At 36.2% G+C, this 288,358-nt stretch overlaps 4 protein-coding genes and 1 pseudogene across 10 annotated transcripts; 4 read left to right on the top strand and 1 right to left on the bottom strand.

The window, feature by feature from the left end:
* The first annotated feature begins 4,759 nt into the window (after positions 1-4,759).
* On the top strand, positions 4,760-6,574 carry LOC149782562 (uncharacterized; annotated as a pseudogene).
* A 45,355-nt stretch (positions 6,575-51,929) lies between these two features.
* On the top strand, positions 51,930-198,714 carry LOC149782560 (WD repeat-containing protein 7-like). 6 transcript variants are annotated; one of them, XM_089934003.1, is made up of 29 exons: positions 51,930-52,242; positions 59,211-59,392; positions 62,412-62,518; positions 67,631-67,709; positions 70,212-70,380; positions 93,378-93,413; positions 94,808-94,878; positions 101,880-101,996; positions 122,280-122,425; positions 129,529-129,543; positions 136,758-136,844; positions 138,650-138,740; positions 140,714-140,882; positions 143,282-143,364; positions 151,856-152,015; positions 152,472-152,689; positions 161,186-161,381; positions 162,065-162,379; positions 167,683-167,808; positions 172,981-173,734; positions 176,040-176,280; positions 180,569-180,755; positions 183,312-183,512; positions 183,958-184,144; positions 188,189-188,459; positions 189,720-189,802; positions 190,784-190,886; positions 192,760-192,864; positions 194,711-198,714. In XM_089934003.1, the coding sequence occupies exons 2-29, from the start codon at positions 59,234-59,236 to the stop codon at positions 194,894-194,896; spliced, it is 4,662 nt and encodes a 1,553-aa protein (XP_089790129.1). In that variant the 5' UTR covers positions 51,930-52,242; positions 59,211-59,233; the 3' UTR covers positions 194,897-198,714. The 6 variants fall into 6 exon arrangements, with proteins under 6 accessions (XP_089790129.1, XP_089790130.1, XP_089790128.1 ...); XM_089934004.1 differs by lacking the exon at positions 93,378-93,413 and adding an exon at positions 92,254-92,292 and having other exon boundaries at positions 183,315-183,512; XM_089934002.1 differs by lacking the exon at positions 93,378-93,413 and adding an exon at positions 92,254-92,292.
* On the top strand, positions 72,806-74,396 carry LOC149782561 (uncharacterized). Its single transcript, XM_089934894.1, has 2 exons — positions 72,806-73,089; positions 73,728-74,396. The coding sequence occupies exons 1-2, from the start codon at positions 73,020-73,022 to the stop codon at positions 73,970-73,972; spliced, it is 315 nt and encodes a 104-aa protein (XP_089791020.1). The 5' UTR covers positions 72,806-73,019; the 3' UTR covers positions 73,973-74,396.
* A 17,818-nt stretch (positions 198,715-216,532) lies between the features above and the next one.
* LOC149782559 (iroquois-class homeodomain protein irx-5-like) lies at positions 216,533-245,872 on the bottom strand. Of its 2 annotated transcripts, none has more exons than XM_089934892.1 (5): positions 245,800-245,872; positions 224,837-224,984; positions 224,384-224,493; positions 223,199-223,479; positions 216,533-216,697 (listed from the first exon to the last, which is right to left on the bottom strand). In XM_089934892.1, the coding sequence occupies exons 2-5, from the start codon at positions 224,972-224,974 to the stop codon at positions 216,639-216,641; spliced, it is 588 nt and encodes a 195-aa protein (XP_089791018.1). In that variant the 5' UTR covers positions 224,975-224,984; positions 245,800-245,872; the 3' UTR covers positions 216,533-216,638. The 2 variants fall into 2 exon arrangements, with proteins under 2 accessions (XP_089791018.1, XP_089791019.1); XM_089934893.1 differs by lacking the exon at positions 245,800-245,872 and adding an exon at positions 225,883-226,113.
* A 1,590-nt stretch (positions 245,873-247,462) lies between these two features.
* Positions 247,463-279,866, top strand: LOC149782558 (uncharacterized). The gene is made up of 5 exons (XM_089934001.1): positions 247,463-247,581; positions 247,715-247,936; positions 265,211-265,259; positions 268,104-268,273; positions 279,709-279,866. Exons 2-5 carry the CDS (start codon positions 247,715-247,717, stop codon positions 279,754-279,756), a joined length of 489 nt encoding a protein of 162 aa, XP_089790127.1. The 5' UTR covers positions 247,463-247,581; the 3' UTR covers positions 279,757-279,866.
* The last annotated feature ends 8,492 nt before the right edge of the window (positions 279,867-288,358 follow it).

Here is a 288,358-nt window from a genome sequence, read left to right as displayed (position 1 = left end):
ACCATTGACTAATTTATAGTCATGGCAGACCAGCGTATATAAAAGGGTGTGTGTCTTGTCCTTTCACTATTCATTTCACTCTCAAGCCGAGCACAACGATGGAAGAGACTAACCAAATCGAACGTTTCGTTAGAGCTTTGCGAGGGGTCATTAGAAAATTCTCTTCAGACCAGCCTACGGACTACTCTCCTTCCTTTCGAGATAAAAGTCAAGATACTTGCTATATCTGTCAGAAGAAAGGGCATTGGTCTTCAGAGTGTCCAGACCGTCAAAAAAGAAAAAAACAGGGGCTAAAAAGGACAAAAGTCAAGATACCTGTTATTATTGTAAAGAAAAAGGACATTGGTCTCCAGATTGCCCAAAAAAGAAACAAGAGGAATCAGAAAAAAAGAGGAATTGTTCAGAAGAAGAGAGGGATTCTTCAGAGGAAGAAAGGGATTCTTCAGAGGAAGAGAGGGATTCTTCAGAGGAAGAAAGGGAAGAAAGAAGACAATTCTATTTACAAGAGGCAAAGAAACAGGAGAAGAAAAGAAGAAGGGAAGAAAGTGACGAGAAAGAAGAGGAAAAGACGGTGAAGAAATTTAAAAAACAGAGAGACTAAACAAGGAGACAGAAGAAGTCAATGAACTTTTAATAAAAGTGTTATGTTGTGAATTGTGAATTGGATTGTAAAAAATGGAGAAAAGAATAAATTAATGATATAAGGTAAGTGTCTTTGAGTTTTGATTTTAAAATAAGAAGCTACACTCACGCACTCATACAAAGACACGTACTATAGGGGTAAAATGGGTGGGGTTTTTTTGAGTTATTGGCAAATTGAAATTGTATTTCTTTTCGAGAAATGTGGGTGGCCCTGAAAAGGGCCTTTTTTCTTTATGGTGTAGGGGTGAGTTTAAGCAATCAATTTTAACTGCCTTAAGCCTTTGCCACGGCCAAGGCCTACTTCTGGACTGCGTAATGTTGATGATGATGATAATGATTGGGTTGAAATCACTAAGGGTGGTACGGTAGGCTTAGTCACAGGGTTGACATGTTTGGCTCGGGAAGGTCGTATTCTCTTCGGTCGTAATAAAGAAGTCTGATACATTTGTTTCAGACTTCTTAACTCCGCTAAAATGTCCAACAGTACCGTGACCGTTTCATTTTCACCCTCTTGTTTCTTTGCTGCTACTTCTTCTTGCTGTTGTTGCTGTTGTTTTTTTCTTACCTCTTCTTCTTGCTGCTGTTGCTGTAGGAGAAAAGCCTGTTCCGCTTCCTTTTGTCGTTGTATAAATTTCTCCAATTCTTCTTTCTGTCTCTGTCTAAAATTCTCCACTTGCGGTAATGAAGAAGGTAACGAAGGTTCCGGAACAAATTCTTGCGAGGAGAGAAAATCCACAAAATCCCAATTCACCTCTTCTGAAAGTAAGTCCGGGTTCCCTTGGGCAGTCTCCCCTGTTGGTGCACCCCAATGGATCGTTTTCTGAGTTTCCGTCATGTTGAATCACTGTCGCATAGATTGACTGCACACAAGCGCTAACGAATCTATATAGACCAACTGACGTCACAGACTGCTCTCTTCGGATTGGATGCGGGGTAACTGAATTTTGTAACGCGTGTTTGGATTGGTGAATGAACTCAATCCGTTTCAATCCTACCTCTGCCTATAAATAAGCGCAGTTCAGTGCATTGATTCACCTGTTCTCGTCGCTTCAAGATGTGGACCGATGTGCAATCTTCTACGCTTGTGTCTTCCATGATGTTCAGGACGGACATGCTCATGTATGTCCGATCCAAGTGGACCGTTGTCCACAGGACAAACACCAGCCTGTGGATACGTAGGATTTACGTGGAGAGGCAAGGATGCCTCAAAAGAGTCCTGATTTACGGGCCAACAGTGAGACGCAGCCTAAGGACAAGAAGAAGACCAATGCGGTGTCCTTTATGTTAATGAATACATTAACATAAACCCAAAGGCCCTTTTCAGGGCCAGCCATATTTCTCGAAAAGAGATAGCCTTTCCATTGCCTACCCCTTTTTTTAAAAAAAAAAAATCCCATGTTCCATTCCCCTTGTCCCTAAACAAGCCCAAACTCTATTCCCCATGTTAAATTCCCCTTGTACGTAAAGTGACCCACAATTTATTCCCATGTTAATTCCCCTTGTACGTAGATTTGCCCATGATTTTTATCCATGTTAAATTTCCATTGTACGTAGATTTGCCCAAGGGTGTCTGTAATGCTAATTCCCATTGTAGGTAGGGTGCCCCCCTTCACTACTTATATCATCTCGTGTTTCGTAACTTTCAGACAAACTAGTCTGTTATAGCGCCTGACAATGGTGACAGTACTAGACAGCATCAACAACAGCAAATAGATTTTCCGCAATGGTTAGTATTAATATTCCAACATATATGGGGCTTAAGTAAACACTTGCAATGGAAAACGACGCGTGTGTGGTGGTATATATGAATTTCAGTGCGAATGTTAATCACGATGAATTATAATCTCAGTTAGGAAATTAAACTTTTCAAAATGCGATAAAATAATATGGTAACCACCATGTGGCGACATCTTTGTTGCTAACAGCATTGTTCTAAGGAACACATTTCTATCTTTTAAATAAATTATTTATTTCAATGATAAATATTAAATAGGTTTTCTGGGCGACAAGTTTTGGGGTGACTTCTCCAACCATTTGGGGCGACTTCTCCAGTCACTCTGAGGCGACTTCTCCAGATATGTTGGGGCGAGTTCTCCCAGGGCCACTTTTCCATGTGGCGAGTTCTCCCATCTACACCTCATCACTATAGTAGTATTAGATATATGGAGAAATCGAACCATGGAGAACTCGCCCCGTGGAAAAGTCGCCCTGGGAGAACTCGCCCCAACGTGTCTGGAGAAGTCGCCCCAGAGTGGTTGGAGATGTCACCCCAATTGATTGAAGAAGTCACCTCAAAACTTGTCACCCAGATAACCTTTTTATAACAAAATTAAATCATCTTTTACGTGATTCATATTTATATTGTTTTATCTACGCGATCACAGAAGAGATATTAACTGGTAATCATAAAAGGCTATATCACAGTAATATTTATAAGGACGAAATTAAGTCTTTATATAATCTAATGAATGACGACAGTATATTGATTAAAAAGGATAAGTCAAACACTATTATTATTATTATGAATCAAGATGATTATGTTAAAGAAGTTGAACGTCAATTAAATGATGAAAAATACTACATAAATATTATCGAAGACCCGTCAATAGAAATTAAATAAAAAAATTCAACATGCATTAATGAGATCACTAAAAATAACTCCGTATATGAGGAATTTGATAATTTCCCTCTTAACATACGTACACCTCAATTCTACGTATTACCCAAAACTCATAAAAATCCTGACCATAATTTACCTCCAAAGTTTCCAGGTTGTAATTCATATACTGAAAACCTATCCAAATTTATTGATAATGTTTTACAACCTTTAATGAAGTCACTTCCTTCACACATTAAAGATACAAATACTTTCATGAAAAAGTTTAAGTATATTCCACAGCTATCTGATAATTTCAATCCTGGTATCATTAGATGTAACATCACTATATACCAACATTCCGCATGCAGATGGTATTGAAGCGTGTAACTATTTTCTTGATAACAATCCTAATAATAGCACACTATATAGTGAATATATTTGTAAAATAATAAAACTTATCTTTGAAAGTAATTATTTTTAATTTATTAACACGAATTACATACGAATAATGGGTGCGTCAATGGGTATCAATATAGCTCCTTCATACTCTTTCCTTTCATGGGTAAATTAGAAATGAATTTTCTTCAAAACGAAAAGTTTAATCCATCTCTTTGGTTCAGATTTTTAGATGACATTTTTATGATCTGGAAGCATTCAACTGAAGAACTGAAAAAAATTATTGACCGCCTATATCATTTTCACCCAACGATTAAATTTACTTAAACTGCATCTAGTACACATGTTTCATTTTTAGATGTAAATGTAATAAAAATATCGATAACACTATCTCTACAAATAGTCATATCAAGGAAACTAATATCCACCAATATGTGGTATATTCTTCATGTCATCCCATGTCATGTAAAAACTGTATAACATAGAGCCAGTCCATGGGGCGAGTTCTCCGCTATTCTAATGATGATATTATGAGTTGCGTTGATCATTTGAAGATGTAGTGATGATAAATACAAATGTTTGTTTTTGCCTTGAGTCAACTATATTCAGTTTGATAATGTGTATTGGCATGATCTGTATGTTTACCGTCATGAGTTTCAGGCATTAATGATAATAATTGTTTTGAGGTCTTGGCGTATTTCTGCACCATATTATTCGTTAGCTACCAAATTTCCGTTGAAAAGTAAAAGAATCAATGATTCCTGTTTTGAGTATCGATCTCTATCTAGATATCTGTACATTTTGTTATTGTATTTTGTTCATACGTTTCCGTATATGTGTAGGTAGATAAGTCACTTCCGTACAAGCAAGTGTGTTGTGGTGCTTCTACTGCAATCATAGTCTTTGCTGTTGATAAAAATACATAAATGCCTTCTAATTCGTAAAAAATTGTTTGACAAATTTTCCCCCATATACGGCGATAAATATGATGATCATGCATAGTAAAATATGAAGTATTTGATTTTATCAACAATGATTCACAACTTTTTGCAAACTTTCCAGCATTACTAACTAATCAAATGAACAACTATGCGCAAGCACGGTATTAGGGAGTAAGAAAAATAACTATTACGCATGCGCTGTATGTCGTGCTCTAAAAAAGTGATGGGTTGAGGAAAGTATTTTCCGAGCTTTTATTTATTTATTCACTTTAATTATCACGTAGAACACACTAATGGCTCATAAAGATGAAGAGAACACTTTTCAAGGGACAAAAACAACCGAAATTACGTCAAAATAGGTCAGAAGGTTGCGATATCCCTTCAATCGCTAGTCCTGATTTTAGTTCGGGTGTTGATGAACAGCAAACTATGACAATGATTGGGGAGAGTGAGTCATTACATGCTTTACCTCAGTCGAATTATGCAGAGGATAATACAACGACCTGTGATATGACTCAGAAAAAGAAGGAGAAACTTGGCATCTTTAGAACCTTGAGGAGAAGGTTTAAAACGAATTTTCTCAAGAAGACGGATGAGTCTGACTCGAATCATATTGAAGAATATTGCCAAAACTCTACCACAGCTGTCACAGTAAAGGGAGAGACTAAAAGACATAAACAGTCAGCAAGGTGCAAAGTTAATCTGTGTACAAAACCATCCAATTCAAACTCTTCTCATAGTTCTGAGAGCCTTGATCTTAACATACCAATTCAACGATGTCAAAAGGTAGATGAATTTCAGTCTAACAAAGATGGAAAGGATTTGGATTTGCTAAGGGAAAAGGCAAGTTGTAAAAGCAAAGATATCTCAAAGTTCCAGGGAGATTCATGTTGTGAGTGTGGAGTTGAAACAAATGTTATTGATCACTCCAGTAGGAGGTGTCAAAAGATCTGCAATTTAAACCAAAGTTGTGTGCAAATACATAGTGAAAACCACATTTTGGGAAAGTATGACAGAAGTACTGACAAACCTAATTCACACCTGCAAACTCCTAATGATACTGGACAGAAATTTGGTATTCAGGCAGATTCAAATGGGTTGTCTTTAATGGAACCACAAAAAGTTTGGAGTCTAACACAAGAACTGTTTCGTTTATCCAAATTTGGATGGTATTGGGGTCCTATTACACGTCGCGAGGCAGAGAGAAAACTGGCTGGCCAACCAGATGGTGCTTTTCTTGTTCGGGACAGTTCTGATGAGCGATACCTATTGAGCCTAAGCTTCAGATCATATGGCCGAACTTTGCATACTAGAATTGAACATTGTAATGGCAAATTTATCTTTGATGCCCAGCCAGACACAGAGGGATATCCTTCAATTGTTGATCTTATTGAGAACTCCATGAATGATCCACAGACTGGAATTTGTAGCTATTCTCGTAGAGGATCCCCGAGTCCACCAATTTATCCAGTGAGACTTACTAAGCCAGTGTCACGTTTCACTCAAGTTCGGTCATTACAGTATCTGTGTAGGTTTGTTATCCGACAATACACCCGTTATGATCACATTCAAGAACTTCCTTTACCTACTAGCATAAAGGGGTGGATTGGAGAAAATCAATATTCATCTTAGTACAGATTTAATGTTATTCACAACTGCATTAATTATATTTTGCAGTATGTAAAACTAATTCGCTTAGTGTGATTTTTATTTTGCTGTGAAATTTTGTAAACTTATTTACATAGAATTTCATGTTTGCAGATTATCATTAGCATTTCCTTTAATTGTTTATTTACCATCATACCTCCTTCCTCATGACATTTGGATTTTAATTTCTAACCATATTGTCTCTAATATAAGTGGCTTGAACAAAAGCTTTTGTTTCATCTGTATCATTTTATGCTGCCATTAATGCATTTGGGGTATTCTGCACCATTGTCAGTCTTTGAATTTTTAAGAGATGAAATACATTTTGTAAAATTTTTGAACACAAAAATCTTTGTTATTTTCTTTAACCCCCTGTTATTTAAGAACATATTTCCAAATTTAATTTCTTTTAATTATTTTATTTAGTTTTATTAATATTATTTAGTAAGCTGTGTTTCCCATGGAACTTGAAACAGAAGGGTCATTGACTCGGAATAAAGTGTCAAATCTTAAACCCAGTAGTCATGGGAACAGCATGGGCACAGAAAACATTTTTATAACACTTTACATTTATTGTCAAACAGAAATCATTTAAGTCTTGTTTAATGCACAACAACACAGTTGGGGGCCTCGAGTGGCCGAGTGGTCTAAAGCGCTCTCCGTTACGGATCACTGCCATCTCACCTCTGTCTGAGTGGGTTCGAGTTCAGGATTCGGCCAATGTGGGTATGTGAGAAAGCTTGCCAGTAGCTTCCCGTGGGTTGGTGGTTCTTCCCGGGGTTTTCCTGGGTTCTTCCTCCACCATTAATACTGGCTGCCATGCATAGCCTATCGTGTGCTGAAAAATGGTGTTAAACCCCACAACAACAACAACAACAACACAGTTGCAATATACAGAGAATAAGCTAATAAAGTGTTAATACTTGTTTTGCTTACTATAGATTAATCTTTAGATCACTATTGATAAGGCAATGCACAAGGATCACTCATTTTCTTCTCAGAATTTTTGTGTGCAATTTTAGGGGGCGTTTTCTTTCCATTACCATGTTCACTTTGACAGTCCGAATTAGCATCATGCTGACATTTTCTTTAGAAAAAAGGCAGACTGTTCCTCTGAGCCCAGGTATATATATGTAATACTTTTTGAATTTGAATATCTAATTTGATAAGGCACAACACTGCACAATCAACAATGAAATAATGTACATAGAGCAATAGTAACATAAAAATGGTGAATAGGAAATAGTTTTTTACCAGAAGCATGAGCAATAAACAGAATCAAGATAACACTGCTAAATCGTAAGGATAGAATAACATCATCAAAACAAACATACAGGGTACATAGTGTTACAGTGATACTAGAAATGATCAAATAGGACACAATTCATTTATATCAGAAGCACAACTAGTTAAAGGAATCATCTTTAAAAACAAGTATAATAGTATCCAAATCAATGTGTCGTACTTACCACAATCAATTCTCTTTGATTATCTTTCACCATTTTTAATTTCTAGTCATCACATTGATTTCTATTCTAATTCTGTAAGGAGTTGTTACATTCAGTTATTTCGATTAGTGTCACTCAAACAATCCAGTTTTCTTCTAGAAGTCAAAGATCTTATAATTTTATGGTCCATTACTCTGTTTTGGGAAAAATGTGGTCGGTCCAGTTATATAATTACAACAGTTTAATTGTGCATCATGACATTTGTTATTTAAATCTCTGGCTAAACTCCACCTTATCCCCTAATGTCTGCATTATACTGTCAACTATGCTTTGCCTTCTCATTAGTTGGGGTGAAAAGATTAATCACTAGGTTGATGTATCAATATTTTTATTGATACTCATCTATACATGATGTGAAGAATCAATGCAAAATGGTGTTTACCCATTACAGATTACTTTAATCTTCAGCACTCATGAATAATTATTAGTCGTTGACCTTTTTATTTTTTAAATTGTGAATGCATGTGAGACTGCTGTAGCATCCATACACTTTTATGTCAGTAAAATTTTTATTTACAATGCCCACTTGTACAAATTAGCAAACACAAGTTGACTAACATGATTTGAAATCTGCCAGCCCCCATGCCAATTCCATGCACATTATTATATCCTGTCAATATGCTCGGCCACTGATAACATTTATTGGTGTAAGGAAGACGTGGCAGATTCGCTGTCCGTGTCTCACAGTTTTGCTGTTGCTTCACATCTTGTCAGTTTATATTGAATATGAGGGCTACACTTCTGGTGTGTCATGTAGTAAAATATGTTACTTCAGTCATAAATGGGGACTTAATTGGAGGCCTAGTCTGTAATGTCTTCGATATATGTAATCAGGAACTAATCAGGAACTCATTGTGCTGAGGGGATAACAGAAAATTAACAGAATCAGCAAAGGAGTATATTTGAACAGCACAAATTATAGTTAATATTGTTTGTAAAAGTGGTTTCGATGTTTTTGTTAATTTCCTTTTTCACTCACAGAAATGAACTCCACGGCATTTGTTTTGCATCTATGGAAGGTACAGTATGAAGGATTTTGTTGCTTGTCATCTTTGTTCCCATACTCTGAGGTTTTATTGTTTCACCCGTACTCATTAGCACATAAACTTCATTCATACTGAAGGTCTTGTGGACAGGGTCTGACAATTTTCCATCTGACTTGCTTGTTCAGGACCAGTAGGACATTACACTGCAGAGGTCTCAATAAGCCAAGTGGTGTTATTGATACAACTAAATACTGTAAATCCATATAGTGGATATTTGGTTTTAGCTAGGGTTACTGTATTTGAGCTTTAAAAGAGATGACATTCGGAAAGTGGGTGTGTCTGTATCAGTATATACCAACTCAAATTGTAGTAATGTGTTAATTCTATCATGATCATATATTAACAGTGAATATACAACGTACGTATATAATATACTATGACTTGTATGTCATCCTTTTTTTCCCAGTCCTTCTTGAGTCCTAAACGTATCCAAATTTGTTTGATAAATAACAAGCAGAGTAAAATCCTGGACATTATTAGATATTTAAAAAAAAACGTCCTTAATAATTTTAAGGACTGAAAAGGAGACCTGTCAGGAATAAAATTAGACATATGGCAACCATAGTTTTAGCTGGGCCAACAAAATTAAAATATTAGAATGACAAAGCTAAAGCCTTGACTGGTACAGATTTTGGTAATGTGTTAAAATAGGCTTGTGCAACTTCCTTCAGGGTGTGCGTGAGATAAAGTCACCCTATGACGTAAATAAGACTACAAAACCAAGTTGCAGGCCAGATCTGACCCACTTGTTTTAAGATGCACATGTTTGTGTTACAAGTCCAGTGCCACTATTGAACAATGAACTTTTGCATGCATGCTTTTGTGACTCTTAAGATGTTTTAAGAAATAATAAGCCCATTTTATATAATATATAGTTATAAGTACAAAATGTAATGCCCTGACAGACTAGTACTTATAATATATAACAAATCTGCTGCCATAAAAAGATTGGTCATGGACATTGAGAAGTAACTCTTGGGCTGTATAAACCATGAAAAACTTCCATACATGATTAACAACTAAACAATGGCAAGTTTGGTCAATTTTTAAAGAATATAAAAGTTGTTGTAAGATTAATTAGTGTGCATGTATTATAATAAGAATTTTCAATATTATTGAACCGTAAAGCTGAATGCATTAAGCATTAAAATTTATCACATTTAAGCCAGAAAAGTCTGTGAAGGGTCACTTCGACCTTTCTTCCCCCCCCATGTCAGTGTTAGACCAGCATCTACGACTCACTGAGATTTGACGGGGTCATTGCAATTCTGTCCTGGGAAAGTAAAACGTTTGAGCTACCAACCGTTACCGCTTGATAGGAACCCATTCAAATGGTTAACTTCAAAGGGAAGTTGATTGCAACGTATATCAGAGATTCTAGACCATCCAGAATCTGATGAAAGAAATGATTTTCTTGGGATTAATTTAGGAACCTTTGTGTACGATTGGTCAAGAGTAAATTAAGGCGTACACTTTAGAAATAGTGTGAATTTAAGGTGATGACCATGGTTGAAATTCTTTTGTCCAAAAATTCCTGAGAGAGAAGTTTGTCCCCGAGGAAGCCTAAAAAGAATAATGCTTTCCTCGTTAAACAAGAAAGGGGACAAGGTGGCTGAAATGTAAGAAGAAGACAGGTTTTAGTGCTAGGATGCACAATTTCTGAAAGAGAACAGCACTAAGGTATGCATTTTTAATATTTAATGTAATTTTTGTCATTGTTTTATGCAAATATGTTTGATATGACTAGGATCCATATTAAATTAATATTATGTATCGTTTATTCAATTTCATGGAAATCTGTTGATGCTAGAGTTGTTATACAATTTATCTCTTTAATTTTACAGTTACTGATTCATTGATAGAACTGACAGTTTGCATGTCATCCAAAATTTTATTATGCATAGGATTTATATGAAATAATTTCCTTTGTTAGGACGATACAAATTATCGTGAGTTAACAGTAATTGCATAGTTATATCTGATTTTGTAATGTTGAAGTAATCTTGTAAGTTAGGGATTGCTGTGAGCTAGAGTTTTGTGAATTTTATGCATTAGTAATCAAGCATCTGGTAGCCTAGGTAAAGATACGGTAATGTTAGATACACCACTCACATGTTAATTTACGGTAAATGATACTAACAGTTGCCTCACTAGGCACTCAGCATTAAGAGGTTACCGTAGTGTTAGGACAGGTTGGCCTGGTGACAGGATAATGTGGCTGGGTGGGAAATCATGTTAGAAGTCTGCAGCATGATGCTTCAGTGCTAGACATTACTATAAACTGCCACACTGCAGACATTGTAGCAATATGACTGAAAAATTGTTAAAGCTACGTAAAAAATCCAAATCACACACACACAAAATAAGATACTATATAATATGAAATCTCAGTAATAGCATCTCATCATTGTTGAATAATGCTCCTTATTGACAACATGTCCTCTCCTCACCCACATTCCCTTCCAAGTGATCTTTGTGACTGGTTTTCTCCATACTGCTTCTTTACATAAAAATCTGCTGTAAAATTGTAGGGGGTAAAATTGTGTTATAATACAAGGGGTATCTGAGGGCTGAAAGAAAGTTATCTCCAATGAGAGAGTAAGTGAATGTCAGAAATGTGTGTAAATTAAACATTCTTGGGACTTTGTCATGCCCCTTCCCTACAAATATTTCATATATTGGTCAATTTAACTGGATCTGGGTATGAAAATTCTGATTGAAAGGTAATCGTCAAAAACTGGTCTTTCAAGTCTGGTTTTCCTGTACTGACGGTAGTATTGGGTCTCAGCAATGCCATCATTATTCATACAATCAGTGGGAAACTTATGTGTCACTCTTAAAAGTACTCTCTCATTACTCCAACACATGATATAAACATATGTAAGGCTTCATATCTGGAACTGAGATGTATCAGTTCCATTTGCAGTTAAGAAACATCCTTTGTACATTCTAGACTGGATTATTGTAATTCTTTTTATTTGGTTTATTTCAATATCTACATCATAAGCTTCAAAAAGTTTTAAAAACAGTTGCTTGGATCATCCTTAGAGTACCAGAAAGCAAGAACTCTGTTCCTCTGCTCTGTACCCTCCAGTGGCTACCTGTTCACTCCAAAATCAATCACAAAATCTATTCTCTCTACTATATTTCACTGACTGCCTGCAGTTCAAAATGCCTAGTTGACCTCACCCATGTGTACACTCTTTCTAGATACTTAGGCTCATCTTTTGACAATTGTATTTTTATTATTATCACTACTAAATGATGTCCTATAGATAAAGCTACCTGGAATGATTTTGAAATTAGACACAAAGACACTCTGATCTCATTTAATAGTTCTCTATAAACTCACTTATTTCAGTTGCAAGCACCGATTTAAGACTTCACAAAGTTTCCTAACCTTAATTATTTTCAGCATAGATTTGTTTGTAACTTCACAGTGTTTGTTTTTGTAATCTTTTATATATACATGTCCTTATGTGTTGACTAATATTGTAAAGTCAGAGCTTCTAAAGATTAAGCACTGTACTAAGTCATAATTATTATTATTATTACTACTACTACTACTTTGTGCAGCTATTGGGACTAAAATCATAAGAAAAACCTTGAGAAAAAAAAACTTAGTCATCTATACCTTTCGGTTGTTTTTGTTTTGTTTTAGAAAATCTTACCAATCATCATGGAATCTTTCAAGCAGATTTTCATTGTCAACTGAATAAATTATCTGATTATTGTTAATTTTTTCATACTTGCACATGTATGTATTCATTAAAGAAATCCTTAGTTGGGGACTGAAGTTTGGTTTGGTGCTTTATGGCAAAGCAACACGAAAAGGTTGTTTAGTGCCGAGGCAATTGGAGTAAAGTGCCTTGCCCATGGACACAGCACAGTAGCTGACTCAGGCTGTTCTGATGGTTGGATTCAAACCAGTACTCTTTTGGTCATGAGTCCAGTCTGCTAGCCCAGTGAGCACTAAACTGATAGTGTCTTGGCTTCATGATTTGATTTCCTAGCAACAACAGTATCAAGAGTAGTTTGTTAGGGTTTAGATAGTCATACTTTACAGTGCTGTTTGCAGGTGAGACTTGATCAGCTGGGAATGACAATTACCTGATCCAACTAGCATGTACAATTAGAAAACATTGTTTGGGAAGCGACTCTCTAGTAGCCCAATTTTTACATAATTGGAGAACAAAAATTTGAATTTTTAGATCATTTTCCAAAAACATTCTTGCTGTAGTATACCAAAATTGCAATTGTTCCGCAAACTTTGTCTTCACTAGAGCTTTATGTTTATATCTCAAAGTTGTCTGCACATTGAAAACACTTTAATCTGGTTCTGTATGACAACCAACATTTGCCATTTTAAATTTGTCGTACTGAGACAAAATTAACACACACAGCTTAACATATACTGACTGAAATCATGTTTTCTGGTCTTTCTATTGATGCTTGTTTTATTTTGACAAGAGTACATATTTAAAATCTGATGTTTTTTTCTTTCTTTAATTCTTTCTTTCTTTAGTTTTATAAGAAATTTGGTAAGACTTGGCCTTGGACTATGCATTGAAAATTTGTGGATGGTTTTCAGATTTTCTATACATAATTGAATTGTACATTAAACTTGGAACTTTTTTATTTAGTCCTTACAGGCACCAGCTGGCTGTTTTTACCCAAACTGCTTGCAGTTTCAGATTGTTACAATTTGCAAGTCATTTGCGATTGGATGTTTGGTTTGCATGCATTATCTACAGATTCATGCATAGCCTTTTAATGAAACAATGTGAGACTTTCTTAAATTTTTTGTCTAGAATCGTTTTTTGAAGCAGATCATGGTCCGGAAGAATTCAAGTTTTTTATATGCCCCACCATGGTACAGTGTAGTAGTCTGGGTATATAGTTTTCAGTCTGCCCATCCATCAAATTTTGGTTAAGTTCAAGTTTAGGGCAGTCTTTGGTCTTTGTGGGATATCTGTGTTCCATGAACACATTACTAATTTTAACCAAATCTGCAGCTGATTTTAAGATGAATCCCATTTTAATTTTCCAAAAGTCCAAAGTCCAATGTCTACCTGGTATTCAACAGTAGACCTAATTTAATATATATAGCAGAGTTACAGACCACACATTGGATACCAGTACCCTAGAAGCAAGGACTTTACTACTGAGCTGGGGAAAGGAGATAGTGAGACCAGATGGAACTTGACTTTTTTCTCTTTGTGAAATGTATACTCATGAAACTCAATGCAAGGGTGATTATATGCATCTAATACACTTTTTAGTGGAGGAATGAGATTTTAATACCAAGAATAACTGAAGGAGACATCTGGGAAGTTATTTATTTGCTATTTATTTTCTAAATGCAGATGAAATATACAAAGAAAGGATCAAACGTTCCATGCATGGAAAAAAATATTTGTTTTGGTTAGTGCATTTCAAAGAATAGTTTCCTTAAAAAAAGTAATTTTAACAAAACAATAAAAATGCATGTGAATTGAAACCCCAAAAGATGCATGTGAAATTGAAAGCCAATAGGAGTTGAAAGGTGGCACTAATTTGCTGCATGATTCCAAGACAGTCAAGTACCTCCTCTCTGGCCCAAACTCTTTCAAGATCTTACCTGGCTCCTGGAAAGGAAATATTAGAAAGTTCATACATCATGTTAGAATGTGATTCTTTTGTCAGTCAATGTAAAAAATTTAGAACTCCAGCACCCATTGTGGCAGATGTCAATTGGCTTTGATTGTTCTAAATCATGATTGACAATGTCACTATCTCAAGTCATATGAAATAATATATCTACTCCTGAATATTGTTTATTTATTTAGGTTTAACACTTGCAACTGCCCATCATGCCATGAAAACATTGTGATGATGCATCGTTTTTGGTTGACCAATCAGAGCACAGTATTCTTTTCAGTTTATTCCATCATACTGGTTTGCCGGCATGACATAATCAATGGGATGGTGAACCTAAAAAAACAGGCTGGCATTATTTAATGGTGGAAATATGCATGACACTACATACTGTTGTCTCAGAATAAGTAAATGTAGGTTACAATAAGCCAGTCAGGATGCATACCACTACATACCGTTTTCTTGGAATAAGTAAATGTAGGTCACAATAAGCCAGTCAGGATGCATAACACTACATACATACTGTTTTCTTGGAATAAGTAGGTCACAATAAGGATGCATAACACCAGAATCCACCCACATTACATCCAAACAGAAGGTATCCTAACAATTTGGGCCAGCCATTTGTAATATCTTATGATTCCTTGCTGATTTGGAATCTAGACCCTGGGGATCACTGTATTGGCCAGATTAGATTGAGAATGAATCTATGTAATAGCATTAGCAGATGACCTTCATCCTATCTTCTGATTATTATGCTCTCACTCCTCAGCTTGAACCTGGTCACCTTGATTTGGTTCTGTCCATTCATCCTGAGAAGCTTCTTAATAAGCTTGCACAGAAAACACTCAACAAAGCCAAGTGAAATTTTGTATGCGTTTTTATGTATAAATGTAGATGACCTGATTATGTTGCCTTGTCACTGCAGCAGATGTTCAAAGTATATCTTTTTTTAAAAAGCATTATTGTTAGGATTAAGGGCATACATGTTTTGCAACACCAATCTAGCTCTGATTCTAATATGAAACTTTTTGAAGTTTATCTTTTGTACTTAAAATTCAGCATGTAACTTGAAGTTCCACATATGTGTGTTTGCTCCATTTGAACTATTACTTATCAGTACATTGAATAAGCATAAAAATTAGAGCATAGCAACCAAGTGAATGTGCATGATACAGTATTATCTCAAATATGCATACACTACAAATTTGGTATTTGATAATAATAATAATACACATGTAATAAGAATAATAACAATAATGATTTTATATAGGATGATACAATAGTTTTGTGGAAATAATCTTACTAATTAAAGAACTTGTGTATTTTCCCCGCCTTAAGTGAAAGTTTAGATTCTAGTAAAATACAAGAGCTTTTTTGTACATGATAAATAAAACAAACGCCATACTGATTACATTTGTAATGTACTGAAATGAGAGAGTTCTGACATTAAGAACATTCGTGGAGCACAGGGAGTGAAAAAAATCCTATGTTCTGCCCATTTCTTGAAGTAGAGATATATAAAAAATCAGGAGATATAAAAAAAAATTAGTATTATTTTGTCTGGTCAAGGCTCTAAACCAATTTTATTTGAACAAATGGTGGATTTTATAATGTTTGCAATTAAGTAGATACATATTTCATAGCTATTATGGCGACACACCATGTTCACCAAAGATATCCTTCATCTTTTTTGGAATATTTTCGTGGATTTGTATGCATTCTTATGATAAGTCGTACACACCTAGTCAGTATATTTTCAAAGAAAATGCACATCATCAAATCAGTTGGCTGGAGATAAAATTTTCAAACTAGGTTGAGATTGAAAAAAAAAAGATATTTGAATGGAGTTCAAGAGCCTTAAAGAAGAATGGCAGGATGGTTATTGACCTAATGCCATTTTTCAGTACAGGATATGCTACACATGGCTGCCAGTATAACTGGTGGAATAAAAATCAGTAAAACCCCCAGGTAGAAATGCTGACCCATGGAAAGCTATTTGCAAGCTTTCTCACATACCCACATAGGCTGAGCCCACAACTCAAATCCATGTGAACAGAGGTAAGATGGCAATAATCAGTAATCAATTTAGATCTTTTAGCCACCCAGAACCCTACCGAACACTCTGTTCCTGACTTAGTAGAAGACTGATAGACAGAAAGCTTTAGATACTGTCAATTAATGTTTAAAAAAAAGAAAGATTTCACATTTTAAAAATAGACCTCTCCAGTGACCTAGTGGTTAGAGCATTGGCCTTGGATGTGGGAGGTCACAGGTTCAAACCCCAGCTGAATCATACCAAAGACTTATAAATTGATACTAACAGCTACCTCGCTTGGCACTCAGCATTAAGAGGTTATGACTGATTGGTTTCAGGATAATGTGACTGGGTGGGACATCATGCTATATGTCTGCGACATGATGCCCCAGTGCTAGACATCACTGTCAACTTCCACACCGTAGAAATAATGATACCACTGAAAAAATTGTCAAAGCTACATTAAAAATTCAAATTACACACATTCATTTACAAATTTTCATTGTTATTTGTCCAATATATTATCCTTTTTTATACTAACTAAAGAACTTCAGATGAACATCAGTCCCTATACTTTGTCAGATTTCCAAAGTTCTCTCATAGATCACAATTTTAAGTTCTTGGTTTGCATCCAAACCTGCCATAAAGTGGAGTGTATATGTTATAATGTTTATCCATCCCTACACCTGTCTGTCTCTCTGTCTGTTCCCTATTTTGTTTGCGTACAATTACTCAAATTCTCCACTATCTAACTTTGTGAAAATTTCTAAGTAATTAAGCTTGCATTTAGAGGAAGGATGAAACATATCAATTCTGGAACAAAAAGGTAAAATATTAATAGCATGGGTGCTGTAAATGGAAAACCATTATGCAGAATAACTTGACTTACATTCCAGATAACTCTGCAAGACTTTGTAAATAGCTTGAATTTCAGATATAAAAGACATCTGTTAATTTTGGAGTCACAATCTCAATTGTTCGGGTCACAGTAAGTCTAAGAAGAAAAATTATTTCTGCACAATATCTTGAGTACTTTAGCTCATACTTTGACACACTCAGTGGATTGTTTGCATTCGAGACAAGGAAGACATCTTCATTTTCGGATGAAAAGGTCAAAGGTTAAGGTCAGGCTGAAAGAAGGAAAAATGATTTCCACTAAACTATTTTAGTTCTATACTACATGTCCTGACTGAACTTTATAGATGGCATGCATTTGAGATGATGAAGACCCCTATTTTGGGGTTTAATGGTTAAAAATGAAGGCTAGTTGGACTTCAAAAATGAAAATGATTTTCACATTGTAAAAGTCACAAAGATTAAATGAATAAATATGGTTCTAGGAAAAACAATATTGACTTTTATCTCTTTATCTTGACTAAATTGTGTGAATGGCTTGTACTTGAGATGAAGAAGATGCCTATTGATAGATCATAATTTAAAATTCATAGGATTTCAATATTATTAGGACATGTCACTTGGCAACAATGACATAGTACATAAATTTAATGGTACATTTTTTTCTACCTGGATATCAAGATAATGAAAACAGGTTTGACGTCAAAGGAGTATAATACTACTGTTGACTAAATTACAGGTGTATGATGTACCACTAACAGTACTGTTATTATCAGTTTCAAACATATAAGAGTATAGGAGGAGTTGAATGGAACAGCAGAGATTTAACAAATCCATGAGATGACACAGCAGACTGACAAGACTACTCTGAAGTACCAACCATTATTAGAAATTTTCCTGTGGTAAGTTAATTAGCTCCCTCTATAGATAGTTCCTGAATGATGTCATCAGCTGCCATGTTTGTGGTCAGCAGGCAGATGTACTGTTAACTTTAGATGGTGTTTGGAAGTAGAAATAAATTCACTGAATCTCAAGATACTTTTCCGAAAATTACTTGCATAAACAGAACTCAAATCAAGCTGTTTGTTAGTATCTATATTTGTAAGTTATAAAGTGACTTTCCTTTAGTGTGCCTTGTTAAAAATAGTACATTTTGGTGATTGCTTTTAGGAGAAACATCCAGGTTGCCCATCGTCCAGGTAAAATCGGCAGAATATTGTCTGCTAGTGACCTGTTTGGAAAGCATCTGTTGTCGCAGACAGTGAAAAGCAGCCAATATATTATTATTATTATTATTATTATTATTATCTGTAATTTGAAGAGGTATGACAGGTTCCAAGACAGATAGATAGCTTGACTTTATTTCAGTGCAGTGACATTTTGGATATGAAGATGTAAATGTAATACACCCAAAGAATATTTGTCAATTTTTCAAACCAGTCTGAGGTGCTTGCATGAGTGAACATCTTATGACCAGTCCAAGAGACACAGAGAAAAGACTGAGCACATCTGAATGATGAGCAAGGTAGAAAGAATAGTAGTATATGTTCTGCTCAATTGAGACTGGTCGAGATAAATGTTTGGGGAGGGTGGTTATAAGTTGCATATGTGAATGAACTTAAACTTTTCACTCCATTCTAACAATACAAGATGATTGAAGGAATGCAGTAATGGATGTTAATTACCTGTCACATGATGCCTACACAGGTGACTCCTACTCCATCCCTTCCACCCAACACCAGCACCCAAGAGGCTTGCTAATTTTCATTTGATATATATATATATATATATAATATTATATTATAAAATAAACAACACCAACACATAGAATGTGTGACTGGTTTCACTTTATTGCTTCATCAGACTGAATTCAAACTCATTTTTAATATTCATTTTTCAATTAATTTTCAATACACTATGATTAATTAATTATCAAATACTTAATTATAAGTATTATGCACACCATACATTTTTATTATATAATTAAGTTGTAATGAAATATTGAACATTCATCAATAATGTATCAAGATATATATTATATTTTATTTTGATTTTTTTATATTTAATTTTTTGTTAAAATGTGCATGATACATACTAAAAATATTAATAGAACTGTTTATCTCTATGTATTTATAAATTATGTATATATATAGAAAGAGAGAGAGAGAGAGAGCAGAGAGTCATCTAAAAGTAATGAGATAGCTAGGTAGAGAATGGATAGACAGATGAAAAATACCAAATTCATAATGAAGTGAGGAGATGAATGGATGAATGGATGGGTATAGATAGTTGCTGCCATTGTGTGATGCTTGCATGATGACCTTTTTATGAACAAAGTTCTTTCATTTATTCAGCATTACATGTCCTAGAAGTAAGGTATATTATATTACGCATTGCTCTGGATTTTCTTTTCATAGGTTTAAGATCCAGAAAATAAATTCAAATAATATCTTTGCTGGAAATGAACAATTTTGTAAATAGATCAATAATTCTCCCAGTACATTTTAGTACATTTATATAATTCAACAGCACAGAGGCGGAACAGAGAAAATGGCAGCCAGACATTAATGAAATAATGCCAAAAATATATCCAAGGCTCCATTTCCGTAACCAATCGTAAGAAAAACTTATTGTCCCCGTTGTGCAATTTTGTGGCTTCGTTGTTGTTTTCTCATGAATCAAACAAGGTTTTTAGTCAACGTGTGACCAAATCATAGCTAGTGTTCAGACAAAAGATTTTGAATATGAAGTTATTTACTGATTAAATATACTGAATTTTTTTTGTGGGACTGAGCCTCTTTGATGTAGCCAAGTTGGTTATACATGCAACTACTTTCTGTACAGAATCTCGATGAACATCAAAATATTTTCCAGTAGAGTATATCAAATTAAACTCTAAAAGGCCTGTATCAAGATTGATTGATCTAACAGGCCTTTTTTGTGTTTTCCAGCTTTTCCATGTTTTCTGTTCTCACTTGGGGTGATTGCTTGAATGTGTAAAGGTTGCTATTTTTTCTATTTGAGTTGATATGATCAACAACAAAATCATCATCAATCAAGCCATTAAAGGACTCATAAATAAATCTGTATGCAAAATAATTTTTAGTTTTTTACTTCCAGAAATTCCAATACCTATCATAATGTAACCTGTACTTATGACGTATCCAGTTTCTTGTTTTAGATGACAAATTCATATAACGCCAACTCTGCATGCTTCATAATTAGTAAATATATGGTGCTTCACAAACTCATCATCACTAACATTCTTTGCTTGTTCCATTATACATTAGTTTTGTCTCTAATATGACTTTTCTTAATGTATCTCTCAATATAATCTAGAGTCTTTTTTATTTTCATATAATTATCAGCATTTGTAATCTTGAAATATCGATTTAGCACCCTGCAATATCGTCCTTCACAAGCTACACATCAATGTGTTTTCCCCTTGACACCACCCCACAATTTAGACATGGTAGAGGTCCTGTACATCCACGTCGAATACTCTGTAAATGAATAGTGCAATAATCACTGCGACAGTTTTTTCCGCAAGGTGTAGATGACCTCATCATCAGCCACTTGCAAATGTTATATGTTTGGTTGATCATTATAATGTTAGTAAAAGACTAATTAGATACAAGTATAATTAAAGAAAAGGTAATTATATAATATGGGTCGATGGGATGAGGCTAGATTACTACAGCAACAATGTCAAGATCTCACTGGGAACAAAATCACATTACAACAACTGAAAACAGATTTCAATCTCATCACAAAATACTCAGATCACTAGAAGCACACAGGGTGAGTTTATAAGGTTATCAATGATTGATCCGTCAACATCAAGATTTGATTTTGACTGACTTTGGTCATGGTGGTCTCTGGAACACAAAATATAATTCATCTGACATGATCCCAGTTGATAATGTAGCTGCTTATCCAACGGTTTTTGTTGCAATAAATGGGATTCTACCAAATATTGATCTTATGGATTTGCCAAGATTAAATTGTTAGAGTTTTCAGCGAGCATTCATCCTGATATACCAATTTGGTTTGGTAGACATTTTAATAAACCAGATTCAAATGTCAATCTCAATAATTGTAGCATAAAAAGTCAGTGTGTTTGGGCTCCAATAGTGGTTTTATGATACATGCTCGATGCTAATATTCTCACCTCTAACCTCTGCGATAATTTCATACAAACAACAAAAACAAGGTTGGTTACCACAAGATGACAAAGATACTTGTAGAAAAGACATTAGCAAATTCACATCAGAGATATCACGTCGTTGTAGAAGATTAATCATGGATCCAGCAGAATTAGATTTTGTTATTAAGGACACATTGGCAAAAGTTGTACTGGTGTCACAAAGAAATGCAACAACACACGATGGAACAATTATTGGCATAATCATTAACTACTGCGATGGTGATTCTCATCAGTTTACTCATTTGAGATCATCTATGCTGGCATACTCATTAATAAATCTATCGATTATCAACAGATTTCTCAATGACGCTGTTAGAGTCGCTATGGATTCTTTCTATATTAGTCACCGTAAAATGGATCTCCTTCAGCCATTTATTGACGAGGACATAAGCGGTGTCAAATGGGGTTCGTGGAGAATAAAACATGAACAAATACATAAATATTCTGAATCAGCTGACATTAAAGCACCTGATATTTATTATCGCAATTTATCACAGATTTCATCACCTCTGTCAGTGTATCATCCAATCATGAGACACAGCATGGTCTATCTGAATTGTCCTGGTAAAACAATGTGTGTGATATAATTATTCAGAAATTCGGATATGATTATGTTGATACCAACTCAGCAGCTTGCCGGAGAGATACAACATCGTTGTCAGTACATGCACATTCATATTTTTTTTTTTTTTTTTTTTATGGCATGGTGATGCATAGACACCCAAATGAGTGGGACATAAATATATCCAGAGAATAATTATTTGGGAAGAAATATGCATGGCATCCCAAGAAACATTACATACATTTCTTGATTACCTACTATGAAAAACATGGCAATTATTATATGCGGTGATCCAGGGCAACCTCCACCATTTACTGGAGAATCCCCACATGATTGGCTGCACAATTACGTTCACTACTATGAATAAATGTTGTGCGATCACTGATCACATGATGAAACATTATTACAGTTGAAATTGCTAATCAGATAAAATTCAATGTGAAATCATGCGTGTCATAATTTGAGAAACTGATGTCTGATTTTTGGAACTCATGGAGCCCTAATGATCTAATAACTGTATCCAGGAAAATTGTATGAGATATTGTGCAGCATAAATTATTTGATCTTCACAACCCAAAATTTCCAACTATGCAAGTCCTGTAAACATGTATACTCATTAACATTCCTGGAACTGGCATGGAAAAAAAACTCATTCTTAATGATATTGTCAAGTTTCCAGTAGAGGTTGTACAACAAGTGTTGTTGTTAAATCCATCGTGCTGGACTCTAGGATATGCAACAAAAAAATTCATTCGTCTCAGGGATTAACAATATCAGATACCAATATCTGGATTATCAATAATTGCATCAAATGGTCAAATTTAGTTTATCTGTCCATGTCCAGAGTTACAAAAATATATCAGTTATGCAATGTTGGCTACGCGCTGAAACTGCCAACAGAGTCTTCGATGCCACAAAGACAGCATCCCAAGGAATTATCAATGCAGTGAAGATAATATTAAAAATGGATATGCGATAGATGACAAAGAAAAACCCCCAAAAACCAAAACAGTGCCAGTTTGATATGGATGTGAAATTTGTCACGCTGAAACAACAACCAAATAATCACTACGTATGCTGTAACACAATAATGTTGTGGCAATATTTTGTTAATGACGTAAGACAATTTAGCATGGACAGAATTGTTAGTAGTCTCAGCCACACATGCAAAAATGTCTCTCTGACAGGTCTTGAATGTAACATATGTAGAGGAGCTTTGTTCCTCAGAGTTAGTGACTCTTGTTAGCGTTTTTGTTTGGCGCGTATCCAATGTGGTGGTAAATGGTAATTTTTAGGAATTATATGTAATGGTTCCCAGACAAATTCACATTAAGGAGTTGTTTAATCTAGTCTGTAGATTGGTGGCTGCACAGTTGATCTTACCACGCTGGAAATCGTATGTGTTGTTACATGGGATAAGTTGCTCTTGCTGCACCACCCTCAAGTTTACCGGGTTCATATAAATACCTCACTGTTACTTTACTACCCAACACTGGTTGTTGTTGATCCACTGGTGATTTTCGTCGTGGTATATGTCTTTTTGCAATTGCATTGACAGGTTTTATGTTAATTCCACTCTTGACATCATTGTTTAACACGGCCACCACATAAGGCAATCTCACAACCCATTCATGAGATCTGTCCTGAATGTGCAGCATTCCGCTCAGTAATTCTTGGACATATTGATGTCCAATGATTCGCTGTGCAAGTGTTTGATTAAATCATTCAATGATTGCCTGATTGTGATGTAATGCCATGTATCAATGGCTGATTTTAGCACTATGTTGTTGCATCATCGTCGTTACTGCAGTGAGAAAGTCTTTGCCAGGATCAACCTGTAGCAGTTGTAGCCATTGTAATGGTCTTCGCGAATAAATTCTTGGACTATAACAAATCAACTCCATTATGTAATTATTGGCATTTAATTGCCAGCTCAAGGAGCTATGCTCCCAACACCATTTTACCTTTCATCGCTGATCTTATCAACCAATTCACGAGTAAGTCTCATATGTTTTTATTCTTTATTGAATTCACTGTGTGAATCAACTTAACATCCGCAATATGTCATTGTTGCAGATCTGAATTTTTATAAGAGACATCATCAACATGGCATGCTTGATCAATCGCATTTACTGGAAATTTGGTTGATTTTTTTTCGTCAAGGGTAATATCAAGGTAAGTTCCAGGACCACAATAATTATATCCTGGAAGATGATTCTCACCAAAATACTTAGCCCATGGAGTTCCTGGTGTTTTCCCGAGTGCCTTAGAAATAACGCCACCTGCTATTGCAACAGGAATCCTCACAAACTTGTGTACCGTATTTTACACATTTGCATGTAAGTGCTGGCATGTTCTTTCTCAACATGGTTGCTCTCAGAAATGTTGTACAAGTGGTGGTGGTGGTTGTTGGGTTAAGCGCCATTTTCCAGCACACGATATGCTATACATGGCGGTCAATATTATTAGTTGAGGAAGAACCCGTGAAAACACCCGGAAAGAACCACCATTGTGCAAGTGACTGTTTTGCTTCGAACGCAATATAAACTAATTATTATAAATAATATCATATTTGTACAATATGAATGTGATTGACTTTTCAGCAACAGGCGAGCAAGCACTGGTCAAGCAGCATCCAGTGTTACAAATTCCATTTGAGCTATTATAGTCTGTCCATCTGGGTCGGGTAAAACCCAGTTGTTGCTCAACCTGATAATGAAGAGACTCATATGGGGCAAACTTTATTTCGTAGCTCCATCCGTGGATGGCCAACGATGCTATATTGTTCTTAGGAATGTAATGAATCTGCAGCGGCTGAAGACAATGTTACCGAATTTATCACAGACATCGATGAAGCGTCGTCCGTCGAGGATCTTAACAGGGATATCAACAATGCAGTGGTTTACGATAATATTATGATTGACAAACAAGCAGATCCAGCCAGAATATTTTAAAAGGGTAGACATAAAGCCACAGATGTCATTTACATTACTCAGTAAATACTCAGATTCCCAAAGTAATTAGAGATAATTGCAAAAAAAAAATTGGGGGAGGGGAGGAAGAGGTTATTTTTCGAAATATTCATCAGACAGTGTGTTTCGGCGACACATGCTCTGAAAAACTCGCATGTATTCATCACAATAAGTTTACACTATCCAGCAAAACGTTAAGCAGAGAGACTGGACCCACCAACTATTTCGTTTCAACAGAACCCCTGTCAAAAACATTTCTGATAGAAGTTCTTATTTCACAAAATAAACCCTTCTATCCAGAAACTATGATGACTAAATCCTCTTTTCTGGCTAACGGGGTTATTTCGACAGCGATAACTCGCTATAAAAAAAGGTTTCTTCACGGGGGGGGGCACGACGAAACTATTGGTGGCCCAGTCTCTCTGCTGCTATGTTGTAAAATATTTTAGGATTTCTGTTGTGAATTAAAAATTTAAGTAAACAATAATGGCCAACATCGGAGAAGCATATTCTGCTAGACTAGCTCGAGAGCGACTAGAAGCAATAAAAAAATTTCTTCCTGTGCGAGATAGTGTCAGAGAAAAATTACAGCAACGACAGCAAGTAAAGGAAGGTTTCGCAACGACCACAGGGGAATTATTTAAACCTATCACTGCAGTCACTGGAAAGGTTTTAACTGCTATCAAAGGATGAACTGAAGAAGAGGCTGCAATTGAGGGCGGAAAACCAGAGCGGGGTTTGCTTCAAGCAATACTTGGTGAACCAGCCACAACTGGTCCAGGTGCAGTAGGTCCAGGTGCAGTAGGTCCACTTGCAACTGCCAAGGAAACATTTCTTAAAAAATTTACCGAAGATGGTATCGACGAAATAAAAAGTATTCCACTGAGTACCGTAGATGAGCTTAGAGATTTTTGTTTGGATTGTTGATAATTATCGTCGCAGACACCAATTTCTAAAACCAGAAGCTGTCAAGGGTATGTCTCAATCTGAGTGGGCTGATTATGTGTATAAAGTAAATCGAGATTATTCCCGAATATCTAAAGGTGATGATACTTATAATTATATAAAAACAGGTATAATTGGGTATAATAAATTGCTGAGAGATCAAGCAGAAAAAATAAAGAAAGAAAAAGAACTCGAGAAAATGCAAGCGAAGGAAATGCAAATGAAAGTTACAGCAGAGAAAGGTCAATCACCGCCATCTGAACCATCTAAACGAAAAGGAAGACCTAAAAAAGAGAAACCAGTGCCGTCTCCCTCTGATCTTGCGGAGGGGGATGTTTTTGAAGAATTGAAGTTGGAACCTAAAACCGGGTCTGGTTTTATTGCTTGTCCTAATAATATCGTCGATGATGTATCTCGGTTAGAAGTGCTCATCGGAGGAAAACGTGCCGGAAATAACTCACCAGAAATAATTAATGAAGCGGCTGATATCTGTCAACGACTATTTCAGCGTGGTATCATGGATATCGGCATCTACCGTGAACTTGTTAATGAACTCGCAGATGGTTATTACAGCGACTAATAATTTTAGTTAGAGAAAACAACAATTAAATAAAATGATCATACATGATACTCGACCCAGTCCAGTCAGAGTAGTGAATTCACGATTACCGGTCTACAGAGCAGCCTACAGAGATGGTCTCGGTGATGTTGTTACGGGTTTGTTTTCAAGGATAGCCCCTAAGGCGTTACCGATTGCGAAACAACTGTCGATGAAAGCGATTGATGTTGTCAAGGATAAAGCCCCTGGAGCAATTGTTAATCTTGCGGGTAAAGCATTCACGTCAATCAAGGACAGACTGTTACAGTTAGCACGTAGACCAAAAGCGGTTAAACCACCGCCAGTAAAATTGCCGAGCACTGAACTTATGCCTGCGGATATCAGTAAAGCAATAAATCAATCCGCGAATCAAAAACTTGCGGAGCTAGTAAACCAAGTACCCCAACAAATAAATATGAGCCTGATATCAGGAAGTGGTCTTCGTTTTAGACGACAATAATTTTATATAATGTTCAAACGTGTATCTGACCCAGCGTTCGACATGGATGCACCAACGCTTAAAGATGAATCTGTGCGTGATTATCAGTATTATTCTTATGAAGCAATAGCACCCAATCAGTCGGGTCAAATTGAATTACAAGTTCAGGATACAAGCAGATATTTTCTGCCGTCGGAAGCATTTCTTGAAGTCGAAGGTAGTATTTTAAAACTCGATGATACAGCGTACGGAGCAAATGACCAAGTTGGTTTTGTTAACAACGGCATCATGGCGCTGTTCAAAAGTGCTTCATATAGCATTGACGGGAGAGAAATTGAAACAATTCAGGATAACATCAACGTTGCCACAACAATTATCGGATTAGCAAGATACTCAGATGATTACACCAAATCAGCTGGTCTGACTATGATGTTCGCTAAGGATAATTCTGATTATCCGGATCATAGACCCAGTATTTCAAGACGACCACAAAATAATGCCAGAAACGCTAATGTTGATGTTGAAAATATAGCATTTCCCAACTCTAATTACAATCTGGGATTTGCAGCACGCAAATCGATGTTATCAGATGACGGAAGATTTTCGTGTGCGATTCCGCTGTCTCACATCTTTGGATTCTGCAGAGGTGTCCGAAAGGTTATTTTTGGAGCCAATCATACGGTTGTACTTGTCAGAAAAGGTGATAGCAATGATGCTATCTGGCACGGTCCGGGTGCTGATGTTGGCGCAACTAGAGCACTTCATGGTAAAGTAGTATTATCCAAGCTTGCGTTGTGGATGCCAGTGATGTCCCCATCGATCACTGAAGAGCAATAGCTACTCTCTTTCATGGACTCAGGTGGTAAATCATTAATATCGTGGTTGACAACAACATCAGATTCCATTCTGGGTTCCGGGGCCGGGCAATTTACGTGGCATATATCATCACAGCAGGGAGTATCAGTGCCACGACATATTTTCGTTGCATTCCAAGAATATAAGAGATTAAACGATCAAACAAGAAATCCTATGGCATTTGACAAACTTCAGGTCAGAGAGGTTTCGCTGCGGGTAAACGGACATCAAGAACCGTCCGAAGATATACGTATAGATTTTAACGACAATAAAGTTGCACGTGCATATCACCGTCTGCTGACATTTATGGGACGTGATCAAAATATTGATACCGGTCTGCAGATATCTCAGTTTGATTTCATATCGCGGTATCCGATTTATTACTTTTCTCTGGAACATATGGATTTAACCAAACAATCTGTCGTTGATATACACTTCAAGGCTGACGTGGGCCATTTCCCACCTGCAGCAGTTGATGCGGGCGGACCTCCAGTCGTACTTGCAGGTCCCGCTGGTTTCAGAGCAATTGCTGTTATACTCTCTGATAAATCAATGTTGCTCGAAGGTGTTGGCGGATGAATGAGAGTCATCGATGCCCCAGTAGAAAACCTGTAGGTGCTTCAAACCCTTTTAGGTTTCCACTTGTAGCATTGTTAAAACAATGCAATTAGATCAATATCGTATTAAATAAAATGTCATATAGTTATGTTAATGTGACACTGACTCCTGGTCAGGTGAAGAAATTACAATCGAAAAACGCGAGCACATGTGGGACATCAATAACGTTAAAGCACGATCAGCTAGCGGGCGGTCCCAACAAGCTGTCGCTGACTAAAACTCAGCTAAAACATTTCAACAGCGCGAAGCAGGGCACGACTGGAGTTCGAATTGATCTCTCTCCGGCCGCGGTCAAAGATATGGTCAAAAAGACCGGCGGAATACTTCCGTTTCTTCCAATAATTGCCGCTGCGTTAGCACCAGCAGCAGCTGCCGCGGCAAAGGCAGCCGCGTTAGGAGCAGTTGGAACCGCTGCTGGAATGGCACTAAAGAAAGTAACCGGAAAGGGAATTTTACACAAGGAAAGTCTAAAAAAAAGACAAACAAGAACACAAAAACCAACAAGACGCCCCCGAAAGACAACTATGCCTCAGCCCAATCGTTTAAAACTTCCAGTGGAACAATACAGAGCGGGTCTAAGACTACCGGGAACTCCAGCGTCATGGTACCCAAAAAGGTTTTGAAAACACTTCCAGCAAGCAATTTTGATTTACTTAATGCTGCTAAACAATTACGCATAAAATCCTTCAAAGGTGTATTTATGCGAGATGAATTATCAGCACGACCGAATAATCCAGAAACAGGAATTATTAATCTTGACAACAAAGAAGGCCCTGGGACTCATTGGGTTGCTTACGCGATCGATCCGCGTGGAATTATCTATTTCGATTCGTACGGGCTAGCACCGCCAGTTGAATTTCTCAGGTACGTCCAAGGATTTCCAATTCCAGTTTGGCAGTCAACGTTACCAACACAAACACTAACCGATCCTCCGATATGTGGTCAAGAGGTTTTGAATGTTCTTGACGCGATAACAAAACATCCAGCGATTCCTCCTCATAAAGTCGTGCATGAATACACATTGAAAAATCATCAATGATTTTTTCAATCAATGATTTCCAAATTTAAGCAACCCCATAACAGATAATGGTTGATATTTATGGAAGATCAAGCAGAACCAAGGAAGAAAAAAAAGATATCGATTTATCAGCGTATGCGACCAAAGATGAAATTGATGATCTTTTAAATCTGACCGGGATAGACCCAGATGAGGTTGTTATTTTTTAGGACAGGCACGGCAAGCTAAGAACCAGTAACATTAAGTGGAATGACATAATTCGCAGGGTTATTGGAGCTGTCACGGACAACATCGTTGTATTCACTGACAGCGGCAGAATCAGAGATTCATCGATATCAATTGCAATGCTGCGAGATGATGCACGAAAAGTCGCAACGGAGCGTGTAGCGAAGACCGGTGATACAATGACAGGTGAACTCAGCATGAACGGCAACAAAATAACCGTTCTAAAAAATCCGGAAGGTCCCGAAGATGCCGCAAACAAACAATACGTAGACACCGTTGACGGTAAACTAGCCACGTTGCGGGCAGAGTATGATGTTCACGTGGGCGCGTTTACAAGATTTCGAAGAAACTTTAAAAAAACTGGTGAGACCGTGGATAAGTTCTTTGGGACTCCTCCAGTCGTCGATGTGAAACTCGTTGATATCAAGACCGACATTGACACAATCAAACAAACACAGCAGGATATCATATCGGGAATTCCTGAGATCGTTAACAAAACCAGTCTGATTAAAGTCCCCACTGGAGTTACCCCCGGGCATATCACCAACATCATATATACGGTATCATCTGGATTCGCAACATGGTCCCGACAAAATAATACTATCAAATACACAGCAACAGCCACTGGCGTGTACAGGTTGTCCGTGTTTTCAGCCGCTAAATTTGAAATCTTCACAACATATCCTTGGAGACATTCCACCGATAAGTATTCCGGGGTTGTAACTGTAATACTAAACAGCAGAACCGAAGAAATATTTATACTTGAAGCCGCAGACAAGAAATTCACCGCAACATCTTACTGGTGGTGTTTGGAATTCGTCGCAGAAACGCCTCAATTGGTTACCACGTAATTGAAAATCGCCAGCGATTTCAAATAATGAAATCATCATCAACGACAACACCGATGACAGACCATTGACAGATGCGCAACAAAAATAAAAAGATACAAACGCCGTGTGACCGCGCTGGACATAACAGTGTATTCGGTATCTGCGGTAGTTGCATCCACGGGTGTGCTATTGTCTGCGCTGACACCAGTGACAACTGCAATCGCTATCACAATCACAATTTCTGCCTCAACGACAATTGCAGGAGTCGCCAACATCATCGCAAAAAAAATATCCTCGTGCGCGACAACAAAATTACACGAGTACATGTTAATGGCTAACGCGGCCAACAGTGCCTACTCGAAATTGTCCTCATTGATATCATCCAGCGTAGACGACAACAACATATCAGATTCTGAATTCACGCTGATGTCCGGTATATATAACGACTATGAGCGCGCGGTGAATCTTAATTTGAAAACGAAAAACAACAATAACGATGGAGATAATTCAGCGCCAAGCGTTGCTCGACATAGCAGCAAATACAACTCCGGTAAGGACCACAATGATATCAATATCTTCGACGCAACCAGAGTTCAGCATTAATTTTCCAACTGCAATTCCAGTAAGTGAAATCGCGTTGGCACAATTACGAGTATATCACAGTTGGCCCAATATCAGGTCGACATCATTTCACGGACAGTTGCCAAATAATTCATTTGTATTTTCGTATAAAAACCGCGACAACGGCACACCAGATTGGAATACTATCATACTTCCTACTGGGAGTTATCAGATCGAAGAAATCAACAAGGAAATACAGCGTCAAATAAAACGTGTCACCGGAAAAGAATCAAAGATCAGCATAACAGCACACGAGCCAACGCTGTCAACGGTCATCAAAATCTCAATGCCGGGTTACCACGTAGACATTTATAACAGTTCAATCAGAACAGTATTAGGATGGCCTCGAAATCCACCACTGACACCACCGATACCACCTGCACCCGAAAAGTCTGATTACATGACTGACGCGCAGTCATATCACACAATTACACCGCAATACCGAGAACGTCTTGATGAGATCCGCAACGATAATCTACAGGGTAAGATTTTTCCTGTCACACGGGGTGTCGATATCATATTTAATTTTACTCGTGACGACGACGCAACGTCGGTGTGTGTTGGAGTTGTTATGAATCTGAACGACATCGTTGAACACCTGAAGGGTATCAGTGACGCGCATGGAACGCACCGAGGGTATCTACGGCAGCACTTCCAAGAACATATATCCACGGTGAGCACGGCGATGACAGGTTCACGCGGAGAAATTATTAAACAAATTGAGATATTAAATCAACTTGCCGCAGATATGGAGTATATTAACAAGCACGTGGTTCAGGCGGTAATCACCAGCACACCCCCCGATAAACAAAAATTTTTGGATAAGTACTCGCTGACCGAAGCTGAACTACCGAATTTTAAATTACCAGGATATGTTTTCCCGGTCATCTTGCGAAAATTCGTCACTGATATCGTCAATGAATACTTCGATGACATACTTGCACAATACAAGCAAATACTACCAGAACCTGTTATCTTAGCACACAATAATTCCACCAGCGGTGATGGCCGGCATATTTCTCCGGGCATCGTAGCAATCACTGATGTCGTCGCGGTCAATCTTGTATGTGATGTCATCGATGGCAGTTACAACATAGACCCAACAACATCGAATCAAGCCCAGCAAGGGTTTATACTGTATTCATTTACTCCTAGAGAGCCACCTGGATTTTTGATTGTGCAAGAGCCAATCAATCCAGTATTTCTGTGGTGTCATAATCCGACGCTGACAAGGATAAATTTTAAAGTCACTGACCAACAACATAGACTGTTGGACCTGCGTGGGGAGGCTGTTAGTATTAATCTGCTGGTGAAATCGTGAAACGATTTCCATCCTAAAGGATTTTCAATGGAAATTCAAGGAATTTCAGAAACGATTTCCATCCTAAAAAATCTTTGATTTTTTCAAGGACTTTCAATTAATAATATCATATCATAATAATGTCCAAAAAATCTTCGAATTACCAGAAGTATGATGATGATGATGATGATGATGATGAAAATCTCTCTGACAGTGAAGCACAAAGTGTTTCCGACGCTAGCGTAGAAACACAATATGTTTGTGAATCACAAAGTGATTCCGACAGTGATTTTGTTGTCAGTGATGAAGATGTCTCTGACAGTGATTGTGAATCACAAAGTGATTCCGATGATAGCCCCGTTGGCGTTTCCAACGACATCACCATCAGCGACAGCACTGTCATAATAAATTATATTAAATGAACGCGAAAATAATAGTATGTATCAACACGTGAAATGTTCCATCGTTGACAAGCGCGCGCTTGAAGAATTCATCTGAAAAATATTTACCGGAAATCATTCCCCGGGCGTTGTTAAAATAATCATCGATAAGTACGGCAATGATGACTTTTTACTGACAGATTTTCAGCTGAAGCAACTCCGCGAAAACAATATCACGATGATTACTTGTGACGCAGACCAAATCCTCAATGTTGCTCACTCGTGCATTTCACGGGATCATCTCGATAAGATACTGCAGTGAAAATCCTCTGAAAATATTTTACTTTATACACATTTTTTTTTACCACTGACCAAAGTCACGGATTTGATGGGGTAATTGCCGGTGAAATTTAACAAAACAGACCAAAGTCACGGATTTTGTGGGGTAATTGCCGGTGAAATTTAACAAAACAGACCAAAGTCACGGATTTGATGGGGTATTTTGCTATGAAAACCAATGAAATCGGACAGTTGCAGAATTTTACTATAATATTAATTTTCTCACTGACAATTTTCGCTGGTATTTTGCTATGAAAACCAACGAAATCGGACAGTTGCATAATTTACACAGTAAAAAAAAAATATTACTTTTTTTTTACTTTCGATTTCACTTCCAAGTAGTTGACTTCGTCAAGGAAATCAAGGTGAGGTATTTACTTCCCGTTGACTTCATGAATGACTTCGTCATCCGTGACAAAGCTATCATTGCTTTCATCCTTGATTTCATCATCCTTGATTTCATCAACGGACATACAATGCTTTAATTTCCGGACCCGATTGTTAATTATCTTCTTTGTTTCATACTCGGCTGCCAGTGCCAGCCTGATCTTTTCGATTGCACGAGACAGTGGAACAAATTCATTTATTTGTGTCTCCGCTACGCTGGCCAGCGATTTATACAAATTATTTTGGATCATCTTTATGAATCGATATTGAGCAGGAAGAATATAACGCCCTGCGCACTTAGCTTCGTATAATGATTCAAAATCAGACAGAATAGTTTCAACATTTAGTAATATTTTAAATCCTTGTTTTTCTAATTTTTGAATAGCATCAATCACATTATTGATATTTTCTTGATTCATATTTATATATATTTTTAAATATTTAAAATAAAAAAAACATCACATCTCCATTGAGTCTCTAGGGTGTCTTATGACATCCTACCAAACTCAGGAGCGAGCGGAAACACTACCCCCGATTGAGCTCCTAAACTGCCAAATAACAGTCTAGAAAGCCCAGAGGGTGTGTTTGCGAAACGACGAGACATTTCCCCATTTGTGAACCTCCTAGCTTACCATTTGATATGCTAGCAAGGCTCATATAGGGACAACACATAACATGTAGTATTTACATCTGTAAAGCTTCTAAATTGCCACCTCATTTTAGCAAGCCTACACAGTAGTATAACTTATCTTAAGACGGCACAAACATACAGTAGAGGCATATTTACAGCAGTTACAATTGTATATATAACTTATCCTAGGACTTAATTCTAACTTATCTTAAGACGGCACAAACATATATAACTTATCCTAAGGACGGTATGCGGGGTTATAATTCTACATCCAACAAGTTGCACACCCACCCCTGACATCAACCCTGTTTTGGGGTAAAAGTTACCCCGAAACGGGGCGATACGGAGAAGGTTGTGCAACTTCGTTGGGTTTCGAAACCCCAATATGATATCAGGACGATATTGTATATAAACTGACTGATACCCGAAAGTTCAGAAATATCTCAGCGTGATTTGTTTAAAACGTATTTTCTTAAATATGATCGTGTGGAAACCACAGATGAACCATAAACCCGAACAAGTGTAATAAAATAGCGATATTGTCTGTGAAAAAAAAAAGATAAATACAAGTTTATTCTTGACGCTGTCAAGGATAAAATCATTCTTGCGCTGTCACCTGATAGCGTCAAGGGAAGTTATTTACTTCCTTGTGCAGAAAATCGTCTGCTCGTACCTGTAATACTGCGCTCGATAAATTTACCTATTGCACAAAGGGAGGGGACTAATTGCATGAGAGATGCCTAACGGAGTTATCTCCGTTAGGAAAATCCTCGTGATAACGAAATATAATTTTCTGATTATTATACTTTTTTCCCAACGCGGATTTATATACATTTTCTGCGACTTTTCGTACTGAAGCCACACAAATACCAAAATGCTTACTAGCTGCATTCATCGAATGAAATATCATCTGTTCATTCGTACCTAAATTTATTGAAACAACTGCCCTGGACTCTCTCTTCCCCCCAGTATTACCAGCCTTGCAATTTTCGCTCTGCATCACAGCTCTCAAATTGGATAAATTATTATTAAGTTTATTGCCATCAATGTGATCAATTACAAGCCCTTTTTTGATCTCTCCGTGGAAACACTCGTACAAGAACCTATGAATATGATACTTAGTTTTTTTCCAAACAGTAAACATTAAATAACCAGTATTACTAACAGTACCAACTGGTTTTTTCAATCTACAGTGTCTAACTGTTCCCTCGCGAGATGCTTCGTAATTCTTGATTGTGGGATGTGGGACAAATTCTTGGCTCATTTATATAATAATGTATTTGTCTAATTTATAATTTGTCTGAAAACCTAGTTATATAATCACTCTCGGATTTTAGCGCGTCTCCGTTATTTTTTTTATTGTAATATCGCTTGAGTTCACGGTATCGTTTCCCCCCACACCCCGCACATAATTGTGTTTTACCCCTGACACCAATACCACATCGCAGGCAACGAATAGGTCCTGTGCTTCCTCGTTTCATGCTCTGTATATGTTCACCGCAGAAATCTTTCCTGCAGGGCTTACCACAGACTGTTACGGATCCAACTTTTAACCATCTGCATTTGTTCATTGTATATATATAATATTTTCTTATTTAAATATTTGTCTTAAATATAATATGGAAGAGTTTTCGAGGCTAACCGCAGTTGGCGGCGGGAGATTCGATCTTGACAGGCTAAACCCGGATCCACGACGACGGCATCTAACTGATCTGTTTAATATTATCAACGAGGGTAAAAAAGAATTCAGCGACGACGGCGCATCTCATGTATGGTCGACATTTAAAATTATCCGCGACGCCGACGAGGTCAATGTCGCTGACGAACTCTTCTTCGGTGATGAGGTCATCATCGATGCTACAATGACTGATGCCCGAGCAAAAACAATTATTGATTATATTGATTTTCATCAACGTGAAAAGAAATATTTTTTCAGAATAAAATTTATCGTGAAAGTGCAAGCACTTTCCAAAGTAGATTCCGATACGTGGATTATCCGTGACAAACTCGATCCTGTTCTTGCTAACGGAAAGACCGCTCTGTTAAGTAGCAATTGTAAACCAGGAATGTTGACCGGGATTGATAAACCATATTACGCTCGAGCGTATCCTGTAACAGCAGTCATTTATGGAATATACCCGGTAAAAAAACCAAAAATTGATAAACTCGCTCCGATGCGATTTGGAAACGCAAGCGTTTCTGGAAACGCAAGCGTTTCTACGTTGAATTGTGTAGCCGAGCGAGTAATGGAACATTTTAAAAACGCAAAACGAGGAAACGGTTTAACCGATCTGCGACGTGAAAAAATAACATCATGGGGTGAATCGGTTAAGAATACCGGGGCAACAATAAATGATGTTGCTGCGCTATCAAGTAAATTAAAATGCTCAATAACAGTAAAAACACTAACCGGGGAAATATTATACAGTTCGAAGCATTATAAAAAGTGAGGAACACCGATTGAAATTATTGATCATAATTCGCACGCGTGGACTGATGCGGTTACAATATTTCCACGAGACCGTGTTGTCAAGTTTTATTCTGGAAACATATACGAGGTTATTTACGCGCTGAGTAAAACCGACCCTGTGTCGGTGTGGTTATTTAGGAGCTCCGAAGATTCCGAGTATGATCAATTTGTGAGACCCAACGGAGAATTATACAGAACAGAATCGTTGCACCAACAAATGAAAAAACTCGCAAAAATGTATATGAGAGATGCTAGCGATGAGCAGTTATTGGTTAATTATTTTACAGTTCCAAGTGTTGCCGCTCACGCCGCCAGAGAAAGAAATTCGTGGAGACCAACCCGAAGTCAGTTTCTTTCAGATATACAGTTAAGTTGTGTCGAGTATGGTCATGGCGGGTTGTGGAATACCCGATATGACTACCGGGATATGATTTCCGTAGATATGATTGCCTGCTACCCAGGAAGCTTTCTCGGAAACGGCGAGTGCCGCGAATACTTTACGCGGTTTGGACATCCCACGAACTCGATGACACGAGTCGCCGTAAACGGCAGTTTACCCGACGCTGACCTGACAGGATTTGCTCGTGTGACCTCGTTTGAATTCGCCACGGGACTTCATCCGATTTGTTATGTTTGGTTTGGCAGACACTTCGTTGAAAAGCGCTGGGTACCAATAGTGTTATTGCGATACATGCTTGACAGCGGCATACTGGTATCGTTGACTGTCAGCGAAGCAATCATATGTTATCGACCACAGACCTCAGTTTGGTTGCCAACACCGGAGCGTGTAACTCTCGAAGAAGTTATCGGCGAGTATGCACGAGAGTGTCAAAATACCACGATGGATGTCATTGTCAGTGAGGCTCCTGAAATTCTCAAGATTGAACTCAAAAACAGTGAAAGCACAGCGAAAGATCTTGGACGAAGAATAATCGGTAAATTTACTCAGGGTGCAGCATTTGATCATAAAATGCATCACTCGCGGTTGATTATCGATGAAGCTGAATTGGATTTTATAATCGCCGACGCGGTTGCCAGAGACATATTTTGTAACAGGGAGGATGTGTTCTTGTCCGACGGGAAAAAGTTGGGCACAATTGTAAGTTATATCGACGGAGAATCGCCTCAATACACACATTTGAGATCTTCAATGCTGGCTTATGTTTCTATAAATTTGTTATCGATGGTAAATCGATTTCCTGGTAACGCAGTCAGAGTTTCCACGGATTCATTTTACATCGACAAGAAATATTCAGAATCACTGACCGGTATAATGAAATTCTGCGGCGGAGATGAATGGGGTTCGTGGAGAATAAAAGCGGAGATGTTACACGAGTATTGTGAATCCGCTGATGTTGCAACAGAGGATGATTATTATAAATCAACGATGCCAGAAATATCTTCTGCACCGTCTGTGGATGATCCAATCACCAGACACAAAACTGTTTATTTGAACGGGCCGGGAGGGTCTGGTAAAACAACTCGAGCGATTGAATTATTTCGAAATTCAGATATGATTGTGCTAACACCTACACACAGACTTGCCAGGGAGATGAAACAACGAGGAGTCAATTCTTGTACTTATCACAGCTTTTTCAAATACAGCGGCGGTACGTGGACGCCAGATCGAATGGGAACAAAATATATCAATGATATAATAATTTGGGATGAGATATGTACGGTACCGCTGGAAACGTTAAAAACATTTCTTGATTGGCTGTTAACGAAAAATACTGCAGTGATTATGTGCGGCGATCACGGTCAACCACCTCCGTTTGTCGGCGCATCTCCGCATGATTGGCTGAGGAATTTTGTTGATTATCACGAAGAAGTGTCTGATGATTGCCGAGCACTTGATGCAACGCTGAAAGAATTTAAAACACTAATCAGGCTACAACCGAATAAAATTCAATGTGAAATTATACGCGAGATGATTCCTGAAACTTCGATGAGCGACTTTTTACGAGTGTGGAAACCAGACGATTTGATAGTGGCAAGTAGAAAGATAGTCAGAGACACACTTCAACAAGAGCTATTTCGGTTACAAAAAAAAAAGTTTCCAATGCTGCCAACGCCGTTATGTTATAGACCAACTGATACACGGTTACAAAATATTGATGTTAATATTCCAGGAAAGACAGAGAAACAGAATTTAGTATTGAATGATATTGTGCTAGTTGACATCGATGCTGTCGAGGATGCACTAGCGATGAATAAATCCCCGTGGACGCTAGGATACGCAATGACCATTCATTGTTCTCAAGGACTGACTATTTCAGATACAACTGTCTGGATCATTGATGATCGAATCGAATGGTCAAACTTAGTTTACTTAGCAGTGTCCAGAGTCAGAAGAATATCTCAACTGCGAAGAATTGTCTTGGAAAATCCTTCGGATTTTCATTCAAACGCTGATAGCGATGAAAACAACAGCATCACCGATGGTGATGTAATAAGAAAAAAACTCACCGGTTACAAACAGAGTGACAAAAAAAATAATCGCGATTTTGATCTTGATGTTGACTTCGTTGTTGCGCTGAAACAACAACAGAATAATCACTGCGCGAGCTGTAACTGCATAATGCTATGGCAGTATTCGAATAAAAATTCAAGACAGTTTACCGTAGACAGAAAAGATAACAATCGCGGTCATACACGTGATAATGTCATGTTGACCTGTCTTGAGTGTAATCGACGTCGGGGTGCCAGCGCTAGTTAAGTCACTTCAGTGATTTTGGCGGCAATTGTGTATCCTCGGGAATTACCTGAAGTTGCTCACGGGTGAATCCGCGTTGAGGAGCAGTTGAATCCAACTTGTAGATTGCTGGTCTGCCAGTGGATCTTGTCACGGTGGATATCTTGTGTGTGGTAACACTCCAAATGGGATCAGTCGCTCTTCGTTTACCACCTTCAAGTTTGCCTGGTTCGTATAAATATCTAACTGTGACATTACCCAACACTGGCTGTGTTGAAATATTATTTCGTTGTATTTGTATATATTTTTGAAAAACACCTTGTGTTTTCGTGATCGCGATGGAAGGTTTCATGTTGGTTGTTCGAGTTATTTCATTATTTAGCGCAGCTATCACGCTTGGTAATCTTGCAACCCATTCGCGCGATCTCGTATCTTGAATGAATTCTTTCGCGTATTGATATCCAAATAACCGCTCAGCAAGTGTTCTATTGAATCGCTCAACAATTGCCTGATCACGGTGAATTTCAGTGTGTCCTCGTCGTATGGTGACGTTATGTTGTTTCATCAGCGATGATACTGCACCTTGAAATTCTTTGCCAGGATCAACTTGTAGCAGATGTGGCCATCGCAGAGGTCCTCGCCGATAAATTCTTTCAAACGCAGAAGCAACCTCAGATGACGTTTTAGTCGTTAACGGTTCCGCATCTTTGTATCTACTGGCAACATCAACTATGGTTAACGCGTACTTGTATGTGCGTCTTCGGATAGTATCATGTGGCAGAAATAATATATCAGCTTGATGAACCTCATTTGGCACACTAACATCGAAATGCGCGAAGTGAATTTGTTTGGGGCGCGGTAGATAAATTTGCCATATTGTCTGTCGGGATAACCAATTTTTGGCAACCGCGCGTGTTACTGATGCCGAGCTGGCAAGTTTATCAATTGCTGCGCTACCTCTCCAGTATCCGCTTGGGGAATAATAAATCGACTCCATTATATACCAGTACCTAACGCTAATTGACCTTTCATTGCGGATTTTATCAACCAGGATGCTAACCTTTCGCTGAAAGATTTATCAGTGATGGCATTTAACGCGTGAATTAATTTCACGTCCGCGAGATGGCGCTGTTGCAAATCCTTGCTTCGGTAAGCTACATCATGAGCATGACACGCCTTATCAATAGCGTTTATCGGATACTCACCGGGTTTTGGTTGATCCTGAGCATCAAGTCTGATATCAAGTCGGGTTCCTGGACCACAGTAATTATATCCTGGAAGATGTTTTTCTCCTGGGTATTTAGCCCACGGTGTTCCTGGTAATTTTGTTAACTTGGCTGCGATGTCACCTCCGCTTTTTTTTAAATAAATCTAAATTTTTTTGTGCCACATCGTTCACACCTGCCTGCAAGCGCTTGTCGATTATTTTTTGTTGTAATTGTTGTTGTATCCGTAGTTGGGGTACGTGCTCGGCATTTCACACAATATAAATCCATATTTATTCGTTGATATATCTAACGCCGAAGACATTTCAAATGGAGATCACTGACTTTTCCGCGACAAAGCGACGAGAGCCAATCAAACATAACTCAGTGCTACCAAATTCTATCCGAATGATTATCATAGGCCCATCTGGGTCGGGTAAGATACAGTTGTTACTTAATTTGATAATAAAGTGGATGAAGTGGGATAAATTATATTTGATAGCCCCGTCTGTGGACGATCAGCGGTGTTATCAAGTGCTAAAAGATTTTAACGAGAGTGCAAAGGCAATCAGTGAGAGTGACGAAAACGTAGTTGAATTCATAACTGATGTCAATGATGCACCTGGCATTGATGACATCGATGGATCAATTAACAATCTAGTTGTGTACGACGATGTGATATTGGATAAACAAACAAACCCTGCGAGAATATTTTCCCGTGGGCGGCATAAAAACACTGATGTCATTTATGTGACTCAGCGGTATACACAAATTCCGAAAGTGATCAGAGATAATTGTAACATCCTTGCAGTGTTCAACGGAGTTGACGTACACACGTTACGAAATATTCATCAGACTTGGTGCAGCGGTGACATGGACATAAATAAATTTAAAAATTTCTTTAGTCATGCTCAACGAAAATCACACGGGTTTGTGACGATAAATTTACATGATCCTCGGACACGATATCGAGTTGGGTTAGATACATTTTTTAACTAAAAATCCTAAAATGATTAGCAGCAGAGAGACTGGGCCACCAATAGTTTCGTCGTGCCCCCCCCCCCCCCGTGAAGAAACTTTTTTTTATAGCGAGTTATCGCTGTCGAAATAACCCCGTTAGCCAGAAAAGAGGATTTAGTCATCATAATTTCTGGATAGAAGGGTTTATTTTGTGAAATAAGAACTTCTATCAGAAATGTTTTTGATAGGGGTTCTGTTGAAACGAAATAGTTGGTGGGCCCAGTCTCTCTGCTGCTCGTTATCGAATTGATCTCGATACAATCTTTTATTAAAGAAATATATTGGTTGTATAATGAACCAGGAAAATATTAACGCGAGATTACCTATACGACTGCAGCACGATGATGTCGCGGTTCAATTCGATGTTGAAAAAAATCAACGAAGATTTTGAGATGATATAGCAGCGACGTGAAGAGGGCAGATATACGCTCGCGGTTGAGGACAGATTTATCAAATTACTCTTGCAATAAATGGAATTGTCATTGGCAGATTTACACGAACAACATGATATAGCTAAGTTTGTTCCATTGGCTATTGCCATTGAGAAAATACGATCGGATCTGTCTCGACAATATGAAACTTGAGCGGATGTAAGTGCACATGCTAGACAACTAAAAAGAAAAAAGAAACTTGTGTTAGATTGCATGTAATCCGTCGCTAAGATTCCAGCAAAATACGAAGCATTCCGCACAGAATAACGATGCCATCTGACCAAGAAAAATTGAGATAGTAAAAAACGTTATGGTCTGTCGTACACATACAAACTAACAGTCAATTCTTCACCACGTGTGTCCAATAAATTATCGTCGAAAATGTATTCGACACAGCGATGGATTATGACATCATAAATGAACAGGATTAACGGACACTGACACAATTAAATAACCCGGCGGGACATCTGGAGAAAAGCTGTAAAGAACATATCCCTGCTGGGCCTGACCTTGTAATGTTTGCCCAGACACACACCAGATTTACAATAATCGTCAATGTGGTGTTGACAATGCCCGGTGACACACGACGACCACCTGTCGGATCGTTGTTAGTTGTTATGTAGGAGAATATCTGGTGTGCCTCTTATTTTCTCCCATGCCGCAATAACCTTCGGAAAATACTCGTCAATTATGCCATCGAGATCCTGGTTCATTTTATCGACATCCAACCCAAGCAGTTTGAACGTATATGTTTGTTCTGCTGTAATCTTAAAATAATCGAGAAAAAAACTCTTTGTATTCGCCCATGGGTAATACAAATTGATGAATCCGGCTAATTGCTGTTTCTAACACAGAATTTTGAAAGTATTCTGCATCAAATTTCACTAGTCTCATACTTGATACTACATTAACGATTTTCTGTTTGGATATTTAATTATATACCGCTCAAAAAGCCATCTCAGATCGCTCCGTGCATTTATGCGTTCCTACGTTATTTTTCCAATGAACGATTTGCTAGAAACCCATAATTTGTGCAATTTCTCTAATTCTGATTCCGTCACTTTTGCATCATCATAAAGCCAATCCGGTTATATTTGACCCATTCTAACATGGTCGCTTCATCTTCCCTTATGTTACACTCTGACAGAACTCCCCAAATATTTTTGTCCGTGTCCAAAAAGTTACCACTGTATTACCGTATTGATTGATGTCTTTATACCCAAACACCGCCAGTGATAGTGCTGTAAAGCCATGGAATTTTTTACTAGTGTATGTTTGCCAATAAATGATCAGATCGTTGTGGTCGTGGTAGTTCAACATAAGGCTTATGATAAGCTGGTACTTCCAGCGGCCAACCCAGCACTGTTATGATTGATGACATACATTTCGATTATTGTTTTAACGTTATGCGAATTTCAGCGAGCTTAATGTCGACGACCATTTTATTTTCAAAGACAGTATCTGTGGTAATATACGGTATTAACATTCTGCTGCTACAAATGGTCTGACAGTCACAAGTCACCTAAGGTCAGTTCCGGGCTTTTGCTCATTTGTAACCCTATATACCTTATGATAACATTAGCGTGAGAAACTAGTGTGCGTGTGTTTTCACTGTTTTAGTTATTTGTAATCTAGCCATTAAAGTAGTTAGACCAAGCCATGTTTTGTGTTATTTAGCAAAACATAACATGGTGTCAGAACTGAACATTTTGGAATAAGTTGGATTTATACCATTAGGATGTATATATCCATACAAATATTTAAATTTGGATGCACAAGTTTATGTGTTAATTGTGACATCTTGGAAAAATCAGCCACCTGAAATGGACTTTGATTCCCACCATCTAGCAGAAACTTGGAGGAGGTGGAAGCAGACTATGCAGTTTTACTTTGATGTTGCGCTTGCAGATAAAGAAGACAACGAAAAATTCAGTGCTTTCCTATATATTATTGGTCAGGATGTTAGAGCTATTTACAACACATTGCTCCACTTATCAAGAGATTGGAGGATTATTGCAGTCCGAAGGAGAACATTACAGTAGAGAGGCACATATTTGATACAAGAATTCAACAAAAGAATGAAACCATTAACCAATACGTAACTGAACCTAAATTGATTGCAAAGAACTGCACATTTGAAAATCTACAGGATGAAATGATTGGTGATCGAATTGTCTGTGGGACTAATTCTGAAAAAGTAAAAGAAAGACTTTTACGAGAATATCAACTGACATTACAAAAAAAAACCACTGGCTATCTGCAGAGCAAACAAAAAAATCCATAAAAGCAGATTCAACGTATGCAAAAAGAAGCAGAAGCATCAGAAGTTTATGGTGTGAAAATGAAGAAAAAAGAAAAGAAAATGGCCAAAGAAAGTGGAAATGTTATATTGAAATCAGACTCCAGATTATTCAACTGTAGTAAATGTGGCAAATTGCATGTAAGATGTACGTGTCCAGCTTATGGAAAAACTTGCTACAGGTGTAGAGAACAACATCATTTTCTGAAATGCTGAAAGACGAAACGGGTGCATGGTATGCAAGAATACAAGCTACTCTGGTGACAAACTAATTGTCATAGGCAAATGCAAATTAATTGCATGAACCTAGAACTTGATTTTTATATCGCAAAAACAAACCATCATCCTATTCTTGGGTCCAAAGCTTCTCAAGATTTGCAATTCATACAAGTTGTTTGCAATGTTCACAGGAATAAGGACAATCATATCGTGAAAATTTTTCCCAGTGTGTTCAAAGCTCTAGTATGCCTGAAACAAAAATATCATATTGTAATTGAAAAAATTTTGAAGCCTGTCATTAACCACAAAGGACGGTTCATACAGCTTTACGAGAACAACTTAAATCAACTTTGGACGAGATGGAACGGGAAAATGTAATACGGAAAGTAGATGAACCAACGGAATGGGTAATTTCATTAGTAGTTGTTGAAAACCCCAAGTTGTGAAAACTACGAATTTGTCTCGATCGGAGAATTTGAATCGAGCTATCAAGCGAAAGCATTATCAACTTCCTACAGTTGAAGATATAACCACAAGGATGGCTGGAGCTAAGGTTTTCTCCAAACTAGATGCCAATCATGGTTCCTGGCAAATACCCCTGGATGAGGAAAGCCAGGTATTCACAACATTTACCACCCCATTTGGTAGATATGCTACTTTAGAATGCCTTATGGTATTAAATCCGCTCGAGAAGTGTTTCAGAAACGCATGGCACAGTGTTTTGAGGACCTGCCTGGAGTGGAGACTGATATAGATGCCATAATTGTCTGGGGGAACTTCAAAGGAAGATCATGATGGAAAACTGAAAAATGTTTTAAAGAGATGTCAGGAATTAAATCTGACACTGAATTTGGAAAAATGCAAATTTGGATTAACAGAAGTGTGCTACGTGAGACACATGTTGACATCATCAGGTATTAAACCCGACCCAGAAAAAGTAATAGCAGTCACAGAAATCTCCGCTCCGACGGACGAGAAAGGAATTGAAAGATTACTTAGTACAGTAAACTACGTAGAGAAATTTATCCCAAATATGTCTACAGTGACAGAATCAATCAGAGCACTTTTAAAAAGTGACACTGAATTCGTTTGGGAAACTGCAGAAAAAACATGCATTTTAAGAGATCAAACTGATTCTAAGCAAACAACCTGTGTTAAAATACTTCGATGTTAAGAAGCCTTTCGATATTAGTTTTGTTACATCAAAATCAGGACTTGGGGCAGTGTTGATGCAGTCATAGCATTTGCATCAAGGTCTTTGACAGATGCAGAAAGAAGGTATGCACATATAATAAAAAACCTGCTTGCTGTGTCATTTGGTCTTGAAATATTTAATCAATATACTCATGGTCGCTAAGTACAAGCTGAATCGGATCATAAACCTCTGGAATCAATTCTCAAGAAACCTCTATCTGCCGCTCCGCCTAGACTTCAAAGAATGCTTTTGGGGGCGCTCACCAGTTATTATGTACTTTTGAGAGAGTGACATATGTAAGGTGAAGTTGTTTGCATTTAAAACATGCACAGTGGAGAGAATGTTGGCATACCTCTGTGTTACTTTAATGTAATGTGGCTTAGAATTTACCTCTGAAGTTCAGAAAGTGAAAACGACCAAGTGGAGCAAGCACTGTTTTTGGAAATGTGCACATCTGGAGTAAGGCTAAGCTGTATACTCTATAACTCATTTACACCCATCAACCATGCACCAAAATAAAGGGAATTAAAGGTTCTTTGAACTATACCTAAGATATATAAGGTCTTTTTTTATAGCCACTATAACTTAGCAAAATACGAAACTGTAGAGCGCCACCTTTAAGGCTGCAGAAGTGCAGCGTTGACTTAACGTATTGTCCAGGAAAAGAGTTAATTGTAGCAGGTACGTTGTCGAGAGCATACAGACAAACATATCTGAGATGAACATGGATAGTGAAATTTAGTGCTATGCGCACATGATCATGTCAAATATACAGATTGCAGATACACATTTAGTAGCAATAAAGAATGGAACTAAAGGAGATAATAAAATGACGAAATTACGAGAAATGATTAAAAAGGGATGGGCAAATGATAAACATCTCGTATCTTTAGAAATCAGAAATTTCTGGAACTGCAGAGATGAACTTTCAGAAATGTACAGATTAGTTCTAAAAAGAGAGAAGATTGTAATACCAGATGTTCTTCAGAAGAAATGCTTAAAGAGTTTGCACAAAAGTCATATGGGCATTAAGAAGACAAAGCAAAGAGCAAGATACATTATGTATTGGCCTGGCATGAACGTACAGACTGCAGATACAGTATCGAATTGTTCTACTTGCTAGGAATACAGAAAGTCAAGTAAAAAAGAACCATTGTTATATACACAACCTACCGCACCATGGAAAATGGTTGGAACAGATTTACTTATGTGGAATAATTACAACTATGTCTTGATAGTAGACTATTGCTCCAGATATTTTGAAGTTGCCAAGTTAGAAAATACACGAGCAAGCACAGTAATCGCATACACAAAGTCCATTTTTGTAAGACATGGAATACCATGAGTGATAATGGACCAAAGTTCTCCTAAAAATATATTGTTAGTTTGCAAAAACCTAAGGATTCAAACACATTATATCAAGTCCCAAGTATCCACATTATGATGGTTTAGCAGAAAGAACCATTCAAACTGTCAAAGGAATTCTCAGTAAGGCAAAGAGAGATGGACAAGATCCATATTTATCGATATTGGAGTATTGAAATACACCAATTGATTATATAGGATCTACGCACAAATACTGACGAGTGGAATACTTCGATCGATTTCACCTACTACCAACATAAAGCTGCAAAATATAAAAGAAAGAAACCTAAAGTGAAAACTGGGTGAAAAGAAAAATCAGTACAGCTAAAGAGCTTCCAAATCTGACTTCTGGAGACAAAGTAAGAATCAAAAGACAAGATCGTTGGGAACCAGCTGCATTGGTCAGAAAAAGTAGTACTCCAAGGTCGTATGATGGTGCTATATACAGGAGAAACCGAATACATCTGTTACAAACAAAAAAGACATTACCAGCGATATATGATATATACAAAAATACTAACAAGGAGGTCACTGAACTGAATGAAAAGAACATGTGAATTTAAAAGAAAAACACAAAACTCATTTTTAGGGGTAGTTCTGGTAATATGCGATATGAACATTCTGTTGCTACAAATGGTCTGACTGGTACAGGTCACCTAAAGTCAACTTCAGGCTCTCACTCAGTTGTAAGCCTATATGCTTTACGATAACATTAGCATGAGAAACTAGTGTGCGTGTGTTTTCATTGTTTTAGTCAGTTGTAATCTAGCCATTAAAGTAGTTAGACCAAACCATGTTTTGTGTAATTTAGCAAAACATAAGATTATCTATGGTTCTGTTAATGTTTCTACAAAAAGTTTGTAAACGCAGTTACATGAAGATTATATTCAGATCCGAAAATGGTCAATCCATCACTGATCGTCATTAATGAGGTCATCATCGGGATGTTGCTGTTGTCCACGTTTTTCTTCGTTGCCTCGTCTTCGTTTGATGTTGCTTCTCTCAAATTAGCGATGCTATTTCCGTTCATGTTGAGATCGGCAGTCATTGCATCAGCAGGTTTATCAACGCATTTACTGATCTCAGTTCTGATCGTGGCATTGTTGTTGTCCGCGTATTTTTTTGGTTGCCATGTTATCGTCTGACATTGGTTATCTTACATTGGTAATTGTATTTCTTCCATTTTGAGATCGCCATTCATTATATCTCCAGTTCTTCCAATACGTCCAGCAATCTCTCCAACGATTATTAGAATTGATTCCACCGAATTTTTAATTTTACCGGTTTTAGTAAACACTAAGTTATATTCGGTCACCCCCGGAACTCGCAGAATACTAACTGTCAAATGGATATAACTCGTCTTTAGCCGCCATTGATTTTGAAAAGCTGCAACTTCATTTTTTACAACACCGCTAAGACGCAAAAGATCGGCAAATTCATATCATGCTGCATATTTGGAATAAATCAATGTCACCCTGAGCCTTGCCGATCGTCCGTAAATATCTACTATTATAAACTATTAATCTATTTAAAACGACGGGTGGTATACTAATGCACATCTTTAAGGCGGTGCTGATGACCTTGACACGGAGTTAAGTACAGAAAATACTTCTGGACGGCATATAGGTGGATCCGTTATTGTCTCTGTTGGTAATGTTGAATACCAGATTGGAGTGTTTTGCACTTTGCTGATATAGTGTAAAAATTCACTAGGTGGTGTCAGTCTGTACGAATAAAAATAAACAAAGCTACGTGGATCAACACATGTGCAACCCATTGAGTACCATTGCGTGTTCTTCCAATGAGATTAATGATACCGGTTTCAACATGGTTTGGTTTTTCCGGTAATTGATCACCCATGAAAACATCTCTGAATTTTTGTATGTTTAATCGCAGAGCAGCATCAAGTAAATCGAAATTGGACGTGGGAAGCTTTAACGGAGCGTCCCCGGCATTCTCAGATCATGACCATACCGCGTTCCTGGTAATCTTAGACCACGTCATTTTTTATATGTTTATGCCGTGTCGGGATAGTAAAAAGTCCTGCTGATTTTTTAGTGCCATGCCGGCAGCTGTTCTAATAGCACCAAATGCAGCTTGAAATTAGCACTGGTAACGCCGCTAGAAATGTAAATACACCACCGGTTTTTGCTGTGTCGCTGATCGCATTCTCAGAAAGATGAAGTCAAACGGCAGCTTGTGATTTCTTGGCGTCATTGTAGAATTTGAGCTGACGATCAATCAATGATAATTTATTTGAACCCTGCAACGCCGCTGTTTGAAGAGTTATTTTTGACCCAGACGTTTTCTTAGATGCGGATTACATTTTTGTACAAATCTGACCAAGTGTCAGAGTAACATTCACATGATGATATGACATTATAATATCACGAATGATCTAATTACAGATCGCTTGCGATCATATTTCATGTTTTCTACGAGCGCATCAACGACTCTAATTCGTCCACCAACACCTTCAAGCAACATGGTTTTATCTAACAATATAACAGCGATTGCTCTGTAGCCACCAGTTGGAGCAGGAGCCACAATAGCCCACACGTGTACGTCAGCGACTGACTGTCTGAATAAATCCTGTTGTTCCAACGAGAAATAATAAATCGGATACAACGTCGAGAAATCCCGCTGATATATCTGCAGGCTGGAGTCTATATTCTGATCACGGCCCATAAGTCTCATTTGTAGTACATGTTGCTTAGCTGAGTTATATGCTTGGCAACCGTAATCCAGTTTTTATCTAATTAGGGTTTTATATATCGTGAGGAGGATTTCCTGGTTGGATCCCCAGTCAGTCCCTGTGATGTTCCTGAGTAAACTGAGATCTTTGTTACAATTCTACAATTCTGGGTGATTTGTTCAGTGTGCTGTTACCATGTGAAGTGGTTGTCAAAGAACATTCCTAGGAATTTTACTACTGTTACGTATTTGATTAATTGATTTTGTATATAGAAGTTTGGATAGACTAGGTTGTTGGTCCTCGAGTCCCTTACTCGATGAAGGCAGAAATTTAAAAAATCGTTGAAGGGTATCCTATAAAGGGACCACATAAATGGATATATACTGGCACAAACAAAAATACCTTATGAAGTGTCCCCATGAATTGGAATAACTGGCAATACATTGGCAATGAACTTAACTGACACAAACAAAAAGTTCATCCTCTACTGTCTATTTTTGCTGCTAAAAACTATTTTTTAAAAAACATTTTGGCCAACATGTCGTCATCCGGTGACTAAAAAAGTAAACCTCACGAGAAAACAACACCGAAGCCACGAAATTGCATAAAACGGGGACAACAACAAATACCCGCCATGTCTGGCAATTCTGCGCGTCGGGTAATTCTGCGCAACGATACGTTATTTCTGTAAATATTGGATCACGTGCTATTTTGGGTCAAAAATCCATTTTGTATCCAGAAAGTACAATCGTACATTAATTAAGAAAAGTGATATTCATAGTATACAAAAATATCCTACATTTAGACTCGAAATGCACATAAAAATGCGATTTCTAAATGGCAACGTTAAGACCCACTCCATGACCTTCTTGAACCTGTAACCCAGAAAATTCGATTTACTATACATCTTTTAGAATCATACAAATAAATACATTATATAAAAGATGGAAATGTGTACCCTAAAACAAAACTGTATTTTAATCCAAGTTTCCAATTTTGCAAAAAGTTGTCTCACACGTACAAAATCGTCTGCTACCCAACGTGTCTACTTGCCGCTAGAACACAAATTCTCAACAAATTCCCCGGCGTATAGTCTGTTTCTAAATTCTGTAGTAATTTTTCCCATCAGCAAGACGTAAATTTTCCCCCATCAGCAAGACGTTGTAAACACATCACATCCTATTCATTGCTGTTTCTCTTCCACGTAATAGCTTATTTTTCATAACATGTTGAACTTTGCTAACTTTTTTTAAAGATCGGTTTAGTTTGCTTAATATCTCTTGCCATTAATTGGTATTTTTGCGTTGAATTTGAGAAAACTAGCTATAAACCTGACCTAACTACTCGACTAAACTGCTGACAGAAACAGTCCAAAATAACATATTTAATTTCTATAGCCCGATGGATAAACATTACGTGTTTTCAAAGCTATGCGCAGAATATGCCGACATGTCGCGAGTCAGGAAAACATGGGGGTGGTATCCCCTGTGTCCAAAATTATTATTATTTTGAATAGAATATTCTGGTGACAATTGCATCTTTTCAAATGGTAAGCATTGCTGTATTTTATTTTTGTCAATCGCTCGAATTCGGTATGCGTTTTGCTTCAGTATTGGAAACGAAAACCTTAGGTGCGCAGAAATGCTTGACAGCAGTGTATTTCTTACGATTGGTTACTGAAATGGAGCCTTTGCTATTTTTGGCGTCATTTCCACCCATGTCTGACCGCCATTTCGTCGGTTCCGCCTCTGAGCTGCTAATTCACTTACTTTGTAAATGTATGCATCAATGTGCTTTTACGTCAGTCATCAAGGTCTCTGGTTATTGCATACAGAAGTAATGCCGAAATTGTCAACCAGTATTTAAGCCAGTTTTCTTGATCCAAGAAGCAAGACACAAATTTATATTGGTGTACATGCCATGCATGTCTGGTATGTGGATATAGTTTTACGAAGAGAGTTTCTAAAATCTATGAAGCTTCATCGCAAAATGTTCCTTTTACGCGCCGAAATAAAGTTCCGGATTTAATTTAGTGTAGTTGCTCTGTCCGGATTGTATTATAGTTTTCTTGAATGTATTAATAGTATGGGCATTATCAACTTCCGGGAATTACAACATTTATTATGTCTGTAAATAATTGACTCAAATATACCCGTAGTTAATGAATGCGTATAACATACGGGAACAGGATTAATTCCATAGTTGCAGAGGATATGAATGCTGCATTGAGACAGAAGTAGAAGAGACTGGATTTTTTTCTTCAGTTCTCGAAGTAAACCAGTGACTAGTCATTTCAAAGGTGGTGTCTGCTGTCATTATCGCGACGTCGATCATATGCTCGTGTCACCTTCAAACATCACTGTACACCGTTCGCTGGCATATTAGCGATTAACGGCTAGTTATATCAGTAGGGTAAGCAGTAACAAATTCATTATTATATTTTCGGCATATAAATATTTAACAAATAAAGTTCATTACAGATGCTCTTAATTTTCCTACATTTGTGATATAACTTGAGGTCTAGGTTTTGACGCACTTAAACATTTCCTTTCACCTTCTCAGAAATATACTCCTTACACAGTTATTTCTATCTTTCATTTAATACAATATTTATTCTAGCAAAGTAAATGACATGAAGATATGTCAACATAATTGGCATGCATGTAAGCAAACTACACCCTTCTCGAAAAGCTAGTGTATTACGTCACTTGTTTTGACTCACTTCACTTCAGTCTGCTTTTGCTTATGACTTCGTTATATACATATACTCTTGTAAAAAAAAATAATATTGCATAGAACCGTCAGTAGCATATACATAATGCATGTGTATAAAAAAATATATGCAGAAAGATAATTTAGCATTGCAAAAATAATTTATAAACTTATATTTATGATATTTTTGGTTTTGGGAGTTATTTTGTCTCAAAAGTTTATTGCTTCAAAATCATGATGGTGATATAATAAAATTGTTGTATTGTAACCAGAATCATTTGATTTAGGTTATGACCAATGTTTAGAAACTTAATTAGCAGTGTGAATATGGAGAACCACAATTGTTGAATTTACTTATTTTGGAAATTCAAAAATGGTTAGCATCCTTAAAACTTGTTCCTTTAGAAGTGCAAATAATAATTTTATTTTCAGTTTATAGTCATTCTAACCAGTATCTACAAATTAAGAAATTAAATGAGTTAAATATCAATATCCTCTTCAAGGATGATTTCACTTTACTGTTAATGTAAAATTGTTTATTTGTCATCAAATAGAAAATCCAAACTATTTTATAGATAAGGACACATGTAGAGAATGCTGATCTAATTATGAGATATATTGTAAAAGTATGTTTTTCACATAATTTTGCTTAAGTTATAAGCACAGAAAATCACAAATGAACATCAGTAATGACAGCTCAGCATGAAACTGATAATGACATACACTATTTCGAAGGGTATTACTAATGCAGTAATCAGCTTTTAATCATGTTGTTACATGCTGAGTAAATGACTGGATGCCTATTATTAGTGGAAATTGATCTGCCCTGTCAGAATAATTAATAAAGGAATTTTATAAGGATGAATTGATTGGAAGAAACAAAATTAGTAACATTTTTTTTCATAGTTTGTATTTATGTTTCAATTCACAATGGATAATGTTATAATCTTCAACAAATTGTTTTATTTATATAAATCCGTATTGGTCACAGTAAACAGCTAATGTAATCATGACATCCTTGGAATTGGAAGTTTATGACTATTTCAAAACAGGGCAGCTTCAAAATGGGTTGGTTGGTGACAGAACAGTAAAATCCATTCCATTAGTTAAAAGTTCATGTGCACCAGCACTACTATACTTACTTTCAGCACTAACCTGGATATGATATAAAATTCAGCATAAATTCTGCTGGCTGCATATTCTGAATACATTTGCATTGGAATGAAATGTTATTTTTACAGAAATAGCTAAAACACACCTGCTTGCTTTTTCATCCTGCACAAAACCCAAGAGGTTGAACTCAGTATTTTATTTCCTGTGTAGACATCATTACATTTTCTGGAATACAATTAATATTCTCTATTGATCAGCAAATCTTGAAGAAAAATTAGTTTTAAAAAAATGACTGTTAGCCATTCTATACATTCTGCAAGGAGACATAACGGTTCATCTTTTGCTGAGAGAATGGTGAATACATGTTACAATAAGCAGAATTTTAAGTTTGTAAAGGGTTCTGTTGACTTTAAAAATGAAATCAGATTCTTGCTTCGTATGTCTTTTACATCTTTCTGTTTTTTTTCTGTTGTCTATAAATGAACACACCACTGAAAATTATGTGTTGCTTTCTGCGATTACATATTGCCTCAGAAGATATGTTGACTGGGGTATAAAAACTCTTGTCAAGTTGTATCTTATGTGTATAGGAGTTATTTCCCTTGCTATCCATAATATCAATGAGGAGTTTACTGAATAATGATGATGAATCAGCTATGGCCAAAAATTCAAATGTGCATTCCTTCATTAATGAGCTTTCTTTGATGCATCAGTTATTTAATAATTTTATGACTTTTTCACTAAGTATTTCTGATATTGATTTTATTATGTTTTTCAATTAAAATGATCATTATTTCTATTAAATACACATACTTTCCATAACACATTAACCCCTGGCAACGAGTTTCCTGCCGAGCTCTGTAGTGTCAAGGTCATGTATGATACACTAAAGTGGGTGGTATTATAGAAAGGTAGACAGATGAAGCTCTACAATGATACCAAAGAATCTGGAAGTTCTAGTTTGCACTACAAAATACGGAGGGAAAAGCCTCAAGTTTTTTAATCAATTTTTTATATATCTAAAACTGTCCCATGGTCGGGATCCAATGTTGTGTCCAGATTTTGGACTTTTTGGTCTCAAATCTAAGGCATACTGGTATGAACTGCAAACAGACAGATAAACCTTTGCAAAAAGTAGGATAAGATGGGCATTTGGAATAAAGAGTGGTCTCTATACGAAAATAATGGGTCCGTTCAGCAAAAAAATAAAAAAGAACTCCAATTTTTATCCTTCTGCTCATACGTGAGCCAAATAGCCTATGAAAAACGATGTTTCTAACACAACTAGGCATTAGGTTATTGGAAAATCACCTATAAGTTGATGTATTAGGATGTATTCAGAAATAGCTTTCAAAATGTGTTTCCTTCTCGAATTTCAGGCAAAAATGACAAAAATCTCCATAGGTTAATGTGTTAATTTATCCAGTTTTAAGATTAAAATTCTTTATTTAATCTAGATTTATGACATCTATTTTTAACAATTGTGATCCAAAGAAGAGAAAGAAAGTTGCCAGAGGAATATTAAAATGCATGCACATTATTTATGATTTTTAATATTATAATAAGTTTTAGGCAATTAACATGTATATTTATGATATACATAATATTTTTAAAATTTGATCTCAAAACTTTGGAAAAGTCTCTAACTAGATTTCCATTTTTATCAAAGAATGTGAGGTATTCTGATTAATCAATTGATTTTATTTTGGTTTGCTTTAATTGTCTTTATCTTTTTGATCATGATAGTAAAATTAAAGAACAAAAGAACGAATTTGTGTCATGGTATATGGGAAATGAATCAACATAGAATTCACCAAGTTTTACGAATTTGAGATGAAACATTTAGGTATAAAATTTTACATAGTCAGAACTCAGTCTCCTTTTTACTTTGTAATTCTATTTATTCCTTTTTTATTAGGAAATTATATTTAATTAACCTTAGATGTTAGGATTTTGATGCTTTGAATTTTTTTAAAATCTTATACTCATTTGAACTGAGTCTGAATTTATGAATGATTTTCAATCTTGATCTAATAGGAGGATATGGTTTTCAGTCTTTCAATGCTTAGGGCATAGTGTATATTTACCAAATATAGAATTTATTACTTATAATTTTGCTTTACAGTTATTACATAGTTCTAAAACTGGTTTAATGTGAAACTTGAAAAAAGCATTGGAGAGAATGTTCATGTACCTCAATGCTACATTCATCTGCTATGACTGAAATTTCTTGATATGTTGTATTGGAGAAAAAAATGAACTTCCTAAAGTAGACATTAGATCAGAATAGCTGCTCCCATGTGCTCGAGTAATGAAGAGCATTTGCTTTTAACAGATATTAAAATAGACAATGCTAACTTCAGAAAGTACAATAAATGAATTTTAAAATATAAAAAAAACTTAAATTTATCAGCTAGTTTTATCCAAATGACCCTCTGAAGTCCAGAAAGTGACAGTGACCATGTGCAGTCTCCAAGGCCAAACTGTATACTCTTGAACCTAAATTACACCCAACAATCATACACTACAATTATTTTGACTATACATATAAGTGTTCTTGTTAAAATAACCATGGTAAGCAGTAAAGAAAACCAGGGAAATTCCTTATCTAAAAAACAAACTACAGGTAATGCAAAATGTTATGTAACTGTTGAGTGGAATTGATAGAAGTAACAAATTTTATGGTCTTATAAATTTTAGTCAAGTATACACTGGTTTTGAGTGCCAGGTTTTAAATGCAAAGGGAAGGAACTCAGATTTAGGTAAATAATTAGACATGGTTTCCCCACCCACTTGGATGGCAGTTATGTTTTAGAACTTCTGCAGATAATTAATATAAAGTGGCACATAAAAAATAGATCACTACCACCACCCATTATTTTTCTACTCTCTGCTTTTTTTGTTGACAAGGAGGGAGATTTACCCTTCACTAAAGTAGCGGAGAGAAAATGAGTGCATCTACATAGTTAATAAACAAGGTTAAAATACTAGAACATATTCAGTCATCCATACACAAGGGGAAGAACTATGATTGATGAGATAAAAAAAATAAACAATAAATGAAGTGAAATAGAAAGTTAAAGGTTACATGATTAGGTAAAGACTTAAAGTGCTGTAGTAATCAATCATCCAGTGTTGTAATACATCTTCCCAAAGTGGTTCACTGAATAAGAACAGCAATAGAGACACGTACAATTATTTCAGCAGGATTTCAGTGTATTAGCACTTGTAATATTTGAGAATTCCAGTTTTAATTAGCAGGTTTTATTATAAGAGAACTGAATTGACCACTTATTTGGAAACAAATGTGTATGACGAGTTACCTAGATAAAAAAGAGGAAACTTGAACAGTTTATCCCAATTATTGGCAGAGTGGCAGCAGTCAAGTATTATGAGAGTATCACTAGCTACATGGATTAAAAATTCCATTGCCCAGTAGCACACAACATACTTAGAATTAAAGCAGTTAACTATATGACCCATAGTCAAAGCCCAGCTGGACAACCAGGTTTTGATAACCACAGTTTAAGTAGGTATGTTTTTGATAATCCAGAGTCAAAAGAGGGCATTGTACATGAACTGACAAATAAAATTTTTATATTTTGACAGTCACTTTCACATCATTTTCAAGAACTGAATGATAAAGTGGAATGTTTGGATAATTTCATAATTAAATTGGAATTAACATTATGGTGGATTTTTAGATCGTTAGTCAGATGTTTTACCTTAGATATTTCAGCATTGTGCAACAATTCTTTTTGAAAATTTGTCTACCTGTATCTTTTATGAATTGCACTTAATAGCAGAGACCTAACTAATAAATATGGAAAAATATATTTTTCCTATTTAAACCATGTTGAATGTAATGCTTAGAACACTTTCAAAACTGAAATGAAAGCATCTGTTCACTCAGATGTAAAATATCAGTGTTTGTTTGGGAGATGATCTAGCAGTCTACTGTTTAAATGGTCACTAAGAGCTATTGTGAAGGTTTCCTTAGGCTCACAGGGAATCGTTTGTACATGTATAACTTTCACACATCTGCTTACGTAGATTGAGGGATTCATGCAGTCTCTCCTTAAGAAAACACTTATATGAGGACCAAACTAGATTGGGGGATTCATACAGTCTCTCCTTAAGAAAACACTTATATGAGGACCAAACTAGATTGGGGGATTCGTGCAGTCTCTCCTTAAGAAAACACTTATATGAGGACCAAACTAGATTGAGGGATTCATGCAGTCTCTCCTTAAGAAAACACTTATATGAGGACCAAACTAGATTGGGGGATTCATACAGTCTCTCCTTAAGAAAACACTTATATGAGGACCAAACTAGATTGAGGGATTCATGCAGTCTGTCCTTAAGAAAACACTTATATGAGGACCAAACTAGATTGGGGGATTCATGCAGTCTCTCCTTAAGAAAACACTTATATGAGGACCAAACTAGATTGAGGGATTCATGCAGTCTCTCCTTAAGAAAACACTTATATGAGGACCAAACTAGATTGGGGGATTCATGCAGTCTCTCCTTAAGAAAACACTTATATGAGGACCAAATTAGATTGAGGGATTCATGCAGTCTCTCCTTAAGAAAACACTTATATGAGGACCAAACTAGATTGGGGGATTCATGCAGTCTGTCCTTAAGAAAACACTTATATGAGGACCAAACTAGATTGGGGGATTCATGCAGTCTCTCCTTAAGAAAACACTTATATGAGGACCAAACTAGATTGGGGGATTCATGCAGTCTCTCCTTAAGAAAACACTTATATGAGGACCAAACTAGATTGGGGGATTCATGCAGTCTGCCCTTAAGAAAACACTTATATGAGGACCAAACTAGATTGAGGGATTCATGCAGTCTCTCCTTAAGAAAACACTTATATGAGGAGTCAGGACCAAACCTTAAACTCAATGAGCAATATAGCTTGGTTAGAAGAGAAAAATAGTTCAGTTATGAGAGCAATCAACAAGAACTATCAGAAAGTAATCTAGATTGTAGGACATTTTTGACAGTAATTGATCATATTATGATTACTGAGTACAGAATTATTTCTTGTTGCTTAAAAATATGTGATCAGTTAAAGATGAATGTAATTACTGATGATAATTACCACTAGGCCTGTTCATGATGGTTACAAAATGGTATAGATGTACTATTTCAGTCTTGGGGAAGGTAGCTTTTGATCATAGCAATGCCTTTCTCAAGAAGATGACCACTGTAATTATTGTTAGAGTCTTAACTGTGAATACTGTATTTTCTTAATTTTTTTTACACCTTTTTCATTTATTTTAATGTACAGATAGTTACAAGTAAAAAAATATAATTTAATAACTTAACCTTAAAGTTGCTGTTTGTAATAGAGAATATATTTCTCTGTACCACAAAGGAAGATAAATAAATGTATCAAAATTAAATGAGTTTGAAAAATTATGATAGAATGGAGTAGTATTGTTACACACTCAGTTTGCTTGCTAAAAGTGGCAAAATTCCATGCTTTTTAAATGTTATAATTTGGTGCAATATGTTTGTTGTTTTGGTTTCAGTGTGATAAATTGCAAGCACTAGAATGACAGGAAGCAGTCTTGTGGTTCCCATTGTCATGTGGGGACAGAAAGCTCCAACCCACTGTATATCAGCAATATGGATGACACATGAAGGAAAGAACATCATCACAGGATGTAATGATGGACAGATTGGTATCTGGGATGTCACTGATAACTTTGAGGTACAGATAAACCTGCTATCTTGATAGATATTAGACTTATGTGAACAATTGTACATAGCTTCAAGCTTTTCACTGCCCTTTTTGCTACAATGTACCCCTTTTTTATGACTATCTCTTCTGTTGAAAGAAGATGGCCTTATAAAAAGGGTGGTCTTAATTGAGGAGGATGAAATGGTTAAAAGATACCATGTTTGTGACACAGAATAACCTTGTAATAAAAGGTGGCCTCTGTTAAGAGATCACTCATGAGGGTGATCACTTTGGTTAAATACTGCAATATCAAACCTAGGTATAGAGACCAGCAGTTCTTATGAGCAGGTGATCATTCTATACAGTATTTGGTCCTTATCATTATATAGGTAAATTGTGTGTTGATATAAGTATCAATGGGATCTCTAGAAATGTTCTGTATACACAGGTTGTCCTTTTTAGCAGGCAGTCTTCATATGCAGCATTTGATCGTTATCATTTTATAGGTAAATTATGTGTTGATATAAGTATCATTGGGATATGTTTGTCTTAGCCTGTGGTCCTCCTTACAAGCAGGTGATCCTTAGATAGTGTTTTTTTAAATATTATTATCTATAGGTAAAAATGTGACTATGTGTCTTTGGAATCTGTAGAACTTGATCTTTAAAACCAGGTTTTATCTAAAACAGGTTAGACTTTTATTAAACTTTTTGAATGCAGTGATACCAGTTATTGGACAGAATAATACAGTCCCTATGGTTTTTCCATATACTGTACATTTGTTTGTTTTTGTGATTGCTTGGTTGTTTTTTGTTTCAAATTGTACATTTTTTGGAAGAGCATATTTCTGTTTTCAGGTCAATTTTGAATATCAGATTTATCAGTTGCCATTTTATTTTATTGAATTAGGACTGTATATGTAGACATTTCTGTTGATTGGTATCAGAGTTTGTAATTTTTGCCAGGTAAAACAGAGACTCAGGAGAAAAGAGAAATGCAATTTACCATTCCAGTGGCTTAGTGGTTAGAGCATCTGACTCGGATACAGGAGGTTGTGGTTCGATCCCCAGCCAAGTCATACCAAAGACTTACAAAAATGGTACTAACTGCTGCCTCAAGTGGCACTCAGCATTAAGAGGTTAGTGTTAGGACTCGTTGGCCTGGTGTCAGGATAATGTGACTGGGTGGGACATCATGCTACATGTCTGCAGCATGATGCCCCAGTGCTAGGCATCACTATAAACTGCCACACTGCATACATCGTAGTAGTATGACTGAAAAATTGTTCAAGCTACGTTGAAAATCCAAATCACACATACAGAAATGCAATTTAAAGATGTTTTGTGGATCTCCAAATTTGTTTGTTAATGTTTCAGATAATTGTCAAACGAGGACAAATGTTCTGAGTATCAAGTAAACTCTCTTTTTAACTAGCTGATTTACCAAAATTGGGCATTGTTCTGATCAATGATTGAAACTCTGTTCAAAATGCTGTAATCCAGAGTGACCTAAAGCAAGCGTAATCTGTAAGCCTTTCTTGGGAGCTGTAGGCTATGTATAATAGTAACAGATTATGAGAAAATAAAGATGGAATAATTAGTAACGTATGTTGTTGACTTGTTGTTGAACAATGGCATGCACTGGAAAAACGTGTATCACTCATTCAGATTGGACAACAACAGCCCCATTTTTTATAGCTTTTAATTTTTCAGGCTATCATTGAGAAAAAGCACACGTACACACAGAAAAGGTCTTATCATAAACTGATGAATTTTTAGATAAAATAAATATTTTATTTAATTTACATGGTTAGACTTTTGTTGCATCCACACTGTATTAGAGATCTCGCAAGGATTTTAAAACTAGGAGTCCAGGACTCCCATTTTGTTAAAAATGGGAGTGTCACCAGCAAAAGTTGTAGTTTTCTCCCAGAAAAATTTGCAGATTAGAAGAACTGTTGGTTGCCATGGAGTTTAATTTCCTCATTCTTTATAACACTGACATATAGCTCTTGTTTCCCCATCAGAGTGAGACTAACTTTTGTCAATCCAAGGAAAGGTCTTATTCCAAACACTAAGCTAGGCATCACACAATTTCTTACACTTGGCTACTGTCCCATCCAAACTATCAGTTCTAGCAATTTCAGCACTGTTCTGAATCTCATTACAGTTTTTGTCAATTTGCCATTTAAGCCCAAAATACTTATTCAGATTTGTGAATGGCATTTTATATAAGTCTCAACATGTCTTGATTCCAAGGTTACTTGCACTGCTTATTCAGCTTTACTCAGAAATGAACAAAATAGTGAAAGCTAAATTGATGTACTCTTATAAATGACCACATGTATCTCTCAGGGTATCTCTGCCTCATGATTCAATCATTGTCAATAATAGCACATTTTCCAACCGAGCAGCCAGTTGAAATCTTTGAACTTGCTGCACAGCTATTGCATCATGTTCTTTTGATGTATTTTTAGAATGGCAACATGTATAGCAGGAGATCTTCAACCACTAAATTCTGTCATTATAAATATCAGCATTTTCCCGTTAAGCAGGTGGCTGAGCAGGACTGGCAAGTCTTTGAATTTTGCTTCCCATCTGTTAGATGCATACAGAGGACTCCCATCTAAGTGCTTTTCTGCATCCCAGAAAAAACATTGGTGTCCAAATACATATGATTAAGGGTTTCTGAGATCTTACTGGTTTATAGTTTCGAAACACAGGATTAGTCATCTGCCAGAAGGACCAAGATTTGGTCAGAGGCATGGACCCTTGACAAATATATCAGTGCCAGACCTAATGGCCACTGGTAATTTTGATCACAGATCTAGACAAAACATAGTTATAATGCAAGTAAAATAATAAATGGTAAATTTTCACCAAGTAGGATAATTTTATTATTATTTGAACATTGTTGGTTTTATGTTTTGCGAAGAAATTTCTTTATTATATTGTTCAAGGTCTCCCAAACCATTGCCAATTCTTTTTCTCAACTTTTCTTTGGCTTAGAAAAAATAGTTATACTGGTGTATATATATATATATTGTCAGATATATCCAAGAAGCATGCTGTTTGGACACACTGCAGCAATAAGCTGTTTGGCCCCAGGTAGCTCACGGCCAGATCAACCGTATATTGTCAGTGCATCTGAGAATGGGTAAGTTGTCAAGATTTTTGAAAAATTTATAATGTATTGTCAGATATATTTTAGAACTTTAAACACTCATTCTGCCATAATAGTTTCACAAGTCTGAACCTTCATAAAGAAATATCATGTGAACAGGTGATCCAGACATATTTATTTCCACCCTTTTATGTTGATTAATATAGAGTCCAGAGTAACTAATTATCTGTTTAAAGATTAAAGAGGAAATCAACATGTGGATTCCAAGACATTCAGCTTATTGAAGTCTGGATTAATAAGGCATCACTGTATGTATATGAAACAACACGTGTTGTGTAAATTTAATTTAAAAGAATGAGTTGGATGCAGTATAGAGATATGATGGCCTTGACGTCTTCGTCTGCAGTGTGAAATGTTTATTCCCCCAACTCAGAACAAGACTCATATGTAGTTTTGTATTTATTGCACACCTTCTACCTAATATTTTCTATATATTTTTAACAATACAGTGTAAAGATTGAATTAAAAATAAATTGGGATTTATTAAACATTTTTTATATATGTAAGAACATCTGCATAATGGACATCAGTGAAAACACCTAAATAGTTTCAGTCTCTGTGTCTTAAATACAAATTGAACATCTGTATAGGACTCCAGATTAGAAATACCAACATTCTATCACAAAAAGTTCTTGGTTGTTCCCACTTGTCTGTTGCATTTGATTTTGTATGCTTGTTAGGGAACATGTCAAAGGTGCAGCAGATGTTGCTTTTAATGACACTTTAAACATGTTGGCATTGTAATGCCAAGGATATGGGAGCTAAGTGCCTTTACCAGGGACATGCAGGGGCAGCCTACCTGGGCAGGTATTTAACCTGTGACCCTTGTATTCTGAGTTAGATGCTCTACTTAGTAAGCTACCACAGCAAATGAATCTAGGTAAAGATTAAGACAAGTTCATATGTTTAGATGTAATCATTGCATCAAACAGAATGCAAATATGCTTTAAATAAAGGATCCTACAGAATTTATTTAATGTCAGGTTTGTAAAACAATTATTTGCTTGCATGTGTTGGCATACTGTTGTATTAAACTCATTTCATAATTAATTGCATGTTAAGTGAACATGAATTTGAGACTATATTTGTTTCAGAACTTCAGGACTTAATGTATAGTAAGTTTTGGCTTCATTTTGTGGCACAGTGAAAACGTCACTGGCCTCTTACAAAAAATCCTGCTGCACCATGGTGGTGCATACAACTGCAAGTAATGCACTTCCTTTGCTTAAGAGTATTAGCACCTAAACTTTTTCTGAACAGTAAAGTTACCAATATTAAAAACTTCTACATTAGAGAGACACATTATGAAATACTTTGTAGTTGAAGCATGGCAATATGAGTCTGTTAATAAATTTTTTAAAATTTATTGCAACTCTCATACCTGCCACCTCTTACAATTTGACTGTAGGTCTTATGAAAATCCCTCTTAATATACGGATGTACAGAACAAAAGCATACTTTGTGGAATTATGGTTGTTGTGGTAAAATCCAGTTACTGTCTTGTCTGTGTTAGATTTAGATCTATTTCATGTTAGATTCAGTGGAGTTAGGGAACCAACAAACGTTACTGGAATAATTCAGATACTTTAGAGGGGCCCCGAGTGGCCGAGTGGTCTAAAGCGCTCTCCGTTACGGATCACTGCCATCTCACCTCTGTCTACGTGGGTTCGAGTCTCGGATTCGGCTGATGTGGGTATGTGAGAAAGCTTGCCAGTAGCTTCTCGTGGGTCGGTGGTTCTTTCCGGGTTTTCCCGGGTTCTTCCTCCACCATTAATACTGGCCGCCATGTATAGCCTATCGTGTGCTGAAAAATGGCGTTAAACCCTACAACAACAACAACAACAACAGATACTTTAAACTGCACACATATTTTCATTCAAAATGTCTAAATCAACAAGCTGTTGCTTATAGAATTTTCTTAAAATGGCATCCAGTAAACTATATATGTTCAAGATGAAAGGGATAATAAGCATGTCATAAAGTTTTATACTACTGAAAAATAAAATAGGATCCTGAGATTCTTGGGGGAATAAAAAGCAAGAAAGACAATGGTTATGTTTATTGGATAAAATATGTTTATTTGAATATATCTTATGGCGTGCGAGATGATTAATGTGGACATGAGAAATATATAAAAAAGCCAAGGATTATAAAGTGAGAGATTCAAGGAGACGTAGAGTTCCTTATGGTTTGGATCTTTTGTTTGTGAGACTTTACTGTAGGAAATGAAGGTCTTTACAAACATGTTTACCATCACTGCATCAGTCTTAAATCACACTTTTGAACTTTTTAATGCATGATTTCCAACTTGACAATAGCAGTGCATGGTATTTTATTACACCTAAGTGAAAGCTGGTCAAACTTATGGAAAGAAATTAACTGACATACTGAGAAGGTCTTGTTAGGGTTGGCAAGTGTTTATTCATCCTAAACTACATGGAAGATTACCATAAAACATTATACACACATTCATCCGAAGGTCTAGTTGCTTCTGAATGAAAATGGTGCTGCTTATACATCCAGTATGGCCACCACATTGGCTATCTTCAAAATCTTGTTATTAATACTACTTTGGAAAGGAAAGTCATATCAACACAGTTTTCACTGGAAGATTTCTGTTCCTGAACGAAAATTGTGTCACTCATACATCCAGTAGAGCCCTCCTAAAAAATCTTGTTATTGTTCTGCCTCCAAAATAGATTTTATGGTGTCTAATTAGTCACGAAAAAAACTTCGGGCTTTTCTGGCATCTGATATGGCCATCATTGCAGCCATCTTGAATTTATATTTATTGCTGCTCCTTCTGAATGAAAAGTCATCAAACTGGTTTTCACCAGAAGAATTCTTAGAAATCTATTAGGTCCTAAATGAAAATGGTATTACTTGGACATCATTATGTCCATCTCAGTTCCCTCTTTGAAAATCTTGTTATCACAATCCTCATGAATTGATTTTCATATCAGTGTAGAAGTTTCACTGAAAGGCTTTTTACTGTCTAGTTGTTCCTAAATGAACATGGTGTTGATCTGACATCTGATATGGCCAACACAGCAGCCATCTTGAAGATGTTATTGCAATTAATTCTGTGTTTTTTAATGTAGCTTTAAAAAAAAAATCAGTGATATTGCGATGAAGACTGCAGCTCTTTATAGTGACATCTAGCACTGGGGCATCATACCACAGACATGTAGCATCATGTCCCACCAATTTACATTATCTTGACACCAGGCCAACTAGTCCTAACACTAACCTCTTTATTCTGAGTGCCAAATGAGGCAGCTGGTAATACCATGTGGCTATTTATTCTGAATGGAAAGTCATATCAACATGGGTTTTCACTGGAAGACTTATAATGTTTAGATGGTCCTTTAAAAGTTAAAGGGACCCGATATGACATCCATGATGGATGCCACAGAAAACAGCTTGAAAATCTTGCTATTACCATTTCTCCAAAATGAAAAGTCATTTCGACATTTGTTTTTTTTCAAAAGATTTCCTATGAGATCTTGTTGGTTCTAAATAAAAAATTACTGATGATTTGACATACAGTATGGCCATAGTGGCAGCCATCCTGAAATTATTTTGTTATCACAACTTAATCAGCATGGAAAGTCCTTTCGGCATTGGATTTTCACCAAAAGACTTATTAGGATATCTAGTTAGTTCTAAATGAAAATGGGTGCAATCTAACCTTAAACATAACTACCATGGCAGCTTCCTTGAAAATCTGGTTGTTGTCACACTTCCAGAATGGAAAGTCATGCCAAGATGGGGCTTTCACTAATGCGTTTTTCATGGCATCAAGTTGGTCCTGATTGAAAATGATGCTGATTTGACTTCCAGAATGAAAACCATGGTTGCCATCTTGAAAATCTTGATATAACCTTGCCTCCAGAATTGATGGTCATATTGACATAGGGTTTGCACCAAATGACTTCTTATACTATCTAGGTTTCAAACCGTAAATGATGCCTGCCTTATATCAAATATGGCAGCAATGATGGCCATCTTGAAAAGTCTTATTATCACTCCGAAAAGTCTTCTAATAATGCCTTCTTTGAAAATGAAAATGGTGTCAATTTTACATCCCATATGTCCACACATTGGTTGGTTTAAAGTCTTATTGTTTACAAATATCAGAAATGGTTTCAACACTCAGCTCTTAAAAAAGGAAATGTTTCTTTCTGGAATTCCTAGATATTCTTTTCTGACAGTAGAGCATTAGATCCTTCAGGTGACTATTGTTACCAAGATAAGAGATATGCCAGGGTAGTATTTTCTTTTTAATTTTTTCTTTTCTGATACTTTACTAATAAATAAATAACATAATAATTTAAAGGTTTAATTTTATTCTCATTACAAGTATATTTTTACTTGCCCCAAATCTATTTAAGAAATACAAATATTAAATCAATTCTTGGTCTTTCTCACTGAGTGTAAACATATTTACACATGGGTCACAGTTGCTAGCTGCCATCTTTGTTTTGATAGCATGAGCCTCAAGAGATGATTTCACATTTGCTCTTTACCTGTCTATTCAGACTGTGACAAGCATATTGTTCATATGGATAATGAAAAATATATCAGTTTATAATACAGGTTTCAGCTCCTTCAGGTTTCATGTATGTTTACAGAGAGGTTGATTATTTAGTTAAAAGTATTAAATCTCTATTGTGTGTAAAATATAATAATTCACCTTGATGTGAAAAAGTAGTTTTTATCATAAAAATGGAAATCCTCTAAAGTTGGTTTATGGCTTTAAAGGGTAATTAGAATAATTACGGTACACATCCTTACTTTGTCTTTAGGTTCATTATCTTTGTCTTGAAATTTAGCAAAATGTGTATGGTTCTTATAGTTTCAAATATGAATCTACAAACGGATTGACATAGAGCTTTAGAAATCCAAATTGTGGCAGCCTATAGGTTGAACTCAGGAATTCCTATTACTTCAGTATTCATGCTATATCCACAAAAATTGCTATTTTGGAAAGGAATGACTTTTCAACCATTATTTGGACAATCCGTCAGTGTGAGGTAGTTTAACCACTTAGATATTTTGTATCTGTTCTTTCCTGTATTCCAGTGAAATGTGCCTGTGGGATATATCAGATGGTCGATGTATCGAGACAACTAAGATGGCCATTACACACACCAGCATGCAGGTATACCACAAAGTTTGATTAGCTAACTCAGTTGTATTTTTATAACACAGTCAGATATAGCCAGAGCAAGACAAGTATTACATTAATTGCTCCATTATTTTTAACTTGCCTGCACAAGTCAGTACAGAGTACAAAAAACATAGATCAGTGTAACCTAGTATGAGTGTAGAAGATTAATAATTATAATATTCAAAATATTTGTTTCAGACTCATGATTTTGCATATTTTCATGTTAAAATTATTAAATATCAGCATGTTTAATAATTTTACAAATACAATGGTTTTCCACAAAATAGAATTTTATATATATTTTTGACTTCAAAAACATTCTTTAATTTACTGAATATAGGTAGGCGCTGGCAGCAAAGTTGCCAGGTTAAATCCCCAGGCCTGGCAACTAATAATGCCACCAGAATATTATTAAAACTATAAAAATATTAAAATATATCTTATTTCCTTTGCCACTATTGTTGTATAACATAAAATGCAACCATGAAAATAGGCAACAGTTTAAATAGTAGAAATCCTCCATTAATAAGTTCATGGGATAGTGGGTTACAAAATTCAAATTTTCACTTGTTTTGAAGGCTCATTGGTTAACTTTTGGCAAGGACTCTGTAGATAGCACTGTAATTTCTGGTGTTTCTGATCATCAAATTAGCATTAAAATTGACTGTAGAGCATAGCACTTATATTTCTAACTTTCCATCTTCCTTTTTAAAGGGAAATGAACACAATAGTTGATTTTTACTTTTGATTATTGCACTGTATTGAAACAAGGTGTGAGGAGAATGGTGTAAATTCAATGCAAAGTGAAGTTAACTTTGCATTCTGGGCATGTTCAGGCAAACTGACAGACTTGAGGTTGACTGTTTAACTTGAATCTCCTCTTAACATGGACCCTATACTTTTAAACCATAGCTGCCAAGTGTCCTGTTCTAATCAGGCTGAAAAGGAAGATTCAGAATTTTCTCCAGATAGTAAAATCGCAAAGGATTACTTGTGTGCTAGAATGAAAACAGTTCATAAAGATGATACATTGGAACTGATAATGATTTTTTAATAAAATAAGGTGTGGAAAAGGATTCAATAAATAGCCTGTGTCTGAGTTTGTGTTGCACTCTTGCACCTTCTAAATGGGCACCTGCATGGAAAAGGATTCCCCATTCAAAAGATGCAAGGGTGCAGCACATGCTTCATTGACATTAAATAATTAAATAAGGCACCATCCTACTTTACTGATGGTTGTAAATAGTTTCATATGCATTAAAGTTTTAAAAATCAGTAATTGTTCCTGAAAATCAGTATTTTTGTCATAAGCAGTCAGTATATGTGTACTTGGGGGTTGGCAGCTATATTTAAACTCATAAAAGCAATTAACATTTTAAGGAACATTAAATGTTTCCAGCAATATAGAAGTAATGTTTTTTAAGAAGACTACACACTGTTTTCATTGTAAGCTACACACAGCCTAGTTTTGCAGTCATATACATGTCAGCATTATTAACTTAATGTTTAGTCATTCAGAGTCTACTCTGTTTAGCATTTATAAAATACTTTAGTGGCAATGGTTTGTGCCAGACTAGACTGTGACCTGCCAGCTTAATTAATTAATTAAAAGATGAGCTGCTAGATACATTTTTCTTATTATGTTAACTGTGATAAAAGGGGGCTATCGTTTTGCTGTTGTCCATTTACGTGGCCTTTGGCCTTCATGTCTGTCCATCCTGAGTCTGTTCTAGCACGGTAGCATAAAAACTATTAGCATTAGAAATATGACATTTTACAAACTTTTTCATGGTCATACGTAGATTTTTTGACTTTTATAGCAACCTTTCACATTTTGAAACTTAGTACAATGAAGTAAAACCATGTTAGGTAGACAAATCATATTGGATATGAATGTTTATATTGATGCCCTGATTAGAATTTCAGGGCATTATGGTACAATTTTCAGATTTTGCCTTGTCTGAAATTTTGGATTTGGACTGCAGTGGAGGCATATATGTTTACTAAAAATGCAATCTAGTTTAAAACTGCATTTCATTGGTTATGGTAATTTAGAATTGTTATGTCTGTAAGTAATCAGTCCCTCTGTGAATGCACCTGTCCATCCATTTGTCATTTGGTTCCCCTGGTAACTTTACATTGCTCTATATTATCAAGAATAGTCATCATATTTGGTAGTTGGCAGTGAAGTTTTCAGTGCCTGGATGCAGCTTTGGGTGAGGTGGGGCTTAAACATCTCATTTTTGTAATATGAAATAATGCTTGTAATAATGTAAACTGTCTGCACTTGTGGAAGAACGGTGATAATATGAACATAATAACAGGTTATTGTATTTAGATGTGGATGCAGGTTAGTGTGCATGTTTGACTTGAGACAACAATCAGATTATCATATATCAAAGTTCAGATGTTTATGAAGACTTTCATCTCAGGGTATTATATTTTATGTAAAGTAAAAGCTAAATCACATAAGACTTTCAATTTTATTTCCAGGCCTATCATTTTAGAACAGCAAAAGATATTCGCTTGGTATGCAGTGGGTACTATCCTGAAATCACTATTATTGACCCACACACGTTTGAGATTATCCAAACCCTGAGTTCTCGAGTTGCTCCAGACTGGATAAGTGCATGTTGTGTAATCAGACCAGTCAAAAGAGAAGGTACCATAAGTTAATTTATTTATCATTTTCTGTCTTTCTTTCTATTTTATATTCATTAAATTTGTATTAACTTTTTTCATTTGCTGGGCTTGTAAACTTGTAAATTTTATTTTGCTTTAAAAAAGAAGGATCAAAGTAATTTGGCCAAATTTTGTAAAACTATTTTATGGCATGAATGTCTTTAATTTTTAGCTTATATACCTGTAGATCTTATGCAATAGCTTTTCAACTGTGATTCATATGTTTGTTGGGGCCCCGAGTGGCCGAGTGGTCTAAAGCGCTCTCCATTACAGATCATTGCCATCTCACCTCTGTCTGCGTGGGTTCAAGTCTTGGATTCGGCTAATGTGGGTATGTGAGAAAGCTTGCCAGTAGCCTCTCATGGGTCGGTGGTTCTTTCTGGGGTTTTCCCAGGTTCTTCCTCCACCATTAATACTGGCCGCCATGTATAGCCTATCGTGTGCTGAAAAATGGCGTTAAACCCTACAACAACAACAATAACATCTGTTTATTATTGCTGCTTCACCAAAAGCATTAGAAAGATTGATAAGAAACTTTACATATTCATTCCAAGGACTAGTTGCTCCAAAATGAAAAAGGATGACCCACAGCCACCTTGCCGTTGTCACTAAAAGATTTCTTATAAATACTCTGTGGCTGAAAATGGTGCACCTTAACTTTTAACATTGCCACCACAGCATCCATTTTTAAAATTTTGCTGTCTCAACATCTTTTGAATGGATTGTTGTATTGACATGGGTTTTCACGAAAAGATTTCAGATGTCTGCTTGGTCCTTAATGAAAATGCTACCAGTCAGACATCCGAAATGGTCACCATGGTGGCCATCATGAAAATATTGTTATTAATACTCATCCTGAATGCATGGTTGTATTGACATAGGATTTTCACAGAAAGACTTATTCAAAACAGATTTCCATAACTACATGGGGTTTTCGCCAGAAGACTTCTTTTCATGTATGGTTCTTACTGCATTAAAATGATGTTGATCTGACAATGATGATTGTGGTGGCCATCTTGTAATAGCTACTTCTTCCAAATGGATGGCCATAGCGACACAGGGTTTTCACCAAAGGCTACTTTCTTTATCAAATTGGTCCTAAATGAAAATTGTGGAGCTGACACTGAATGTGGTCACAAGTGGCCATTTTGAAGATATTCTTATAACTACTTCTCCTAAGTGATTATTTGTAGTGACATAAGGTTTCCACCAAATTGCTTCATATTATATCTGTTTGTTCCTAAATATAAATGGTGTTGATCAGATGTAATGGCCACAGTGGCCATCTTCATCATCTTGTTACAACTAGTCCTTTTTGAAGGGATGGTTTGCATCAAAACACTTCTCATTATATGTAGTTGGTTCTAAATGAAAATGATGCCATTGTGATCCATCTAAATGAAAATGATGCCATTGTGATCCATCTAACAGTTACTTCCCCAGAATGGATAGCATTACTTGCATGATTTTGAAGAAACTATTTCTTTATTGCACTATATTGTTCTTCCAGTATAATGCTGATAAAACTTCAAAAATGATGCCTTGATGGCCATCCTGAAAATCATTCTATGGCTTCTTTTTATAAAACAGATGGTCAGATTGACATGGATTTTATACTAAAAATATTTTGTCATTATTTAGCTAATTGTAATGATAATGGTTGACTTCTGACCTCTAGCTTGTCACCATAAACATCTCACAAATCTTATCTTCATGCGTAAATGGTGGTATTGAGATGGGGTTTTCATTAAGACACATTTCATTGTATTTGATCGGATTTTGGATGCAAATGGGGCACATATGACCTTCATCATATCCACACTTTATAAAAGAGTTTTGAAAACTAGACCTAATTGACCTATGAGTCAATTCAAGATCATTACTTAATTGTACTGAGATGGATTCCAATGAAAAAGTTGATAGACAACAGTCGAACATTGATTTTAAGTCATTTGCCTTGATTTATGTTTTTAGCTGTACTAGTTTAGGTACTGGCAGCCTCCCTTAAGATGTGTAGCACTTTCAACACAGCTCCGTAAAAATGATCATTTTCTACCAGCCATATCATCATCGTAAATGCATCACCAACAGTACAATTTATGCTGAAATAAAGTTCATTTGTTGCTCTTTTTAACTGTTTATTGGGTTTGTTGATGAAAATAAGTGAATTAACAGTAATTTTCATCTAAAAAAGCCACAGTTTCACTGTTGGGCATGATTCAGTCGGCTGAATGCCTCACAGTGAAAGTTAAGATATATCGAATTCTCTAGCGAAATTCCATTCAAACTTCAAAGCCACCGGATCAACACATAAAAATAGCACATTTTAGTGCAGAGAACAGCCTTTATTTTCATATAAGTTTGAAAAATTATCTTTAAATTAAATTTTCTTGGTAAGCTTTCAGAAAATATGTTCATTTTTCTGGCAAAATATCTTGGCCATTTAATTTTTTTTTATATATGATACCTATATGCACTGGAAAGCCCACTTTTTGCTGAATTTAATGATATACATGGATGGTTTCGAGGTCTCATTAAAGGCAGTCAATCGCAAGCATGTAAACCGCAGGTCATATTCAGATGTCTTGAGTCACACACTGTCAGGTGATTCCGAATTAAATGGCTGACTTCATATCTGCAAGTGATCCAGATTTTGGTATCCTGTGTGAGAAATTGCAGCAGCACATTGGTAAGTATTGTTTTTCTTGCTTTTCCAAACATTTATAATATTTGTATGCATTTCTTTTTTATATTTTAATGGATTAAATAAGATACTCTTCAATAAAATGTGTGTATATTCTGCGACAGGAAGTTCACAATTACCACGTGTTAGCATATCTTGCAATCCGAGATTGTGAGAGTGAAATAATTTTAATAAAAAATAACTACCTATATTTCTTGGTCAATGTTTCATTGTTAATTTTTGTTGGTCTCTCTGGGAAATCAACACTTTTATATAGTTATTATACATGAATAGTAATTAATCTTTTGTCTGTTTCTTGGCTATATAAATAATAATAAACACATTTCCATTCTCCCAATCAATGTTATGATTTGGTATTATGTATAAATATATCAAAACATTTTTTTTGGATGAAACACAACAAAACAAAACAAAATGTGATCGCACAGTTAAAACGTCTAAAATTATAGACCTGAAGATTTCAATCTAGAATGTACAAAAATAACTTAATATTTTGATAAATATTTTAAAAATGTAATATATCTTAAGTTTCAAACTGTGGAATAAAAATTTCAGTTTCCCAATTCTTACACTGATACAGGTCTTTTATAAATTATTAACTGTGCTGTTTTGCACTTTTACAGAGAATGAAGACATCCACCGTATGTCTAGGTGGCTAATTAAAAAGGGCAAAGGGAGAAAAATAGCCCTTGAGCATCAAGAGCAAGATGTCATCACCTACAAGTTTTTGATCCAGTCCATCAGCTTAAAAGTAAATTTCCTGTCACTTCTGATCAAATTCAAGAACTTTTTGAAAAGATTTGCTCAGCCTCATGTCAAGATGATTATAGGCATACAAATTTGCAGAAGGAGATACATCATGCACTGAGAGCTGCTGCAGAAGCAGAGTTAGAAATTAGCTAACATTCTTCCATAAGTTTTCCTGCTGTGTTTGTCTTATGACGTTAGAACAGAAATTTTGATATTAAGCAATGCTGACTGGGGATTTTCCAAACAGAGATGATAATTTTGGTATTGAATTTGTTATAAAATGCTTTTTACATTTCAATAAAATATTGTTATTGGTTGTGCTCTTCTGCACAGTACAGATTAGACTTTGCTGTGTTGTTGCATGTTGACATCCTTTGAGTTCTGCCCAGGGGGTGGGGAGATGTTTAAAATATATTGTCCTCAGAATATAGAATCATTAGAGAGTACAGCAATCTGAACACAATACACTTTAAATTTTAAAAATTGATAAATAAATGGCCAAGATATAGATTTTTAAAAATATTTTGCTAGTATTTGTGGCTGTATTTGCTGTTGACCATTTTAGTGAAGATCTTTAATTTTGGGGGTCTGGTACATTGTTATTTCACAGAATTCAGTTCCCAAAAAATTAAGTAAAGTCTCCATAAAGAAAATAAGAGATCTGAAAAGTTGCAGACTTAAACTGCAGTTAGTTTCAATAATGACTACTTAATTTGGCCGTTGATGCAATTTTGACAAATTTGTGGAAATCATATTATTTTTATGAAGAATATTTTTATCCATATCTTGAACCAGATGGGGTAGACATATCATCTAAGATGAAATTTTGGCTGCCAGTACATAACTAGTTATAAGCATGATAAAACAAGTATGAAGTGATTTTTGTATTTTAACCCAGTTTGTGGATACCTTGAGCTTCTCAAGGATATCAGAGAAGGTTTCAGTGTTGTGTAGTTAAACAGAGAAAGTTGTCATATCTTGGATTCCTGGACTTTCTTTTTGGCCAGTACAGTGTCAGTCCATTTAAGTGATTCTTGTTTTATGACCATTCAACAGAATTTGAAGACATTTTGACAAAGGATTCTGCCAACCCAGATTCTTTGGCCAGCTGCTTGGTCATTTGGTAGATATCAAGTAGACGAACAATCACGGGTCGATTTCAGCTCTTTTAAACTGTATTTACTGTTTTTTGTTGGGCTCTTGTTAGTGGGAAGTGAGCGGCAAATTTCTAATGCATTGAACCAAGCCATTCCCTGAATGAATTGACCTAGCTTCATAATGAATTATCTCATGTATGAATAAAATACATTAGGTTTGGTTATGTAGGTTTAACACCACAGCACATGATAGGCTGTACATGTTGTCCAAAATATTTTTTTTATGGAGGAAGACCCTTGGAAGCAATTGGCAAGCTTTCTCACATACCCATGTCCAAGCCAAGACTCAAACCCAACACGGACAGAGATGAGATGTAAGTGATCTTTTGAGGCAAGCATCTTAGAACACTTGGTTATCCAAGGACCCAAAATGCATTAGGGTTAGGAAATACAAGCAGATAAAAGATGCTAACCAAAAACAGAACACAAAATTGCTATGACTGTAACCTTGACCCCAAGGTCATGGGGAGAGTAAGCATGCCATGGAATGTATTGTCTTAGCTTCATAATGATTAATACCAAATATGATGAAAATTTACCATATAATGTAGGAAAGATATTAGCATATGAAAAACCTTTAAACAATTTCTGATATAAATTTTCTTTGTGACCTTGACCTCATTGTAAATGGTTCAGTGAGCATGTCATAGTCTTAGCTTCATAATGATCAATGCCAAGTATGTTGAGAAGCTACCAAAGGATTTAGGAAAAATAGAGAAACTTTAACTAAACCCTTAACAAACTGTTGATATTGCTGCCCATGTTGCAAAGGTGACAGCTATGCTTTGTCTCACTTCCCACTAATGAGACAGTTGAATGACTGTGATTAATAGTAGAAGTGTAACGGTCAGTGACTGCTGGCAACAAAATGGAGAAACACTGACTTAAGCACAATAGAGATATACATATTGGACTAGTAGACTCAATAACACATAATCATAATCATGTTAATTAATCTCTTTCAGCAAATTGTGTGTAATAAAATGAAAATACCAGTATTAATTACATAGTATAATTATTTGTTAGAAAATGTTTCCAGGTGAGGCACAAGTGAAACACAGTTCCATTTAAATAATTCAACACTCGGCTGAAATTTATCAGCACAAAGACTCTGTTGAATGTAACAGTGAAATCCCTCTATAAAGTGCTTCATCTTAAAACTTACAAAACAAATTCAGATATAATATGGTAGTGGCATAGCTCTTGACATTGTACAATAATTTAACCAGTTTCTTCAAGTACTGCACAAGCCTCAGTGCCAAAATAAATGTGACTTTAATTAAATAATTGGCAAGATGTATTCTTGAAGGAAAAGAAATACTTGATCACTGCTTCTTGCCTATGATTGAAAGATGTGTGCTCCTTAAAAAGGTGATAATTATATATCAAATTATTATTGAATCAGCAACAGTAAAGCTGGTTTGCTCAGGCATCTAGCATGCCCAACCAAGCACCAATCGATACAGTGGTCTAAACATTCTTCCCACCCAAATTGATAAATTTGTTTACTGACATATTTAAGGGAAAACGGTAGACCACTAATGCTTGCTCATACATACCTGTGTGCCAGACAATGTGATAGTTGAAATAAGTTTATCATCCAAATTGTCAGAAGCAGTTTTGGTCATTGCCACATACATGTACTCAGTCGCTTCATCTTCCCTGTTAACTCCATGTATGTAAATAATAGTCCTCATTACCTTTTTCATGTAAGTTTTGTAGTTGTCGTATGACTACATCCATGGACAAGATGCCTGCTATTGCTTAACCAGCTTGAAGCAGCTGTTCCTTTTTTCTTGTGTGTGCCGTTTTATATTTTTGCTTGTTGCCTGTCTTTGTCTACGTTATTGTGTTCATTATGTATTTCTGTTCAGTTCGTATGTTTCTTCATCTCCTTGTTTTGGAAACAAGAACAATTAGACTTTTTCTCAGCTGTCTTGCTCCACTGGTACAACTTTTGAAGAAACCACCATCACATAATACTCACCAGTCAACCTGTTTATGCTATGATGGACCCTCATTAATTGCTTTAAATGACCACTCCTTGGCTCTCCACACTACATTGTGTTCTAGACTAAACGAACTGGGACTACATATCATCATTACCTAAATGATGGCGTAGAAGAGGAAGAAGAATTTCTCCCTTATGCCCTTTCCGGCTCAACAATTTAAAAATTCAGCTGTGATTTTAGATAACCTATTTCAAATCCCTATTAATTCATCAACCTATGTGTCAACTATCCAAGAGATACCTCTGTGTATTGCATTATTCAATGCCCAGTCAGTAGGACCACCGGAAAAGCGCACAGAAATAGTTAATTTTATCAATGATCAGAATACTGACGTCTTTTTCCTGATAGAAACATGGCTAAAAACATCAGGCGATGAGCCCAAGTGTGTGGATCTAACACCCACTGGTTACTCCATCAAGTCGTTCCCCCGTAACTCTCGTGGAGGTGGAATTGCTGTCATCACAAAGAACTCCATGATCCAACGTCTTAACCACACCACAACATTCAGTTTTGACCACACATTGTTTGAACTAGTCCAAACCACACTCACACTGGAGCAAAGGTCAGTCCATTTTTTCTGCCTATACCGCCCTTCTCCTAGTAGAAAAAACAAGCTGACTGAATCTCTCTTTTTGGAGCAGTTTCTGAATCTCCTTAAGTATGGAAATTCGATAGGTGGCAACATGATTATTCTTGGAGATTTGACTTTGACTGTCCCGGAAACCTAAACACATAAAAATTCCTAGATTCCAATAATGTTTTCAACTTAAAACAGTAAGTTAACCAACCCACCCATAAACATGGTCACATTTTAGACTGGATTCTTCATAGACCTGATGATGACATTCTACGGTCCTCCCTGGTATCCCATGAACTTGCATCATATCACCTCTGCATTATATGCCATCTTGACATATCAGTCCCTAACGCTCCACCTTTATCTGCTACTAAGAGAAATCTCCGTATGATAAATAGAACCAAACGAATGCATGGCATCCAAACAAACCCAACAACTTGCTTACCTTTTACAGCAGAACAACTCGATAACTACCTTTGTTCATTGCTCGACAAGCATGACCCAGCTACCAAGTGCAGAGTATCAATTCAGAAGTGTTCTCCATGGTATAGCAGTGTTAGGGACCAGCTTCGCACTGCTAAAAGAGTTCGCCATAAAGCTGAGAGGCTTTGGCTTTCACCAGACTCACTATTCATGAGTAAATCTATGAATCCGCTAAGAAGAATGTCACAAATATAGTCCATGCAGCGAAATGAGCCCACTACACTACTAAGATCATGGAAAGTTCACACCACTTCCAACTACCTTCTCTCTAGTCGACCTTCCAGACATGTTTACAAATTTCTTCCGTGACAAAGTACAAACCATCAGAGATAAGCTTGACACCACAATTTCAACTGACTCGTCGACACCATACAGTTGGGATACAGAATTTGAGTGGCAACCATTAGCAGCATTTGAACCTGTCTCTATGGATTTCGTATGTACAATCCTGATGAAGAGTGCACCAAAATCATGTGAACTTGATCCAGTTCCAACATCACTGCTGCTTGAGTGCTTAGATCCAGTATTGCCTTCACTAACTGATGTTATTAATACCTCTCTCTCATCCAGGGAATTCTTATCATTTTTCAAAACTGCCATTGTAAAGCCTCTGCTGAAGAAACCAGCATTAGACCGTAACGATTTAAAGAACTACCACCCAGTTTCTAATCTCCCATTCATATAAAAAATCTTAGAAAAGGTTGTTCTATCCCAGCTTGTATCTCATCTAAATTCAAACAGTCTTTTTAGCAATATACAATCTGCATATCACCCTTGACACAGTATTGAAACTACTCTTCTAAAAGTAGTTAATGACATTCTCTCTGCTTTGGATAGTGGAAAGATAACTATCCTCACCCTCCTTGATTTGTCTGCAGCATTTGACACAATAGACCATGATATATTACTTCACCATCTCCAGCATGTATTTGGCATTCATGATACAACCTTACTGTGGTTCAAGTCCTACTTGGTCAACAGGACACAAATTGTATTTGCAAATGGAATACACTCCAGCCCAGTTGATCTATGTTGTGTTCCACAGTGTCATAGATCATCATCCAGTGTCTCGCCAATACAAATCTAGCCACCCAACTGAAGTTGATGCTACCATCCAAGGTGTATAGAGGTGCATTTCTGATGTGAAATCATGGAGGACATGTAACAAGCTGCAGATGAACGATGATAAAACTGAGGCCATTCTGATCACAACACAAAGACTTTCTAATTCACATCCTTTACCTCAAACAATAAATATCAGCAACACCAACATTAAATTCACACAATCAGTATGAAACCTAGGTGTTACTCTGGACAGTACTCTCACATTGCACCAACATGTCATGAACATATGCAAGGCTGCATATCTTGAGCTGAGACGCATCAGCTGTGTTCGCAAATATCTTTCAGTTGATGCCACTAAAACACTTGTGTGTTCATTAGTACTTTCAAGACTGGACTATTGTAACTCAATTCTGTCTACTTCATCTCAATATCTACTCCAGAAACTTCAAAAATTAAAAACACTGCTCCTCGGATCATACTTAGAGTACCAAGATCAGAGATCCCCTCCCCGTTGCTCTGTACCCTACACTGGCTATCCATTCAATCCAGGATCAAACACAACATTTGTTCTCTGTGCTATATTTCACTGATGGACTCAAGTCCAACATACCTATCTGACCTCACCCATGTGTACACACCAGCAAGATGCTTATGCTCTTCATCTGACAATCGTATACTCATTATTCCCACTATGAAAATAAAGTCATATTGACAGCATTCTTTTGCATACCAGGGCCCAGCAACATGGAATGAATTGCCCACTGAACTTAGACACAAAGACACAGTGATCCCATTCAAGAGTGCTCTCAAAACTCACTTATTTTGACTGCAAGAACAAACTTAAAGACCTAATAATGTTTCCTACCTTAAATATTCTCAGCATGTTTTTTATGTTTTCTAATTTCATGGTGTTTGTTTTTGTAATCATATCATTATGTTTTTTTATCTTATATGTGCTGTCTAGTGTTGTAAAGCTCTTAGAGCTTCTAAAGATTAGGCGCTATACAAAGTCCTCATTATTATTATCAATGCTTACAATCTGACTCATTCATTTTTATTTTCATAAGATATATTCAGAAATGGATGTTGTTGTTCATAAAAGATGAATCCAATTGGACATGCCCAGTATGTACAAATCTTTCCAAAAAGACATTGTTGTATAAGTTTGTGTGAGTCTTTGCAAGAAATTAAGCATATGGATTATAATGGAATCTAGTAATGAAATTTAAGAAATTATGCTTCTTTGTGCACATTTTTGATGAAATTATTACTATGGACTCAATGAGATTGGTGAGTACACATCTCTTCCCCCATCCCAATAACTATAAAATATATAATTACTATTGAAAGTATTTCTCATATAATATCCATCAGTATAGGTTGGTAACTGCATGACTGAAGCCCATAGTTTTGTGCCCTCTCCCCAATCTTGTATAGTTAATGCAGTATTTTCTTTAGTTAACTGATGTGTCTGGATGTAGCATGATATGGTACATAGCATGGTGGCACTTTGTGAAACATGCCATTGTGTTATAGTGGGGTTTCACTGTATAACAAGATTAATTTGCAGATATTTCTGAAGGTATTCTTGGAAAAAAATGTAATACACATGAATTGAGAGCAACGGCTGCTTTTTAATAATTATTAAGTAACAGTTGGCATAATTGGAATATCCATCTGAATAAAAAGAAATGTTTGCATGGAAATTTACAGTATACTCTAATGAATTGCAAAATCATATTCTCTAATTGCACAAACTAACCATATCTAAAAATGTAATATAGTATATTATGTACACTAGCACTAACAGTGTTCAAACACAATGTCAAGATTTATCTTCCTGCAAAATTCCAAGGAATCCTCATCCTCATCAGCATTAAAGAAAACTGATTACACCATTTTCCCAGTGATGTCTTATATAATCATGTTGTTCTAAGATATATCTGTGTTATGGAGACAGCTTGCTCCACCTTCTTGCATGTTTTACCAGTCCATTCACTCTGCTCAGCAGCATTGTTGCTCAGCCACAACTGGCCCATTTTGATCTTAGTATGCTGAGGATGTGGTCCTTCTGGTTGCTTAGTGCTCTAATCTTTGATTCTGGAATATCAGATTGCTGACCAGCAGCTAATTTGCCATGTTTCTTTGCATATTCCAAAGTCACAAGCTTCTGCTTTGTATTATACAGTTCTTCCTCATTATAGTGCTGTCTGTGGGACCCATACCACCATATATTGAGAACATCTGATAATCAAGTGCATGAAGTGTAGAAATTTCCTGCCACGTAATGAAATGGGATGTATGAGGATATTTGCATTATTACAAAAAATGTGTTGTAATGAAGGGCTTTACATTGAGGGAGTGCTGTATGATATTTGCTGTGTTGACATCTTTGTGGTGATATATGGTGGCAGTGAGTGGACTTGCAGGGAAGGAATATTTATAAATTATAAGTGAACTGTAATTTTTCATGGTGGTAATTTTCAGAAACAGTCACAATACTATCACCAATGACTAATCTTAGTATTTAACCAAATCAGGCATCCTAGTTTTCATCAGTGGTATTTTCAGAACCTTGACTGCCACAAACCATTGACTCTGATTGAAGCATTGCTCACATTGTTGATTTGGGCATGTTTCTAATACGGCTGGATTATATAAGAATGGATGAAATGAAATCAAAGCTAAGATTATTGATTATAGTACTGGGGATATACATATTCAATTTTGAAACTTTTTGTTTAATTAATGCTATAATAATTATTATAAAACATATGAAATTTTTTCACATAATAAGGAAATCAATGTGTGTGTGTGATTTGGATTTTTAACATAGCTTTAACAATTTTTCAGTCATATTGCTATGATGTCTGTAGTGTGACAGTTTACAGTGATGTCTAGCACTGGGGCATCATGTCGCAGACATGTATCATGATGTCCCACTCAGTCACATTATCCTCACACCAGTCCTTACACTAACCTCTTAATGTTGAGCGCCAAGTGAGGCAGCTGTTAGTACCATTTTTGTAAGTCTTTGGTATGACTTGGCTGGGGATTGAACCCATGACCTCCCGCAATCGAGGCAGACGCTTTAACCACTTGGCGACCAGAGCGGTCAGGAAATCAGTAATCATCATGTATGGTTGCACTCGCATTACAATTGATACCCACATAACCTTTGAACATTTGCTGAAAAGTGGATGAGCTTTTAGCTGTTGAATATTATGGTGTGCATCATACACAGTGAGACCAGTTTTTGCAACATTCTGTACTCCTAAACTAAGCACATTATCTGGCTGCACAGAATAATGGCATTTTACAATATACCATTTTATTTTAATTTTTCTAAGTGCAGTTATGATTTCATGACTTTTCTTAACATTGTTACCATTATGGAAAGAACAAAAATTCTTTATGAAATACTAGCAAATTTATGGTCATTTGATGCATTCCATGTTATTGTTGTTGAATGGAAAATGAACAAATATATCCATCCCATTGTCAATCTTTTTTACATCCCTCTGTTTCCAATAACTTCAGATGTACATATGCCTGTCACTCTCTATAAATGCTGTTGTAAGGAATCAAGAAGCCGATCAAAGTTGTTTAAGCCATGTAATTCAGTGAAGCTGTTAACTCCGTATAGATGTGTTTCTGGTAACCCTACACAAACACTTTACCCAGATATCATCATAATTGATCCACAATCATACTATGGATGAAGATTAATTATGATGAAGTGGTGATTTTTTGAACTGAAATAAATCATTTCTAACCATTTTGACAGAGGTGCATAAAACTTATCAGAACTTAAAGAGAACAAATTATACATGCTTGAAGTTTTTCTGTAAGCCATTTATGGTATCAGCATACAAATCAAGGATCAAGAAGCATCTGGTTGTCTACTGGCAAACTTAATTGTAACTACAACCTTTATGTCTCATCATTTTCCTTCACAGTTATTGAAGAAAACTTGCAAGCTGTATGTACAGCATTATATTAGCAGCAAGGAGAGTAATTGGACCTTGTATATGTGGTGACCCCTTCTACCCTCCATGTCAGTCAGCACCCTTTCAGACCCCAAAAGCATACACAGCTATAATTTTTAAAATGTCCTTTGACTCTCAGTGGCAACACAAAAACTAGGTATGTTTAAAGAATATGGTTATCTTTTGATTAGCCTCTCAAGACATATTGGATGGCACACCCCCTTTGCATTTCTAGAACATCTGCCTAGGCTAAAATCAACATTAGTCAGAGAATTGTCTGACACAGTGGTACTGTTGAAATGATGCATTCACAACCACCATGCATACTACAGGATGATTATGAAGCTTCGACAGGTGTTTTTCCCTCCTATCATTTTATTGGAATGGCTCAGCAAAAGCTCCAACAGCAAATCAAACAGACCATAGTAATTCGAGAGATGAACTGCATGCCAGGATTACCCTGGTACTTGGATGCCTGCTCATTGACAATTACCTGGGTAATGAAATGAGCTATAGGGTACCAATTTAGTTCTTGTAAAAAACAAAAAGAAACCATGTTTCCAAGTTTAGATCAAAGATTATATCTGTTGACATAAGGACAGAGAGGAGACACATAATAGCGAGTACAGTTCAAGGCTCGTGTGATTATTGGCTGCTGTGCATTTATCCATCATAGGCCTCAATCTACTGATCTTATATTTTTGATGTGCGCAACCATTTGGTCATGCACATCGAATAGTTTCTTTATTTTCTATTTATAATAACTGTACAAGACATTTTCCAAGAAAACAGACAAGTTGCTTGAATTTGAAACCATGTGTCAAAGATTCATTATATTGTGATATACACTTTGGTGGCAGGCCAGTCGATATTGAAAAAAACAATGGCACCAAACATTAAGTGAAATGTGCTTTATTGATGTGACTTGTAGATGTTATATTACTGAAAACCTTAGAGGAGAGGGATTTTGTTGAACAGATGAAAATATTGCATTAGGAAAAGGACAAATCAATAGTGTTTTACAAATTTTGAAAGAATAATTTGACACTGATGTAATACAGCAATCAGAATTGGTGGACTTGACTTTACAATCATTCAGTGAAAGTTTGACATTTAGGCTAGTTAAAGTGAATGTTGTATATTAATAATTTATCATTTTGTTATGTATCTGTATTTTTGCACTAATACACACACTAATACACAGATTCAGCCGATTTGTGACAAAAAATTTAACTAACCACAAATCCAGGTAAGTAGCAAAATAAATGTATGTTGTTCATATGGTTTTCTGTAATTATGGCGTTTATAGATTGCTCTTTTTGTGCTCAGATTATGCTTTTTTTACCACTTATATTAGTAATAATTACGCTTATACTTCTCGTGGGTGTTGGCATGTTTGAACCTGCAACAAAGCAGTTCAGGTTCACATTTAATATAATTTCCCTTTGATCAGGTGCTCAAGTAACCAATCATTATGGTCAGGGGTGCCCAGTAGATGTTTCCTAATGCTTTGACAGCTTTACAGCCTGGCAGCTATTAATATTAGGCCCATTTTCTTTCTTGTACCAAAGAAACATGCAGACAGAATTCCCATTATTTAGTGCAGATGAAATGTCAGGAGCTGCACATGCAAATTTTGTGATTCCATTACCAAAAGCAGGGTTGGGATGCAGTCAGAAATCCCTCTGTATAGGTCCTGGGACCTCAGAGTGGCCCAAAATCTTGACTTACACTGAATATTATGCATTAAAAGTATTTTATCTTGTGTTGCAAGAATTGTCCTTATGTATCCCTTTTTGAGAACTGTTTACTTTGGTAATACTCATTAAGATGGTGCATGCACACACCATGCACATGTATTGCAGCTTGTGGTTGAAATAGGAGTACTTATGCACCTAGTGGTGACAAAAGCCATCACCTCCTACAAGAATCAGACTACAGTCTGGCTGTCAGAGGACAAGGATATTGGTTGTATTATCACTGGCACATTTAAGGCCAGTAGTACAGATGACTGAAAGCACATAGCATGCTGGTTTGTTACTGACCAAGGCAGGCTGGACTTCCTTGCATGCACCTACCATGAGATCAACTTGTTCATTGGTTAGACAATGTGCCCCTTTGGGATGCCATTATATACAATGAGGGCTCACAGCCACAGTACAGGCACCTGCAGGCTTCAATTGCAAAATTTTTCTTTCTCTCAGAGCATGCTAATGTAGGTGGGGACATATATTCTATTTACATTAAACCTATATAAAGCATGAGCCCATTTGCTATGAATATGCTATTCTTGAGCCAGAGTCTGTGACAGCAAGCAGAACAAAACTGTAGATGCCTCTGTGGACAGTGACATGTTATGAATGAGAAGTCCCGGTCCCCAGGGACAATGTAACCTTCATGCATAAGCCTGAGTACTTGATGTTATTTCTTGTAGCAGTTCAGGTGTGAGATTCTTTGACTTTCATGGATGATAATCTGTTGGCAACGCACTGCTTTTCCTATTTCAACAGCAGTGGAAACTCTGGCAAGACAATTCATGCACTTCAGGTGTAATTGATGAAGTGGCAAAAAATGAATTAGAAGCCTGTAATAGTTCACAAGCCCACCAGGAGATAATAACCAATTCTGCTGAGAATTTGCCATAACTGTGTGTTGTCTTTTGAACCAGTTGAAAAACAAGGCACAGCTTGTACTCAGTCAGCAAGAAAATGTTACCAGCTGAAATATGTTAATACGAACAGTGCTACCACCATATTATTAGCATGTTTTTTGCATATATTGTGAAATTAAATTACATGTGCTTTGCATAAAACATGGCATGTTTTTCAGAAATAAAATGGTTGGGATGATAAATTTGTTTTTACAAATTTGAAATGACAGATGGTTACATTGAAATGATCAGTTGTTGTTTGGGTCCAAATATTGATTTATATATGACTCAGTTGTAGTCTAAAACTAATTCTTATTACTAAAAGTAAATATTCTCAGCATTTACAGGTGAAAAAGCATTCTTTTCATTTATAGGTGATTCAACATTTTGATGACCTGTCCACTAGTTCAGAACATTATGTGTGTTTTTGTAGTTGTGCATAGCATTTGCACTTCCATAACAAAGTTGTTTCTTTTCATTTATAGGTGATTCAACATTTTGATGACCTGTCCACTAGTTCAGAACATTATGTGTGTTTTTGTAGTTGTGCATAGCATTTGCACTTCCATAACAAAGTTGTTTTGTGCCTTTCAGTGACCAAAATACTTATATTGATATTAAAAATATTTAAAACTTGTCCTATAGAGCAAAAGGCTAATCACTATGAGATCCCCCTCCACAAATCTGGCTTTCCATTCATGAAGCAGACATTTTTTGTAACAAATGTTTTCACCTCTTCTGTTAAAGCAGCCTATTTAACTGCAGTCATTCCTCAGCTTTACACCACTTTAAAATGAGTGAGTGACAGGGTTTAATTGTAAAACTCCTCATTTAAGCTCACATCCTAGTGAGGGCAGTGTTTTTTTCTTCAAACTGGTTCATCTCTGGAAACCCATACCAGCAAGGGCTGGTGTGCCATCCCTTATATCTCCAGAAAGGCTATGCAAGACACATGCATATTCTTTACATATTCCTTGTTTTGTTGTTGCCACTGGGAGTGCAAAAAGTATAGTTGGAGATCTGAAATGGCAGTTAGCTGACCTGGAGGAGGGTGGTGGCAAGATCCATATGTGGTCTGATCATCCTTTCTGATGCTATAGTTTATACTGCATTTTAGATAACCACCTAAATTAAGAGACCCAAGTGTAGTTTTTATCACAACTGTATCATCAGTGATATTGTGATACCCTTCATCCATTATTCTATTTTTGTCTTCATAACTGTCCAAAACATATGGATGAAAGTTCACAAAACATTCTAAAATAGTTGCCCATGGGGTTACTGTTTGCAATAGGGGTATAGGTTTTTGTTATCCTATCAGAAGGGTGGTGGTGAGGAGGCAAAGGTGAAATAGACATCAGTTGCAATTAAGGTAATATTTTTGAATATCTTTTTATGCCAAACTTATGACATTCAATTGTAGTGGTATAACTCTATATAAATGAAATGAATTTGAGATTATGACTTTTAGGTCATAGTCAAGATGAATGGGAATTCTGTCATAAAAAGCATAGGGATTTTCCACATTGAGTCATGGACTTGGCACAAGTATTTAGTATGCAAATAATTTTGGTTTATTAGCTTGCTTTACACCCTCTCACCATCACCCAGCATCTGGTATGCAGCAGCAAACTTAATTCTTAAAGATTTGTCAAATTTGAAGAAGGAGATACTAGACTATTCTGTATCCAACCATTACTCCATCCTTTGCATTTTTTTTTCAAAAGCAGTTAAGGTCTAAGAACTACAGTTTTAATTTACATCTGCAGTACTTCATAGTTTACATATGGATTTCCAAACAGTGGTTATTGTAGCAGAACTTTACCTGTATTTCACTTATGCAATCATTCATGCATTCATCAGGCATTTACAACTTCTTCCAGGGTTCAGGCCAAATAAGCAATTTTAAAACCAGTCCCTGTGATATTAATAAGTGTATTAAACCAGCTTGCATGCTTTATTTGGCCTGCAGGACATAGGTTGCACATGCCTGCATTACATCTTGGTCTTTCAACCAGTGGTTATGGTTGGAACTATGCCAGTCTAGTACTTTACTTCTGTTAAGTCTTCACGCTTCAGTTTTTGGTTTTTCATGCAATGTGTATGGTAGAGACTACATTGGTTCCTCATTATCAAATCCCATAGTATACCATTGCCTCTCATATAATGATGTAATGGTTATGGGTTCTTTTAATTAGGTAATTTTTGTTTCAGTATTGTTTTCACATAATTAAACAAGTATATTTTATATTTAAGGACTATTATGATATGGGCTTATTGGAACATACCTCAGTATAATGTTAACTCACTGTTATGGCTTATATGAATGGCTTTATTTAAAGAGGGAGTGCTGTATTCCAATTCTGTACACCTGCAATGCTTCATGCATGTTCACATCTTGGTTCTTAGAAAATAATGTTGAAAACCAGTTACATAGCTTTATGTTTGCAGTTCTTCACATTGTTTTCATAATTCACATATTGGGATTTTTTTAATTAAGGTAAAGGACTACTTCATTACTTTGCATCTGCAATCTTTCTTACTCAGCATCTTTAATTTTTAAACAATTGTTATGGTAGAAGATGCTCAAGGACTCAATTTCACCAACATTTATCTTAAATTAAGCCTGGATTTAAGATGTTTGATTAGTCAGGCTTATATTTAAGCCAATCAGATCACTTGATTCTTGACATTAAGTCTGGAATTTTAACTTCAGTTCGTGAAATTCAGGCTAGTACTTCTACCAAGATTGTTGTTGTTGAGAGGTATGTATGATAGGATAAATTTGGTAATTTTGTCATAAATGGAAAAGATATATAAATCAAGTGTTTGTGGTTGTATGGCAGGCAATAACATTTGTTTTATTGTGTTACTGTCTTTCAGTGTATTGGACATTTTTATGAACCATCAAAATTTAATTTTACATACATGCTTGCATGTTAGTTGAGTCCTGCTGTAATTTGTAGAAACCCAGATCTGCTGTCACATAATACACCAGTCAGCAGATCTGAATCTGTGCAGTTTGTTAGGGATTAGTCAGTGGAACAAACAGTCTTGACCATGATCTGCCAATGCATAATGTGATGACAGATCATAGTCCTTATTGTTTGCAGTTGGACTCAACTTGTAAGCGTGTAGAGATAGTAAATCCACCATTTACTAACATTCATACTTTTAATTTTGTTAGTGTCAATATTTTCAATATTGACTATGGATAAGAAACAACTCTCCCTCAGTATAATAGGGTAGTCAGGGTCCATAACTGCCAGCCACATCTTGTACCAAACTGTGTTATATTGAGAACCATGATATGTTTGAAACCGTGACCTATTGAAGAATGCATATGGTAATATAACAAACTGGTATGGCAGTCTCTATCAAAACTTTATTAAAAAATGATGTTTTGAAAAGAAAATGATCATTAAGACTGAATTACACCTTGTTGAATTTAAATCCACATTATTATACATTGATATGATTTTTGTGATGAAGTTTGTAGTAGTACTGTTCTATATCCTAAAATCGTATTATAATGAGAGGTGTTAAACTGAGGGAGAGCTGACTATTAGAGGTTACTCAACTTGAATAAAGTCTTGGTAAAATTTTCACTGATAATGTAGCAGCGGAGTAAGCAATATTTATTTTTGAACTTTAAAATGGATTAAATTCTGTCCATTACAGTTCTAACAGTGCAATAATGATGCACACTGGAAAAATGGATATATAAATGTTGCAGCAGTATACCATAGTGTTGCATCCATATTGTAATACATGCAATGTAATATGAGATCTAATTGTAATATTTAATATAATTATATAAATTGTTGATACTTGAAATTGGGTGAAGTTTATAGAATTATAGCTAAATTCATTATTTCATATTGTATATATCTATACACCTGTCTTAAAGCCAATTGTCTTATGTTATGGCTTTGTCTATCTGTCTGTTATTATTTGCTTGTTTGAATCATAACTTTGTAACATTAGGAGAGATTTTTATGAAACTTGTCCTGTTCTGTATCATGAATAGACTGTATGTTGTGTACCATAAACATGTAATCTGCCTCCTTAAGGTCAAGGCTCTTGGAAAGAAAGTGTGGCTCTATGACTTGTATCCTTGTTCCAGAGTATCACTTTGAACCTCTGATGATGTTTCAGTTAAACTTAAGCCAGTTGTCTATCATACATAGATGATGTTTACATACAATAGCCACACCACCTGCTTCAAGGTCAAGGTCACAACTATAACCATTTGTATACCATGAATAGATAATCACACATTGATGCCAGGGGTTGAAAATTCTCCAAAATACCCAGTCAGGCAAGTACTGAACATTTTTATTTGCCTAGAATAAACTCTACTCAACCAATTGATATAGAAAAACAATTTGTAAACGTTGATGATATTAATGACCCAACTTTGATAATGTCAAAGGATATATTCGAAAACTTATTCTCAGAACGTTTTAATACCAGTTACAAGTAATTTCAAATAGAGACAGGTCTGCACTCCTTTTGAGGATTATTGGAGAGTGAGAACAAAGTGCTGATTTGAGATTTATCAAAATGAAGAAAAAAAAGATGTTTTCAAAGAACAATGTCAGCAATATTTTGGACAGAAAATCCTTTTTCAGTAAAGAGAAACACTGGTCAGCACTTGCTGAGTTGTGTGAGCATTAAAATTCATTGAGTGTTTGGAAAATTTACTTGAAATTTTCACTCATCATTAAGAGTTGATCTAATGAGTTTTCAATCCTTGATAGCTGTGCCCCCTGTCTCAAAGTCACAATAATGGCATGGGATAATACAAATCAGTGACCTTTATCCATATATGGGTACAGCTCTTGAATCAGTGAAGATATTTTGTTAAAACTGTAGCTTTATATTGACTTGACAGTCTCATGTATTCATAGCCATACCCGTTGTCTGAAGGTGAAGGTCACACCAGGGACTAATGTAAGTCAGTGGCCAGTTTTATTAGCTCTACTGGTCTTAGACAAGAAGATCTTGTTGGATAATCTGTTGTCCTTCGTTCATCTGTCCATAGGCACAAGATTGTGTTAGATACTTCTAGACTACTTGGATGATTGTTGGATGGTCATACCAACATGGGGGTTTCACTGAAAGACTTTTTGTGATGTCTGGATGGCACTAAATGAATATGGTGCTAATCTGATGTCCAATATAGCCACCACAGTGGTAATCTTAAAAATTGAATTATTACTTATGAATAGATGGTCATATCGACATGGGATTCTCACTGTGGTCATCTTGAAAATCTTGTTATCACTTCTCCTGAATGGATGGTCATATCACCATAGGGTTTTCCCTAAAAACCTATGATGTCCTGTTTCCCTAACTGATGTTTGTGTCCATATTACATCAAACATGGCTGCCACAGAAACCATCTTGGGTTTCTAATCATGTCTACATTATCCTAAATGAAGTTGTTATCAAGCTGGCATCAAATATGTGTGCTACAATGGCTCACTTGAAAATCTTATCGCTGAAGAATGTCAGTGATGGTTTCAACACTCAGTAGTTTAAAAGAAGTCTTGAGTTCCTGATAATTCTTTAGAGCATCAGTCTTCTCAAGAGACTATTGTTATACACTGTCACATTTTAATTCTACAGAGACTGTTGTTATACAGACTGTCACATTTTAACGCTACAGAGACTATTGTTATACAGACTGTCACATTTTTACGCTACAGAGACTATTGTTATACAGACTGTCACATTTTAATGTTAGAGGCTATTGTTATACAGACTGTCACATTTTAATGTTAGAGACTATTGTTATACAGACTGTCACATTTTAATGCTACAGAGACAATTGTTATACAGACTGTCACATTTTAACACTACAGAGGCTGTTGTTATACAGGCTGTCACATTTTAACACTACAGAGGCTGTTATTGTACAGACTGTCACATTTTAATGCTACAGTTACTTTGATGAAACTTTATCCAGGTAGACACCTTATGATACAGTAGTCAAGACCATGGCTCAATGGTCAGGGTCATTTTAATAGAAACGATCTAGTGATGGGCGTATCATACCGCTGTGGTACTATTGTTTTTAAGTTTATTGTTTCAGGCATTTTTTTACAGTGACATTATACTGCATTTAATCCATTGTTGTATAATCAGCGCTTATAATTATAATAATGAATTATAATAAAAAAGTCGAGGCTATTATATTTTCTTACAGAAATTTACACAAAGTAATATTGTGATAACGTATTTGTGGAATGTGTATTGTGACAAATATTTTATCACTACATCAGTAACAATACACAGCTCTACTATCCCTAGGCAGACTATTTTTGATATTCAAGCCAAGTTAAAGATAATTCTAGTCTGTTGACAAAACATCTGGTGTTAGTAGATCTGTGAGTTGAATACATATAAGGTATATCTGGGTCTGTTTAAATAATGAAAGATTTTTGTTTTCAAATAACAGGTTCAAGTGACAGCAACACTTCCGTCAGAACTGATTTTGGTAATGCCGTAGAATGTCTCAATGTGTATGAAATTGGAAAGATTTAAAATAAGTATGCAGTACATTTTTAGGGTCTTGCCTTGAGATGTAGGAACCCAATAAGTAATCATCATTTCTATTTCTGTCTCTCCATTCACACTTCTTAACCACCAAAGTTGTGCCATCCTAACACAAAATTGCATCTAGTTGTTAGGTGTATTGATGATTATATGTTGATGTGCCTATTAAAAGTTGTGTTTTTTTCAGCTTAAATTTTGATGAGTTATTTGCCCTTTTCCTCTTCAGTTCTGAATCTCTATTATAGCAGATCCTTCTAACATCCATAGTTCAGGACCCATTCTGAATATTCTGATGTAATTTGGTGTACATTGCCTCTTAGACGTGGATGTGCCTTTTTGGGGTTTTATCACATAGATCTAGATGTGCCTTTTATGGGCTTTATCACATAGACCTTGATGTGCCTTTTTGAGCTTTGTCTCAAAGACCTTGATGTGTCTTTTATTGTTTTTAGTTCAACAACAGTTCAACTTAAACTCATGAAATTTAGTAAGAACATCATCGCTTAGACCCACATGTGTTAAGGGCTTAGTCTCATCTACAATATTTTTGACAGAGTTATAGCCCATGTTGATCAATTTCATATCATTACATGGGATTTTGCTTGTAATTGGTTTAGCTTAAGAACCATTCAGAGTATTCTGATTTAATTTGATGTGAAAATTGTTTTATAGACCTAGATGTTTTTTTTTTATGGTTTTGTCATTTCTATTATATTTTGGATGGAGTTATTGCCCTTCTCAGTCAACTTCTATCTTTATCTGTACATGGGTTGATGCTTGTATTGACAAGACTTTAAAGGAGTTCAATTTCAAGCACTACACTGTTTTTTAGAGGAGTTGTGCCCCTGAAACTTCTTATTTTGATTTCCCAAGACAAATTTAATTCTTTAAGGCCCTAATGAGTCAATTTTAGTGAGCTGCACCCTTTGTGATACACCCATTGCTAACAGATCAAGATATTATCATTTTTCTCCATATTGAATCAGTTTTATAATTAATTGGTTTTTACCATTATTTCACATGCAGGTCAAAGAATAACTCAACTTTATCACCATAAAGCAGGTATATTTAGTCACTAATTTGCATGAAAAATTAGTTCATTCCAGTAACTAAACACTATATGTAAATATTAGCTTTTAAAATATTGGACCACATAACACTGGCTTGGGGGAGAGGGATGACAATGGCCATTGGTTAGATTTGAATACAGTAGTGATATTATATATGTAGTCTTTTTGCTTTAATTTTAAGCTATCACTCTTATTAACACAGCTGTAGGCTAAATCCTGTGATGTCATATTCCTGACAAAGCATTGTTTTATATAAACTCTTTGTTTAATGTCTCAGGATATTTTTTGCTGACTGAGATCAGGAGCATAACTAAAGTAGTATTTCACTATAAAGCACCTCACAATAGTGCAGTTCCTCATATAATATGGATATTTTCATCCACCTCAGTCTCTGTTGACCTCACTCACAAAAAGGCACACTTCCATGTCTTCTATAAGCACCATTATAGCAAGGTAGCACTGTGGTTTTATTAACTATAACTGTCTTTTGTGAATTTTGTCAGGAAAGTTTTTGGAGTTCATAGTTATATTTCAAGTTAAAGTTGAGTATATTATCCACTTTTGGAAGAAAGATAAAGATAGAGATCATGTAGTTCTGCCCATCTGCAATTACATCTGCCAGTTTGTTGGTAATGTTGTGTATATCCTCCAGTATGGTTGGAAATACAAAACTGAAATGTTGAAATATGAATGTCAATATTATGTAGATGTGTATGGCATTGCTAACTTTTGTTATTACCCATTGGGGTTGGGCAGTTGGAGTGGGCAATGCTTTTTTAAAAAAAATATGTAAAGAGTTTTTTCTTCAGTTTTTGTTCTTGTTGATACAGATTTTAAAGTTACAGTGTATCATCATTGGGGTTAGGTCTCTAATGGGGTTTTGGATTATACCATCAGATTTTACCCCAGGGGTGGGTGGATGTTGCCTCAGAATTAAATCTGTGAACCTGTTAAGTTTACCATATATAAATTGTATGTTCTGTAACCTTGTATACACTGTATACTTAATGGGCATGAAGAAATGAATACAAATGTGTATACAGCACAGGCCCTTGATCAATCCCTCAGACTTGGGAACGTGTCCTTGGCGTATAACTTATAACAAACAATCAGGATCCCCACTTTCTGTTTATTTAGACACAAGCTGAACATGAAAGACAAATACACATTTCTAGTGCTGCAACACTGGCAAATAAGTTGGGCCATATCACTAGTAGTGGCATAACTTGGAAGCATGGGAATATGAAATGGCTTGCCATGGATCTAATTCTAGGACACATTTATTCATTAGCTTCCCTCATTGATGAATGACAACATTTATTTTCATGAAAACAATTTTTCTTTTCCCTAAATAAAGTCTTTTAATAAAGAGCTTTTATTTTTCAGATGATGTGGTATTGGCCATTTCGAATTCAGGGGCTGTAAAAGTATGGAGCTTATCAGGATCTGAACCTAGGGTAACCCATATTAAAAAGTATTTATCTTCTATGGCATTGTATCTATGTTGAGTTGTCTAGTGTGACCACAAACCTCTCTCATAGATTGTGCATTAGAATTGAGATATTATACATAATATACATGTCTGATTCTTTTGTTTGTTCTCTTTTTAAAAAAAATATTCTCTGCATATAGGTAGCCATGGGTCAGAGACATGTCTATTCATTGCATGCATATTCTATAAGACACAGAAATATTTGAACAGAGATTGCATAATATCTTAGATGGTAAATTTGGAAATAATATAGACCATCTAAAGGTAGTGACTGTATGATACAGTTGAATAATTATGAGGAATTGAAGATCTGCAGTATAAATAATTATCACCAAATGATTCTATTTGAATACCATTTGTTATTTTGTTTGCTGATTTGACATTTTTTTAGAATCAATCACCTAATTACTTTTTTCAGGAGGTAAGTGTTGTGTTTGTACAAACAAGTGTTTTTAGTTTAGTGTTTGAAATTAAAATCTTGTTCTTGGTACTTTCTCTTTTCTGTCTGTTAGACAGTTTTGTTTTAATTGAAGAAATGTTCAGGTAAGATGCTGATATTTTATGATAATTTTGCTAGGATCATAAAACTTTTCACTGTTTATAATTTTGCTACTGCTGCAGTTACTACTACTACTCACTGCTTCTCCTTTTCCTCTGCCTCTTCCTTCTGCAGTTGTAGAAAACAGACATACACCTCTCCCTTGATGACTTTTGCACAATGGGGTTCAAAAACAATGACCGCACTATAAGTGAGGGCACAAATTACTGAGGAACCTCTTGACAAATAAAAAATAATGTTATCCCAGCTTGACATTGAGAAAAAGTGTTTGGGCAGGGTTAACTGGGCTTTAAATGGCTGAATGCCTCTATTATAATCTTTTTGTTCACTTTTCTGTATAAATTGCCTTTTAGTTTCAAATAACTATTACCCTGGTGGCCTAAGTGGATTGATACAGGAGGTCGCAATTTTGAACCCTGGCCAAGAAATATCAAAAACTTATAAAAATGGTACTAGCAGCTGCCTTGCTTGCACTCAGCATTAAGAGGTTAGTGTTAGGACTGGTCAACCTGGTGTCAGGATAATGTCACTGGGTGGGGCATGCTACATGTCTAGAGCATGATTCCCCACTGCTAGACAACACTATAAACTGCCACACTGCAGTCATCATAGCAATATCACTAAAAAATTGTTAAAGCTATGTAAAAAATCCAAATCACACACAGACACTCCAGGTGCCCAACCTTTGAAAGATTATTAACATTATTCCAATTGGTTTCAACAACATTTGATGTTTATGAGAAAACATTGTATATTATATCACTGCTTTATTTGTCGGTGATTCACAACCAAACAAGATTCCTCTTTTCAAAATCTAGGGACATTTATTTTGTGAAACAAACATCAACATCAAAACTCATTTTTAAAAAATACTGTTCTGTCAGTAAAATATTGATGCCATGATTTCATTGCAAGTAATGGTGAAATTTCTTCTCATTCTTGAGAAAATGTTGGAGTGACAAGTCAGGAATTTTAAATTAACTGCAAACTCTGAAACTCACTTCTACACACTGATCTGTAGCTGTGAAGCAGAGCTTTTTATTTCACTTAGTATTCATCTCACTTGGTTGCCTTGATATCCTTGACCTCATTTGTAAATGAGTAGGAAAATTTAAGGGAGCTTAACTATATAAACAATAGTATTTTTAAAACAGTGTTCGATTGATCAGTTGAAATGAGTTGACCAGATACATGACAGGGCCATTAACTCCCATGTATGTAGGGTTTTCATGTCTTTTAACTTTTCTTTTATTCCACCCTTATATTTAATATGATATAAAAGATGTAATTAACAAGAAAATGCAAAGCAGGTCTGCTTTTAATTCATTGTCTTATTACAGCAAATACCTTTGAACGTCCACTGTCAAAGCGATACACTTAAACTGAACAAAAAGATAGAACTGAAACACAAATTTCACTCAACAAAATTAATTTACTAAACTTATTTATTAAAGTGTTCCTTCCAGCAGATGTGACATTTTCATTGATTGAAATTTTGTTGATTATTGTTATTTACAGTGTCCTAAAAATGTTGTTTGGAAAGAAAATGTAGTAAAATATATGACTTATTAATAAAAACAATATATCAAGGTTTCAGTTACCAATTTTGCTTGCGAAATTCTTCACATTCAACAAATAGGGGTCAATTTTGAGGTATTTTCTAGTTTTAAAAATGGGATTTATTCTATACCATGCATTATAAGCAGGTTCACATATTATAGAGGGAGTAATCTACTTCTGTTAGGTCATTTAGTTATTGCCATGGTAATAAATGTAGCAAGAAGGAAGATTGTAGAGGTTTTTGGTTGTTGTTGTTGTTGTTCTGGGGTTTAACGCCATTTTCAGCACAAGATAGGCCATATATGGCGGCCAGTATAACTGGTGGAGGAAGAACCCTGGAAAACCCAGGAAAGAACCACCGACCCACGAGAAGCTACTGGCAGGCTCTCCCACGTACCCACGCTAGCCGAGCCTTGGACTCGAACATACGCAGACAGAGGTGAGATGGCAGTGATCCGGAACGGTGAGCGCTTTAGACCACTCGGCCACTTGGGGCCCCAGAGGTTTTTGGTTTAATGAGGTTAACTATTTTCTTCTGAGAATGAGATGTGTTCAGGTGTCCTCTCACCTAATAAGTACATTTTTTCTGGTACATATATTACAAAGCGTCATTAGCCAGCCAGTTTGTAATTAGATATTAGTTATAATTATGATCTCAATGCATATATGTTTTGCTGAGTGAGATGTTAATTTACTTTGAATGGTCTTAGGCTGTTTATCTGCGCTCATGTTCTGGTTGAAGTTTGGTTTTATAGGATTAACTTTAGAGTGAAAAATATGTTTGATCAAAAATTTACTTCATTTTTAAGATGTAAAAGGGTTTCAGTTTACCAGACAGAAATGGTTTGAAATGAAAGAAGGGAAGTTTGGGCATGATAAACATGATTTGGTTTCAAGTAGATAATGTTTTACTAAGTTTCTAGCTTGAAAGATTTGACTGTATATGCAGAAATTAATAGAGAAAGAAACATGATCAAAATTGCTTTCATCCTGTTTAATTAGAGACAGTATCTTGGCATGCACCTAACCCATTGATTGTCAGCAACAATTTGATGTTAAAAAAATACATTCTTCTTTCCATGTTACATGCTTAAAATCATTGGGTGAACTTGAACAGATCATGATGCCAACTGACTTAGGAAAATATTAAGCCCACTATTGGTGCAAATCACAGATTGAGGTGGTAATGTACTAATTACATATCCAACACACATATTGTACCTGACTCTTGCATACTTTCCAGAGGGTGAACCTCATCTAGAGTGCATACTATGCCGGTGTTGACTGACAATGGAATACATCCTTGTTGACTTCCACCCTATGAGACAAACATGTTTACGTCAGACTATGATGATATGCCACCTGAGAAAATCTTTTTTTTTAATAGAAAATACAGTTTACATAACAAAGTTTGACTTCATTTTTTAAAGGATTTCACATGTGTTACCTTTATTCTTCATTTTATATACATTTTACAGAATTTTCAACACTTTTACAGTTTATATTTTATTTTGCTGTACATTTATTTGGAAAGTTTCATCTTTCTACAGTTTTTATATTTCAATTTTACTGTTTCTGAACATTTACCTTTATTTTTCACTGTATAACCACTGTTGTGTTGAGGTGCCATAAAGCATTGCTACTAGAGTTGTGTGGTATTGGCATACCATGCTATTTCTTTTCCAGTGGTGTATACCATGGTACTTTGTTTACAGCACCAGTACTTCACTAGTTTCCATCAAGTATACAGCAATGCCAGAATGATCTTGTTAAGAATTTAATGACACTAAAAAGGAATTCAAAAATATTTTTACTTGCAAACCAGTTATATATTTGTCAAAAATTAATTTTGAATATTATAAATATAATTATTTATGATCCTTTAATCAAATGTTTGACACATGTCATGTGGCGGCAAAATGGGATGTTGTGAAAGATATTCAGGCAAATCCAACTTTTGGGAAAATTTTGATTTGAAACATATTTCTTTAAAAGACTGCAAATCTTGCAAAGATTTTCAAGAGAACAGTTGTTTTATGTTCGAATTTTACATAATTTCTCATGTACACTAAATATTTTCTCATTTGTTGAGCAAGTGTATTTTATGTTTATTGGCCTTCTAGTTAAGTATCTTGCCAGGGTGTTGGTATCCCAAAGTTTCCCTGCCTCAGTATGTTATTACTGTACCATATTTCATGGGTGTTTTTTGTACCCTTTTATTTTTTTGTACACAGCCCAGTTATTAAAATAATTTTTTAATGTACCATAATTTTTTGTACATATTACTTTGTATTTTTCGAAAAATCTGTTAAATTAGTGAACGTAAAATTTCTACTAAGAAGATTTAAATTTGCAAAAAGGATCAAAAATACCCGTATTGCCAGTTTGTTTATACAATAAAATAATAAAAAGTATTGCTGGTGAGAAATACAATGACTGATGAGTACATATGCTCTCTTTATGTCATAATATCTACTGTTCATGAATTAAATGGACAAAAGCCTTTACAGAACATACCTTTAGATATTATCGTTAATTAGTTCTCCTTATTAAGTCTGTCACTGTAAGAAAACACCATGTGCATTTTAAAATGAGTTCGGAAGCCCTTTGATGTTTTCTTATCCAACAAAAATTATATCTCAGTAAATGTTAAAGTGAAGACCACAGACCCTTGGTCAAATAGTATTCTTGTTTCATTATGGTCATACAAACATAAAATATAATAACCTTGAAATTGATTCACACACACACACACACACACACACACAATATCTTTTAAGTGCTTGTGCTGTTTTGACTTGGATATATAATTAACATTTTATTGCAAATTATATTCCTTACAGCATCTGCTGTATGGACATTGGCTTTAATAGCACATTGACAGATTTTCATTATTTCCCTAAAGAGAGCCTAATTTCCCTACTGGTAGCCTCACTGATTTAACCTCTTCTGTTGTTTCTTGCCCACTATTTGGTTTCAGCTGGAATAACCAAAGCACTATGCATGTTTAATTACCATGTAAATAACACTGCATAGCCATGTGGTTGTTATGACAATGTATATCATAATCAAAACAGGAATGAGTTGTTGATTTAGCAGTGTTAATTGATAATGGAGTATAGTAGGGTCATAATACACGAGAATTATCACAATCATCAGTTAGCTGAAAATACAGTCTTTATTCTCTTTGCAAAAGCTACAAATAAAAACGCCCTGAATAAATACAGTCTTGTACACTGACAAAAGTTTGTTTCATATATACATACTTTCATATCATAATCTTTTGTTTGTTCCTCAATTTGCCAGATGGTTTGCTTATGAAAAGTTAAATGTGGTTATTAGTGAACCAGTTTGCTTAAGGTCTAACTTTCTCAAATACTCCCCACATACAGGACACCTACTCATAAAGGACAATTTCATGAACCTTTTCTGAACTTACATATGTGATGATAATAAAGCTGTTCACAAAAGAAATAAGTTTGCATGTTCCTCTCATTTCCATTGCACATTGCAGTCCTAGGTTTATTCCTGCTATGAGCAGATGCTAGGGTCATTGACTGCAGAATCTGGTTTTCTTAACAATTTTTTTACAACAACAGTATCTGTGTCCTTTGCAGATTTACTAAATTGTATCTTAGCAGACACCTTTATATAATGGACAACTTATTAGACAGGACACTTGTTATGGTTCTTTCCTTGTGCATTTATGATCAGTTAAACCTGTAGATAACAGCACCATCCATTAAAGAATTATCTGTGATCATGTAAAGTGTACATTATATACAGGATCCACTTGTTCATTTTATAACTTGCTACATTTTTACAAAATTCTATAATTTATATAGAGTTGAATTATATGATAAGGATTTATGGACATATAAGGATAATTCTTCAATGCAGATCAACATTAACAGTTTTAAAAAAAAATATTTTTATTATTTTAATTATGCTTTTAAACATATGCATGGCTATATAATGCAGAGACAATATGAGCTAATTGTCTTTTCCAAGTACTCTCAGAGGCCTGAGCAAATATTGAACCATAATCCTCAGATTATAAGTCTAACACTCTACAACTGAGCTAATGCTGCTTCCTAAGTAGAGCAGGTAAAAATGAATGATTGTCACATTAAAACTTTTATGATCATACAATATCGTCATCAATATTCTGACACTTTTAAGAAATAAATTATTGATTTATCAAAAAATTTAATTCTTTCAGGCATTGTGTTACACTGATTGTGGTGACAATGCAAGGATTATCATGGATTCTAACATGTTTGCAAAAATGTGCTTTATTATTGGTTGAAGATCAAAGATTTTGTGGCATTAAAACTCAAACCCAAGATAAAACTGTTATAATTAATAGATTCAGATTTTGATGCTATGATTCTTTCTGTGATCTATTACTACAGGAAATTATATTTCAAAATTATAATCAACAAAATCCCTACCGGTAATGTAATAGTTTTAGAATGGTGATATGATCCTTTCTCATGAAATGGTAATGGTGATTTTACTGTTGATACTACGGCCACCACAACTGTCCTCTAATCCTCAGAGCTGTATTGTTGTTTAATTGTTAAATTTTGTGCAAAATGCTTTATACATTTAGACACTTAGAATATACTGGAGCCTGTCTTTGTACCAAAATAAATTGAAATCTGAAGTCAGGTGGTCCATTATTACAGGTGGTCCATTAATACAGGTTTTTTTTGGAATGTAAAGTATCAAAGAAAGAATCAAATTTTTGTGTCTCTTAAGACAGATGTCCTCTTAAAGAATGTGGTATTTAGCATAAGTTTGACTCTATCTTTTAAAATCTACAGTTATTTTGTGTGTTACAGAATCGACCTATTCATGAAGATGAGTCAAAGCAGATCCGCTGTCTTAATGCACAGACCTTGACGTGTTGCCCATACAACCAACGTACTGTTCTTATAGTGTGTTCAAAGTACTGGCAGGTGAGTCAGTATGTGGAATGTTGAATCTTGAATACTTCATTAGGCCTACTCCACTTATAAGGATGTACCAGGAGCAAAAGACAAGCAAAGCTGATATTTTTAGGTTAATGTTCATTTGCAGAGCCTGTATAAACTGCCACACTGCAGACATCATAGTGATATGACTGAAAAAAAATTGTTAAAGCTACATTAAAAATCCCAAATCTCACACACACACACACACATACACACACACACACACACACTTTTGCAGTGATGTTCCTTTTTATAGTGGGCATCATGGGGAAAAATCATGTGTTGATTGTGGGTCTAAATGAAACTTGTGCTATGGCTCTGGTATGTCTTCTTTAATGGAAGAGTCTTTACAGTATTAAGTACAGTATAGATTTGGTGATCTGATGCATCATCTTTAGATTAGACATGACACTATGGCATTGACTCAACATTTTGTATTCTGCTTTCTTATTTTTTTGTCATGTCTTATGAAATATAATTTCATGTCTGAGACTTCCAAGTGAAATTACAGTGTAACTACAGTCATGCAACTGAACAGATTTGCAGCTCTTTGAACTGTCATGTGAACATTTCTGGAAACCATAAAATTGAAGAGTTTATACAGGACTTGAAATATTTACAAACTCTACATGCCCATTCAGGCATTAATAAACAGTTGTACTCACCCAGAATAAAGTCCTTACTCAGCCAGCTAAAATGTAGACATTTTCAAAGACCTAAATTTGATAGTGTGAAAGGCTACTTTCTAGAACTTCTAACTCCAGTTGTAATACATGTTGTGACCTGTCTGCTTTCCTTCAGGTTTGAATTTTTGGGTATTAAAGAATGGAAGTGAAGTGGTTGTTTGGACTTGATAAAAACGAAAGGAAAACAAACTTATGGTAGAAAGTATAACAGAGTCAGCAATATTTTTGCCTGAACATCCTTTTCATTAAAGAGAAATACTAGAAAATTCACTTGACTGTTGGAAATTTTCACTTAACATTTCACCATATAAAGCTGGGTCATTGAATCTTGATTAAATTTATCTTATATGAATCCTCACTTCACATGAAATTTATGAAACAAGTGGTTTTTGTTCTACAGAATATTATGACTGCTATAAGGGGTTTCACGGTTAGTATCTCCCCTTGAAAACACCAGTGGGCATATCGGTGCGACTCACTTCCAGATAGTTCAGTCAAGTAAGATGGCAGATGTAGATCAAGAAAATGTGAAGACCACTCACATTATGCAAGCAGGATCGATATCTCACTATCTTAAAAAGAAATTCTATCAATATTTGATAAATTGTTTTGACATCTTTTTTTCCTCACTAACTTGCACTGCTCCCAGCTTTCATATAAATATTATCTGTCCATTTCAGAACTTCATTATCTTTCCATTACTACCTTATGCTCTAGTTTGTATTATTTGATTGTGCAAAAGTGTATCGCTGCATAAAAAGTTCTTGCAATTTATCTCACTTGAAGAATAATGAAAATATGTTTATTTTTTTACAGCTTCAATCATAGCAGTTAATGGAGGTTGAATGACGAGAAAAAATTTCTAACTTCTTAATGTTCTTTTATTATTGATTTAGACTGTTGCTTTTCTAATAATGTTCATTATATTTTTCATGAAATAACTTGAGTTTTTTCAAAATGTACAAATGTCAACCACACTTGAACAAACATATAGAGTATATTATTTGGAGAAATATCGATGTTAGACACACTATGCAATGTATAGGACATTTGTGGCTCTCACCTATCTGCCTGTCTGTCTGGATGTATGTCTGTCTCATTTCATGGGTATGTATATCCTTGAATGAATGTGTGTTTGCATAAGTATATTACATAAACATACTTCTGGTTAAAAATGAGTTTAAAATTATGTTAAGATAGAAAGAGTGACTGATAGATAATGACAACAAAAATGAATATTTGTGAGTATCCATTTATTATTGACTTGAAGAGCATGTTCTTACAAGCAGTCTCTTTTTTAAATCATACTGTTTGCAATTTCACATCTGGTCACGTGGATCAATATTGATTTAAAAGGCGAACCAAAGTAATAGGATGGAATCTGTGAAATAATTGGATCTTTAAAACTTGCATATTTGATGCAGGGAAAGTTAAACAGAAATAAACTAATTTTAAGAAGGCTGTTCTAGATGAATTTGCTGGTGGCAATCAGAAATGTTGCCTAAAGACCCCTGCAAATTTGAGAGTTATTACGTGTCAGCATAAGCAAATAAAAATCATTCTGAAATTTATTATTGCATGTACCATCTGATATTTGATGTCTCAAAGGTCAAAAAGAAAATGAAACCAAAAAAACCGTCATTGAGCATGTTATTTAATCTGAATATTGTACGATATTTGCACCCAAATATGAATAAATATTCCGTCTGCATTAATTACACTCCTTTACCGTTATGATAGCTAATGTAATTATTGCTTTGTTAAGTTCCTCTGAATACATTAAAATACTGTGTTCCATTTTTAAAAAAAAAATTCTGGTTTAAAATATTCAGCATTACAAATCAGCTGACATATCAAATTCGTGTTATAATTTTCTTGTCGAACTTGTGTTATAACTTTCTTAACTTGTGTTATAAACGAACTATTAGCCTTGTGAAAGTAACTGAGAAAGAAGGATATATCAACATATGAAGAATGCAAATTGTTGAGATTGTTTTCGTTAAAGTTATATAACCAAAAATGCGCAATAAATGTTTAAAATCATAGAGCAAAGTGATTATTTGATATCATTTGGGTATGGAAAGTAAATATTATTTAATTATCTGATATAATGTAAGTATGGACACTGAATGAATCTAATTATCTGATTTAATGCCTATAATTATTATCCTAGTATGAACAAAATATGTTTGGCAGATATAATTGATTCATTGGTTTAACCGTAATGATCTGTAGTATAGCTAAGGTTCCTTCCTTTGTTGACTTTATGTTTCGCTAACCAAGTGTAGAACGGTGAACTCTCCGGAACTGGAAATTTTGTGTGGGCATGCGCATTGGAGCTAAGGGAGGTAATTTTAGGTGCTATAATCAGTAATTCCGTTGCAACCATGAAACCCCCTATATTTTTATGCATGTCTGAATGCCGGTTATCTCCTAAATTGCATATTGAAAAAAATGGGAGATTGTAATGCATCAAATTCTTCAGTTTTAACATTTTGTTTTTGCCCAGCATACTGTACTTGTTTAATTTTTTCTGTAACTGACTTGGCCATAAGGCTAAGTGAGTTTATGGTATTGCCCTTTGTCTTTGATGCATCAAATTTCTGTCAACAAGGGCTTTTTACCACTCTAAAGACCATATTTGTGAACTAATCTTGATCAAACATGGGATATTGGCTTATATCATCAAGATCTTCAACAAATTTGATAATGAGAGATATCCATTTATATGTAAACATAATGACATTAAATACAACAGTAATACAGCAAAACAACAACAGTTACTGCAATGCTGAGGGTATGGCATAAGTTCTTTCTGAGTTTTTTTACAGGCAACCTCGACATCACACAAAGAAACACCAGGTCTATTACTGGCAGAGCTGCTTGTTAATAGGATGATATTTATTGTAAAGTTAATTGGTAAGATTAATAATGCACTGTATAATCAATGAAGTCTCGGAAGGTCAAAGGGTCAAAGCTAGAACAACTGTCTGAAGCATTATTAGAATTCGGGAAATAAATATTAATTTTAACCTGTTTCATATAGATAGTACCACTAATTCAGATTGAGCATAACAAATGACTTTGCATTACATTGACAGAACATTACCTTCGTGCAGTCTATATGCTCATTCCAAATAGCGTATTTCTAAATCTGGCTGAAATAAAAAATACATTGCAAGCTATGTCTTACTGCAGAGACAGTTGCATACTCTTGTAGCTAAAATCACTTAGAGAAGCAAATGTGATGAAAGCAGGGTGATGTTACCTTATATTTTCATAGTGAAGTATTTTTGCTGGGTTTAGTGTGATAACAACATCTACAAAAAATATGGATTGGTGATGTTATAGACTTGAGGTACACCTTATTCCCAACTCTCAACCCCAGCTACATACAAATCTGATTCTCATTCAGTGCAATGCAGAGTTGCATCTTTAACATAATCAGCCATTTCTTAGCATTAGTATATTTTGATTAATTGATATCAGGCATCAATAACATCATTTTACATGTACTGGTTTCTTAAAGAAAAAGAATTGTCTACAAGATGGGCCTTGGGACTTGACCCGGAGTGTGTTAAATTTGTTTTGTAGATAATGGCAGAAATAGTGTAACTGTCATCAGGATATTATCACTGTGCATCAGTAATATTAAAAGGTGTCAGTAATCAGAACTGTTTTAGGCTCTTGATGACATCATTAGCAACACAGTTATGGACACATGTAATAATCTTGTAGCAGCAACACCATTTACTTAAGTGTTTTAACATAGGCACTGTCACTTGTCATCAGAGCTTTCGACAAAGGCAGCCATTGATGAACGGTGTATGAAATGAGTTACATGACATGTACTTATATATATATATATATATATATGAATGACCCATTGATGAATCTAGCCTACATAATTGCACATTATAAACATTTTATAGTTAGATGGTCAAGATTGCACTCATTTTCAAATGTAGATTGTTACAGTTTACTTTGTTAATTAATATATGTGAGCATACATATCCTATCACGAGATAAAATACCCATAGAATGTGTATTTTGGTATCCTTAATATGCATTCATAGGTCACTCTTATTAATGACAGTATAAGTTTTAGCACACCATTATAAAGTCAGGGAGAGCTATTGTAATACTCAGCGCCAACATTTGCATCAGCATCAGCACGAATAAAACCATTTAAACTTGTACAGCCTAACTGCATCTCTGCCATTCTTTATAGGTTCTAGTTAATAATTTGGAGTGGGTTACATAGCACCTGCTCCTTGGAAAGGGTACCAAAGAGGCTGACTTTGTACATACTAATACATGGCATTCCTAATTAAGTTTTGCATTTAGCTCAGTGCTTTTGCACACTGTATACATACTATCATGCCTGGAATCATGAAACTTGGTGAGGAGATGCATTTTGATGACATCTACACCCTCATCACTGTGACCCACATTTCATACTTAATTGGGTTTGGTCAAATTTTTGTGTTTTGTATATTATTCAAGTTCTGGACATGCTAGAATCATTGAACTAGATGATTTCATGCATATATGTTAGTTCCACACTCTTACAGTAAAAGGTCACTGTGACCTACTTTCACAGTTCACTGGCTTTGCCGAAGTTTGTGCATGAAGATCATGACCAAATAATGTTTTGAATCTTGGTGAGGGGACTGATCTTGGTGAGTACTTTACCCTCAGCATAGAAGGAGGTCACTGTAACCCATAAATCATGCTTCACTGACAAGGGTTCAGTCTCAAGCATTGTTCATGTCAAAATCATAAACAAAATGATTGCATACACATCTCTTACTACCCTCCCCTTGCAATGCAGAAAAGTCATGGTGACCTACATGGAACATTTTATTGGCTTATGCTGTGTTTTTGCTTATAACTTGTGATTATATAGGTTTATTACCTTCCATGTGCATACTGTTATGCAAGAGATTATGAAACTTGGTAATGGTATGCATCATTGATGAGTAAGCTGTCCTTACCTCAAAAGTAGGTTGTTTGCCCATATTTCATACTTCAGTGCCATTGGTTAAATGTGTCATGCTTGAATAATTAAACTGTGATTATTAATTAAATTCTGGTATTATTTATATCTCATATCACATTGGTAAAAATGGTCACTTTGACATACATTCACATTTGCTGGCAATGGTTAAGACGTCACATTTAGCTCATGACCACATGTTTGGTGCAAGCAGTATACATGTACCTAGATTTTTGCAGGTTGGTGAGAGTATGTTGATGAGCTCTGCTCTCTCACTCACTCTCTCATATCATTATTATGTCATTACTGCCCATATTTTATGCTTCAGTGGGTTGGCTTCAGTTTAGTTTTTGATGTTCATTGATACCATGCCCTTCAAACAAAAAAGCTCATCATGACCTATATTTCAGCATGCACTGCCATTTGTAAAGTGTTTTCATATTGCCAATGATCACACAAATTTCTGGCATGGTATATACATACTATCCTGCCTAGAATCATGAAATTTATTAAGAAGATGCATCTTGATAATTTTGATAAGTACTACATGCTTATTGAAATAAGAGGTCTCTGTGAACCATACACCATTCTTCAGAGACTTTGCAAAGAGTTAGGTCTCTGTGACCCATATACCATTCTTCAGGGACTTTGATAAATTTGGCATTTAAAGTTAATTTACTGGGTGCTCTTTATATTCCAGCCATAGAACTTGATAATTGGATGCGTCTCAATTGGATGTATCATCATTAGTACTGTACTCTTAACAATAACTAAGGTTGTTGTGACCTGTATTCAATGTTTTACTAACATTGGTTGATTAAATGTGTTGAGCTTATAATCACATAGATTTGTCTATGCTATATACATCATAGCCTTCTCAGACCCTGCTAGGAATACAAATATTTATTCAGTGGTAAAGTTTTTTTCTCCATATAATTGATTATACTTTATATATTGTGGTGGGTTGACTGTATTGTACATGTCATTGAGTATAGGAACTGGATGAGTGGACTGCATGTTTCAGGCTTTTCATGTGAAGCCTCAGCTCTAGTGACTAATCAGGTAATTATTGATGCATGATCTATGCTTGTAATACATGTAGTCACTCTGCTGTTACTTCAAGCCAGTGACTTTCACCCACTAAATTCTGCCTTCTAGGAGTGAACAATGATTACAGCTTCTGAAGCAGATTTTTAAAGAATAATACAAAACAATATGAATCTCTGATTTTAATAAACTCACTACAGTACCTCTACATTCATATCAAAGAAAAGAATATTCTCTTGTATTGTTTTGTCTTCTATGCTGTGCTGTGCTTTTCTGTGTGTGTATGGTTTAATGGTATGTAAGTACAATACTGATATATAGTCAGGGCTTGTGTTTTGTAAAATTCAGGAGAGTTGCTAGTGTTGAGAATTATTCATTCCCTTCACTCACGAAATCATTGTTTATGGTACATGATGTCATATTTCAAAATGGTGGAACCTGTAAACAAATCAGTATTTGTGAAAGGCAACTGCTATGAAATCTGGGACTAAAATTGAGAAGTTCACTCAGAGAACATCTGGAAGTCTTTATTTTAAACAAAAAGATTGGACATAGTGATGGATTACTCTCTTGGAAGCAATTTAAGAAGCGTGATGGCATGCACAAGCGATCGTGCTCCTCAAAACACATGCCCTGCTATCATGGTGTAAAGTTAAAATTGTGTAAGTTTTAAAAGTTTAACAGCTAAATGTAAAGATATTTTAAAAAATTGCTTAAGAAGCTTTAGTTGGAAAAGGGGTCAACATTTAATTGTCAGAATCACTTTAGTCTAAATTGTATCTTCTGCATGATAATTCATGTTTACAATGGCTACTGGAGACTAATACAAGCTAGATAGAGGTGAGCTAAGATTGCACGTCCTGGAAGTTCCTTAATATGCTTAGTGCACATTTGCATGCTAGGGTGTGTTTACCTTGTAGATGAATTTATCGCTTCAATTTGAAATTTTAAAGGTGTATAGATTCACTGTGCCAGATTATAAGAGGGAAGCTAGTGGCCAAATGGTAAGAATGCTGCATGTTGACTGTTAGAAGTATCACCATAGCAACATACTTATGTTAGAGCAGTTGCCTTAGCAATCAAGCTTTATTAATAACCATAGTTTGGTATTACTCATAATTTGTTACCTAGCAAATTAGCTTTGTTTTATGTGTTTTAAATTTATTTAATTGAAAAGTGCTAAGCATAAGAGTATCATTAAAACAAACAAGCTAACTTGAATGGTTCTTTAAATTGTGGAACTGTTATAGTGTTGTGATGCATACTGACATTTTTTGATACCCCAACATCATAATGTTAAGTTTTAATAAAGAGACCACATAATTTTACATTTTATTTTGTGTTTTGTTATGCAGAGGCCACAGGATTTAAAAATACTGCTTTTGTTTTGCACACCTAACCATTGGACCAAATGAGCTTTTGACATGACCTGTCATGCATATTGTGTCTTGTTCATAATCCATTATTTGTCATCCATGCATCAACAGTTGCTTGTTACTACTCTGGAATCCAAGTTTCTGATCTGATTTGAATTAGACATGCAGTTTGGGTTTATGTCATCATAATCTTGGATGAGTTTACTCAGACTTAAAATATGGGCTTGTAATATCAGGATACTAGGTCGGTTTGATATTGTGTGATCTCCATGTATAATAAAGATGTAATCTTGCATTTGATTGGATGAGCTTTGGTTTTTTCCATTGTGTAAGCCATATTTGTGATCCAATTATAATCACAGTTGTGATATTTGCATATCTCATTAAGGTCGTGGACTGTTTTAGTTATGAGCATTATTACCACTATGGAAGTCATATTTGTGATTTGAGTTTGATCAGATTTTGAATATGTGCTTATATCATCAAGATTTTGGACCGTTTCATTAATGCATGAAATTTATAAGATGATCTTGCATGTGATTGGCTGAACATATTATCACTCTGAAGGTGCTAATTCTGATTCGATTTAGATACATAATTAGAATATGGGCTTGTATCATCAAGTTCTTTTGCAATATCAAAGCGACTGCATATTAATCATGCCTTTATCTTTAAAAATAAGTTTTATTATAATATAGTACAATAAGTAGAATCAACATGATAGACAGTTTGTGAGATAGTATAAATAGGATGTGATTTTACAATACTTCACAATCCTGCTTGTTTAAAACTTAAGTTATGTCAGCAGTACTAAACTCACTTGGGTCTCTTGTTTATGCAGAAGTCCTGCTGGTAGGTATAACATTTTCTTACAATAAATAAAGTATTTTTTTTCAAGGGTCATAATTTGAATCATGATTAAAAAGGCTCATTATATAAGGATGATTGGAAACACCTATTAATTCTTTTTGTTTTACTGATATATGCTACAGCGAGATTATGACATAATGATACAGCATCAAAGTTGGAAAATCACCAGAAAATGGGACAGAATAAGAGCAAGTGCATGGAGAGAAGTCTTGTTAGAATTTCTGCTTAATAGATGGATTAAGATTCAGTTTTTTTACCAAAAAAGAATCAGTTTTATACCCATAAGTAAATACAGCAGTTTCATTTTGCATTTATTGGCAGAAAAATAATTGTGCACCAAGGTTAAAGCAGCTTAAAATAAACAGATGTATCCACTTAATATCGTATTTGTTAAAATGAAATCCCACTTTGTATAGACTAAATGATTTCCCCAGCAATCTTCTGTTATCTTTTTTTTGTATTTAATGTGAATTGCTTAGTATGAAAAGCAAATTAAGATGAAGAAAATTTCCAGTCTGCAGGTTACTAAATTAAGTTACAGAGGATTTTGGTCTTTATCTTGGTATATTATCAACAATAAATTAATTGATGCAACCACAGGCAGCAGATAATGTGTATTAAAATTTCACTTTTTTATTTAATCTGTTTTAGAGCTTAAAAGACAGTAATAATTCTAATTACCAATATTTAAAAGTGTTAAAGTAATAAATCAGACTCAGCCAAATCATTATTTTTTTATATCTTAGTAATTTTGCAAAAGATAAACTTAAAGAAGTTTATCAAAATTTGTTTGATCTTTGACAGAAATAGTGTTCAAGTGTATTGTTTTCTGGTTGATGTCAAGCAAAAATAACATAACAACATGTTTATCACAAAACCCAACTAAAGTATATGTCATTGTGTCATGTAGGCACATTTAAACATATATTAATTGTTCTAAAATTTAATATTATATAGTTTAAGCAACAAATTTTCAATCCTGATTGTTGAATGATCTGCACTTCAAATAAAAAACTCCCGATGAAAATTATTGATTGCTGTGACTCCTACAATGGTGGCCAGGTACTGAACTGGACAGGCTGTGAAAAGAGGACACTGGGTTTCTCATATGAATTAATAGGGTTGTGCACATTTTTTTTCCACACATGTTGCAGTCATTGTGACATCAGGGCACACAATATTGTCTGGCTTGTAGTGGATCATGCCTTTAGGTTGACATCATTCAAAATTTCCATGTACTTGAAGAATGATTTTGTCTTGTGTATTTATCAGAGCATGTAAAAAGTGATCTTCCAAAGGAAAATGGATATATGAGGATTCAGACAAAGTGAATACTTTCCATCAGATTTTAAAAATTGACACCCATCACTGGAATAGTTACACCCATCACTGGAATAGTTACACCCAGCACTGGAATAGTTACACCCAGCACTGGAATAGTTGGTAATGAATGTCTGCATGACCTATAAGACTTGTGCTAGATAGAGTCTGAAATGATTTTCCTGGTTCTATGAATTGCATTTTATCTGGGTCACAATTTGTTTAAATTGTTTACCAAAAGGTGTCTGGAAGGGAAAAAATAACTATTGTCTAAATGTGATGTCCACCATCAGTTCCATTGTAGAAAATTTTAACATCACAGATATAAAACGTTGTTCAGTAACACTTGCATTTAGCTTAACCTTTTAACTATCCATAATTATTATTGGCCCTTTTCAATTTGTATTGAGAAAATCATTTTCCATTTCTGATTGATAGGTTAAGATTGAATGTACTGAGGTGAAAATTAGTTTTCAGTTCCATTTTATTTATGTCTAGATTCTTGTTTTATGTCGGACATATTATGTTGTGGGCGGGGTGTTTTATGTACAGCATAACAAGAAAGCATTTAGTGCTGAGGTAATTAGAGTAAAGCACTGTGTCACTGACTGACCAAGGCTGATTGGATGATAGTATTTGAAATCCTTGTTCCTTGTTTATACTGTAAATTTTGAACAACTGAAGTGTTTCTTTTGTAAAACTTGACCCAGATCTATGTCATGACTAGGTGGCCAGGTTACAACTTTTAAACACTGAAAACAATCAGATATTACCCTGATGAATTGTAGACATAATGACTAGACAGTATGTTACATACCACAATCGTGCTCTCCCACAAGGTCAAGGTAGTAGCAGAGAAAAATTTAACTCTGCAACCTGTTTCCTTGTTTTGGCAGTAGTTTTTGAACCAATCGTGGCACTTTGCCCAGATATGTAACTGATCAGGCAGTGTATCACACACCAATTCATGCTCCCAGTCTCAAGGTCATGGTCATGGCAAAGGAAAATGTAACTTGGTTGCCATTTTTTTGTCAGTGCTATAAAATTTGAGCCAATGAAGATGTTTTCATAAAACTTTATTCAGATATGTGTTACACCATGACTATGTTTTGTACCACAGTCATGCCCTCTACCACACAGTACATGGCCACAGCAAGGGAAATGTAACTCTGCCTTGTTTCTTTGTGACCTTTCTTCCGTGTTTGGTGTTTCACTTCTGACTTGTATGAGATTTATTGATGGCATTTTAAAAAAAAAAATTTACATTGACAGTTGAATGTATTTTTTGGCTATAACATTCAGAGGAAATAGTAGCTTAGTGGTTTTCCCAAGGACTGGCCTGAGCAGGTATCATAACCCATGGATTACAAGTTCAAAGAAATACCATCTAAGCTACCATTGCCCCATGCTCTAATAAAGCTCTACACAGAGATAGAAGTTTCTTATAACTAGACAGTGTATCACATACATGAGAAGTCAAATCATTGCAGGGAGATATTTAAAAAAGGGTGCATAAAGTTCCATTTTCAGTTCTTTTGTTTATGGATGTTTCATTGGTTTTATGGCATGTAGTTGCTCAGATGTATCAGTTTATATTTGATTTCATTGTAATTTTTCCATAGTAGAAGCAGGTTGCATGTATTATTTTCATTGTTATCCCCATGCTTTAGTGTTGGAAATATTGTACTTTCTTCCTGTCCACATCTCTCTGTCCATTTGTCTGTATCTCATGTGCCCTAGCCTTAACTGCAGTGTGGGAATTGATGAAACTGCAAAATTGGTGCTTAACTATAAGCCCCACCCCCTTTAGTATACTGCTGCCTTGGGGGGTATAGTCACAAATCCCATGAATTTTTGAATTTTGAATTAGCTTGCTGCTTGAATTGTCACACTTTAGTTCCTGGCTAATGAGAATAAATTATGTTGTGTTTTTTTATCACCTCATTAAATATCATACTCTCAGTATAAGACTCCCTCAATTATAATGCAAGACATATTGGTTTGGGGGTCAGAGGTTAGAGATCAAGGTCAATGTAATTGAAAGAAGAAAACAGGTTTCTGTACCAGTATTTCCATTATTGACCATATACCCATTACCAAAGTTTGTAAAGTACTTGGGTAAGAAGGAAGCCTGTTGATGTTGGGTCAGATGTTCAAAGCTCAAGGTCATAGTGACTAAAAGTAGAAAGATTCTTTTTGCGTGATAACTTTTGTTCTAGAACACATATCTTTATGACAGTTTGTTGTGGACTTTCACTTTAGGTATGGAGAAGGCCTTCTGATTTTGGTGTCAAAAGGTCAAAGGTTACTGTTGTGGTTCAAAGAAAAGTTGGTTTAGCAGAATCATTTTTGTTCTAGAGAAAGTGGATAACTTGTGCTTTGCGTAATAAAGGAACCTTTACATTCTAGAGTGTGAAGGTCAGAAAAATCAGTCTAATTAGTCTAATTAGAAAATAATGATTTATGCAAAGTAAGTTTATTTCAAAACCACATGCCATAACTAAAGGTCCAAGCCTTTTACAACCATTGGTCAGTAATCTTCAGTCAACTGTGCCCTCCAAGTACCTACACAGAGGACTACTAAATGTTGAGCAGGTGTATAATGTGTATGGTTCTCTGTTATTTATTAATTTACTTATTCATATATACAACTTATATGTACACAACTTTATCCCCTTTTTTCCTTAATTTTATATCATCACTTGTAGACTAGATATACTAAATATCTGATGGATGATTGTATGATTGATTGTAAATGTGTTGATTTTTCTTTCAGTTATCTCTAACCTCATGTTCAAGAATTTTTCTGAACAAGAAACTCAACCTGAATCTCAAATTTTGAAATTTGTTGCACTCTGGTATTTTTGTCAAGTCCACTTTTTGTAGAGGCTCAATATAATGGTCCACCTTTGTGGAAGCTCAGCATAATGGTCTCTTGGTGTTCTTTTGTTTGTCCATCCCTACATCCTTCAACACTCGTTATTGTAACCTCATTGTTACCCATTATCTTCAGCTTTAGAATAGGAGGATTTCATGTTTGGGCTATGGTCAGCTCCTTGCAAAGTGAAACGTCAGTTGTAACATACTTTGTTGTAACTGAAGTCGGATATACCATGATCTAGATATGGGGTTCCCACAATGATAAAATAATTTCACCAATTTCTTGAAGTACAGCGATGCTGGACTATAATACAATGGTCTGGGTCAACAGAGAGCCATCACGCTATGTAATATATTGAGAAATTGCATTACAAGTCATTTCACTGAAGGAAATGATGCATGCTTAACCCATAATAACTCCTAGTCTTCCAGGGGTAATGGGGTTTTGGACACTCAAAAGGTGTCAGTGTGCACGAACCCCAAAAGTGACACTGTCCAATTGAAAATAAGTTATCTTCTTATGTAAGCCTATAGAAAATGACAGGAAATTCAAATTTGATTAAAAGATAATACAATCGTTTTTTTAAAAAGCATTTTATATACTTTCAAGCCGAAACAATTTGGTAGACTTTAGCATTGTGAAATATCATACATTTTCACAACCATGAAGATATTAAGGAAAACCCCATGTTACTGTATTGAAAATCCATTGGATAGTGGATTAGTCTTAACTAGATGCAGTCATAGCCACTGTCAGTAATAGAGTGGATTTTGAAGGTGATCAGTTGTCATTACAATTCATCCTTGCACTTGTTAGTCTGTGCATGGTACAGTTGTTCAGACATTTCCAAAGATACGGTTGAATTTTTCTCATAATAGAAAATTATCTTTCTGCTTCTTACTGTGGAAGTGTCAGACATACAGTGGCCACACTAGTAAGAATGTTTAAAGATGTTAGCTACATTTGCGATTGAGTTCTACATTCACGCACTGTCCCAATGACTAGTGTTGTTACTGTGTGTGTGATTTGGATTTTTAACATAGTTTTAACAATTTTTCAGTCATATCGCTACAAAGTCTTCAATGTGGCAGTTTATAGTGATGTCTAGCACTTGGACATCATGCCAGAGACATGTAGCATGATGTCCCACCCCAGTCACATTATCCTGACACCAGGACAACCAGTCCTAACACTAACCTCTTAATCCTGAGTGCCTAGTGAGGCAGCTGTTAGTACCATTTTTTGCAAGTCTTTGCTATGACTTGGCAGAGGTTTGAACTCACATCCGATGTGGACACTCAAACCACTAGGCCACCAGAACTGTCCTGTTGTTGCTGTGTCAGTGGATATCATACACTTCAGAATGACTAATGTCAGTATGGTGTTGTGCAGTATGTGTAAAAAAATGAAATGTTCCCCCTTGCTCTGTGTTTTACAAAGTCAAGCTCCATCTACAAGGAGTTCTGAAATTTAGTTTTCTTGGACTTTGCTTGCTTTGCTGATGAATCATCCTTTTCTGTTCCAATTACAACTGCATTTTGACAGTTTATCTTTAACATGCATCTATTTCAATACCTGCCTTCAAACAAATTGGGTTGTTCCACTTCTTGAGCCTTATCTAAGCAAATTAGCCCAATGGGGTTTCCCACATAAGATTGTTGACTTAACATAACCTTAACTATCATCAGTCATTTAAGTAATCTGTGCAGGTGTGGTTGTTTACCTCTGACCAATTTACATGTCAATTATTTCCTGTGACAATGAACTGCTGATAGTTTTTCATGAGCAGTAAGCACAACTGTTTGATATTTTAGGTTACAGTCATATATCATGTCAAGAAAGCTCTTTCCCTTTGTTGAAGTTTTTAAAAATTTTTATACTAAGATTACTAAAAATTGTTTTTTAAAAGCACAACTGTGTTCAGGGATTTGGGAGTCCATGACGTGTGCTTGCAGGTGTGTTCCCTGAGCAAGACGGATTTGTATACTAGCTGTATACTCTATAACCCATATTACACCCATCAATCATACACCAAAATAAAGGGAATTAAAGGTTCTTTGAACTATACCTAAGATATACAAGGTCTTTTTTTAAATAGACAGTATAACCATTATAACCAGCAAGGAAGGCCAGGGGAATTCTTTTTCTTTAAAAACTGTAGAGCGCCACCTTAAAAGAAATATAAAAATGTATGCAATTACTTTTCTTATTTTATTATCATTATGTACGATGATCTGAATATAATGGTTCATTATTATTGATGTTAATTATTGATGAAAATAAGTTAATTATGTTCATTTTGCTCTTGCTTACATAATTTGCCATGAGGTATGTTTGTGTGAGTAGTGACCTTAATTATGGGGAAATTAGAAGACTTAGAATATAGGAATAGAGTCAACTTAAATTTAAAACTGTTGCATTAAGTAAAAGAAATATAGTGAAAATGTTTCTTTTCATTTATTTACAATGAAATTAAAAAATAAATGACAACAAAGCAAATTTGCTTCTTCCACATTAAGCAATAGGCAAATATTTTACACTTTGACCATTGACCTTTTTGAACCTCATCTGTTTCATCCCTTTTCAAACTGTAAAATTTATTGTTGACATCTCAGGAATAATTCTGGCTAGTTTCATTTTCCTGTCTTTCAGCATAACATTGGTTGCTCTGTTGACAAAATGTAATGAGCATTTTTAAAATAGTTCATTTTTTATCATGGGGGTCTGGACTTGTCAGAAACACTGACACTAATAAATCCTGTTCTGTGGGAGGAAATAGGAGAATTATTTAAAAGGACTGTTTTGATGCTTGTCACTTAAATGTTTCAGCCATACAATCAAAATTAAATCATACAGTTGTTGTTGTTGTTGTTGTTGTGGGGTTTAACGCCATTTTTCAGCACGATAGGCTATACATGGCGGCCAGTATTAATGGTGGAGGAAGAACCCGGAAAACCCCGGAAAGAACCACCGACCCACGAGAAGCTACTGGCAAGCTTTCTCACATGCCCATATTGGCTGAATCTTAGACTCGAACCGCCGCAGACAGAGGTGAGATGGCAGTGATCCGTAACGAAGAGCGCTTTAGACCACTCGGCCACTCGGGGCCCCCAAATCATACAGTAATAATACCTATGTTCTCCTAAAGGTGGCGCTCACCAGTTATTATATACTTTTGAGAGAGTGATGTATGTAAAGTGAAGTTTTTTTGCATTTAAAACATGCACAGTAGAGAGAATGGTGGCATACCAATATGCTACTTTAATGCATTGTGGCTGACATTTCTTTGGATATTGTACTTTGGAAATTGTACATGATCCAAGCACACTACAAACTAAAATGACTGCTCACTTGTGCAAAAAATCAGCCTGAATTAATCTAAAGTACACTATCCATAGCAGCTATTAAAATAGGGAAAATGAATTTTGTCCAACTAGACAATACCAGCTTCTGAAAGTGCAATGAATGACATACCAGATAATTAAAATGTAAAAAAGGTTATCAGCTCTTTTTTATACAATTTATCTCTAAGTTCAGGAAGTGAAAATTACCAAGTGGAGCTAGCACTTTTTTGAAAGGTGCGTATCTGGAGTAAAGCCAAGCTATATATGCTATAACCCATGTTATACCCATCCATCATACACCAAAATAAAGGGAATTAAAGGTTCTTTGAACTATACCTAAGATATACAATGTCTTTCTTAAATAGCCAGTATAACCAGTGAGGAAAGCAGGGGAAATTCTTGTTTAAAAAAAATTTCTAACCCTATTGGTTGGGGCATTGTTTTCATTAGGATACACTTCTGTTTTGATTTTTCAGTCACTCTTCCTGTGTTATAATAGGACTATTGCAGTGTATTGGTTTTATTCTGTTGATACTTGTACTAGCAGATATCATTCTTTTCTCACCTGTTGTGGAATAAATTATGATTGTAAGATACCAATTAAATGAAAATGCTGCACATATTATATTTTAGCTTGAATATAACTTGACTGAAAATTTTAAATTTTTATGAAACTTAGAATTTTAATTATGTAATTGAAATTTACTTGAAGTTTTTGTCACCTTATTGAAAATATCAGGCGTGGCAAACAGCACACTTAATAGCCTTCATTTGTTATCATATCTATTTAAATGCTCCCTAGTGCACCTTACTAAAAAGCTTGTGGTATGACTCAGCATCCACTGTCCATCTATCAACAGTTTCTTGTTACCACTGTGGAGTCCATATTTCTGACTTGATTTCAGTTAGATTGGAAAATTGTCATCAAAATCTTTAATGAGTTTGATAACAAGTGTGATCAATACAGACTAATAAGGTGATCTTACCTCTGATTGGCTGACATTGTTTCCATTCTGGGATTGATATGTCTGATTTGATTTTGTTAAAACTTGAATATTTGCTTGAATCATCAAGCTCTCAGATGATTTTGATAATGAATGAGATGCATTTTAATGAGGTGATCTTGTATTTGGTTGACAAAGCTTGTTACCACTCTATTTCATATTTCAGAGCTGATTTTGGTCAATCTTGAAATACCAGTACATGTTTATATTACCAAGATCTCTGATGAATTTAGGTAATGAGCGAGATCCAAAACTTTTTAATGAGGTGATCTTACATCTTTTTTATCCAGTTTTGATCAAACTTTGAATGTGATGATTTATCATCAAGATCTTATGCAAGTTGAATGCATAATAATGTGGATGTGCGGGTTCAATCCCCAGCTGAGTCATACCAAAGACTTGCAAAAATAATACTAACAGCTACCACGCTTGGTACTAAGCATTAGGAGGTTAGTGTTAGGACTGGTGCTAGATATTCCTATAAACTGCCACACTGCAGACATCGTGGCAATACAACTGAAAAATTGTTAAAGCTATATTAAAAATCCAAATCACACACACATACACACACACACACACACAATAATGAAGTAATCTTGGTTCTGGCTGAGCATGTTACATGTTACCACTTTGAAGACCTTATTTAGGATCTGACATATATCAGATTAGGAATATATGCTTATATATATTGTCAAATTTTTTATATGTGTTTGCAAATTACTGTGTATTTTCTGATGTTGTTTTTGATCCATTCAGAACACACTACTTGTAAAATGATATTTAAGTTTGTACGTTTATTAGTAGTGAATTATTTCATAAAAATGTACCACATTTGAATTTGTTACATATTTGGAACCGGGTTTAATATGTTTGGTGAATTTGGGTTTGGCAGTTGCTAGTATTGTCATGTTTTTTAAGTGCCTGAAACATCTTGTCATTTATATGTTATTATCATATGTCATTTCATGTATTTTAATACCGTTACTCACATATTATATGAATTTATATATTTGTAGCATTTAATTTTTAAAAAAATCTTTTAAATGCTTTTGTCTGGAAATGCCACTAAATTGAATTAGCAAGAGTTAAGAAACCCATGGCCTTAAATAATAACAATTTTGAATTATAATTTGAATTCATGTGAAAGCAATATGATTCTCTCTACCACAAATTAAAGATTCATCTTTAATCTTTTAAAAATCTTGGATGACTTTTATTATGAACAAGAGGTAATACATATTAATTTCTTTAATCTATGAATATGAACTTTTATCAGATTATAGTGAAATAGGTAAAATCAACAAGATATAAAGTTTCTGAAATAGTTTGCATGTTCATGAGTTATGTTTTAATAGTGCTTCATAAACATGCTTAATGAAATTGTCAATCAAGTTATGTACATCAGGTGAGTGATATGAGGTACACTTGGGCCTCTTGTTATTCTTTTTGATCTTTATAGCTAATAGTTATTAATTTATTTTAAGTTCCATTAAGGCTCCTTAGTACACGTACATCACTGGATTGATAGCTTGTTTGCTGTATTTGCTATTGGGCAGATCATATGTTTCAAAATTACCCATCTGTCCATCCCTTATCCATCAGTGAGTTCATCAGTTCATCCATTTTTGGTTCCTATACAGTAACTAAAGTCCTAGTCCATGTACCTTGACAAAACTTTGTGGATAACTTACGCTGAAAAAGAATGAAGCCTGTTGATTTTCGGGTGAAAAGGTCCACATTCAAGGTGATTATGCTGATATGGAAAGAAAGTAAGCTACAAAAGTTGGGTGAGGAGACAGCTAAAAGGACAAGATTGCCATGACTCAAATTGAAAGAACTGGTTTCATGGCTAGTGTTGTACAGAGTCAGCCGTACCAACTTTTAAACACAAGGATTTATGTCAGCAATTCGGAATTGTTCTTAAAACTTGATTATTGCAAGCATAAGTAGAATTTCATTGGTCACTTAGGTATTAGACTTTGCATTGGCATTCATTTCCAAATCTTGGTCGCTTACAATTTTGGAGCAGGTTGTTGTAATTACTGTGGTTATCAAAATGACAAGCTATAATATTCTCCATTGGGTCTTATTTAGCTACAGGAAAGAAGACAGCTTTAAAGCATGCTTATAATGTGGCATGGTTAAAAGAGACTACCTGGTTAGTCATTAATTCAAAAACATGAAATGACTATGGTGTGAATGTTTCTACATTTACATGAAAGGGTCCATCTCAGTGAGTCCACTATATAGACTTAATTGTTAGGTGAATATATTCATTGGTTTGAAGAAGGTATTCAGATGCTGTTACAAAATGTCACAAACTCAATTTTTGGATGACAGGGTTAAACTCTGAATTAATTTCAGTAAGTATTTTCCATTCTTTTTACATAAAAAGGTATATTAAATAAATGAAGATAAGATTTACAGGTAGACTTTTATTGATTTCCTAGTCCTTTAAAAACCAGATTGATATTGCACAGATACACAGACATGAGGAGGTCAAGCAAGTTTTAGAATTTTACATTATATCATTTACATAGTTTACACCAAAATGTTCTGCTTCTGTGCATGCATCAAAACCATCAGACTAAATGTGGTGATGTGGGCAAAATATTCCACTGCGTAAGCTACTTTTTGCTAATATTGGCTAATATTGGCGAATATTGTACAGCAGATATGCCATGTATGCCCTGAGCAACAACAAAAAAATATCAAAAGGCAATCTAACATTCACATTTCAGATCTACGATGCTGGAGACTTCACATTGTTGTGTTCAGAGTCCAACCGATGTGGGGAGCGCTGGTCTGGTGGAGATTTTGTCAGTGTGGATCGTGTAATAGTGTGGAGTAATGAGGGAAAGGGATACCTGTACAAGCTACCAACTAAGTGAGTTTTATTGTCTAGCTTGCTTTTGCTGATTGCAAGACATAGGTGTCGCTGTTCAGATGATTATGCACATGTCATCAACAATATTAAAATTGCATGTGAAATTAAGTTTATGATTGTGCTATAGTCTCCATCATAGTTTGATTTATCAACGAGATATAGTGTTCATTGTGAAGCTTTTTTATTTTATTTATTTCTGTGATGATTCCAATACTGGGAAATGTAAAGGCAGATTTGTGGTATGTTTGCAGATAAGATTTTTTTTTTTTAACTCTACACAAAAAATTGTGGATTGTAATAAATCAATTTTTTAAAGATAAACATTCTTAGAGTCATTGAAGTTGTTTCTGGGTGTGGTAATTCCATATATGATGCATTTGTTTAATCTATTGAGTCAGAATTAATATAACCAAGGATTCGGTATCAAGAGTAAGAGCCCCCAAAGATATTTTACTACTTTTTTTTTACTTTTTGAATGTAATGCTAAAGCAGTATTTTTTTTATGCAAGTCTTTTGAAAGGCAGAGCAGTAAAGAGGTAAGATTTGTCTGCTTTTTTTGTTGCAGAACTTATTTTTCATGTGTAGCTATTTTAGTTATCTTAATCCTTGTGCAAAAATGCATGTTTTTTTTTTTTACTTTCTGTTTCTTTAAGTATGACTTGAACAATTTGTTAGATGAAATATATGTCACCAGTTATCAAACCAGTTGAAAATGAATATACAGCAGAACCTGTTTTCACAGACACTCCTGTATAAAGGACATATGTTCATAATGGAGTCATTTATCCCTTTTTATATACTGGCACGGCACATAGTAGGGTATTCCAGAGAACCGTGTTTGCTACGTTTGTGCAACAATCAGTAAATGTAGAGATGAATTAAATTTTGGGTTATCTTTGTATTCATATGCAGATGATCTGATTAGATCTTCTGACCATTATCACAGTGTATTTTATTTGTTTTACATTTTTGAAAATGTTTAGAATTTTTTAAGCACATGAATTAGACAAATACAAAATGGAAGGACATTTGGATTTATATGCAGATGATGTTTTAACTTTTTGGACTATAACTTTTAGATTTTCTGTAGGGCATTAGGGCATAACTATTTTAGAGACACAATAGTAGTCCTAATAAGGCTTTCATTTGTAACCTTATATTAAGGACAAAGGTGTTTTAGTCTCCTCAGTGTCCCATATAGACAGGTTTCGCTGTGATTTCACAGTATTTAGTTACATTTTGTATGGATACATAAAGGACTATTAGGTAATACCTTCCCATTGTTTTCTCCAGGACTCGCTCATGATTGTGCAAATTCCCAATAAACTGAATGACCCCCACCAACAAATGATTGAGTTCCTGACAATTGTGGACATTCAGTAATGAAACTGTACCGTCCATTAATATTACCAGAGCTCAATCTGATCATAAAAGCGTGTTACTTTAAGTTCACCCTCATCTATCCCTTACTAAGTGACTTTTTGCAATTGATCAATGAGATGATTCCATTGATTACCAAGTTATTAGAATTGTTTTCCCAACTGCACTTTCTGAGTTTGTGGAATGGTGGTCATGCAGCGTACTATATTTATTGATAATCTCTCTACTGTTACAATCAGATCTACTGCATACGGCATGGTGTCATTGTCATAACACATGATGATAGACTCATTGCCAATAATGAAGTATAACTGTAAGCTGTATCTTTATTCATTAAAAGTTTTTATTGGCACTTCATTGAAAAATGCCATAAGTGAATGATTCATGGCACATCATTTAAGCATACTGTAAGGGATCTATTCATGGCAAATCATTTATGTATGCTGTAAGAGGCCTGTTCATGGCTCATCATTTATGTATGCTTTAAGAGACCTGTTCATGTCACATCATTTAATGATGCTGTAAGGGATCTATTCATGGCACATCATTTATGTATGCTTTAAGAGGCCTGTTCATGGCACATCATTTATGTATGCTTTAAGAGGCCTGTTCATGGCACATCATAGAAAAATGCTGTTAGAGGTCTGTTCATGGCACATCATTGAAAAACGCTGTAAGTTTTTTTTTTCATGGCACATTGTTGAGAGATGCTGTAAGGGGTCTGTTAATGGCACATCATTAAAAAATGCTGTAAGGGGCCTGTTCGTAGGTACTTTTCTCACATTAAAACTGCCCCCTGTAAATAACCTATTATGAAAATGCCAAGGGGAATTGCCGTCTGTGTGAAAATCTAGGAGATATCACTGCTTTTCTGAAAATGATAAGGTAATTTTTTTTGTCAAATGTAGTATCACAGTTATCAGGGTCATACTGTTGATTTTATATGGCCTGTGGTAGCAGATGGGGAGACATATCACTTTTTTTATACATCTGCAGTTAAGCATATGTATTTTATTATGACATTGTCCATCCATCCATCTGTTGTCATTTTCATTTCAGCACAATAACTTGAGTTTTCCTACATTTGCCATTACCAGACTTTCTAGATGGCTTATATTTATGATATGGAAGAACACTATTGATTTCGGTCAAAATGTCTAAGGGTCATTGTGATAAAAGAAGAAAAAGGAAATAATAAGTCTTTTTTCCACTGTGTACAGTTACCATTTGGGGTAAAGAAGAACCCTATTGATTTGTATACAGCGGTCAGAGGTCCATATTTTGGCTAATTAAAAGAAATGTTTTTTATGCAATAACATTAATTATCAACCATCTAAAGTTACAGTACTCAGGGATTTGAAGAACCTTATCAGTTTTGAAGCCAAACTGTCAGTGGTCAACATTACTGTGACCTAAAGAAGAAAAATTGTTTCCGCACAATAACATTAGTTTTACATCACAGACTTGGAGCAAACTTTTTAGACTGATTGCACTTGTATTAAGAAAATAGCCTGTCAATTTTGAGGACAAATTATCACAGGTGGCTGAAAAATAAAAATGGTTTTCTGCATGAAATGAGTTATTTACATATAGGACTATTAAACACAGGGTATGAGCATAATGTGGTGTTCATTGTACTCTTGTTTTGTTAAATGGGATGGATTTATTTTCTGGAAGCCTTTAGTTGCTCTCTGCTCAGTTAAAAGAAGAGCTTGTGTTTCTGGTAATGGGCACATTACTATATTAGAGTTGTTGACCTTTTGCAGCTGTGTAAATGGACAAAACTGGAATTAATCTTAAAAGGAAATGGTTATATTCAGCGTGGCTACCTCCCATGAAATTATTTCACAGCTCCTATATACAATCATTTCAGTGCAAAATGCTCATAAAAGGTAATTGCTTCAATATTTTCAATGAATTGTTCATGTATATGTATTTTTCTTGTCATTCTTTGTTAAGAAGTAAAGACCTATTAAGACTTAAACATTTAATTACAGTTTACAGGTTGTTAGAGGGAGGGTGGTATTTGCTTATGGTTAAACAGGAACATGATCATCAGTATTTCACAATTTATATTCATCCGTTCTAGTGTGTTTGATTTTCTTTATTTTCTGAATCCCAAGCCATCAACATTCCTAATACTTTGAGTGGTGACAGTATTGGTATTGTAAGTTAAAGATGTATGACAGTTTTGAGTTTGAGGTTTTAAAGTTGTGCATAGGGTGGGTACATCTTTTATCGAAGTTCATGGGCAAGACACAGTTTTCTGCAGAAGCCTTGTTTAAGCAGTCACCCAAGTTAAAAAAAATTGAAATCGATTTAGGTAAGTCAAACCATATTATTAAAATCTTCACAATTAATAATCTATAACTGAAAACAGATAGAGAAAATTAATTGAATTAATAGTTTTAAAGGATAATAATACACAACAATACCATATAGCAGGAACTTTTGCAGTGGACATGTTTGATGTTTAAATTTTCTCTTAACTAGATCATGACAGTAATTCAATTCAGTATTGAATTTCTAAAATATAGCTTGCAAAATTAAATTCTCCTTCTCTTTCTACAAAACTGAAATTTTGTCCACAAAAAATACCTGCTGTACGTTATGCTACTCACATTTAAAATTTCTTCCTCAGTAAAAATTATACTCAGCATTTAACATTATATTGGGTCATAATCAGCATAAATCACAAAGTGAAGGCTGTGTATGTAAAATGGTCTTCATATTAATATGGCATTATGATCCACAGTGAAACCTCATTAATTCAGTCTTTTAAAAAAAAGAAATTCTTGGAGTCTGAATGATCAGATTTCTACATGGGTCTTTTAAACTGATGATTTCAATTTCGATTCCTATATCCATTCATATCAAATTGTAGGAGAAAATGTCTGGATTCATGGGGTTTCAGTATTTTTCCATTGTTTACGTAACTTCCTTTTCTTATTCAGCTCCCTACTTTTGGATTTCAAACTAAAAACAGTTTTGTCTAATCAATTTGACATCTCTATATTTGACTATTTCATTAATATGATGGCATGAATCACATTGTATAAACTCGACCATATCTCATTTCTGAAAGTTGTGATTAGTGAAGTAGTGCTGTTGTATTGCTTAGAATAGCAGAAGTGGACTACTAGATAAAGATATCAGTCACACAGCAGGCAGAACATAATTCTAAATCAATTAAAATCTGGAGTCACAACCAATAAGATACTAATCTTTACCTCTCTTTTCCATATTGTCTCTAAAATTCGGATCAAAATGGCCAGGTGTATTTGGTATTAATCAACAGTACTTCATTGAAACCAGTAATAAGCTGCACAGTAAAAACGATAAACTAATTAAGATTTGTGATTTATTGATATGAAGAATTAATTTTGAGATTATTCTATAGAGTTTTCCTATCCATGCAGAACTACCTCCTTGGAATAGGTGTCTGCCATTTTTAAACAATCCATATCTTGTTGTTGCAAATAGAATGAAACTGCTATATGTCTTCCACCATATTTGTTTGTATAAGGAATTATTTAAAAAATTTATTTCAGTAAAATTGACTTCTCTTCTGTACTTTTATGAAAGGGGAATAGCTTTCTTATCTAGAACACATATTGCTGTCAAAAATTAGTGTCATATATGTATGAAAGGACTACATTTTATGTCATGATACATGTTAGATGTAGAGCCATACCATAAACTTATTTAACACATGCAGGCAGCCATGGTAATGATTAGTAAAGGCAAGTGTTTTGGACCACTCAGCCATCAGGCTCGAAAACTGGAATGTAGCCTTAGCCTTACATTGTATTGAGTTTATGTGGATTTGTATTTTAATACAGGACTACAACAACACAATGCACCTTGTCGGAGTCCATTGCTAAGTACTTCACAATCATTATAATTAGTATCGCACCCTTTTTTATAAAGCATTCAGAATATTAGGATTATTGCCACCTGTCTTTTTATCTGCCTGCCCATTCATTATTAAACCTCCTAAACAACTTGGTGAAATTTGATAAAATTTTTTAATTATGTTGCTATTGTGTAAAAAAAACCGGTATCATTCATAGTTTCCATCCCGAAGGTCCCGGCAAGTAGTCACATATTCATTTACATCAACATTTTCTCATATTTTCCAACTAAACTATTTAAATGCAGTAATTAACGGAAGATGCATGATACAGTATATGTTGGATTTTATATTTTGATCCCTGTGTCAAATATGTCAAGAGATGGCAATGAATATGGGTGTGGTTGGGTGGGACTGTTAGAACATGTAGTGAAAAAGTGGAAATATTTGATAGCATACCATTGCAGTTACTCAGTTCGTTTATGACACTAATGCTACTGGAACTTATCAGATATTTGACAGAATCAACTTCAGACTTACACATGTTATGGGAAGATGACTCAAAGATGGCAGACAGTAATTCCAGGAGAGGTTGTTATATTTTTGAACATACTGTATATAGTTGCCAATAAGTTGAATCCAACTGCAAATAGCATAGATCCTTATCTGCTATAAAATAATGCTTATGCAGATCAGGGTTTGTATTTATTCTGTTGATTACTTCTAACAAAATACACAGACCCAGATATGCCAGTGCATTATGTGATGGCAGATCTGGGTCTGTGCAATTTGCAGTTGGACTCATAAGTGAGTCTACCTATTAATTATAATAATTAACTATTTTCAGATCTTATTACTGTTGCCTGGTCTTGCAAAATTCAACTTGGCTTCCAGGGTCATTGTAGTGGTTCTCCTTTTAGCAACATTTATAAATTTAAAAAAAATTACTTTCTGATGTTTGTTTGATCTTAAGGCACTGAATTTCAAATCACTTTATGCTTCAGCTCTGATTATGAACTGGCAGTATTTGAGTAAAGTTGGAATATTTACAAAAGCAAGTTCCATATTAGGGGGAGTGAGTGAGTGACTCATTTGAAATAGTTACCCTTAAGTATGTTATTTTCTAGAATAAAGATTCCCCATAAGCAAAGTTCACTTCACCTTACTTAATGATTTAACTCCATTCCTCCCACCTGGCCTTTTGATTCAAAACATTGCAATAATAATCCAAGAAAAAATGTTAACTTTTGTCCCCACAAAGAGATAGGTGTAAAGTTAGAAAAGGAAATTTTATACTGTCAGTTTTGGTGCATGCCAGAAGTTATGTTGCTATCAAGGTAATTCCATGCAAAAATTCTCGTATGACCTTCAAAACAAATCTGTGAAAAATTGAAATAGTGTAGCCTCATCAGAAATGAAATGGGACTGATTGAATATACCCAGATCCATTAATAATAGAATCAGTAATTTTGTCCAATATTTAATCCTGTAAATGTAGGAAAAGAGGACTTTCACTATGGAAATGGTTGCTGATTTTCATCTGTAACCAAATTTTGAGGTTGCCCTATTATACCAAAACTATTTTCTTTGACAGGAAAATATGAAAATGTTTTATACTTTTATAAAGTTTTAATAGCATTTCATGAGCATTTGATTTATCTAATATGAAAATATACAAAAAGGAAAGCAAAATATGACTATTTTGAATATTATAAATTTTGAACTCACTTTTCCATATTTTTGCCAATTTCACACCAGTCTGTTTGGAAAGGAAATTCTTTTTGCCCAAATATTAAAACCAGCATGGACCCTGTAGAAGTATTAGCTTTCTTCCAATCTCTACTATCTCTCGTTGGATTTTGTATTTCAGTGACTCACAGACAAAGTAAGTATAATATTCAACTGAACGTTTTGGGAGTATGCATTAAAGCATTATTTGCAGACATTGTCAAGTTATGATGCAAATTAATTGCAGTGAGTTGATACAGAGTTAGTGTGAAAGTTACCTCATTAGCATTGCTTGCAAAGATCTGCTGCTGATCCATAATTTTGATAATGAATTAAAAAGAATTGTTTTTGTATCTATGTTGTCTGCCTTGTGTTCTATGACTGCTTCATATTATTCTGTTGACACTGTGACAAGGGATATAACTCTGTTTACTTAATATATATCTTTTTGCCTTATTCATAAAAAAAGACAGAAATTACAATAAATCCCAGGATATGAAGGGAAATACATTGAATTTGAAACAGTTTTTTGTGCGACACCATAACTGTATTAGTCAATGTGTCAAACCATACAGATATTAGTCTTTCAGAAAATGGCTAACATAAATGTTATCTTTGTATATCTGTTCCTGGCTGAATTAAAGTTTAAACTGTATTTTATTTAACACCGATCACACAGTGAGTTTCTGTCATCTTGTTATTGATGACATTAAAGTGCTGCTTTTTTGTCATACCTGCATCCACAGATGGTGCAACATAGGTTATAATATTTTGTATTTGCACCATTATTGTTGTCAAGAATGTTAGGTTTTAGTTTTATTGGTATAACACATATCTTACCTTTATTAGCAGGGGAGATGTAGTGATCAGCAAAACTGTTTTGCTGGTTAAAGGCCAGTGAAAAATTCAAATGAGACTAAACATTTAGTGGAAGTATGCAATGCATATACTGTAAAACCTCAATACCACAATCACTAGGGCCAAAATAAATTTGGTGTTCAGTGTTTAATGAGGTTGTTTATCTCCTTAAAATTAATTGAGATCAGGTGACCTCTCAGAATCAAGTCAATGTTTATATGTTGAATCTACATTTGTTTCTTTTTTGGGTTTTATTTTTACTCAGTATGTTGACCATTTCACTGAATAAAGTTTGATTTTATGGGTTTAGCTTAGTTTTGATTTACTAATCTAAGGCTCTTTGAAATTAAAGAAAGAAAATTCTGGAAACATAATTCATTTTCAAGGGGATTTCACTTTATTGAGGTTTTGACCATCAGAGATTTCACTGTACTTTGCTCAGTACTAGAAGTCAGTAAGATTCAGAAGTAAGAGGTCTTGAGTGTTTACCTCTGTGGTCATTGGTTTGAAGATACACAAAGGCACATGTAATGTCTTTTGTCTGCAGGTTTTGTCGAAAGCAGACTATATACCCATCCCACTTTGAATAGAGTTATATCCCTTGATTCTGGTTTAGTGAGTTGTGCTAACCTAATATCAGCTGCATAATTTCAAAACTCTGTGTCTACTTCATATTTTTTGTATATGCAGTGCTATTTCTTATTTGGTGCTGAAGTTTACATTCAGTTTTGATTGTGCCTTTCTTTGCCCAGTTATGCTTGTGTTTTGTTGTCAGTTTGTAGTTGCTTTGATTCATGCCTTGAATATTGTTCAACACCGTGTGTTTACCAGGAAAGGAAGAGAGATCCCTTTTGTAGAGAAGGCAACATTTTGTTTGATTATCATGGCTTTAGATGTCATTGTTTTGAATGTGAGACATTTATACTAATTATTTCACGTACAGACCCTGTTTTTTCTTCTATAACAAATTGTTGAATGTATGTCCAAATGGAAATAAAATCACTCTTATTTTATAAACACTTATCATTCACAGTTGGAATACTGTATATAGTCAGTTATAAGTGGAATCCAACTGCAATCTGCACAGACCCGGGTTAGCCATCACATAATGTTCCTGCAGATATGGGGCTATGCATTTGTTATGACCAATCAGTAGAACAAACAACATATACTATGAGTTGCAGGGCATTATGCTTTGTTGTTTGCAATTTGACTTGACTTACAAGCAAGTACAGATGGTACTTTCTTATGACTTTGAATTTCACAGTATAATCTTTTTTTTTTATCATCTTTTTTTTTAGTTTTTCTTTTGTTTTTGTCTTGCCTGCATCATGTGATTCAAGAAGTCATTGCCACTTTTTCATGACATTATAGTTGTCCCTGCCAGGATCAACATTTGTCAGATTATCTCATTTCTCAGAACTGTTGCATGTACAGCCAAGAAACTTGATGATAACATTCATTCATCAGGATACTGCTCACCAATATGAATAGTAGGTTACAATAACCAAGTTTTCACGCTCCCAATTTTCATGCTCCAGTGATTATGTAGTACCATTTCGCACAGTTTTTTTGAAACCATTGCCTACACAATTGTGAAACTGAACGAGCGCATTCATGTTGAGAACTACTCATGTGTAGATAATATAGGTCAACATGACCTACCTTTTCTGCTCCAGTGTTGACAGTTTTTGCATTTGACTCCATATATAGTATCCAACTTTGTTGCATGAAAACTCATTTCCTACAAATGAGAATAACTTCACTCATATGCACCACTTATTATTAAACTGCAGTGAATATCATGTCACCAAGACAGAATTACCATATACATCACTCATATGCATTGTTTATTATTACACTGCAGTGAATATCATGTCATCAAGACAGAAATACCATATACATCACTCATATGCATCTCTGTTAAGCTGCAGTGAATGTCATTGAGATAGAAATACCATATATATCACTTGTATGCATCACTTACTATTAAACTGCTGTGAATATCATGCCATTAAGATAGAAATACCATATACATCACTCATATGCATCTCTGTTAAACTGCAGTGAATATCATGTCATCAAGATAGAAATACCATAGACATCACTCATATGCATCTCTGTTAAACTGCAGTGAATATGTCATTGAGATAGAAATACCATATATATCATTTGTACGCATCACTTGCTATTAAACTGCAGTGAATATCATGCCATTAAGATAGAAATACTCTATACATCACTCATATGCATTGTTTATTATTACACTGCAGTGAATATCATGCCATCGAGATAGAAATACCATATACATCACTCATATGCATCACTTAATCTGCAATGAATATCATGTCATTGAGATAGAAATATATATATATCACTTGTATGCATCTCTTCAACTGCAATGAATATCATGTCATTGAGATAGAAATACTGTATACATCACTCATATGCATTATTATTACACTGCAGTGAATATGTCATTGAGATAGAAATACCGTATACATCACTCATATGCATTATTATTACACTGCAGTGAATATGTCATTGAGATAGAAATACCATATACATCACTCATATGCATTGTTTATTATTACACTGCAGCGAATATGTCATTGAGATAGAAATACCATATACATCACTCATATGAATCACTTAAACTGCAATGAATATCATGTCATTGAGATAGAAATACCATATGCATCACTTACTGTTAAACTGCAGTGAATATGTCATTAAGATAGAAATACCATATATATCACTTGTATGCATCACTTACTATTAAACTGCAGTGAATATCATGCCATTAAGATAGAAATACCATATATATCACTCATATGCATTGTTTATTATTACACTGCAGTGAATATCATGTCATAGAGATAGAAATACCAGGGTAAGAAATTTATGTTCCTGATAGTATCAACTCTTTTTGTTCAGTATTATTGTTTGTGTTGATCATTGTATTGTACAGCACCCCCTCACTATCGGTCCCTTCACAATAACACATTTCCAGTTATAATGCAGGTTTAGTCATGGATCCTATTGTATTAAGTGTAATTTTGTTGTAAAATTATATGTGCATGGCAGTCCCACTATAAGTGAGTACATTCTATGGCTGCCATGGACAGAATTATAATGAGTGAGTGCTGTGTATTCGTTTCATTAAATGCTGTTTCAGATACATTTAAAATATACAGTCTGATCTTTTTAATCTGACATGGAACTGATATTGGATAAACATTACTGGGGTAGTTTTGCATACTGTCAATAAATTATTCCCATGTATGACTTTTATTATTTATAAAAATGGAGATAATATCCTGATAATTAAGGATTTTGGAAATAAATTATAATGGATTTTACTTTTGCAAGTATTGGTTTAACTGGCACAATGTTCACTGATGCATTTCCAGTAAAACTTGATTTGCAACAAAGAAGTGCACTTTATGTTCAGAACCTCAGATAAAGGACTTTCTTTTAGGATAAAATAATGTTGGTTTAATAAGGCTAGATTGGATCCATAATTTTACCAAATGTGTAAAAGTCCTATTTCTGGTATGTTAAAGCATTCCGTTCACAGGACTTTATCCAGTCTGGCATTAAAATTCGTAAGTTTCTGATTTATTTGAAATATACTAAGAAAATTGAGGAAATATATATTTTAATGCTTTTTTGACACACATTTCTTCAAAAATATAAAACAACACATTTTGGGATTAATCTACTGGTCCCAGGAGTTAGAAGAGTTACTGATGTAAACACCAAGTACATGTAACTCACCTCAGTCTTCAAATGATCTAATACCAGTTTCTGATTGGTGTATGCCAGGGATGATGATGCTGGTAAAGTTATGGATTGTATTTTGCTCTGGAGATTACTTCAGAGTTCTGAAATGTGCAGGCTGACCACATAATTTATGTAGACTTTTGTCCCCACACATTGGAAACTTTCAATGATTTTACAGTCTTTGGAAAAATTAAGTGTTTGTGGATTTGTTTAGATGTGGATCAACTTGATCAAAACTAGATTTTATTATTTCATTGATGCACACTAGCATATCTTTTTTTAATTCATCCCTTTTATGTGTCTGTTCATATATTAATTGCCAGATTGTCATGGAAACATTGGGATATTAAATTATGTTCTAGATTGGTTCAACTTTCTGTCTGTATATATGTCTCACTTTAATGTCAAAGGTCTTTTTTGTGTGGCTGTTATAGCTTGTGAGCCTGATAACACCAACAAGCATGAGTAGATTTTTAGTTGTGGATGATTATGAATACTTTGAATGATGCAAGCTAATTAATTTGGTTTTTCTTCCCAAAATTAATAATCACAGAATGATTTAAACAAACTTGGCATGTGGGTATATTTTGACATTGTCCTGGACAATTAAGATCAGTGATCTTCTGTCCACAATATATAAGTAAGGTTCAGGGTCAATGGATGTAACAGCAAATTTTGTACTGAATATGTTAGCTTTGATAAATAAGAAAATATTTTGTTACCAAATTTGGTACTTTATGATCGAGTTCCTGTAAAATAAAAAAAGAGTTGGTTAAAAAGAATAAAAGGGCAGAAGAAACAGAGACTTATCATGGATTCCAGGAAATTATTTTTGGCTGGTAGAGCATCAGACCCTTCCAGAATCTTGTTTATCATTTGTTTTGGTGTCAAGAAGGTCTGATTTCCTCCTTTGTACCTTCTGTCTTTCTAATGATTTCAGTTGTCAACATTCTACTTGAATCATTTGGTGGAGTTACAGTCATAATTGTTCTATACACTTAATTTTATTTCAACCCAACAGTTTATTCCTTATGGAATTCAACCAAATTGATATGCTGCTTTATGTTGGACAAGACGTGAGATGGTGTTAGGTTGACAAGGCATGAGATGGTGTTGATTATGTTGACAAGGTGTCAGGTGGTGTTGATTATGTTGCCAAGGTGTCAGATGGCATTGATTATGTTGTCAAGGTGTCAGATGGTATTGATTTTCAATTGCTTATATAATCATCAGGACTTATGGTTGTGCAACATGCTCAGTCTCAGTTCTGAAGAAGCCCTTACCTTGTTCCAATTAGATTTTATGGCTACTTTATGTTGCTGCAATTTCAGGTGTGCTAGATTGCCATAAATTGGAATGTTTGCACCTTGTTGTTTGATATGCTGACTTGTTTCTATACTAAACCCTTATTATTACTATTCTTCTTCATCTTCTTCTTCTTCTTCTTATTATTATTATTATTATTATTGCTATTATTATTAATATTGTTATTTTTATTATTGTAAACTTGAGTTAAAGCACACAGATTGCAACATGATTTATAACAGATGTTGTCCATAGACTGGAGAATTTGAATTTGAGAGTTTTGGTTTGCAGCATTATTGACAGGATTCTACGGATTTAACATTAAACAAAAATTGTCTTAGTTTATTTGAGTTGGTCCATGCCATGCCATACAGTGATTGAGATGGTTGCTCTTAAAAAGGGTCCTTAGTGTGAGTTTTTGACAGAGAGACATGTGCAGTTTTTAAGGTATGTGCAATTATTATATCAAATAAAGTAAAATTAATTTATTGTCACTTTTTTCCCATTGAAATTTGATCAAATTATGGTTCACTTAAGCTATCTGAGCCATTACACCCATTTTACCTGTTACACTTTCTTTTTGAGACAAAGCCCTGTGTCTCAAGGTCCAGCTTCCACTTAACTGTATTCTCCTTAGTTGGTTTGAGGTGCAGATGTGGAATCCTGTTGGCATTGGCAATGTCAGATATGTCTGGGAGAATTGCATGAACCCATGACCTCCCTAACTCTGGACGGGTGCTCTACCACTTGAGCTATCCAAGCTGATGCACCAGTTACAATACATTTATCCAGTGTTAAATAAACAAAAACTGAAATGTAGAAAATAAATGGGTGTATTTTGTGATCCAGACGGAGGTGGAGAGGTCTCTTGAAGGACAGATGGGAGAGTAGAAGGGAGGACATCAAAGGCAAAGGGAAGTTTTCTCTCTAGTTATAGTAACTCTTTTAAGACTTGTTGCTGTTGTAGGGTTTAACACCATTTTTCAGTACAAGATAGGCTATAAGAACCTGGGAAAACCCTGGAAAGAACCAACGACCAATGAGAAGCTATTGGTGAGCTTTCTCACATACCCACATTGGCCAAGCCCAAGATTTTAACCCACACAGAGGTGAGACGGCAGTGATTTGTAATGGTGAGCGCATTAGACCACTCGGGGCCCCTCTTTTAAGACTTGAAAATCTGGTAGCCATTGATTTCTTGAATTTGTTTATTTCTTTACAAACAGTTCTTTGTAGAAGAAAATTTAAAATGGATACTAAAAAGACCCACTTCACAAAAATTTAGATATACATAGTCAGTTATCTGATATTTTGCATTTTCTCAGATTTTTACCAAATGTATTGTGGTCACCCTGAACATGAAAGCAAATTTTCACAAAAATAATGAAATTATTATTTAGTATATTAAAAATCTTTGACCAGAGATTCACTTACCAAGGACAAGAAAACTCCTGCTGAATTATACTCACCCAGAAGAAGAATGAGTACAACTGGTTTCAGATTTAATCTGTAAGACAATGCACTTAAATAATGTACTTTAAGATTATTGTATTTCATGTATGCATAATTGACCTCTTTTTGTAACTACCTTGTATACTCATGTATACATTACAGCATCCAGTTAAAACAACAGAGACCCTGATCTGCCATAGTATTGCATAATATACTAGCAGATCTTGGTCAATCCAGTTTGTAGAACAAGCTGCATAAACTCTGACGTGCTTTTACCTTCTATGCCATTTGATCTGGGTCTCTGTTGTGGAATGTGATATACATGAGTTTTTACAGTAATTTTTGGGGATCTGTATGAGTTCATTATAAGGAGTTATTGTATTCACAATTATAAAATAATTATTAAGTGCAAAAGGCATCACTACACTAATAAAGTTCCTTATACAGTGTATATTTCCTTTATTTTTATACAATTATTTAATGAAATTCAGAACATTACATGTTAGTTCAGCTGCCCTAAGACTGTCATGCTTACTGTTGTTACTCACTTATAAGTCAGATCAAACTGCAAACAACAAAGATCCTGATCTGCCATAGCATATTGTGCCAGCAGATTAGGGTCTGTGTTGTTTGTTCTACTGATTACTCCTAACAACTACACAGACCCAGATCTGCCATGTCACATAATGCGATGGCAGATCTGGGTCTGCAGTTTGCATTTGGGTTTGGCTTATAAGTGAGTATATATGGTATGTTGAGCACTAATCTGGACACATACAAAAAAGATAGTATAGTTTATGGTACAATTTCTATAAACAGTTGCATTTAAATGAAATGACTAATTTTTATTAAAGTACAAGTGACCTCTTGAACTGGCCAAATCACATCAGTTTGCTTTATTATTTGATGTGAAAACCAACAATTAGAATTGAATAAACACTTTATTTTCTGTTTAGACTTTAATGCTGCTTTGAATTTAGTACAAGTAACATTCTTCACACTTTGCATATCTCCAGGAAATATCAGTGAAGAAAAAATTATTTTAATTAGGGAATACACTAGGATGCAATAACAGCAGATTGACTTGATTTGTGTAGTGAGGCATACAGGATTCGGAATGCCATAAAAAAATACAAACCTGATTTTGTTTTGTTCCATTCAGCAGAAGAACTCATGAATATGTCTTAGCCTGATAGTCTCATTGATCTAACATGGTCCTTTTGCTGGCTTGGAGCAAAACACACATAGTTTTGTATAAATGCCATTTAGTTATTTTCATGTTATATATTAGCATATTTTTTGTATTTCTTTTATTGACATGTATATTAAAACAGGTTTTTTAAAATGAGGAATCACTGCATTTTGCTGTCTACACATTGAAGATATTTTACAAAAGATGTTTACTGCTTGTCAGAGTATGCAGGGTTGATAATTGTTCAGTCATAGATGTTACTTTGCAAAGAAACATGGTTGCTTTGATGATTTGAGAAAAAAGTTTTCTTTATTTTGAATTTAGGAAATCTTTACATCATTGTTGCATATTTGTTGGATTAAGCATTTTAGGATGTAATACAGTCATTTATAAAAAGGGGTCACATTTCTTTATGTAGAGAAGATTTAATGAGATGAACAGTATAAATACCGATATTATTGTGCATACTTTATGCACATTTACTTGTGATGCTATCTTTGAGAAATTAGCTTAATTATGTAATCACATAACATCGAAAAGACCCTGTAATTTAACCTGAATTGTGTAACGTTATATTTGATCTTCATGTGATGGACTTTATTTCAGGGCTCTACATCTCCAGGAAATGTTCTAAGGGATTAGTTTCATATAAATTCTCTTTCTCTTAAAGTGCTTCTGCTGATAATGCAGATTACCATCGGCAGAGTTATCAGCCATCGGCGCCACATGCATATTACATCTTGGACTTCTATTCTGACTCTGTAAGTATTGATTTTAATACAACATATTGAGTGCCCATTAGAAATTGAACTTCTTGTTAAAATCCTTCAGCTATGTGGAGTAGTCTTAAAAACTGAGTTCATAAACAGTGATTTAGAAATGTATCAAGTCCTCTATATTTCAGCTTCTTTTAAGACACTAATTAAAATTAAATTTTTGTTATGTGGAATCACAACCAAAATCAAAAAGAAATTTGAGATTATGGGTTTAAAAGAAATCTTTATTGTGTTTTTTAGCTCTACTGTATCTAGTCTGTTTGCATACTACAAATAAAACATGAATAAACACAGCTGAACATGTTATTTATTATAATTAAAACCTTATAGGTTCTGGAAATCACACTAACATTTGGTATTACATTGGTTATTAAAACAGTCAGCTTGGTTGCTGTACTTATCAATACATATTGCAGTACATTAGTTTATATTGCAGTATACCATAATATGATTTCATATAGTAATACTCACCTGCATTTGATAGTACTAGTGACATGGTGTCATCAGTGAAAGATTTCTTATGATACATACAGTAGTTGGTGCTCAGTAAAATGGTGCTGATTAGTCCTCCAGTATGGCAGCCATGGTAGCCCTCTTGAAATTATTGTTATAGCTACTACTTCTTAACAGGTGGTCATGTAGACCATGGGGTTTTCAAAAAACGTTTTTTTGGCAAAATCTAGTTTGTCCTGAATAAAAATGGTAATGATCATATCTCACAAATTGATAGACATTTTGATCATCTTGAGAATCTTTGACCAGACTTTGTAATTAGTCACATTCCAGTGAACTCTTTGTAATTAATCACATTCCAGTGAACACTTTGTAATTAGTCACATTCCACTGAATGCTTTGTAATTAGTCACATTTCAGTGAACACTTTGTAATTAGTCACATTCCAGTGAATACTTTGTAATTAGTCACATTCCAGTGAACTCTTTGTAATTAATCACATTCCAGTGAACAATTTTTAATTAGTCACATTTCAGTGAACACTTTGTAATTAGTCACATTCCAGTGAACGCTTTGTAATTAGTCACATTCCAATGAATATTTTGTAATTAGTCACATTCCAGTGAACTCTTTGTAATTAATCACATTCCAGTGAACACTTTGTAATTAGTCACATTCCAGTGAATGCTTTGTAATTAGTCACATTTCAGTGAACGCTTTGTAATTAATCACATTCCAATGAACACTTTGTAATTAGTCACATTCCAGTGAACTCTTTGTACTTAGTCACATTCCAGTGAACACTTTGTAATTAGTCACATTCCAGTGAACACTTTGTAATTAGTCACATTCCATTAATGCTTTGTAATTAGTCACATTCCAGTGAACGCTTTGTAATTAGTCACATTCCAGTGAACAAGCTGATAGTCACTTTCCTGACATTGATAGTAACATCACAGGACTATAGTCAGGTTAGTCCTATTATGGATTCCTATAAAATTTCTTTAGCAAGTAAGCATCAGTCCCTTTGAGGGACTTTTGTTTACCACGTATCATAAGTTGTTTTCTCATTTGGTAGCCAGGAGGAATAACCCATGAGTCACTTGGAGTCCTCTGTTGTCACTCCTTGCATATAAATATTTTTTCTAGCATCTTAAGTTCTTATTGATGCGTTGTAGCAGAAACAAGTCTGGTGCTAAAAATGTTTAATACCCTCCAAATTTCAACAAGAAGTCTTGAAAAGAGGAAAAAATCTCAGTAGGAATATGTTTGGTTTTCACTTGTTCAAGATCATATTGTGGATATATTATGTCTGTACCTTTCATGCATTTAATGCATGACTAAGCCACGACAATTGTATCTTTGAAGCCTTCTGTATTTGTGTAAAAGTCCCATAATTATATTAATTATGCTATTACTGTCAGATGTATCATAATATACTCACAAGAAGTGCACAATTGTATTCTCTGCAAATGCAAATCAGGACATATCTTAAAATATTTCAGTCTTTGGCCTGTTCCCCTGCCATGATTTTACATACAAACAAAGGAGAGAATTCTGCCAAACTACTAGTGCGTGGAGACTCAGAGGGACAGGTTGTTATTTGGACATTGCCAGAAGTGTCAGAGAGACAGATGACACTTGTTAGGCAGGAGAGCTTTGACAGACTTCCAGGTTAGTTTTTTATATGTTCACCTTAAGGTACTGTGTTATGTCATTTATCCGTCTGCGTCCATTGCAAATTTTCTTTCTGTCAAATAACTCAAGCTGCCTGTCATGAAGCGCTACCAAACTTTATTTATGAATTGCAGTTGGGTTAAGAAAACATTTATTGATTTTGTTGGTCAAAGATTAAGGTTTAATGACTGAAAGAAGAAAAATTGTTTCTGAATACTAATTTTAGTTGTCTATCATATACAGTTATCCAATGTTGTGGATGGCTTACACTAAGGTTCACAAAGAAACCTATTGATTTTAGGGTTGGTCAGGGTCGGTCTGACTGAAAGAACAAAAATGGTTCAGCAGAAAAAGAAACAGCTACATTACAGGCATGAACTAGACTTTATGGATGACTTTTACTTGCTGTAAGTAAGAAGTCTATTGATTTGGGGATTACATGTTAAAGGTTATGGTTACTCGGACAGAAAGAAGAACAGTGGTGTACACACATTAACTAGTTCTATATTCACATACTGTGTGAATGGCTTGACTTTGTGGTAAAATGTCAGAGTTCAAGGTCACTATGACTCAAAGAAGAAAATAGTATATGCAAAAAAACTTTCAGTTAATGACCATGCTATTTTGCTAAAGTAACTAACGACTTACATATTGGTAAGAAAGTAGCCTATTGATTTTGAGGTCAAAAATCCAAAGTTGAGTGTCACCAACTGAAAGAAGCAAAATGCTTTTTTTTTTTTAAAGTGCCTTTTAGTTCTAGACCTTGACCAGAGAATTTGGTGGGCTTACACTTAATGTATTAATGTATGGAAGAGCTGTGTTGATTTTGGTGTCAGAAGGCCAGATTGCAGTTTGTTGTGGTGGCTAGTTGAAAAGAGGGTTTTGCAGAGTAGCTTTTGTTCTAGAGTAATTCACTTGATTAAACTTTATGGATGACTTGCACTTAGTGTTAAAAAGAAACCTATAAACTCTGGAATCTTAAAGTCCAATATCAAGGTCATGGTCAGTCTAATAAGAAAATAATGGTTTTTGCACAGTAACTTATAGTTCAAGATAACATACCTTGACCAAAGTTCCATTGAGACCTATTGATCAGTAATTTCAGCCCTTTTTACCCTTTTAGATAATTATAATTAAAGACAGACAAATGTATAATGTACACAGTACCCATGGTCAGTAATATGATTATGCGCTTGCAGGCCTTGTATAAGAAGTTTTCACCGTATTCAATTTTATTACCATTTTTTAAAACCTCTTTCTCTTTTATACCTTTATAATAAATGTTTACATTATCTTAATCGGTATGTGCCAGCCATTATGCTTTTGGCGTAATCATTTCACTTTTTCATCAGATTATAATGTTTTGTTCGATACAATAAAAAATAAAGCAATAAAATGTTTTTGTCATCTTTATTAACACCTCTTTAATTCCACTTATATAAATTTTAGAATATTCTTAGAAAGATGACTGTTGCATAAGAATAGCATAACTGTTAAAGTACTTTCCCTGTTTGCTATTTATAGCTACTATATGTTATCCATTTTCAAGAAAACAGACGAGTAACTTCCACTTAGAACTTTGCCTCACAGATTCATTATATTGATAAGCTAGTTAGTTAGTGATCTGGTCTATATATTTAACAAAAATGGTGCCACATGTTAAGCAAAACACTTTGTGGTGCAAGTTGTGTATGTTACATGATGGAAAATGTTTGAGCATATGTCTTTTTCCAAACTTCAAAACATGTCAGATCATAAAAAGGACAAATCAACACTGCTTTACAAACATTAAAAGAAGAATGTGAGAATAATGTAATACAGCATGCTGAACAAATTATATCCACTGTAAAAATCGAGTTCATGATAATTCAGTGAAAGTTTTATATGTAGACAAATTAAAGTGAGTGCTGAATATAAATAATTTTTTCAGTGTATTGCATGTTTGTATTCTGGTTCTAATTCATGTGGATTTAGCCCTTTGTGACAAGAATTTTGACCAGCTGCAGAACCAGTTAGTAGCCAACATAAACATATCTATATCATACATGCTGTACTTCTGGCATATAATATATAGATACACATTTTATGCTCAAACTATGCTTTTTTGCAACTTATAAATAATTACGCTTACACCTCTCAGTGGGGTTGACATGTTTGTTAATCTTTTATTCTTTACAGCAGAGGGATATATGTTTGCTTTTATTTGCAATGATTTATCTTCCTAAATATTTTTTCAATTCATTGTTACATTTATCATTTTTAATGCATAACTTTTACTCTACACCATATAGCCAGGATTGTGTTGATGTGTCATTCACACACACACACACACACACACACACACACACACACACACACACACACAGAGTTTCTAATAATGTTTGTCATATTTTCAGCACTACCACCACGATGTAGCACAACACTACAGGATGTATGGGACAATCTCTGTCAGTCTCCAGCAGGAATTATTGATGGCTTTGTATGTATGACTTGTACGGTGTAAACTTTACCAAACAATGACTTGAAAAGAGTTTATCAATTTTATTATATAAATTCTTGTTGCAGTTTTAAATAATCCCTAAAAATGTACAAAGTTCGGCTTGTTTAAACCAGTTACACTCTGTTGATCCAGTACTGCAGCATGTGAATGTCTTGTTTAATCAGTGTCCACATGCTTCTTTGATGATGATGTAATATTACACCACTCTATGCATTACTGTTGTTTGCATTCCACTCTGATGATGTAATATTACACCATTCTATGCATTACTGTTGGTAGCATTCCACTCTGATGATGTAATATTACACCATTCCATGCAATACTGTTGGTGGCATTCCACTCTGATGATGATGTAATATTACACCATTCTATGCATTACTGTTGGTGGCATTCCACTCTGATGATGTAATATTACACCATTCCATGCATTACTGTTGGTGGCATTCCACTCTGATGATGTAATATTACACCATTCTATGCATCATTGTTGGTGGCATTCCACTCTGATGATGTAATATTACACCATTCTAGGCATTACTGTTGGTGGCATTCCACTTTGATGATGTAATATTACACCATTCTATGCATTACTGTTGGTGGCATTCCACTCTGATGATGTAATATTATACCATTCCATGCATTACTGTTGGTGGCACTCCACTCTGATGATGTAATATTACACCATTCTATGCATTACTTTTGGTGGCATTCCACTCTGATGATGTAATATTACACCATTCCATGCAATACTGTTGGTGGCATTCCACTCTGATGATGTAATATTACACCATTCCATGCAATACTGTTGGTGGCATTCCACTCAGATGATGTAATATTACACCATTACATGCAATACTGTTGGTAGCATTCCACTTTGATGTAATATTACACCATTCTATGCATTACTGTTGGTGGCATTCCACTCTGATGATGTAATATTACACCATTCCATGCCATACTGTTGGTGGCATTCCACTCAGATGATGATGAAATATTACACCATTCTATGCATTACTGTTGGTGGCATTCCACTCTGATGATGAAATATTACACCATTCTATGCATTACTGTTGGTGGCATTCCACTCTGATGATGAAATATTACACCATTCTATGCATTACTGTTGGTGGCATTCCACTCTGATGATGAAATATTACACCATTCTATGCATTATTGTTGGTGGCATTCCACTCTGATGATGTAATATTACACCATTCTATGCATTACTGTTGGTGGCATTCCACTTTGATGATGTAATATTACACCATTCCATGCATTACTGTTGGTGGCACTCCACTCTGATGATGTAATATTACACCATTCTATGGATTACTGTTGGTGGCATTCCACTCTGATGATGTAATATTACACCATTCCATGCAATACTGTTGGTGGCATTCCACTCAGATGATGTAATATTACACCATTACATGCAATACTGTTGGTAGCATTCCACTTTTATGTAATATTACACCATTCTGTGCATTACTGTTGGTGGCATTCCACTCTGATGATGTAATATTACACCATTCCATGCAATACTGTTGGTGGCATTCCACTCAGATGATGATGTAATATTACACCATTCTATGCATTACTGTTGGTGGCATTCCACTCTGATGATGAAATATTACACCATTCTATGCATTACTGTTGGTGGCATTCCACTCTGATGATGATGAAATATTACACCATTCTATGCATTACTGTTGGTGGCATTCCACTCTGATGATGAAATATTACACAAATCCATTCATTACTGTTGGTGGCATTCCACTCAGATGAGGATGAAATATTACACCATTCTATGCAATACTGTTGGTGGCATTCCACTCTGATGATGATGAAATATTACACAATTCCATTCATTACTGTTGGTGGCATTCCACTCAGATGAGGATGAAATATTAACCATTCTATGCCTAACTGTTTATGGCATTCCACTCTGATGATGATGAAATATTACACAATTCCATTCATTACTGTTGATGGCATTCCACTCTGAAGATCATGAAATATTACACCATTCTGTTCATTACTCTTGGTGGCATTCCAATCCAGAAGATCAATTATGCAAAATAAATTCTTTTTTCTCTGATGTGTTGTAAAGGGAAACAAATGGGTTGACATTAGAAATATTCACTTTATATCAGTTGTACCTGTCCTAACAATTTATGCTTTGTATGGTTTAGCTGTTGACATGATGTGAAGTGAGGAAAACTGGAGAACCTAGGTGAACCCCATGTTTTTGATTAGGTAACACATTTCATTGCATGAGCCAAAACTGTGAATTGAACATGGAACTACCGAGGATCACAAGTCATGGCACTAGTAATGTATTATTCAGGCACATTGTGCTTATGGTATGTCCCTGCATCTGTCATATATCATGTGACTTGTGCATCAACATTTGCAGTCTTTTATTTCTACAAAGAACCTTTTGACTGATTAAAACCAATTTTATCTCACCTGGCCATTAGATCTTTTGAGTTTATAGCATGACCCTGCATCTATCTTGCATTGTCCATCAGTAGTACTATTTTGCACCTCAGAAATAAACACTTGGCCAATTTTGATCAGACTCATTAACAATATTTATCAGGTCTTTACCAAAATTAAATTCTGGATGGTCTGACTTCAGTCCAGAAAATTGCAGAAAGCAAGAGTGTTTAAGAGAATTTAGCCAGCATCTTGGCACATGGAATCAGTGGCTGCCAAAAAGTTGTATCCCCCTCACCCCACCTGACCTCTCCCTCATGCTCTTTCAGCATTTTATCTGGGATGGCTTCCCTCACAATAATATGGCTTCCTTGGCATCCAGCTGGGAAACCAATTTTCAACATTTTATTCTAGAATGACTTCACCAATTTTGATCAAATTTGGTAGAGATTTATAGGGCATGCTCTATCAAAATTCAGTTTGACCAGCTAAGGAAACCACAAGTTAGGTATATAAAGGAATGTTTTGTCAGGATATGCTGTCTCCCAATTTTATCTTCAGTGGCTGCCTTACCAAGACTGTGTCTTTCTTAGCAACTTAGTTGGAAAACCTGTTTCAGCTTAACTAGAACAGTAGAACCAGTTTTGATAATGCTTGGTAGGAGTGTTTTGTAGGGCATACTGTATCAAAATTCAGTTGGATTTGGCTTTTCTGGCAGTGATGAACCTTCCATAGGAAAAATATGGAAGGTCTGTGTTCAGCTTTTTCCTAATAATGGCCTTGTAAGTTTCTATCATATTTGGTATAAATGGTTTCTTATGATATGTTCCATCAAAGTTGTATCTGTGGTGGCTTCCATGGCATTGTTATGGCATCTGTAGCAACTGGGTGGAAAATCAACAGTTGATTCTTATCTACCATGAATAACTTTCACATCTTTACAAAATATGCAAATCCACCATCTAGTCCAACTGAAGTTACTCAAAGCAAAAACACAGTCAAACAAAACAATGTGCTAAATACCACCCATTTTTTTACCCAGTATCTGGAAATTATCCTGACATTGGTGTCTTTCAGGGCCAGGGCACATGCATTATCACTATATTAGCCTTTTAGACACTTTATGCAGGTGAGTGATGCCATGCTTACTTGGGCCTCTTGTTGCATAGGAGTTGGATTGCATCACAACCTTTCAGTTTCGTATTTGTGCCATTTGGGCATTTAATATGACCATCATTACTAGAATTAAAAATAAAAAAGAAATTTAAACACGTCTCAATAAACACTGTCCAGATTTTGTTCAGGTTTGACAGAAAGCATCATTGCACCAAGGCCTTTAAATGGTGCCAAATCATCCATCAATTATGGCTACCATTACTTGAAAGTGAAAAAGCTTTAATTAGAACATTCTATAAAAAAATTTACTTAGATTTGACCAAATTTGACACATGGCAACATCATCCTGGCAGCCATCAAGACCTTTCAATTTTGTAACAAAAGATGTTGAGTCATCCACAAAAAATGGTCCCCATAAGAAGCAAACAAATTTTTTAAAGTAACTTCTTCTTAAAAATGACTTTATTTCACAAGAAAAATATGAGTGTTGTAACATTTAATCTTTATCACTATATATGTAGAGTACCGTATTTTCCAGCGTATAAGTCGATACTTTTTGACTTGAAAGTTCGGTCTTCGTCTTATACTCCGTATCGACTTATACATGGATTGTGTCATTGAAATTGCATCGACTTATATATGGATTACAGTATCCGGTATGCTATTGACATTGCTCTATAATCGGCATAATCGAAAACAGGTCACATAGAAGTACAAATTCATGTTAAATTACTATGTCAATAAATTGTCATAAACTAATATGACTACGTTTATATTTGTAAGTTTTGTCATTATTTGTTTTGCATTCTGCATGTTTTTTCTTATTTCTCAAACATAAAATAAAAGAAAACAATTTACCGTACCAGTAAAAACTTCACTGGGCTGCATAGCACACTTACGGTCTATACTCTGTAGTGTACTGTACTAATTCAAAGCATATTGTTTGTTCCTAAAAAAAAGATATGAAATAACTGGTCCATTAATATTTGATTTTCCAGTATAATGTTGGACACACGTGAGCAATTACCGGCATAGCTTTTTAATTGATCCAATTGATCCTACAAAGGAATGTAATCCATATTAAGTTGAGCGTTCTATGATTATTTATAAAAAAATGTAGATCATGCATTCTGCTGAATCCCCCAAATCATATGTTTCTAATTGTATTTGACAAAGTTTCTCAAATAAATTAGGTTTAAACTACACTAAAATCAGATATATAGATGGACTACCAGTACTCAATAGATCATCAGTGATCCATGATTTTTAGTTTCGCAATTCAGTTTAATGCAAATTGTAATGTCAACACTTCACCTATATTCATTCTTAACCAGCTGACGATTCAGTGTCTCTCTTTGATTATACCGGTTGTTGATAAATTGGTCTTTGGTTTCCAACAACAATCAAAGCCAGTTGCCACAATTGTTTAGACCTTGATATTGGCTTTAGCTACCGATACTAGTTACCATATTGCCGGTACCCCATTGTTCTTTATCATTATTCCGCATCAATTATGCTACCCGTTTTTAATATCAATGGGATTTAAGTACAACAGGAAATGATGCCCACTCCCTTCTCTAGATGTAAATAATGAATTTAGCCATGGGCATTGTTTTCATTGCTATAGTACGGGCACATTTTAATGAGTTCGGTATATTTTGATCAATCTTTTCATAGCATGCACAGCCATGTGGCTCTTGTTGCAATGGATATCATAATTAAAACAAATATGGTTTAAACTAAACTGAAATCAGATATATTGTGAGCGTGCGCATGCTTGTGTGTGTGCGCACGAGAGAGAGAGAGTGAGAGATGAAAAAAATTGTCCGTGTACAAGATCGTTCTTTTATTCAGGGCGGTTTTTATTTGTAGCTTTTGCAAAGAGAAAAAAGACGGTATTTTGAGTTACCTGACGATTGTGATAATCCTCACGTATTACGAGCCTACTATATTCCATTATCAATAAACACCTCTAAATCAACAATTCATTCTTGTTTTAATTACGATGTACATTGTCACAACAACCACATGGCTATGCAGTGTTATTTACATGGTAATTAAACATGCTTAGCGCTTTGGCTATTACTGAAACCAGATTGAGGGCAAGAATCGACAGAATAGGTCAAATCAGCGAGGCTACCAGTAGGGAAATGAGGCTTTTTTTAGGGAAATGAAAATCTGTCAACATTTTATTGAAGTCATTGTCCATACAAAATTTGTTATAAGGACAAGAGATCATACCCATTACTTTGTATTCGAACTCGCCGATAAAGATAATAGTGGGGTATAGCATTGAATAGATTAGTAATAAAATGTTAATTATATCCAAGTCCAAACAGAACAAACACTTAAAAAATAGTATATGTATATATATATATAAACGAATCGATTTAATGGAGTCCGTGACTTTCAAACTTACGATAGAAAATGACAAGTTTGTATAAGTTACGTTCGTAACTACAGGTAATAAAATGAACTACAACATGGATGTGCTTTCAATTATAATAAGACAAGCATGGATTGTTTATTCAGCTGTGTCAATTGATAACAAAATATAGCAGTTCAGAAGTAAAATCACAAGCATGTTAGCATCGGTAATGCAATTTCACGATTGCCGGTAATATGGAATATCATACAACAATACCATCAATATTCATGCAACCGGAAGTTACTACCAGTTGTATAAAATACAAAGCCATGTTATTGACCTGGTCTCATCTTATACTCCGAATCAGCTGTGTCAATTGATAACAAAATATAGCAGTTCAGAAGTAAAATCACAAGCATGTTAGCATCGGTAATGCAATTTCACGATTGCCGGTAATATGGAATATCATACAACAATACCATCAATATTCATGCAACCGGAAGTTACTACCAGTTGTATAAAATACAAAGCCATGTTATTGACCTGGTCTCATCTTATACTCCGAATCGACTTATATATGGATGAAGGATGGAAAATTTACAAAATTGGTCAATTCGACTTATACTCCGCATCGACTTATACACCGGAAAATACGGTACTTTTTCATGTCATTACTCTATCATAAACTGTCCTTATTAATTGCTTTGTTGCTAAATATTATTCCAGATACATTGAAGCCTTCAAGACCAAACCGTCAGTGAACTGGAGTCCTCATAAGGCCAAAATTGTTTTGGAGTCCAAACTTTTTCCTCTTTTAGTATCATAATGTTTCCCTCATTAAACCAGGACTCCTCAACTCTGAATACTGAAGAAAATCTATATTTTATGTTTAAAATACTTTTACTTTTATCTATATTTTAATTTAGATGTATGGACAATGTAGTCTGAAATGAAGAATTCTTATCTTCATATTTTATCTTAAAGATTTCAATTTTACAGTAAATAAAAACCCAATAAAATTCAAATTCACTTCAAACTTGGTAATATATTTTAGCTGCTAAATTCCTGACACACAGGGACGGATCAGTTATGGTCAGCTAAAACTAGCAGGTTTATCAATGGACAAAAATCCAGAAAATGCCTCAAGGGCACATAAGGTTAAAACAGTACTTGACTGACATGTATGCTGGCACAGATTAGGTCTGACAAAAGGCTAATCTGATGAAAACAATGAATGTGAAGATGAAAAATTACTGTGCCATCTGGCATTTGATTTGACATACCCTGAAAATTGAGATCTTATACAAAAATGAAAAGCTTTGTGATTGCTAAGAATGAACATTATTTAGCTACAGTACAAGAAATAGTCATTAACACAACCACATTAGTTAAAAAGAGATGTAAGAAAAAAATTGACAGAGCTCCATATTTTCCTCTGGTCAGGCTTTTGAACTGTGGACACTGAATTATACAGAGTATTTAAAACATTACAGATTATATTCATATTTCTAATAGATTGATAGTCAAGTTATAAGTATCTCAGTGCTCAGATGGTTCTTGTGATGAGGAATGTATTTCTGTATGGAACAGCTGTATTTATTCATGTAACAGGATGTAATTATCAGAAGTAACATGTTATTAGCTAATTTTTCATTTAATATTATTTAAAACCTAACAGCTTTCTTAATTTTGTGCACTCTCTCACGCAGAGACACTAATGTTCTCATAATTACATTCTCTCTCTCTCTCTCTATTGTCACATAAATGCTTAGAAAAACATTTTTCACATCTGTGAAACCCTCAGTAAACCAAAAACCTCTCAAAACTAAAATAATTTTGGGGTCCAAACAGTTTTTGATATTGAGGGGTTTCACTTTAAAACAGTTAAAAAAAATACCTGCTTATGAATTTCTGTGGTTTAAGATTACAGGTTTTATTAATAATTTGTTTCTGTTGGTACCATGTATACTTGTTTATAAGTTGGGTACAACTGTATACAACATAGACCCTGATCAACCATTGCATAAGGGGCCTCAAGTGGCTGAGTGGTCTAAAGTGCTTACCGTACAGAAAATTGCTATCTCATCTCTGTCTACATGGGTTCAGGTCTCAGGTTTGGCCAATGTGGGTATGTGAGAAAGCATGCCAGTAGCTTCTCATGGGTTGGTGGTTCTTTCCAGGGGTTTTCCCAGGTTCTTCCTCCACCATTGATACTGGCTGCCATGTATAGCCTATCTTGTGATGAAAAATGGCATTATACCCTACAACAACACCACGAACAACAACAACCATTGCATTATATTCCAGCAGCTCAGGGTCTTGTTTGATTTACTGATTAGTCCTTGCAGACTTCACAGACCCAGTTCTGCTGGTGCAGTATGGCACATGAAGGTCTGTGCAGTTTACATTCGGATGCAACATTTACACAGGTATACATGGTAATCAAAGCAATGCTGTCCTTGCTTACAGTAGAATTGCAAACCCAGACTGAGAACAGATAGAAGGCTATGTATAATATTATTCATTCTTTTTTGCGTTTACTTCCAGTTAAGTGGAGAGAATGCAGCACTTAACATAACTGCTACAATATTCATTCCATCACAAGGAAAACTGGCCTGTGGCAGAGAAAATGGAACAATCATTATCGTGTCTGCAATGAAAAGCATTATCCTTCAGCTGCTGGAGGATAAATTTCTGTCACATGACAGTAAGTCATACTTATTATGTGTCCATTGGGTGAAAAGAGATTATTTATATGGTTGTCCTTTAATTCTTTTTTTAACTTAAATCTTTAGTACTGTTATTGCTTTTATCATTATTCATCATCAATTCATTTTTTAACTTAAATCCTTTGTACTGTTATTGCTTTTATCATCATTCATCATCATCATCAGCAACAACAACAGCAACAATAGCAGCAGGATTATGCTAAAAATACACCAAATAGCAAATTTCATTTGTAGGTTAAGTTGTGTGTTTAATTGTGCTAATGATAATTTGTAGTTTTGTTTAGAATGAGTGCCAAAAGCTAAGGGCTGGTTAATTTATTGAATGAATACTTGATGAAAAATCTGATAATATTAAATATTTTTAGGTTAAATGATGTTGGAATCGCATGTTAGTTTTGTCCCAAATTGATAGCAATATGCTTAATTATTTTCAGAAATTCCTTTGAAAGTTCTTCAAGGTCATGATGGTAGGATCACAAGTCTGCTGTACCCATTTAATGAAAGTACGAGATATGAAGCAAACCATCTCCTCTCAGGGAGTGCTGATTTTTCAGTGATTCTTTGGGATATTGTATTAGGTGTGAAGCTGCACACATTTACAGTCCATGGAGGGGAGATAACTCAGCTACTTGTGCCACCAGATAAATGTAATGTAAGTCATATAATTGTTGTTCACATAAATGTGGATAGTAAATTGAATGTAATAACGCTAATCTGGATCCTTGATGTCACTCTGCTGGTGTAAAAGCAGTGTCATGTTGTGAAGTTACATTCCTCAAACACATGATAGTATTTGCCAGCCTATATTTGTTAAGGCTTTTCCATTTCAACATATATGGTACCCAGGGAAGGCATTTCTCCTTCAAATACATTCCCCGATCACATTAACATTAGGGATATAAGCCTGCTACCTCTCGAATCCAGCCCTACTAAAAGACGAAAATTTGTCTTTTCTGTCTATCTCATATAGACCAAAGGGCAATAACTCTTGCCCCTTACCTCCCCTTGCCACCGCCAGGTGTCACTAGTTTTTAAGCTTCGCTTGTACTGATAACACGTACATTATACCTCCAAACAATCCAAGCCATCTTAGCGTTAAATTGGACCATCCGAAGTTAAATTTGGATTTATTGCGTTGGACAATCATTCTTCTACAGGTTGTATACATTATTTTAACGGTTTTTTTCAAAATTGAGTGACTTTGTCACCCTTACGGATTTCGTTTACTGAAGACCATGTTACACATGCTATCGCGGAACTCGTGTTGTCAAATAAGAGTTAACACGACACTGACTAATTTCGCTTACTCCGTTAGTAACGGTTGTGGTATTAGCGAATTAATAACATGCTGAATTACTAATTTGTGCTTTGTTTTCTTTTCTTGTGTCGTTTCAGTAGAAATGTCAACCAAATGCATGAAATGCAAAAAGTTCAAAGCAAAAGAAGACAACCATGACTCTTGTATTGTATGTACCAAGTGTACATCATCTATACCATACAGCGTGTGTAACACTTGGACAGAGCAAACGTGGGCTGATGTAGTCCAGAAGGCAGCAAAAGGGAGGGATAGACGGAATAAGTCGAAGAAAGATAGCATTGATGTCCTCAGTATACATCAGAAGACAGCCTCCATTGCGAGCCTTGTGGGGGACGTTGGGGTCCCCCCTCCACCTAAAGTTCGTCGTTTGCAACCGTCAGCCACAGTAACATCAGTGGCAAATGGAGGAAAATAATGTTGACAGGGTACAACAGTCCAACTTTGAACAGATGCGTCGTTTGGTCCAGGAAACGACGGCGCAGCTATTGACATCAGGCCAGATATTACCCTTATTTCCCTCGCTCGCTTCCACAGCTTTTTCTGACTCTTTGGGGGAATATTCCCCCAATTTTAGGCTGCCCAGTGGGCGTAAGTCCCCCCGCATGTCCGAGCATGGCCTTCGGGCCTGTAAGTCAGGACGCATGGGGCTTTTACCAGATCCATTGGATCCATTTCTTTATACAACCTCTACGTCACCGGCCGTCCAACTGTCCCAGCATGGGGACCCTATTGCTAAAATGGTCCGACCAAACATGACTTATGGGGATTTTAGTGATAAATCCATTCATCAAGCTGTACCGCCGGCAACATACCAATACTATGGCAGAGATTTTAGTGAGAAATCTGTCTGTCCAGCCAGGCCATTGGAGCAGCCGGTACCGGTGATAGCAGGACCGTCGCCAACATTCAGACCGACCACAAGCCAGACAATATGTTTACGGCTTATCCACAAGGGAGAGTTAGTGACAGTGTTAAGGATGATGGAATCGCGTCATCTATGCCACCTGGTATGCTCTATCCAGATATGCAAGCTATTACAGAACATGACTCGGCACACAGTGAGGGTGACGAAACTCCTGCAAATCAGCCGTACACAGATCCAATCATGGAACGGACTGAGTTTGGCTTCAAGGCAGCAGTGGAAGAAATTTATAGGGTGTTGGCAACTTCAGAATGCCCTCCACCTCCTACCACCACTCAAGACTACAAAGTTAAGGCGTCTGTAGATCTTGATGGGGAGGATGAGATGCCGTCCTTCCAGCTCCTTCCCCAGTCGGCAAAAATTAAGGAGATCAATGATTGTCTATCAGGACGAATAGGTGATCCGGGGAATGCTAAGGCGTTCTTTTCAGAAAGCCAAGTACCAGCGACGTTCTTGTGTCGCTGGTACAAAACTCATTCAGACGCATTCAGTACGGATCTTCCGGCCCTTGACAAAAATATGGCAGCAGTTCACATGTCCGCTCTACTGTTTTACAAAGTGGACAGAAATGTGCTCCATGCCACATCAAAGCTAGTCTGGAACGTAGTTGCTACGTCTTCAGTGTTAGACTTGGCTTCATTAGCCATTTTCCAACTCGCAGAAAAATCCGACAATGACCACGCTTGGGAAGCGACGGCCCGGATTGCTAGAGTTATTAACAGGGCAGCTCACCATTCCATGGCTAATGCGTTGACTGCTTCTGCCAACTTAGACCTGATACGACGTTGATGCATGTCTGCGGTCCACGTCGCTCAAGCCCCATCATACTCTGGCTTTACGGATGACTTCATTTGGGTCGCCTTTACTCTTTGGAGGAAAAATTGAAGAAGTTCGGAAGCAGGCAGCTCAGGAACTGCCCCTCCAACTCGCCACCCAACCCTCGCAGGCGTTTAGAAAAAAAAATCAGCCCCTGCCATAGCGGAGGGATGATTGGCGGACCAGGGACAAGGGATCCTTACAATCAAATGTGCAGTATAGATCCCAACCCAATGCCAGGAGACAACAGTCTAATCAAGCTAGGAGGCAACCATACAGAGGCGGTAAGAAACAAAGTTTCTCCGTCTTCAAGCCACTTAACTCTAAAAATTGACATACCCTCTCCACCACCCGCGGACAGCCTACCTGTAATTTCAGGACCACTGGACCACCTTTTTTCCTCAGAACGATTGGGTGATCCAGGTCATTTCGGAGGGACTTTGGATTTCATTTATCCAACCACCTCCCGGTCCTCCTCTCCCATCCGATTGGGAGAAGGATACCTTTCTACAACAGGAGATACAGTCGCTCGTAGAAAAACGGGCGGTGGAAATTGTGAAAAAACCGCAATCGCCGGGGTTTTATTCCAGGCTTTTTCTTATCCAGAAGGCAAACGGCAAGTTGAGGCCGATCATCAACCTGAGTCGCCTCAACCAATACATTTTACCACCGAAATTCAAGATGGAAACGGCGAGATCAATCCGTCTTTCCATCCGGCGGGAAGAGTATGCCATCAGTCTAGATATGACCGACGCATATTTTCACGTCCCTATCCACCCCGCATCACGGAAATTTCTCCGATTCACTTACCGCGATGCTGTTTATCAGTTCCAGGTTCTACCCTTTGGCCTCAACATCAGCCCTTGGGCTTTTACCAAGGTTATGGATTGCATCGTCACCCTGTTCCGCTCGACTTCATCTACAGGGATGGCAGTGTACTTGGACGACATCCTTCAGAAACATATGGTAAGTTCTATTCTGCTCAAAGGCAGAAATGATCTTTTAGCGCTTTTAGATCATCTAGGCTTTCTCGTGAACTGGAAGAAGTCCGATCTCCATCCATCCCAGCGTTTTGTCCATCTGGGTATGGAGTTTCTCACCAATCTGAATCTGGTACGGCTTCCTCGCGCTCGCGTAATCCAGATCGTCGAACTCGTCAAGTCCATTTCCAACAGAAAGTGGATTTCAGCGAGAGAATTCTTGCAACTCCTCGGATTATTCAGTGCGGCGGCGGACTTGATCCCGCTTGGCCGTCTTTTTATGCGTCCCTTACAAATGATGTTACTGGCACAGTGGCACCCCTTTTCAAGTCCCCTTAATCAAACAATAATGATCACGCCCGAGATACGATTTTTCCTGCGTCAGTGGCACAACCCAGGTTGGCTGTCCACGGGGATTCCTCTGGAGATGCCCCAAGCGGAGATAACGGTATGTGCCGACGCCAGTACCTATGGTTGGGATGCCCACCTGTTGCCGGACTTTGCTACAGTCAGTGGCACGCGGGAGCCAGGGGAGAGGCCTCTCCACATCAACCTTTTAGAAATGAGGGCTGTCATCAATGCCTTTCATTTCTGGAAGGATCAACTCTCAGGAAAAACTGTCCTCATTATGTCAGACAACTCTGTGGTGGTGACTTACCTCCTCAAACAAGGGGGCACCAAATCACCAGACCTGTGCATTCCGATCTGGCAGTTTCTACGTTGGTGCAACAACCTCCACATCAACGTACAAATCAGACACATTCCCGGCAGACTCAATGTCTTGGCCGACACTCTATCAAGGAAAGGTCAAGTCATTCACACGGAATGGTCACTCCATCAATCAGTCTTTCTTCGGATTTGCACACTTTGGGGGCGTCCGATGATCAATCTTTTTGCGACAAGGTGGAATCACAAGTTGCCCACCTTCATCTCTCCGGTTCCAGACCCAGAGGCTTGGGCCGTGGATGCTCTGTCAATCAGCTGGGAGGGGTTGTAGGCATTCACCTACCCTCCCACGGTTTTGGTACCAAAAATAATTCAGAGGTTAAGGGGTCAGAACTGTCGGATGATTCTGATTGCCCCTCTCAGATGGAACAAGTCCTGTGTCACCGATCTACTCGATCTAGCGATAGATCTACCCAGAAAGATTCCAACCAGCCCAAATCTTCTCAAACAACTGCGGTCACAGGTGTTCCACCCCTGCCCGGACCATCGTCTTCTTCACGCTTGGCTCTTGTCTGGGCAGCCTTGCGAGACAATTTAAACCTTCGATTGTGGAGAGAATCTCAAGAGCAAGAAGGTCCTCCACTCTGAAGGCTTACGAGGGAAAGTGGTGTCAGGGACTGGTGCCATATCAATAACATCGTCCCTTTGAGTGTCTCAATCCCTCAACTGGCTGACTTTTTTCTCTGGCTTTTTGAGGAGAAACAGTTGGCCCCAATTACTATCAAAGGCTACCGCTCCATGATATCAGACACATTCCGCCATCATGGTAGATGTGATATTGGGCATAACAAAGATCTATCAGATCTTTTAGCCAATTTTGATTTCAATCAACCAAAATCCCTCACCCTGTTTCCAAAATGGAATCTGTCCTGGGTTTTAACATGGCTCAATTCAGATAAATTTGAACCTTTAGCCCACACTTCGTTAAAGCTACTATCATACAAAACATGTTTATTGATAGCCTTAGCTTCAGCATGCAGGGTGAGTGAGTTACATACCCTTTCCAGTGACCTGAACTTTCTTCAGTTCAGATCAGATGGTTTGGTGGTCCTCCTGACGTAACCAGGCTTTGTAGCCAAAAAATAGGTTACCATCCATTGGCAATCAAAGAATCATCATTCGTTCGCTCTCTTCCATAGATAAGTCAAGAGCAGCAGCCATGCAAGATCCTGTTCGTGCACTCAAGCACTATTTAAAACGCACAGAGGCGTGTCGGGACACACGTAAGCGCCTCTTTCTTCCGGTCAAAGCTGGTAAATGGGATATCACCCTTCAAGCCCTTGCTTCGTGGCTGAAGTGGGTTATACGCTCAGCGTACTCTGAGGTCTCACAAGATCAGAGTCACCTCATGAAGATTACGGCTCATGAGATTAGAGCAATCTCGGCGAGCCTGGCATTCGAACGCAATGTTTCGATCTGAGATATAATAGAACCTGTTGGCAGGCATGCAGAGTCAACCTTCTCCAGTTTTTATCTCAGAGATTTGGCTTCGCAGAGGCAAACCTTGAATCTGATAGGTCCGGTGTTGGCAGCCCAGATGACCACCAGACCCATTTAAAACAATCAGCACAGCCTATCAGCTTCGCTGGATTTGCCAGTGAAATTTCGTAGGTAAGAAGATTTCAATAACTATCTTCTTAACCGTATATAGGGGTCACATATCACAGGACCCTAGGCTGTGTTGCTGATGAAATTAGGAGAACAGGTTATCATTCAAATGTGGAATCCAGCCATCATTCCCTAGAAGGTACCCGGGGTGGAGGTAGGATGCTCAGCATTCCCTCCTCCTGTTACTTATTCTTCTAACGTTAATGTGATCGGGGAACGTATTTGAAGGAGAAAGCAAATTTTTAGTAAATTGTGTTTCTCCGAGAATACTTACCCGATCACATTACTTAAAAACCCTCCCAACCACCCCGCTATGCGAGCATCCTCGTATAATATATATTGCTCAGCTTAAAAAACTAGTGACACCTGGCGGTGGCAAGGGGCAAGAGTTATTGCCCTTTGGTCTATATGAGACAGACAGAAAAGACAAATTTTCATCTTTTAGTAGGGCTGGATTCGAGAGGTAGCAGGCTTATATCCCTAACGTTAATGTGATCAGGTAAGTATTCTCGGAGAAACACAATTTACTAAAAATTTGCTTTATTTAAAAATACATTAGCAGGGTAATTCAGTTTTACAGAGTTCATATGAAAATGATAAGAAAGTTCTAAATTGCATCTATGGTTGAGTAACCTGAATTAAAAGTGCCTTCCCTGAGTCCTATGTATGTTTTACTGGAATTTGCAGCCGTAACTGAGGATCCAAAGAAGTGCATGACTTGCAGAGTTCAGTAGCTTGATTATGGTTTATACATGTTTATATGTTGAGTCAAAGTGCAAACAGCAGAGACCCTTATGTACCAAAATGTGCCAGCAGATCAGTGTCTGTTTTGTTTATTCTATTGTTTACTTCTAACAAACTGAATTATGGTCATGAAATTTATACAGACCCATGTTCGGGGCACATAAGAAGATTTTTCAGTATGCATTTGGCTCTTGACATTACCCATCAGTGGGGGGTTACAGCTGTGACTTGGACTATACTAAGGTTAGGTTACTACAGTACCTATGTTTATTATAGCAAAGATGCACAATAATAATTGGTCTTCATCTGCAAGAAAAAGCTGCATGAATGAAAGTGGAGGGCTGGGGTGCTTTTGTTGCTTGTTTTTCAACTGTTCAGAATTGATAAGGTAAATTTGTGAGTATAATGCATTGTAACTGCTCCCAGAATGTTTTAAATGTTGCCAATTATTTAGTTTAGAATTTTCTTGGGATATAAGTGTAAATAAATTGTGTGATACTCATAATTCAACCACAGGTAGCTTAGATATGGCATGGAATTTAAAGGAGTTGGAGAGGGTATGATTAGATCGATATGTATAGCTTAATGTTGTGCAGCTTTTCCAGTTCAAGGCAGGCTTTTATTCATTCCAAGTAATTTATGAAGAAAACCTAACCAAATAAAATAACAATGCAGTGGCTTTGGCTCATTTTCATTTAGCCCAAATTAAGTGGAAAGTAAAACTTAGCCCAGTCCATGTTGGTGGAAAGTAAAGCTTAGCCCAGTCCATGTTGGTGGAAAGTAAAACTTAGCCCAGTCCATGTTGGTGGAAAAATGAGACAAAGTCTTACCCATGTTGGTGGAAAAGTGAAATTTAGTCTAGCCCACATTGGTGGAAATGTGATCCCATGTTGATGGTAAAGCATACATGTCAACCATTATGCTTTTGGTGTAATCATAGGCTTTTTTCACTAAATTATGCCTCATGCATAAACGTGTATGGATTATGCTATTTTTATATATTCCCTTTCCCCCCAAAAAATAAATAGTTTTCTTCTTTTTATTAACATCCCATTAGACCATAACGATTTAAAGAACTACTGCCCAGTTTCTAATCTCCCATTCATATAAAAAGATTTAGAAAAGGTTGTTCTATCCCAGCTTGTATTTCATCTGAATTCAAACAGTCTTTTTAGACTGTGTCCTGTTGACCAAGTAGGACTTGAACCACAGTAAGGCTGTATCATGAATGCCAAATACATGCTGGAGATGGTGAAGTAATATATCATGGTCTATTGTGTTAAATGCTGCAGACAAATCAAGGAGGGTGAGGACTGTCATCTTTCCACTATCCAACGCAGAGAGAATGTCATTAACTACTTTTAGAAGAGTAGTTTCAGTACTGTGGCAAGGGCGATATGCAGATTGTACATTGCTAAAAAGACTGTTTGAATTTAGATGCGATACAAGCTGGGATAGAACAACCTTTTTTAAGATTTTTGATATGAATGGGAGATTAGAAACTGGGCGGTAGTTCTTTAAATTGTTATTGTCTAGAGTTGGTTTCTTCAGCAGAGGCTTTACAATGGCAGTTTTGAAAAAATGATGGGAATTCACCAGACGAGAGAGAGGTATTAATAATATCAGTTAGTGAAGGCAATACTGGATCTAAGCACTCAAGCAGCAGTGATGTTGGAATTGGATCAAGTTCACATGACTTTGGTGCACTCTTCATCAGGATTGTACGTACAAAATCCATAGAGACAGGTTCAATGCTGCTAATGGTTGCCGCTCAAATTCTGTATCTCAACTGTATGGTGACAATGAGTCAATTGAAATTGTGGTGTCAAGCTTATCTCTAATGGTTTGTACTTTGTCACGGAAGAAATTTGCAAATATGTCCAGAAGGATGACTGGAGAGAAGGTAGTTGGAAGTGGTGTTGATTTGTTTCTTGACATTAGCTTGTTAGTAATCTCGAAGAGCTCTTTGCAGCTGGAACTTTCCATGATCTTAGTAGTGTAGTGGGCTGATTTCGAGACTTTTTTTTTTTCCAGCCAAGGATACTGTCATCTGTGTGTTCAGTGGCTGCCGATCACACAGTGACTCTTTTGAGCTTGAAGGAGAGAAAGTGCATTCTGATGGCAGCACGCCACCTTTTTCCTGTCCAATGCATCAGATGGCGCCCCCTGGATGACTTTATGGTGGTCAGCTGCTCAGATGGCACTGTGTATGTTTGGCAAATGGAGACAGGTAAATCAGTCATAATTTTGAATACCTTGCTTACCTGACATTATTCAAGCAGTGGAATGGAGGTCCAAGATGGCTCTCTCTAACTTTTACCTCAGTTAGTTCATAATATAAAAAACATATGGAAGATGTCCTTTTTGTCCCATTTGCTGTAGCAGGTTGAGAGTCATAAGTATATAACACAATGGGAGTGATAAATGTATAAAAGATTGGGGTTGACAGATATCACTTTGTGCCATTGGTGGTGGCAACAACATAATCATCAACCATATTGAAACATTATGACACAAAATGATACCAAAGTCATACCAATATGTAACAATAAGGTGTTGAAAGGAAACAAGGTGAAACTTGGTTTTATATCTTTATTTCCTCTCCTAAAACAATATTTAACAGATTTTGATAGGGCCTGCTGTACCATGGTTCCAGATATTGTTATTTTCAGTATATTGCAATTCTGAATATATTGTGGTACCTGATATAAGGAGGTATGTTTATTAAACAATAAATAATAAATTACAGTTACCAAATAGGTGTATTTTATCTAGTTTGCCATCATGTGAGCAATCTCTGGGTAGTGCAGCAGTGATCCACTTCTATGACTCCATGTTACAGCCAGGTTAAGTGGTCACCAATGCATGTTGGTAGTTTCCTGCAGGTTCATTATTCAAGTTTAATTTGAACAGGTCATTTAGATAGAGTTGTCCATGGAATGACTGGTGAAGAAATCCTCAACAACTGTGATGAAAATGCCATGCCAGTAGACCAGCTAATCAATCCAAATATCACCTTGATCCAGGCACTCAAGAGGCGGAATCTGGCCACCTTCAAAAACCTGGCCCAGCAAAAGCTTCAGTCCCTTGGGCAGCAGCAGCAGACCCAAGATGCAAAACTTGATTTTTCTAGGCCCCATGACTACCCCATGCACATACAAGGAATTAGAACCAATTCAAGGGACCCAGATTCACACGTGATCTTTTTTGATACAGAGTCATTAATAGGTAAGAAGTAACTGTGATTAACATCAAAAGAAATTGTAACATTTTATGACATACCACTATCTGTATTATGCTGTGTATAAACTCTTGTTATGATGGTACATCATCATTGACCTCTCTAATATTATTCATAATCATCTTTATGGGTAGTTTGGGAGTAAAGTAATGTTTATTTTGGGTTAGTTACCCAAAATATTACATGCAAATTTTGGTGCCACTGTGTCACTAGGTAAATTTCCAGTTGATTACCTTGCATCTCATATCAGTTGTCTGAATATACAACATAAATTGTTGTTATTTGAATTACTGGCTATTTTTCAAAAGGAAATTCTTCTCATATTGAAATGATCATGGTTTTTAAGCTTGCTAAATGCATGGCAGCACTCAGTATCCACATTATGCCATCTTTCATCCCATCTGTGCTGTCTGTCAGATTATATGATTTGTACACCCCCTACATCCCAGTTCATCCTAGTTAAGGAGGGAAATGTGCTTGTTTTATTTCTGTATATGTGGGAAACAGCTGGCTTATGTGAAAATCTGTTGGATGTCCATTTGAGTGTACACAGTAACACTCTATATGACATAATGAATGTCTGCAGTGTTCTCTGCATTTGTAACATTAAATAGTTTTACAGAAGTATAAACAGAAATTCTGTTTGCAACAAATTTTGTTGTAAACTAAACATATTATGTGCCATCCAGTAACACAGATTTGTTTTTACAAAATACCATGTCTTTCTATAGCTACATCCTTACCAATGATCCTTCCTTTCTTTCCACACCAAAATGTTCTGATTAGAAATGAGAGAAAAATATTCCGTCACATACATTGGCGTGGGAACTTTAGTATTGTGCATATGATGGATATTGTAGTAACCATCTATCACACAGTGTAGCAAAATATCTATTAAAAAACTATTAAACCAGATCAGCATGAACATTTATATACTGAGTGGATCCCAGGATCTAATATCATCTTGTGACTATGACCTTATTGTTAGGATCACAGGGTGATAATATGTGTTAGGTGAACAACATCATCTAAGCAAGAGAACTTCAATATGTTTTGACAATACAAGTCCAGATTTGATATGTGGATACCCTAGTGGAGTCTCATGATCTGTGTTGCTTTTCTTGTCCATGACCCAACTTTTAAACTTCCAGAGCAGTATTCTCACTTGGTTGATGGAGCATGGGGGGAGAGGGTTGCTTGCACAGACATTGTTAGCAAAATATTTTAAGAGAGACTATTGAAACAGAAGATTTTGAATTAAGTTTAAATAATAATGCATGGTTAAGATCCAGTGGTGTACCTAAGATGTGGTGTATGTGATCTTATTTTCAATATCACATGAGGTTTCAAGGTGTCATTGGGATACTGTGAGTTTAGTGAATAAATCAACTTGTGGATAAGATAAGGACATAGCTTGTAAGCATGATAGATTCAGTATGGTTTGACCATATTTGCTATGCAGATTTTTTTGGGGGTGTCCCAACATCTGAAAAGGTTTTGTGACCTTGAGCAGGATAATGTTCTGTATGTAGTAGGTGTTTATACATCATAGGTAGGTGAGCACAGCCTACATAGCATGTGAGCAAGATTTAATGAGAAGAATGGAAGTAAACTGAACCAGACTGGATATCTATGTGCCTGTAAAGGATCCCAATACTTTATTTAGTTCTGGTGACTATGACTTATTTTTCAAGGTTACAGGACAAAACAGTTTACATTGTTGTGGATTTTTTAGCATTCTTGCATATTTGACCATTCTCTTAGTGATGTTTGATTATATCTTTTTAAATTGTTATTTAAACTACACATGTTCATAATGGTCAAATTTAAGTGGTCCAGTGTGTATCATTTGTTGACAAGCTCCACTGTAACAGGTATCGCTTTTTTAAACTCTAATATCAATATCAAAAGTTTACATCAGTTGCCATTACAGATGTTGTTCATGATATCTTGCAAAGAAGTGAACATCCACACACATTTACACACAATATCGACCAGTGAATTTGGAATTCTGTTTAGGGTCACCAGAAATAAAATTAGTTCAGGTTTGTTCCATTGATAACATTTGTTACATTGATAATAGTGATATCTTTATCACAAAATAAATTCTTTTTTGGCCCAAAATGTTGCCTGCCTTTCAGGGACTTCCACTATCACATTTTATGCAAAATTTCATTGCATACACCTTGTGAGATTTGTTTTTGCTTTTATTTAATACGAGTGCCACAAGATAACCTTAATTTTCATGGTGTGGTCATGGGAGACATGCTTTTGCTTTCAGAAGCAAATCCCACTTAGACCTAGCTCATCAGAAGTTTTGTAATCTGGCATAGAGTTCATTAATGTGTTTAAACAAAACTGGCAACTTCTTGCTTAAAACTGAATTCTAGAAATACCAGTTAAATGGAAACAAAATTTCAGAAATGTTGTGGAAATAATTAACATGAGGCATGTAATAGCAGCATAAAATTTCATGCAGTCAACAGTTAGCTTGGACAGTGTTGGATTTTGATGCTTGGGATTCACTTCCAAAACTGTATTGAATCAAGGCATAATCCTGAGCCAAGTTGGAGCTCAGTATTTAGTTCTACTTGGTAATGAATAGCTAATGGAATGGCCTGTTATCAGTCACCTGTAATCCATTGTCTGTCATATGCCTGTTATCAGTCATCTGTCATCCATTGTCTGTCATATGCCTGTTATCATTCATCTGTCATCCATTGTCTGTCATCTGCCTGTTCAGTAGCAAATGTTTTGTTGTCACATTATCCTTTGAAACTACATTGAGGCTTGCCATGAAACTTCATTTATGCATTCATCCCATGGTCTTGTTGGTTCTAAGTGAAAATGGCACTCAGATAGCCATTAATCTTGAAAATTTTGCTGTCTTCTTAATGAATGGTCATATCAACATGAGATTTCGACTAGAAGACTTCTTATGATATATGCTTAGTCAAAATTGAAAATGGTGCCAATCTGATATCCAGTATGACCACAAGATTAATTATGATATTGTTATCACTTCTCCTGAACGGGAAGTCATATCAGCATGGGGTTTTCACCAGAAGACCTCTTATAATGTCTCATTGGTCTTAAGTGGTTCTATTTGGACATTCAGACTGCTGATCAAAGTGGCCACATCAAAATTTCATGTTATTGCTACTTTTCCTGGATGGATGATCATTTAATTTAAAGGACTTCGTTTGATGTCTAGTTGGTCCTAAATGAAAATGATGCCAATCTAACAACTAATATGGACAACATGGCAGCCATCCTGAAAATTTTGATATTGCTACTCTTCTCAAACAGATAGTCATTATCAGCATGGATTTTCACAAGAATATTTATGATGTTTATTTAATCCTAAATAAAATTGGTGCCAGTCAGATATGGCCTTCATGGCAACCATAATAAAAATCTTACTGTTGCTACTTTCCTAAATGAAAGCCATATTGACAAGGGCTTTTTGCACTTTTTGTTGTCTATTTGGTTCTGAATGATGAAAATGATGAACACTTTATCATAATGTAATTATGGATAAAGACTTCTTAAAAAAAAAACAGGATAAAAAATTGGATTAGCATTATGTTAATTCTCCTAACATGCTCATATTCAAATACTTTGCAACCATTCTTTTTTTTTGCCACACAGTAGTACATTATGCATTCAGCAGTTATGACTGAAGTACCATATTCCGATGAGCTTAATGCTATAGTATTATTTTGGATTGAGTGTAGCAGTGACTGCCTATGTGTCAGATGTGAAATAGGCAATTCAATGTGTCCCTTGCCATTCATGTGTTAAGTATAGCACGTTTAGAAATATCTTTATTCACTGATACTTATCTATGGAAAAAATTAACAATGCATGTAAATATCCACAACATGGAAACATCATGACTCCCTGAGAAAGTGATTTGACTGAAATGGTGGTAGTACTTTGAAAGTTGAATGGAATAATCAAAGATTGGTAGGAAAAGCCTAATAAGCAAGCCTTCACTTATTATTTTCAGTGATCATGTTATTTTTCAATAATCATGAACAATTATAGTTTTTTTAATTGGGATATTTTGTTTATACACCTTTAATTCCAACATTTTCTCATTGCAACTGAACATGTGATTAAATCAGTGATAGAATACTTTAGGCATGTACTCTTATTCAGTCCAGACATCCAGAGTTTTTTGTAATATACCCTGGTAATAATGATAATTCTTTGAATTGATAGTGACAGAAAACTTTCGAAATGTGCAGACCCTTGCATTTAAAAATATAGAAAAATGTCTCCAAATTATTTCATTCTTGATCATTACTGGTCATTAATCTTTAAACTGATTCACAATACTAAATGGCAGGAACAGTACACTGCATACTTGTGTAAGAGGTGACTTTCAGTCCAGTTTATTTATTGTTGTTGTTGTTGTTGTGGGGTTTAACGCCATTTTTCAGCACGATAGGCAATACATGGCGGCCAGTATTAATGGTGGAGGAAGAACCCGGAAAACCCCGGAAAGAACCACCGACCCACGAGAAGCTACTGGCAAGCTTTCTCACATGCCCACATTGGCTGAATCTTAGACTCGAACCGCCGCAGACAGAGGTGAGATGGCAGTGATCAGTAACGAAGAGCGCTTTAGACCACTCGGCCACTCGGGGCCCCTTTATTTATTGTAAATGAAGCTATGGTAATTTTTGAAATTCATAATAAACCTGTAAGAGTAAGTGATGTTTACCATTTTCAGGGACAAATGACATACTCATTATGAAACAGTTTAATTCAAATTATATGTTTGACAATTTTCAGTTTTGAACCGTGCATGCAGATACTCAATTTAACCATTGGATTAACTTGCAGAAATTTAAAAATCAGTAACAAATTTTAATGCTCATGTGATTTTAACCTGCATTTTGACTGCTTAAACATAAAACACAAAATTTGCCGCAGCAACTTGCACAGCAAGATGTCTGGAATTAGTTTTCAATTTCTGATGTTATAATCGTAATTGGGACATGCAGCAACACGTCATGTCATTTTATGTAGCATCTCCACACAGTTTCTTAAGATGTAATCTAATGAGGATTCAGATCTTGTTTTTTAGAATTTAAGGATGTATTGATAGTTTGCCCTTAAACAAATATACAGACAACATGTAGAAACTAAATTTGAGAACATGATCCCAATATCCTCAAATACCAGATCACATTGCTCTAATTTAAAGGCATGCCATGTTGCTAGCTTTATGCTTAAATTACAGGATCTTACTTTCATATGGACATTTCTCCTATTTTAGTCCAGCTGTTAACAGATGAGTTTTCTACAATGTCCCCGGGGGAACTGGAAGCCAAGGGTATGTTCACCATAAACACAGAAAGATTCAGCCAGTCGGATATCAGTGAGGCTCAGGCCAAAATAGCAGGTATACTCTAGGCTTGCATGTAGGACATGCAATTTGAATGATTACTTTGAAAATATATAGCAAATTTGTGGTCTCCTTGCACTCAAAATGGGCATCAAAATAAGCATTGTTTACAATTGATATAAATCCCTGATGTATTTTTCATTTTATACAAGTAAGTGTTTTTTGGTTTTGTCCAGAAAAATCAATACACCAGTCCATGATGTCATGGTTAGATGCAAAGTTTGATTGGCTATCTTATGCCAGGATTTATCATCCCTCAGACTTGCCATATGACATAATGGAGAAACCGAAACTGTATATACATTTTCATTTTTTGAGGAAGATGAGTTTAAAGAAAGGACTAAATTTGTTGAAGATGAACAACAGGAAAATTGGGAAAATGAAGATGTTTTTTAACACTGTTATACCAGCTCATATTGAGTTCATTGAGCCTGTTTCTTGGCAGTTAAGAAGCTAAGCTGATCTACTCTCCCATTTTTATAGGTACATGTTAAAATGATATATTTCATTTTTATGAGCTGTAAATGTAAATATCAGAAGAGCCCAATTCAAATCAGATAGTTAAATTTTTATTCAACTGTTGGTGTTTTTCTGCTGCTCTGTTCAACTGGAACCATTTTGGTGACAATGATGATGTTTATGTTTTAGTTTACTAGTTTGGGGCAGAGGTCAGATTTATGCAGCTGTTGTTAAAGTATGATGAAACAAAGTTACATTAAGGTATGATGAACAAAGTCACATTAAGGTATGATGAACAAAGTCATATTAAGGTATGATGAAACAAAGTCACTTTAAGGTATGATGAAACAAAGTTACATTAAGGTACAGTCGAACCCACTTATCTCGACCTCGGTTAACTCACCAACCCTATTAAATCGACGTTTTTGAAGTGGAACCGCCAGATTCTCTCTTTGTCTTAGCATTTTCTCATCGGTTATGTCGATTCTTTTATGTCGCCGAACCCTAATATCTCGAGCACAAAAGAGGGCCAAATTTGCCACTTAACGTTGGTTATCTCGATCCCCATGACCAATCGCCGGCGCCAATACCTGCTCCATGATGAAAAAAAGGCACAGTACACCCCTTCCCTTCTAGATGCAATGAACTTCCTGAGATCAGCCTGGAATGATGTGAAGAAGGAAACAATCTCAAACTGCTGGATGCACTGCGTCATTCAGGATATTTCCGATGATGAGTTTCAGGCACAGTGCTGTGCAGCCGCAGAAGAACTCGCGGAAGTACGATACTTTTCAGAGCTGTGTCAGAGTGAAATGACTCGTGAATTTAATTTTGACACTGGTTAGCTTTTTGTAAAAACGAACTACACCCCGCACGTTTTTTGTGATTTTGTGAGCGATCTTTGTGTTTGCAATGTTGGAGAATATAATAAAGATTTGTATCAAGAATCGACGGTGGTTTGTATTGTATACTGGTAAATCTCTGCTGTTAGTTGGTGCACATATGCCTTTTGTTGTTAGCAAACATGTATGTACATTTTTATAGCATGCCGATCGCTTCATCAAACAAATCGCGGCAACGCTGTTGTGTAAAAAAAACTCCAAAAACATGTGCATGTACATTCTCATTTATTAACGCACATCATGTACATAAAGAAATTTCAAGCACATGTTAATATATTGCCGCCATATTGGTTTTCATTTATCTCGATCATCGGTTATCTCGACGCTTTTTGGCAAACCCCTAGGCCGGCGACATAACCGGGTTCAACTGTATGATGAAACAAAATCACATTAAGGTATGATGAAACAAAGTCACATTAAGGTATGATGAACAAAGTCACATTAAGGTATGAAGAACAAAGTCACATTAAGGTATGATGAAACAAATCACATTATGGTATGATGAAACAAAATCACATTAAGGTATGATGAAACAAAGTTAAATTAAGGTATGATGAACAATGTCATATTAAGGTATGATGAAAAAAGTCACAATAAGGTATGATGCACAAAATCACATTAAGTTATGATGAACAAAGTCACATTAAGGTACGATGTACAAAGTCACATTAAGGTATGATGAAACAAAGTTATATTAAGGTATGATGAAACAAAGTCAAACAAAGTCACATTAAGGTATGATGAACATAGTCACATTAAAGTATGATGAACAATGTCACATTAAGGTATGTTGAAAGAAAGTCACATTAAGTTATGATGAAGCAAAGTTACATTAAGGTATGATGAAACAAAGCCACATTAAGGTATGATTTTTTGTTAACATAGCATTGAAGTAGTTATAATAATAAAATATAGCAGGGTCAGCAGAGTTACATGCATTTGAGTGCCCAATGATTTGTTATTCTTTAAGTCTTCATTCAAGTAAATATTTCACAATGAACACTTGTCCCCCCTCCATCTCATTTGGTTGGGTCCTTTTTCTATAGAAAAGAGGGCATTTGGCCCAAATTTTCTAAAAACCTCTGTGTTAATTTTTATAGTAATTAAAAATTTGTTTAATGCTAATTTTACAGAATCTTTAAATGTTAATTTTACAAATTTTTAGCAATATTGTGATGGCTTAAATGATGATCCGAGATGTGATAGAGGAAATGGATTAGTTGGAGGAAACAATTGATCAAGTTACTGGTTTATCTTGTCTGTTTGTTTGTTGATTTTTATGCCCATCTTCCAAGCCCCTAATCTTGACTGGGTATCAACATTCTCAGGTTTTGACTGATTGGCCTGAAACTTGGTAGACAGTGTGATCTTAAAAAAATTACATTTTCAATGTTCCAGTGCTTTATAGAACCAAAATATTTGACAGGTAAATGACAAGATTACCAGACAATAAACCATCATGGACCAGGTTTTCTTAATTTACAAAGTCAGTTGATTTTTACACATTACTATGATTGCTTACATATTCTCATGTTTTGTGCATTATTTCTTATTTCTCCAGCATGAAAATGAACACAAAAGTAATTGAAGACAGTCTATTGGTAATGTGACACTTCATATTGACATTCAGTACTTATTCACTGGATGTTGTGCTTAGTGTCACTTACATCATTTTGTTTATTTTAAAATATTATGAGCATATTTTAAATTAATATTCAGTTTTTACCATATCATTCTTTCAGACTGCATTCAAACCATATTTCCATTGCTGTTTTATTAAATTTTGATTGTTTCACATGGTCAGAAGGTGATTAATATTATTATTTATTGTTGATATACCGTATATACTCGTGTATAAGCCAAATAATTTAGGAAAACATACAGGCCTGGAAGAAGGTGGGGGGGAAGCTTATCCATGGGTCAATGTCTAACTTGATTGTTTTTAGGTCTTTTTCTTGACTACTGTAAGGGCTGTAAATCTTGGGACATGAAACAATATTTTTTTTCGTGTCCTAAGACATAGGCATGTAAAAAAGAGTAACTTTCGGTGACCTGACAATTATTGAACTGTTACACAGTACTATGATTGATTTTGTTATTATTTTGCATGTGTAAATTTTCTGATTTCTCCAACATGAACTTAAATAAAGGTAAATACAGACTTAATAATTCGTAGGCCAGTTTAGTTTACTAGGGAGACCATGCTGAACTATAATGTACAGTACTTACACAGTGCAAAGCATGCATAGCGTCACATAAATCCTTACTTAATCCCAAACATATTAGATGCAGATTTTGCCTTATTCATTGTTTTGACCAAATTGCATTTTTCCAGATAACATTTCAGCTAGTCCTTAATAGCTGTTTCATTTACGTTGACTCATGCGCTTTCGAGTTACTCATTTTCAACGATATAAGCGATCCTACATATTGAGGTACACATGTTTAATTGTACAAGGCACATAACCATCATAATTTACATGTTCACGAAGAGTGGTAATAATAAAGACTAAAATTCTCATATAGTTCAACAAAGATCAAAATCAGTTTTAGTTTTGTGTTTTAGCTGAACAAACATCATAACTTTCCACACAATGGAATCTTGATGTTTTGGCATCTCCTATGTGATAGTTGGCAAATTTCTTTCGTTTTGTGACAGAAGTACAGGCCAGTTAATCATTAAAACCCTGAAACTGGCTTGTGATAAGAGGAAATTTTGACTGGTAACTATACAAGTACATTGATGTGTAATTGTCTTTTATTCCTTAATATTAGCACGATTACCATAGTTTTGTAAACTTTTCAAAAGCCAAGTAGGGAGACTGAAAAAAAAAAATAAAGGTTGGAACTTAAAATCGGGAGGTTTATCATAGCATTTTTAAAGCCTTGTTTTCACAAAATATTGATTGATCTTCCTGTTATAGTATTCGTGAAATTCGCAAAAAGACTTGCTGTTTCTCCCTGTGACATGTCCTATTTTCCCCCAGTATGTGCCCTATTTTCATATTCTGGTCAGCTGTGGTCAAACTGCACAATAGCTAAAGATTAGTCCTAAATAAACAAGCAAGAAAGCCAGCACAACTAATTAATAGTTAATCCTTATCCATGCAACTATTTTGTGAACACGATTGGCCCTCCCCTGAAATTCAAAGAAACCACATTCTACACTATTGTGTGTTATGCAAGCACCAGCAATTGATTGGCAAATAAAGGATTCCCAATTTTGTTGAACTAAAGGTACCAAAATTGCCAGCCTCATGGTACTGTACATGTGGCAACTATTTTCCCTCTTTGTATATCTGACTATAATCCCTTATTGTCAACTCATAAAGCATTTAGTATTGTTTATTATAAAACATGTATTCTGAATTAGATTTTTGAGGACACATTTTCTGCTTGGTATGTATTTTCATTCCATCTTTTAATTTAATGATGGTAATTATCATTGGTATATATGGTATAAAAAATACCAGGTGTTCACTTGTGTAAGTTTTTTTCGTGGGAATGGCACTATAGCAGATGGAGTTACAGCATTCATAGTGATCATTCTTGGGATTAAAATTAATTGTGGATGATTCCTGATGCCAATGAGTGCAAGGATGATTACTTGCCCATTCAGAGTTCTTTTTTTCTGTGATATTCCATTTGATCCACATCACAAGACTATTCCATGCCATCATCTGACCAATTGATTTTGATTTTTTAAGATGACTTTCTTTGTTAATATTTGAAATAAAGTAAAGTTTTTGTTTTTAATTTTAATTTTAATTTTCATAATTTTCATATTTCTGTAAATTTGGTTTTACAGAGATTATTTCAAAGGTGAAGGAAAAAGCTGATACTGCAAGCCAGAAAATCCAGCAGACAATAGAAACGGCAGGTTTTACTGCAATTCAGATCCAGTCTGTAACAGAGGACAGTTCCAGTATAGTAGAAATACAACAGTTGTCTCCACGTTCAATAAGGAAGAAAGACAATGAATATTTTCATTTGAAAACCATGACAATGGAAATAGCACAGTTATTCATGTCATTTCTTCATGCTTGGGGTTTGGACCCTGATCTAGATAAATTATGTTTAAATAAATTAGGACTTTTAAAGCCAAAATGTCCCATATCCTATGGGTTACTGTCACGGGAGGGTCACATGTCACTCATGTTGCCTGGATGGCACAAGCGAGTTTGCCAGGAGGAGATTAATAATGCTGTGAAGGAGAGGATTCTTGCACAAAAGAAAACACTGATTCAGCAGGCGAGATCTGCATCTCAGGTTGAGGCTGGGAAAAGTGTGAAGCTGACTCGACCTACTCTTGCCAGTCTTGCTCGTAATGACTGCAGTGATCAGAGTTGTGATTCAGATAGTGGACTATCAGCAGGAAAGCCACCAAAACAGGATGATAATGTTCTGCAGGAGGAGACAAAACTTTTCTCAACAAAAGCTCGATGGCAGATATCCAGTGCTGTTACCACTCAGCACCTTCTAAGTGTCATATCTGTTGCCAACACCTTGATGAGTATGAACCAGGCCACATTCCGGACTTATGCACCAATAAGGAAGACAAGGTATGTATATGCAGTCAAACCTGTGTAAAATGACCATTCAGGGACCACACAAAATGTGTTTTTTATCGACCAATGTATACAGAACCCTTTGAAACTAATTAACCAATCCTATGATAATTGTAATTACTTAACAAATAGGATAGTTTAAATCTTTTGTACATTTATTTAAGTTCCTGCCTTCCTTTGATGAAAAATGCTTTGTTTTTTATTGAAGATTATAATAGGCTTGTTTTGATGAAAGGTGTATGTGTTATTGAAGTCACCACTGAAGGTAATCTTTGGAGGACAGACAAATGCCCATTTGTTATTGCGGCAGCAACATCACATAATTATATAACATTGAGACTGAATTATTTCACTTGCTTAGTATTCATACAGAACAATTGGTGCTGCAGAGGTAATCAGTTTTCTTTGAAGTTTCAGCAGAAATATTTTTTTCTAGGTACATTTAAAAAAAAAGAAATAGCCATCATTTGGTCTACTGTAGCTGTTTCTGTTCGTGACTTAAGAGGTTGGTCAGTTGTAGCTAATCAAGTAGCAAGGCTATTTGAGTGTATCACAGCATACAGTACTCAGATCAGCAAGGCTATTTGAGTGTATCACAGTATACAGTACTCAGATCAGCAAGGCTATTTGTGTGTATCACAGTATACAGTACTCAGTACTCAGATCAGCAAGGCTATTTGAGTGTATCACAGAATACAGTACTCAGATCAGCAAGGTTATTTGAGTGTATCACAGAATACAGTACTCATATCAGCAAGGCTATTTGAGTGTATCACATTAAACAGTACTCAGGTTATTTGAGTGTATCACAGCATACAGTACTCAGATCAGATTTCAGCATAATTATATAACAGTGACTGTTAAAATGGGTTGTTAATATGAACAATGGATTTGGTTATGTAACAGTAGCTAGATTTTGGTTATTTTATATAGAAATTTGTTGTTTCTCTTCATGATGCCTTTGAATTTCTCTGCTCCAAATCCAAATTTTCTATTAAGTTTAAACAGCCAAGAATGTTGTCACCAAACAGTCACCAAATGGTATATTTTGTTGCCAATAAGGAAAAAAATCAATTTGCAATATTGGTAAAGTAGAGCAAGATCCCTGAATAAACTTCTTACATTTTATTTTTCATACTTTTAAAAACTATTTTTTTTAATGTATGGAAAAAATATATGAATATGTAATTTTAGAAGCTGCATCACAATTGTCTTTTATTAGAATTCATGATTTCCTTCCCAAAATGATAATAGACTTTGTACACATTAATTTTTTTATACTTTTAAGAAGAAAACATTGTGTTTTTTGCGTACAAGCAAAATACATGCATATGATATTTCAGGAGCCACACCATGATTTTTGGGACCCCGAGTGGCTGAGTGGCCTAAAGCGCTGTCCATTATGGATCACTGCCATCTCACCTCTGTCTGCATGGGTTCGAGTCTCGGATTCAGCCAATGTGGGTATGTGAGAAAGCTTGCCAGTAGCTTCTCGTGGGTCGGTGGTTCTTTCCGGGGTTTTCCCTGGTTCTTCCTCCACCGTTAATACTGGCCGCCATGTATAGCCATGTGTGTGCTGAAAAATGGCATTAAACCCTACAACAACAACAATAACAACAACCATGATTTTGTTATATCCTAATTTTTGTTATAAGTGAGCGTGCTATAATTGGGTCACAGTACATTATGTATTTTTAGGTTGTAAATATGCTTATTGTCAGTTAGTAATTAGAGTGACATAAAATAATGTTATTGAGTGAAATTCTATAGACTTGACTGAAAATATTGTTTTTAAAGGGAAATAGTTTATGGGTAAGAGAAAACCAGTAAAGCACTAAAATTGAAGCTATAGTAAAAAATCTGAAAATGAAAACAACACATTTTTCTGGTAGATCAAATAATTAAAAATATTTTAAAAAATTTAATTCATACATTTTTTTTAACCCATTAATTTTTTTAATGACATTTCATTAATACCTGGCCACCATTTTTTATTTAAGGAAAACAATATGTGGCAAAATCAATTAGAATTTAAGAATTCCTGAGGAGTTTTTATGACTAAGATCTTGAATGACTTCATTTATTAGCAAAAGATTTATCTTTGGAAACAATTTGTATGAGACTGCGATAAAATAGGTAAATAGGTCAAATCCACATGATCTGAAGGTTTGGAGATAGTTTAATTAGGCTATGTTCTTGCAGTACTACTTAGGCCTGCTTAATGACATGGTCAACTATTAAGTTATGTTTGCCACGTAAGCAGTATCAGGCCTACATGATCCTCTTGTTTCATCTGCAGTAGTAAGAGGGCCCATGGAAACCAGGGTCCAGTGATGGCAGAGGTGGAAACCAGCTTTGAGCATGGGAATGAGGATGAGACAGGAGATTTAGCAATGTTACAGCAGTCACAGATCAAACAGGGTTGGAGTCTTTTAGCAGCCCTACACTGTGTACTGCTGCCAGAACTTGTTGGCTCAGGAGAATTTGATCCACCCTCACTGGAAATGTTGGCAAGAAGATGGCAGGATAGATGTTTAGAGGTAAGTAAATGATTACAGTATTATATATGTTTACTAGATACCTATGAAAAGAAATAGTATTTGACCTTTTGAAGGAACTGTCAGTTAATCCTTAATCCTTTCCCCATGGAAGTAAATCCGGCTGCCACAACCACCCTTTCAACGCTCGTGTTTCAGTACCTCTACTATATTTTATGTGAGTATACTTGAATGCCTCTTCCATATCTCCTTTAATGCACTTCATGACACCCATGGAAAACAGTTATTTGTGTGGTTGACACATAGTGCTATCCAATGGAAAATCTACTCTTGAAAAGTATTTTTTCTGGAAGTTGCCTCACTAGGCACTCAGGTTAGTCCTATGACTGTTTGGCCTGGTGTCAGGATAATACTGTTTTCACGATAATATACATTGTGGAAAGAATCATGTAATCCATGCTGTGGTTCAATGGTTGGTTGGTATGAGAGAAAGGGTTAATTTATCATTGTTTGCTGCTTAATAAAAAAAAAAATCAACTTGTGTGTCACAACACAGTGGTAGAATTTGAGTTGGAAGGTTCATCCTGAGGCAAATGTTTGTGTGAAGCAGGACATTTATGAACAGTTTGAAGTGGTTTAATTTTTTTTTTTTTTTACTGAAGTGGTGTGTGCAATTCCAAAATTTGAGAATGGCCAGCATCACAAAATTGTATGTGTCAGACCAGCCAAAACTGTCTAGATTATGTATGAACTGAAGGTAAAATGTCAGTTGAAAATCAGTCAGAAAAATCAACATTGGCCAGATACATGCCTATTAGTGGTAACTTTACTTTCAACCACTAACTTATAATGCACATCCTAGTTTTTGACCTTACATGTACAGCTCCAATGGCCTAAGTGGTTAGAATGCCTGCCTCAGATGCAGGTCACAGGTTCAAACCCATGCTGAGTCACTGCCTTGCTAGGTGCTCAGCATTAAGAGGTTAGTGTTATGACTGGTCGACCTGGTGTTAGGATATTGTGACTGGGTGGGACTTCATGCTACATGTCCGCGACATGATGCCACAGTGCTAGACATCACTATAAACTGCCACAATGCAGATATCATAGTGATATAAATGAAATTGTTAAAGCTACATTAATAATTCAGATGTCTCTCTCTCACACACACACACACACTGACCTTACATATATTTAAAAAAAAGTTGTGTACATGTGATAATCCATTATTTGGACTAGCATGAAATATGTCAGTATCCAAGCTAACTTGTAACCAGACAATGCATCGTAATTATGTCAAAGCTTCAACCATTGCAGATTACCTTTGAAAACAACTTGTTGAGTCAATGAGACATTAGTTACTGTTAATAAAAAAAGGTCAAGAACTGATTTAAGATGAGAAACAAAATTGAACCAAGATAATTTTTCTTGGAAAGGTCAAAAAAATTTACCTAGACAATGCAATCTTATTGTCAGTGCATAAAAATTTGCAGCTGGTATTATCACCTTGATAAAACCAAGTAGAGTCAATGAAGTGTTGATCACTGTAAAGTCACTAGGAACTGTCACATACTGTTATTTAAAGAAGAGAAAAACAAACAACAAAGAACCAAGTTAATTTTCCAATGAAAAGTAAATAAATTGCAAATTTGATGCAGTAACATTTTCTTTATTTTTAGGCATTTTTTTTCTCTGCTTCATAAATATGATTGTGTGTCAAATTTCTTTAAATTTTTTATAAAATGCAGTATTGTGAGAAAAAGTCAAGTGGTGTGAACAAGCATCTCTGCTTGAATAATTTTACTGAAACTAAGTAAACTTGATTAAAGGATGAAACAGCTGTGTAACAAAATTTAACTTTTTTGTATATTGTTCAGTTTTAGCTCACCTGGTTATAAGGCCCTGTGTGCTTATGTATGACCCGGCCTCTAACATATTTATTGTTCATAGTGTGTTACTCATCAACATTTGCTTTTTTAAACTTCTCAGAAACTACTAGATAAATTTCAAAACAGATTTGGCAGGGAGTTTCATGGCGTGAATAGTTTTTAAATTTATGCAGCTGATAATGACTTGACATTAAAATATGGGCAACATTACTTAAAATTGAAAACTTTTTAACAGCTTCTTAAAACATCTATCCTAGAATCTGCCTTGATGTGACACATAGAATTCTGGCATTAATGGCTTTCAGTAATTTATCAATAATGCTGACCCCCTATAACAAAATAGGCCTCCACTCCCCACCCCAAAAAAGAAAAAAGTAAAACCCTTGAAATGCCTCTTTTTAAAGACTGTACCAGTGGCATAATGGTTATACTGTCTGCCTTGGATGCGGGAGGTTGAGGGTTCTAATCCCAGCCAAGTCATACCAGAGACCTATAAAAATGTTACTAACAGCTGCCTAGCTAGGCACTCAGCATTAAGAGGTTAGTGTTGGGACTGGTCGGCCAGGTGTCAGGATAATATGACTGTGTGGGATATGATGTTGTATGTCTGTGGCATGAAGCACCAGTGCTAGACATCAAGGTCTTTAAAATTTAAACAAACGTTGCTGATAAAGAATAAAATTAGGCTGCTGTTACTAAAGATTATAACAAGCTCTTGAGAATTAGGTGTTTTTGGTCCTGAAATTTTTGTGAGCCACATAAATGGAGTGCTGTACCTGTTTTAAAGGTGATACAAAGGTACATGATAAAGCATTGTTTTCTCTAGAATATGCAGTTGTATGAATCATTCCAAAATGTCATGACTCCTATACTGTAACATGACTCCTTTACTGTAACATTTTTCATAATCATTTAACATTCATGAGTCACACAGATAAAGGCTGCTTCATATGGAATCAAATCACAATTAATTTACTATATATTCTCTATATTCTCTACAGTTGTTTCTCAGTACTGAACTTTCCATTGTGTCCAAATGATAATAAATCATCTTATTCTGAAGTACCTTCAAAGATAAACTCAGTTCTTGTCATAGGTTATCCAGCATTTTCTGAGAGGCTGGACTATTAACACAGCACTGTACATTGGGTCAGATTTCACTACTGGATCATCATCAGTGCTTCATTACACTCTGTGCATTCTCACCAAAATACACACTGACAACCACAACAAATTCTAAAGAATAAACAAATATCTTTAAATCAACACCAAGAATGCCTAAATCTAATACTTTTATCATCACCAAAAGGAGATAGAAGAAAAAAATGCTCTCAAAATAGACTGGGACTATTGTCATGGGTACTGAACTAGGACTTATGACTGTAATCTGATTCCATGTAACACCTTGCGCCATTATTTACCATGTAGACTGGTCACCTATCCAGTTCTCTTAATTAATAAAACTAATATGCAAGATTCGTTTTCACATTGAAGAAACCTGTTTGTTTTTTCTTAAATTATATGTATGTATGTATGTATGTATGTATGTATGTATGTATGTATGTAGATATGTATGTGCGTACGTATGTACGTATGTATGTATGTATGTATGTATCGGCACTAACTAGAACATAATGATAGTTTTATGAAAGTACATGGACAAGTATACTCTTATGCGTTATGCTTTCCTTGAATGAACATTTTCAAATTTATATGAGGTGTGGATGAAAGAGATGATAATGAAAAGGACAAAAACAACTTTAATTTGATTTTGGTATTGTCTTCATAAGTATAATCCATATGCAGGAAAGTGTTTGACATAATTTAGTGAAAAATAGTGTAATAATTTCACCAAAAGTATAATGATTGACAGGTATTGTGTTATGACAATGGTACACCATAAAATTTAGAACTGAATGTAACAGCAGAGACATTCCTGCCAAATGCCAAAAACTGCATGTCTGCCTTTGTCCGACCTTGACAGAAAATGAGTGAGCTGGCAGATATTGTCAGCAGTCATTTTGATGTAAGCATAATGAAACCTGTAACATTCATTAATGTTAACAATCTGATCATATGTCCACTTGACTTCTAGATCAACTACTATAATCAAGTGCTTACTGCGTGACTTTTTGCAAATGATTATATAGTTATTAAAAGCATTGTATTAACTGTACAAGGCAAGGTTGTACAGTATTTACAATGGTGGTCATGCATTATTCAGTGTTTGGTGGTAATCACTATGCTATTACATACAATTCTAAGGCCTATGGTACTACATTACCTCCTTTAAAAATGTAAAACCCAAAAAATTCTACTTTCTGAAAATTGTGGAGAAATCACTATACATTATAGCAAGATTTGCAAATAACGATACCTAGTGTTATACAGATGCTATATTTAAACCAGTTTTTCTCTGTTGCCACTTTTTTCCACTTTAGATCAGAGAAGCAGCCCAAGCACTGTTGCTTGCAGAGTTGAGACGACTTGGACCTGAGGGGAGAAAAAGTATTGTAGATAACTGGTCACCATACCTCCCCACCTATGTAGACCCTCACCTTAGCCTTCTTAGTTTAGAGAAGGCAGATGAGGAAGAAGTGGAAGAAGAGATAGAACAAGTGCTGACAGGTAATTAGTTTCTTTGAACATGTCTGGTATATTTAGGAAATAACACTTTTATGTTAAGATTTGAGAACAGTATTGGTGGTTTTGCTGTTGTTTATTGAATTTTACTGGAAATATATTATCTGTGCTGTTAAATATATTTAATTTACATTGTCAGTTAATTTTTTTAATTGTTTCTTTTATATTTCATTACATGATATTGTAATGTAACATTGTATGCTGGACTTGACCTTGTCCGAAATTGAATTGATTTCTGCTTGACCTGATTGACATTTTTTATTTTTTTATTTTGCATAAACAACTAATACATAGCTGAATTATTCTCTCTGTGTATGGGCTTAATATCAGGATCATTATTAATAGAAAAAGTAAATATGTTTATTTGGGTCAAAGTTTTGGAATTTTCTGAGTGTAATCCTGGTTATGGTTTTGATTTTGTAACTTCTAGAAGGTTATTTCCCATTAGGTTATGGTTTTTTTTTAAATGGAAAATGCTAATTGTGACATGAGATAAAGTAGAGAACTATATAATCTTGCAATTGTGAGGAGTTGGCCATTCATGCTTTAACATCTAGCACTTTCAAGTTGTATTATGTTGTGTCAAGATGAGATGAATCTTTTTCTTCAAATTATTGAATTCAAGTGATTATTTTCTCTGTAAATATAAAAGTGCTTTGATAAAATTCTTGGATAAAGACATTCACTGGAATTTATACTGAATTCAAACCTGGAATTATATTACTGTGATTCAACAAAAGACTGTTGACATCATCACACTATAAGCTATAACAGACACATCATCACCTTCATTTTTTTAAAAATATTTCTTCAGGACTTGTACTGAGTTTCATTCAGGACTTTAAATTATTAGGACTTGTGTCTGTAATTCTTGGATTATTTTAGGATTTAATTCGCTATACCATAAGTTCTTTTTTTTCTCATTTTCATTTTGTATTCAAGGGAAATACATTTAATTTTTAAATTCTACAAAGCTTGTTGTCTTTCACTCTTTTCTGTAACTTATTTTAAGAGCATAGACTCATAACAAAGATAGTAAAACTAATATTTGTGACAGTAAAACCACCATTAACATCCTTATATTCTCATACTGTTTTCCTCATTTTAACATTTTGATCATTTTTGTTGAGAAAATGTAATACAGGTTTAAGATGTTCTCATTAATAGTGAAAATTGTTGGATAATGATAATGGGACTACTAAAGCATACATTTTATCCTTGCTTTGTCAACCCTCAGCTAAATAGCATATAGGCCATTTACATTTATTGCCAATGCCTCAGTACCATCACATTGATTTTTACTTTTGAAGTATTCACAGTATTGTTTTAGGACAGTTGTTCCCAACCTTTTTTTCCGTTTCCACATTTTGAAGTTTTGCTGCCCTCAGAAAAAAATCCTGGTTACCCTCCAGAATGTCCTCATGACCCAGAATTGGGTTGTGACCTAGGGTTGGGAACTATGGTATTATACATTTCATTGTGAACTACTGAAATATATCAGTGGGGGAAAATAAAGATGTCACAGAGTTGATGATATCATTTTTATCACCACAGTGGCAGTATCACTTTTAGAAGTACTTTATTTTCCCATTTAGGAAATTTATCTGACTTATTATTTGTTATCCAAACCATATTTAGGCCCTTTTTCTTTTTCTGCTTATAATGCACCTTCTCCTCATCTCCCTCCTTTCCTGTCCTCATCAGGATGAACAGATCCTAAAATGTGTCAAATCTGTCAACCCTTCTAATATGAATTAATGTGACTAATAAATTAAGTCATTCTTTTTTAAATGAAAATTTGCATCTTGCAGAGTAGGGTTCATCTTATAAGCACGACATAACATAAAAGTCAATCTTGGGGTAATGTTGGAAACCTGAGGAAAAGAAAAGACTTTCAAAACTTTTAGAATTCTGGTTGGATAATGGTATTTTAATGAAAATGAAAACATGATTCACAGTATCTCTGATGTTAGTTTTGTTTCTTTGATCCTGTTTTATGTTGTACAGTACACAGTCACTATATTGCTTTCTTGGGGGTCATAAAATTTTACTATATATAGGAGTTGCCACCTAGTATTGAGGGATGTATACATAATATTACTATTAAATACTGAAATGGAATCCATGACAGTACCAACTTTATAAAAAGGATTGTTATACTGAGGCACCTTATCCTGAGGGAGTGCTGTATCATTTATGCTCTTCAAGTCATCAATATTTACAGGGGCCCCCGAGTGGCCAAGTGGTCTAAAGCGCTCTCCATTACGGATCACTGCCATCTCACCTCTGTCAGCGTGGGTTCGAGTCTAGGTATCGGCCAATGTGGGTATGTGAGAAAGCTTGCCAGTAGCTTCTTGTGGGTCGGTTGTTCTTCCTGGGTTTTCCCGGGTTCTTCCTCCACCATTAATACTGGCCGCCATGTATAGCCTATTGTGTGCTGAAAAATGGCGTTAAACCCCACAACAACAACAATATTTACAATACTTTGATTGCTTTACTTAGAAGATTTGCAACACAAAAATATATAGACTTCAATTGCAGCAGAATCCCCTGTCCACAAACCTTCCAAATCCTTTGAGAACCGATGTAAACAAGCCACAGCCATTGTGATGTTAGCTGTGATTGGGGCGGAATTCGGACATGAGATTGAACCCAGCAAGAGGAAAGATGAATCCAAGAAAAGTAAAAAGAGCTCCCAGGAAGGGTTTACTCTCTCCAACTACTCACTGGCAAGGCATACAAGTAAGAGAACATAAAACATATACAGTGTATTAAAGATGTAAAAGGTGGACTCAAAATTAGCCATGTTATCAAAATTGACATGCTATCTGCTCTCATTCCTTTACTCCCCTTTATTAGATATAGTACTGTTATACAGTTTTTTGATTGAATTCCCACATTTAAGTAAGTTATGTAAAACAAAAATAGCACATGTCAAGCCAGGGAAAACCAGCCAGATTGTGTGAAAGTTGTCAGTTGGAAGTCATTAAAGTTCTTACTGTATATAGTTGCAAAACCAACTGCAAACATCATAGACCCTGATCTGTTATCACATAAAAGGTCTATGTTATTTATTCTACTGATTAATCCTAATTAACTGCTTGGACCCAGATCTGCCAGTGTAATATGCCACGGCAAATCTGTGTAAATAAGTAAACCCTTCCAGTAAGAATTATTATCTTTCCAGGTAAAGCCTTGACATTCCTTCTACACCAGCCACCCAGCAAGAAACTGCCAGCTCACACACCAATTAGGAGGGCAGCTATTGACCTAATTGGACGAGGTTTCACTGTCTGGGAGCCATACCTTGATGTTTCAGCTGTTCTTTTGGGTCTCCTAGAGATCTGTATAGATGCGGACAAGCTAGTGCCATGGTATTATTGACCTAAGGATACTGAAAGTCATACTTTAACCTCATTAAATTCTTACATGAGTAATAAATTCATAGATATGTGATGCAGAAATTTTGTGAACAACTTATTTTCATTATTGTCTTATAAATGCTGACTGTTGTTTTTTTAAAAAGTCATACAATTCATTTTACTTCTTACAAGCTAAAATTGGGTGATTTAAGATAGAAATTTTTTAAGTCACACCATCAGATGTAGTGACCATTGAAATGTCATCATGGGAAAAGATGTCATCCAGTGTTAGGTGATAGAACAAGAATAAAAACATTGCCAGGAAGATATATAGGTGCCATACATTGTGAATTCATTTTTTTTTTTGTGGATATAAAATTTTATGGTAATTTGGGGATATGTAATTTTTGTTGGTATCTAAATTGATGGATCAGGGCAGTGCTGTCCAACCTTTTTGATACCATAGGCCACTGAAATATGTTTTTCTTGAATCCGAGGGCCACAGCAGAAAACTGAAAAGCAACGACTATATAGTTGCTCGAGCTCTGATGAGCCATTTAAATTCAGCCCACGGGCCGTGGGTTGGACAGCACTGGATTAGGAATTAAAAGTGTCAGACTATTTCTGTAGGCAGATTATGGATCACTGAGTCTTCAAGTTTGTGGTTTGCAGAGACCGTTAAGTCCACAAAACTAGGAACTCTATAGAAACTTAAATTCACTGCATTGCTTCAGGATAGTACAGTGAGCTTTCAATAGATATAACATTTCAGAAATAAGTTGAATAATAATATGCCACGAGTCGTTGGAAACCATTTTCATGATGTATGGATAAACATGTTCTTAAATTTATTGTCTAATAAACATAATTTTGAGATCCAGTCATATCAGATATCATTCTGCCCCAAAACATCTGCCTTACTCACTGAACCTACTATGTGCAATTGCTACTGACATATGATAATTAGGACATTATAACAGTAATATCCATTATGAAAATGAAAGTCAGTATACATTAACTTCTGCTAAAAGGACACTTTTATATAATGGACAACTGCCCATATAGGACACTTTTTGAAATATCTGGGGGAAATCTTTAGGTGCCCTGTATATAAATCTGTCCAACTTGAAAAGAAGACACTAGTTTGTGTCCATATGTTTTAACTGTATGTAAATAATATTTTTACAAAAGTGAGTTCGGAAACAAATTAGTTTACTTATACATACATTTAGATGTTTGTGTAAGTTTTACTGGAAACCAGATTTAGTTCATTAATTGATGTCTTTTACATCAGAGAAAAACCTGGATGTGCATGTTCATGGACTTCAGTATACATGAGGAAAATGTATGGTGCTTCAGATAGTTTTCTTTATATTAAGGTCACTTTTTAGTAATGGACAGATTTGTATTGTCCATTGAGTATCATCTATTGACGTGTTTTACTGTGCATTTTGGAATCCTTTTGTGCAGTCCTGATACAAATAAAGAGTTACAAGACATTAACCACTGTACAGATGATGAATACCATACAAAGTTTTTTTTTCCTTCAGATTGAAGCTTATGATAATGTGTCTTTTAAAAACTTTAAAATTCATTATTCAGAAATCTTATTCAGTGGTCAAACATTTATTAAAGTAATATTTATTTGCCAAAGATACTTACATTTTTTAAAATGTAAAACTATAATTTAATAGGGATACACTTATACTTGTCTGATGAAGAGCATTAGAAAAGTTATTAGTTGCTATAAAAGTGAAGTGAATTTTGGAACTGGGAATTGCTTATGACTGCACCCTTAGAAACCTATTATTTAACTCACTGATCCCTGGAAAGTCATCTGTTTTACCTGAAATGGGGGTAGGAAATGCATTTTGCGGGTTACTTCTGATTGCATGCAAAAACATCTTTTTCCAAGACATTTTCATTTAGCCAGATGCTTAGGGGTTTAAAAGATGTTTTTGATTCCCTGCAAATGTGCAGAAGGGTGAAAGTTGGCCCTTTTTTTTAGTATATTGGACAGACCATGTTGCTGCTTTAAATCAAAGACCAAAAAATCTAAAATCTGGATCCAACTCTGGTTCTGAAATGTAATTTTCGAGGTAAAAAAAAATCTGGTCTCAAAAATTATATTTTTCAGCCATAATTTTAATGTGAGTAGAAAGGTGATATTATGTTGAAACTCTAAAAAACTACATGTTTCTCCATTTCTTTAATGCCATCTGCATTGCTGTATCACAAATAGACCTGCCAACCCTTACAATTTTGCCATAAATCTTACAAAAATTACCCTTAAAATATGGACTTACGGCATGCAAGCAAAAACTATGGAAAAATGATCATTGCCAGAATATCTGGATAATTGGTTCATCTGTGTTTTATTTGGAGCCAGGTTTCATATTAGAATTAGTGAAATTAGTAAAAGAACCAGACTAACTTTACAGCAACACCCTAGATGCTTTAAACTGCTCCTATTTGTTCATGCGAAGTGTTTGCATGATCAAACTATTGATTACAGAATTTTTTTAAAAATGGCATCCCAAAAGTGATGCTGTTTAAGACAAATGGGGAAAATAAGCCTCCAGAAAAGTTTGAATAATCAGCATAGAAGAATAAAAAGGAATATTCAGATTCTTGTGAATAAAAGATGTAAAGGACACATTGACACATTTATGTCTATTGGACATCACATGCCAATTTGAATATGTCATGTGGCAGGAGATATAATTGCCTTCATTATATGAATTGGAAAAAGAATTTCCAAGAATTACTTAAGTTGAGAGATAGCAACAAGTCATTGAGTTGCGTAGGGTTTGGAACTAAAGTTTATGGAACTGTACTAGTGGTAAAAAAATGTCTTTGCATACTTTGCAAACTTTCCAGTTGAACATAATGTTATCATCGCTGCATTTAACTTTTAATTGTTTTCCAGCTTTACAATAGCAGTTATTGATAATTTTTTTACACTTTACTGAAAACTGGTCAGTCTTACGGAAAAAAATCAGCTGCCTTACTGAGACAGACTTGTCCGGGTTGGCAGGTCTGCATAAGTGAAGTTGACTTTACCAAGCATGGAAGTAGGCTACAACTCCGTGATGAATAAACATGCATGCTGGGTTAATGAGTTAACTGGTTCACTAGTTAATCATCTTTAGAAATTATATTTATATTATTTTGTCATAATTGTGCTCTTACTTTTGATATGCCTGTATTTTCATATGATTGCCAAAAGCTGGAGCATATAATATAATGCCCATCCTTTACCACACAATAACCTTTACAACATCCACCTTTACCAAAATGTTTGGAAGGCTTGCACTTGGGGGTAAGGAAGAAGCCTACTGAATTCTGGGTCATAAGGTCAGTGGGCAAGGCCTCTTTGACTAAAAGGAAAATAATGGTTTCTGCACAATAATGTCTGTACTGCATAAAACATCTGGAGTATAGCTTGTGGATGTCTTGTACTTGGAATAAGGAAGAAGCCTATTGACCCTGGGGTCCAAATTGCAAGGTAATTGTGCCTCAGATTTGAAAGATGATTTCTGCAGACAAATTTCAGTTATTGATCATGTACCATTAGCAGTTTGTTGATGGCATACACTCTGTATTAGAATGAGTCCTGTTGATTTAGGGGTTAAAAACTCCAAGGTCATGGTCACTGTGACTGAAAGAAGAAATGTGTTTTATATAATAACTTTAGTTCTAGACCATGTACCTTGACCAGTTTTGTAGAAGAATTGCATTTTAAGGTACAGAAGAAGCATGTTGATTTTGGTGTCAAAAGTCAAAACTCAAGTCATTGTGACTCAAAGAAAGTTGTGTTTTACACAGTACCATGACCATACTTTGTGGGTGGCTTCTATTTAGGGTATGAAAGAAACCTTTTGATTTTTGTGTCTAAAGGTCATAGTTCAAGGTCATTGCAAGTTTAATAAGCAATAATTGGTTTCTGCACAGTAAGTTTAGTTCAGGACCATGTAGTCATTGCCTATATGGATGGCTGTTAAGCACAACATGGGCATAAAATGTAATGTACACAGTCCTCTTATTTGTTTTTAGTATGACCTTTGGTCTTCCATTGAGTCCTGCTGCAGATGCCTGCCGAACAGCCAGACATGCCTTGTCACTGATAGCAACAGCACGACCTGCAGCATTTATCATCACCATGGCAAAGGAGGTTGCCAGATATAATGCCATGGCTCAGTCATCACAATCCCAGCATTCTCAGCCCAATAACACTGTGCTAATGCGAGCCAAAACAGAGATTCTACGAATGGTAGAACTCTTGGTTGAGAAAATGCCAAATGACGTGGCAGACCATTTGGTTGAGGTAAGAATTCCTCAGATTTTTTTTTCCAGCAACAAGATACTATAAAGAAACCTGCCATAGTGGTAGTGGACACTTGCTGATAAAGGATAACATTTATAAACCACTTTCTTTATATCTTCATACAAATTTTACAATCTCGATAATAATTCAAACTTGAAAATAAGATACCTATTTCATACAGAATAAACTCCCTGGAAAATAAATGTCTTAAAAACGAGATGCCAGGTATACATACCTTATATATATATATATATATATATATATATGGTTGCTTTTATTGTACTGTAGCACAGACATAAAATTACAGCTTCCATCTTGTCACAAGCTACAAGTTCATGCACACAGAAACAAATGAAATCATGAAATCATAAAGCAGAGATGTTAAATTGGACCAGCAATAAAATGCAATGTAGCAGCTATGTGTCCCAAGTTTGTCATTCCCCTGTATAGTTAAAATTTGTGCATGTGAATTTGTATGCACAGATGTTGGCTACCCAGGTGAGAAATATTGGGCCCGTTTTTTTAAAAGTACATAACAGGCTTATCTTCATCCAAAAACATGTTTTTTAAGTTCAACCAAGCATTATCTGTACATTGAGAACATCACATTCTATGTGTAAATTAAAATATAAAGTTTTTCGGTTTATTTTTAGTATTTGGAAAAGTTTGTAAAATGTAAAGAAATTTCAGATTTCAAAAGACTAGGATAAGCAGCAGATTGGCTCAGCCTGCCACAGAACCTCAGACTGTGTGAAAGTTAGTCTGAAATTTGAGGAAAAGTCCATTTGTGTGGTCACCCTGCTTACCAAGATAGAAAATAATATAGTACACCTTAATTTTGACTTTTTTGGGGTGGTGGTGGTAGAGTGAATTAGTCCATAAATAACTTTTGGTCCCTTTTGAGTGTCCTATAAATTATCTTCAGTGTGTGTTTAAAATTTGTCAGCAAATATTTTAGTACCCATTTACAATTCTGGCATGGGTTATTGAATGGCTCTCTGGCCGTAGCCAACAGTTTTTCTAATATGTTGCCTCCAACAGTTAAAATTAGTCAGTGACAGAATTCCAGCAAATGAGCTCTAGAGGCTGGAGTTATTCAGTTGGTTTTGAGTCCCATTAAAAGCAAAAATGACATCAAAATGATCCCTCCAAATAAAATGGTTGATGTATTTGCCATGTATCAGAGTGCCTAGAGATTGGGGAGGCAGAAAATAAAGAAATAGCATTATTATTATTATAATTATTTTTATTTTCTTGCAGGTAATGGATGTAACATTACACTGCCTTGATGTGAGCCAGCTGAAAGCAAAGGGCTTGACTGAAATATTCCCAGCTATATGCAGGTTAAGCAATCTATTTTACATATTGCATGCTAAATTTAAAAAACCATGTAAAGTTCCATTTTCTCACATGTTTGTAATTTTTAGGCCAGTACTTTCAGCATCATTGCAAAAGAATTTTATTATTTTTGTTTCTGAGATAAAAAGATTGCATGTTTGATACCATTATTTGAATGACCTTTTAGTATTTTGGGCTTTCGAAAGATTAATCCATACCTCATCTTAGTCTAAGATGTTTGCTTGAGTCCTGTTGTTTTTAATCTGTGGTCAAGCATGTTGATCAGCCAACTTGGAATACTTACCTTAGTGTCTGCTATGCAAGTTAGGTCATCCTTAATATGTCTTGTACTAGTCTTGCACACAAATACATTTGTTGACTCTGATTAACTCACACTAAGAGTTATTGCAGATTTAAAAGTGCAGAATTGTTACAATTATTATCACATGTTGTTCACATTGATAGAGAGAAAAATGGTTATATATATATAAATATATATATATATATATATATATATATATATATATATATATATATATATATATTGAAGAACTAGGTATATACTTGCTTTTAAGTTGAGTCAAACTGCAAACAACTAAGACCCTGATCTGCTATAGCCTAATGCACCTGCAGATCAGGGTCTATGCTTTTTGTTCTACTGATTATTTCTAACAAACTGCACAGACCCAGATCTGCCAGTGTATTAAATAACAGCAGATATGGGTCAGTACAGTTTGCAGTTGGACTTGTCTTATAAGCGAGTAAATATGATAATATTTTCATCTGGATTTGAACAATATTTTGTGCATACCATAAATCTAGCAACGAGTGCAAATAGACAAACAAAATAAGATGTCGACCCTGGTATTTATTTATTCATTAATTGTTGCAGCAAAGCATAGTGATCTGAAAAACCATTGTTTTTCCATGTTTCAACCAATCTCTTTGTTCACTGAATGACAACAGTTTGCTTTTTTCACTGCCAGATTCAGTATGGTGTGCTGTTGTAATACGACAAAGAGAGTGTGGGTGGGAGCAAAGAATGGTGCTATGGCATTCTATGAGATGAAGCAACATTCCAAATGCCAGGTAAGAATTAATAAGACTGCTATCCTGAGTTAATCTGTGAATGTCATTTTAGGAAATGTATTCAAATGTTTCAAAGTATTATTTCATCACAACTGTATAGACTGTACGATCTGTAATAATGGACAGTACAGTATTGATAAAATTGGTTAAGTTAGAACTTTGTGAGAACATGCTTGTATTCATATTTAGGCTTCAATTAGAACAATACTGGGTCACTTCCATAGATTCTCTAATTCATTGTTGGTCGTTTGTATTTCCACTGTATCTTCATTATTTTCAGAAGATTCTGAAGAAAACAAATTTACAAACCTTGTTAGAAGGCTGATGTGCTTATTAAGCCTTTTTAAAAAGGCTGCTCCTCCCCAAACCAGCAGCCACCTATTTTTTACAGCCAGAAAAAATCAGCTGCAAATTTGTTCATTAAGTATTTATTGAGTAGCAATATATTTTGACTTAGTGTACTTAATGCCTTTCCATATTTTAAAAGTCACTTAGACCATGTGACTTTTTCATCCATTTTCACCTTTAGAATAATCTTAATATGTAATATCATTTTTGCATTAAAATTACTCTTACAAAAATCAGCATCCACATAAGGTTCAGATTATTGCTATTTGAGTCACATTCTTCACATAAAACATGTGGTTAGTGCTCCATTAATTAATCATTTTATCCATGTGGAATCCATACCCAACTTTAGCATAAACCCACATCTGCTCTTACATAATATACCAGCAGATCTGCCTTAAGTTTGCTTCTTGAACAATTTAATTATCAATTTTGTAAAATGAAAATTTAAGAGGAACATACACTGTTATGAACTGAATCCAAAATATTCCTGAACGCTCTATTCAGGTCCAAAAAAGGATTAAATGTTTTATATGAATTTCAGATGCAAGAATATATTGGTCTACCAAACAGTCCTAACCAGTCAAAATAGTTTCTTCCAAACATCCATTGAATAATTAACAATAGTTCCAAAATAACATTATAGTCCAATGAGCATTTCTATTTCCACTGAATAATCAACAACAAAAAATTTCCATTCAAGTAATATCTGAATACAACATAAAATATGTCTGCAGACTTGATGTTACAACAAGACAAGAAATAAGAATAAGAAAACTGTCCGGTCTGAGCTACTTATATACAAGTGAAAAAGCTAAAACATGCACATTATCACTACTACTATTTGGCAAATCACAAATTACCAACATCATAAAAGAACTCACATGATTTAACTGATCCAGTGAGAATTAACTTAATTTTTCTAAGATACCACCTGGCTGACTTGTCCAGTAGAAAAAGCCTGAAACTCATAAACATATTTATTAATAATTTAATTTTGGTAACTGTCAACACATATGTATGCATCTATTTTTATAGATAGATCCTCTGCAATTTTACATTCTTTAATATCTTAAAATAGAATCTATTTTCATACACAATTTGAAGTAATGATAATCACTACAATTTACAGCAATGAATAAATTATAGATACACATAACAATAATCCATCATTTTATAATTGCTTTCATGCAAGGGAAGAGCTCATTATGTTATCATTTGGTGGGGCACTATACTTCACAAGACAACAATGTAGAAGGACAATTCACAAAGGATAAGGCAGTAATAGATTAGTACACCATAAGGCATCATGTGATGTCATATAACATATCTGGTAACATGTCATAACATGTTATGTCATTTAATGTCTGTGAAAGACAATAGTGTCTGCTTGAACAGATTATTATCATAGTCAATTATAGCTTGACATAATCAAGGGGAAGTGCATGTGGCTTGAAAATAGATCCTGCAGTCAGTCAGTTGGATCTTTAGGATATATTATAATTTATTTTCTGAAATCTTACAGATGATCCATGCTCACTCTGGTCCAGTGATAGCTCTGTCTGTGTCTCCAGATGGCAAATATCTAGTCTCCTACTCACATGCTGACGGCAAGTTGAAGGTTTGGCAAGTAAGTGGAAATTCTGGGGTTAATCCCTTACTATTCCTACTCGTATACCCAGCTGTAACAGTAGTGACCCAGATCTGCTGGCCCATTATGTGACAGCAGTTCTGGCTTGGAGATAATGTTTATGTTTAAGATTAAATGTTCGCAATGAGCCAATCAGAGATATCCTTTCCAGAGTAACATAATTTGTGATTGTTTTAAATAAAGTCTTAAAACCAAGGTCAAAAGTTATATGGTTTCTAAGCCAGGCCTGGAACTCTCAGAACTTTTCGAGCAAGAAACTCAAGCTTATTGTCCAATCCCCTAATGAAGCTGATACATAGGATGAATATATGTCAAGTTGGCAGTCTAGTAGACAGACCCAAGTTAAGAATAAGTTTTGTGTTTGTAGCTTTGTCCTGATGAAAAGTATAGATTGTTATAGTTTTGGGACATTGAGTACAAGCTCCTTGCTCAAAAACTTTGAGAATACAGGGCCTGGTCTATGTAGTTTACATTTGTGTACATGTAAGAGAAATAATCTCATTGCTTAAGTTATTATAGATGTGTTTATTCTGTTTTCTAATATAGAAGAATTTATTGCTGTAGAGTTACATCAAACAGGACTAATTAGAGGAGATTAATAAAATAGGTCTTGCCAGTATGGATGATCACAAATAAAACATTGAATGCAACCAGTCTTCATTAAACAGTCTTTATTCTGAATGGAATCTTATCTTCATTAAGGGGCACTAATAGTAATCAGCCTTTTCTTGTCACAGACAACTGAGATGAAAAGTTGGGCTTAAACTAGATGCCTCTTTTCTCGATGGTACATACCAGAGCCAGTCAGAGCTTAAGAAGCCCAAACTTAGAATCCACTAATTCAGTTAATATTTTCTACTGACTGCACTAAGTGCTCCTTAATAGATAGACATGCTTAAAATGTCTTACCCATGAACATCTGGCTTATAATAATAATAATAGCTTGGTCTTCTCTTTCGAAAACATAAAGAAAACAACTTACAATGAAAACCAAAACTGTAATGCTTCTTAATATTTCAATTGTTTATTTTTAATATGTAAGGAAAATAAATCTCTTTGCTTAAGTTACTATAAACTGTGATTTCAGTGGTTTAAACCATGTTTATTTACTGAAATATTCGATATACTATGCTTTCAAATACTCTCTTTGTCAGGAAACAACTGCATTGTACTTTTATAAATTCCTCTCTTTTAAAGTTAATGGTTTATATGAAATAGGAAAATCTTTGAACTACGTTTCAAAACCACACAACAGAATTTGACCAAATTCTAGGTTGAAGGCCTTTTACTTTTCAAAACCACACAACAGAATTTAACTGAATTTTAGGTTGAAGGCCTTTTAAATTGATACAATGGATGCTGATTTGCCATCTATTGAAGATAAAAATAAAACAAAACCAAAATCTACTGAACTTAATAAAACCAAACTTGACAGAAAGCATCATCCTTGCACAGAGGCATTGCTATCAAAACAGAACAATCTTCTAATGACTTTTAACAATAACTGCTGAACAGAATTTGACAGATTGCATCTGGTGATGGAGGCCTTTAAAATGTGTACAAATGATGCTGATCCACTCTCAAATATTGGCTATGTTTCTAAAATTAGAAAAACCTTTAATTGTGTTCAAGAATGATAATAACTAAGATTTGTCAGCCAGTTGCCCATGCATTTGGTTTTGTAGTAGATGTAAGGCAGATGAGTGATGCCAGCTCCATGAGGATGTCGTGTTAGTATTGTACTCACTATTTCTGTGTATCTGATTCAATCATTTCATTATCCATAATTTGAAATTTTCAATCCTGATTATGTGTGTTTTTACAGACAGCTTCCTCTTCACTCTTTGGAATTGGCTCTCAGCAGACCAAATGTACCAAGCAGATGGCTACACCCCCTCTACAGGTGTTGCCACACACCAACCTCCTCAAGCTTGTCAGACTGGTCTGGATTGACAACAGAAGTGTCGTGATGCTGACTGTAAATGGTGATGAGATTAAATATTCTATATAGCGTTAATTCTTGTACCCAGAGCCCATGGATAATTGGAATCAGGACTACCATATATGGAACATCATTAGACTACTTTGTGATATCCTTGCTACTTATTATTATTAATGTTCTTTACCTTTTTCTAAAACACTTACAAAAATACTTTCCAAAAGTTAATAATTAATTCTTACATATACTGATACATAAGACAAAAACATTGCATTAAAAGTAACAATTTTATATTTGTGTGCCTTCTTTGGACTACTGAATTTAAGCTGGACTACCAGGTTCTTTTAAAGTAGTGAAGCTCTCGACGACCAACCAGAGATGTCAAATATTCTGGTTTTTGCAAAATTATCAACTTTTAATAAAAAGTTTTCATTCTAAATTATATTGATTAAATTAGAGAAAACCAAAATTTTACAGGATAAAATTTTGTACAGGAGTATGTTGTTTAACACAGATGGGGAGAAAAATGCTTTAGGACCCATATGTCATACAGAGAATATAGTTTCTCATAAAAAAAATGTAAATAAGAAGAAACCAATTGACTGGATTGTAAATTATTTAAAAATAGTATAATTGAAGAGATGACACAATGAGGAAAATTAATATAGTTATTGTTTTGGCAAATAATGTTGAAAGAATTCAAGGTCCTGGGATTGAAGGAAATGGATATGTGATTTGTTCTTATTAGATATTAAATGTTATTGACTTTATGCATGCATGTGTCAGATTTGAAGAAGATGCCGTAAGATTATGTAGCAGGTACTTACTTTTAATGAATTCCAGACAGACTTCCTAGATGCAGGGTGAATTGAACATGTGAGGTGGTTTGGTTCTTCAATTTTCATGAAACCATAGTGGGTTATTTTTAGACTGGCACCCAAACTGCAGTAATGCATAGTCTGTCTTTACATGAATTGCAAACAATTATTTCTTGACTATTTTCTCTGGAACAGAGTTTGATTTTTCTAATCAGGATGGTATAGTGAGCTATGAAAAAGCATACACTGGGGCACCAGTCTGTTCATTTGCTAGGAATGTACTAAACTTTTGGTTGTGATGTCAGTTTGTAAATATCTTCTGACAGCTGGAAATCAACATTCCGATCAGTTTGAGACATTTTTGATTTCACTGTATACATGCTAATGCTAAGGCAACTAAAATAAATGCAGTTATGGAATTTGTAAATGGCCAGTTGGATCTCAAAACTTTGTATAGTTTTGCCAATGGTGCACAGAGTGATATGCAGCCATCATAAACTTGTCTGGAGGCATCTTCCAAAGCAACAATGTGGGTGGAGGTGTGGCTAAAATTTTGATGTTTGTTTCCTCATGAAGTTCTAATGATAAATATTCGGAGTGCAATATAATTGTTACCACACTCTTAATAACTATGGGTTTCTGTCATTAAATATTAACTTTTACATTGCCTTTCAGTTTGTATCTTCATGTGCTTACAATTAACAAACAAGCTTCTGGAATACATGCAGATGGCATCTGATTTTTATGTTATTTTGCATAAGAGTCAGATTGAATGTTCATTATTATATATACATTTGCATTTCATAAAGTAGGCACAATTATGTACAGGTTTGAAAATCAAATATGCTGGAGTCCAGGTATATCACAATACTTGGAAAGTGACTTGAACACTATGTCACATCAAAATTTTGGTATTTTCACTTCATATGAAACTAACAAGGCACAATCAAGAAGCAAATAACTTTAAAGAGCAAACACCATACAGGAGGAACAGCATTGACTGTTACAAATGATTATTTGACATTTTGTCTCATTTGCAAAAGCATAGTGAAATTTAGCAGTCACTTTTCTTGCGATGATGACATCATCATTGTCATCATAATGTTAACGTTTTGTGTTAAATGTTTTGAAAGTCAGAAATATTGGGTGTACTGACAAATGCAGGTGAGATGCTGGAAACTTGTAATTTTTCTACTTATTGGAAATAAAAAGTCCATATTTTTTTAATTGCCAGTTTTTCTTGCATTTTCTCAGTGAGAAGTTGGGTTTATCCACTCTAAGTCACACATGTAATTTTCACTTAAGTTCCTAATGTTAAAGTTTTCCACTTATAAGTGCTTGGCTTCCCAGCAGTTTTGATGAATGAAGTAAGCTCAACCAATCATTATGTATGACATTATTCTGCAAGGCTTTTGCCACCATGCAAATACATCCTGGATGATAATATAAAGGGAATCATATCCTGCCTTGATTGGCACACAATATTATGTTCCCAGAGGTGAAACTGATTAACTGTTCAATGACCCAAGGTGTAATACATTTTTTACTTACTTACAAGTCCAACTGCAAAATGCACAGACCCAAATCTGTCGGCATAATGTGCCAGCAGTTCTGGGTCTGTGCAGTTTGTTAGGAGTAATCAGTAGAACAGGCAAAATAGGCACTGATTTGCAGGTGCATTATATGATGGTTGTTTGCAGTTTGACTTGATTTATAGGCATGTACGTAGGGTATTTATAAACTTTACTCATTTAGAACATTTGTTCACAAGTAAAGATATTTTAAACTTTTTTAGAGGGGATGATACTGAATATATGAGATGTAAATTGCTTGGTGGTCTGCAATTTTCTATTGTAAAATGCAGGATTTTGATAAATCTGAATTTTATTTTCAAAAAATGAATACAGTTGGTGTAAGTTGTTAACAATCCAAACAAAGGACAGATTTTTGGGGTAATAAAAGAAATTTCCTTAAATTGTAGTTAACTATTTGTTGGTTTATTTAGTGCAGGTACTTTACCAGAATTAACATAATAATTAAATGTATACATGTACTCAAATTTAAGTCTTGAACTGCAAACTGCATAGAATCAGATATGCTGTCACATAATGGGATGGCAGATCCTTGCCAATGCAGTTTGTTTTAAGTAATCAGAAAAAGTACTTTATGTAATGGCAGATCAGGGTCTATATTATTTATAGTTGGAGTTGTAAGCAAGTATATATGCCACTAGATGTGTAATATGCACATTGCATTACATGTGTATTTGTAATTTTATCTGTGTTACTCAGATGGTATAATTCTTGTATACAGTGTCTAATAACATTCCCAGTTATTTGTTTATACAACAATGTGTTCATTGAGCATGCTATATGGAACTTAGGCTTTCGTATTATGTTAAACGTTTTTCATTGTTACGTTAATGAAAAGGGATGAAAAAGCTATAAAAAAAACTTAATGCATTTCAGATGCACATTTATTCTTGAGAGGGAAATGTTTCTCTCTGATGGTTAAACTTAGTAAAGCATATATGTAACTATCAATCTTGTATAAGTTTGGTAATGCAAATTTTCTTTCATTTCACTTCCATATTTATAGTGATAATTTTTAAGACAAATGTTATTTAGGTGACAATTATTTTGGAGTGAATACATTTCATGTTAAAGCATCTGTTATAAATTGTTTCATGTATGTAATATAGTTATTCAACTAGTTTGCAATTCTTTAATGAAATACAGTATTTATAATCAGGAAAACAATTTGCGCTATATATAAAGATAAAGAACAATATCAATTACTAATACTCATTATCCAGTTGTTCATATTAGTAGATTAGTTCTTGATTACCTGAAAATGATATGTAGAAAAAATGATGTGTGCATATATATATATATATATATATATATATATATATATATATATATATATATATATATATATATATATATACTGTGAATACATGAAATGAATATAAATGCATTCTATTTACAGGTCATATTCATAGTAGGAGTTTATTGTGAATATAGATTTTTGACTCTAGTCATTGGCAAAATAAAAATTATTCAAGAATTGCATGTTCTTTATGTCTTCATACTTTATATTACACAATACTCATGGTTTTAATAAAATAATATTATATGGTACCTATGCTGTCAGTTACCTTTATTACACAATACCGATGGTTTTAATACCCAGTACTATGTGGTATCCATGGTTACACAATACCTGTCGTCTTAATATCCAATAGTATATAGAAACCATGTCTTTAATGACTATTGTTACACAATACATGTGGTTTAATACCCAATATTATACAGTACCCATGTCTTTAATCACTTATGTTAAACAATACATGTGGTCTTAATACCCAAGATACTGCTCTAGTGGCCTAGTGGTTAGAGCATCAGTCTCAGATGCGGTAAGTCATGGGTTTCGATCCCCAGCCAAGTCATACCAAAGACTTACAAAAATGGTACAAACAGTTGCTTCGCTTGACGCTCAGCATTAAGAGCTTAGTGTTAGGACTGGTCGGCTTGGTGTCAGGATAATGTGACCGGGTGGGTCATCATGCTACATGTCTGGCGCATGATGCCCCAGTGCTAGACATCACTATAAACTGTCACACTGCAGACATCATAGCAATATGACTGAAAAATTGTTAAAGCTATGTTAAAATCCAAATCTCTCACACACGCACAATACCCAATATTATACAGTACCCATGGTTTTAATGACCTATGATGCACAGTGCCCATGGTCTTAATACCCAGTATTATATGGTACCATGGTTTGAATGACCTATGTTACACAATACCTACTGCTCCGGTGGCCTAGTGGTTAGAGTGTTCGCCTCGGATGCGGGAGGTCATGGGTTCGATCCCCAGTTGAGTCATACCAAAGACTTAAAAAAATGGTACAAGCAGTTACTTCGCTTGGCGCTCAGCATTAAGAGGTTAGTGTTAGGACTGGTTAGCTTGGTGTCAGGATAATGTGACTGGGTGGGTCATCATGATACATGTCTGCGGCATGATGCCCCAGTGCTAGACATCACTATAAACTGTCACACTGCAGACATCATAGCAATATGACTGAAAAATTGTTAAAGCTACGTTAAAAATCCAAATCACATACACATACAAACACAGTACCTATGGTCTTAGTAGCCAGTATTATATGATACCATGACCTGTCATACGATGCCAGTGATCTTAATACTATATATTACAAAATACTTATCATTAATTTCTCATGTACAGACTTAATACAAAAATTATAAATTATAGCTTTATTCACAGAGAGAGGGAGAATGTGAAGGTATGTGTCCCATTAGGTTTACTGGCAGCAAATAAGCAGGTGTCCATTCTGATGCACATGGAGTATCGTGTGCAGCTGCCAGTTCACGACTGGGTTATTGCTGAACACCACAAACTGAAACCAGGGACTGTACCGTATTCAGGGCCGACTGCTATATTCATTTGCAGTGGGAAGCATGACAGTAGCACAGCAATGACACATGCTGATTTTGAAGAGCTCAAACAACTTCCTGCATTTCAGCCTGTTATGTGTATTAATGGATCAGAGAAGCAGATTGTAGTCATAACAGCAGATGGTGGCATGGATGAGGACCAACGATTTCCGAAAACACTAGCCGCAGCCTATTTAGCCTTCCATTATAACAATCTGGATGCGATTTTTATTGCGTGCCATGCGACAGGACACTCTGCCTACAACACCATCGAATGATGCAAGGCTCCTCTGTAACGCAACCTATCAGGATTGATCCTGCCTTACAGCTATTATGGATCTCATTTGGACAGCAATGGCACAAAATTGGGATATAGAGTTGGAAAGGGCCTATTGCCAAAAGGCCGGTGAAGTGCTGGCAGAAATATGGAGCTCAACGGTTATTGATGAATTAGATGTGGTATAGTCTGATAATACAAACCCGTTTGTTTGTATCCCCCTACTGATTTAAATAATGGAAACCTTTAATGTGATAATAAGTGCAAGGAACTTAGTCAATTCATTCATTGATTTATAATTTCTAACCTGACTCTGAGTAGAGTGGCACTAACACCATCATCTTACGTGCGTTTCATGCTTAACGGAAGTTTTCAGTGTAATAGACAGACATGCTCGGATCCATTTCCAGTTTCTGGACAAGTCCATTTTCAGCAAAGGGGTGTATAATGACTACAGATGTACATACATAAGTTGTCTGCTTCTGATATTTACAATGTCAAATCAAGCAAAAGAAAAATAAGAACAACTACAAATTTGCTTTTCATGTGGATTTAACAAGCGGTTTAATTTCTATGTTCATGGATGCAGAGGGATATAATTCCAAACTCTCAACGTTATTTAATTGATGCAATTATTCAGCAGTTGCCGAACAGGATGAACTACGTCATTATTTTGTCTGATGGAAAAAAACTAGCCTATAGTGTGCGCAATATGGCGTCATGTTAGTATGGAAAGCCGTTAAGCATGAAATGGTGCTGGGGTTGCCAGCATTAATGCCATTCTGGTCAGTCAGGTTAGAAATTATAAATCAATGATTCAATTGACTTAGTTCTGTGCACTTTTTATCACATTAAACGTTCGCGTTTTTGTAATCGGTAGTGGGGTACAAACAAATGGGTTTGTATTATCAGACTATAGCATATTTTGTATCATGTGATGCAGGAAATCTGGACACCAGTCCACCATCAGATGAGTGGTCAAGTCAGTACATTCAACAGTCGTAGTATTGCTTGCAGATTGTGAAGTACAACAGTGAATCCTGCTGTGGTCAGCGTCACACTAACTTCAGTGATATGTTTCATGGTCGATTTGTACCTCCACCTGTTCCACACTACAGCACAGGTAAAGGGATTACCTATGCAACAGTTAGCAACAACAGTGAAACGTTTTGATCGCTTTATCAACGACTGGATCTGTTATATCTGCAGCCTTCACACGACTTTCTGAGGATGCAATTTGATTTCTAATGTACGTCGGTGACTGCTGATCTTGAGAAGCGCGTTTGTAATCAGTGTGGCCTGTACTTTCCATCTCAGGCTGCGGAGCAAAATAATGCCCATATTCACAGGCATGCAGCAGTGAGCACACAAGCTGATGTGGCAGACGTCGGCGCTGTGGAGCCTGAATCTGTTAGCGTTATTCTGTCAACTACATCATCAACTTCCGCAACTGAAAGCAGTGTTGATGGTCTGTCCATTGTTTGCAACATATTTGACTGCCTACAGTCTGCATTTGTTGAAGTGGAGTAAGGTCTCACTGGATAGTTTCATATTTTGACAACCCCCCCCAATTTTTAAGGTAGAAGGCGTGAACCTAATTATCACAAGCCTAGCATTTATAAATTCACACATAAACTAAATCTATAATGTGGTTTAGATTTACTTTGAGTTAGGCTTGGAAGTAGTTTGGCTTGTTGGTGACTGCCTGTCACAGTTAGATGAACATTGGAGATCAGATGCGTAACTTGGGCTGCAAATGAGCTGTCGACTTGTCTTACATATTTATGTGTGTCTGCTACAGAGGTAAATATCTAAAAATCTAGATGGTTGAGGGGTGATGAAAAGTATGCTAATTTGTTATAATACTAGTGAACTTTATTCATGCATAAGGCACATATTGATTCTTTTAGCTGCCTTGTCACAGAAAAATATTCAAAATAGCTATTTCTTGTCAAAAATGAATGTAAAATTTAGGGGTTGGTGGCAGTGTTGGTTCAGTATACAAACCACCAGTTACATCAGGAATTAACCTGATTACTGCAGTCAAAATTTCACATGTATGCTTTCTACAAAAATCATTAGTTTGTTTTTATTTGTATCTTCAGTGTAAAATTATTCTCATTTTTCTGTAATTGGTCATTGTTGGATGAAAATTCACCAGATAAACTGTCCAGTGAGACCTCAGGCATTTTCATATCGCCATTGGTTATTTTATGTAAATTTTTGGAAACGGTAATTATATCCCGGATAATCCATTGCTATTGTAGTATTATAGGCCTTTGGGTGACTAATAAGAAAATGTGCAGTCTGCAAAAAGATGATTTTATTTGTGTGTGGCTGTCTCTTGCTAGTCTTCTTGGTTTAAACCTCTTGGTTTCAATGTTCTAAGGCAGTGTATCCAGTAAGATTCTTTTTCCTGGTTTCGGAACTCCATTTAGGATTGTGAGCAATTGCAATAAGTGTTTTATCACTGAAATTGTTGACAACAGAGGAGAGGTGTTCAGCGACTGGACTTTAAACAGCTTCTTTGTCATCCAGTCCTTTTGTGTAGCTTTTAACTTTCTCCGACATACTGAAGGCTAGAGATTTTGCTTGTGATAGGATAAATTACAATCTCTGTTTTGCACGTTCTAGAAAATGTGCTGGTCTCTATCATATGTTGACAGGTTTTGCATCTTTTATCGCCACAGGGGCCATATTTGCTAGGATGGTCTTGGTTATTGATTGCCGTTAGCTTCGCCCTGACTATGATGTCTTTGATGCTTTTTGGTCTCCGGTGGAATACTGGTAGTGAAGTGGGGCAGACCTAGTGACAGTGGGAATTAGCATTACAGACCCCCCCCCCCCCCGGGCAAATCTAGCGACAATGTAAATTTAACATGGGGAAAAATCATGGGCAACTCTAGCGACAAGGGAAATTAACATGGGAATAAATCGTGGGTCTGTTTAGCGACAAGGGAAATTAACATGGGGAAAATTGTTGGGTCACTCTAGCGACAAGGGAAATTGAACATGGGAAAAAGTCTTGGGCCACTCTAGCGTCAAGGGGAATTGAACATGGGAAAAAGTCTTGGGCCACTCTAGCCTCAAGGGGAATTGAACATGGGGAAAAAGTCTTGGGTCACTCTAGCCTCAAGGGGAATTGAACATGGAAAAAAAAATCTTGGGTCTGTTGAGCGACAAAGGAAAAAGGAACAGGGTCGGGACCCTATTTTAATACGGTCCCGACCTGATGGGTCTATGAAAAGGGAACATACGAAAATTGAAACAGGGAGGGTCTCTATTTTTTTAAAAAAAATAAAAAATAAAAAGGGGTAGGCAATGAAAGTCAAGATCTTTTCGAGACCTATGAATGGCTCTGAAAAGGGCCTTTGGTTTTATGTTAATATATCCTTAATATTATATCATGGATAAACACCCATATATCTATTTATAGCTATAATCAGCTTAAATTCCTATGAAATCTCACTATCTATTTATACTACAACTTGTGGGTTATTCCTTTGGAAAATCCCACTATCTTTTTATAGCCTCAGCTTGAGTGACGTTCCTGTTTATGAACTCTAGTACATATGTATAGCTACAACCTATGGAAATCCCCAAGTCCATATTTATAGTCTCAAAATTTCCAGCATCAGTGATGTCACTGTACTGAACACTAGGGGATAAATGTCAACAGTGTTGCAAGTGGCTGACCTGAATACACGCTACTGTAGGTAGGTAGGTAGAGTGTATTTGATAGGGATAAAGTGAGTTTTATAGGAACAAACAGAGACCAACACTTACACACACACACACACACGTAACGTATGCGCGCAGACATACGCGCACGCACACACACACACACACACTATAAAATGGATAAAATTAGTAACTACTTACAATATCAACTTGTGTCACGATCGTGGATAAATACCTATGTATCTATAATCAGCAGAAATTGATATGAAATCCCACTATCTATTTATAGCTCCAACTTGTGGGTTATTCCTTTGGAAAATCCCACTATCATTTTATAGCTTCAGCTTGAGTGACGTTCCTGTTTATGAACTCTAGTACATATGTATAGCTACAACCTATTGAAATCCCCAAGTCCATATTTATAGTCTCAAAATTTCCAGCGTCAGTGACGTCACTGTACTGAACACTAGGGGATAAATGTCAACAGTGTTGCAAGTGGCTGACCTGAATACACGCTACTGTAGGTAGGTAGGTAGAGTGTATCTGATAGGGATAAAGTGAGTTTTATAGGAACAAACAGAGACCAATACACACACACACACACACACAACGTACGTGCGCAGACATACGCACACACACACACACACACACACACACAGGAGAAAGAGGAAAAACAAAACCAAACATACTATCCATACAAACGTACGCGAACGCATACAAACCCCAAATATACTATCCACACAACGTCGCTAACGCATAAAAACCCAAATGTACTATCCACACAACGTCGCTAACGCGTACAAACCCCACATATACTATCCAAACAACGTCGCTAACGCGTACAAACTCCAAATATACTATCCACACAACGTCGCTAACGCATAAAAAACCCAAATATACTATCCACACAACGTCGCTAATGCATACAAACACCAAATATACTATCCACACTCGGGAGGAAGAAGAAGAACAAAAAAACAAATATACGATCTACACAACGTACGCGAACACATACACACACACACACAGAGGGAAGAGGAAAAAACAAACCCCAAATATATTATCAACACAGAAGGGAGATAATACAAACCCCAAATAAACTGAGCATCTTTTTCATCCTTTACCACGCTCGGACAGAAAAATGAGTGTGTGGTGAGACAATTCCCACTCATGTTTAAAGCCTTTCAGTCAGGTTATTAAGGACTAGTTAGTCCTACACCTGAGTGGCTAAATTTAAAAATAGTCTGTGAGTACATAAAAGCCTCGGGGATGAGGCTCTCTTTCCTTCCCCAGGAGTAATTAAAAATCACGCGGTGCGTTATTAAACCAGTGATACATGCTCCATTAGAGCGAAAATCACTTTAATTCAAGTAAGCAAGCAAGCAAGTTCGGGTTCCGTCTCTAGCACTCTTGATGACACCAACTGTCTGGGTTATTTTCTTTCTTGCAAGCCCCTATGCTCCACTTCTGTTTGTGATAATAATTTGTGATACTTCACATTTTCTAAAGTGGAAATCTTTACAAGCCGTACAAAATACAAAACGTATATGACTTTGGCTTTTGACACTTGCACAGACTCTTCACTTTATAAGTGTCACGAGAAAATTGTATATCCAATTTTTACCATTTTCAAAAACACGCACACACTTGCAGCTTGACCAGAAATATGTACATCTTGTTTTGCTGATAAGTCACAGACAAGTCCAAGCATATATAGGTGGTTATGAACGTTAGGAATATCCCCTCATTTTTTCAGAAATATCAAAGCTTGTATGTGCATTTTCCCTTTTCCACTCTATATTAATGCTTAGATTTGTTCCAAAAAAAAAAAAAGAAACGAAACAATTTTGAAGAAAAAAACAACTGAATTTTGAATTCAGGTTTCTCTCTGTTTATAATTTTTTTCAAGTTGATGGTGCATGACAGAGTACATTCGCCTACCTTTCCAAAGTGAGAGGCATTTCTTCACATGTCATTGCCTTTGTTAAATTCGGTTTCATTGGTTAGTTATCGTTAATCTTTAATTTTTTTGATGCATTTCTTTTTGATAGAAGATTTAAGGCTTTCTATTGTTGTAACGGTATTTATGTTGTTTAGTCTGTTGATGAAATTATCTATAGCAAAGTGCTTAAGATTTTTCAGATTTTTTATTATTTCAAGCCCTACAAAAGGAGACCAAGTTTGTCTTCAAAGACGATTGAAACTCTAAATTACACGGGCGTGAAGGAAAACATCGTTGTGTTCATTCTAATCATGCTTGCCGTATCTCTTTGTGTTTTAGAGGCCATATTTCTTCTTAAGTAAATACACGAATCAATAGACAGACAGATTGGGTCATCATCCTTGAGGTTCACTGTACTTTCGGTTCTTTACTTCATACAAACCCCAAATTTATTAGTTTGAAGAAAAAAAAAGATAACATGCCCCTCAATACTGTAACACGTCTGTTCTGACTCTACCGATGTGAGTGTGAGTGTTTATGTTAAAATGTTTAAGTGAGATATAAAAAAATGGTCAGCTTGAAAACGCGAACCAATACTGTGACGCTCAGTATTTTGATGTGGTAAGAAGAAATGGTACAACACACACAAAGAGGGCTTGTAAGTTTACATTTCAGTCTGTCTGCACTGTAATGGTAACAACGCGAGAACATAGGGATTATTATGCCACACAGTCCTAGAACAAAACAATGCATCACCCACTGTAAGCCATTTCATTGGCTATACTTATTTTCTTACCGCGTTCGCTTCGAATTGACTTGAGTAGCTATTCAGACAGTGACGAGAATGGCCATGCTTTACTGGGTCTATCCTATAGGCGATTAATATAAAAAAATATTTTAAAAAATTAAACTAATGCACGAACAATGGTACCATGGACGATCCCATGGAAATTGTGTCCGTCTTATTGCAAAATACATCAACATTTAATTTAACGGTGCAGATCGCTAGAACAAACCTCTGATAATATACATTTTGAAAAGTGTTGTGTGACACGGATCACCATTGTCGCTTGGTGTCTGCTTTCTTGTTCGAAAAGAGATCGTTTCGTCTTGACTATAAAAATTTAATTTGACTAAGTTTTACGCACTACTTGAACTCATACATTTACGTTGTAGGTGTAAGCCGTCGTTCTCAGTTTTCTGGAAGTTCGTTTTTGCGTTTCTCAGATGTGATACTATTTTTTATGGACCGAACGAAATTTATTTTGGCGTGAATCAGGACTCGTGGTTTTGTGGCATAAATGGAGAGCATTGATTAAAGCTCAGTTATGTCGTCTTCGAAATCGCTGACACGGATTTGAACTAACACTTCAGGTTTTGTGTGAGGCGATACGGTACATCATTGCCTTTTACTTCCTCAATGAAATCGTTTCATCTTATTGCAAAATTACATTTGACTAGGTTTCATACGCAGCAGGTCCCTGTATATATGTAGAGTGTCTTAGCGTCAGAGTATTCATTCCACTCTCAAACGATCAAGAAGATGGAAGAGTCAGCACAGATCGACCTGCTGGTCAAATATTTGCTAAAAGTCATACGAAAGCATAATTCACAGGCGAAAGTGGCAACAAAACTTACTCTTTTGGTCGCTGATTTGATGAGAGTCATACGAAAGTGTGTAAGTGCTAATGAAGTTTGTTATATCTGCAAAGGTAAATGGGTATTTGTCTCCAGAATACCTGCTTCGTCTAAGAAAGAGAGACAAAAGTCAAGATACCTAATATCGTTGTCGGGAGAAAGGACACTGGGATTCAGAGTGCCCTACGAGAAAAGAGAAGAAACAGAAACAAAACGAAACAGAGAAGAGGGATTTAGAAGACGAAGAAATTGAAGATGATGAAGAACTTGTGCCAGTAAAGACATGGAAATGGAAATATTGACAATGTGAGCCGATGCGTTGGCCCTGATGTGAAATTTCATACTACCCTCTAAAAGAGAATAGACCAGAAAGAAAACGTAAGTGTCTCTTAGTCTTGACATTCTATAATAAGGATGGCGTGATTTGTTTTTTTACTCACACTTTATGAAATTGTGCTCTTTCACCTATCTCTGTCCCTCTGGAACATGTTTTAGTTAGAATTGAAATGAAAGGATGTTTTCCTTCACGCGCGCTCTTTAGGCATGCAAGTCGGTAAACAATAGTCTATTCATCCATCCTTTTGTGTCTTGATGTTTCCTAAATCACACACTGATGCCATGAAATAACGGGTTAAATGGGTTTTGTAGTGTTGAGGGTGGTGTGGTGTGTAGCTGCTTGGCAGAGTTGGTCATTGCAGGTGAGGGCTTAGGTGCTTTCAAAAAACTTTTTCTTCTTCACTGTGTTGATGGAATATAATGGGTTATTTTCTTCACTCTCTGTTGATAGTATATATAAAGGGTTATTTCTTCACTGCGTGTGGATAGTGTATAAAGGTTTTCTTCTTCCCTCTGTGTGGTTATTATATTATGGCTTTTTCCTCTTTCCTCTTTGAGGATAGTGTATATTGGGCTATTTATTTCTTCCCTCTGCGTAGATTGTAGATATGGGGTTTATTTTATTTACATCTCACCTCCGTATGGATAGTAGGTATGGGATTTGTATTCTTCCTCTTCCATGTGTAGATAGTATATTTGGAGGTTGTATTATCTCCCTTCTGTGTGGATGGTATATTTGGGGTTTGTTTTTGTCCTCTTCCCTGTGTGTGCGTGTGTGTGTGTGTGTGTGTGTGTGTGTCTGTCTGTGTGTGTGTGTATTCGCGTACGTTGTGTAGATCGTATATTTGGTTATTTTTTTTCTTCCTCCCGAGTGTAGATCGTATATTTGGGGTTTGTCCGCGTTAGCGACGTTGTGTGGATAGTATATTTGGGAACTGTATGCGTTCGGGTACGTTTGTATGGAAAGTATATTTGGGGTTTGTATGCGTTCGCGTACGTTTGTGTGGATAGTATATTTGGGGTTTGTATGCGTTCGCGTACGTTTGTATGGATAGTATATTTTGGGGTTTGTATGCGTTCGCGTACGTTTGTTTGGATAGTATATTTGGGGTTTGTGCGTTCGCGTACGTTTGTGTGGATAGTTTATTTGGGGTTTGTATTATCTCCCTTCTGTGTTGATAGTATATTTGGGGTTTGTTTTTTCCTCTTCCCTCTGTGTGTGTGTGTGTGTGTGTGTGTATGTGTGTGTGTGTGTGTGTGTGTGTGTGTGTGTGTGTTCGCGTACGTTGTGTAGATCGTATATTTGGTTTTTTTGTTTTCTTCTTCTTCCTCCCGAGTGTGGATAGTATATTTGGTGTTTGTTTGCATTAGCGACGTTGTGTGGATAGTACATTTGGGTTTTTTTATGCGTTAGCGACGTTGTGTGGATAGTATATTTGGGTTTTTATGCGTTAGCGACGTTGTGTGGATAGTATATTTGGAGTTTGTACGCGTTAGCGACGTTGTGTGAATAGTATATTTGGGGTTTGTACGCGTTAGCGACGTTGTGTGGATAGTATATTTGGAGTTTGTATGCGTTCGCGTACGTTTGTATGGATAGTATGTTTGGTTTTGTTTTTTTCCTCTTTCCTCTGTGTGTGTGTGTGCGTATGTCTGCGCACGTACGTTGTGTGTGTGTGTGTGTGTGTGTGTGTGCATTGGTCTCTGTCCCTATAAAACTCACCTTATCCCTATCAGATACACTCTACCTACCTACCTACAGTAGCGTGTATTCAGGTCAGCCACTTGCAACACTGTTGACATTTATCCCCTAGTGTTCAGTACAGTGACGTCACTGACGCTGGAAATTTTGCGACAATAAATATGGACTTGGGGATTTCCATAGGTTGTAGCCATACATATGTACTAGAGTTCATAAACAGGAACGTCACTCAAGCTGAGGCTATAAAAAGATAGTGGGATTTTCCAAAGGAATAACCCACAAGTTGGAGCTATAAATAGATAGTGGGATTTCATATCAGTTTCAGCTGATTATAGATACATAGGTATTTATCCACGATCGTCACACAAGTTGATATTGTAAGTAGTTACTAATTTTATCCATTTTATAGTGTGTGTGTGTGTTTGTGTGAGTGTGTGTGTGCGCGCGCGTATGTCTGCGCGCGTACGTTGTGTGTGTGTGTGTATTGGTCTCTGTTTGTTCCTATAAAACTCACTTTATCCCTATCAAATACACTCTACCTACCTACCTACAGTAGCGTGTATTCAGGTCAGCCACTTGCAACACTGTTGACATTTATCCCCTAGTGTTCAGTACAGTGACGTCATTGACGCTGGAAATTTTGAGACTATAAATATGGACTTGGGGATTTCCATAGGTTGTAGCTATACATATGTACTAGAGTTCATAAACAGGAACGTCACTCAAGCTGAGGCTATAAAAAGATAGTGGGATTTTCCAAAGGAATAACCCACAAGTTGTAGTATAAATAGATAGTGAGATTTCATAGGAATTTAAGCTGATTATAGCTATAAATAGATATATGGGTGTTTATCCACGATATAATATTAAGGATATATTAACATAAAACCAAAGGCCCTTTTCAGAGCCATTCATAGGTCTCGAAAAGATCTTGACTTTCATTGCCTACCCCTTTTTATTTTTAATTTTAAAAAAAAAATAGAGACCCTCCCTGTTTCAATTTTCGTATGTTCCCTTTTCATAGACCCATCGGGTCGGGACCGTATTAAAATAGGGTCCCGACCCTGTTCCATTTTCCCTTGTCGCTCAACAGACCCAAGATTTTTTTTTTCCATGTTCAATTCCCCTTGAGGCTAGAGTGACCCAAGACTTTTTCCCATGTTCAATTCCCCTTGAGGCTAGAGTGGCCCAAGACTTTTTCCCATGTTCAATTTCCCTTGTCGCTAGAGTGACCCAACAATTTTCCCCATGTTAATTTCCCTTGTCGCTAAACAGACCCATGATTTATTCCCATGTTAATTTCCCTTGTCGCTAGAGTGACCCAACAATTTTCCCCATGTTAATTTCCCTTGTCGCTAAACAGACCCACGATTTATTCCCATGTTAATTTCCCTCGTCGCTAGAGTTGCCCATGATTTTTCCCCATGTTAAATTTACATTGTCGCTAGAGTTGCCGGGGGGGGGGGGGGGTCTGTAATGCTAATTCCCATTGTCGCTAGGGTGCCCCACTTCACTACTAATACTACTGGTTTGTTCAGAAGGATTAACTTGATTGTGTGACACAATTCCACGATGTTGCTTCTTTTAGTTTTGAACGTCTGTTTTCATTTTTATTGACTCAATAAATATAAGTCAAACTCATGAGTTAAACATGAAAGTTGGTTGAAATTAAGAAAGTGGAGCATTACAAACACAGGTTGGTTAGCTGTGATTGATTTTTGAATGCGCTGGCTTTCACATACCGGCTAGCATATTAAACGAGTTAGAAATATAAACTAAGCGAAATGAGAAACCGGCATTGGCAATTATAACATTTCGATGTATTTAAAGTTCATCTAAGTCATTATTATGGTTAAATTAGCAACTGCTACGAACCATACAATTGTTTTAATCCTGCATTTGTAGCTTTCCCCTTTTCGTTGCTTCGTGTGACTACATTGTTACATCATTCAGAGGTTCTGAGACATCGTCTCATGACATACTGGTAAGAATCCGCCACTCACGGTTTTAACGGATTTTCGCTGGTATCTTTCTAGTAAGGTCGATCAATCGATCGATCGAGATTTGGATTTGGATTTTTAACGTAGCTTCAACAATTTTTCAGTCATATCGTTACGATGTCTGCAGTGTGGCAGTTTAAAGTGATGTCTAGCACTGGGCCATCATGCCTCAGACCTTTAGCTTAATGTGCCCCCCCCCCCCCCCGTCACATTATCCTGACACCAGGCGGACCAGTCCTAACACTAATCTCTTAATGCTGAGGGCCAAGCGAGGCAGCTTTTAGTACCATTTGTATTTAAGTCTTTGGTATGACTCAGCCGGGGATCGAACCCACGAGGCGGACGCTCTAACCACTAGGCCACCGGAGTGGCGAGAGAGAGAGAGAGAGATGTGGTTGTGGAGTTGGGGAGACTTGCCCTAAAGGCATTCATTTATTGCCCATCCATATGTTTCCTTATTGGTCGATTAGTCTGCTGTCTTACCAGCCCATACAGGGATAAAGGCTGAGGGAGGGTAGATCGGCCTTCGGATATTTTAATATTAAATATTATGTTTTTATACTCTTATTAATAAGCTTTACAAAACACGAAGGAAGAAAAATATAAACAAAGCATTACACCAATTACAGTATGTGTATTCCTCCTGGCAAATAAATGTACCCAGCAAATATTGACAGACTATTATAACTTTGTGCTATTGGTACTTTGAACACTACATTAAAATCCAGGGGTCCCGAGTTGCCGAGAGGTTTAAACCGCTCTCCGTTACGGATCACTGCCATCTCACCTCTGTCTGAGCCGGTTCGAGTCTCGGATTCAGCCAGTGTGAGAAAGCTTGACAGTAGCTTCTCTTGGGTCAGTGGTTCTTTTTGGGGTTTTTCCGGGTTCTTCCTCCACCATTAATAACGGCCGCCATGTATAGCCCATCGTGTGCTGAAAAATGGCGTTAAACCACACAACAACAACATTAAAATCCATGTGAACGTTGACGCGTAACCGTTACGAAGTCCCACTTCCTCCTAGGTTACATGGTGCAAGTTAAGTTATCGTTTTTCTCTCACTCCACATACTTTCCGTATTATCAACTGATTTTGATTAATTTTTGTGGTCATGCTTTGTGAATATAGGTCTTTTTGGTGGGATAAAATTATACATTTTCTCTTGGAAAAATGCATGGTTGATTTTATAATAAATATGCTTTATCTGCATAAAATTTGAGAGAAATATAAATGCTCTCATGCAGAACCGGCGTTTAGGGGTGGCAAGCGGGGCGACCGCCCTAGGCGTCGTTTGAGGGGGCCCTGCGCTTCAGGCCTAAGGTCGTCTTTTTGAGTTTGTCAAGCTATATTCTCCCGGTAAATTGGAAACGCTGATACATGCCGCATGCAATGCACGCAAATCGCGAAAGTTGATATAGTCTAGACATAATCAGTGTTTGCAGTAGCATACAAGTCGAGATACCGATACTCTGGCTCCGCGTGGTCATGGTCGGCCCTAGGCCCCGCGTACTCCTAACGCCGCCTCTGCTCTCATGATTGCATCAACATTTATGCGATTTTGTTTAACCTTCTTTCTCTGAAATGTTAAGACTAGCTTCTATTTTTATATTACATATATTTTCAGCTCTTTCAGCTGTATTTGTAATCAATATCTATATCTTAATCTATTTTTATTTAGTGTGTGGCTTCATGTATTATTCAAAACCATTGTGTACTTTATAGTCACTTTATCATGAATGCCATATCTACAAATTTCTTAATTACATTCGTGAGTTTTTTTAATTAACGTTTATTTTTCTCTCAAATTTCCCAAATCAGTTTAAAAATCTTCAGGAACTAATGTACTGCTTTTCTATACGTGTTACATTCTGGAATTCTTTATTTTTCCAAATGGTGGAACTTTTTTACATTATATATTTAATGAGGTATTTTCAGCTGCTTCCCGACTTTTAAACAATTCTTTCTGGCATTCATTTTTTTCATTTTCAAGAGTTTTACAGTTTTGCATAAGCTGTCTTGTACTTTTGTCATGCTCATGCTCACTTCAAATAAAACATATGTATAACAAATTATTAAGGGAATAACACCTACAAATTATTATGACGTTAATGAAGCAAGAGAAAACGAGTCACAGTAATTAACGAACCAAGGTAATCATGAATATAAACGCCCCGCCCCCAGTGCCTGTTGCTGCTTATTCCGACATGCCATTATTATGTATTGTTTATAAAGAGATTATGATACATGATAGTTTTATGATGATCTGATATAATATATAAATTTACTGGTTTATCAATGATGCCATTATTAAATGCGTTTGTCCGTCTAATCAAGGCGACGTAAAGAACATAAAACATTCCCTTTATTCACACAAGAGACTTTGTATTAACTGTTTTATTTTTTTATATTTATTGTAACTTTAAGGTTTATCCTGAGCTTGGTTCAAGTAATAACTGATAATAAATAATTTTTATAGCATCTCAGAAAAAGTACTTATTTTATTCTTAGATGACAATTAGGCATTTACATGTACAATATAAATTTAACAGGTACGAATACATAACAAAAGCTTTACTGAGAAGAAAAAAACAACATTGCAGAAGTCATACTACAATTTCATATTTAATTATGAAACATAACTAACTTTTGCAAGAAGAGAAGTATTCTGTTATTTTGTCCACTTCAAACGAATGCTTACCTTTAGTTAGTGAGGATGTTCGTTTTTTCTCATAGACCGCCAGCAACGTACTGCAACTTTCGCCTATTTTACCGTTGAAAATCCTAATTTCATGTATATGTTTTGCGTATCGTAGTTGAAGCCTCTCTTTAACACATGATCGGAAAATATCTTGCAATCAAGGAATAAAGTTTCAGAAATATCGTCGGAATATTTACAATGAATCTGTTACTAATGCTACTCAGTCCGCCATTTTGACAATAGTTTGTGAGCCAGAGCAACACGGAACGTTTCAGTGGTTATATGAACAATTTACCGACATCCTCTACACACAGGACATTTCTGATAAAGGCGTGTTATTCATGACTGATACAAATTAGTAAGGTCCAGCTGAATTACGTTACTGTATACTTTCATTCCTTTGACAGCAAATATTCCCCACCCCCCGATGTCCAAAAACCAAAGCTAAATCTATAATAAACTGAGCACGGCATTCCGTTCATTGTTGGGTCTTTGTAGCTAGAAAATCAACCTTCTATTAAAGTAAACGTTTGTGTAGATGGTCGAAACTATCTATGTACGTGTATGAAATATTAGAATTGTTTTCATTGACTATTGTTGATTCATAATCGCTGAGAGCTTCGAGTCTATATATATATATATATATATATATATATATATATATATATATATATATATATATATATATATATATATATATATATTGTGTGTGTGTGTGTGTGTGTGTGTGTGTGTGTTGTAGTTCTGCATGGTGCCATGTCTTGTGCTTAGATTTGGATTGTAGTTCTGCATGGTGTCATTTCTTGTACTTAGACTTGTATTGTAGCACATCAATAAATATAGATTGCTATTAAGTATATTTGGGACTAGTAGCTATATTACATTAGAATAATTACCAATTGCTAAGTATATTTATGTCAACTGTTATCTGAATAAGCAATGTGATTTACTTTTGTTGGATTCTTTCTTCAAAACTTAAGTTAAAATTTAGAAAGAATAAAAAAATCACGTTCAGTTTTGACTTTTCATCTTAAGCATGTGGTTGTATAGTAAAGTTTTTTTTTGTTTTTTTTACCGTAACTAAATGAAATTATATTGCTTGTTCTAGTGGCAACTAATGGAATATTGTATATATCTGCGATTACAATGATGTAATTTGGGTACTCCTATCAGTCAGAATTTAATTAAACGTACAGCTTCTGCAGTATTCACTTGAAATCATACATGTATATATTTTCTTTGCAGTTTTCCTAGGGGCTTTGCAGTTTTCAAAATTAGTGTATATTTAATTCAAAATATAAGATGTTTTATAGAAATAAAATTATTTTTTGAGTGAAGTTAAATCTGAAATAAGACAACTTAGATACAATAATAATAATAATAATAATAATAATAATAATAAATGAATAAAATAATTAAATAAATAATTAAATTATTCAAATATTAAATGAAACTTAATGCGATAAGAACTTGTTCAACACGTGGATTAAAAAAATATCATTTCGGATAAATATTATTGACTCTCTTCATTTTTGGCTTTGATACAAGAAGGTTAGATTTTTTTCCATTCCTGCCATCTGTTGGTACTTTAACATTTTTATAATAAAATTCATATTTTAGCTGTATTACTGTCAATGAAATAACTGTTGAATTTTAATTCCCTTGCCAACCATTAAATTATTCACTCTCTATCACTCTGTCAGTCGTTCTTCTCAATCCAATTAATCAGAGCATCCATATTTATGTCAAATTATGCCAGTTTACCTCTATTCGAGACACAGTCTAGAGGAGTGGCGCTTTTTAGTAAATTAATAATTCGGATTCCTGTGGATATTTGGGTTGTTTCATGGGGTGTTACCAAATGCTAATGGGTCCCTCTCTAAAAAAGCATAGGTTGTGATGGATGGGTTCACCATTGTCTTGTCAACTAAATCCGTGACAGACAATTTCAGTCTGTTCTTCACCGCAGGAGCGGGAACATTAATTCAATATTCCGGTCTAAATATATCTAAAACACCATTTGTGTTCAATACGGCGTGATGGAAATATGATACCGGCAGCTTGAACCCATTTTATAAAATTGCACGACACAGAGTAAACATGAGGGAACGAGTATATAAAATTCAAGAAACTTTCATAGTAATAACACGATTTATTAAATATATCAAATGATTTGAAATAAATATATCTTCATAAATAAACATGATAGCACTTCTTTCAAAAAGAAGAGAAAGTTCGCAATATCTATTTCCACAGGTTCAGCTTTCTTGAATTGATGTAAAATACTGTACTTTTTCAGGAACAAGTGGTATTATGCCTGCAAAACAAAGAAGGTAATACCTTATCATTCTTGTATCATGTAGGAAAGTAATACCTTACCATTCTTGTATCATGTAAGAAAGTAGTACCTTACCATTCTTGTATCATGTAAGAAAGTAGTACCTTACCATTCTTGTATCATGTAAGAAAGTAGTACCTTACCATTCTTGTATCATGTAAGAAAGTAGTACCTTACCATTCTTGTATCATGTAAGAAAGTAGTACCTTACCATTCTTGTATCATGTAAGAAAGTAGTACCTTACCATTCTTGTATAATTTAAGAATGTAGTACCTTACCATTCTTGTATCATGTAAGAAAGTAGTACCTTACCATTCTTGTATCATGTAAGAAAGTAGTACCTTACCATTCTTGTATCATGTAAGAAAGTAGTACCTTACCATTCTTGTATCATGTAGGAAAGTAGTACCTTACCATTCTTGTATAATTTAAGAATGTAGTACCTAAACATTATTGTATCATGTAAGAAAGTAGTACCTTACCATTCTTGTATCATGTAAGAAAGTAGTACCTTACCATTCTAGTATCATGTAAGAAAGTAGTACCTTACCATTCTTGTATCATGTAAGAAAGTAGTACCTTACCATTCTTGTATAATTTAAGAATGTAGTACCTAAACATTATTGTATCATGTAAGAAAGTAGTACCTTACCATTCTTGTATCATGTAAGAAAGTAGTACCTTACCATTCTTGTATCATGTAAGAAAGTAGTACCTTACCATTCTTGTATCATGTAAGAAAGTAGTACCTTACCATTCTTGTATAATTTAAGAATGTAGTACCTAAACATTATTGTATCATTTAAAAAAGCAACGCATTACCATTCTTGTATTTTGTAAGAAAGTAATGCATTGCCATTTTTGTATCTTATAAGAAAGAAATACATTACCAATTTTTGCATCATATAAGAAAGCAACGTATTATCATTTTTGTATAAAAAAATGAATGCAGTACCATTTTTGTTTCTTATAGGAAAGCAATTCATTACCATTTTGAATCTTATAAGAAAGTAATGCATTACCATTTTGTTTCTTATAAGAAAGTAATGCATTATCATTTTTGTGTCTTATAAGAAAGTAATACATTACCAATTTTGTATCTTATAAGAAAGTAATACAGTACCATATTTGTTTCTTATAGGAAAGCAATACATTACTATTTTTGTATAAGAAATTAATGCAGTACCATTTTTGTTTCTTATAGGAAAGCAATTCATTACCATTTTGTATCTTATAAGAAAGTAATGCATTGCCATTTTTGCATCTTATAAGAAAGTAATACAGTACCATATTTGTTTCTTATAGGAAAGCAATGCATTACCATTTTTGTATCTTATAACAAAGTAATGCATTACCATTTTTGCATCTTATGCATTCATATTTTTTGTATCTTATAAGAAAGCAATGCATACAATTATTATAAATGGAGAAATAGTATATTCGTTGTTTAAAGTAATGTACCATTCTTGTTAGATGTATTAAGTCATGCTTTGTTTCTCGATGGAAAAGCTTTACATGTATAATTTTTCTTTTTTTTACGGCAGCAGTAGTGCGACATATTTTAGAATGGAACCATGAGCGTAAAAGTCAAATATCCATCTCTCTGTAGTACTACGATATACAGGTATTGTCGGCGTTCCGTAACGACACGTTCAGTAATGGGTGACATTTTTTAATACGACTACACATACATTTAAATGGCGATATTTCACATTTTTTTGATCCTCATACATCCATATTACTTTGGAAGGTCATTATTTACACGCCCCGAGAAATGCCTACAGCAAAAATCAATGTTAAAGTAGTTGGACATTTTTGGACGAGGTCATCCTTAAGATATGACTCTTTACAAACTGGATTGAATGTCGCGTAGTGTGCTATAGTAATGATAGCTGCGCGTGCTGCAAAACATCTGTATTACCCTGTTATTTGCAACGATAACCCGACGTCCTCTTTCTAGACCCAGTTCAGTACATGGCCACCGCTGTTAAAGTCCTTCCTCTATAGGCGATTTATATGACATTTAAAGTGCAGAGCAATCAACAATCAGGATTGAATATTCTTTGGTAATACCCTATTAGTATGAAAATATTAGAACAACAATTTATCTTCGTTTGAGTAAATGTACTTATATGACCGTGTTGACATACACTTCAGTAAATGACTTTCGAATCACAAAACGAGAGTGAGAGAGAGGGATTTCCTAATCAAAACATTGCTGAATCTTAGGAATATAATTTGACTGGGAAATAATTTTGTCCAGAAGATTTAAATTTTAAATAAAAGTTTTGTGGGGTTTAACAACATGTGTCAGTAGATAGTTGGCTAACCGTGATAGCCAGCATATTTTGGTCGAGGAAGAACCCGGGAAATCCCCTGGAAGAACCACCAACCCACGGGAAGCTACGGGTAAGCTTTTTCACATACCCACTATGGTTCAGCCGAGATTCGAACTCCCGCAGACAGAGGTGAGATACATGAATGACATGTAAAGGCAAGATCGGCAATCACTCGACCACCCCGGGCCCCGTATATTTCATATACAGCGGTCAAAACGTGTAATTTAGGTACGAAAATAAAGGTGGGGGTCTATGATGAAGTTTCCACAGTATCTGTACTTTCACCTCTTGAAGTTCCTTCTTTACTGCTTTATTCCTATCGTTCATGTCGAGTGGATGGACTTCCACCCAGCGAGACCGAAGTTGTTTTTTTTTTCTCTACATTTTTATGTGAACTCAATTAAGAAATCGTATGATAATGTACCACATAAGAAAATCTTGGACTTTGTGAGGCAATACGGTTTTAAAGATTTTCTATGTTTACATTTATCTTTCATTTAATACATGATTTTCAGAACTGTAACAGTCCGAATTTTATGCTGTTAACGATATGATTCAATTTATTTGGAAGACCTTTTTTCTCCTTATGTCTGTTTTTACTTGGTGACTTATCTATACTTATCTATATGAACTCTATAGATACTTAACTATACACATACATCTGAACAGATTACTAAAATAACACCCCTATACGTTCCAATTATCTTATGTTCATCCGTTAACAGGACAAAATTAACGCGCATCACGTATTAAAAAGACAGAATATGACGCAGAGCGTGGGTGTGTTCATGCATGTATATCCTTTAAAAATATTAATTTGTTTGACTGCCACGTTCGAATTTACTGTACTTTCTTATGGAAAGCGCGCATCTGAGATGTTCACATTTCTTATTATTTATGGCAAACAGCGTAGACTTGATCTGCCGGCGCATTGTGCGACCATAGCCATGGTTCTACACTATTCGTAATTGAATACACGTTATTGTTCTTTTAGTGCCTTCTCATTTGCGAACTGTTACGTTGTCTGCTACATAAATTGCACAAGCCCAAGGCGGGCACAATTTCAACAGCCTAGTAGACCAGTTTCCAAGGGAGAAGGCAATCATAGATCCAATATTTCACATGATGTAATGTGATGTAATTATAGGTTACTGCATTTGTATGGGAAAATATGAACGAGTTTTTCGGATGGAAATACTGCACGACCTTGGGAGTGAAGTATATCAATCCGACAAAACGAGTTCATATTTTCCCATACAAATGCAGTAACCCTTTTATTATATAATCATTTTCTTATTCTACATAAAGACTTAATTATATAAACAAAAATACACTACAAGAAATAAAGTAACTGAATGTATGCCATATTCCAAACTAAATACACAACTTCAGATTCATCATCACACAACAACAACATTATTAATGCGCACATAACTCCGCCCAGATTAAATTTGAACTTAGTCGCGCGCTAGCCATAACTTTCGAAATAAAATGGCATTTGGGCTGCTTAAAATTAAAACATGGAGTCATATTGTGAATGAATGCGCATTGCAACAACGTTTCCATTTGATCTGGAATTAATGGATTTTGGTAATTTTGTCGATTCTAACGAAATTTCGTAATTATGGACTGGATTAATCTGTGCCAGTTCTACATGAAATACATCGGATTGAAACAGAGAGGGAGAAGCGTGTTGACATTTGCAAGTGTGTTTCTGTTGTGTCATTGCATGTTTGAAATAATAATGTGGGAAAATATGGAGTCTTTTAATTGCAATTATCTAAAAGACGCTATGGAACTTAATGTTTATTTCATTTTGAATGCAGTAAGGAGGATGTACTTGCACTTGGAATATAGTCGAAACTAGAGTACAATTTCGAAATATGTAATGGGTCATGTAATTCGGATTTGCAAAACTAAAAAAGTACATTTTGAGGAAATTCAGAATGTAAAACTGTAAGTATATTTTTGGCATTCTTATTGTTGTTGTTGTTGTGGGGTTTAACGCCATTTTTCAGCACACGATAGGCTATACATCGCGGCCAGTATTAATGGTGGAGGAAGAATCCGGTAAAACCCCGGAAAGAACCAGGGACCCACGAGAAGCTACTTGCAAGCTTTCTCACATACCCACATTGGCCGAATCCGACACTCGAACCCATGCAGACAGAGGTGAGATGGCAGTAACGGAGAACGTTTTAGACCACTCGGCCACTCGGGGCCCCAGGCATTCTTATTACCAGCTAAAGAAGACAGTTTATGCCTTGTCACTTGCAGGTTATTTGTAGGTACCCAGCAATTTTATAAAACCTGGCGTATATCGCCCGCCTAAATCCGAAACATTGTATCAAAGTTTATTAACGCGGAATGTAGCAAAGCAGCTGGTATGAGGTAGTCTACGAAGCATCTGCTTTAGTTCATTCAGAAGCAAATTTAATCAACCAAAATGTAAAGGGCCTACTACGTGAGTGTACATGATTGGTGTTGGAAATCAAAAGTGCTGGCGTCAGCGTCCATTGTTCGCGTACAATAGAAAGTAGTTCCTTTATTAGTGCAATATGAAGTGCGCGCGAGTTCAATATCGTAAAATGCTGAACGATTCTGATAATTTTAAGATAACGGAGAAAAAAAATGAGCATATAATAATATGACTTTGGCGTGTGGCAACAGCATGAAACAAGTGCAAGTATTCTGGAGTCAAGGGGAAACCCATTATGTGCTATAAAAATGCATACAAGATCAATCGAAACTAGAAATTATGAAACGACTCACTAAGCACGGACAAACACAGTAGTTCGAAATATTTTTGGAATACAGACTAAATCATAATTTCTTCGAGCAAAACACGTTCCCATCATGTCGGCCAATTCTACGCGTCTGTAAACATTGAATCACGTGTTATTTTGGGTAAAAAAAATCCATTTTGTATAAAAAAAAGAACGATCGTACTTAATTAAGTAAAGTGATACTCATAAAGTGTACAAAAATATCCCACATTTCGACTCAAAATGCGTATGAAAATGTGATTTCTAAATGTAAACATGAAGACCCACTCTATGAACTTCTCGAAATTTTAACCCAGAAAATCCTATTTACTATGCATCTTTTAGAATCATACAAATAAATACATTACGGAAAAGATGGAAATGTATACCTTAAAAAACTTCTGCATCTTAATTCAAGTTTCCAATTTTGCAAGAAGTTGTTTCACACGTACATAATCGTCTGCTGCCCAACGCATCAACTTGCCGTTAGAGCTGTTAGAGCGGCATTCTCAACAAATTCCCGGCGTATAGTCTGTTTCTAAATTATTTAGTAATATTTCCCCATAAACAAGACGTTGTAAACACATTACGTCCTATTCATTGTTGTTTCTCTTCCACAAAATAGCTTCTTTTTTAAATATGAAACGTTGAACTTTACTAAATTTCTTTTTACAAGATCGGTTTAGTTTGCATAATATTTCTTACCATTTACTAGCCTTGTTGCGTTGAATTTTGTAAAACTAGGTATAAACCTGACCTAATTACTTGACTGAACTGCTGACAGAAACAGTCCAAAGTGATGTATTTATTTTCTATAGCCCGATGGATAAACATTACATCTTTTCAAAACTGTGCGCAGAATAGGCCGATATATCGCGAGTCTTGAAAATACGGGGGTGGTATCCCGTGTGTCCAAAATTAATATTATTTTGAACAGAATATTTTGGTGACACTTGTCTCTTTTCAAATGGTAAGCATTGCAGTATTTTATTTTCATCAAATGGGCGATTTCGATATACGTTTTGCTTCAATATAGGAGACGGAAAATTTGGTGCGCAGATATGCCAGTCAGCATTATAAATTTGGCTTTAAGAGGTAAATTATTAAGCTCTCACAAAACACTTGTTATTTAGTCCGTTTTAAACATAACATACAGATTAGCTTTGTATATGAGCTTTTGACAACAGTCAAATGTTTGCACTTGGAAAGCCAAACTATTAAGAAATTTGTAATATATATATATATATATATATATATATATATATATATATATATATATATATATATATATATATATATATATATATAAAGGCTTAAAAGATGCAAAATCAATCAATCAATTAATCAATGAATCAGTCAATCAATCCGATTTTACCTGCAACCTCTGACTTAGCTTGGATGGAGATCTCAGTCACTGGTCCAAATCTGTGGATATCACTCGTGTAGTCTTTCTTGAGCCTTCTTCGAGCATTGGCAAACCACGTGGATACTTGAGTCAATGTCATATTCGACAAGATAGCCAGCATTATTTTCTCACCTTTGGAGGGATAGGGGTTCTTTTTGTGTTTATTCAGCCATATTTTTAAAGCATCAGTAGAGTCCCTAGGCTGGAGTTTGTTTTGTCGAATTTGATGTGCTCCGTGTATTCCTTGATACCTAACGTGACAATCAATAATATCGATTAAAAAAATATATATAAAGATTACACGATATGAAAAAAGACACGTAAGATGAAAGAAAGTAGACAAATTTGTATAGATTCCTTAAGTATGTAAACAAAGGGTACGACCATCAAATCTTCGGGGGTGGGATCTTCATTCTAGGCAGGATTTCATCTTTTATCTGAAGATACATCTTTCCAATTAGATATGATTAATAAAATGACTTCTTTTTGCCATACAAATCCGAGCAATCGTTTTTACTTCAAGCCACTTTACAGCTGTTAGGGGGTTGGAGATTTTTTTTAAATGAAAAATCATGACTCTCTTTACCCATTCTTCCAAAGCAGGTAGGTCCCTAAATAAAAAGTGAAAATGTATTCAAGTCAAACCATGTTTTAAGATCAAATGTAACCATCTTTTTGCCAGCAAAAAGTTCGTGATGAGCAAGTTAAATGTTGAGTGAACATTTTTATGACGTAACGTAGTCTCTTTTGCTTATTTATGTATCTGTAATAGAAGTAATTATACATCTGTAATATAAGTAATTATGTATCTGTAATGTAAGTAATTATGTAATAGAAGTAATCGTCGTGCCGTATGAAATTATATCGTTTCAGAAATGTAAACAAATTCATGAACAATTGGTATCATTACAGACATCTGAATCTGACTTAAACTAAAGTGACTTGTTGGGAGGGGGGTGAATATAGAGACGAGCATTAGGAGAGAGAGAGAGAGAGAGAGAGAGAGAGAGAGAGAGAGAGAGAGAGAGTTAGTTTCAATGTATATGGATCTTTTTCCATAATACATAGACTTTAAATGGAAACGTAATCCAAACCTTTTTGAAAAGCTTCAGTTTTGTGTGATGGATAAACCGACGATTATTGATGTTCACTTACCAAAGAAAATCGTAGATATTGGATGCGGACGAGCGATCACGTGTCCCAGTTTGATTCCAATCTGGTGATATCAAGTAGGGACCTACTGCATCGGATGTAGTATGCAAGCTCTGCAATGATATTTTCTGATGATGAAGAAGGTAAAGGTACAGTAGTATATAATGCAATGTCTTCACGGTCCAAGTATAGAAAACTTCAATCATATCGCTTCTTCGTACGAAAGTTTTGCCTCTTTTTATTCATATTGTATTACAATAATTCTACGAATGTCCGGTATTCTCTGATTATGGTACATGTTTATTAATTATTTGATCAAGTGTACTACATAAACGTAAACTAACAAAAAGTGTTACTACCCGAAGAAAGACAACAAAATTTCAAAAATAATATCACTGTGTAAGACTAATCCGAGACAAGATAATAGTTAATCAGACAGACATAACATTTGTATACCTCATCGAAAGATAAAGCCTCTGCGGGTGCTTGACGTTTATGATACATTTTCGAATGGTGGCTCTCTTCTATAAATATCGGTCTTTTAGAGTTAACTCCACCCTGACTTTCCATCGAGACTGGCCTTGGAAATTCCATTTTATGAAGACTAGAAACAGAACAAAAATTAAAATATTAACAGTAAAAGACATTAATATATATATATATATATATATATATATATATATATATATATATATATATATATATATATATATATATATATATATATATATATATATATAACAAAATTCTACACGTAAACCCATAAACAATAACTGGAAAAGATTTTCAATCGTGAAAAATCTAGTGACATTTTAATTACATATGAAAACATTTGTACAGTATTTAAAAATTTTAATTACATATGAAACATTTGTATAGTATTTAAAAATTTTAATTACATATGAAAAGAATTGTATAGTATTTAAAATCTCATATTGTTCTTAAGATGTTCTGATAATTTCTTTCAGCTTTCAAAAAAACAGTATTTAGAAAGAAATTGAAGTTGAAATTTTTTGTTTAAAAATATGTAGAGCACCATCACTTATAAGAATAACCATTTATATGTGTGTGCATGTACGTGTACATATATGTATGTATGTATGTATGTACGTGTACATGTATGTATGTATGTATGTATGTATGTATGTGAATATGCATGTATGGATGTATGTATGTAAATATGCATGTATGCATGTATGTATGTATGTATGTTTAAGAAAATATAAATTTGAAAATTATAAAATCAAGACATTTCATTATCATGTGATTTTTAATAATATATATCAGCATGCTTCGTAAATTTTTTTTTTCATGTTTAATACTGCGAAATCTATCTAATATTAAATGTTTCTCGTGTGATATGAAATTTTCATTGAAATGTCAGGACAGAATGTTTAAGTTAGGCATACTTTTAAAAATTATAGTTGTGTCTTACACATAAATGTAAGAAACATAAGACTTCATAAAGGAAAACTCAAAAACAAAAGACAAAAATAACTTACCTGTAAAATATCGAATGCCAAGATGTCAATGTGCAAGCTTAAAACTCACTGGGACCAAGTGCTGTTGTTATAATTGTTATACGATAGCTGACACCTCTCACCATACAATCACGTGGTTTGAATGCAGTCTCATCGGGCAGAAGTAATTATCATTTATTACTAGGGTTCATCGTCATATTTGCGGGAGTAAAAGCTATCATACTTCCAGATGTTATTTTCACTTTACTGAATTGTGAGCTGACGGTTTTTAACTGGAAAGCCTACTGCTGACTGACTGATTGATGTGTATTCATAATTTACAGATACGAGTTTGCAAGTAATTTCCAATTAGGCAAGCTTTATAAAAGCCCCATTTGCCATACGGTCTCAAACACCTTCTTTATGTCCAAATAATGTGACAAAGACTTAACGATTCTAATTCCACGTGAGCGAAGAAAGCTTCATGTAAGTTACACGATGCAGTTATGCAACTCAATCGAAAACCATGATGCTGAATATTCGATAACTGTTGCATTTTCGTTTTTCACCATGCATTTAATCTAATATATACACATTTTTCCAGCAGTTTGCACAAAACAGGTAGCATAGATACAGTCCTGTAGCTGTTAGTATACTTGTTTCAGTTTCCTCAGCCTTTGTAGATTGGTACAATTATGCCAACTTTCCATTCGCATTATATGTGTGTGTGTGTGTGTGATGTGGATTTTTAACCTAACTTTAGCAGATTTTCAGTCCTATCGCTAGGAGGTCTGCAGTGTGGCAGTTTATAGTGATGTCTAGCAATGGGGCATCATGCCGCAGACATATAGCATGATGTCCCACCCACTCATATTATCATGACACCAGACCGACCAGTCCTAACACTAACCTAACCTCTTACTGCTGAGCGCCAAGCGAGGCAGCTGTAAGTACCATTTTTGTAAGTCTTTGGTTTGACTTGGCCGACGATCGAACCCACGACCTCACTAATCCGAGACAGACGCTTTAACTACTAGGACACTGGAGTGGTACGCATAAAAAGATTTGTAGTATCGAATTAAATAGATTTATAAGTAGTTTAAGATCGAATTCTTTAATCAGCAGGATGGGAAAACATACCAATTTTGGAGCAAGTCTCGCTTGAAAATAAAACCTCATACGAAAAAAGAAAAGAAAATACAAGATCAATAATGCCAAACCGAAGCCTCTAACTGACCGATATTTTCTCTAATTGGGTTAGGTCATTTTGTTACGTTATCTCTGTCGCTTGTGTTTTCAAATTTGTACGCGTGTTCGTTTACCCAACCGGACATTCATTTTTGGTCGTCACCCTCCCTGCTTCTGCTTCTTAACCAATTTTTTTTTATCAAGACCTACACGATGTCACGACCGAGGATCGTGTAAATTTATCGTGATATATAGAATCTGTGTTGGGTTTTGGACCGAGACAAGGAAATTCTAGTCAAGGGGTTACATTATTTGTCTCCCCATGAGGCTTGTCGTTGGGGGTGGGGGAAGGGCTTATAATGTAACCCCGCGACCGAGATTTCCTTGTCTAGGTCCAAAACCCAGAACATATTCTTTTTCTCACCCAATAATTTCCTTTAAAGTAAAAAAAAGAACTCACTTGTGCAGTATATTTCACGCGTCAATGTTTACATGCGGTGCATTAATACAAATAAGTTAATGAGGATTGTGGTGTGATCGTGTCATCCAAAGTGCACAGTTTTTTATGCGTGAGCCAAAACAATAAAAACATGATTTGTTGCATAGTAATGAAGTATTATCACATTTAATACCTGGATGTTATATAAAATTAACAATAAATAGTTAATATTTATTAAAATTTGTTTCAAGAAAATTAGATTGTAAATAACGAAACGATACTGGGCTCACACCTCTGTTGTAGTGTATAGGCTATTATTATAATGAAAAGTTATATGTAGCATGAGTGTCCATGCTTGGGATATTCACGGGTAATTAGTGATCTGTGTCACTATCGTATATAACTCTCCTTTTGTTTGCAGGAGGTGAAACTGTTTGTGACATACTTTTGTTGTCCTTAATATTGATTGTAAAATTACTCCCTTGTATAAAAGACCCTCCAAATACGGACCCTAGCGGATAACCATGTGCTAAACTTTCAAGTTTACGGATTTTTTGAAAATTTATATTTCTGTCTTGGAAATATGGCAAATTCTACAGTGAAATTTGCTTATGGATTAATGTGTTGACGGATAAATGATTCCTTCTGACTGGTAAGTGCATTATTTGTCATTAAATATTGTTGGTATATTCGTGATTCAACTGGGGCACAGTGAATATGCTTAACAAATTAAAATAAAGCATGTTTGAAATAACACATTTCTGGATGTTACTAAGTTTTCCGTAGTTGCTAAGAGACTTAAGAAGTGTATAGGTCAATAGTCTACGTGCATGGATCATTGTTTTCTGTCATAGCTCATTTCACAAAGCATTGAAAATTTTACCCTATCTGTAGCACAGTCATTTTTCAGGTTAAAGTCATTAAATACAGCTAACAGCATATGATTTTTTTCACACAAAGTATTTAAAACTAGGTAGGTAGCTTTAGCTACATTTAATGATGCTGACCTGAAAATGTACTGAGTTAGGCCTGCATATAGGATACAACTGACCATTCTGTGTGGAAGGAACTAACATAACAACAAAAAGAAACCTCCACATCGTATGCGTGTGTGCCTTTGTCTCTCTCGAAATGTTTTTGTATGGTGTGTTCTCAAACATGGATTGACCTTAAGTTACTATGTGTTATATATATATATATATATATATATATATATATATATATATATATATATATATATATATATATATATATATATATATATATATATATATATATTTGTTGTTGCTGTTTGATTTCAGAACAACTACGTAAGGCACAACAGAAGACAACAGGGTTTATTTTTTAAAAAGTAGTTCTGATCGCGTGGACACCTTGACTGAGATGACTGGTCTGAGATGACTAGACTGAGAGGGGAAAAGTAAGATTAGCAAAACAGCTAGATTTTCCTGTCGCATGGGTGAAACAAATCCGTGTGGGGTAGCTTGCGCACGTGAAAAGAAGTTATGTCCGTAATCATATCCATATCCCTTAGACATCAATGACGCACATACAAATACGCGTTAACTGTCGTTGACGTTGCAAGTAGATATAAAGAAGCAGAACCATTATCAACTAAAACAGCAACTGAAATTGTATCTGCGTTTGAACGAATTTATCAACGAGAATCTGGACCACAAGGTCATCGACAATAGCCACAGTTACTACAAGTTGATCCTGGCAAGGCATTTCTTGGTGCAGTATCATCTCTGATGAAAACCATAATGTCAGTATCAGACGAGGACGGACCGCAATTCATCGCGATCAGGCAGTTACTGAACGATTTAATCGAACACTTGCTGAGCGATTGTTTGGATATCAGTATGCGAAGAAAAGAATTCAGAAAGACAAGAGATCTCGTGAATGGGTTGCAAGACTACCAAGTGTAATAGTTGCGTTAAAAAATGAAATTACTCGTGCAATTTCTATGAAACCCATTAATGCAATCATAAACATATGCCAATACAACGACATGACTCCTCAAAACACAACTAGTACTATGTAATGTGACTGTAAGATATTTAAATGAACCTGGTGAATTTGAAGGGGCTAAAAAAGAGCAACTGATCCTATTTGGAGTGTGACGACATATAATTTCTAGCGCGGTATGATCTACGGGTAGACCCGCAATTTACAGACTAGATTCCACTGCTTCTCAACGTAGATTTGTACGTGAACAATTACAAGTAATTCCTGAAGACACACAAATACCACCGCGTTCACTTTTGTGAACTAGCGCCTCGACGTCGATTATATTCAAAACAGGTCAGCATCACATTTTCGCGTGTCTGATCAAGACTACTATTAAGTCTATATACGGTAAATTGTCTTGGATTATTATTTGAATACTGCCGCAACATGACTGTGTTAAAGCTCGCACATTAACTATTCTGCCGTTGTTTTAATTCATGATAAATTCAGCGTCAAGATCAAATTCGCGCTTTTTTTGACACATTATACCTAAATAATTTTTTCTTACTATACCATTGCTATTATCAGCAATAGTTTCCTGAGTTTGATTATTATTTTCTGTGAAGTCTACGATAGCCCTCCGCAGCTGAGATGTTCTTCTGACTAGAGACACTGCAAGATAAACTAAGTTTGAACATTCAATACGATCATCAACAATCCAAATATTAGCCTCTGAAATAATTAGTCCTTGTCACGAATGAATCGTTATAGCATCTCCTAGCGTCCATGGAGTTTTGTCCATCGTTAACACGCAATGAAGAAAACTGAGAGGAACTAAAACAATATCATTTAACACAATATTTCGTTTACTACCACAAACTGGAATTTCAACGTCGGTATTTTGCCGTCAAGTACCTGCTGGACGATAACACAATGGTACAGGTAGACTTGAATTTTCTTCTTTTTGTAACAGAAATAGTTGTTGTTGAAGTGTATTACGAACTCTCTTTCTACTTGTAACCATCAAATTATCTGGTCTCTATAAATTCCAAAATATGATCATAGGAGTTTCTGAAATTATCTCACGCATTATTTCACACTGAACTTTATTTGGTTATAGTTTGATTAATTTCTCAAGCTCTCTTAATTCTAGATCAATTGCTCTATGATCATCAGTTATTTCTTCATAATGATCAGCAAATGTTTTTGGCCATTCTTGCGGAGACAATCCTACAGAAGGCGTGGTTGGCCATGATCGCCACACATTATCACAACAGTATTTTTTGTTAGCAACTAATCAAGAAATGTTTGTAATATATCCAGCGACACTGCAGATATTCCATCCCAGATAATACTCTTTGGAATATATTTTTCACCCATTCGTTCAGGAGTCAATGTATCTCGTTTCCATCGGAAAAAGCTATGATAAGTATGAGATTTAACTCCTCTTTCATTCATTTCTCCGGCGAGACTATGGGTAGAGATTAACACAATTATGTTAAGTCCACAAACTTGGATCGCACGTGTTGTTTTACCAGAACCTTCAGGTCAATTATGATAAACATTCTTACGTCTGGTCGCAGGATCATATACCGATGGTGCTGATGACAATATTGATATTTGATTATTTTGTAATGAATATCCTTAATTTCAATGTTGGCAGATTCAGAATAACTCTCTTTTCTTGCTTTATTCTCCATTCGCTTCATGATGCATCAGCGCCGATATGTAGTTGTTCTAGCAATCCTATATTTTTTATTGATATAAAATGAATCTGTGGCAACTCTAACCGCGATATCAGGAAATCTATTCATCATCGATAATACATTTATTGATACGTACACTAATATAAAAAATGAGTAAACTGGGTTACTCAGCATCAATATAGATAACAACTGTACCTAGTTTAGTTCCGTCCAATAAATTAACATTACTTAGAAATAGAAATGTGTTTCTCTTCGTTGTATCAGTAATTACAAAATCGAGTTCAGCATCATCTATAATTACTTTTGTACAATGTTGTTTATGATCTTATGATCCTCCTTGGATAAATTTGCCTATTATGTTTCTACCTAGATCTTTTGCAATTTTATTCTCAAAGTCAGTTATTTCAGGATTTTCATCATCAGCATATTTCTTTTGTTGTGGTAACCAAACTTGTTACTGCGGACAATAGGATATAATTGCTTCACTTACAATCAATGATATTAATATTTTTGCATTAAGCATGTATTGTAACAAAACCATTGGTGCCCAACGAATTTCGCTAAAATGTTTTCCAAACCAAACAGCGACAATCGGATGAAGGATTTTCTGTACAAATTCGAACGACGATATAAGTGAATACAGTCAAGGCAAAATCTGGAAAAGGTCCGTTGATCGCAACTCTGTCATCTCGTGTGTTGGATATCCAAATCTCTTAAAGTATTTAAATCAATCTCCCATTCCAAGAAAACTTTCAGAATAACATGCAACCATATCAACCGAGATGATATCCTTAGAATAATCCATAATCCACCGTGTCCGTATTCAATACTGCTGAGTTGTATTTCTTCAAGAAATTCAAACCGTGCTGGTTTCCATGAATTTTCCTTCTGAGCAAAATGAACAGCAACTGACGGAACGGTAAAACAATTGCTTAGTAATTGTTCAGTATCGTCATGGATATTTTTCAACGCAAGATGTTTAATTTCGACGTGAAGAGATTCAGTACGATAAATATCTTCATTAGGCTGCACAAACTGATCATAGTTTCCTTCATCATAATTTTTTTAACAGCCACACGGATAATGGACCGCTTTTTTTATATTTCTGATAAAATCAAACATATCACGGTTATAGAACTTAACAGTTCGATTTCGTGGAAATTTTGTTATAGCCGAAGACCTCGCATGCGCATTATGATCATAAAAGCGCCAAAGACTAGATCATCAAGAATTATGAAGCTTCTCGAGATAGTGTAATCAGGAACTGTTGATAAAAAGACAGTCGGTTTCTTTAGTAATCCTGGTTATCTCACGTTTTGCGCTGGGAAAAATATTTTTTGTCACAAATTTATATATGACTGTTTTCATAGAGTAATCGATAAGGATCTTGAGATTGATCATATGAATTCAGATCTGAAAGATAGTTCTTTAAATAAATTACGAGCTATTGCGTAGAGTCAAAATAGCAAAGTTGGAGGTACCGGTAACCACAAAATAATTGCAAGGAGAGCTATTAAATCCTTGAAAGTGGAGACTGGAGAAGAAATAATATTTGTTGAAAATAATATTACTAAATTGGCGTATTCAAAATATATAAACAAAAATAAACATTTCAGTATTATACAGCAGCAATAATTGTGAAGGGAGATAGCTCTGTCTAGCTAAGATCTCTCAGATAGAGTAATTTAATAAAGTAGTTATCCCGGTTTTTACTCGTAATATCCTCATCATTGTTCTTTTTGTCATCGTAACAATTATACAGTAATAACTACCTATGTGGCAATTATCTGTCAATGGAGTAGCGTAATTTGTAATAGTTCAAATGAGTAGAAGGATATTTACACCTTTTAACTTCATCATCATCAAAATCAAGGCAGAGGAAAATAAATCACACGCCCGTTTATGTGTACAATACAGCTAAGTTATTATTTTATATATAGAATATATTCCTGCTGAGCCTGACTGGATTTTTCAAGATTTACTTGATAGCTGCTATAAATTGCAACACATACAAGATTGACTGCGATCGTTGATGTTATATTAACAATTCCTGGTGAAATATGACGACATGCACCTTATGTTTCATTACTGTGTTTGAGAATATTCGGAGGATGGGTTATTTTTCTCCATGATTCAAGTACTTTGGGAAAGTATATATCGTTGACTGATGTTTTTAGTTCGTCGGTGTTAAATCCAAAGAATTTAAATGTCGTTAGTTCTGCTTCCGACAGTGGATTTGTTGCAGTCGAATATTTGTCGATGAAATATTTTTTGATGTACGTAAATAGTGTTGTCGTTCCTAATAATTTTACCTCTGGACTCGATTACCGCCCGCACAATACTCTGATGAACAATTTCGAGGTCAGATGTAAGCTGGTTAAAGAGTTCTATTTGTTTGATGATTTCCTCCCTTGTTCTTGTGAACGTCACGTCAGAAAGATACTTGGAGAATAATATCGTTTGTGATCGAGATTAATATCATCGAATGTAAACTTTATATCATTGGCGATATATGGTCTTTGGGGTATTCCATAAATCCACCACATTTTATTGGCAATAAGTAATTCACCACTGTCCGGTTAAGCTTCTACTGCTCTCCACAGATGATTATTTTTATAATTTGGAGTATTTCCCAATACGAGTGTTTATATGAAATATAATCAGATCGTTTCGGCTGTGGTGTTGCTGTAGGTAGTGGTGGTTGTACTTCTGGCCATCCTAATACAGTTCTAATCGATGAAGAATATATATCAGCGGAATAATCTAGCGAGTTTATTTCTATCGTGGCTGATAATGTTGGTCCATGAACAGTGATAGCTATTTTGTTTTTTTTTTGTTGTTTTTGGGTTTAACGCTATTTTCAGCACACGATAGGCTGTGCATGGCGGCCAGTATTAATGGTGGAGGAAGAACCCGGGAAAAGTCCGGGAAGAACCACCGACCCACGAGAAGCTACTGGCAAGCTTTCTCACATACCCACATTGGCCGAATCCTAGAATCGAACCCACGCAGACAGAGGTGAGATGGCAGTGATCCGTAACGGAGAGCACTTTAGACCACTCGGCCACTCGGGGACCCGGTAGCTATTTTGGATTCTTTTCCTGTCATTGATTTGCTTCTGCGCTGAAATTCATCGTTGATTTGTTCCATTTGATGTATACTCACAACATTCCAATCTGGAGTTCCACCTGGTGTATTTTTATCGAAAATACCAGATAATTATTTCCTTGCAACTCACCGAATGAATTTGATCAAATATTTGGACAGCTGTGATATACTCGTAATTGTGCTAGTGCTATTTCTTTCGCTAGAATTGCAGTTGGAAAATTAACGCATAACTCAGGATTGGTTGAGCTTGCTGATATCGTTGTTTTTTGACTGAGTTCTATTAACGACAATCTGTTGCAATAATTCTTGCGATCACGACATTATTTATAACCCCTGATTCATAATCCCGATTTTCGGGGCCCCGAGTGGCCGAGTGGTCTAAAGCGCTCTCCGTTACGGATCACTGCCATCTCACTTCTGTCTGCGTGGGTTCGAGTCTAGGATCCTGCCAATGTGGGTATGTGAGAAAGTTTGCCAGTAGCTTCCCATGGGTCGGTGGTTCTTCCCGGGTTTTCCTCGGGTTCTTCCTCCACCATTAATACTGGCCGCCATGTACGCCGTGTGCTAAACAATGGCGTTGAACCCCATAACAACAACAACAATAACAACAACATATCCCGATTTTCTAAATCGGACGTAGATTCTTATACAGCCATTGCCTCATGGTAAATCTTGATCCATTCTGTGAACTAAATATCTGATATTATTCCATGGCTAAAGCTTGATGATATCAACGAAGATAATTTGGAGTATGCTAGCGTCGCTTTATGGAACTTTATCGTATGTTCATGTAATTTTGTATTTGTGCATGTAGATATTTTTTGCGATGATATTAATAATACCAGCAATTGTTGTTGCAAATGAAACATAAATTGTTACGACTGCTGCGGATGTTATTGTTATTGCTGATAGCAATATACCGGTTCAAGCGATAACAACGGGCGCCGAATACACAATTATGTCAGCGACAAGTACACGTCTGCGATGTTTGCTTTCTTCTTCTTTTACTCTTCAACGATATTTTTCTCTTGGTTTGGCACTCAGATACTTGATTGTATCTGTAATATTGAACGTCGATTGGGGAGCTCATTATAGTTTAAGTAGGTGGTAGTTTAGCGACTAATTCAATACACCAGTAGTATAACAAACCTAAATTGTTTTCTTCGAGTTCCACAACAAGTGTTTCCTCGTCTTTTTGCTCGAACATCACTAACATAAATCCAGAGGATCCAGTTAGTGGATAACGCCGTGAAATTGTGGTAGATATAATAAATGACGTAGTACCGAGTACTGAGAACCTGTATATACCGGTAACATCAGCTCGATGTTTGATGGATTTATTAAGTCGTGTCCATAATGCTAATCCAGACGCTACAGTATATTCTACACTGTTAGTGATCTTTTTGATGTCAGAGAGTTTAATACAGATAACTATCGGCTTTCCAAAGAAATCATCAACGATTCCACCTACTTTTTTGCGAAAATGTATAAACAGTTGCACATGATTAGATTATTCAGATCTTAATGTGGTCATTCCATCATTGATTGTCATTAACGAGTTCATCATCGGAATGTTGCTATCATCTACGTATTTATTAGTTGCAGCGTCATCGCTTGATTCTTGTTCTCCAAGACAAGTAATTTTATTATTGGTCATATTGAGAGAACCAGTCGGTGTATCACTTGCGGTTAGTAAACGATCATTGATCTCAGTTCTGATCGTGTTGTTGTTGCTGCCTACGTATCATGATATTGCCATATCATTATCTAATTTTGATTCTTTCACAATAATAATTGCATTTTTACTCATATTGAGATCACCGTACATACTATCTCCAATTCTTCTAATGCGTTCAGTAATCTCTCCCATGAGTGTTTTAATTTTATCGTTTTTAGCAAATACCACTAAGCTAAGTTATCTTCGGTCGCATCTGGAAGCCGCAGAATAATATCTGGAAACGGGATATTGCTCGTCTTTAATCGTCCTTGTTGATCCTGAAGAGAAATAAAAAGACTTCATTTTGGTCCACAGTTGCACGACTTTTTTTTAGCGAGTTCATCCTTGACCTCGTCAAGGGTTGCATTTTTAGATAAAGTCGCCTTGAGGTTTACCCTGAGTCTTACTCAGAGTAGATCTTTCGTAATATCTACCATTATACTTCTGTATAAATCTGTTTAAAACGACGGTGGACGGCTATACCGTCTACCTGTATACTCGTGCACCACCTTATGAAGTGGTGTCGTTGATGATGACACAGCACCGAGTACAGCAATTACTTCATAGTCACATATTGGCGGATCAGATATTGTCTGTGTTGGTAATGTTGAATACCAGATTTGAGTGTTTTGAAGTTTGCCGACATATTTTGAAAATTCTTTTTGTGGCGCCAACCAATACAAATCAAATTTAATAATTCCACGTGGATCAATCGCGCATGCAACCCAATGAGTACCTGGACCAGAACTTCCATCAAGATGAATTATACCGGTTTCAACACGGTTTGGTTGTTTTTGGCAACTGATCATGCACAAAAACACCTCTGAAGTTTTTTTTATATTTAATCGCTAGCAGCATTAAGTAAATCAAAATTGGACATAGGAAGGAGATGCTTTGCGTCTAACGAAGTGTCCCCGGAAGTCTCCGATCTTTTTCGTACCACTAGTGGGGAGTTCCTGGTAGTCTTACACCCTTTACCTTTTTTTGGAAGTCTTTATTCCGTGACCTGTTGCTTTCTTTAGTGAAATGCTAGCAGTAGTTCAAACAACACCAAGTGCAGCTGCTTTTGCAACAGTTGGGGCTTCAGCAGCTATTAACACTTGTATAGCTGCGAGAAGTTGATTGCGTCTCTAATAACAACCGCAGTAAGGTCAAGTTTAACGCCAGGTTTTAATTCTTTGGCTTTATTAAACTGTTTGAGTTGACGTTCTGTCAATGATAATTTATCTGGACCAACTGCGATTTGTTCTCTTTTTAGATATGTTTGTATTCCACAGTTCTCTTTTGTCATTGATTGTAGTTTTTTAATCTGACTAGGAGTCTGATTGACACTAACATGATGATATGACATTAAAATATCATGAGCGATTTAATTACATATTTTCTACTGGTGCGTCAATAATTCTCATTCGTCCACCAACACCTTCAAGCAACATTGTTTTATCTGAGAGAATAATATCAATTGCTCTATAATCACTAGCAGGCAGTCGAACTGCACCAGCACGGAAGTGTATATCTACGACTAACTACCTGAACAAATCCAATTGTTCCAGTGAAAAATGATCGACCAGATAATGCTGTGTGACATGCCGATGAGATATCTGCAAAGCAGAATCAACATTCTGATCACGTCCCATAAATGCATTAAGCGATGATAAACACGTGTAAAATGATTTTGATCAAAATTTAGCAAAACTTCTTCAGAAGGATCTTGATCGTCATTTATCCTCAAGGAAACCTCAGAAACTCCAAGTGTGTCAAGCACCATTGGATTTCGTTCCTGCGGATCATTTTTCTGAAACTCGACGAATATATGTCGTTGTGCTGACACTCCCTGCCGTGCTGATATCTGCCATGTGAACAACCCAGCAGCATTACTTTGAATACTGTATGTGGTAATTGTCAACCATGATAATGTTGATTTTGCTACCATGACTAATAAAAAAAAATAGTAACCGTTTTTCTTTGTCTATCCATGGAGTCAATATTATATCCAAAGCAAACGTTTTGTTGGTTTTATTTTACTACCATCAACTGCATTAGGTCACCAGATTGCATCATCGTCGGCTGCTTTTCTGACAAGTACCACGGTGTGTTTAGCGCCAAATATAGCTTTTCTATCATTTGTACAGAATCCAAATATATGTGATAGTGAAATCACACATGAAAAATTATCTTCTCCATTTAAAATTGATCTGCGTGCTGCAAATCCCAGGTTGAAATTTTCATTCATCGATGCAACTTCATTTCCAGCTGCATTCATTGTCACGTTATTACTCTCGGGCTGATCAATGGTATCCTTTGCAAACATCATTGACGGACCAGCTGACCTCGAGTAATCATCGGAATATTTTGCCAGACCCAGTATCGTCGTGGTAACATCAACATTTTCGAGACACGATTCAATATTTATTCCGTCAGTCATATATGTGGCACTGTAAAATAATGTAATAACACAATAGTTAACAAAACCAACTCTATCACCAAGTCGGTATACTGTATCGCCTGCTTTAAAAAATCTACATTCGATCCCAAAAAGTGCTGCAGGGGACAAGACATATCTACTTGTATTCTGAACCTGTAATTCGATTCTTCCACGTGCGTTAGGTACATATGCGTTAGGTACACGTGCGTCATAAGAATAATATTGATAATCACTCACAGACTCATCTTTGAGAATTTGTGCGTCCATGTCAAATGCGGGATCAGATACACGCTTGAATATTTTATTATATTTATTATCGTCTAAGACGAAAACCACTTGCTCCTATCAGACTAGCAGTTATATGTTTTTCTATTTCTGATAGTGGTACACCAGCCAACTCTGGTAATTTTTTATTTGCAGCTTGATTTATTATTTTACTAACATTTGAAGGCATAATTTCATTGGTGGGTAATTTTACTGGCTGTGGTTTTCTAATTTTAATCGTGCTAGTCTATCCTTAACTGCTGAGATTGCTTTGCTGGCAACATCACCAATACCTTTATCATGAACAACATCAATAGCTATCATTGATAATCGTTTTGCAATCGGTATTGCTTTTGAGGCTATCCTTCTAAACAGACTCTGAACAACATCACCGTAGATCACTTAATACGTAGGTAATCGTGAATTTATCACCCTGATCATTACAGGTCCACGTTGAGCATTATGTATGATCATCTTATTTTCTTGTCACTGATATAATTGCATACCTCAATGAATGTGGTAATCATCGGAGATTTCATAGATGAGGGACCAACAAACATTAATGTCCATGATACCGCCTGTAAATAATCGTTGACAAATATCAGTTGCTTCATTAATAACTTCTGGGGATTTATTACTGGTTCGTTTGCCGCAAATCAGAATTTCTAATCTTTCAACATCGGCAAGGACATTATTGAAATATGGAGTAATAAGACCACTTCCTCGAGTAACAAGACCACTTCCAGTTGCCCCTTTTTCCTCACCTATTGTTTTATCTGCTTTTTTTCTGCCATGCTCTTGAGGTTGATTTCCTTTCTGCTTTTGCTTTTTCAAGTTGCTGCTTCATTTCTTCTTCTCTTAGTCTCCTTTCTTGATTTATTCGGGGCCCCGAGTGGCCGAGTGGTCTAAAGCGCTCTCCGTTACGGATCACTGCCATTTCACCTCTGTCTGCGTAGGTTCGAGTCTCGGATTCAGCCAATGTGGGTATGTGAGAAAGCTTGCCAGTAGCTTCTCGTGGGTCGGTGGTTCTTTCCGGGCTTTTCTTCGGGTTCTTTCTCCACCATTAATACTGGCCGCCATGTATAGCTTATCGTGTGCTGAAAAATGGCGTTAAACCCAATACAACTACTTGATTTATTAGTTCAATATACTCATATACTGTATTATTAAAAAGGTCAAAACCATGAGTATCTTGCTCAGATCTGATTTGCAGAGTATCAGTAGCAATGTTATATATATCCCTGACCTAATCAGTAGATTTTATAGTATTGACATATTCGGGTTTCTTATGTTTATTTCTATCACGATATCCATACATGACAATATAAATTATTTGGCTTGGGTCTTTGAAAGTAGTAATGCCTTCGGGCGTGAATTATCTATGATGTTAATTCTGACCTTGGCAGAGGTTGTGGTTGAACTTCAGGTTGTGGTTGAGGAGGTTGCTGGGGTGGTGGTTGAGCTGCTTGAAGACAGCCAACAATATCAACAGGCAATGTCTCAAGAGTTTTTTGAGCCGTTTCAGTTGTTGTAGCAATTTTCTTGGTTGGTTCTACAATTGGTTAAAATAACTGTTCTGTATCTTCTGTAAATTCCACCTGAAACTCCGGACTCACTTGTAGTTGTTGCTTGGCAGAATCACGGACGGGGAGTTATTTATTAATTGCCTCTAGTCACTCTCGAGCTAATCTAGCTGTGTGATATTCCATTATCGATATAATAATGATTTAATTACTCATACACTACATCAGCAGGGAGAGTGACGACCAAAAATGAGTGTCCGGCTGGGTAAACGAACACGTACACAAGCTTGAAAACACAAGCGACAAAGATAAAGTAACAAATTGAGCTAACCCAATTAGAGAAAATCTCGGTTAGTTAGATGCTTCGGTTTGGCTTTATTGATCTCGTATTTTCATTTTTTGTTTGTCGTATGAAGATTTATTTTCAAAAAAGACTTGCTCCAAAACTGGTCTGTTCACCCTCCCAGATGCTTAATTACCGTAGAACTAGAGACTAACTTATGTTTTGGTGTACATGTATTTAAAGCGAAGGTAAATAAGTTAGCTTTGCGAATTGCGTGCTGTTTCTCCATCAAATTATAGTTCGAAACATCTTTTAGAGTTTATGCCCCAGTTACTCGGTTTATCATAGACTATCCAGAAAAGTCTAATATCCAACTCTACTGCTGAATCAACGTGATTAATTTTTGTTTTTTTGGAGGGTTCTCTCTCCTTTTGATCTTCACAGACCATTTACGGAGGCCCTCCTGCCCTACATGTTTGTATTGGTATTCTGTATGTTTAGCTATCGTGTTATTGCTTTTTTGATATGTAAAATTTCAATTAACTTTTTTTTTTAAATTTTGTTTTTTTTTAATTTTTTTAAAAAAAATATATTTTACTCTTCTAATTTTTCAATATATTCATCTGTGCTGAACCAAATTTCTTCTTCTATCCTTTTTTTCTCCTCCTCTTGTTGTCGTCTTCTCCTTTCTTGTCTTTTTGCTTTCGTCATTTCCCTAAGTGCTTTCCTTACTTCTGGGCTTGTTTCCCGTTTCTCTTCTTTAGTCGAATTGTTTTTTTTTTTGGTTGCTTCTTCCTGCCCTTGTTTTCTATTCTCTGTATGTAGCGATTGTGAATTTTCGTTTGGACTGATGTTTTCTTGCTGCAATGTCTTGTTGATTTGGGTTATTTCTAATAGCCTGGGTGCTTGTGTTTTCTGGATCTGTTGTAATTTGAATACTGTAATCTCCTGTAATCAGTCATTTTTTTGCTGTAGTGGTTTGGTCCCATGAAGCAGTTGTGATTGTATTGGTAACACTTCTTTTTCATGTAAGCCTCGTTTTGTTTGTTGTTGTTGTAGGTTGTTTTCTAGTTGTTGCTGTGGTTTTATCTTCTTTTTTTTTGTTGTTGTTGCCCGGTTTCAATATCTTGTTGGATTAACATGTTATTTTGTTGTTGACTTCGTGCTTGTGTCTGTATTTGTAGTTGTTGTTGTTGTTGTTTACATCCCTGTAGCCCGTTTTCTACTGGAAGCTGGGCTTGATTCTGTTGTTGTTGTTGTTGTTGATTTTTATTCTCCTGTTTAGTATTGGTAGTTTCATGCTGGTCTATATTTCCTAGTTGTTGCTGTGATTTTAATGTCTTTTGTTGTTGTTCTTGTCTAGTTTCAATCACCCGTTGTTGTTGCCCTGATTGTATCTGTATTTGTTGTTGTTGCTGTTGCCTTTTATGTCCTTGTTGTTCATTTCCTACTGAAGACTGGGTTCGCGTCTGTTGTTGTTGTAGTTGAATATTTTGCCCTTGCTTTTTGTCCGTAATTTCTTTTTGTAGTGAAATTTCTCTTCCTTGTTGTTGTTGTGGTTGCATTTGTTCAATTCTTTGCTTTTGTGCTGCTTGTTTCGGTATTTCCTGATCTTGTATTTGTTGTCCCTGTACTTGTAGCTGTTGTTGTTGTTGTTGCTGTAGCCCATCTTGTGATATTGGTTGTTTTTGTTGCTGCATATTTCCTATTACCATTTGCCTGCTGGATATGTTTGTTGTTGTTGTCATTGTTGGTACTATCTTTTCCGAATTTTGAGGACATTTGAATGGTGTGTGACCTGTTTTCCCACATCTATTGCATGTTCTGTCATATATGCATCCTTTATACCAGGACTTGGCTAAGAACCCGAATATGTAAAAGGCTCTCTTCACTTTCTTCATATTACTTCTTTCTATTTCTAGTATCCGTGTTCCGTCTAATATTGATGTTGTTTCTATCGTTCTATTCCGTGCTGAGCTAACTGGAATATTAAATTTTTCCTCAAAACGCTTCACTATTTCTTCTATTGGAATTTCAAGCGGGATGTCTGTTACATGTAATTCTCCTGTTCGTTTTTTTATCTCCCTTAGCAGTGGTTCTGGTTCCTTTATTGTCACCTTTTCTTTCCCAATACACATCTCTCCATATGGTAAAATCGGTTTCTTCCCTTTCGGTCTTACTATGTAGCCTTTGTATCCATTAGGGTTTATGGAGTATACTCTGTTCATACATTCTGGGTTGGCTATTTTCATGGCTATCATTACCGTAGTAAGATTAGGTATATTTTCCCTTTGTATGTGCCTCATATCTATTTCTTGTGTTCCTTCTCTATATGTACATTGTAGGTAACTTTTTTCATGCGTCTCTACCCTTTTCAGCTTGAAGAATTTCTCAAGGTAATTGACTTCTCTTCTAGTCGCCATATTGCTTCGTGTTGCACGTACTCCGCTTTCGGTTTCTTGTTTTTCCATGTTGAATTCCTGTATTTGTAGATTTGTTAATTGATTTAAGTTGATTCTTACCCTTTATAAGATTTGGAGTCCGTAATGGACAGTAATGGACAGTAAAGATATTCCTGTTGGGGGTCCCAGGACCTCTAAACTGTTTGCTTTGTACGCGCCATTGCTATAACGTGATTAAGCACACTTTTTCATACGCATTAATAGTTTGCTTTTGAATTTTCCTAAATGCCTTCTTGGAAATCATGTTTTGTGTGAAACTGACATATATTAAGTCCTGCGTCTCCCATGGTTAATCCATATTCTTCTAAACTGTCTATCCATTTCACGTTCTTCGTGACCACTGGCTGACTAGGAAGCTTTAATATCTAGATTAAATGTGGAATAGAATCTTTAAATTTATTTAATCTTTTGTCAGCCTCTAGCTCGTAAGAAAGAAGACTTCCAGTGTCGGCTGTTTTCTAAGAAGACGTATAGAAAGGTGCATACCTTGAGACTGAGAAAAAAAAGTTTCTGTTGAATACATGGTGATCTGACCACAACCATGTATCCTGATTTGCAAGGACCTCGCTCTCATTTACGTACTGAAGCAAACTTTTGCCAACAAGAATAACGTCAAGAAATAGTATAAGAGGCTAAAATGTGTAACTCAATCACTTGTTCTGGTTTGACTTGTTTAACGCCACATAATTATCGGTCAATAATGTTTGCAGCAATTGGTTTTTACATTACGAATATGAACAATGAAAACAGTTATGACATCTGTCATTAAAGTCTCCCATAAGTACCATTTCGCAACGGAACCATACTACTCGGGCAGAGACTCTAGAATAATAACATTCTTAGTAGAAATGAAGATTGTCAATGGCAGGAAGCCAAAACGCCAAACACAAAAAGAGAGATTTTATTAAGTCATGCTTAATTGAATTCCTAGGTCTATACCACAATGCAATTGCTTGACAGGTTTTTCTTACACATTATTGACATACACTCTTTCGACTTTTAGTATTAATGTTACGCTATCGTCTACTTTAGTGTCGCATTTATTTTCTTTTCTTTATAAGGAGTCATCGCAGGTACCAACTAAATAAGTTGTGCATTTTATGAAACATTAGCAAAGATTTTTTGTAAAAAATCAAACCTTAAAGCATATTGTCTATGACTATGACCCCAGAGTCATATAGCCTGTCTATGACTATGCCCCCAAAGTCATATAGACTGTCTTTGACTATGCCCCAAAGTCATATAGACTGTCGATGACTATGACCCCAAAGTCATATAGACTATGACTATGCCCCAAAGTCATATAGACTGTCTATGACTATGCCCCCAAAGTCATATAGACTGTCTATGACTATGCCCCCAAAGTCATATAGACTGTCTATGACTATGCCCCCAAAGTCATATAGACTGTCTATGACTATGCCCCCAAAGTCATATAGACTGTCTATGACTATGACCCCAAAGTCATATAGACTATGACTATCCCCCAAAGTCATATAGACTGTCTATGACTATGCCCCCAAAGTCATACAGACTGTCTATGACTATGCCCCCAAAGTCATATGGACTGTCTATGACTATGCCCCCAAATTCATATAGACTGTCTATGACTATGCCCCCAAAGTCATATAGACTGTCTATGACTATGCCCCCAAAGTCATATAGACTGTCTATGACTATGCCCCCAAAGTCATATAGACTATGACTATGCCCCAAAGTCATATAGGTGTAAGAGCATGTCATGGAATGAACTGTCTTAACTTAAAAATGATTCAGTCTAAGTATAAAGAAAATATATAAAGAGATTTAGGAAAATATTAGCGAATGAACACAATAACAAAAGACTGTAGGCAAAACATTAACACAAATTGTCTATAAATGGGATCTTGCCCAGATGTAAAAGGGACCAGTGATCATGTAGTAGACTGACAAGCCTCATGACAGCGCATTAAATGTGTCATGAGAATTTACAGAGGCTGAGGAAAAATATGTTAAAGAAAAACTTGAACCAAAGCTTTGACAACCTGTTGACGAATAGACCGCCATCGTCGTCAGAGAAATAACCACGTCGCGCTTCCCACTAATGTGGGCTCCACAAAACCGATACCCCTATACCCATCAACATAGGCTCCACAAAAAACGATATCCCTATGCCCGTCAACGTAGGCTCCACAAAAAACGATATCCCTATACCCATTAACGTAGGCTCCACAAAAAACGATATCCCTATACCCATTAACGTAGGCTCCACAAAAAACGATATCCCTATACCCATTAACGTAGGCTCCACAAAAAACGATATCCCTATACCCGTCAACGTAGGCGCCACAAAAAACGATATCCCTATACCCATTAACGTAGGCTCCACAAACATAATGTCTTTCTTTTTCCTCTGACGTAGATTTTAAAAAAATGATAGTCACAAAAACAAATGAATTCACAGTAAGACAGAGAATGCGATAAGTTTTCAATTCAGCCGAATCAGCAGATCCCTTTCTTAATAAGATATCGACTATTTGTATTTCAGCAAATATTTCTTACATCTATAATGATATTAAACCTAACCAAGTGTCTTTTACCTATTCTTTACAAATAATTTTAAAGAGTCGATATTTCCGAATTTTATTGAACATTATGCATACAAATAACATATGGCTGAAATCTGTAAAAAGAGGCAGGCTGAAATTTAACGTTTTACACATTATGAAGACAGTTTAAGAGGGACGCCAAAATGCTGTCTTAAACAGTGTTGTATACTTAAAAGGATGTAAAAGCCATTAAGGAGTGGAACTTGTCAAGTTTGAAGTCACTGGTGAAACTTCGTAAAGCAAGCATCAACATAATAAATAAATAAATAAATAAATAAATAAATAAATAAATAAATATAGTCAAACCTGTCGTAACGGTCATCTTTGTTCGGCGATCACCTGGCCACAACGGTCATTTTAATCCTCAAGGCAAATTTGCTATATAAATGTTTCTTAACCTAGCAGTGGTTTCATCTTGCCTCCAAGTACGCAAAAATTACAATGCGTTTGTTTGATGAGCAATGCACTGTACATATAATGATATATGACATGAATCGATGTTTACACGTTTCATATTTCGATTATAGTAGTCACGCGATAAAATAAAACCATCGTTGACACGTGCTGTATTCTTGATGAATCTGACTTTCTTCTGGTTGCTTCGACAGCGACAGGTTTTCAGTCATTTTCCTCTGAAAAATATGTTGAGAATTATGTCATTTCATTCTTTCACAAACAATATGTGGCATTAATTTAATACTTTCAAATAACAACATTTGAAAGAGATTTATTGTTGATATCACGTAACTCTTTCTGTCAGCTGATTAATACTGATTATACTACTCTCAATAAATCAGACAATAGAAGATTATTTTCATATCGATTTCAGGCAGATATGACTCGATTTAAAATTGTTTACCTTTGCTAGGCCCACTGTTAAGCGGCTACCTTGTTGCAGCCACCGAACGGTAATGGTGAATTCCAACTTTTCGTTCGGCAATTGATTCTGATCCTACACACCAATATCAATGTCGAAATATCAAAATGGGGTTGAAAAAGTTAGAAGAAGCGCGACTAACGGTTCAGGTATTACTAACAATAGCCCCAGGAAGCTTTACCTATTATCAAAGGTCGCAAGCAAATGCCAGTTATCTTTAATGTCGGTAAATTTGAGCAGCTGTTTAATCCACCAATTGTTAGAAGTGTGAACACCTGTTTTCATGCCTAATTGTATCAACTGCCCTGACAAAAATATCACTCGTGTGTTTCACAATTACAGGTAAACTGTTAATTTGTAATGATTATAGGATACGTTTCTCCTGATAATGCCATAAGTGTGTGTGTGTGAGAGAGAGAGAGAGAGAGACAGAGAGACAGAGATGTATAAACGAATACATGTATACAGTTGTAGTTTATTGGCTTGATGTGGGTGTATTTACATTATCAGATTGGTTTCATGAGACATTAAATGACAAGCAAAGTCGGTTACTAATAAATGGACAAAGTCATTTCTCTACATGAAATAAGATAACACCTATTATCAATGGAAAGTAAACATATCCAAAGGATGATACAGCTTTTAAATTTTGTTATTTTCGTATTGCTAAATAGCCATACTAAATAAATGTATATTGGGAGTATACTACTACCGATAATACTAATAATAATATATGTGAAGTGATACTATTTCTAATAATGCTAGTGATATTCGGTTCGTAGTACATACATTTGTCATGAATGAAGTTTGAGAGCTTAACCTGTCATAAGAGGTCACCTGTCTACAAAGGCCACACATGCCGTTTCCCTGCTAGATACATTTTTAAGTGTACATATACGAACCGCATGCTTTAACGTTGGCAAAGAGAGGTCTTGTGAAATTCATTCTGACTAATCGCTCTATTCAGACACACTCGCACCGATACTACCTCCTCCCGCCCATATCACGATTTGCAGTATAGGCTAAAAAGTGCAAAACCTTTGTACTGGAATCTAAGATAACCATCCTTCCGGTCTCGACCTATCATGTCGAGATGAGGAAGTCAGTACAAATATTACAATGTTATCTATCGCGGAAGGTGATAGTAACTCGATATATAAACCAGGGAATTAGCCCCACAGCTAAAACTCTGGTTCAATAAATCTAAAGAGGTAAGTACAAATTTTACACAAAGTAATCTGTTTTTTCCTTATATCCTAGTCTGCCATTCAAGTTGTTACAAAAGTTACAAGGTTTAAAGAATTCTTCTTCTTCTTCTTCTTACTACTACTACTTCTACTACAGATGCAGGCTGCCCTCTACCTGTGTTTGCTGTTTAGCGTGGCTGTTTCCATTGGATTCGCCGAGGACTTGATTTGTCCCACGGAGGGCCTTGCATTTCGAGCTGAACCAAACACACACTCAACTATCTATGGAACCTTGTTTCCAGGTTATTGTTTTAAAAGCTTACACGAGGAGGCTGATGGTAGCGGATACCATTGGGCAAAAATTGCCTTTGATGGACAGGTAACTGTCTCCCTGTCTTTCTGTCGATATCCATCTTTAAGAGTGGCTTTCAAGGATAGATCATTATTTCTGTCTAAATGTCGTCCTGTCATTTGTCTGTATCTGATGCCTTGGTATGAGAGTCTGTAGTAATTGATTCTCGCTGATTTTGTTTTTGTCAGTAAATATATTTTAACATCTAGTCCTCCATTTCAGGGGAAAGTTGCTTGAAAATGGCTATGGCTTACATAACTGCAACTGCAGGGGCCTATCTAGAAAGGACGGTGTGGGTGGGTGGGAGAAAGCTTACTCTAGAAAACTTTAAAGTTGTTTCACGTTCACCTCACCACATGGGCGTCCACAGGATTTTTGCAGGGGGAGGGGGTCAATCAGTCACGGCGGGCCCGGTACGGTAGTATTAGTATAGTAAGCTAATATTTACTAAGCCTTTTGAACGGAATCTTGTGACTAATTTTCAGTGTCATTTGCATGATTAAACTTGTCGGAATATATATAATTGCAACCATAAAACATAAAATGCTATCCCTGGATTCCTACAGAAGAACGTTTTTCGTTCTGTCTGGTGTATATGTATAATTCTCTATAATTAATTCTATATACCTTGATTTCTTTCATAGGAATCCGGAATGACTGTGTAGACAGATGATAATTAATTACTAGGTCGTCATGCGTGTATCTGCTGCACACGAGTGCATATAACATCGATTGAGTAACATCGTTTTTAGGTGATGTGTGCTTAGTTGTGAGGGAATATGGGCTCGTGTGTGCAGGCAAGGCGATGGGTGCCGTTTACCCGCTGACCTGGGTTCGAATCTTCGTAGAGTACGAATTAAAAATTATCTAACTTGTATGCTAGTATTATTTGTATTAAAATATTAATTCTGCCTTCCATTATCAAGCATTATTCTATATGAATCCAAGGATAGCACTTTCCATTCTATCTGGTGTATATGAATAATTCTCTATAATTAATTTTATATACATTGATTTCTTTCATAGGAATCCGGAATGACTGTGTAGATAGATGTGAATTAATTGCTAGGTCGTCATGCGAGTGTGTCTGCTACACACGAGTTCATAAAACACCGATTGAGTAACATCATTTTTAGGTGATGTATGCTTAATTGTGAGGGAATATGGGCTCGTGTGTGCAGGCAAGGCGATGGGTGCCGTTTACCCGCGGACCTGGGTTCGAATCTTCGTAGAGTACGAATTAAAAATTATCTTACCTGTATGATTGTATTATTTGTTTTAAAATAGCAATTCTGCCTACTATTATCAAGCATTTTTCAATAGGAATCCAGGGATAGCACTTTCCATTCTGTCTGGTTTATATGTATAATTCTCTATAATTAATTCTATATACCTTGATTTCTTTCATTAGCAATCCTGAATGACTGTGTAGATAGATGATAATTAATTACTAGGTCGTCATGCGAGTGTGTCTGCTACACACTAGTACATATAACACCTCCTGAGCAACATCATTTTTAGGTGTTGAGTGCTTAGTCGTGAGGGCATATGGGCTCGTGTATATTTTGCAGTATGATTTCCAGGAAGGTCACGTGCCCCCCCCCCCCCGACTTATGCAGCGGGCGCCCATGCCTCACCACCACTAGATCCTCCCCTGTTCTATCAACATAGTCTATGAAAAGAAAGACTGTTTCACTTCCGTATCTCTCTTCAAACAAGTATATGAAATCTTTGAATTTTATTATCCTCGAAAAGTGTATGGGGGAGCGTATCTGATCAAAAATTAAACGTATTTATGTATCCCATTTATTCTTATAAAATAGGATAAACACTGCGTTATTACTAGAGACTATTTCAAGCAGCAGTTATATATGAAATATTTATACCGAGAGAACATGCAAGGGACTTGTTTTTCGCAACTTAAAAACATGTCCACGCCACGGAATTTACAAATACAGTGGGCCTAAATATGGTTCCTGCTCAGAAACGAACGAAATAGCACAATAGCACAGAGCAAAGAAGAGAGACTAAGTGTGGGACACTAGTAGTAAAGTGGGTCACTTTAGGGACAATGGGACTTAGCATTAAAAAGACCCCTGGGTCACTTTAGGGACAATGGAAATTTAACATGGAGAAAAATCGTGGGTCACTTTAGGGACAATGGGAATTTAACATAGAGTTTGGGTCTGTCTAGGGACAAGGGAAATTAACATGGGAATAGAGTTTGGGGCTTGTCTAGGGACAAGGGGAATTGAATATGGGATTTTGTTTTTAAATTTTTTTTTTAAATTTAAATTTAAATTTAAATTTAAAAAAGGGTAGGCAATTGAAAGGCTATCTCATTTCGAGAAATATGGATGGCCCTGAAATGGGCCTTTGGGTTTATGTTAATATTAATATTAACATAGATGGCATCTATCACATCTTCTTCTTCTTCTTAAACTCCTTCTAACTGCAGGTCCATACACAAGTACCCTCTTGAGACATCCTTGTCTTTCTATGTAAACTCTTCTCATCCATAGACTAGTATCTGTCCTATCAACAATAGTCCACTTGGACCGGACATACATGAGCATGTCCGTCCGGAACATCATGGAAGACACAAGGGTGGATGACTCAACTGTGGTCCACATCTTGAAGCGACGAGAACAGGTGAATCAATGCAGTGAACTGCGCTTATTTATAGGCAGAGGAAGGATTGAAACGGATTGAGTTCATTCACCAATCCAAACACGCGTTACAAAATTCAGTCAGCTCGCATTCAATCCGAAGAGAGCAGTCTGTGACGTCACGTGGTCTATATAGATTCGTTAGCGCTTGTGTGCAGTCAATCTATGCGACAGTGATTCAACATGACGGAAACTCAGAAAACGATCCATTGGGGTGCACCAACAGGGGAGACTGTCCAAGGGAACCCGGACTTACTTTCAGAAGAGGTGAATTGAGATTTTGTGGATTTTCTCTCCCCGCAAGAATTTGTTCCGGAACCTGCGTTACCTTCTTCATTACCGCAAGTGGAGAATTTTAGACAGAGACAGAAAGACGAATTGGAGAAATTTATACAACGACAAAAGGAAGCGGAACAGGCTTTTCTCCTACAGCAACAGCAGCAAGAAGAAGAGGTAAGAAAAAATCAACAGCAACAACAGCAAGAAGAAGTAGCAGCAAAGAAACAAGAGGGTGAAAATCAAACGGTCACGGTACTATTGGACATTTTAGCGGAGTTAAGAAGTCTGAAACAAATGTATCAGACTTCTTTATCACGACCGAAGAGAATACGACCTTCCCGAGCTAAACACGTTAACCCTGTGACTAAGCCTACCGTACCACCCTTAGTGATTTCAACCTAATCATCATCAACATTACGCAGTCCAGAAGTAGGCCTTGGCCGTGGCAAAGGCTTAAGGCAGTTAAAGTTGATTGCTTAAACTCACCCCTACACCATAAAGAAAAAAAGGCCCTTTTCAGGGCCACCCACATTTCTCGGAAAGAAATACAATTTCAATTTGCCAATAACTCAAAAAACCCCCACCCATTTTACCCTTATAGTACGTTTCTGTGTATGAGTGCGTGAGTGTACGTTCTTATTTTAAAATCAAAACTGAAAGACACTTACCTTATATCATTAATTTATTCTTTTATCCATTTTTTTACAATCCAATTCACAATTCACAACATAACACTTTAATAAAAAGTTCATTGACTTCTTCTTTCTCCTTATTTAGTCTCTCTGTTTTTTTTAATTTCTTCACCGTCTTTTCCTCTTCTTTCTCCTCATTTTCTTCCCTTCTTCTTTTCTTCTCCTGTTTCTTTGCCTCTTGTAAATAGAATTGTCTTCTTTCTTCCTCTTCCTCCTCTGAAGAATCCCTCTCTTCCTCTGAAGAATCCCTCTCTTCTTCTGAAGAATTCCTCTTTTTTTCTGATTCCTCTTGTTTCTTTTTTGGGCAATCTGGAGACCAATGTCCTTTTTCTTTACAATCATAACAGGTATCTTTACTTTTGTCTTTTTTAGCCCCTGTTTTTTTCTTTTTTGACGGTCTGGACACTCTGAAGACCAATGCCCTTTCTTCTGACAGATATAGCAAGTATCTTGACTTTTATCTCGAAAGAAAGGAGAGTAGTCCGTCGGCTGGTCTGAAGAGAATTTTCTAATGACCCCTCGCAAAGCTCTGACGAAACGTTCGATTTGGTTAGTCTCTTCCATCGTTGTGCTCGGCTTGAGAGTGAAATGAATCGTGAAAGGACAAGACACGCACCCTTTTATATACGCTGGTCTCCCATGACTATAAATTAGTTTATGGTGTTTACACTTGAGTCATTTGACGTTCTGCACTCAAGATGAAACGATCCCATTCATTCGAGAAGAAAGAAGAAGAAAGTAAGAGGTAGAAACGTGATCTATCGCCTCGTACCAGAGCTGAAATCTTGGCACAAATTCATGCCAGTGATTTTGAAGAGGACATGAGTGAACCAGAATTTGAAACCTCTAAACCAGGTTCGTCACCCTTAGTCAACCCTGAAAAATACTATTCCATTCGAGAGACAGAAAAGCGCTCCTCTAGAAAATTTAGAACCACGGCTTACACCTACACGGTGAAGTTTAAAAATTTCAAGACCGACGTACCATTGGAGAAAGCAGAAGGGTTTATCACCGAGATGTGGGATTCTTTGCTCACTGCACTCAAGCGACAATGTCAACCCAAAGAAGACGATCGCTTGACACTATCCATAGATCACGACAGTTTGAAATCCCCTGTTTGGATCGAGTTTAGCAGACCCGCAGAACTAACCCCTTCCAAAATCATGGACAAGATTCAACACGTACAACAATCTAATGACCAGTTTGACATCACCGATGGTAAAGCCACACTGAAAATGGCTCACGTCTCTCTTCCTCAAGGGACTGGACGCAAAAAGGTTTTATTGGTGGACGACCTTCGCAACACCAAAAAGAGTCTCGTCCGAATTAACAACCCTCAAGACCAGATGTGCTTAGCCCGTGCCATCGTGGTGGGACGAACCTATGCCAACAAGAACGACACGGTAGAATGGAAAAGAACCTGGGAGAACATTCGAAAATCGAACCGAACCAAACAACGAAACGAAGCAGAACTCCTGTTGCAACAAGCTGGCCTGTCCAAAGACACACCTTGTGGCATTCCTGAGATGCAAAAATTGCAAGATGCCCTAGCTCCACGCTACACCTTGAAAGTGCACCCTCAAGAAATGCGCGGGCCTCTGTTGTTTCGAGGCCAAGAATTTAAGGACGGAAAATACATTCATGTCTATTATCACGATGACCATTTCGATACCATTACCCGTATCACTGGATTCCTGGGATATATTTATTATTGTGAGAAATGTGATTATGGTTATAATAATCGAGAGTAACACAAGCATTGTGGATTGAAATGCTCAGGATGTTTGGCCTCTCCACCCTGTCTGAGCGAAGAACCAGTGCCTTGTTCAACTTGTCTGCGCACGTTTGTAAGCCCTACCTGTTACCAACAACATTTGAAAACACAAGGTTCACAGAAGAAATGTGCTTGTTAACTCCTGAAATTGTGCCCTACCTGTGGACAAGGCATACTTACCAATAATGCCAAGGCACACGTATGTCGAGGAAAGAAAAAATGTCACATTTGTCACCACATCGTGGACTTGGAACACCAATGCTACGTGCAAAAATACCAACCCCCACCAGAGAAAGAGGACGGTCAAAAGAAGAAAGGGAATTTCATCTTTTTCGATTTCGAATGCATGCAAGAGACTGGCATTCACATCCCTAATTTCTGCGTGGCTCATCGAGCGTGCGAGAAGTGCATTCAAGAACCTATCTTCAGTCATTGCCCTCACTGCAGCAAGATTCCCGGAGGGCGTGAAAAAATCTTTCGGGGACCGAACACGCTAGCCGATTTCGCTCGATGGGTCTTAGACCCCGTCGACAAGACGTGGAGCCAAGAGGACATCGAACGTTACGGAGATTGTCATCGTCATGCCACGGTGATGGCTCACAATTTCTCCGGATACGATGGACAGTTTCTTTTGAGATACTATACGGAACAAGGCACAGAGCGTCCTAAAGTGACTTTGAACGGAGCCAAAATCATTTTCATGCAAGTGGGACAAGTGCAGTTTAAAGATTCGATGAGTTACTTGGCCATGCCTTTGAGTCGAATGCCTAAAACGTTTGGAATGACAGAAATGGCTAAAGGGTACTTTCCACACTTTTTCAATACGGAAGCCAATCAACACGCCGTTCTACCCCATTTGCCTGAGGCTCACTATTACGACCCCGACAACATGCGTACCGAACAACGAGAAGCTTTCTACGCTTGGTACCAGGCTCACGCCTCGGACCCTTTCGACTTTCAAGAAGAAATGCTAAAGTATTGTCGTTCCGACGTGGACATTTTACGGCGTTGTTGTGGAAAATTTCGAGAACTGTTCATGGAACACGGAGGGGTCGATCCTTTGAAAGAAGCTTGCACCATTGCCAAAGCGTGTTCCTTAGTGTATCGACAACGATTCATGCCTGAAAACACCGTGGCTGTCATCAGCCCTCAAACGACCCACTTTGTCAAACGTCAATACTCGGTCAAAGCCCTTCGTTGGTTACATTACTTGTGCGACAAGGAAGACAAATGGATTCAGCATGCCCGCAACGGAGGGGGTGAAAAGACCATCGGAACGTATTCGGTCGATGGCTGGGACTTAGAAAACCCCAAGATCGTGTACGAGTTTAACGGTTGCTTATTTCACGGATGTCCTGTCTGTTACCCTGACCGTGGCACTAAAAATCAGTTTTTACAACGAACCATGGAAGACTTGTACCAAGACACTTGTCAGCGGCGCCTAAAGTTAGAACAGGAAGGATACCAAGTGGTGGAAATGTGGGAACACGAGTACGATCACCGTATGAAAACCGATCCCGAGTTTAAACGTCTCGTGGAAAGTTACCAGTTCATGGACCCCCTGAACCCGAGGGATAGTTTGTACGGAGGAAGGACCAATGCCACCTGTTTGCTGTACCAAGCCGACGAAGAGAAAGGAGAAGAAATCAAATACTTGGACGTGTGTTCGTTGTATCCCTACGTGTGCAAATATTGTCGCTTTCCTGTAGGGCACCCACAATTGTTCACGGAACACATCGACCTGAAAAACATTCGACAATACGAAGGCTTGATCAAGTGCAAAGTTTTGCCTCCCACGAACCTATACTATCCCGTCTTACCTCACCATTGTCAAGGCAAACTGATGTTTCCCTTGTGCCGTAATTGTGCCGAAACGTGCAACCAAGACCAACCTTGTCAGCACACCCAGGAAGAACGTGCCTTGATGGGAACCTGGGTCAGCGTAGAATTGTTCAAAGCTCTGGACATGGGGTACCAACTGTTAGAAGTATACGAAATTTGCCACTTTCCCAAGACACAACAATACCACAAGGGTGACCCTACTCAGAAAGGCATTTTCGCAGACTACGTGGATGCCTTTTTGAAACTGAAGCAAGAAGCCAGCGGCTATCCTTCCTGGTGTCACACTCCCGAAGACCAAATACAATTCAAAGAGAAATACTATGAACAAGAAGGCATCACTTTAGACCACATCGAGAAAAACGAAGGCAGGCGATCGTTTGCCAAAGTGATGTTAAATTGCTTGTGGGGTAAAATGGTACAACGACCGTGTTTACCCAAGACGGAATATTTGACAGAACCTTCCCGCTACTTCCAGATGATTCACGACAAAACCAAATACATGAAACACGTAGACGTCGTTCTCGAGGATTTGATCTTGGTCAATTACGAAGAAGATCTGGACTTTGTACAAGACGACCCTTTTGGAAATGTCATCATTGCGGCTTACGTGACAGCTCATGCTCGCTTAAAATTGTACGAAGCTTTAGAACTGTTAGGGGAACGCGTCCTGTACTTTGACACGGACAGTTGCATTTACATCCATCACCCGATTCAACATCACCCTGACATCGAAGGAGACCGTTTAGGAGCCTGGACAGACGAGCATCCCGACGACAAGATTCTAAGTTTCGTCAGTGGCGGTCCCAAAAATTACGGCTACGAATACCATGACAAACAAGGAGAAGTGCACACGACGTGCAAAGTGAAAGGACTGACTCTGAATCATCGTACCAGTCGAGTGGTCAACTTTGGGGTATTGAAAGAAGCCTTGCAATCGGGAGAGAATGCAAACTTTAAAGTGACCACTCACCAACCGAACAAGATTGTACGTTTACCCACTCACCACATCGTCAGTCGGCCCTTGGAAAAAGTCTATCAAATCGTGTACCAGAAGCGAGTGCGACTTCCCAATCACTTTACGTTGCCGTATGGACACGTCGGTATTGGTCTGTATATAAAAAGGAAACCCTAGGCAAGATCGATAGTTCATTGTGACTACCAAGACCGAGCGAACAAGATGAATACTTTGAAAGAGACATCGTTCCAGTTTGGAGATTGTAAAAATGTTGTATCTTCCTCTAGTGTGACTAATACTGGACGGATAAGACCCAGGCATTGCGACGGAAAATGTCCGGAAGGAAACTGCGATTGTCCATGTGGTTACCATTGTAACTGCGTAACGGAGTTTGCAGACGAGTGCGATTGTGAGCCTTGCGATGGGTACGATGCTGTACGTTGTGACCTGAGCGATGGCGTAAAGCATCATGGGAACTTTAGTGTCACTACCCCTATCATGGAAAGTGATGCTGTGCGTGTCAAACCTGAGGGATGCGAAAGGGATGCCGCTCGTCCTCTTAGATATTTTACTGGGTTTCATTTTAAAGGGGAATGTTCACCTTCACGTCTACCCGCCTACGAATGTCATCCAGCCTTGAGCAAACTCCTGTTCCTGTCACCCAACCCTTATCGAAACGAACCTGTGAAAGACGAATATTCGTTCCCTGTGCGTTTGTCGGAATACTGCGACTTTGAAAATCGTCTTCAATCGTTCAAAGGAAAATGGCCTAAGTATCTGGGAGGCCCGACCCCCGAAGCATTAGCCAGAGCCGGATTTTTCTACTTGGGCGAAGGAGATAAAGTCAAGTGCTTCAGTTGCGGTGTGTCACTTCACCACTGGGAACCGCAAGATTCGGCCTACGTAGAACATGCTCGATGGTCACCGAATTGTCATTACTTACCCTTAGTGGGACCGAGACATTGAAGTAACTTTACCATAATAATCTGTTCATGGATACTTTACAAGAGAACATTCGTGCTTTGCCTGTGGAGTTGAGAGAACGCATTTACCGAGAGCTGGTCAAAATACAAGTGAAACGTAAAGAACAATTGCATCCGTTACGTCACCGCTGTTTGAACCACTGGTACCTGAAGGCTATACAAGGACTGATTCAATTGAAAGTGTTCCATCGGACAGACATTGATGAACGATCCTCTAGCTTTAAAAAGGATTGGTTTGGTATGGACGATTCTAGCTACATCATTGTAAACGTACTGCATCGAATTCCAGAGGAAGAGTTAACGAATTACCAACATCTTGAACACAATGTCAACTTAGTGAAAGAGGAAACTTCTGAACGAATTGTAATGTGTAGATTAGTGACTGAACGATTTAAATTCGACACTGAAGTAAAACCATGTTTGTGCAAACAGTACATTTCTTGTGTCAGACCAAAGAGGATTTAGTATGACCTATTCATGGATACTTTGCTAGAGAACATTCGTGCTTTGCCTGTGGAGTTGAGAGAACGCATTTACCGAGAACTGATCAAAATACAAGTGAAACGCAAACTCAAAGTGATTCGTCCGTTTTTAAATTATGCTATGTTCCAAAGTACAAGAAGACTGATTATGAGTGGATATTACATTAGGCACAAAGTTAAACGAGGCTATTGGCCACCACCCAACGATTCCAAAAACAGTGTATATACTTATGGATACTGGAGAACGTGTGCCTAAAACGCAAATCGTCTTTTTCTGCCAAATCTTCGTGGTGTATTGTGTCTTCGGGGCAGCCATTGCGAATTTGAGTTTGCAACAAGGAGACAAACAATTGTGGACCATTTTATTGAGCAGTTGCATCGGTTACCTGCTTCCCAATCCCTCCCTGAAATTCTCCTCGAACGGGAACTACGGGAACCTTGTGTCCAGTGCCAGTGCCAGTCACCAGTCCAACCACAACCAGAACCCCATTTTTGGTGGAGACACGCCTCTGACGTCCAGTAATAACCCCTCGGACAGCCACAGAACTCTGGAATTATGAGTCACCAAAACCAATTTTACTTAACCTTACCTAGTGACAGTTCCATGGAGGTGTTTCCCCACAACACGTTGTGCTGTTACACGGCTAAATTACCTCAAGCCGTCCCCTTAGATCACGAAGCCCATTGGGAAGTGGCTTTAGTAGAAATGATTCACCCGACCCAAGTCCTCAATGTCCTTCCCAATCAAAATTTTTTTACGGTGGAAGTTCTTGACGAGCCATTGCAACAGGAGTTGGATAAGAGAGCCACCATATCTGACATTAAAACCTATAATGACAAAACTGAAACCACGACCTACCACTTGTCCATTCTCCCAGGCTATTATTTTAGTGGTCATCATTTGGTCAGCGCCATAGCCTCCAAGTTTAATGGCGTGTTTGGGAATGCTTTTGAGATTGTCAGGAACAAAAGTGTCACCATGGAGTACCACAAAGTAGCTCGTCGCTTCTTGATGAAATTTGAGCGGAGTAAAATCCTGTCCATTGTATTTTGTCCTGAATTGTTTGACATGTTGGGCGGTGACATGGAGCTGAGGAAGAAAGTAGAACGAAAAGGACAACCCGAATCATCAGGCATTTACGACAACGAGACTTTTGCCAAGTATTTTCGTACCCCGGTAGAACTGAACCAAGGACTGAATTTGATCTTTGTGTACTCTGATGTGGTGGAGTACAACGTAGTGGGACACACCTCCGTGCCGTTACTGCGTGTTATTCCTTTCAAAGTGGACTCTGCCACGTCCGCTGACGAGGAAGGTTGAAACACTTACCACGTCCACCGCGAATTTGTCCATCCTCACTATTTGCCTGTCAGCAAGTCGTATTTGGACACGGTCAACATTACTATAAAAGGAGATTTGGGACAAAATATTCCATTCACCAAAGGAAAAGTCACGGTGAAACTCCATTTTCGAAAACGGTTCTCTCACGACTCGTAAGTCATGTATCCAGTGTACCGAGGGGTTGCTCGACAGCGAGGACACGGTTTAGGAGACATGTTAAAATCGGCCTTTCGTTCGGTGGCTCCGGTATTGAAACCGATGGTGACACGCGGATTGCACGCCTTGAAAGATGCGGCATTGACACACGGCAAAGAATTTCTCCAAAATGTCATCATCGACAAACAAAACCCTAAAGAAGCCTTCATGAGGGCAGGCAAAAATGTCTTGCTGCAAACGGGCAAAGACATTTTGGGTCGCCGAGAAACACCTATAAATGCCCTGCACGCTACCGAGTCAGGCATTCAGCAAGGACAAGGCAGAAAGAGACGACGAAGAAGAAAACACCCTTTCACCAGACTTCAAGCGAGAAAAGCCAAGAAAAGAAGAACCGTTCGAGACTTAGACGTTTTCGATTATTGAAACACAGAGAAAAATGATGCACCGAGAGTCTTGCGCTTGTTCCAAGACGGAACTGGATCTGTTTGCCATGCCCCCCACCATGATGACGATGCAAAAATCCCAATGGGTGGAATTTCACCCCGTCTCCTCTTTGACGGATTCCGCTCCCATCGAGTTTGAAATCAAAGGACAACCCGAAGATTACATCGATCTGAATAGCAGTTACCTGTACTTGAAAGTCAAAGTGAGCAAAACGGACAACAGCAATCCCGGAGCCAATGATAGGGTAGCTCCTGTTAACAATTTCATGCATTCCTTGTTCAGTGAAGTGGACTTGTACTTGAATAACAAACTGGTCAGCAGCAGCATGGATACTTACCCGTATCGTGCCTACCTGGAAAATCTCTTGACGTACGGAAAAGAAGCCAAGAATACTCATCTGGATGCTTGCGTAGTATGGAAACCTGACACGGCCGGTGCAAACACGTTTAACGACACAGCCCTGACAGAAGATGACAATGATCACAATGTGGGGTTTAACACACGTAGAACTAAAATTCTGCAAGGGCGAAGTTTAGAACTGATGGATCGTTTGTATTTGGACATGTGGTTACAAGAAAAGTATTTGCTGAACGGCGTGGATATCCGCCTGAGACTGAATCGTAGCACTGCCGCTTTCCATTTGATGGCCCATGCCAACGAATACAAAACTGTTATCCAAGAAGCCCGACTTTACGTGCGTCGTGTGGAAGTGTTACCTAAAGTGGGAAACGACGTCAGTCAGACGTTGAGCAGAACGACCGCCAAGTATCCCATACGACGCGTGGAAGTGAAAACGTTCACCATTCCTGTTGGACAGCGATCCATGATCGAAGATCATCTGTTCCAAGGACAGTTACCCAAACGTTTGATCGTTGGTATCGTCAGGAATTCAGCTTTCAATGGACTTCACAACGAAAATCCTTTTGAGTTTCGACACTCTAGCGTGTCCAAGATCGAAGTCAGTCGCGACGGCAAGACCTTGTGTACCCGACCCTTTGAGCCTAACTTTGCCCAGAACAATTACTTGAGATCGTACTTGTCCCTGTACGAAGCCACGGGAGAGTTAGGGACCAACACCAGTCACGGGATTACGTACGACGATTATGCAGGAGGCTATGCTTTGTGGGCTTTCGATTTCACTCCAGACCAAGGCAGCGACGAGGGACATTTCCACCGTATAAAATCAGGCCAGATTCGTGTGGAAATTCAGTTTGCAAACCGAGACCCTGCTGATCCAACGTTGAACGTCATCCTGTATGCAGAATTTGACAATACGATATAAATCAACAGTTTGAGAGAAGTCATTCTAGACTATTAGAAGCCATGGAAGACTGTTATCCCTCTTTACCTAGTGGAGAAACTTTGGACATGGAGTGTGAGGAGACTGTGGAAGAAGAAGAAGTGATCATGATGAAGTCAAGGTGGCCAGAACAAGAAGCCCATTTAGTCTCCTGTTTTGCCAAACACTTGGCTGAAAAAATAACAGAATTGGTCAAAAAAAAATTGCTATGGATGTCAAAACGATCACAACAGTCAAATTCAACACGATAAATGTCTGATGCTGAGTCAAGAAGAAAAATTGGACGAATATCTGGACGAAGCTTGGAGTCTCATCTCGGACAAAGACGTGTTGCACCAGTGGTATAAAGACTTGCGTGAACATTCTTGTCCACCATTAACCACTCAAGAGATCCATCGTATCGAAGCTCTCCTGAATCAGAGTGAAGAAACAGAACAAATAACCGTTTATTCGTCAGACATTTTCAAGCAAAAAGTCAGGATCGAATTGACGACTTATTATTACCTGTGAAGAAGAAGAAAAAAGCACACACAAACCAATGGATACCTGGGAACTTTATTACCTTTTGAACCACAGTTCGTATACGGCTTCTTGGAATCCTGTCGTCTGTGCTAAAGATGAACTCCCTCATCGCAAACCTAAAGACCATCAAGCTTACGTGATCAACACGGACGACAGTCATCTCCCAGGAACCCATTGGGTAGCCGTCTACTTTCCTCAAGAAGGATGTGTGGAATATTTTGATTCGTACGGATTGCCCCCTTTGGAAGACGATATCATCGACTTTATGAGAAGAAATGCTCAAACCACCCGATTCAATAATGTGAAATTACAAGGCACAGATTCCTTGGTGTGTGGACAGTACTGTGTGTATTTTCTGCATCATCGCAGCCTGGGCTATTCCTTAGAACATTTAGTGACTCATTTTGATCCTCGTTCTTCTTCGAGAAACGATGTGAAAGTAGATCGATGGTTCTGTGACCATTATGCTTATCTTTTGTCTCAAGCTAGGAAACGTAGTGTCCATCAATGGCCTAATGATTTCCAACAGTGGAAATCACAATTTCATTCACAACGTTGTCAGCCCTGTTTAAAGTAGATTGTGAATTGAGAAAACATGTTTGTGATTTGAAAGAAATGTTTGATGTTATCATGTTGGATTATTGTTAAAAATGTTAGAGTTGTTGTTTAGTGTTAAGTGATTTTTGAATAAAAAATGTTGTGTTTTGAAAAAAATGCCTTTGTCTTTTGTTTAGCCATAAGAATGTTGGATTGATGCTCTTTCATTTCTTACTATCCCTCTCATGACACTCACTGAACGTTGCAGCTCGAAAACCGTGTGGGGGATGTTTTCCTTCACGTCCGCGCTTTGACTTTAAGAACCGGGGTTGTTTCCAGTCTAACCATCCATTGTCGACTCATCCTCCTAAGAAGATGTGCTCCAAACTAGCTAAGCTCAACGAAGCCTACGTGAATTTGCATAGGGTCAGACACAGTCTGATACCGAAGCCAGAAGAAATAGAGAATGTGAGAATGTTAAAAATCACTGAAGACCTGATAGAAGAACTCTTCAGAGAAGAAATGAACAGGGAAAAAGAAGAATGGACAGAGAAGTACAGACTTCAGAGACAGCAGCAGCAGCAACAACAACAACAGCAGCAGCAGCAACCTGAACCTGACAGAGGCTTTGTCGATTGCCGTATCGACACCAAAGAGTTCTTCTTCTCTTTCCGAAGAAGCAGACCTATTGCCAGAAAGTCTATAATCAGAGGACATCGCATTCTTAGAAAATAAAAAAGAATGCCATAGCAAACAAAAAAAACAGCCCTTTTCAGGGCTACCCCAATACTCTAGAAAAGAAATAACGATCGATTTGCCACTGTGTGTAGGTAGAGTAGTGTGAAAATAAACACTAACTCTTTTTTTTAAAAATGTGAGGGTATGTGTTTGTGTGTTTGTGTTAGTAAGTGCTTAAGTAAGTTGGTATGGATAGTAGATTAAAATGATGTCTTTTTTGGTGTTTGAGGTGTATATTTGGAGTTAGATTGGATTGCTTTGCGTATGTGGATAGTCTATTGAAGTGATTTATAAAAAATTTTAAAATAGTGATGGGTAGCATAAAAAAGTGAGTGAGTGTTTCTTTTAGGTCCGCGCGTTGTTTCTTTTGGTCATGATCTAGGTAAGATCAATTTTATGTTTTTTAGGGGGATGTTTTCCTTCACGTCCGCGCTTTCAGTATAAATTGAAACTCGCTCGACAGTCTAGCTACCCTTGTTGATTGATCAACACCAGAAGAATGAACACGAGACTGGCTAAAATGTTGGAACTTCATGTGCATCTGGAATATGCCAGGTGCCTATTGAATGAACTGGCCGCGGAAGCCATTGTGGAAGACGGAAGGATAAGAGAGGAGGAGGAAAGAAGAAATAAAGAAGAGGAGGAAAGAAAATATAAAGAAGAGGAGGAGAGAAGAAAGAAAGAAGAAGAGGAGGAGGAAAAGGAGAGAAGAAGAAGAAATTTCAGAATCCCAGAGAGCGAAAATTGGGATTCTGAAGCCACATATCCTGCCTCTGCTCTCTTCCCCAGAAAGGTAAAAAGTAACTGGGGGACAAGATGTGTATGTGGCGCCAGGCCTGGAAGGTGTCACCATTAACCAGGTGCCCATGAAGTTCCAAAAAAACAGCCCTTTTCAGGGCTACCCAATACTCTAGAAAAGAAATAACTATTAATTTGCCAATGTGTGTAAGTAGAGTAGTGTGAATATAAACACTAACTCTTTATTATTAGTGAGAGTGTATGTGTTTGTGTGTTTTGGTTTGTAAATGTTAAAGGAAGTTTGTGTGAATAGTAGATTATGGGTTTCTCTATTGTTTCTTAGCGTATGTGGAGAGTATAGTTTGGGTTTGATTATATGAAATGAGAAAAGTGGGGTATGTTTTCCTTCACGTCCGCGCATTGTTTGGTCACGATATAGGTAAGATCAATTTTATGTTTTAGGGGGATGTTTTCCTTCACGTCCGCGCTTTCAGTATAAGAACCCACCACGTTCGTCGTTGGAACCATTCTACAAAGAAGATGGCTTCTAACCAAATGGACAAAATACAAACATTGCAAGACGTTTTAGACAACTTAGGAATAATGGAACAGATGTTAATAAGACTCGTTGAAGACCATTATTCCTATAGTCCCCATCGTGTAAAGATGGAAGTTAATAACTTAAGAAAAGCAAAGGACAAGATTAGTGGTGTCATGAAAGAGATAAAGGAGGAGAAGGAGGATGAAGAGGAAAGAATAAGAATACGCAAATGGAACGAAAAAATTGAAAAAGAAGAAGAAAATGAAAAGAGGAAGAAAGAAGAGGAGGAAGAGAAGAAGAAAGAAGAGGAGGAGAAGAAAAAAAAGAAAGAGAAGAAGAGAAAGAGTGTAGGAGATAAAATAAGAACTTGGTGGAGAAAAAGAAGAAATTAGAAGCAGAAGAAGAAGAAGAAGAAAACCCAAAGGCCCTTTTCAGGGCCAGCCATATTTCTCGAAAAGAGATAGCCTTTCAATTGCCTACCCTTTTTTTAAATTTCAATTTAAATTTAAATTTAAAAAATTTTTTTAAAAAAAAAAAAATCCCATATTCAATTCCCCTTGTCCCTAGACAACCCCCAAACTCTATTCCCATGTTAATTTCCCTTGTCCCTAGACAGACCCAAACTCTATGTTAAATTCCCATTGTCCCTAAAGTGACCCACGATTTTTCTCCATGTTAAATTTCCATTGTCCCTAAAGTGACCCAGGGGTCTTTTTAATGCTAAGTCCCATTGTCCCTAAAGTGACCCACTTTACTACTGACACTTCCAGTTGTTGAAATTTAGAAATTTAGCTGTTAATTTAATGCATGTTAGCTTAATGTATTATATATATATATATATATATATATATATATATATATATATATATATATATATATATATATATATATATATATATATATATATATATATATATATATGAAAATTACAGCTGGTACTGTATTTAAAATTAGTATAAATTAATAATAAAATTAGTATTACTCATCAAAACTGCCGCAAACAAAGTAGCACACGCTATATGGCTGTCATTCTGCTTTCTAGATGTTTATGCATAAATATATGTTAAAAGGTAAACTTTATTTTTGTTAAAAATACAGTTATGGGAAACCCAGAATGAGTTAAATATAGGGAAACTTCAGAATGTTACAGAGTAGATTCGTAAGCTAATGTATGATAAACAGGCTGAACCAACCAATGTATCCTTGGGAAAGGCACTTTAATCCAACTGCCTTGGGACTGATGGGTGACACCAATTTTTAGGGTAGGTAAATATGACTGGAACTGACTAGAATGTCTCTTTCTTTAGGTTGGATGGGTTGTCAAATACGGTTTCAAATATGTGACAACGAATGATGGTGAGTATGACAATGATTTTCATTTCCTATGTGCAAATTTACTAAAGGCTAGTTGATATTAATTTAATGAATGAAGAGAGAGAGAGAGAGAGAGAGAGAGAGAGAGAGAGAGAGAGAGAGAGAGAGATTTGGATTTTTTAACGTAGGTTTAACAATTGTTGTTGTTGAGTTTAATTATAGTGGCGTGCGCACAATTGTGCAAATTTTCAGTCATATCGCTACGATGTCTGCAGTGTGGCAGTTTATAGTGATGTCTAGCACTGGGGTATCATGCCGCAGACATGTAGCATGATGTCCCACCCAGTCACATTATCCTGACAACAGGCCGACCAGTCCTAACAATAACCTCTTAATGCTGAGCGCCGAGCGAGGCAGCTGTTATTACCATTTTTGTAAGTCTTTGGTATGATTCGGACGGGGATCGAACACGTGACCTCCACTCTAACCACTAGGCCGTTGGAGCGGTAGAGAGAGAGAGAGAGAGAGAGAGAGCGCTAACACAGACAACACAGACGAAGACAACAAGAACATAGCGCATGTTTACACTCTTTATACTGAATCAGTGAAATTTCCATACAAGTTAGCTAGTAGGGTAGCATTCTATTCTTGTATATTAGGGTAGTATTCTATTCTTTTACATTAGAGTAGTATTCTTTCCGAGTCGAGTAGTAATCTTCCTTAATATGGTATTATTGCCTAGTATGGTTGTATTGATGCCTGGTAGGGTACTATTCGCATAGGAGAGTAGTATTCTTGCATAATGGATTAGAATTCTTTCCTAATAGGTCAGTATTATCGTCTTTTAAAATAGTACTAGCATACCCTCCCGTTTGTTTATACACCAATTTCGATTTTAAAAACGAAAAGCATTAAGGATATAAAGAATGCACAAAACATAGTCAATTGTTTTATAATTTCTTACCTGATTGCCTCCAAGGGGTCCCTAACCCATATCGAATTATTGTTATATTGTAGAGTTAATATTCTTACAGGTGATATTCTTGACTAGCAGAGTAAGTATTCATACAGGTGGTACTATTGACTAGTAGAGTTAGTATTCTTACTAGTGGTATTCTTGCCTGATAGAGTTAATATTCTTACAGGTGATATTCTTGACTAGCAGAGTTAGTATTCATACAGGTGGTACTATTGACTAGTAGAGTTAGTATTCGTACAAGTGGTATTCTTGCCTGATAGAGTTAATATTCTTACAGGTGGTATTTTTGCCTAGTAGAGTTAGTATTCTTACAGGTGGTGTTATTGCCTAGCAGTTACTATCCTTACAAGTGGCATTCTTGCCTAGGAGGGATCGTATTCTTACAGGTGGTATTCTTGCCTAGTAATGTAGTAATCTTGCCTGGTAGGGTAGCGTTCTTGCCTATTGTTTGCGCATACACACCCGGCAGCTTGTAACCACAACCACAACGATTTTAGAAACGAAAGCAGTAAGGATATAAAAAAAATGCACAACATACCGATTTCGTTCATTGATTTAATATTTCTAGCTTGACAGCCATCAAGTGGACCCTAATATTGTCAACTTCTTCGCGTTTAAAACTTAACGGTATGTCGACACAATCACGGAACCCATATTTGATTGGGCGAGTCTGTGTTTTTCGTACAATAGGGATGATGTAGTTTGATCGTGTACCGTAAGTTTTGTAAGGGCATATTTTTCATCACTTTTTTAATATGTGTGTGTGTGTGTGTGTGTGTGTGTAAATATTAAAAATTAGACATTGTATACATTGGATGCAGACGACAAGGTGTTGACACTCTGTGAGTGTAGCCTTTGCATGCATCCATCCACCCTTTCAATGAAAATGGACTCTTCCAGCAATTAGAAAATAACAGTGAGCCCCGCTCCTTGTTTACACCGAAAAATTCCGTTTGGTTCGAAACACGCAGACTATAATAATGTTATGGACCGTTTGATGTCAATCAAGATAGAAATTATAAATTAATGCATGAAATGAATTAGTTTTGTTCGTTCTTAATCTCCTTGACTCTTTTCGTTTTTAAAATATGTCGGGGGTGGGGGGAAGAAGCTGCCGGGAGGGTAGGCGGAAACTATAGCAGGGTGAAAGTATTCTTGCCTATTAGAATAATATCTTGTATGGTAATAGTGTTGCCTAATAGGATACTATTCTTGTAGGGTAGTATTCTGAGAGAGAACAGTTACTTTACTTTATCAATTTTTATTCAAACAGGAGTCATTTATAATTAAAATTAACATATAAAGACTTATAATCTATACACAACAGCCTGGTGTTAGATGTTGCTGATATTTTGTTTTCGGTTTCTCAAATCATACCTTTATACAAAGCAGACAACGACGGAGTCTTAATCTACGGAAGAGTCTTACCGGCAGATAATTCTCCATTAAAGATTGTTTCTTTCACATTTTTGGGAGATAAATCTACCTTACTCTCATACTTCGCATCATGCAGTAAAGAGTTTCGTGAGCTTTGTTTGATTTAAATATAGTTAAGTGCTCTGCAATGGAATCCCCTGTTAGCATTTGTCGAAATCCAGTTGTTTTTGTTTTAAATTGTCTTTCGAATTTTTTTTCTCTCCTCTTTTGTGCAATTATTTTGTTCAGTCCGACGTGGAGGTGGGGTGGGGTGGGAGTCTGTGCCATCCTGGCAAGGCACTTACATTGTGTAAACTTCGTTCTCCTTTCACTGTTCTGAGGCAACGTGTTAGTTGGATTTAACCCAGAAAAGTACCCAGTAAACTCCTGTAAAACTTTCGGGTTGATTCTACCGTATGGAAGCAATGAAACCACTAGTCCTTCATAGTTTTTACTATATAGACGTTTTGTGTGAATTATTTTTTCCACAGTAATGTTTTGCACGTGTGCCAAAGCTGATAGCATTAATCTGTATGCTAGTCACAACAGACAGTCAAACACACTTAGTCTCCTGGAGCCATGGAACTGCGGACGACGAATCGGTACACATGTAGTCCATGATGACGGAACTAGCTGGATATTGATTGATTTCCACAAACAGGTAGTCTCTCTGTCTGTCTGTCTGTACGTACGTACGTACACACGCACGTACGTACGTATGTATGTATGTATGTCACGCGGTAAATATCAATATATTCAATGTGAAAGTTCATGTTTTAATTCTCATGTCAAACTTATCCTCGTTTCCACTTCAGTTGGCATGTTAATATTGAATTAGTAAATTATTGTTTCAATCTTTAAAGCGTCTCCCGAGCACATGACAGTTGCGCAATATGAGTGTAGATGAGGGAGATAAGACCTAAGAGCATGTGATCTACCACATTCATTAAGAGCGGTTTATTTACATGTCCAGGGGTTATTTCATAGTCTACGTTGTATAGTTTAGAGGAAGGTCGTCAGAAAATGGCGACCGGTATCTGACAAGTTTTGTTTTCTTTGGCTTTTGTTGTGTACGCATTGGGGTTTAGCGGGAAATTTCAGACTTTCCTTTATATTAGTTTTTGTGTGAATACACTTCTATGGCTTAGTGTGTGTGTGTGTGTGTGTGTGTGTGTGTGTGTGTGTGTGTGTTTTTGATTTTTAACGTAGCTTTAACAATTTTTCGATCATATCGCTACGATGTTTGCAGTGTGGCAGTTTATAGTGATGTCTAGCACTGGGGCATCATGCCGCAGACATGTAGCATGATGTCCCACCCAGTCACATTATCCTGACAATAATAGGCCGACCTGTCCTAACACTAACCTCTTAATGTTGAGCGCCGAGCGAGGCAGCTGTTAGTACCATTTTTGTAAGTTTTTGGTATGACACGGCAGGGGATCGAACCCACGACCTCCCGCATCTGAGGCAGACGCTATAACCGTTAGGCCACAGGAGCGGTCGATGACTTAGTACTAGGGGATTAGGTTAGTAATAATATTAGTACCCATACTTTTTGGACGGGGTATTAACATGAGCTTGGGGGGTCCCGGGTGGTCGAGTGGTCTAAAGAGCTCACCGTTTCGGAATACTGCAATCTCACCTTTCTCTGCGTGGATTCGAGTCTCAGGCTCGGCTAACGTGGGTCGGTGGTTCTTTCCGGGGTTTTCCAGGGTTCGTCGTCCACAAGTTATACTTGCCGCCCTGTATAGCCTATCTTGTGCTGAAAATGACGCTAAAGCCTACAACAACAACAACAACAACAACAACATGAGCCTATGCGAATCAATGGAACAGCCGGTTGTGATTCACACCAGAAGCTTTTTCAACCTACTATCAACCATTTTGAACACATTCCTTACATATACTGAAACAAATTAAATATTCCTCTTATTTAACACGAGAATCACTGCATATCATCGTTGAAAAACGAGTAAAATATCCTCCGTCATATTAGTTGAACTAAACTACTTCCGCCTTAAGCTTCATTTTTTCGTCTGCCATATAAGGGCTTTACTGCCTTATTTGGAAACGTAAACAGGTCGTAGTAAACATGGTATGCTTGAATAACGTATCGTAGAATATCCAATATGGCATAACATGTCTTATTTGGGTATGCAGTATCGCAGAATATCCAAATATGGCATAGCAAGCCTTATTTGGAAAACGAAGTCATGCGAGAATTTCGTGTTATCTTTCAGGTGGAGAAAGTACGGTTAGCATAAACATACCACTATAATTTACCTGATATAGTCTTAATAAGTTTATAATTAACCAGACTTCCTGAAGACATCACTCTTCTTATGAAGTAGATTTTAACTACAGTCATCATTTGTCTTTGACTATTGTTTTATTTGCTCCATTGTAAGGTATGGGATCAAATCGTAGCCTCAACCACGTTGAGGTTACGACATTGTAGTTAGGGATTAGGTACGCTAAATTTACTTAATGATGAATCATAAGTATATGTTAATCCTCTTTTATTTATCGAACTTAATACTCCGCTGAAGACCCCAAGAAGGCATTTGCACCGAAAAGCACGTTGAAAAGAATGCATAGATACTACATTTGTCTTAATGGGTCCTCTGGCGAAGACATTCGCATAGGAATATACGCCTAAATCCAATCTGAAACTTCCACGTACACGCCGATATATAAAGATAACGTGGGAGACAAATCCTCTCAGGTGTCTGTAGTCGCTGCTTTTCGTGAAACCTTTTCCCCATAATTACACAATACGGACAAACAAATTATGCAGAAGAAAATATACATCTGTTCTCTCAGCTCATAATGGTTCCAAACGACGTGTAGGCACGGCGGGTACACAGTTTTGAGCCAAACACGAGTTCCCTCTCTCGGCGACATGAAAGCTGAGGTCAAAATGTATCTCGGTTTGGAGCGGTCCTTTTGCATGATATCACACGAGAGCGGTCCTTTTGCATGATATCACATGAGAGCGGTCCTTTTGCATGATATCACATGAGAGCGGTCCTTTTGCATGATATCACATGAGATTAAAGTTAGATATTTACGGCAATGTGTTTTTTACAATTTAAAAAATTTAAAATAAAATAAAATATTTTTCATGTCCATGTCGTTTTGTCAAGTAGCAAGAGAGACAGGAACAGGTAGTTGCTGTCTCTCCTCCTCTGCGGCAGACTCAAACACACAATTTTCAACTACTCGAGTTCTTTACTCACGTTTTTTTTTGTGTGCAAAAACATACAAATTCTGCACTGTAGGTGAGGAATTATAAGTGTCTTGACCTTTTGAGTAATTGTACTCTAAATTTTACCCTAAATATTACACGTATGATGAGACGGTCGAATGGAATTTTACAGCTGGTAAGTACCGGACATCAATGATAACAATTATGTATAAAAGACATAAACATGGAGTATCTACGCCAATAACATTGTATCATATACTGCATTAAACTACAACTAAAACGGGCTATAACCCTGAGAAAAATTGTCGAAGCAAAGTGATGTGTCGATATGTCCGTATACATGTGATGATCATAATATATACCAAGTTTCCTGGAAATCCATAAAAAATGATGGACTCGATGTGCAAGCAAGATGATTTGGTGGGTTTTGGCGGCACGTCATTACTTGATAGGCTGTATGATGTAGATGAAAAAATAAGCTAATATAAAAGCTAAGTGCATTTTCCATAGACATATCGAGGCATCCGACCCTGGATAACCTAGGCGGATATCAAATCAGCTATCTTTGGATTTCGAGTCCTACGTTCTGTCCAATGAGATCCCAAGGATTTTAGTTGCGCGAACAATTCTGAGTCGTACACTACATTAAGCTGCAAGACAAAAAGAGCAATAACTAAAAAAAAATACGTGAGTAAAGTGATTAATATATATGCTCATCTTGAGGTGGTAGACATAGCATTTACCAATTTTCATGGTAATCAATGAGAAACTGTCTTCAGATAATGGCCATACTATTTACTAATTAATGTTGTTGTGGGGTTTAACGCCATTTTTCAGCACACGATAGGCTATACATGGCGGCCAGTATAAATGGTGGAGGAAGAACCCGGGAACATCCCGGGAAGAACCACCGACCCTCTAATTAATAAAATCCTTTGTGCTAACGAGTGACACACAGAAGGATGGACGGACGAACAGACACGAGTGTTACTAATAATATCCACGTCTGTGTAACATTATATTTGCCAACGGAAGAGTCATGACACCCATTGGATGGGAAAAGAGAATGTGTTGACTCTGGAAAAACATAAACCCCGTCTCTTCGTTCAGCGTTGAAACATGCTCCAGTCTATATTGCTTGATTGTATTTCATGTTGTGCATCTAGTTCTTTTCTCCAAACAATTTTGGAAAATGATAGATAAAAAGCAAACATGATAATCTCAATCATAAGAGACAAGTGTGTGAGTAACGATTACGTAGTTCACACCTTCGACGTTATTACAAACGTTCATTATCATGCGGAAAAAAGGTGAGGCTAACGCGATGTTGACAACAAAAAATATTGCCCCTTTATATGATTTTATATTGCTGCTTATTTGTCTTTGCATTTTTAGATTTAATCTCTAAAACTTACAAATGTTAGCTTTAAAATAGTGCTATATATCTATTATATTATATTATAAGCTGACATACCGATAAAAAAAGAACCATCAATCAGCCTTTCTCTCTACTATGATAGGGCATAAAATACGCGAAACAAGGATAAATAAATTTATTTCAGTTATATAAAAGTAGAGGTACTATCATGAGTTCATTGTTTTTTTAGTATGTTTTTATATATAAAGTTACTGTTCTAAAAATGCAGACAAGAAGCCATTGCCATAGATCATGGAACTCATATTTTTCGAGGTGAAAGCCACGTCATTAAGTTTCCTTGTAGTAACAGCAAGAAGTATAAACATGGTTCATGGTTCAGTAATTACCTTGAATAGACACTACCGATGAGGCTTCATAAAGTGCATGCAACTTGCGTTACACTAATCTAATTCACAGCCTCACTGACACGTCTAGTACATAGGTTACCTGTTAAGAGTAGAAATTCACAATATGCAATGCATTGTCATTATTTTACCTGTGAATAAACATTTCTTCGTGCAATGATCTCTAGTGGCCTTTTCAGCATGCTACGACGTGTATAGCATGGAAGACTCCATGTGGTCATCGAGACAAATACAAACTTACGTTAATATGGCATTTTTATGTACGTACGCAGATCGACAGATCCTATTATCAAAGTTGTATAACTGGAACATAATTACCATCCAATAAACGAGTTTCAAACAGAAGATTTCAACATAATCAATGAACACGACACACATGCTGCAGGTATTTTATTTGCAATAAGGCTATATCGCTTATAAAGATTCATCCAATCACCAAGTCGCATGATTCTGTGCAGGATGCTTTGCATATAGTATGCCACAAACTGACGTGGCGATGAGTTAACACAAAAACTTACAGAAACCAGTAAAAGACTAAATTCAATCACTATAAACTTCTTTTGTTGTAAGGGTGTGGTAGTAACAATGTATATCATCATCCCATACCATGAATCTGGCATGAACAATGCCTGAAAAATGAAATTCAACACAAATTTGAGCCCAATTACCTTCTACTGAAATGATGGAGTGGTACTCATAAAGATGCATCCCTGCATCAAGAAGGCACGATTCCAGATAGGATAATTATATGCATATCTTTCATAACAGACTACGTGGTCATGAAGTAATACAACAACATGTCCTAAAAGAGTAAGATGCAGGTCACAATGTCCTTTTTGTATCGTTCTGATACAAAAAGAGATTTTATACAATAGTATATTTAATGATAAAACATGAACAGTAAAATGTAGTTTTGTGGGTAAAACAAATTTTAATTATGTTTCACCTGCCTATTATTATTGTTATTATTATTATTATTATTATTATTATTATTACACTGCTATAGTCTTTCCTGTGGCCAGTCCCATCCAAGGTAAATTCTGTACTCCAATTAGAAACTGCAGGCCCAAAACAAAAATAGGATAGTCGCAGTCTGATGGATTAATCACTTCCGTCATACGGAATATCGAATGCAAAATCTTGGAACGAGACTGCAAGGATAGGAGAGAGTAGGTAATTAGCTTTTAATAGTAGGTAGTTATTACATGATAAAAACTTAGTTTTATCCCCCGCCAAATTTTTTAAAATTAAACATCTGCACGACATTGCTTATTGTTATTATAACGTTTGTGTCTTTTCCAGCCTGGTAGGAGGTTGATGGTTCTTAGACCAACCAGTTATTCTTCGCCTTTATTTTACTCACATTAATGGTGGCAGAAACCAACGGTGCTTGGTACAGTTTCTGCAGGATCGTCAGCATTTTGATGTGGCGGATTGTCGGGCCGCTTGCTAGTAATTAATAAATTTATTTCGAGTGACCACTGAGGTGGCGAAGGACACGGTTTCGACCATTTTTGTTCCTTTTTTATGCATCCGCACAGAATGGAAGTGTCGAACCTCGCCGACGAGTCAATATTGATCATCCCAATAAAACATATGACGGAAACAGTAAGTTGGGGCGCTACAATAGGTAGCTGAATCCTAGATAGGAAGCCGAGCTGGCAAAACGAAAAAAGAAAATAAACCTGAATCATAATTACTTTTGAATCGAAAGCAAACATTTTCTACCCATAGGGCATGAGAATCATTCCTTCTCCTTGCTGACGCTTGTATGGTTTAAGGAAAATGAATATGACGAGTAGATTGTTTTGGTTAAATCAGACGTAACGGTAGCGATTCTATGCAATGTTTTACAGAAGGGACCATAATAATCGCAACAGGAGAGCCATTCTCAGCAGCACATACTTGGGGTAGTCTACAAACAGGTCGAGGAGATCGTTGAACTGTGATTGTTAGGGTCACCGAGAAGCAATCAGAATAAACCTGTGTGCATGAGTAGGTTTAAAGTGGACCCAAGTTCAAAATGAAAGCGTCAGCTGCCCATGAATCTGATATGGAATAAGAGAGACATAAAGTAGCAGCTTATTGTTTAATATCGTTCAAAACAAAATCCACCGTTGGCCTCCCCACTCATAAAAATGTCTGTCTACTACCCGCTGGTGCAGAGAACATTACGTTAGGACCGTCGGTTATTGTCTGGACAGGCTGTTTGTCATGATATTTTTCTTGTGTGGATTGTGGAGGACTCTGAGAGTGATCTAATAAGAAACTATCTGAGGAGGTTACATACTTCCAAGGAAATATAATTGGTAACGGTGTCTCCTTTGATGTATTATGAATGCCATAACCGATGTGCCGTCTATAGCACAGCAGTGTCTTTTGAGGTTCACACACCCTATAGCGTAAGGCTTGCATTTCTAGGATTACCAGGGATTAAGGAAGCATCGCAACCTAAATCTGAGGTGTTGACATACAGGAATGAGTGATATTCTGGGGCGTAAATCGGAAATCCGGCCATAAAACTCCTTTGATTTAACCACCAGTCTCTGCTGGCTACTAAAGTTGAATTTTAAAAGTATCTGAACTGAAGGACGACACTTGTGGGATCTCCATTTTATAGCAGCAGAAACCCGAGATGCACCATATGTAGTCTTCTTAGAGAACTAGATCCGCTGCCTTGTTCAAGGACCCAAGGAGGGACAGGCGTATGAGCAGACATCGATGTCTTCTGGAATACCCTTGTCATGAGGGACGCAATCTTTAATGAACACACGAAGTATCCCTTGATTTGTGAGGACATTCATTATAACATAAATACAGTTTTGAAGATTTAGATATAACATTTCCTCGTTGGAAATTAAACCCAGTTGAGTCACTAACTTCCAACACTGTCAGATCTTATAGAAAGGCGAGAGTGAAAACGTTGCTATCAACCAGTCCTCAAAATACTGGATGATCTGCGACAATAACGACCTTAGATAAACCCCTAATACTTCCATCATCCTGGTAAAAGGGCTGGGAGCCGAAGGGAAGAGTAGAAATGTGTGTGTATGTGTGTGTGTGTGTGAATTGGATTTTTAACGTAGCTTAAATTGTGTTCGTTCATATCGCTACGATGTCTGCAGTGTGACAGTTTATAGTGATGACATGCACTGGGGCATCATGCAGCAGACATGTAGCAGTATGTTCCACCTAGTCACATGCTGACATCAGGTCGACCAGTCCTAACATTAAAATCATAATGCTGAGCACCAAGCGGGGTAGCTGCAAGTACAATTTTTATAAGTCTCTGGTATGACACGTTCGCGGTTGATTCTCCGACCTGTCGCATCCGAGGCGGACGCTCTTTCCACTTAGGCCATTGGAGCGCTCAGTAGAAAATTGAGAGACCCATTTGATTTGACAAAACTTCACGAAGTTTTCGTGGAACTGGAATAAACCTCCGCTAGGTATTTGAAGACGTTCCCCGTTGTTCCCCTTTATGAAGTGCATTCCTAAACAAACACGTTTCAGATGGAAAACTTGATAATGAGGCGTTAAAGTTCCCATTTTTTCAAAACCAGGACAATTTGAGTGTAAAATCAGAGATTTTAAGTGTTTGTCACCCTTTCCATTGAAAAGTGGGCATCTTTTTTATTTCGGATTTCAATTTTTCTTGAAAAGCGAGAGGAAGGTCCTTAATAGAGGCGGAGAGTTCGTGAACCTATTCCGGTAACCTTCTTGTATTGCTTAGAAGACCCATGCTTCTTCCAATTCATTTAACCATACCTTTGAATAAAGGCTTAGTCTGGCGCCTACTGGGTCGTTGGAAAGAGGTGTGTGTGTGTGTGTGTGTGTGTGTGTGTGTGTGTGTGTGTGTGTGTGTGATGAATGTGCGACTCACAAGGGCCAGCTGTCTGCCATTCTAGGGATAGATGGGAGTTATAAACCTCCTGTCAACGCCCTTTCATCCACCTCATTTTACGAAAAAATGGCAAGCCGGAATTGTAGGGGGAATTTGGCTGCCTTATTGACTCGTGCTTTACATAATTATGCAGAGGGCTCAGGCTGGCTAGGTCCGATCTTGGCCGCTTGTTCGGGCCTGGGACTGCGGAAAACAGCAGATGTTGTTAATTTATGAGATCTGGGGAGGTTGCTGTATGTATTAAATAGCCAAATAAGGACTCAGCGTAAAATTAGATGCCTCCTACAAATACATCGAAAGTGCCATCGAAAACGAGAGTGAGTGTCATGGTGATTGCCTCCAGATATCTCTTTAAGGTCACCCATGACAGATTCCTCCATCAGTAGGTTTTAGGAGGATGCCACAAAGAGATCGAGGTGTGAAGCTGTGGTAATTAGAATTTAAATCTTGAGCTACATAGCTTATGACAACTTAACGTTGATGAGGATCCAGGTCCCTGCTGATATTCTCACCTTGAATATTCCCAAATCCCGAATGAAGAGGAGGAGGCTTGAATAGCCTTGCAGGCGAGTTAATCCTTTATTTGGAGGTAAATTTAAAGGGCCACAGCGTGAACAAGTGGGTTGACTAACCTATCTGATATTTATCATTTTCGTCTTCTCCTTACAACGCCTTTGTAATACCACTTACAAAGGCAGAGTTCGGAAGCAGAGGATGATCCATTTTAGTCCCCGAAAACCTTTCCAACCTGGAGAACATTCTGCTATCCAAAGATACAGAAAGCTTTGGACATATATGGGGGGGGGTCAGAAATCCATATCGCCTGACCGATATATTAGCATAGTGGTCTGGACACCAAAGGAAGAATGACCTAACACAGCCGGTACTCTTGTTACTTTTTTGAGTCTATTAGAACAGATAGTTCGTAGACCTGTCTCCTTGGACTGGGCGAGACAGAATTATCCATTTCGTAATCTCTTCCTGGATAAAGAGATTGACGGGCACCTTTAGAGGTAGCATTAGGGAGTTATTGCCACGATACCTTTACTTTGACGAAGGATCAGGAGGATTGGACTGGGAGGTTTACGGTCTGATCTGTTCATCGACAAATGGGGCTATGAGTAAAACACCCATGGTACAGTGAGGGAAAAGGGAGACATTTCAGACAAACCACCGGGGGGCGGAACTCCCAACCCACTGAGGAAGTTACCAGAAAAGAAGTGAGGACCGAAATGATGTACGCTGCCTAGTGCCTTGTGATCTGTCAGTGACCGGTATTAGATGACCGGTGATCAGAACCCATATTGCCTGCTGAGATATACGGTACTCTGAACCAGTTGTGGGCCTGCCTATTGGCACGTGCTAAAACCAGATGTCCGGTGAAAAGCCAATGACCGGTCAGACGACAAAGACGTTCTTAATTAGTCCTCATCCTTTTCAGGTAACTCGGATCGTCCGACGAATACCGCATTGACTCAGATCTACCAAAGCGAGTTAAATGTGATAATTTGTTTGTCAGAAAGGCGGGATTCACTCAGATGCTTTAGTTATTTTTGCAACGAAAAGTGCCACCGATCCCTCGTCAGGTGTTGGAGAGTTCTTTACAACGGAAAGTGCCAGAGATCTCTCACTGTATCGGAAGTAGTCTACCGGAGATGAAGAGGAGGATGTGATTTTCTTGTTAATGTCGCTTTAGGATCAGCGGCTTTTCTGGCAAATCAAACATCTCATCTGACTATAATGCACATGCAGAACATCCGTCTGTGCAAGCACGCGTAGTACATGCAAAGCAAGCAAGATGAGCATCCCTAAGAGGCTTATTTTATGTATGTATTTGCCAACTTATTGTAGCATGCTCATTAGCTGATAAACTAGCGGAACATCGATAAGTAGGTGATCTCTACGCTAACACGTTATGACAATGAGTTGATACAAATGTAATACACCGCTTAATTAGCGACTGCACAAAACCCTTGATATTAACAACAAGGGGGCAATGTTAAGGACACGAGATTACCACATAAAGTCCAAACAAAAGAAGGATGATATCCCGTATAACAGAGGTGACTACGAGATCGGACTGGGGCTATGTTTATTTATTTATCAATTTGTTTTTCTTCTATTTTTCCTTCTTCCGATTACTTATTTAGGGACAATTTTATCTTTGACTGAGAAATAGCGCCCAAGCCAAATATAGTTACCCATTGTCACCGAAGTGTGAACTGTATGGTACAGTAAGCTTCTTCTTAAAAGTATAGTAACCATCCTCTCACAAACGTTTCAGAATTCCATGTCTACACCTATTACAATGGTATCTAAGTCGTCATGAGGTTAATGGAAAGACTTAACCTAGGTTAGTTAAATGTGGGATATAGGTCACATTAACCTTCTTTTGTTTTTAGAGTGATGTAATAATAACGGTGCATACATCATGTAGTTTGTTGATTCCTTGAGACTGAACCTAAGTCAGTGAGTGTTACAACATGGGTCACATTGATTTGTTTTTGTGATGACGGTGTATGTTTCTATCAACATGCATCCCATCTCCAAATTTCATTATTGTAGGTAACAACAATGTGTATGCAGGGTATCAATCACCTATTTCGTCATGAGCTAAATGTTAGAATTTAAGCATATAAAGTAAAATGCGATATTGTGGGTCACAATAATCTTTTCTTATACGGGTGTGGAACTAATAGGGACACACATAATCATTTAGTTCGATGCTTTGTCATGAATAGAATTTGAAAAATAAACTTAAAATACTCAATTTGATAAAAGTCAGAAGCACGAAATATGGGTTACAGACCTTTTTAGGGGATGGCAGCGTAATACTCACCAAGATGCATCCACTCATCATATTTCATTGTTGTAGTTAGAATATCAATTTTTAGTGTGCAAAAATCAGTGTAAAAACCAAGAATGCGCTATTAATGTATATGTACAATATTAGCCTCCTCAGCTCCTTTCATTGTGGGTAAACTCTATGAACTCATTTCCAAACTGTTGCATAGAAAGTAAGAATGGCTGAGATTTATTAACGATTCACATATGTGCATAACGTTATCTATGCCGACGGGACACCCGGTGTAATAAATACAGTATCTTTCTATTTCGTAGAGTTGAGCAACAAATCTTACTCCGCTTCCATTATCCATACACCTTTGCACAGAAAATACAGTTAATTTGTTTTACTTTTCAGACTGGATGGGTCGATGCACAATACACACGTACAATATATTGTGGGTGAAGACCGATATCAACCTGACTTATTATCCAGTATGTTGCTCAATATTAGCAATTGATATGAACTGCATTTTAATTTTTACTTCTGTGAAAAGTAATAAAGTATTTGTTTTCCTTGATCTTCACTCATCCCTGCACGTACATATAAATATATGAATGTCACATATTTTTTCAATGATAACAATGTGAAGATTGAGGGCTTTGCGACCATCGTGTATATGTACTCGTACAAAGTGGTTGATCAATACACAATTGAGCAATTAGAGTAATTTATTATCAAAATGATCTAATAAACAGAAAACGTTGCTACTTAAGCAGTATTTACTTCTCGTTGCGGTATAATAGTTCTGTAACACGTAATGGGTCTCACTAACAAGTGAATAAAACTAAAATCCTGCGTTATTCTGTCTTGAGGTCGATGTTTCCTCTATTTCCAAAGATCTCAAGATCATAATAGCTGTCAACTGAAGGGTTATTAAAGGCGTAATTATTGCAAATAATTTTCCTCTTACCAACTACTGCCATTTCTTTCACTACACCTTAATTTCATACTTATATAATTTTTCTTTCATCACTTTTGTATGACACGTCAGTATGTTCTCCAATCAATAGCATTTCACGCTACAAACCCCCCCCCCAAAAAAAACAACAAACCACAACAATAAATGACCAAACACATAATGCAAAGAATTATTCCTATTTCATATTAATAGACACTTTTACGTGAACATATCATGAGAATAACCTATGTTAAACAATTAATGATAGTAAATTTAGGAAGCTGATCTATACTACCATAACGTCTCTCGAATAATGTGCATTATAACGTCTGCTCTTAACATGCAAATTACTCGATTTGAGAAATTTTCCCGACACTGACTCCTCATAAATAAACAAATAATCACTAAAATCTAACAAAGCTATACACAATGACGTAAAATGCAAATAGCTCCTACTCTAGGTTTGTTAAATTAGCAACAATTCCGAAAATCACTCGTCTCTGACAGGTTACAAACTTCATACTTGTGGTAACGAATCCGAATTGATTGCTCTCTCAAAATCAACTACCAACCCGATTCGTGATTCCCAAAATATGATTGCAAATCTGGCTCACAACAACTCATCGCAAGCAAAATGAATCTGAAAGATCAGAAGCTGATTCAAATTGAAACAATGTAATAAACAATTATATGCAGTGCAACATCTTCTAGAACAATTTCCAGAACATAACAAACCAATTCAAAAGGCATGACTTTGCGATGGTATATCTATCAATGCTTCTAATTGATTTGCGTTTACTGAAAGTAATCTATCTAGAATGAGCAATGATCTTTACAAGACTATTACTTATACTAGGTGGGTATCCAACAGTTTTCAAAAGAAAATGTGGCAAAAACGTCTTAACAAGCATGTCTCTAACGGGTAAAAAACTCAGGGTCGCACTGCTTAACCGCGACGAAAACTCAGAAACTTAACGCTTAAAGCAGGACAACGCATCTCTACCAAGACCACAAGTCGCTCAGGACCTCAGAGCACCATACTAATCAGCACCATCTTTATCATCGCCGCTATGAGACCATGTTGGCTGACGCTGCATCCTCACATACATCATTGCTAACGCACAAGTGCCACATCAATAGTAAAACCGTCCACTAGCATAGAAATCACAATTTAAACTGTCACAATCCACCCTTAAGACGGTTACAAGGCAAAATCCTACCCCAACGCACACTATACGAATGATTCTAATCTACTCTTTACAAATTCGTGGATTTATTAAGAACTGTTGCTACAAAATCACACATATCAATTCTCATTTACCCGAATCTTGCTTGAAGAAAAAAAAATTAGTCTGATCAATGCTTATGAAAGTTATCACTGAGCATAATTAATCATAAACAACACCAAAAGTGGAACCTGGTTGCACATAAGAATCTCAGAATCAAAAAACATAATTATAAAATATTTATCATACACGGGCAGTGCACCAAGTTATCTGTTTGATCCATGCAACTTCCATTCAATTTGCTTCACAGCATTGGTCCTTCAATAACCGAACTATTCAACGGTTACGGAGTCTTAGCGGGTCCTTATCTTTTTTTATTTATAAATTTTGTCATCTATAACCGATCAGTTAGTTTTAAAAATGAAACAAAAATCGAGTTAAAGAAATTTAAGAGTGCGAAAGAAACTTGTGGTTAAAATTTGAGCAAAAGCTACCGGCTTGATATAGTCATGAAACACGCTTCTGCCTACAATTAATTTGGTTCTCTGAGCAGAGATAGAATCTACCACCAACACCTCAGCACTCCCTTCTGCAACAGTTATCCTGTTCGGTTCTTTTGGTCTCGCCCGGCGCACCATCTTCCACCGTGCAACACACTTACCTGTTTGACCAGTAATGAGATATGGCGACGTTTCCTTCTCCTCATTCTTACTACCTCTATCATATGATTCTTCCTGGCTGTTGGAAAATTGATGTTCACTCTCATATAGATATATCGCACCAAGCATGGGTTCAGTCAGTTGAAGCGAACAAGCTGAGTTGTTCTATGATCGTTTTTAGTAACAATGGTACATAACATCAGTTATCTTTTTAACATTTCACCAAGGTCCAGTCCACTTAATTTGCAGCCTATGTGATTTCCATTTCTTTCACAGAGTATTCGATAGTCACAGAAAGAAAAACATCCAAAGACTAACCATGAACCCCGAGGCCATAGGTATCCTTCTGATGCCGAACGCGGTATGTAATTTCTCTCGTGCTTCCTCGAATGCTTCCTTCATTGCCTTCTTAGATTCTGACACGAACTGCGACATTTTCTTCGGAACTTCGTTTGGTGTTTTGCCAACCAAGATATCAGTCAGAAGATACACTTCTCGACCCAGCATCAGCTTGGTCGGGGTAAATCCGTAACAAGCGTGTTCATATGCACGCTAATTCATGTCCGTAAAAGGAAGGTACTGGTCCCAGTTTTCTGGCTGAATTTTTTCAACGTATGTTCTAAGCATTTGACAGAGATAGGTTGCATCGTTCTACAAACCCATTGCACTGAGGGTGGCACAAACTTCATTAATATACAGTGGTCAGACTGTCGGCCCCGATCAAAACAAGATTGTGAGGTCTTGTAATGATAGCTGTCACAACCAACCGACAGGCCAATTGTACCTCGAGTTCTTTGAAATTCATGAGCGACCTCAAACGTGTGTGACAAGTACGTACATTGGATTTTCTGCCTAAAGATAAGCTTCGAAATGCTGAATAAAAGGTACGATGGACAACAGCTTAAGACGCGTGACACAATACCGACATTCTGTCATTTCTAGGCACTGACTAGTGTAAGCTACCACCCTTTCCATCAGTTTCCCGGGAAAAGACCACTCCTATTGTTCTGCCATTCGCATGTACTATGCAGGGACGATTGAAGTCGGGTATTGCCAACACCGTTACTGAGGCAAGTGCTTCATGTAAGTCGTAGAATGCGCCTCATATTCATGTGTCCAGGTTAAAGCCGCATTTTTAGTCGAAAGCTGGTGCAATGAGCCGCAATTTCAGCAAAGTGACATACGAACCGCCGCTATCATCTTCAAAACCTAAAGTAACCGTGCACCCCAGTAACTGGCTCTGAGTCAGGCCCTTACTTTACGACATGCAAATTTTCATTTACGGCACCATCTCCTGCAGTGAATATGTTATGACCAAGATAAAGTACCTTCGTGCAAAGAGCGTACATTTACTGGGTTTCAGCTTTTGTCAGGCTCCTTGAAGGCATACAAAGATCTGTGACTGTCTATTAACTACTCCAACGTGCTTCCAAAGACTTCAACATCGACGGGAAAGATTAAGCGAATTTCACATTACAGCCCGGCTATACCGGCTTGCATAAGACTCAAATTTCCTGGGTGCTTTGCAATAATCGAACGGCGTCACTTTGAACTGATATAGGAATCATGTTGTTCCAAACATTGTCTTAGGTTTTTCATTATAGGTGATATTACAGTTCTTAGGATGCAAATAATTAATAGCTATATCGTTTTTACAGCTTTACACAAATAATGTTCAACTTTGGCAATAAAACGTATCTTGTAAAATATGGTCGATACATAAATAAAAATGTTAAGGATTGAAGAAAGATTTTTTTATCATGTTCAATTAATTTTACATACACTAGTACATACATGAATATGGTGGAAATTTAACACCTGGAACGTTAATGTTTGTAAGTTCTAAAGGAATAATTATACCCATGTAATGAGGTTATCCAATGACGTAAACATTTTAAAAATAGAGATAAAAGCCAAATGTCTAGGCGGCCATATATGATATACATTACATGAACAACGTCGTACAGAAAAGTAGAGATATCAGCCTACAACAACTTGTATTCGCTTGGCAAAATAACTATTATTTGAAGCATCAGAGAGGGTGAACAGAACATTTTTAGGAGTATCTATTATTTTGAAAATAAAGCTTCTTACAAAAAATGAAAATGCATGGTCAATATCGCCAAACCGAAACCTCTAACCAACCCAGATTTACTCTAATTGGGTTAGCTCATTTTTTTACTTTATTTTTGACGTTTGTGCTTTCAAAATTTTATGCGTGTTCGTTTACCCACCCGGACACTTATTTTTGTCGTCAGCCTCCCTGCTACTGTCTCTTAACTAAACATTTTGTCAATACCTACACGATTTCACGACAGAGGATCATGTAAATGTATTGTATTAAATCCGTGTGGGGTAGCTTGCGTTTTTGAAAAGAAGTTTTTGAACCTTATCATATCCTTATCCCCTGAACAGCAAGTCTGACGAAGTTTTCGCAGAGTATTTTGTATTGACTTCATTAAACACAACTTAAATATTGCAGTTATCTTTGATCACTTTAGGTATTGCAGAGCATCCACCCCACAAGTGGATTAACAACAATAATAACAAAAAATAAAAAGCGTGCACTTACAGGTAAGTGTGTGAAATATGGTACAAAAATCTTATCTCCGGATGCAAAGTGACTGGCGGTGATATGGCTGCTTCATTAGGAAAATTACCAGAAGCTCCTTGGGCTAAATACCTAGGAGAAAAAACATCTTCATGGATATAATTATTGCGGTCCTGGAACCCGAGTTGATATCCGACTTGACGAGTGAGATCAACCAAGACCTGGAGAGTATCAATTAAATACGATTGACCAAGCGTGCCGCGTTCATGATGTAGCGGAGAAAAATAAGGATTTACAACGGCGACATATTGCAGATGTGAAGTTGATTCACTCGTTAAATTGCATTAAAATAAATCCCTCAGAGAAACATTGCTAGCTTCTTAGTGAAATCTGCGATGAAATGTAAGCTAGTATTAAGTGCTGGTAATTAGTCGGCCGATTATTATAATAATGGAATCAGTTTATTATAGCCCAAGAGGATATTGGAGGGGTAGAGCAGCAATTAGTAAACTTGCTGATGCCACAAATGTCAAACGTTCTGTTGCTGAAATTGGTTATCGCGACAGGCAATATGGAAAATTTACTACCAACTAAACAAATTCAGCACGCACATTTGGATGTCAGCACTCCCAATGAAGTTCTCATCAGGAAGACATCTTGTTTTTACCGCATGATACTATTAAAATTGGTATTCGTCAATCACGCACATGTAAATACGCGTTGACTGTCGTTGATGTTGCAAGTAGGCATAAAGAAGCATAACCACTATCAACTAAAACATCTGCGCTTGAACGAATTTATCAACGTGGTGGTCTACGATGGACAAAGTTACTACAGGTTGATTTTGGCAAGGAATTTCTTGGTGCAGTATCATCTCTGGTGAAAAAACACAACGTTAAAATCAGACGAGGACATACCGCAATTCATCGCGAACAGGAAATTTTTGAACGATTTAATCGAACACTTGCTGAGAGATTTTTTTTTATATCAGTATGCGAAAGAAATAATTCAGAAAAACAACAGATGTCGTGAATGGGTTACAAGACTACCGAGTGTGATGGATGCTTTAAATAATGAAATTACTCGTGCTATTTCTATGAAACCCATCAATGCGATCACAAAAAACATACACCAATACAACGACAAGACTCCGTTTCAAAACAACCAGTACTAGATAATGTGACTGTAAGATATTTATATGAACCTGAAGGTGGTAAAAACTGGGCAACTCATCCTAATTGGAGTGTGATGACACATACAATTTTCAGCGTGGTAAGATCCACGGATAAACCCGAAATCTATAAACTAGATTCAGCTGCTCATCAACCTGGATTTCTACGTGAACAATTACAAGTAATTCCTGAAAAACAAAATTAACTGGCGCCTCGACGTCGATTTCATTCAAGACAGGACATCATCACCATTTCGCGTGTATGACCAAGACTACTGTTAATTCTATCTACGGTAAACTGTCCTGAATTATTATTTGAATATTGCCACACCATTTCTGCGTTACAGCTTGAACAATGATTATTCTATCGCAGTTTCAATGTCATGATAAATTTAGCTTCGAGATCAAAGTCGCGCTTAATTTCTTTTGTCACACTGCTTATAACCAGTTAATTGTTTTCTTATTATATCGCTGCCATTGCTAGCAGTTTGATGATTATTCTCTGTGAAGTCTATGATCACCCTCCACAGGTGAGACATTCTTCTGACTCGAGACAGTGCAGGATAAACTAAATTTGACCACTGAATACTATCATCAACAATACAAATATTAGTATCAGAAATAGTTAATCCTTGTGACGAATGAATCGTTATAGCATCTCGTAGCGTCCATGGAGTTTTGTTCATCGTTAACACACTCTCGCCAACACAGACATGAACTAAAACAATATCATTTAGCACAAAAAAACTTGTTTACTACCACAACCTGGAATTTCAGCGTCTGTATTTTGCCGTCGAGTATCTGCTGGGCGATAACACAATGGTACAAATAGATTTAAAGATTTTTCTTTATGTAACAGAAATAATTGTTGAAGTGATCACAAACTCTCTTTCTACTTGCAACTATCAAATCAGCAGGACACCACATATTCCTAATATCATTCGGAAATTACTTCACGCATTGTTTCACATTGAACTGGTTGTAGTCCGATTAACCTTTTAAACTCTTTTAGTGTTTCATGCAGTGCTTTATAATCATCAGTTATTTGTTCATAATAATCGACGATTTTTTTCATCCAATTATGTGGGAATGATCCAACAAAAGGCGGTGGTTGACCATGATCGCCAAACATGATAACAGTAGTATTGTTTGTTGGTAACCAATCAAGAAATATTTTAATGTCTCTAGCGACACTGTACATATTTCATACCGGATAATAATCTTTGGAATACATTTCTCACCCATTCGTTCATGGGTCCAATGATAACAGCAGTATTTTTAGTCGGTAACCAATCAAGAAATATTTTAATGTCTCTAGCGACACTGTACATATTTCATCCCGGATAATAATCTTTGGAATACATTTCTCACCAATTCGTTCAGGAGTCCATATATCTCCCTTCCATCGGAAGAAGATGTGATATGTGTGAGATTTAACTCTTCGTTCGTTCATTTCTCTGGTGAGTCTGTGTGTGGGTGTTAGCACAACCATATTAAAATTCCGAAATAATTCAATCGCATGTGTTGTTGAACCAGGACCTCTGGGTCCATTGACATAAACAGTCTCTTGTCTGGCCACAAGATCATATGCCGATGGAGCCGATGAATGTTATGGCATCTGCTTATTTTAGTAATATCTTTCCTTGATTTCAAAGTCGGCAGATTCAGAATAACTATCTTTCCTCGTTTTTTTTTCTCCATTCACCCCATGATGCATCAGCGCCTATATGCTGTTGTTCTAGCAACCCTGTATTTTTTGTTGATATAAAATGAATTTGTGGCGACTCTAACCGCGGTATCAGGAAATTTGTTTATCATCTATAATAAATTTATCAAAGCGTACGCCAGCAGAGGAGATCTTAAATGAGTAAACTGCGGTGACTCACCATTAGTGTAACTCACAACTGTACCTAATTTAGTTCTATTTGATAAATTAACATGACTTCGGTTTATAAAAATGTTTCTCTTCGTTTTATCGGCAATTATAAAATCTAATTCAGCATCGTCTAAATTTAATGTTTTGCAATGTCTTTTATGATCATAAGGTCCGTCTTGCATAAATTTACCAATTATGTTTCTGCCTAGATCTTTTGTGATTTTATTCTCAAAATCGGTTGTTTCAGGATTTTCATCATCGGAATATTTATTTTGTTGTGGTACCAAACTTGCTTCTGCGAACGAGATGCTATCGCTGCCTCACTTACTGTTAACAATAATATTATTTTTACATCAAGTATATACCGTAAAAATAATGTTGGTGCCCACGTTTTTTTCTGAAAAATATTTTCCAAACCAGACATAGCAATTCGGATTAACACGTTCAGCAAACTTAAATGACTCAACGCGTGCAAATCCTGTTAAATCAAAATATGGTAAGGGTCCGTTTATCGCAAATCTGGTCATCTCGTGTTGGATGTCCAAATCTCTTAAAATACTCAGAACACTCTCCCATTCCAAGAAAACTTCCATGATAACATGCAAACATATCAGCTGATAAGA

The sequence above is a fragment of the Sinohyriopsis cumingii genome, chromosome 15, assembly GCF_028554795.1.
Source record: "Sinohyriopsis cumingii isolate HCF-2022 chromosome 15, ASM2855479v2, whole genome shotgun sequence".
Taxonomy (NCBI): Eukaryota; Metazoa; Mollusca; class Bivalvia; order Unionida; family Unionidae; genus Sinohyriopsis; species Sinohyriopsis cumingii.
The sequence above is the reverse complement of the archived record's forward strand: the minus strand, read 5'-3'. Positions and strand labels throughout refer to the sequence as shown.

Excerpts from the sequence above, each read along its gene's own strand:
- LOC149782560 (XM_089934002.1), top strand. The coding sequence starts at position 59,234 with ATGACAGGAAGCAGTCTTGTGGTTCCCATTGTCATGTGGGGACAGAAA. Across the intron at positions 70,381-92,253 it reads CAGACCAGTCAAAAGAGAAG|GTTCAAGTGACAGCAACACT; the intron begins GTACCATAAGTT and ends TTCAAATAACAG. Across the intron at positions 143,365-151,855 it reads CAGGAATTATTGATGGCTTT|TTAAGTGGAGAGAATGCAGC; the intron begins GTATGTATGACT and ends GTTTACTTCCAG.
- LOC149782561 (XM_089934894.1), top strand. The coding sequence starts at position 73,020 with ATGGCTGACTTCATATCTGCAAGTGATCCAGATTTTGGTATCCTGTGT. Across the intron at positions 73,090-73,727 it reads GAAATTGCAGCAGCACATTG|AGAATGAAGACATCCACCGT; the intron begins GTAAGTATTGTT and ends GCACTTTTACAG.
- LOC149782559 (XM_089934892.1), bottom strand. The coding sequence starts at position 224,974 with ATGGAATTTCCAAGGCCAGTCTCGATGGAAAGTCAGGGTGGAGTTAAC. Across the intron at positions 224,494-224,836 it reads AGGCTTTATCTTTCGATGAG|AGCTTGCATACTACATCCGA; the intron begins GTATACAAATGT and ends ATATCATTGCAG. Across the intron at positions 216,698-223,198 it reads AGCTAAGTCAGAGGTTGCAG|GCATAATACCACTTGTTCCT; the intron begins GTAAAATCGGAT and ends TTTGTTTTGCAG.
- LOC149782558 (XM_089934001.1), top strand. The coding sequence starts at position 247,715 with ATGCAGGCTGCCCTCTACCTGTGTTTGCTGTTTAGCGTGGCTGTTTCC. Across the intron at positions 265,260-268,103 it reads ATATGTGACAACGAATGATG|TAATGTTTTGCACGTGTGCC; the intron begins GTGAGTATGACA and ends TTTTTTCCACAG. Across the intron at positions 268,274-279,708 it reads TGATTGATTTCCACAAACAG|ACTGGATGGGTCGATGCACA; the intron begins GTAGTCTCTCTG and ends TTTACTTTTCAG.